At 51.4% G+C, this 244,796-nt stretch overlaps 8 protein-coding genes and 1 long non-coding RNA gene across 43 annotated transcripts in view; 4 read left to right on the top strand and 5 right to left on the bottom strand.

Moving 5' to 3' along the window:
• Positions 1 to 7,848, bottom strand: part of DIP2A (disco interacting protein 2 homolog A) — a gene marked incomplete at its 3' end in the record, with an annotated part of 100,163 nt that extends 92,315 nt beyond the window's left edge. For 4 of the 18 annotated variants that reach the window (XM_081300969.1, XM_081300970.1, XM_081300972.1 and 1 more), the window contains exon 1: positions 7,511 to 7,837. In XM_081300969.1, the coding sequence (XP_081157095.1) occupies positions 7,511 to 7,820 (310 nt within the window). In that variant the 5' untranslated portion in view covers positions 7,821 to 7,837. Of the gene's footprint in view, positions 1 to 7,510 lie in introns of all 18 variants that reach the window. The other 14 variants (XM_081300966.1, XM_081300967.1, XM_081300981.1 and 11 more) reach the window with 9 other exon arrangements.
• Positions 7,849 to 15,125: 7,277 nt separating this feature from the next.
• Positions 15,126 to 52,973, bottom strand: LOC308653456 (pericentrin-like). 5 transcript variants are annotated; one of them, XM_081302020.1, is made up of 21 exons: positions 52,793 to 52,973; positions 47,082 to 47,897; positions 46,120 to 46,299; positions 44,005 to 44,709; positions 42,910 to 43,012; positions 40,536 to 40,690; positions 38,538 to 38,702; positions 36,848 to 37,021; positions 36,196 to 36,391; positions 35,176 to 35,377; positions 34,824 to 34,974; positions 33,473 to 34,138; positions 30,521 to 30,762; positions 29,013 to 29,115; positions 27,791 to 27,964; positions 27,112 to 27,219; positions 26,179 to 26,411; positions 17,743 to 17,819; positions 16,800 to 16,941; positions 16,135 to 16,262; positions 15,126 to 15,648 (listed from the first exon to the last, which is right to left on the bottom strand). In XM_081302020.1, exons 1-21 carry the CDS (start codon positions 52,913 to 52,915, stop codon positions 15,605 to 15,607), a joined length of 4,887 nt encoding a protein of 1,628 aa, XP_081158146.1. In that variant the 5' UTR covers positions 52,916 to 52,973; the 3' UTR covers positions 15,126 to 15,604. The 5 variants fall into 5 exon arrangements, with proteins under 5 accessions (XP_081158146.1, XP_081158147.1, XP_081158149.1 ...); XM_081302021.1 differs by having other exon boundaries at positions 27,791 to 27,961; XM_081302023.1 differs by having other exon boundaries at positions 33,707 to 34,138.
• Positions 52,974 to 53,029: 56 nt separating this feature from the next.
• On the bottom strand, positions 53,030 to 73,902 carry LOC308653457 (pericentrin-like). Of its 4 annotated transcripts, none has more exons than XM_081302025.1 (13): positions 73,759 to 73,902; positions 69,232 to 69,351; positions 63,629 to 63,780; positions 62,825 to 62,967; positions 62,327 to 62,559; positions 60,828 to 61,017; positions 59,943 to 60,170; positions 58,562 to 58,594; positions 56,256 to 56,488; positions 55,671 to 55,787; positions 55,543 to 55,572; positions 54,594 to 54,797; positions 53,030 to 53,317 (listed from the first exon to the last, which is right to left on the bottom strand). In XM_081302025.1, exons 3-13 carry the CDS (start codon positions 63,664 to 63,666, stop codon positions 53,045 to 53,047), a joined length of 1,722 nt encoding a protein of 573 aa, XP_081158151.1. In that variant the 5' UTR covers positions 63,667 to 63,780; positions 69,232 to 69,351; positions 73,759 to 73,902; the 3' UTR covers positions 53,030 to 53,044. The 4 variants fall into 4 exon arrangements, with proteins under 4 accessions (XP_081158151.1, XP_081158152.1, XP_081158153.1 ...); XM_081302026.1 differs by lacking the exon at positions 73,759 to 73,902 and adding an exon at positions 73,371 to 73,712; XM_081302027.1 differs by lacking the exon at positions 69,232 to 69,351 and having other exon boundaries at positions 73,759 to 73,891.
• Positions 73,903 to 74,214: 312 nt separating this feature from the next.
• On the top strand, positions 74,215 to 77,288 carry LOC308653460. 2 transcript variants are annotated; one of them, XR_014023047.1, is made up of 3 exons: positions 74,215 to 74,404; positions 75,001 to 75,151; positions 77,164 to 77,288. It is a non-coding gene; the product is annotated as an uncharacterized lncRNA (long non-coding RNA). The 2 variants fall into 2 exon arrangements; XR_014023048.1 differs by having other exon boundaries at positions 74,215 to 74,656; positions 74,988 to 75,151.
• An 11,419-nt stretch (positions 77,289 to 88,707) lies between these two features.
• On the bottom strand, positions 88,708 to 116,709 carry LOC308653458 (pericentrin-like). 2 transcript variants are annotated; one of them, XM_081302029.1, is made up of 9 exons: positions 114,961 to 116,709; positions 112,805 to 113,017; positions 97,693 to 97,761; positions 96,947 to 97,202; positions 95,111 to 95,166; positions 93,916 to 94,090; positions 93,220 to 93,356; positions 90,844 to 90,955; positions 88,708 to 88,886 (listed from the first exon to the last, which is right to left on the bottom strand). In XM_081302029.1, the coding sequence occupies exons 1-9, from the start codon at positions 115,015 to 115,017 to the stop codon at positions 88,717 to 88,719; spliced, it is 1,245 nt and encodes a 414-aa protein (XP_081158155.1). In that variant the 5' UTR covers positions 115,018 to 116,709; the 3' UTR covers positions 88,708 to 88,716. The 2 variants fall into 2 exon arrangements, 1 of the variants encoding a protein (XP_081158155.1); XR_014023046.1 differs by lacking the exons at positions 88,708 to 88,886; positions 90,844 to 90,955; positions 93,220 to 93,356; ... (2 more) ...; positions 96,947 to 97,202; positions 114,961 to 116,709 and having other exon boundaries at positions 112,805 to 113,106.
• Positions 116,710 to 125,241: 8,532 nt separating this feature from the next.
• Positions 125,242 to 141,358, bottom strand: YBEY (ybeY metalloendoribonuclease). 8 transcript variants are annotated; one of them, XM_081301522.1, is made up of 7 exons: positions 141,230 to 141,358; positions 140,683 to 140,933; positions 138,744 to 138,872; positions 136,546 to 136,614; positions 133,191 to 133,382; positions 131,485 to 131,577; positions 125,498 to 125,621 (listed from the first exon to the last, which is right to left on the bottom strand). In XM_081301522.1, exons 2-7 carry the CDS (start codon positions 140,890 to 140,892, stop codon positions 125,607 to 125,609), a joined length of 708 nt encoding a protein of 235 aa, XP_081157648.1. In that variant the 5' UTR covers positions 140,893 to 140,933; positions 141,230 to 141,358; the 3' UTR covers positions 125,498 to 125,606. The 8 variants fall into 8 exon arrangements, with proteins under 8 accessions (XP_081157650.1, XP_081157652.1, XP_081157654.1 ...); XM_081301523.1 differs by lacking the exon at positions 141,230 to 141,358 and adding an exon at positions 141,064 to 141,222; XM_081301524.1 differs by lacking the exons at positions 131,485 to 131,577; positions 141,230 to 141,358 and having other exon boundaries at positions 125,242 to 125,593; positions 140,683 to 141,223.
• Positions 141,359 to 141,412: 54 nt separating this feature from the next.
• On the top strand, positions 141,413 to 185,705 carry MCM3AP (minichromosome maintenance complex component 3 associated protein). Its single transcript, XM_081301521.1, has 29 exons — positions 141,413 to 141,868; positions 142,173 to 143,462; positions 143,665 to 143,885; positions 147,678 to 147,756; positions 148,010 to 148,151; positions 150,491 to 150,681; positions 152,312 to 152,451; positions 153,824 to 154,021; positions 154,626 to 154,894; positions 156,454 to 156,616; positions 157,054 to 157,214; positions 157,983 to 158,224; positions 158,539 to 158,744; positions 159,517 to 159,617; positions 162,813 to 162,944; positions 163,486 to 163,599; positions 166,134 to 166,286; positions 166,979 to 167,176; positions 168,881 to 168,949; positions 169,027 to 169,161; positions 171,009 to 171,165; positions 175,475 to 175,733; positions 175,935 to 176,032; positions 177,200 to 177,590; positions 178,494 to 178,751; positions 179,203 to 179,332; positions 181,032 to 181,238; positions 184,156 to 184,306; positions 185,309 to 185,705. Exons 2-29 carry the CDS (start codon positions 142,259 to 142,261, stop codon positions 185,465 to 185,467), a joined length of 5,928 nt encoding a protein of 1,975 aa, XP_081157647.1. The 5' UTR covers positions 141,413 to 141,868; positions 142,173 to 142,258; the 3' UTR covers positions 185,468 to 185,705.
• Positions 185,706 to 191,909: 6,204 nt separating this feature from the next.
• LSS (lanosterol synthase) lies at positions 191,910 to 220,352 on the top strand. The gene is made up of 22 exons (XM_081302683.1): positions 191,910 to 192,075; positions 192,180 to 192,348; positions 193,331 to 193,469; positions 194,564 to 194,672; positions 195,302 to 195,423; positions 196,846 to 196,942; positions 198,856 to 198,991; positions 199,399 to 199,507; positions 199,741 to 199,859; positions 200,606 to 200,703; positions 201,286 to 201,313; positions 202,541 to 202,597; positions 203,122 to 203,193; positions 204,178 to 204,228; positions 204,735 to 204,884; positions 205,473 to 205,569; positions 206,214 to 206,319; positions 215,395 to 215,460; positions 215,938 to 216,018; positions 216,608 to 216,778; positions 217,695 to 217,773; positions 218,324 to 220,352. Exons 1-22 carry the CDS (start codon positions 192,062 to 192,064, stop codon positions 218,453 to 218,455), a joined length of 2,202 nt encoding a protein of 733 aa, XP_081158809.1. The 5' UTR covers positions 191,910 to 192,061; the 3' UTR covers positions 218,456 to 220,352.
• Positions 220,353 to 224,553: 4,201 nt separating this feature from the next.
• SPATC1L (spermatogenesis and centriole associated 1 like) lies at positions 224,554 to 239,139 on the top strand. 2 transcript variants are annotated; one of them, XM_081302214.1, is made up of 4 exons: positions 224,554 to 225,426; positions 230,145 to 230,492; positions 238,132 to 238,283; positions 238,637 to 239,139. In XM_081302214.1, exons 1-4 carry the CDS (start codon positions 225,216 to 225,218, stop codon positions 238,961 to 238,963), a joined length of 1,038 nt encoding a protein of 345 aa, XP_081158340.1. In that variant the 5' UTR covers positions 224,554 to 225,215; the 3' UTR covers positions 238,964 to 239,139. The 2 variants fall into 2 exon arrangements, with proteins under 2 accessions (XP_081158340.1, XP_081158341.1); XM_081302215.1 differs by having other exon boundaries at positions 230,145 to 230,507; positions 238,096 to 238,283.
• Positions 239,140 to 244,796: the final 5,657 nt, after the last annotated feature.

The raw sequence follows: 244,796 nt of genomic DNA, 5'->3' as shown, positions 1-244,796 counted from the left end.
GAAGGGAAGGAGAAGGGGAAGGGAAGGAGAAGGGAAGAGAAGGAGAAGGGAAGGGAAGGAGAAGGGGAAGGGAAGGAGAAGGGAAGAGAAGGAGAAGGGAAGGGAAGGAGAAGGGGAAGGGAAGGAGAAGGGAAGGAGAAGGGAAGAGAAGGAGAAGGGAAGGAGAAGGGGAATGGAAGGAGAAGGGAAGGAGAAGGGAAGAGAAGGAGAAGGGAAGGGAAGGAGAAGGGAAGGAGAAGGGAAGGAGAAGGGAAGGGAAGGAGAAGGGAAGGAAGGAGAAGGGGAAGGGAAGGAGAAGGGAAGAGAAGGGAAGGGAAGGAGAAGGGAAGGAAGGAGAAGGGGAAGGGAAGGAGAAGGAGAAGGGGAAGGGAAGGAGAAGGGAAGGAGAAGGGAAGGGAAGGAGAAGGGAAGAGAAGGAGAAGGGAAGGAAGGAGAAGGGGAAGGGAAGGGAAGGAGAAGGGAAGGAAGGAGAAGGGGAAGGGAAGGGAAGGGAAGGGGGAAGGGAAGGAAGGAGAAGGGGAAGGGAAGGGAAGGAGAAGGGAAGGAAGGAGAAGGGGAAGGGAAGGGAAGGGGGAAGGGAAGGGAAGGGAAGGAGAAGGGAAGGAAGGAGAAGGGAGGGGAAGGGAAGGAAGGAGAAGGGGAAGGGAAGGGAAGGAGAAGGGAAGGAAGGAGAAGGGGAAGGGAAGAGAAGGAGAAGGGGAAGGGAAGGGAAGGAGAAGGGAAGGAAGGGAAGGGAAGGAAGGAGAAGGAGAAGGGAAGGAAGGAGAAGGGGAAGGGAAGGGAAGGAGAAGGGAAGAAAGGAGAAGGGGAAGGGAAGGGAAGGGGGAAGGGAAGGAAGGAGAAGGGGAAGGGAAGGGAAGGAGAAGGGAAGAAAGGAGAAGGGGAAGGGAAGGGAAGGGGGAAGGGAAGGAAGGAGAAGGGGAAGGGAAGGGAAGGAGAAGGGAAGGGAAGGAGAAGGGAAGGAAGGAGAAGGGGAAGGGAAGGGAAGGGAAGGGAAGGGAAGGGAAGGGAAGGGGGAAGGGAAGGAAGGAGAAGGGGAAGGGAAGGGAAGGGAAGGAGAAGGGAAGGAAGGAGAAGGGGAAGGGAAGGGGGAAGGGAAGGGAAGGGAAGGGAAGGAGAAGGGAAGGAAGGAGAAGGGGAAGGGAAGGGAAGGGAAGGGAAGGAGAAGGGAAGGAAGGAGAAGGGGAAGGGAAGGGAAGGAGAAGGGAAGGAAGGAGAAGGGGAAGGGAAGAGGGAGGGAAGGGGGAAGGGAAGGAAGGAGAAGGGGAAGGGAAGGGAAGGAGAAGGGAAGGAAGGAGAAGGGGAAGGGAAGGGAAGGGAAGGGAAGGGAAGGGAAGGGGGAAGGGAAGGAAGGAGAAGGGGAAGGGAAGGGAAGGAGAAGGAAGGAAGGAGAAGGGGAAGGGAAGGGAAGGGAAGGGAAGGGAAGGGAAGGGAAGGGAAGGGGGAAGGGAAGGAAGGAGAAGGGGAAGGGAAGGGAAGGGAAGGAGAAGGGAAGAAGGAGAAGGGGAAGGGAAGGGGGAAGGGAAGGGAAGGGAAGGAGAAGGGAAGGAAGGAGAAGGGGAAGGGAAGGGAAGGGAAGGGAAGGAGAAGGAGAAGGGAAGGAGAAGGGAAGGGAAGGGAAGGGAAGGGAAGGAGAAGGGGAAGGGAAGGGAAGGGGAAGGGAAGGGGAGGGGAAGGGGAAGGGGAAGGGAAGAGGGACTCGGGTACCAGGGATTGAACTCAGGGGAACTCAAGCACTGAACCACATCCCAGCCTCTTTTTGTATTTTATCTAGAGACAGGGTCTCACTGAGTTGCACCTCACTTTTGCTGAGGCTGGCTTTGAACTTGGGATCCTCCTGCCTCAATCTCTTCAGCAGCGTACAGGTGTACACCACCACATCCAACCCCACTATATTTCTTGAAGAATAGCTGCAGCGCAGAGTCTAAAGCCCACCTGTCAACTTTCCACACTGTGACATTAAACCTGCAGGTCTGCCTCTGAACAGATCTGTATGTGATTTTGGACAATCATTTGGAGAATAGGGTTCACAGAATTGTGTAGATCTTTTGTCATATTTTATCACATCATATCAAAAACTTAAGCATTTGTTAATATTGCAACAATATCAGAAAATCTTTTGAGTACTAGGAATACCACAAATAGTAGATAAAATTTTTCAATTTTTTGCTTAAAAAGCACAATATTATTGTTCATAAATTGTCAGTTATTTTCTCTCATTTCTTTTCCAGAAAATATTCACCAAATGTGCAAGTCTGCAGTTTGTCTGCTGTCCATTTGTCCAAGTGCACATAGCATTTCCCAAGAGCAACTATCCACACACCAGCTGCAGGGTGGACTGCACAACTGCAGCTTCGGCAGGCAGGTGCTCCACAGAAGCACACCCATGCCCTGCCCTTATCATGGACTGCTGAGAAGATAACATTTGCAGGTAGAGATTTTTGAAAATTCATCTTTCCTGCTTTATCACTGTAGGGTTATGTAAAAGTGGCACTTTTTTTTTTTTTAACTGTGAGTAGGGCAGTGGTGAGTAAAACCATGCCTTGGTACTGTTGGAGTCCAGGCCTGGACTCCTGCTAAGCACAGCAGCTTTCCTTAGCATGGGCTTTGGACTATCAGCACACATTAACAATGGAGGAACAGAACTGCCATTTCAGCATTATTATGAAAGAAGCTTTTCCTCACATGCCCCAGGCAGGATCTCAGGGACCCTGAGGTCTATGATCCCTGGTTTGAGAACATGGGCAGATCACACCTGGAAGGGAACACAGGAAGCAGACACTAGAGGTGGCAATGGAAAAGGCCAGGGTCAAAGAAGACCCCTCTATCCTACACTTCCTCTGTGCCCTCCTTCACTGCCACAGGTGTGCACTGCTTTGACACAAGACTGTACGGAGCCTTATGCTCCATGGAAAAAAACAGAGCCAAACCTGACCTTTGGAGCTGAACTTGACCTTGCACCAGAGGCACTCTACAATCACTGAATCAATACCCCCGTGCATAAAGATGCAAACACAGAAAGAGGGAGAACTCCAAAAGGGCAAACAAGTACAATGAGAGGGCCAAGAAAGCATTCACATCAAAAATGCCAGGGAAGACTCAAAACAGGGCATCTAGGTTGGGCTGACACAGACTGAACAGAACTCAGACATGAGAACATTTACATTCCATAAAATATTTAGAAGCACAACAAATGCTTGTTGACACTAAGACAACTTCATACTGCCATTTTGGGAAATAAGAAGTGTATCACATATTTTAAAAATTAAAGACAATTGAAAAGGAAAAATACTATCTGAAAGAAGTTCTTCCTGGTAATGCACAAACTGAGCTTTTCAACCCCTTTTCATTTGACTCCATCCAGGCTGGAGTCCCTGCATTATTAGAATGCAAGAAAACATGCAACAGACCAAAGTCAAAGTTATGAAATAGATCTATTAACCAGATAAAAAAAAAATGTAGCCTATTGTGTGGGAATTTCCTCTCTAACTCACTGAAGGCCACTAACACAAAGAACAAACCTTACACCATTGTCTATGTTTTTAAAGCAGTTTGGCAGCATTAACTTCTAGATACTATATAGCACTGGTTGCCAAAATCAGCTGCAAGGTGTGTCCAAGGCAATTTCTTAGAATAACAGGTAAAGCACAAAGGCTTGGGAATTCTTTTTTAAAAATCACAATTGTGCTTCTAACAACCTCACTTTCATCCATGAACATTCTAATATGCCTTCGGAAGCCACAGGTATGAATTCTGTGTGTGTTCATGGAAGAAGAGTGGGTTCCAGGGAGCTCCACCCTTTATCCTCCTGGTTCATGAAGGAGGTCCTAAATCAAGTATGGCAAAATGGCCAGAAAAACACAAAAACACAGGAGCAAGGAAATAGCTGTGCTGTATTCCCTCCTGGGATCCATAACAGAAACTCAGTAGACCCAGCCCACAGGAGGAAATCAGAACAAAGCTGGATTCCCCAAGGCCCCACCCATCACTGCTGCAGATGAGAATCCTGAGCACGCTGGGACCACGCCCTGTGTGAGGCACGAAGGAAGGAGGGGACGCTGCCCACTAGTCTCCTCTGCCAGGCTTCCCAGGTGGTCCAGGCACCATCTACCACCACTTCCAAGGTAGCATTGGCTGTGCCCACTTCCCTCCTACCCACCCAGCAGCAATAACACTGAGTCCAGGCAAAGTCTCGCTCAGACAAATGTCAGTGCTATGGAGAAGTGACTCTTTTTTGACATAACTTTCTTCTGAACCAGAAGTTTATCTTCTGGGAAGGGGGACATCACAGGCCAAAAATAAGAGTCCCACTTCCTATAATCTCTGCTTAATTAAAATATAAAAATCACACTTGTTTTAGGACTATGTTTCATTAGCAGTAAGTCTTTTTAATTTATAAACAAAACTCTTTTCAGTTTCAATGTGCTTTCACCACACTGAGTCAATCTTTACAGAAACTCTGGAATGTCAATAAGGCTGGTGTTTACCTCCTTTTACAGCAACCAAACCTAGGTTTAGAGATGTTATAATTCTGTGAAGATTTTGAGACACTTAACAATGGCCAGCCCCTATGGGGAGATGCCAAAAAACTGCCTAATTGCAGTCCATAACTAGGCATCTCCAAGTCCAACAGGGAGGCCCACTGTCAACAATGACCACAACACACTATAGGGGCCAACAGTGAAGTGAAGGAGCAGGGCCAAGCTTGGCTATGCCCAAGGAAGCGCTGACCTATTTTGGCCAAAAGAAAGGTGTGGGGCCAGTCTAGGGAAGGGGAGAGGACCAAGGCTGCTGCTCTCCACCTCTCCCTGAATGCCTGCTGGCCACCTTTCTCAGGCTTCTCAGTTCATCTCTGTGTTAGAGTCTTTTTTTTTTTTTTGGTGCTAAGGATCGAACCCAGGGCCTTGTGCATGTAAGGTGACCAACTGAGCTATATCCCCAGCCCTGTGTTACAGTCTTATGCCCTTCTGTTAGCCCATACATCCCTGACCTATTTCAAAGCATTGGTATTAACGGGTTCAACAGATAAGAAACTTTACATAAGGAATACTTCTTTCACTGAAGTTCTTGTGTTGCCACACAAGTTACAAAGTTCTGTGAGGAAATGAAGTGATTTAGTTACCTGTCAACTCCTAACAAGCACCAGAGCATCCAGCCACAAGAAACTGAGGGACAATGAGCATACCAAGCAGAACTTAGGAGAATCTGCAAAAGCACATTTATTTATATAAAAAGTAAGCTATGACCAGCATGGTGGTGCACGCCTGTAATCCCAGCAGCTCAGGAGACTAAGGCAGGAAGATCCAGAGTTCAAAGCCAGCCTCAGCAAAAGCGAGGTGCTAAGCAACTCCACAAGACCCTGTCTCTAAATAAAATACAAAATAGGGCTCCCCAGCCCTATTAAGGTTCAGTGGTCAGGTGCCCCTGAGTTCAATCCCTGGTACCCACCCTCCTGGAAAAAAAAAAAAAAGTAAGCTACACCTGTCATTTCCCTGAACAAGGAGCTCTAACAAATTCAGTACAGTAAGTCCTGTCAGAATCATTCCTAGTCAGACATCCTAGGGACATCTTATCACCAAGAATTCTCAAATTCATCCATTTCTTACTGTTCTTGCATTTTTTTTTAAATGTGCCTCATATCACAGAATCTTTAAGAATCCGAATGATAAATTCAAAAGAGTTGCCAAGCAGATGTTTTATTATGTGTAAAACAGATAACAACGAGTGTCTACCTCCTAAGGTTGGTAAAAATTACAAGTTGGTACATGCCAATGCCTATTTAATTTGATGTTGTTTTAAGAATTCACTTTACCAGCCACAGTAAAACATACCAATCTGAAACTTACAGTAAAAATAACAACTAATCAATTACAAATACATAGACTGGCAAGTCTAGTAGAGGAAGGAGAATGGGAGAAGGGAGGGAGGCCAGGAGGGGAAACGTGGGAATCATGAATTGAAATCTATTTGCATGCATGTCTGAGTTTGTCAGGATGGACCCAACCACTACATATAATCATAAAGCTTTAATTAAAAATAATGAGATTGTGGAAAGAGTGGGTTCTAAAAGCCGAAAATGCATTTAAGTCTCAAAAGGAAGAGTTAAATGTTCAGATGCTTTTCCTCCAGGACTACATGGCCTCCCTGATACTGGGGGAGAACTTACTCTTTTGCCAGTGACAGTGAATGGCTTGGGAGGAATAAGATCCAAATCCCAGTCTATTTGTAATGATTAGACAACCATTTACTGGACTTTTAAAAATTGTTTTAACTTTCAAAATTTCCTTGCAGGGGACTGACCTCCCTCTAAGTGTTAAGTATTCTGCAGGCATTAAGGTGTGTCAGCCTCTATGCCAGAGGGAAGGGCTGTCACTACCCATCTTCAGGTGAGGCAACTCCAGCCAGGTGCAGGGCCTCCGAGTCTGGAGTGGGCTGGGAGTTCTGCAGGGGCCCGGGGTACGGGGCCTAGGAGTCCGAGTTGGGCTGCGGGGTCTGCATCAGGGGAGACAGCAGTAGCTCCCATAAGACGCTCCAGCTCGCAGCTGCCCCGCCCAGTAGACCCTGCAGGACCCAGACTCCCGTCTTGACTCTGACCCCTGCCGCAGGGCAGCCCGGATCTGCAGAGGGCGGCAGGGTCGCGGGTGAGGGCGGCAGGGTCCCGCGTGAGGGTCGCAGGTGAGGGGAGCGGGGTCTCGCGTGAGGGTCGCGGGTGAGGGCGGCGGGGTCCCGCGTGAGGGTCGCGGGTGAGGGCGGCGGGGTCTCGCGTGAGGGGAGCGGGGTCTCGCGTGAGGGTCGCGGGTGAGGGCGGCGGGGTCCCGCGTGAGGGTCGCGGGTGAGGGCGGCGGGGTCTCGCGTGAGGGTCGCGGGTGAGGGCGGCGGGGTCCCGCGTGAGGGTCGCGGGTGAGGGCGGCGGGGTCCCGCGTGAGGGTCGCGGGGTCCCCCGTGAGGGTCGCGGGTGAGGGCGGCGGGGTCCCGCGTGAGGGTCGCGGGGTCCCCCGTAAGGGTCGCGGGTGAGGGGAGCGGGGTCTCGCGTGAGGGTCGCGGGTGAGGGCGGCGGGGTCTCGCGTGAGGGTCGCGGGGTCCCGCGTGAGGGTCGCGGGTGAGGGCGGCGGGGTCCCGCGTGAGGGTCGCGGGTGAGGGCGGCGGGGTCCCGCGTGAGGGTCGCGGGGTCCCCCGTGAGGGTCGCGGGTGAGGGGAGCGGGGTCTCGCGTGAGGGTCGCGGGTGAGGGCGGCGGGGTCTCGCGTGAGGGTCGCGGGGTCCCGCGTGAGGGTCGCGGGTGAGGGCGGCGGGGTCCCGCGTGAGGGTCGCGGGTGAGGGCGGCGGGGTCCCGCGTGAGGGTCGCGGGTGAGGGCGGCGGGGTCCCCCGTGAGGGTCGCGGGATCCCCCGTGAGGGTCGCGGGTGAGGGCGGCGGGGTCTCGCGTGAGGGTCGCGGGTGAGGGTGGTGAGGGTCGGGGGTGAGCGCGGCGGGTTCCGGGTGCGGTCCTGAGGATCCCGGGTCCAGCGCTCACCTTCCGACAGCTCCAGCTCCAGCTCCGCCAGGCTCTCGCGCACCTCGACGGGCAACGGCGCAGTCTCAAGCGGGCACCCGCGGTCGGCCATGGCCCCTGGTGGGCGTGCAGGCGACCACCGCGCTCTCCGCGGCCTGCAGAGCCGCAGCAGTCGCTGGCAGCCGGCGGCGGGCGGAGCGAGGCCCGGGCGGCTCCGCACAGGCGGGGGCACGGGCTCAGGCAGGTCTTCTGCGCCGCCGCCCGGCCCAGCAGCCGCGTCTTGCCGCCCAGGCCAGCCCCGGAGCGCGCCTGCGCGGAAGAACGGGCGCATGAAGCACGCGTGCGCGGCGGGTCTCCGCCCGGCCCAGCCTCCCGGCCCCGCCCAGCAACACGAAAGGCTCGCTTCCATTGGTCCAGAGAATGCCTCGGGCCGCCCCGGGCCCCAATTGGGCAAGATGAGAGCCTCTCCCGCAGCGGGACCCACCCGTGCGTGGGCGTGGCGGAGCGGGGCTCTGGCTCCGGTACGAGAGCTGCCGCGGGCTCCGGTGGTGCTCCGGGACTCGCGCGGTTCCGCCTACCTGCATCTGGGTGCTGCGTCCGCGAGCTCCGGCGCGGACGGTGCGCAGACTCCGCGCTCTCCCCCGACCCGTTCTGTGGTGAGTCGTAGGCCAGGTGAGCTCGCTCCGGGAACGCTGTCCTGCGCCGCCAAGGCCGGCCACGTGACCCGAGTCTGCGGTGATCGTGGCTCCGGGAGACGTGCGGGGCTCGGTCGCCCTTGCGCTCCGGCGCCCACGCCTCAACAGCACCGCTGAGCAACGAGCCATCGCAAGCCAAGTCCGCCTGCAGGCGAGGAAACCTGCCCGCTGCAGCACCGTGCTCTTTTTCTCTGACAGTAAACAGCCCACGAGGCAACTGCCTGATGTTGAGCGAGGAACCCTGCCTGGCTGGGAGAAGACCTTTGGCACGAGGTTGCAGACTTCGGGGTGGAGGCCATCAAAGGTCCCCCTATCCCAACCTGCTGGGAGCCAAAGGAGCCAGCCCGTGTGGCTCAGCGCTGTCAACCCCGCTGGGCTCCGCCTCCCCGCCGACCGGACGCAGACGTTAAATCACGGTTGTTTCTCAAGATAATTCAGGCAGAAATGTGAGATGCAGAGGGGACAGCTGCAGTCCTATACACGGGGCAACTTAACAGTTTATTGTCTAAGTTCTGGAGGCTAGACTTCTGAGATGCAGCAGTGGCTCCATCTGAAGGCCAGCAGTCTGTTCCCTGCCTCCCTCAGCACCTGGTGGCTGCCTGCAGTCTGATGTTCTTGGCTTCCAGATGCATGCATTGCCTCAGTCTCTACCTTCACGTCCACATGGTGATCTGTGTACCCGAATTTCCCTTTTTTATAAAGAAACCATCTGTACTTGATCTTCGAGATCCACTTCCAAATAAGGTCACATTCACTGGTACCGAGTGTTAAGACCTAGGCATTCTTTCTGGGAGACACGATATCACCCATCACAAGCTTTAAGCACTAGCATGTTGAGAAGTTTTTGTAGGGTGGAATTATGATGAAGGAAGCTAGAATGTAAAATCAAGTAGTTTCCTGACATATAAGATATCAATGACCACCTCAGCATCCTAAAGACATTTCCTTTACATCAGTGACATTAGGTTGATCAGCCAGATGAGCAGGACAGAAGATGCTGGAGAACTTGGTAATACCTAGCTGCTCCAAAGTTGGAGATAAACGCTGAGAAAATTCAGAGACTGGCTACATCCTTTTTTTTTTTTTTTTTTTTTTAGGATCTAGGGGTATTATACAGTATCCCTTCCAAAGTAGAGGAATCACTGTATCTGGACCTCCTGCTGAGAAAGCTAGACATTTGATGATTCTTTTTTTAATTGAAAAATTATTTATATTACTATCAATTCAGATTTTTCTCTTTTTTTGGATTCTCTATTTCATTTTGACATTTGATGATTCTTGAGCTGGTTCTTGCCTCGGGTTCTAAAGGCAGTGTGTTCCACGCCTCAGAATGTTGCCCTGGCCCACTCATGGGAGAATGTGGAAGACCACCAATTTTGAAAACAGTCCAGAAAGGAAACCCTCTGCGTTAGGTCCAGGAAGTGATGCAAGCAGATCTCCTGGCTGGGCCACACCGTCCCGCAGGCATGGCATCCGTGTCAATGGTGAAGAGTGAGGCCGTGTGTGATTTCCTTCATAACCCAATGGGAGATTCAGAATAAAGGAAAAGTTCTGTCCTGCCACCTGGAGCAGAGAACTGTCTGCCTTTGCAGGGGATTCTATACACGTACACACGCTGGCTTTCTGATGGAGCTGGAGCACCTGATGACAAGATACCAAGTGTCTATGCGACCCAGACTTCTGATGACCATAGGCAAAACATAAAGTTAGCTGGACCCAGCCGCAGTCCCCATCAAATGGAAGCAATACATTTGGGATTGAGCATGAGAATGTACAGAGGTCATCAAGCAAGCTGCAGAATGTCCACTACTGTTGTATCTGAGACTGTCATTTCACATGTATGAATGACCATTGGGGAGAACTCTAACTACCAGTTGATAGAAGAAAAACTTGGTTCACAGATAATGGGTTAACTCAGTTCAAAATGAAAACAGTAGTTACAGCCACACTCAGGGGTAGCCATGAGAAATGGTGGAAGGAACATACACATGCTCCCACTAGGCAGCATTTCAGACAGGGCTCCAAGGTGAGATGGGCAGCAATGGATGGCCTGGGTAGCTGGTCAAGGAAAAGCAGTTTGAAGATGGTCCCCAAAATGTCTGCAAAGTCATGTAGCTAGATACTGCACTAGGTACTAATGATCTTTGTATGAATGCTAATGCCCACAACACAGTATCCATGAAAGAACAACTACCCAACCAAGTGGACAGAATGACACAGACAGCTGACATTGGACAAGCTGTTCATGACATGATGGCACACGGACAAAGCAGCCAAAGTTGTATGGACGTGGAGGTTATTCATGAGCCTAAGTGCACTGGTTCTCTGACCAAAGCTGACCTAACCCCTAGCTGCCACTCAATGTCTAACTTGTCAGCAAAAGAGACCAATACTAGGCTCAAAATATGGCTCCTTAAATCAGGAATGAACCAATCTAGTTGATGCTGGAAGTCTTCCAATGTAACATTTCCCATGGATGAGCCAGTGGTTCATCTTCACAAGAGACTCATTCTGGATTTGGATCTGACTTTTCTGCCCACAAATATCACCCACAAGTGTTTGTTCCATTGACACAGCTTCCCACCTAACATTCCAAACAGGGATTTGTTGTATACCATGGAAGTGGAGTGGCTGTGGGATCCACCACCTGATGGAGTGCCTGGATAAAGGCACAGCTGAACTGTCCAGTTGGGGGTACTCTGAAGACTGAATGCTATTTGCTAGGGTGCATTAAATTCAAACCATTTCCACAAAGAGAGAGAACAGGTGTCTGAAAACCAAGGGGCAGGAACAAGAGCAGCCCCCATACCATCATTCCCAGTAACCCTGGGGAACTTTGTGGTTCCTGTCCTCCACATTTAGATTCTGCAGGGTCAAAGGTCACATTGCCAGTCAGCCCAGTTTTTTTTTCCCAAAATTTGTTTTTATTGTTTATTATTTATTTAAACTTTGGGTTTCCATTTCCCAGAAGAAAAGAGTAGAAGAGAGGTTTGATATCTAGGGCTCACTCCTTCTATCTTGAAGATCCTTTAGAGATCCTCCACTGTGGGACAAAGTATCCTACTGCAGGTTTAATAGCCATCCAGGAGAAAAACGTCCAACCCTGTCACATATCATGTCATACCATCATCGTTTGAAGGAGGGAGAGGGCTGGCTTTGTAGCTGTGGTAGAGCGCTTGCCTAGCATGTGTGAGCCACTGCGTCCGATCCTTAGTACCACATTAAAAAAATAAACATGGGCTGGGGGTATAGCTCAGTTGGTAGCTAGCAAAGCAAAAATGACCACAGGGAAGGAGGGTGGGAGGAAAGGAGAGAGGGGGAGAGAGAAAAAAGAGAAGGAAAAGAGAGACAAAGCCCAAGGGTTCTTTTGCTCAGTTCAGATAGAAATCATGAGACGGCGAGCAAGAGACCCCCAAGCAGGGTTGCTGGAGCCTGTGCTGTGCACTGCTGACGGCTCTGAGGAGTGTCCCAAGGATGTAGGAAATGGAGTTCATCTGGGCGCACGCTCAGCTGTGGACCACTGTGCTGCTCAGCTTTTGGGCAGCACTGGAAGAGATGCTCACTACCACCACCCAGGGGACTGGGAAAACCCCAGGGAAAGCCTGGGGTCAGTGTCCACTGAATCCAGCAGCAGCCATGAAGCAGCAGAAGTGGTGTGACTGTCCAAGCAGCAGCAGCAGCCACAATGACAGCAATGGGCTCCAGCAGGGAGACGCCAGTCTCCACCACAGCCTCTGGCTCCACCCCCATCTGATTCCAGCAGAGGCTGTGGTGAGCAGCACCAGGCAGCCCCACTCCACAGGCCAGAACTGCTTGTCCAAGAAAGAATACAGAAAATACCCTTTGGGGAGGGTCTGGCCCTTTCTAATTTGTCTCAGGCCAAACAGGACACTCACCGAGAACACACCAAGAGCCCATAGACTGTGAATGAGTTCTGGGAATTTTGGAGTTCTTGCATCTAGGGACCAGCAGGCAAAAACAAAAAACCTATCTTGGCAGCAGAGGAGAGAGAGCTGTTTATGTTGGAATGGGGAAGTATGTGGTGGTCCTCAATGGCATCTCTCAGTAGTCCACTATGATTAAGAAATTAGGGCTGGACTTGGTGGCAAACACCTGTAATCCCAGCAGCTCAGGAGGCTGACACCAGAGGATCTTGAGTTCAAAGCCAGCCTCAGCCACAATAAGGCACTAAGCAACTCAGTGATACCCGGTCTCTAAATAAAATACAAAATAGGGCTGGGCATATGTCTCAGTGGTTGAATGTCCCCGAGTTCAATAAAAATATGTCCCCTGGTACCATAAAAATTAAAAATAAAAAAAAATATATACAGAAAAAGAAACCAGGAGCTAGGCACAGTGGTACATGACTGTGATCCCAGCTGGTGAGGCTGAGACAGGAGGATCTCAAGTCTGAGGCCAGCCTGGGCAAGTTAGTGAGACCCTGCCTCAAAACCTCAAAATAAAGGGCTGAGGGTAGAGCTCAGTGGTAGAGAACCCTTGGGCTAAGTCCCCAGGGCTACAAAAAAGAGAAAAAGAAACTAGGTGATCCAGCTTGCATATGTAGCATGACACAAGAGCTACTGGTTTAAGGCACACCCGTGAGACGTCACCTCAAACTTGTAAGACAGGATTACCGAGCAGATGTTGAAAGACAACCTTCAGCAGGCCACTCTGCCCTTCTGCCAGAGCAGCTGCTGCTGGGTGGGGCCCATGACATCACCATGCCGTCATGCCAGACACATGCAGCATTGTGCCATTTCCCAGGAAGTGCTGCCTACATGTGTTGTTAGGTACCTACACATGCATGTGCGTGTAGTCTCTGCCCCTGACCCCTGGCACATGATGCTGTATTTTTTATGAGCCAGGAGTTCAGTCATGGAGCCAGTGATCTCAGTCACGGTTGTGTAGTGAAGCCGTGGTAAAAACTCTTGACCACAAGCTCCCAGGCTGGTGGTGAGCACAGCCTGTGTGGGGGTGTCACAGTGCAGAGGGTGCAGAAGCCTGTTCCAGTGCTGTGTATCTTCCACCAGGATGTTCCTGTTGCAGCCTGAGTAAAAGTCCCATATTCAGTGCTTTCCTAGATCATTCCAGCAAACTTCCAAACAGGTAGGGGACCACAGATCTGTAGTTGGCTGGGTAGAACCCTGAGTAGCCTGGGGACCCCACTTGTGGAGGCAGTCTTGGGAGACTGAGTCCCTAACTTGTGGAGCCTGTGGGGTGACACCAGAATTGAACTGGGGGACACTCGACTGGTGTCAGTGAATGGCAGAGGATCACATAGGCCAGGCAGCACGGGTGCCACAGCTGCTCCAGTGTGTTGTCCCCACATTTGCCCACTGCTGTTCCAGACATGGACTTGCTTGTCCTCCAAAACTTGTCTGTAGACTTGTCCTTTGCTTCTAATCAGAAACCTCTTCTCATGGTGTGGCCCTGGGTTTCTGAGCAAGGACTGTACCATCTGGCCACAAACTCCCATCACCAGCAGCAGCTTGTCCAGTGGTGGGAAGACAGGATGAAGACAGTCCCGCTGGGATGTGCACTGAGTAAGTTCCAACAGCTGGAAGCCCAATGGCTGAAGATCAGAAAGGACCTTGGACCAATTCTTGCTCTCCAGCCCATGACCCTATTCTGGGAGGACTACTCTCACCAGATGTGACCAGGGTCCTGTTGAACCAGCAGCCAAGGCTGCTGTCGGCACAGACACACGGGAATGGGGCTCCTGAGCCAGGGGGTTCCTGGTCCCAGTAACCCAGGAGGCAGCAGTGAGCAAAGTCTGCAACCTGGGCCTCACCAGCACCTCATGGTACTTGTGCTTCAAGTTCAATCATAGGGGAAGAAAAAGAAGTCCTCTGAAGTAGAGGTCACCAGTGTTGTCTTACAGGGGGAAGGCACAGGCCACCCAACCAGCCACAACGCTAGTAGGGGACAGAAAAACAAAGACTATACAAAGGAAGAAGGTGACAGATACCAACGAGAGCCATGACTAGTTGTGCCTCTTACTTTAATGTATGCATCAAACACACCCCCTTTCATTTCCTCTGTTTTGGATGCTGGGGATTGAACCCAGGGGTGCTTTATCATTGGGCTACATCCCAGCCCTTATTGTTTTTTGAGACACTAAGTTCCCTAGCCTGGCCTTGAACTTGCAATCTTCCTCCCTCTGAGGAGTCACTGGGAGGACAGGTGTGCACCATGCCCAGCTCCCCTCTCACTTTACATGAGGGGTTGTGGTGCATTTACTTTACAAACCAGTTTGCAGGCATCAAGTCACAGGGCCTGGAGGACATCTGCATTGTAGCCTAGACTGCTGCAATGGAGCTTCATGGGCCTTGGAGAGAAAGATGCTACCTGGTGTCAGGGAGGTGCATCAATTCACATTCCGGTAACAGGACATGGATAAAAGGCGAGAACAAGTAGCCCGGGGAGAACTCTGCCGACCATCTGCCTGTGTGTCCATCTTGGTTTTGCGTGGGGTGTTGGATTCTGCAAAGCACCTGGCCCGGGCATCTCCTCTCTCCTTGGGGACTATCTTCGGTGGGAGGGGCCTGGTCCTGAGCCCCAGTGACCACTTCACCTGTTGTGCATCTCCAGCTGCTTCACCTTGTGGTCCAGGTCCACCTCATCTGTCATCAGAGCAGCCCAATCCTTGTATCCAACCCCCTTGAAAACCTAGAGTGGTTTTGTTTTCCACCCTGGACTCTTGACGGGGTGATGCCAGAATTGAACTGTGGGACACCCTACTGATGTCAGTGAATGGCAGAGCAAAATGGAATTAGGAGGCATTCCTGGGCTGGACTTTACTGGACCATGATGCATTTTCTTCATCTTTCATTATGAATATTTTTCAAACAGTGACCGTATACCCACTAATTAAATGAAAGGAATGAGGAACAGTAGGATGATGCACACCTGAGCTCACTCACGCGTTTGACTTTCCAGAGTCTGACATAAATCTAGGTTTTATTTTTTCATTTTTTGCCAATGAGAAGTACACACTGGGTGAACCAGACACCAGCACCAGGCTGCTCACAACAGAACAGGGCTTACATTTTGTTCCTTCCCACCTGTGTGCATTTAAAACTCAAAACTTTAAACAAGTTCCCATCTGTACACTTAAGAAAATAAACAACTGGAAGCTGTCCTCACTTCCCTCCCAAAGAGGCAGGGAGGCTCTGCCAACAGGCCTGGGGCAGTCATGTAGCCGCCACACAGAGGCCAGGAGGCTGGGAGCAGGAACACACAGACATCTGCCAGAACTGCTCCATGTGGCTTTGCTGCAATGCCCCGAGGAGGGACTTGGTGGCACTTGGGGCTGGCATCAGGGGCTCATGAGGAGTGCCCTGGTCACATGCGCTTTCCGTAGGAAAAAACACCTTTCCTCAAATAGAAAGGCCACAGGTTAAGAGCCACAGGACTTTATTCACTGTTTCGTCTTCTGGCGGCAGGATTTCTTTGAAGTAGAATCTAAAAACAAGTAAAAATAAGGTAGTGATTTCACACATCTTTTAAAAGTAATCTCATAATTTCCAGATGCTATTACTGATTTCATCTCAATTTTGGTAAAAATGAAACGTGGCTTAATTATGATGCTCAAGAAACACTGGGTAGGAGCTGCAGCTGTGGCCCAGGGATAGAGCAAGGGGTCTGATCATCAGCACTACATAAAGTAAATAGAGGTATTGTATCCACAGCAACTAAAATAAATACATACTAAAAAAGAGAGAAACAGAACTCAATGTAATCTCAATGTAAGAGAAAGGACAAAAAGTCCAGGCCTCAGCCAAACTGACTGGCACTGAGTGTCTCTCCCGTCGACTGTGCACCCACTGAGCATAAGACTAGATAGAGCTGGCAAGGACTGGGCAGAACACCAGCACCCCTGCCTACGTTGTCTCACACTCCCAGGGGGAGTTACGTCATTTTAACAAGTATTCCGAGGACTGTCGTTACCTGGTTGCACCCCCACTAGTCTTTGCTGGATCATTTCTAAATGGTGAATATATTCTGTCAAAGAATGTTCTGAATCTTGAGAGGCAGCCAGAGCTCTTTCTAATCTTGAATTTGGGGATGGAGCAGATCTTCAAACCACCAAATGAGGAGAAAAAAGAAAAAAGGAAAGATTGAACCCAACAGATGGTACCATGATGTGTGCAAAGAGGATGGCATCAGGAGCTGCTTTCCAGGCTCCTGGGAAACGGGCACCCCGGGCAGCTTCACGTCAGAGAGAACACTAAGACTTTAACAGCAAATGCTACATACATAGTGCTTTAAGAACCAATTCTGGACTGTTTCACAGTTAAAGTGAGTAGAAACTGTCATGTTACTTCATTCACTAGGCCATCAAATATGCATCCTTCACCCCATAGCCCGAGGTAGCCCACCTGCCCTTCCCTTGGGCAAAGCACAGGCTGTCCAGCCCCACTTGGCTGTCCTCGTACCAGGGCCATTTTCCTTCTGCACCTGGTGGGGCCTAGACCTCCTGGACAGAACCAGTATGTGGCTCTCGAAGCTCACTGTACACCTTGCCTTGTCTGGGGGCGGGGGGCAGTGCCAAGGAGCCACAGGCTGCAGGGAGATGTCAACAGAGGTAAGCAAGCTGAAGCACCACAACTGACCTCTCCTTCCGGCTTGAAAAGGCTGCTGCTGCAGGTCCAGAGCCTTGGGCAGTATCCCTGGCGACGCCAGAAGGCTCGTCCTGGGTTGGTGGGGTCAGTCTGGTTTCTGGTGGAGACAGCTGCTGCTGTGGCACTCGGGGCCCTTCCCCACAGGTATTCAACATCACAAGAGGAGAAGAAAGAAATATGTTTGAGTTGGGAGGCCCATCTACCAAAGATTGATAAGCTTTTAAGAGCCTTCAGAGCAGTTTCAACGTTTTAAAAGTACACAGATTATACCATATTTTTAAAAGTTTTAGAGACCTGGGTTTTGATCACCTGTATTTCATTCCCAGGGCAGGCCCTAACCCCTAGCACTGGCATAGGCAGCCCATGGCTGGAAAGCCTCAGAGGGCTGTGGGTAAGGTGGGGTTGTCCTGCCTCTGCCATCTCTGAGGAGTGGGGTCAGGAGGAGGGAGGACAAACTCTGAAGACCAGGCATGGCCCAGAGTGGGAACAAGTTTTCCTGATGGCCTGAATCATCAAGTCACCAGATGGTCCAGCCCTCTAGACAATGGGATAAGAGCCCAGAAGTGCGCTGCTTCCTGGTGATGGCCTGCTGTCAGAAAGACAGCTGTGCACGCTGCAGGTGGCAGCAGCCCAGAGAAGAGCAGAGAGGAAATCGGCCTGAGCCCCAGGTGATGAGCAGTGCCTCGAGAAAGACCAACAAGACGCAGGACCCCTGTCGACTCCATCCAATGCTAATTACTGTCTGCATATTGGCGCTTCCGTGTGCTACAGAGCCACTCCAGGTGCCAGCATGCAGACCTGGCACTGCGGTTCTCCTCCTGCCTCTGACAGCTGTGGTAGCTGGGCTCACTAGTCCTCACAGTGCCCGACGTGATCCTGAAAAGTGGCTCAACACTGTCACAAACACTACCCCACAGAGGACAGGCGTGCACACCTGGGCGGGGGGCTCTGCCTTGTGGTGGGACTCCTTTCCGATCTACCTCTTGCCATTTCTTAACCAGGAAGCGTAACCTACAATGAAAGGGGAAAAAACACATTTAAAATTGCAAAATGGAAATGAAAGGAGCAATGGAAACGCTCCTAGACCTCGCAGCCCATAAGCGAAGCAGACTCCATGACGACCCAGGCTGGCTGCCACTCTGGCTGTACTGCACACAGTATGAGTGCCTTCCCACACACTGGGTCCCCGGACCCACCACAGCTCAGCTCTGCTATCGGGGTCTAGGTGAAAACCATCTGTGGCACCAGGGACTAGGAACAAGGAACCTTGCAGGCTTCATCTTACCATCGACAGCACCAGACAATGCCAAAGAGGCAAGGAGGCAGGGGCACAATGTGCAAGGCGTGGGTGCAGTTCCCAGGCCGGCTCTCCAGACAAGACCCTCCGAGGTCCTTCAGAGGCAGCGACCAGAGGACTGAGGTCTCATGGCCCAAGGCCCTGCAGGCATCCTCAGAGTCTACTCACCTTCCTCTGCCAAGCACCAACCAAGACAACTCCTAGGGCAGAACTTTCTCCCCACCCAGCACTATCCTGGAGCAGGGCCTTCTCCTCACCCAGCACTCTCCTAGACACCTCCTGGAGCAGGGCCTTCTCCACCCAGCACTCTCCTAGACACCTCCTGGAGCAGGGCCTTCTCCTCACCCAGCACTCTCCTAGACACCTCCTGGAGCAGGGCCTTCTCTCCACCCAGCACTCTCCTAGACACCTCCTGGAGCAGGGCCTTCTCCTCACCCAGCACTCTCCTAGACACCTCCTGGAGCAGGGCCTTCTCCCCACCCAGCACTCTCCTAGACACCTCCTGGAGCAGGGCCTTCTCCCCACCCAGCACTCTCCTAGACACCTCCTGGAGCAGGGCCTTCTCCCCACCCAGCACTCTCCTAGACACCTCCTGGAGCAGGGCCTTCTCCCCACCAAGCACTCTCCTAGACACCTCCTAGAGCAGGGCCTTCTCCACCCAGCACTCTCCTAGACACCTCCTGGAACAGGGCCTTCTCCCCACCCAGCACTCTCCTAGACACCTCCTGGAGCAGGGCCTTCTCCCCACCCAGCACTCTCCTAGACACCTCCTGGAGCAGGGCCTTCTCCTCACCCAGCACTCTCCTAGACACCTCCTGGAACAGGGCCTTCTCCCCACCCAGCACTCTCCTAGACACCTCCTGGAGCAGGGCCTTCTCCACCCAGCACTCTCCTAGACACCTCCTGGAGCAGGGCCTTCTCCCCACCCAGCACTCTCCTAGACACCTCCTGGAGCAGGGCCTTCTCCTCACCCAGCACTCTCCTAGACACCTCCTGGAACAGGGCCTTCTCCCCACCCAGCACTCTCCTAGACACCTCCTGGAACAGGGCCTTCTCCACCCAGCACTCTCCTAGACACCTCCTGGAGCAGGGCCTTCTCCCCACCCAGCACTCTCCTAGACACCTCCTGGAGCAGGGCCTTCTCCACCCAGCACTCTCCTAGACACCTCCTGGAACAGGGCCTTCTCCCCACCCAGAACTCTCCTAGACACCTCCTGGAGCAGGGCCTTCTCCTCACCCAGCACTCTCCTAGACACCTCCTGGAACAGGGCCTTCTCCCCACCCAGCACTCTCCTAGACACCTCCTGGAGCAGGGCCTTCTCCACCCAGCACTCTCCTAGACACCTCCTGGAGCAGGGCCTTCTCCCCACCCAGCACTCTCCTAGACACCTCCTGGAGCAGGGCCTTCTCGTCATCCAGCACTCTCCTAGACACCTCCTGGAACAGGGCCTTCTCCCCACCCAGCACTCTCCTAGACACCTCCTGGAGCAGGGCCTTCTCCTCACCCAGCACTCTCCTAGACACCTCCTGGAACAGGGCCTTCTCCCCACCCAGCACTCTCCTAGACACCTCCTGGAGCAGGGCCTTCTCCACCCAGCACTCTCCTAGACACCTCCTGGAGCAGGGCCTTCTCCCCACCCAGCACTCTCCTAGACACCTCCTGGAGCAGGGCCTTCTCCACCCAGCACTCTCCTAGACACCTCCTGGAGCAGGGCCTTCTCCCCACCCAGCACTCTCCTAGACACCTACTGGAGCAGGGCCTTCTCCCCACCCAGCACACTCCTAGACACCTCCTGGAGCAGGGCCTTCTCCCCACCCAGCACTCTCCTAGACACCTCCTGGAGCAGGGCCTTCTCCCCACCCAGCACTCTCCTAGACACCTCCTGGAGCAGGGCCTTCTCCACCCAGCACTCTCCTAGACACCTCCTGGAGCAGGGCCTTCTCCCCACCCAGCACTCTCCTAGACACCTACTGGAGCAGGGCCTTCTCCACCCAGCACTCTCCTAGACACCTCCTGGAGCAGGGCCTTCTCCCCACCCAGCACTCTCCTAGACACCTCCTGGAGCAGGGCCTTCTCCACCCAGCACTCTCCTAGACACCTCCTGGAGCAGGGCCTTCTCCCCACCCAGCACTCTCCTAGACACCTCCTGGAGCAGGGCCTTCTCCACCCAGCACTCTCCTAGACACCTCCTGGAGCAGGGCCTTCTCCCCACCCAGCACTCTCCTAGACACCTACTGGAGCAGGGCCTTCTCCCCACCCAGCACACTCCTAGACACCTCCTGGAGCAGGGCCTTCTCCCCACCCAGCACTCTCCTAGACACCTCCTGGAGCAGGGCATTCTCCACCCAGAACTCTCCTAGACACCTCCTGGAGCAGGGCCTTCTCCCCACACAGCACTCTCCTAGACACCTCCTAGAGCCGGGCCTTCTCCCCACCCAGCACTCTCCTAGACACCTCCTGGAGCAGGGCCTTCTCCCCACACAGCACTCTCCTAGACACTTCCTGGAGCAGGGCCTTCTCGTCATCCAGCACTCTCCTAGACACCTCCTGGAGCAGGGCCTTCTCCTCACCAAGCACTCTCCTAGATACCTCCTGGAGCAGGGCCTTCTCCCCACCCAGCACTCTACTAGACACCTCCTGGAGCAGGGCCTTCTCCTCACCCAGCACTCTCCTAGACACCTCCTGGAGCAGGGCCTTCTCGTCATCCAGCACTCTCCTAGACACCTCCTGGAGCAGGGCCTTCGCCTCACCCAGCACTCTACTAGACACCTCCTGGAACAGGGCCTTCTCCCCACCCAGCACTCTCCTAGACACCTCCTGGAGCAGGGCCTTCTCCTCACCCAGCACTCTCCTAGACACCTCCTGGAGCAGGGCCTTTCCTCACCAAGCACTCTCCTAGACACCTCCTGGAGCAGGGCCTTCTCCCCACCCAGCACTCTCCTAGACACCTCCTGGAGCAGGGCCTTCTCCTCACCCAGCACTCTCCTAGACACCTCCTGGAGCAGGGCCTTCTCGTCATCCAGCACTCTCCTAGACACCTCCTGGAGCAGGGCCTTTCCTCACCAAGCACTCTCCTAGACACCTCCTGGAGCAGGGCCTTCTCCCCACCCAGCACACTCCTAGACACCTCCTGGAGCAGGGCCTTCTCCACCCAGCACTCTCCTAGACACCTCCTGGAGCAGGGCCTTCTCCTCACCCAGCACTCTCCTAGACACCTCCTGGAGCAGGGCCTTCTCCACCCAGCACTCTCCTAGACACCTCCTGGAGCAGGGCCTTCTCCCCACCCAGCACTCTCCTAGACACCTCCTGGAGCAGGGCCTTCTCCCCACCCAGCACTCTCCTAGACACCTCCTGGAGCAGGGCCTTCTCCACCCAGCACTCTCCTAGACACCTCCTGGAGCAGGGCCTTCTCCCCACCCAGCACTCTCCTAGACACCTACTGGAGCAGGGCCTTCTCCCCACCCAGCACACTCCTAGACACCTCCTGGAGCAGGGCCTTCTCCTCACCCAGCACTCTCCTAGACACCTCCTGGAGCAGGGCCTTCTCCTCACCCAGCACTCTCCTAGACACCTCCTGGAGCAGGGCCTTCTCCCCACCCAGCACACTCCTAGACACCTCCTGGAGCAGGGCCTTCTCCCCACCCAGCACTCTCCTAGACACCTCCTGGAGCAGGGCCTTCTCCCCACCCAGCACACTCCTAGACACCTCCTGGAGCAGGGCCTTCTCCCCACCCAGCACACTCCTAGACACCTCCTGGAGCAGGGCCTTCTCCCCACCCAGCACTCTCCTAGACACCTCCTGGAGCAGGGCCTTCTCCTCACCCAGCACTCTCCTAGACACCTCCTGGAGCAGGGCCTTCTCCCCACCCAGCACTCTCCTAGACACCTCCTGGAGCAGGGCCTTCTCCTCACCCAGCACTCTCCTAGACACCTCCTGGAGCAGGGCCTTCTCCTCACCCAGCACTCTCCTAGACACCTCCTGGAGCAGGGCCTTCTCCCCACCCAGCACACTCCTAGACACCTCCTGGAGCAGGGCCTTCTCCTCACCCAGCACTCTCCTAGACACCTCCTGGAGCAGGGCCTTCTCCTCACCCAGCACTCTCCTAGACACCTCCTGGAGCAGGGCCTTCTCGTCACCCAGCACACTCCTAGACACCTCCTGGAGCAGGGCCTTCTCCCCACCCAGCACTCTCCTAGACACCTCCTGGAGCAGGGCCTTCTCCTCACCCAGCACTCTCCTAGACACCTCCTGGAGCAGGGCCTTCTCCTCACCCAGCACTCTCCTAGACACCTCCTGGAGCAGGGCCTTCTCCCCACCCAGCACACTCCTAGACACCTCCTGGAGCAGGGCCTTCTCCTCACCCAGCACTCTCCTAGACACCTCCTGGAGCAGGGCCTTCTCCTCACCCAGCACTCTCCTAGACACCTCCTGGAGCAGGGCCTTCTCCCCACCCAGCACACTCCTAGACACCTCCTGGAGCAGGGCCTTCTCCCCACCCAGCACTCTCCTAGACACCTCCTGGAGCAGGGCCTTCTCCATCCAGCACTCTCCTAGACACCTCCTGGAGCAGGGCCTTCTCCCCACCCAGCACTCTCCTAGACACCTCCTGGAGCAGGGCATTCTCCACCCAGAACTCTCCTAGACACCTCCTGGAGCAGGGCCTTCTCCCCACACAGCACTCTCCTAGACACCTCCTAGAGCAGGGCCTTCTCCCCACCCAGCACTCTCCTAGACACCTCCTGGAGCAGGGCCTTCTCCCCACACAGCACTCTCCTAGACACTTCCTGGAGCAGGGCCTTCTCGTCATCCAGCACTCTCCTAGACACCTCCTGGAGCAGGGCCTTCTCCTCACCAAGCACTCTCCTAGATACCTCCTGGAGCAGGGCCTTCTCCCCACCCAGCACTCTACTAGACACCTCCTGGAGCAGGGCCTTCTCCTCACCCAGCACTCTCCTAGACACCTCCTGGAGCAGGGCCTTCTCGTCATCCAGCACTCTCCTAGACACCTCCTGGAGCAGGGCCTTCGCCTCACCCAGCACTCTACTAGACACCTCCTGGAACAGGGCCTTCTCCCCACCCAGCACTCTCCTAGACACCTCCTGGAGCAGGGCCTTCTCCTCACCCAGCACTCTCCTAGACACCTCCTGGAGCAGGGCCTTCTCGTCATCCAGCACTCTCCTAGACACCTCCTGGAGCAGGGCCTTTCCTCACCAAGCACTCTCCTAGACACCTCCTGGAGCAGGGCCTTCTCCCCACCCAGCACTCTCCTAGACACCTCCTGGAGCAGGGCCTTCTCCTCACCCAGCACTCTCCTATACACCTCCTGGAGCAGGGCCTTCTCGTCATCCAGCACTCTCCTAGACACCTCCTGGAGCAGGGCCTTTCCTCACCAAGCACTCTCCTAGACACCTCCTGGAGCAGGGCCTTCTCCCCACCCAGCACTCTCCTAGACACCTACTGGAGCAGGGCCTTCTCCCCACCCAGCACTCTCCTAGACACCTCCTGGAACAGGGCCTTCTCCTCACCCAGCACTCTCCTAGACACCTACTGGAGCAGGGCCTTCTCCCCACCCAGCACTCTCCTAGACACCTCCTGGAGCAGGGCCTTCTCCCCACCCAGCACTCTCCTAGACACCTACTGGAGCAGGGCCTTCTCCCCACCCAGCACTCTCCTAGACACCTCCTGGAGCAGGGCCTTCTCCCCACCCAGCACTCTCCTAGACACCTCCTGGAGCAGGGCCTTCTCCCCACCCAGCACTCTCCTAGACACCTCCTGGAACAGGGCCTTCTCCCCACCCAGCACTCTCCTAGACACCTCCTGGAGCAGGGCCTTCTCCTCATCCAGCACTCTCCTAGACACCTCCTGGAGCAGGGCCTTCTCCACCCAGCACTCTCCTAGACACCTCCTGGAGCAGGGCCTTCTCCCCACCCAGCACTCTCCTAGACACCTCCTGGAGCAGGGCCTTCTCCCCACCCAGCACTCTCCTAGACACCTCCTGGAGCAGGGCCTTCTCCTCACCCAGCACTCTCCTAGACACCTCCTGGAGCAGGGCCTTCTCCCCACCTAGCACTCTCCTAGACACCTCCTGGAGCAGGGCCTTCTCTCCACCCAGCACTCTCCTAGACACCTCCTGGAGCAGGGCCTTCTCCTCACCCAGCACTCTCCTAGACACCTCCTGGAGCAGGGCATTCTCCCCACCCAGCACTCTCCTAGACACCTACTGGAGCAGGGCCTTCTCCCCACCCAGCACTCTCCTAGACACCTCCTGGAACAGGGCCTTCTCCACCCAGCACTCTCCTAGACACCTCCTGGAGCAGGGCCTTCTCGTCATCCAGCACTCTCCTAGACACCTCCTGGAGCAGGGCCTTCTCCTCACCCAGCACTCTCCTAGACACCTCCTGGAACAGGGCCTTCTCCCCACCCAGCACTCTCCTAGACACCTCCTGGAGCAGGGCCTTCTCCCCACCCAGCACTCTCCTAGACACCTCCTGGAGCAGGGCCTTCTCCTCACCCAGCACTCTCCTAGACACCTCCTGGAGCAGGGCCTTCTCCCCACCCAGCACTCTCCTAGACACCTCCTGGAGCAGGGCCTTCTCCTCACCCAGCACTCTCCTAGACACCTCCTGGAGCAGGGCCTTCTCCCCACCCAGCACTCTCCTAGACACCTCCTGGAGCAGGGCCTTCTCGTCATCCAGCACTCTCCTAGACACCTCCTGGAGCAGGGCCTTCTCCCCACCCAGCACTCTCCTAGACACCTCCTGGAGCAGGGCCTTCTCGTCATCCAGCACTCTCCTAGACACCTCCTGGAGCAGGGCCTTTCCTCACCAAGCACTCTCCTAGACACCTCCTGGAGCAGGGCCTTCTCCCCACCCAGCACTCTCCTAGACACCTCCTGGAGCAGGGCCTTCTCCCCACCCAGCACTCTCCTAGACACCTCCTGGAGCAGGGCCTTCTCCCCACCCAGCACTCTCCTAGACACCTCCTGGAGCAGGGCCTTCTCCCCACCCAGCACTCTCCTAGACACCTCCTGGAGCAGGGCCTTCTCCACCCAGCACTCTCCTAGACACCTCCTAGAGCAGGGCCTTCTCCCCACCCAGCACTCTCCTAGACACCTCCTGGAACAGGGCCTTCGCCTCACCCAGCACTCTCCTAGACACCTCCTGGAGCAGGGCCTTCTCCCCACCCAGCACTCTCCTAGACACCTCCTGGAGCAGGGCCTTCTCCTCACCCAGCACTCTCCTAGACACCTCCTGGAGCAGGGCCTTCTCCCCACCCAGCACTCTCCTAGACACCTCCTGGAGCAGGGCCTTCTCCCCACCCAGCACTCTCCTAGACACCTCCTGGAGCAGGGCCTTCTCCTCACCCAGCACTCTCCTAGACACCTCCTGGAACAGGGCCTTCGCCTCACCCAGCACTCTCCTAGACACCTCCTGGAGCAGGGCCTTCTCCCCACCCAGCACTCTCCTAGACACCTCCTGGAGCAGGGCCTTCTCGTCATCCAGCACTCTCCTAGACACCTCCTGGAGCAGGGCCTTCTCCCCACCCAGCACTCTCCTAGACACCTCCTGGAGCAGGGCCTTCTCCCCACCCAGCACTCTCCTAGACACCTCCTGGAGCAGGGCCTTCTCCCCACCCAGCACTCTCCTAGACACCTCCTGGAACAGGGCCTTCTCCTCACCCAGCACTCTACTAGACACCTCCTGGAACAGGGCCTTCTCCTCACCCAGCACTCTCCTAGACACCTACTGGAGCAGGGCCTTCTCCTCACCCAGCACTCTCCTAGACACCTCCTGGAGCAGGGCCTTCTCTGTGAAGTCTGACTGAAAAAAGAGTGAAGTCCACAAGGAGAAGGCAGTTTCTGATGTCGCTCTGTGTGCCTGCTGGCCGACAACCGTGTGTGAAGCCGCGAGAGGGTGGGAAGTACCTCCTTTCAGCCTCCCTGCTGCAGAGGCACAGCCACACTCAACACCACACTGTGAAGACCAGCATCCTATCTGAGGCCTCCAGGCCAGTCCTCTCATGAGAAAACACTGCCACAATCCACCTAGTAGCACATGTAGGGCGGGCTTACCTGAGAACCGCGATGACCACCCTGACAGCGGTGCGGAACCTCGTGAATGGACGAGATGAGGCTCCCTTCTTATCTGCTTTGGAAGGGAACACCCCCAAGTGAGCAATCATGGAGAGTGTCTCCTGCTCTGAGTCCTGGAACCCGCCGATCAACAGTAGCAGATATTTCTTCTGATAAATCAGAGCTTTTCTGAAGCTCTCTGCTCTCAAGTAATGCAGGTACAACTTCTCCATCTAAAGGAAAAACACAGCAGGCTCCTTCACAAGCAGCACAGAGACCCTCTGCCCCTCATGCAGCTCTCTGTGGCTCCTCACAGAGGACCAGACTGATCTCCTCAGCAAACTCCCATGAAGTCAGTCCTAGACAGCCTAGACAGCCTGTGGTGCTCCATCAACCTGCCTACCAGACAAAACCCGGCACACCGCCCCTCACAGCACCATCAGCTGAGTCCCCATGAAGGACCCTGGAACTCCCACCTACGTAAGGGCCAAACTGGGCCGGGGGGGGGGGGGGGGCGTTCACCATGGGTCTGCGGACAACTGCAGGGAACCAGGAGGCTGCACACAGAGCTCTGTGCCCACACTGATAAGCAGCTTTTCCTCAGAGCCAGCCCACAGCTGGTGCCCCCCTCCTAGAAGGGTGTGCATTTTGTGGACGTGCCGATAGCCACACACAGCAGATGAGACTTGCATGCTGTGTCCCTGCATTTGTCTGCAGCTGACCACTGACCAACACATGATCTAAAAGTGCCACAACACCCTGTACCCCGATTCCCACAGGGACATGGTCTCATTCTATGCCCCAGCACCCAGGCGGGCTGGGCCTTCCTCTGTGCCCCAGCACCCAGGCGGGCTGGGTCTTACTCTGTGCCCCAGCACCCAGGCGGGCTGGGCCTTACTCTATACCCCAACACCCAGGCGGGCTGGGTCTTACTTTGACACTGGAGGTATCTGCTTCCTCACTGGCGTCCAGTGTGGGCCGACCAGGGTCTGAGTACCGTGGAACTGTCCTGTCGTGCTTCCAGGCAGACCTGCCCGGCCTCTGTAACGAATCACAGCCTGGACCCTCTACCAAGCTCTTCTTTTTACTTCTGCAGTACTGGGGATTGAATGCTTGGTGCTCCACCCCGGAGCTACATTCCCTCCCGGTTTTTATTTTTATTTTGAGGCAAGGTCTCACTGAGTTGCCGAGTCTCAAGCTCCCTGAGAGGCTGGAGCTGTTTTTCAGTAAGAACACCTTGAGAAGGATGACTAAGAGCAAACTGAGGCAGGAGATAGTGGCCAGGGCCTCACCCCAGGGGAGAAGGTCATGCGCCAACACCTGGCTTCTCCCAGGACTTCTGTAGGGGAGGCCCAGCATGGATGGGTGGGAGCTGTGCATGGGTCTCCCTGAGCCCAGGGTGCAACTGAGGCTGCACTGACCATGGACGGCACACCCCGGTACACCCCTGCTCCCCTCAAGCACCGTGCGGTGGCTTCTTACAGATAACACTGGGTGCTCAGGAGGCCAGGGCAGGAGGTAGAGACCAGCCTAGGCAGCAGAGCCCAACGCAGTCTCAAACCACCACCCAGGACAGGAAGGACAGAGACACAGGTCTGGGGGGGACACCTACGCTCAGGACACAGCCCTTCTGCGCGTGGTGCTTCAAGGTCCTCTCCAGCCGGGACACTACCCTGCGCAGCTCCGCCTCCTCCCGGGCCGCTGTGCTGAGGGCGCTGGTGAGCGCATTGTTGTCCTGTAGCAGCAGGTCCACCAGCTGGACTTGGAGCTCTGCTGCCGTTTTCTTCTTAAAAGGAGGAAATAAAGAGAGCATGCACGTTGTTCTGCTGCCGCTGGCTGTCTTGGGGGTTACAGGTCAAAGCTGGGAGTCTGACAGGAAGCTGTGCAGCTGGGTGCCGCTAACCCTTTACCAGGCAGGAAACACCAACTCTTCTACTCCCATCTTTTCCTCCTCAAGGAAGCAAACTTTTCACAACACTGGACAGCTTGAGTAACACAGGCCTGTTACAGTCACCTCTCCTATTGTTCTAGGAGCACCACAAACAGAGGTGGCACTCAAAGAGGTGACAAGGAGTACTGTGCTCATACTTGGGGTCAATGTGCAAGTCCTGTAAGATAGGCCCGTTACCTCCCAAATCACAGGGCACGTAGCAGAGCTCACCAGTGGCTGCCCCAGGACGTGTGGGGGGTAGTGGCAGCCTCCTGACAGCAGGCAGCGCTGCACAACACTCTGGGGGGTGAGCCCAGGGCCCTCCGCCACTGGGCCACACCAGCCCCTTTCATCTACTTTGAGACAGGGTCTGCTAATGGAGGCCAGCCTACCACATGGCTGGGATAATAGACACAGCACCTGGCCACAAGACACTTCTGATTTCATAAATATCACACATTTGTCAGAGACCATGTCAGCAGCCAGCAATTTTTCCAAAGACTGCACATAGGGCACAGAACTTTCCAGGAGGAATTGGGTTTCATTTTTTGCTGTGGCCTTAGAAACAGTGAGTGGGCTGAGCATCCAGGAAGTAGAGAAGCCCATGCCCTGGCAGACCAGCCACTCCAGGGACAGCTCAGGCCCCGCAGAGAGCACACCTGCACAGAGGGGTTCAGAGACCACACAGCCTTCATTGGACTGCATGGCTGAGCCCCAAAGACTCTACAATATGGCCAAAGTAGAGGGCACTGCATGAGGTCACATGGGGCAGGACCCAGATGGCAAAGCCCCAACAGCAAGGGAGAGAGGAACCACCACCAACCCATAAAAGAACCCAGAGTGCTGCCACGACATCCCTCTGGAGAAGCTTGGCCCTTAGGTCAGGGCTGAGGGCGCAGGGTACCTGGGAGGAGGTGGGCGTGCTCAGTTCAGACTTCAGCCGCTGTAAAGTCTGCACTAAAGACGACACTGCCTTCTCGTTGGATACAGTCCAGTCGTGAATCGTCCTGTAAAGGTGAGAGGGCATTCACAAGGGCCACATGTATCTCATGTGCTCTCCTCCTGGCTACCCAAGGACTCCCCCGTGAAGAGAGGCAAGGAAAGTGCAGCAGCCATCACCCTCAGCCCACACCCACACCCAGTAACTGCGATGCTTGGGCCGCCCTCGGGCATGATAATCAGCTGTCACCCCCTCCAGCCACCTCTCCATGACTTGGGGGCTGAGAAACCCTCTTCCAGGGTGGTAGAGGGGCACAGTCCCAGGCAGGTTGGCAGGGCCGGCAGGTGGACATGTCTGAGAGGCACAAAATCTCCAGCCCCACATCACTGAGTACCAGGCAGTGCCCAGGTGCCCACACACCTCTGCTTTCTGCTGGAATTCTGGGCCAATTGTTAAAAATTCTGACTGAGAGGCTAGGAGTATGGCTCGGTGGTCTAGCGCTTGCCTGGCACGTGTAGGGCACTGGGTTCAGTCCTCAGCATCACATAAAAATAAATCAATAAAACAGGGCAGGAGTTGTGGCTCAGCAGTAGCGTGCTTGTCTAGCACATGCAAGGCCCTGGGTTCGATCCTCAGCACCACATAAAAAATGAATAAAATGAAGGTATTTTGTCCAACTACAACTAAAAAAAAAAAATATATATATATATATATATATATATTTTTTTTTTTTAAATCAATAAAATAAAGGTAACATGTGCATCTACAGCTAAAAATGTATTTTTAAAAATCCTGTCCTAGGGCTGGGGATGTGGCTCAAGCAGTAGCACGCTCGGCTGGCATGCGTGCGGCCCGGGTTCGATCCTCAGCACCACATACCAACAAAGATGTTGTGTCCGCCGAGAACTAAAAAATAAATATTAAAAATTCTCTCTCTCTCTCTCTCTCTCTCTCTCTCTCTCTCTCTCTCTCTCTCCTCTCTCACTCTCTCACTCTCTCTTAAAAAAAAAAAATCCTGTCCTAAATGAAAGTGCTTAGAAATCATGCTGCTCTGTACACTGAACCCTACTGGTCAGGAGAACTCGACTAGCTGATGGTGTACGGGAGCGCCCCTGCTCCCCCCGACCCCAGTCCACACAGAACTTTCTCGGCGCAGCTTCCTGGCACTGAGTCTGGCCTCAGTTGTCTGAGTGGTGGCCCTGGAGGCCTGGGGTGCCCAGGGCTCTCCAGGTAGTGTGGAGAAAACACATCTGTGTGGAACTCGGAAGCCTGGTCAGATGCCCCGCGCGTCACAGGGTTTTCCTCCGATATGAGAAGGCAGAAGACAGGGTTTCATCGGGTCTTTCGGGGAAGCCTTGCCCACTGACTTGGGAAGGGAACAAGGGTGAGCCCACCACCACCAAGAGCTCAGAACCTGATTACTCCCAGCACCTAGGGCGAGTGGCAGGTGCGGGCGCTGTGCAGGGAGTCACCTGTCCACCGTGCGGCTGACGAAGCTGGCCAAGAGTCCAGCAGCACAGAGCAGCTGCTGGCGAATCCTCTCCAGCTCCTGCCGCTGCCCCTGCAGGAGGTCCAACTCCAGGGAGCCTGGGCGGGGGCCATCACCCTGGGGCGCCTCCTCCTCCTCCTCCTCCTCCGCGCGCAGCCCTCGCACCACCTGCTGCAGCTGCTCCATCTTGTGCACGTCCCTCTGGCGCTGCAGTTGCAGCTCCCGCTGCCGGCAAGGGCCAGAAACAGAGAAGACCTGAGGTGAGTTTCCAAGACGAGGGCTGGGCCTGTGGCTGGGCCTCACTGGGGTCTGGCCCACCCGTCCTTAGCACCCTCCACCCTGCACAGGCCCAGGCCACGCCCTGGAGCCCATCTTCACTCCTGAAGGCCACAGGGCTGACACCAGAGCCAGGCGAGCCCTCGAGGCCTGCTGGAGAGGAGCCTGTGACGCAGACTCAGGCAGGACAAGCTTCACACACAACACACCCTCACACAGACATGGACAGGCCTGCACCTGCACACACTGCAGCCCTGGGCCAGGTCCATGGTGGTCCTCTGGTCCCAAAGCCTCACCTCACCGAGCAACCACCTGCCCTCTTGGTGAGTTAATCTGCCCAGCACCCCCAGGTCCCAGAGGTGCAGGAGGAACACCTCCACACACACTGGAGCACCTGGCGGAGTACCCTGACCCCACAGGGCAGGACCAGGCGCCTCAGAAAGGGCAGAGGGACACTCATGACACAGACAGGTCTCCTCACAAGAATCAAAAACATGGACAGGAAGAGCCGAGACTGAGACTGCTGGAGAAGAGCCCAGCCCAGGCCTGAGCCACACAGCTCAGCAGGGTTGGGCTGGTGCAGGGGCTCCCCTTCTGATGTCCACTCAGTGCTCCAGCCACAGGGGTGACAGAAGAGGTGATTTTACCCATTTTCCATGTGAGGAAAGTAAAATTTATGGCCACACAGGAGACTCAGTTAAGTACACCCAGAACAGGGCTCTGAACTTCAGGTTCACTGAAGCTGCCGGAAAACTCCAAGGGCCTGTCCCCACTGCACACACGTCTGGGCAGTCGGAGCCCAAGGAGAGGCCTCCTTGGCTTTTATGCAGAATCGTGGCGCTGCTCACTTCATGAAACATCAAAATGGAATAGGTGTGGCCTGGGACCTCTGGCAGCGAGGGGCAGAGACCCTGCAGCACCACAATGGTCAGACAGTCACTTCCCAGGTGCCAGCCGGCACGCTAGGGACTTCAGTGCACACATAGTGGCCCAGGACCCTGCTGGCGGCACTACCCGATGTCTACACCTCCACAACATTCTTGCTTCTTTCCATGTGTTTGGTGATAAAACACAATCATTTAGGAAATTTTTTAAACAGAAAAAATAAATAAATATTAAGTGCCACTGACATGTGGGAAATGCGTCCACAAGAGCCTTGATGGCAGCAGATCACATCTTGTGGGACTCCATGCACAGGAGAACCCTGCAGAGGCAGGGCCACAGCAACAGGCAGGCCAGGCGTCCCGGGGCTGTGTGTGAGGGAGCCGAGCCAACACAGCCTTGGCCTGGGTGGAGAGAAGCTCCCAAACACTGCCGGGATCAACCCTCAACTACCAAACCGTGCGACTGAAGTGGAAGAACCCATTGGTACCCGAATTCTATCTCCTGAAGCTGCTGGGCACACCAAGCACACTTCTGACAGGAGCTCCTACAACTATCATCATATCACTTTAGGATCTGGTTTATCCTTGAAACGTTTAGAAACCCAGAGTTTTACTTTAGGAAGCAGAAGTCCCTTTCCTACTTCATGGCAGGCAAACCCTTGGAAGGACCAGGCCATTGGTTTCACCTGTGTGTTAAACGCACACACACTCTTTCATAATTTCATAAAATACAAAAGCAAGCAGTGAAGATACTGTTTAAGAAGCCTTGAGTTGACATAAAACATATCTAAATATTAAAAGCCTTCAAAACCCACAAGAGAACACTTCTGAACCTGTCCCCTGAGGACAGTGGGATTTCAACTCTAAAATCAAAGACATCACAAGGAAACTACATCCAGTAACCCTTATAACACAGCTCAGAAATTCCCATCAGAACACCCGCAAAGCAAACTCAGAAGCCTGCAGCAAGAAGGGTCTGCCATGACCACATGGGGCTCATGCCAGGGACGAGAGGGCACCTCAGATGGAGACCGACCACTTGGCACGTACACACCATCAGGGAAAAGGACCAGAGCCACAGATCTCAACTGACCCTGAAAAAACACAGACAAGAGCTTCCAAACACTGGGGAGAGCTACCAAAGACTGCTGCAAGGCTGCCTGACCAGAGGACGGTCCACACTGGAGCTTCAGAAGGCTCGGCTTTTTCTCCCCTTTTTTTGCAGCCCTGCAGATTGAACCTAGGGCTTAGCACAACCAAGGAAACGGTTCTACCTCCAGGACATATCCTCAGCCCTTCTTTTACTTTGAGACAGGGTCTGCCTAAGTTGCCAAGGCTCGCGCTGAACTTCGGATCCTCCTGTCTCAGCCTCCCAAGCCTCTGGGATCACAGGTGTGGCCAAACCATACCCAGCCAGAAGGCCGTTTCTTGCTAAAATGTCAGCACTACACAAGCAATCCACAGACTGAATGCAATCCCTATTGTAACCCAATGGCCTTTATGCAGAAATGAAACTCAGACTCCAGTCACATGGAATTGCAAGGAGCCCAAATGGCCAAAACCATCTTGAAAAGGAGATACGCTGAAGGAATCACGCTTCCCAATTTCAAAGTTCTCTGCCAGGCTGGAGGAAGTTGCAGGATGAGGTGCTGGCAAGAGGACACTCGAACCCGAGGACAGAGGACAAAGGCCCAGGATGAGCCCCTTGAGGACTGTCCTACCCTTCACTGCTCAGGTTTTCTAAGAACTCACGAACGGCCGCAGACGGCTCTCACCAGCTTCTCCTTGTCTCTCTGCCACTTCTTCCACTCCTCGGCGTCTGCCTGGCTGGGCCTCGGCATCCTCCTCCTGGCTTCCTTGCGGGCTTCGTGCGCTCTCCCTCGTGTGTGTAACTGCTCTAATTCTGCCTGCGGCCAAGCTGGCTTCTCCCTGCTGCTCTCCAGGCAGCATCTCAGCTCCTGGCTCTGGGTCTGGAGCGTGTCCACCGCCAACCTCAAGGTGGCACTTACCTCCTGCTGCTTCTGGAGCTGCACACGGTGCTCCTGGGCCTGGGCCTCCAGCTGCTGCTGGGTGTGCAGGGCCTGCTGCTGCACCCTGGCCAGCACGGCCTGGAGCTCCTGCACGCGGGCCTTCTCCTCCTTCAGCTTCCGCAGCAGGGTGTGATGCATAGGTTTCTCCTGCGTGCTGCGGCTCAGCTGCTCCGTCAGGACCCGCTCATGCTGCAAGGCCTCCGACAGCTCCCGGGAGCGGCTCCTCTCTACCTCTAGGCTCTCCTGGAGCTGGGATAGCTGGCTGCGCTCCTGGGCCAGCAAGGCTTCACAGCGCGAGTGCTCAATCTGTAGCTCCTGCTGCAGGTTGTCCTTGGCCATCCGCTCATGTTTCAATGCAATACACAGCTGATTATTTTGAGCATGTTGCTTCTCCAAAGATATTTTTAACTCCTGCATTGGTGAAAAAACAAGATGGGGAAAAGTAAATAATTGTGAGGAAAAGCATCTAAGTAATTTTCCCTGCCTAGCATCTGTTCAAGAGCTGTGACCCAGCGGTTGGGCCTTTCCAAGTTTGTACACACAGGAAGCCTTGCTTCTGTCAACTGCGACAGGCGTGGAAGTGGCCTCGCGTCAACACACACACCCGCCCACACTCAGGAGACCCCTCTTCTGTCCTCAGAAAACCACGAAACCCAGGGCCCAAAGACACACATGTGCTGCGTAGTGTGAACCAGGATTCTGAAAGGCAGGCCCCTGACCCACAGAGCTGACAGAGAACCCGCTCTGAGCAAGAAGTCACTGGTTAGGCCTACACAGGACAAAGAAGCTGCATTCCCACCAATGATCTGGGCCATGCAGAGACCACGCAGGCTGCGTGGACAGTCAGAGAGAAGACTCGCCCACCTTCCAGAGACGAACACTCAGGGACAGCAGGGACCACTGAGCAGAGCCATGTGCCTTCACAGGCCACCTGGGCTGCCCCTCCCCAGTGCAGTGGTTCTGTCACCGCACAGTAGAACTTTGCTGGGAAGGAGAGCCAGGCAGGCGGCAGGGGTGACGGTGGGGGTTGTTTCTGCATCCTGCTCCTGACCTCCCTCACTGGCTGGAAGACTGGGCGCCCCTGTTGCCCAATTACCTCCAGGGCCTTGGCACTCTGGCCCTCCCTCTGCAGGTGCTGCAGCTGCTGCTCCTCCTGCTGGGCCTGGAGGACACGCTCCTTCCCACGCTCACACTCCAGTTCCTCCAGTGCAGCCTTCAGGTCACTCTCCTTCCCGTCCAGCAGAGACCTGCGAGGCGACAGCCGGGGGCACTGTGTACACATCAGGAATGCTGACGGGAAGGCAGCCTGCCACTCCCGCTCATCTGTGGGACTCCATCCCTCATTCCCAGACCCAAGCCCAAGGGTTCCCTGTAAGCCCCGCAGCAGATGGGGCTGAGGTGACCTGTGACCCAGCTGACAGTCAACAGAGGAGGCTGTTGGGGCATACCTCAGCTGGAGGGACTCCCGCTGCACCTCATCAAGGGACTCCAGCAGCCTTGCGTTCTCCGACTTCAAGTCCTGTGCTGCGCTCTGCTCCAGTGCTAGGAGTCTGCGGACATCACTTGCCGTCTCCTGCTCTTTGCTCAGGGTTCTCTGCAAGTCACTTGCTATGCACTTTTCCTGCTCAACCTTGTAGGCCAACAGCTCAACTGAGAGAGATCAAAACACAAGACGGCGTTACTCAAAAAGAGTGCCAAGCGTGTGCGAGCAGCGCTGAGTCAGAGAACTGCTGAATAGGTGGCGGGGACGCACTCCTTCGGCCTGAGTCCATCCCTCCTAGGCCGGCTCTCCAGAAGTAATGACGTGCCCTTCAGGCCATCCCACAGGGCCAGCCAGTCCTGCCACATACTCCCGCAGGGACAAACCTGCGTGGCTTTGCAGGAGAATCTCCTGGAACCAATGGAAGAGATCACCCAGCTCTGCACAGACTCCTCTGGATAAGAGGAGGAGGAGACACGCCCCACCCATCCATGAGGCCAGTGCTTTCTATGCACCAAACCAGAGAAGGGTACGTGAGAGAGCAAAACCACAGACCAGGGCCCTTGCAGACACAGGACGAGAGCAAGTACAGCCTAGAATGCACAACTGGGCAGAACCCAGCACAAGGCCATCTGCAGAATGCTCCTCACACTCAGGAGTGACCAGTACAAGAACGGACATTTACCCAGGTCTGACTTGCACAAAGGCCAGAAAGCAAGTGGGGAAAGAAGCAAAAGCATCACTTACTCACAGCTGATGTCAGCAACTACAAAAAACTGCGAAAGAACTTAAATTGAAAGTGGAAACACATAACACTCCCACGGCCTCCCACACGCTCACAGGAGCAGGGTTCTGCAGCCTGGGTGTCCCATGAGACCCCAGCACTCTGGCTGAGGGCCTAGCTGCCACTGTCCCATACCCCACAGGAGCACACCCAGTGGGGGCCGTGAGGTTGGAGGCACGAGGCAGCAAGAGCTGTGACACCCACCCTGCCTGCGCAGCTGGTGCTCCCGCTGGCTCCCGCGGGCCTCTGCACTGGTCAGCGCCGCACACAGCTGCTGCAGCTTCTCCTGGTTCTGCAGGTGCGTCAGACGCAGCTGGGCACGCAGGGCCTGGACCTCAGACAGCAGGCTACTCCTGTCCTGCAGGCGCTGGTGCTTCTGAGCCTTCTCCTGCAGGTCTCCCTGTGAGAGAAGAGGCATGGTGTGAGGCACAGGACTGGCAGGCGCTGGGGAAGGAGGCACAATTTGTGTACACTTGTCCCTCTGCAGGCCACCCTTGCAAGCCTAAGCTTCCAGCACTGTTGGGACAGGCCACGGACCCCAGGAGTGTGGTGGGTGCATGGGCCCCAGCACCCCCACGGCTCTAGGCCCAGGTGGAGCATTGGCCCCTGACCCTCAGCACCCCTCGCCTGTCAGGCACAGCGGGGCAGCAGGCTCTGGTACCCTGCAGTATCCTCATCCTCTGGCCCCACGTGCAGAGTGCTGGGCAGCCCGGAGGCTGGTGTGCCAGGAGAGTGAGGTTCAGGAAGAAGCAGGGGTGCTGGCCAGAGCTCAGGAGTGAAAGCACACACGCTCCACTGCCTCTAACAGAGCCAGGGGCCTGGACTGAAAGGGTACAGGTGCAGGGCTGCTGCTCACCTGCTCTCGCACAACCTTCTCCAGCCGCTCAAACAGGAAGCTGTAGTCCACTGGGTCTGGGCCGCTGGGCCTTGACTGCAGTTCCGCCTTCAGTTTCTCCCGCTCCCTCTCCAATGCCTCTTGCATGGCCTGCAGAAATCGGCCCCTCCAGTCGAGATGCATATCAGAAGACTCCTGTCAAGGAGAAGCAAAGTCCCATGCTGGGCTGGGAGTGGCAGAGTGATGGCCAATCATTGCCTGAGACCCCAGCTTCTGTCCTCAGCCCAGCAGAAAAAGCCTCCATGCTCTCACCAGTGGGTGCTACGAGTGCTCTCCCACACATATGCTGGACCCCCAGCCCCGCTGTGATCGCACTTGGAGGCATGGCCTCATTAAAGTTGAGTGGGGCCAGGGGTGGGGCCCTGCTCCAACAGGACTGTGGCTTTGTTTCTAAGAAGAGGATGAGATAACAAGTGCTCTGTCTCTCTACCATGTGAGGACCCAGCAAAGAGGAGCCATCTGCAAACCAGGAGTCAGACCTCACCAGAGCCCAGCTGTGCTGGCTCCTGATCCCAGCCTCCAGTCTCCAGAGCGTCAGAAATGAACGTCTGTTGTTTAAGCCCCAGTCTGTGATTCTACTATGGCAGCTGGGCAGGAGGAGGGCAAGAAAAACCACTCTGACAAGGAAAGGAGACCACGGGGGCCCAGGGTCACTCAGTGCCAGATGCGAATTACTGTCATAAGCAGAAACAGTGAAGTAAGACCGCGCGAAATGCTCACACATTTCTCTCCTCTTGGGCTGCTGCACCCTCAGGGCCTGGTCTAGAGAAAGCCAAGATTGTTATGGCTACCCTGCTGGCACCTGGCAGCCTCCAGGGGCCATGGCCAGGAGTGGGCACACTGCTGCTCGAGGATAGGGTAGCATGAGCCAAGTATAAGCAGTTCCCCAGGCACCTGTGGGAGGGTAGAGTCTGCACATGCCTTCCAGGCCTACCCAAGGGCCGTTAGTGGGGCCGGGCAGGCAGCACATCCATGGGCACCAGCAGCTCCCAGCACCAGGACATGGCTCTTCCCTCCCTTGTGGCCCTTTCATCCAGTGGGAAAAGCAGGAGTCGGGGACTGAGAGCAAGAGACATCACGATGAGGATGGAGCATGGGGAGGGAAGTGTGGGGCCTGGCAGGAAACTCAGAAGGGTCTTGGTCCAGGCAACAGCCTGGGGTATAGCCGTGCAGGGTGAGGGTGGTAAGGACCAATGGGTCAGTCTGCCTGTCCCATGGGCAGGCCCAGATATGCCTAGAGATCTCGGAGCCATGTGACCAGCTGGGCTTCCTTGGTCCTGCCTCCCCAGAGCCCCGCCTGCCTTCCACTGATCCTCTCACTTCCAGAGCTCATCAGCTAGGGCGTGCAGGGGTGCCGTACGGGGGCGTTCACCTGTCCTAGCCGTGCGACATAACCCCCATGTCTGTGCACAGCTCCCCTCAGACCTGGCTGTCACTCTAAGTCCTCCAGGTCCTTTGAAAAACAGATGTGAGATGCAAGTGAAATCGGATCTTTCTGGGGACAGAGTGAGGCTAGTGGCAGAGCACTTGCCCAGCATGCCCAAGGCCCTGGGTTCTATCCCCAGCGCCCCCCCAACCCCCCCCCCCAAAAAAAAAGAAAAGAAAAAACAGACCCCTGTATTTCTCACTCACTGAGCCAGTGATTCCATACCTTCTCTCCTCTCTCTGGGGCCCCCTCCAGCAGGCCCTGCCCCTCACTCGAGAAGTAATCCAGGGAGGCCCAGGGCTCACCCTTGCTCAGAGTGCTGGGGAGGCCTCGGCTCTCCGATAATGCCAGTATCTGGTGGCTCTCGTCACACACCATCTGCAGCAAAGCCTGCAGGGGAAAACACATGAGGAAGGGGGAACGGCCCGCAGCCATTGCCACATGTAGCCACCGTCCAGGAGTGCACTGCAGGGCAGAAGGATGCTGCCTGCACAGTGGTGGTGCCCGCTAAGGGAGCACACAGATAGCCACCAGCTGTCCTCACCACGGGCTTTAGACTTCCCTTCCCAGCTGCTGGAGGACGCCTGCTCCCTCTCTCCTTCCTCCCAGGAACACCACCTTTCCTCCAAGCTGGGGCCCAGCACCTCCCCGGCTCTGAGGCACTTTGAGGAAGCTGCTCCAGGGCCCATGTGCGTAGCCAGGCTGCCACCAGCGCCCTCAGCCAGCACAGGGCTCAGTGGAGCATCCGTGGCTTCCCCACAGCACTGCGTCTGGGCAAACTGCAGGAGTGCCAAGTGGGGAACAGCAACACTAAGACGTTGAGCGGTGAGTGCGAGCGGCCACCCACGTAGAGCCGGCTGTGATGCTACGGACACGACCAAGACAGGACGAGTGGCGTGGGCTGGCGGGAAGGAGAGCTTCAACACACGTTTCTGGACGCACGAGGGGAAGACACACACTGTCTCCCATGCTAAGTAGGTGCACACCGAGGCCCTGCCCGGAGGGAGGGTGGGCCAGGTGGGTGCCACTGGGAGGCAGAGCCCACCCACCACCTCCATCCACACAGGGCCCAGTGACAGTTTCCCCGGCTACAGACAGCGGGCCCCTTTCTACTTTGTAAGTACGCCGTTTCTGGATTTTGTAACAAAGAGAAACATGCTTTAAAAGCACCCCTTGGACAGAAAACTCACAACCCACGGCCCTCTAGGTACAGCTTCCCAGCCAGGGAGGGCTGTGTCTCTGCAGCCCTGGGTTTTCTGTGAGAAAACCTTCTCCACATGGACAAGGCCCAGGCCCAGGTAGTGGCGCACCAACAGCACCGGGACGCTGGTGGCTCAGCCCAGGGCTCTATCAGCACGGCTTCTGGGAGCCAAGCCTCTGCTCTCGGGCCCTGGGGTTCTGTCGAGGAGCAACCTGCGAGTGTGTCCCACTTGCATGTGGCCTGCCACCCTGTCCAGAGGTCCTCACTGGCTTCCCTCAGCCACAGCGCTTCCTGGTGTCGCCTCACCTCAGGCTGCTTATGCACCCCGCATTCCAGGGCTCTCTGGGGATCTCCCATTGCAAGCCCAGCCTTCCACAGCCTCTTGGGGTAGAGCTACTCTAATAGCGACCACAAGTGACCACCCAAAGGGGCTACCCCAGGGAGCACAGGGACGACGGGGGACACACAACGGACACAGGAACCACACAGGGAGACCCCACCAGGTGGCAGGCGTGCTCCCACGATGCACTGTGGCACCACGGCAGGAGCGTGGCCCCGGGGGCTGCCCCGTGGCCCTCACCTACACATAGCATGGCCCTGGTACTCCACACTCCAGAAGGCATCTTAAAACAACCCAGGGAGACCATGCACTTGGAGCAATTTAAGAAATCTACAAGAATCACACTTGGGACTTTAAGTTCTAACTCAAATAACCACAGCCCTTGGCCTCACTGCAGCCTCTTGATGGCTCCCTCAAGACTTCCCTGAAGTTCTTGCTTTTTTTTGTTAATTACTAAACATAAGTATGAAGAATTTCCATTAACAACCTAATTTACTCCTTAAAATTTGGGAATTATACCTGAATTCCACCAGAGATCTGCCTCCAAAACCAAACCAAATACACACTATCATTTCCACCCAATCAGCCACAAACGATGATAAATAAATGCAAGAAGAGGACTCTCCCTGTCTCTTAGGACTAACACACATGCACTTGACCCCCACGAAGTGCTGGTCCCTACCTTCATGTGCAGGGGGTGGACCTCCTTCTCCTTCATCACTCCGGGTGGTTGTTGTGACCCTTTGGAGACGAGAGCAGGAGTCGCAGGACCAGCAGTGGGGACCTCGGGTCTTCCCAATTCTGGGCTCAGCATCATTCCAAAGCCCAGGCTGCCACCTACAGCACCACATGGTGAGACCAGGCCACAGAGCCCACCTCCAGCTGCACCACAGCTCCATGAGTGGAGGAGAGCTGAGGAGCACCAGGCAAGGCAGTAGAAACCTCATCGGGTCAGGGAAGGCCACCCTGCATGCCCATGCCAACGTCCACGCCTGGAGGGAAGCCTTGGGGACACCGCGCTCCTAAGCATAGACGGCCTGCACCCCTCACCTAGCTGACAACCTCCCCAAGCCAGCACGCTAGTGGCTGCACACATGAGCCTGTGCTCTACAGGCTCAAGGAAGGGAGCAGGAGTGGCAGGGAACAGACGGTGTCGGCCCTGAGGCGAGCGGGCAGCAGCTGGGCAGGCAGCCGACATGTGGGCCAGAAAAGGCACGCATGCCTGATGAGAGTGCCCAAACATAGCTGAGACAGGGCCCCAGGTCCTCTGACAGGAGGGGGCTTGGAACCTTCCCAGGTGGGCAGCCCCCTCTGATTCTCAGGCCCCCGGCAGGCAGGGCAGCGAGGAGGTGGCACCTTCAGAGCACCCAGTTCCAGACTCCAGCAGAAAGTGAGACGTCCAGAGACAAGGCCTCACTGGAGGATGGGCCAGTCCAGGTCCTCAGACCCAGAAAAGAGCATGCTGGGAAGAAACTGGATGTGCAGCCAACAGAAGACAACGCAGGAAAAGCGGCTACCACCTCCAGGGAAACAAGACGAGGCCTGCTGCTACAAGGCCAAGACACAAGGGCACAGGACGGAGCACCCAGACGGGCCTCTCGGGAATCCAAAGTGGGAGAACAGAGAGACACACTAGCACCAAAGTTAAGAAGCTCCACAAAAATGTGGAGACGAGGACAAGGAGAAAAACTAAATTAAAGAAATCAGAAAATCAGAGCAGGGGGTCTAATGCTTCATTTGCAAAAACTACAGAAAGAAGAGACAAGGCCACAGGATAAATGATTAGAAGGAATAAGAGGAAGCTCTTGAGGCTAGCAGCTGCATGCCGCCCCAACTAGGCAGCCCTGTAGGTCCCTGGTGTCACTGAGGGTGTGTGGAGCTGCAGGACAGGGTGGGTAGCATTCCAAGTCCAAGCACACCTGACTCCCAACCCAGGAGTCTGAACCAAGGCAAACTCCAATGAGACAGAGACAGGGACAGAGAGTCTCAAGAAGCCTCCCAGCACACGCTCCCAGAGCTCTGGGAAGCTGCTTCATTCCAGCACAACACCATTAAGGAAGGAAGGGGCTGGCCAGGCATTAGAGGTGCTCGGGGGCTCAGGGGACACACAGCTCAGGCACGTGGGTGGCCCAGCAGCGGGTGTGCAGCAGAACAGGAATAGAGGAAACGTATGCTAGGGACGCTCGGCAGGGACACAGGCACTCATAGAGCTGGGCAAGACTGCACCACTGCTATGAATGTCATGGGAAGTGGCAAAGGTGACTAGAAACAAGCAAACGTTTGTTCCCAGAGTAGAATGTCGAGCGTCCCCAGAGAACAGGGACCCAGAGTCAGGGCAGACAGGACAGCAACAGCAAAAAGCTACTTCATTAGCATTCAGCAAGTGCTAAATTCCCAATGAACTATATTTCACCATGATCTCATTCTCAAAAACCAATGGAAGAGGCAATGATGAATCAAAAAACAAAAAAACAAAACCTTGATTGCTAACTTGAAGAGAGACACCCTTACAGGAGAAACTGTCAAGTCAGATGAAGACGTTTGGCAGCCACACTGGTGAGGCCAGTGTGCGAGGGCCCAAGCTGGGGATTGAAGTCTGCAGCCCTCCCACAGGACCCCGCCCTGGGAAGCACAAGGAAAACCTGGCGACTGCCCCACAGCCAAGGGTTCCTGCGGTGAAGACCCAGGAAGACACAGCAGCCCATACACCCTGGGAACACCCGGACACAGGTGTGCCAAGGAGCAGCTCAGAGCAGCACCACTGCCCTTCCCCAACTTCAAGAGGCAGAGCCAGTGGTGCTGGCTGCTCTGCCCTAGCTGACCTCCCCATGTCTGCCCGCCTGCGGGGGCTGCCACTAGGACATCAGCAAGGCCAAGGGGCCAGCTCTAATGCCGAGTGAGGCGTGGAGCCATCTAAGAGATGCACTGCCGGTGCAGAGTGCAGCCAGCAGCAGGTCTGTAGCTCACCAGTGGCCAGGGGTGTGAGGATGGGCACACTGGGGTATGCCTGAGCCCTACTCCCTCTAAGAGGGAGAGCAAAGCAAGCCAAGACTCACTGTGTTCACTTCCATCACAGTCCCCTGCCAACCCCAGAGGAGACGATCTTCGTGTGTCTTGAGAATTAGAAGCAGTTGCGATAAAGTCCTCGACGTCCTTCTCCTGCAGACAGACAGACAGACTCTGAGAAGCTACAGAGCCGCAGCTGCACTGCTCCACTCACCAGCCGACCTCCTCTGGGCCTCTAACCCCCTCGCACCCACCGAGGCCAGTGCCTCCTCTGAGCTGGTGAAGTTCTGTGGAGAGGCAGGGTCTCGCTAAGTCGCCCAGGCTGGCACCATCCTCCTGTCAGCCTCCCAAGCAGCAGCAATCACAGGTGTGGGCCCCACGCCTGGCTTGGATGGAAGCTTCTAGGGCCAGAATTGCCATGTTCCCACTCGAACAGCATGTGCCAGCATTCAGAATGTGAGCCCACCGGGCCCCAGGCTCCACTACTGACTCAAACGTGCCTATGGCACTTCAGTAGTCTCTAGCAAATATTTCAGATTTTTAATTTTTTGTGTGAAATGATAGTATATGGATACTTCAGATAACACATATCCCCCAAATTATTTTTATTTTAACTTAAGATACAAAATCCCAAAGTTGTTGTCAGGAAAAACATCATCTAATTAAAAAATGATAGATTGTCCTTAAAATTAACTTGCATAGGGCTGGGGTTGTGGTTCAGTGATAGAGCGCTTGCTTAGCATGTGTGAGGCCCTGGGTTCGATCCCCAGCACCACATAAAAAGTATTAAATAAGGGTACTGTGTCTATCTACCACTAGAAAAAAATGTTTAAAAAAATTAACTAGCACATGTACGACCTGTGAGATGTGAAATATTACTGGAAATAAATCTAAAACCATTCTGGACAAGAATCCTCATGTCAATCAGGCCAGCAGATGGGTTTGTGACTCTGCTGCAGGACGCTGCCATCAGCTGACACACCAGGCGGGTTGCTGAGGCAGCTCATGTTGGAAACGCCTGAGTGACCTAGGGATCCTGCCACCACAGCCGCAAGGCCCCGGCCCAGGCAGGTGAGCCAACAATGGCGTTGCTGTGACACATCCCCATGGGAACCCTGAGTGGGGCAGAGCAGGGAGGCACCTACCGCAGCTGTGCTCTCCATGGGGTGGGGGTGGTGGTGGTGGTGGTCAGCTGGGAGGGCTCCTGCCCACTGCAGGGCTGGTCCTGCTGCTGACCCGCCCGGGTAACAATGCAGCTCCGACATGTCGGCCTGCAGCAGCGAGTCTGCCCCGGGCTGGGGGGAGGCCATGACACTGGGCAGGCTCAGAGCGCCTGAACAGGGTGTCAGGGGGAAGCTGGGCTGGGGGTCCAGGGTCGCCTCCTTCCGGAGGACCTCAGGAGAGCTCCAGGAGGACAGGTCCAGCACCCCTAGTGGGTCCTTCTCAGGCTCAGCCTCCTTGGCATGGCAGGACTCGCTGGCATCACGGGTCTGTGAGGAAAGGGGCTCGTCCTGTGCCTCGTCCTGTGCCTCTGTGTCAGGCATTTCCCTCCTGACCAAGGAATCCCGACCTTTAGTATTGCCAATTAGACCCCATGGGGTCGTGGGGAAAGCAGATGCATCGACAGGAGGCGAGGCGTCTGCCGCTTCTCCATCGCAGGAACTCTCACTGGAGCTGTTTTCTGACAGGCTGGCCACTGCCGAGGGCTGCTGGGGCTCAGAGCCCCCCATGTCCATGTCCTGGAAGGCCATGGAGTGTACAAGCCGGTTTAGTTTTTTCTGAAGTTGTTTCACCTGAGCTATGAGGTTGAATTTCTGCAGCTGACAATCTTCCAGTCGCTTGTTCTTACCCTGCAGGTAAGGCGAATATGCACACAGTAAATCCAGGGCGCCTCACAGCACTGTCTGGTGCCTGCAGCCCATTCAGGGACTTCCTGGCACGTGTGCGGGGAGAACCCAAGAAAGCCCTCTGCCTGCCAGTTGCTTAAGATTTCAAGCCTGACTTAGTGAAAAGAAAAAAAAAGAAAGAATCGAGGCTTAAAGGTCTTGGGCCTGGAGAACAACTGCCACAACCATCTCCATGGTCACTGGCTGGCACAGCCTCTGCATATGTGACCAGAAAGGGCTGGAGACCCAGGTAGCAGCCCTGCAAGCAGCAGCTGTCTGCAGGTGGTCTCCTGGTCAACCCACGCCTTCTAAGGACAACAAACACACGGGCTGCAGGGCCGAGTGCTCTGAAAACCTGCAGGTGTCTCTCCCGAGGGCTGTGACAGGCTCACTCATCCTCCCTGAGGCACAGCCGAGGCCCACTGTGGAATCAGTGAGCAGGAGGGGCCACGTCAGCTGCACCACCATTCACATAAGCCAGGGCAAGGGGACTTTGGTACCCATGCACACCAGCCCATCTGGGAAGACCCGAGCAGAACCGCCACTGAGGCGAGTGTGGCTGAGTAGTCAGGTGACCGGCAGTGAGGACGAGATGGGGACTGGCTGGCCCAGCAGGGCCACAGGGCACATCCCCCCAGGAGGAAGGCACTGACAGACACCATGAAAAACGTGTGGAGCATATGTGGCAGAGGAGCATGGCTACGTGCCCCCTCGCTCAGTCAGAATCCTGCCGTGGCCTAAGGCTGCTGAGGAGCAAACTCCCAGGGAAAATGTAAGCCAACTCTCCTGGAAGGGAAAAAAACAGCAGTCAAGACCTGAACCCTAAAGCATTTCAATGTCGGACTGACACCTAGGGCACAACGGTCTGGAGAGGGTGAAGCCGGGCAACGTGGTCCTCACAAAACCCCGAGCTGCTCAGACCAGGGCAAACATGTCCAAAGCCGGTCTTCAGTGCAGCTGGCGGAGATCTCACGATGGACAAGGCACACCGTCACGGCTGGGCAGATGCATCCAGAACCTGCTGCTGTATGTGGCCACGAGCCTTCACTACCATGAGCTCCACACACTGTGCCCAGCCTCCCAGGATGCACAGCTGTGCACCTGCAGTCCCCAAGCCCGCATACCCACGTCCCAATCCATAATATGCTTTCGCACACCTTTGTCCTTTCTGAAATGGATGTGTGCCCCGTGTGCATCCCTCCCTGACCCCAGACATACCACATACCTATTACCCCACCATGGTTGAACCTTTCCACCTCCTTCCCTCCCTGGAGAAACAGGCCATGCACCATGTGACACGCACACACCTTCACATCTCACACGGGTTGCCCAGGCACCTGCACCCCAGCCCCACCCTCACGGCCACCTGCATACCTGCATCCCTGCTGGCACCCTGCCAACATCCTCTGGGCTCAAGCACATGCCCTCTTTCACCAAGAGTAGCTCCGCCTCCAGCTGTCTCTGGCAGACTGTGAGCACCGACATTGCACTTTCCGGTTTGTGGAAACCAGTGTCCTTCAGTGTCACCAAGACTTTGGCAGGCTGCAGATCATCCTTGACAGGAAATAGCAGGAGGCACATGCGGTCAGAGCTGAGTGAAGCAGAAGTCTGGACACTGTAAGCTGTGCTGAAGACTGCCCAGGCTGGAGCCTTGTTAGCAGAAGGGACCTCATGAGGAATGCACCTTGCCTCTGCTCCATGCCTACAAGGTCAGAGTGCCAGGTTGAGGACCCAAGGCTGGGGGCATCCCTCCCATCAAGGCAGCTCACAGCACAGGGTGGCTGGAGGCATCTGGATCAGAAACTGCTCTGCCTGGGCATGTGAGGGGCAGTGTGCAGCTAAACCCTGATGTCCTCTACTCAAAAGCAAACAGGAATATTTTAAGAAGAAAAAGTCACATAGGGCTTTGTGTTCCAAAATGAAATGAGCTTAAAATATTGTATGCAGGAAATGCTTGTATAGCCATTTGATTAGATGAGAGGGAATCAATGCCAGTGATCCCCACATGTAACCCCTGGAGCACTTGAGGGGTTCCAATAATAACAAGTCTGACACTGTACCAAAGAGTGAGGCCCAGCCTGACTCCTGTGTAGGTCCCACATGGGCCCAGCCAAGCCAGTGCTCCACGCTCCCTCCTCTACCCTGCCAGGAGCCACCAATGGCAAATATAGCCCCACTGTCCAGCACAAGAGAAGTCATCCAAGTTGCGAGATGAAAAGTAGAAGAACAGACTCAATCCAACGCTCCAGCCCAGCCCAGCTGCCCCTGCCGCATGCAGCCCCAGCTCCTCAGGTGCAGAAGCTGGGCATCCGTGGCCAGCAGGGATCAAGGCCTACCTGTGGGCCTTGGCCATGGGGGCCTCCGCTCCCCTGCTCCAGCCAGTCATCACACACAGCCTCTGCGTCCACACAGGCCTGCTGCTTGCCCAGCTCCGCCTGGCACCTCAGAAACCGGTGGCTCAGCGCCTGCAGCTGGCGGCTGAGGCGGACACACTGCACTCGTAACCGCTGGAGCTCAGGAGGCTCCTCCGGGGCAGCCCGAGGCTGCCGTTCCAGGGAGCAGCGGAAGCGGGCCAAGGCCAGCAGGACGGCCTCCAGCTCCGCAGAGTGTGCTGCTCTGCTCCTGTTCAGAGCACCGATTTCTGAATCTCTCTGCACAAGTGTTGCTTCCCTTGCCTTCAGGAGGGCCTCGAGCTCCTGGATCCGGGAAGCCATGCCCTGGACCTCAGCCTCCCTCAGGGCCACACTGTGTCCCAGTTCAGCCAGTTGCCGGGCAGCGGCCTCCTCTGCTGCTTGCAGGCGCTGCTGTAGGGCCTCCAGGGCCTCGCTATGTCCACGTGCCTGGTCGGCCAACAGCTGGCCCAGGGCCTCCTTGGCAGCACGTGCAGCCTCGAGTTCAGCCTGCAGCACCGGCCCTCCGGGGCCTTGGGCCTGGGAACAGAGAAGCTCACTGTGCAGGCTGCCCACCTGACTGTCACTGAGCTCATGGACCACGGGCCCCATAAGGGACAGCTCACTCTGCAGCTTCTCAATGACCTCATGCAGCTGTTCAATTTCTTCTGCTTTATCCTTTTGTAACCGTTCCTGGTTCTCTTGCAAATTTTCAATAATGGCTTTCAGCTCTTCAACCTCAGAACTTCTGCTGTACTCAACCTGAAGAGAAAGCAAGTTTCAGAGGCCATTACCAAAGGAACCGCCCTGGACCTCCTCTTTCAACACATCAGCCTGAACCCACTCAGCAGGTAAGAGAGGTCAGACAGCTCAAGGCATGGCACAGTGACAGGAGCAAGGTCACAGGCGGAGGGTGTACAGCTTCCCCACCTTCTGACTCCCGGACTCTGCCTGGCCTGGCCCCTTTCCAAGACACTATAAAACAATGCTTTTGCCACCTTTAAGTGCTAACATTTAGATACTTTGTTTCATTTTCCTGAAAGGGCCTTTAGGTTCTAGGTGTTACCCCAGCAATAGAGTAAGAGTGAAGAAAACTGGCCAGAGGGTCCGCCATCATCCAAGGGCTGAAAGCCACACAGCCCTGCCACCCAGAGGGTAAGCTCGCTGGAATAGTCCAGGGCCTGCTGTCCTCATGACACGACGCAGGGTTAGGGCCCACGCTCCAGCTGCTGCCAGTGCTGGCTTGGCCAAGTGCTGGAAGAGCTTTCTAACCTATTCTCAACAGTTCTATGGTACAAAATATCATAACTGTGATAAAGGTGATATGGTGAGAAAGGTGGGAACATTGCAACTTGGACCTTATTTTCTCTCCAAACTTATAAAAATAGTGGCTGGAAAATCAGGATTAAAATCTATGTCAATATGGCTCCAAACTCCATTTTCTTAAATCAATGGTAGTGACTGAAACAGAAAGCTTCTACCCAATTAGTGTTCTATAACAACTTTCAAACAATTTGTTATGGTCTGTCTAATGTACTGCTTTCCAAAACAGCTGAGGGCTCACAGCATGGCTTAGCTTCACTGGAGCTCCCTCCCAGTGGCTTCAACCAAACCACAAACACAGACCCCACACAGAAATAAGACCCCAGTGCTCTTCTGGTCCCCTTCAGGATGCTCTTAGCTGTTCCTGGCACTCACTCACCAGACACAAAAGCCACGCTGCATGCTTAGCAAAACACACTTAGGTAATGGCCACTCCTCCTGCCCTTTAGCTGCTTTGCACACCATTCACCATCTGTTGCACAGATGGGGCTCTTGAGGACAGTTTTGACTGTGCAATCTCTGCTTACTCACCAATTGCTCCAACCACACTGGGGTACAGTGGTGTGCAACACGGGACTCGTAAGCGCAACACAGATACCACACTCAGGTGATTCTGAAGTGAAGCACCAAAGTCTGCCCTTGGTCCCCCAGACACAAGGCAAGACGTGGGGAAAGGCTACGGTGCCAAAAGAAAGCCAAAGACAGCTTCAGGCTGAGCTGAAGGTGGACGCCACTGCAAGAACACATGTTGGACAGCCCTGTGCATGCTGTGGCTACTCCCTGGGGGTCCTTGGGAGAGCTGGCACTGGTAGGGGTCACCAAGGGCCAGGGAGGGCTGGAACATGGATGGGGAGGGCAGAGTGGGGAAACCTGACAGGAGATGGGGGACGGGACGGGGGGCGGAGGTAGGGGGCGCAGCGATGGCAGAGGCCACTGGATGGCAGGTTTTTGGCTCTGAGACTTTGCCCTCAGGTGACATAGGCAGACCAGGCCCAGGAGGAGGACACAAGGCAGTCAGGCTACAGAGGGAGGAGTATCCCCAGGAGACAGAAGCAGGGAGTGAGACCCCCAAGTTCCACGTCGGTTCCATATGACAAGCCAATGCCATCCCTGGGGCCAGGGGGTCACTGTCCCTATAAATAAGAGAGTGCAGCTCAGAGGCTAGCCCAGCCTCAACACTCCAGAAGCCAGAGCCCCCATCACCTGCACAATGTCAAGGATGTCAACCCATATCACTTACGACACCCAGCGAAGAACCAGGAACCTGTGGCCAGATCTGAAGAGCAGACAAGAAGTGGCCACCCCACAGCTGCAATGGCCACCAGTGGAGGGCATCTCCGCTGAAAACTCACGTGGAAAGACAGGAACCAGCACAGAAAACTGAACACACTGGAGAATGAGCACTGTTGACTCCAGATGTCACGTGTCACCTCCCATCACTGTCATGACCCCTGCACCCCCCAGAGTATAGAGTGCTTCTGGCTCGTGGCCTCACAGGCCTCCATCCATGGTGGTGAGGCCCCATGACAGCACAGTGCGCGTGGTGGGAGCCAATGGAGGAGGAGGCCTGTTCCCCTTGACCAGAAAACCAGAGCAAGCAGGTCGGTCCCAACATGCCCTCAGGGGCACAACCCAGGGACCTCACTTCCTCCCACGCGGACCCACCTCCAGGGGCTCCACCACCTCCCAACACCACCATCCAGGGTGGGGGAAGTTCCAGATCCAAACAGCAGCACTGGCCGTAAAACTACCGCCACAGGCACAGTGGCATCTTCAATGAGAAAGAGCTCAGAAACAGGCACAAGCAGGCACCACCAGCTCGGGTTTGAGACGGGTTTGAGACGGGGCGAGAACAGCTCCGAGAGCAGACTTTCAGCACACGCCAGCACAATGAGGCAGATGATGCCAAAAAGTAAAAAGCATATCAAAACCTGAACACAAAGAAACACTGCGAAACTCCCAAAAGAAAACAGAACCCTTTATGCCCTGGGGTTAGGCAAAAACCCTCAGATACAACTCCAAAAGCATGAAATATTCAATACAGTGGGCTTCATCAGAACCAAGTTTTGCTTATGAAGTACATGTTAAGAGAAGGAAGATACAAGAATGAAAAAAATATTGGCAAAGAACGTATCAAAAAAAATTGTGCTCAGAATTCCCAAAGCTCAACAGGAATAAACTTTTAAAAAATCAACCAAAAATTAGAACAAACAATTCCCTGTGATATGAGTGGCAAATTTACACATAAAAAGATACTCAGGACCAACTCCTTAAGGGAATGCCAATTAAACAAGGATACAACTGTCACATTTCTTAGGATGGTCAAGACGGACCACCATGAGCAAAAGAGGACATGGCAGTTGGGAGGACAGCTATGGGAGGGAGGAAGCGGCTCACAAGTTCTCTTCAGGTAAAACATTTTCCTAACAAACGGATTGGCTACAAAACTATAGACATTTAACCAAAAGAAATAAAAACTCATTTTCTCATAAAAACCTCCATATGAATCTTCACAGCAGCTTGATCGTGTTTGATAAGACCAAAAAACAATCCAAGTTTGAAAAACAAAAAACAACCCAACAAGAGCAAATGAAAACAATGGCAGTACATCCCCAGAGCGCTGCTCAGCAGCAGGGGCTCCCTGATCCACAGAGCACGCTGCTCAGCAGCAGGGGACTCCTTTATGCACCAGGCCTCAGCAGCAGGAGACTTCCTGATCCACAGGGCGGGGATCAGCTGCAAGGGGAATCCCTGTTTTCCCCAGGACACTCCTGAGGTTCCAAGGGTGCATAGAGCAACAGGCTTAAGACTCAAACATATCATGCCAAGGGAGCAGACTCCAAATTTTGGAAAAATCAAAACTGCAGTATAAGAGGCTGGGGATATGGCTCAGTTGGCAGAGTGCTGGCCTTGCATGCACAAGGCCCTGGGTTCAGTCCCCAGCACCACAAAAAAACAAAACAAAACAACAACAACAACAACAACAAAAACCTGCAGCATAATAAGAGCCGCCACATCTTGGATCAAGGACAATAAGTGGTAGCAACATTGTCAAGGGCTGGGAACAGTGTGTGGTGACCACAAAGGGTTATCATAGGGGAAATGTTTGAAGTGACAGTGGTCACTTGTGGTCACTGCAGGGGGATCACCAGTTTGATGATAAAACTCTTTCTTAAATAAAAAATTGAAAGGGCTGGGGAGGTAACTCGGTGGTAGTTGTGCCCCTGGGTGCAATCCCCAATATAAAAAAGTATTAATTAATTAATTAATTAATGCTTTAAAGACATTCCTCAAGGTAATGCAAGAGGATGTTTTCAAATTTTGCCAACAAATACAGTTTTAATAAAAAACTGCCCACAAAACTCTTTACCTTAATGCCCTAGCCATCATTATACCATTCTCCAAAGTTAGCAAAACAAAGTATCACAAATGCAGGAGCCAGGGGCTGCAACCCCCGCACAGGACCCGCCCTTGCTGGGAGCATCACCTCCGTAACAAAGCCGACAGAGAGACCTGCTCCTGAACCCTGACCTCACAGGCACAACAGACCATCCTAACTAAGCAGCCTGTAGTTTAAATTTTGACAATCGGAAATCCCACTAGAAACTGTTCTGCTCACTCTGTCTGTTGAAATGGCGCGTGTTTGGCTTTCCGGATTCCATCCCTGCGCTTCCCAGGCCACACACTTCAAAGGGTCTCAAAGAACAGGGGAGGCCTTTTCCCTGCTCTGCCAGGGGAGAGGCTCCCGGGGAGGACGGCTCAACAAACACCTTCAACTCGCAGCAGCACGTCACTGTGGAGAGGCGACTGAGAGGGCCAGGCAGGCCCACATTTCTCCCACACTAGCAGCTCGTGGTGAAACAGTGCTGCTGGTACCACGGGACAACCCCAAACAAGGTACGTCAAAGTCACCCCTGAGATCGCAAAAGGTTCCCTCCCACACCAATCCCATTATGGAGGCTGTGTCCCTCTCCACTGGGCTGATGCACCAACAAGCTCTTCCCATGAAGAAGTGGGAAGGGTCTGTGCTAAGGCCTAACTGAGGGTGGGTTTCCTTCCCAGCCACCACAGGGACGAAGCTCTGCTGCAACTCGACCCCAACAAGACCCTCTGGAGGACCTGAGTGCCAGTGCCAGAATCAGGACGCAGGGCTGGAGGGCTGCTGGCCCTCTGCTCTGGCTCAGAGACAGCTGCGGCCACGCACGCCGGGCCACGTGGAGCCAGAGCCGTCTGCCCGCTCAGGCGCCCGTCTGTGTTGGAGGGAAGGCTGGAGTGGGGCGGTGTCCTGCTCGGGCAGCACCAGCTTAGGCCTCCTGCAGGCCCCTGTGGCCTACCTTGATACCGGCACTCTCCTCGTCAAGCCCCTGGGTGCTGGTGGCCGCAGGGTCGCTCTGCACATCTAGTTTTAACTTCAGGTGTAGTATTTCTTCATTTTTACTTACTAGGTCATCTTTCATCTTTTCTAGTTGTTCTTTTAAGTCCAAAACCTTGCATTAAAACCAAAAAGTATTAAAAATCATCTAATTTTCTAGCTGACTTAATAATTAATCAAAATAGCTCTGAAAATTTTAGAAATATAAAAAGTATCACATAAAAGTGACAGAATTACCAAGGAGATAGTACACATTGGACACATATCTTTTGACAATGCCAAATATGGGCACTGCTGCTGCCTGCAGCACACTTGCCTGGCTCTCATGCTGAAGCAGGGCCCTCTGCAGCGCCTCTGACAGGACCTCCGGGCCTTCCCGGGGGCTGCCCCTTGGAGGCATGGGACACCTGCCCTCGGGGGTCCTAGACTGCGGCAGCGGCACCAGTATCATGTCACTCCTCTGCTGTTCCTTTACCGCCTCTTCTTCCTATTTAAGAAAGAGATGGAAACTTATTTTAGGCAGACACTTACAGAATCAGGGACCTCACTCTGCTGCCTCTATAACATAGACCATCCTGAGATATCCTAAAGCAATGGGGGCCCTGCACTCACCTGTGCCCAGGGGCTCCAGACCACAGACACTAAACAGAACCCATCTGAGCTCCTGCTGAGACCCCCCCCCCCCAACGCTGGAGAGAGCCACAGGGGCACCATGATCCCACTGGGAGAGACCTTGGTGATCACTTGACAAGGCACAAAAACAGTCACTAGGCTATCTCCAATTCCAAAACACTAGAAAAAAAACTGGCAAGAGGAAGGATATGGCTCACAGCACCTTCAACACATTTTAAGTGGGGGAAACAGCACACACAGGTGGGCAAGAAACTAGCATACCAAGTTGTACAGGTGGTCGGACCTGGGGGGGGGGGAGCCGTTTCTTCACTCCCAGCACTAATGAGCTCAGTGAAAGTCTGCTGAGTGAATGAACAAAGGGACAAAGCAGCCTGAGGGACCCGGCAGGGACATACAGGAAGTGCTAGATCAGGGAAGGATCTCCTGTGGGGCAAGGCTAAGCAGGACCACCAGGAAACACAGGTGCTGAGGTGTTCTTCCCAGGGTGGTGAAACCAGGGCACCCTGTCCTTGGGGGCTCAGTCCCTCCCACCAGCACTCACAAGAACCAGGCAAGGCTGATGAAAACTGAGTCACCCTTGAACAAAATTCAGTCTGACTCTCAAGTTAGGCTGTTCTTTGGGCCTCATTTTTTAAGGGACGTTTTAACTTCCAGTGATATGAACTAAAAGTCAGAAGTTCAATTTCCACCAACCAAATGGTCAAAGGAAACAGCGCCACTTCCTGGGCAGTCAGAAGCTCAGGCCGCAATAAAGTGGGCAAGAGGTGAGCAACTAAGTCAGCAATGACTAAGCAATTAGTGAGCAACTAAGCAAGCAAGAGGTGAGCAACTAAGTCAGCAATGACTAAGCAATTAAGTGAGCAACTAGGCCAGCAAGAAGTGACCAACTAAGTCAGCAAGATATGAGCAACTAAGCGAGCAACTAAATCAGCAACTAAGTGAGTGACTAAGCAACTAAGTGAGCAACTAAGTCGGCAGGAAGTGAGCAAGACGCGAACCACTAAGCAGGCCACTGAGGACTCATGGTGCACTGGCTCCTGGCAGGTGGAGTATTGGACAGAGTGGGAGTGAGGTGCTGCCCCTTGTACACCCCAGCCACCCATTGCACTCCCAGGATGCAGTTGCTTTACTTGTAGTTTTTTCACCATCTTTTTCTGTTTTTCCAGTTCTTCCTGGAGCTGGGCCACCTGTCTTTTGGTGTTGGCATTTGTCTCCTCCAGATGTTTAATTTCTTCTTCCTGGATTAACACTTGCCTATCTGCCAACTCTTTCCTTATAACCAACTCATTAAATCCATCCGATTTTTCTCTCAACTTTTCTTGCAATAGTTCAATCTAAAACACAAAAAAGCATGAGAAATAAAACAGACTGTTGAACAGCAACCTCTCTTCCAAACAAAGAAAGCACACAACACAAGTGACAGAAGTTTCTCCAGACCTCAGTTGCACAATGAAACCCACACAAGAATGAGACACAGGTGTTTTAGGAAGGGCATCCTCTCCTAACAAGAAGATGCATAAAAGCAATAATGTAAGACAAGACAAGTTAGTAAATTAAAACTTTCTTTGACAGAAAGGAATAGATTACTATTCGGCAACAAAAAGACCCCTTGAGGATGCAACCACCTGGGTGGCTCTCCAGAGAACAAGGGGGGAAAACCAGTCCCCAATGGCAGCATCCAAGACTCCACTACAGAATGCTCCAGAGACAGGGCGGGTCCGCGCTGCCAGGGGCACAGGGTACTGCAGGGCACATGGCTCTGTTCCACCGCAGCCCTGTCGGGTTCTGCAGGATGCAACCATGGAACAGGGTTCTCTCTGAGCCTTACTTCTTACCACCACACAGAACCCACCATCTCCTCAAAATAAGTTTAAATTTAAAAAAGAATAAGGAAATCACCTAGAGCCAGCTCAGACAAGAGGGTGCAGACAGTCACAGACCTGAGCAAAAGCCAAGAAAGCACCAAGACACAGGGTGGTGCATGTGGCCCCTGCTGGCCACACAGGTGAGGGAGCCGCAGCCAGCAGGGGGCATCAGCTGTGTAGAAGGGACGGGGCACAGGCGGCGCTGCCATCCTACCTCCTCATCCAGCTGTGCACACTGACGTCCCTGAGTACACGGAGGGCAAAAATGTAAAGAGAGACAAAGCTTAGAAACACTCTAGAGATGGGCTCCCCAGAAGGCAGGGCAAACGGCAGCTTACCCACCTGACTGTCAAAGGGGCCCAGGGGCCGCAGCCTGGCCACCTGGCGGAGCTGCCCCTCCAGCCTCTGGATTTCCTGCTGGAACTCTTCACGCTCATGCTCACGCTCAGCAGCCTGCTCCTGCAAGGACCACCCCAGGAGACCTGTGGCAGCTGGGCGAGGATGGCTGCCCGTTGCACACATGCACCCACCCAGTAATATGGGCTGCTCCTGGGCATAGCCCCTCTCATCCTGGTGAAGAGGAGCACCCCTCTAGCTGAAATGTGAAGGTGGCCTTTGAAGCACTTGGCACCATTGTAAGGGGCAGATGGAAGCCAGTCAGGAGAAGACAGCCGGGGTCCACAGAAATGGCCCTGGGCTCCCTGCAGGGGAAGGCGAGGTATGCAGATACCTCCTGAGATGGCAGGCTCTTCCCTCAGAATCAGCATCACGAAACACTGACAGGACCCAAGGGCCCATGGAGTCGGCCACACAGCCATCTGCCTGCACAGGGGAGCACTGGATGCCAACCTACAGGGTCCTGTGGCAGAAGCCACTTGCTGTGAGGACCTAGCAAGGGGAATATGGTTTACTGCCCAGGCCGCTTACGTCCATGAACTGCCGCTGGCTGCGCAGCTGCTTGTCCAGGGCAGCCAGTTGCTGCTTCAGGGCCATAGCCTCCTCCTCGGCCTGCCGGGCACAGCCACGGTGCTGCGAGAGCTGCTCCTCCAGCTCCAACTCTAACAGCCGCACCTGGGAGAGCAAGGCTGCGCGGTCCTTCTCTGCCTGCTCCCTGGCCTCCACCTGCTCCCTGGTTAGAGATTCCACTTCCTTCTTCAGTGCTAAAGAAGCCAAAAAAGAGACACGGAGGGGCCCCCTGAGGGCACAGACTGTGCAGAGCAAGGCCCAGGCAGCAGGCGCCTCCTGCTGGTGACAACATGTGGCAGGCCTTGACACAGCTGTTCACGGCTGCCCAGGAAGGAGCAGTGGCCAGGGGTAGGGCCACAGCATGAGCCTGTGAATCTCCCAAACCCGACGCCCATGGAGGTGGGTGGGCCTCGTCCCCTTCCTGAAATCTTTCTCTCCCATAGGGACGTGACACTGCCGAGGCAGAAGCCACGGTGAGAATGAACGTCACCCCAAGGACAGCACAGCCCATCGCACTCTGAGCTCTCACCCTAACATACCCATGACTTGGCAAGACACCCTCTAAAATAGAGATAAACCACCTCTGTAAGTAAAAATTACATGTCTTCAATGAAAACTGGTTAAAATAAAAAGCTTTAAAAGCCTGAGAACACACCCTGGTACCTCAGGGAGGTAGGGGCCAACTTCCTGGGAATCCTGTCTGCACTTTCAGTTCTCCAAGGTGGAAAACAGAGCATGAGTTGGAGCCTGGCCCACAGGTGCAACTTGGTGCCTGCCCTGAGGCAGCACCGCTGGAAACCACCTGGATGGGCCACCAGAGGTGCCAGAGACCTGCCCACAGCAGTGACTTGTCTTAGAGGAAAGCCATCAAGCAACTGATAAAACAAAAGCCACGGCTTGAACGTCTGCCCTCTTCAAAACTCAGGGTGAAATGTAACTGCCAACACGACAGTTTGGGGGAGGCCTCTAAGAGGGGCGGGCCTCAAGGGTTCCAACCCCACAGGCAGACTCAGTGCCTCCACAGAAGGGCTTTCAGGGGACCTTCTCTTAGCCTTCCACTTTCTGCCTTGACCTGAAAGGCACTGTCACGGGAGAAGGCAATGGCTTCCCAGGCCTGCCAACACCTTTTCCTCAGATTCCCCAGCCTTCAGATCTGTGAGAGACCAGTTTCTGTTAGTTACAAATTACACAGCCCCGAGTGCTTAGTGATAGCAACGTAAAACAGACTAGAACACTGGGTACAAAGCCTACACCCAGATTGAAACCACAGATTAATAAACATCTTGAGGGCCTGGGATTGTGGCTCAGTGGTAGAGCACTTGCCTAGCATGGGTGAGGCACTGGGTTTAATCCTCTGCAGTACATTAAAAATAAATAAATAAACAAACAAACAAATAAATAAATGGCTAAACTCTTAAAAAATAAAACAAAAACAAACATCTTGAAAAGGGGGCTGGCTTCAAGGCACAGTGGGCATACCTATAATCCCAATCACTCAGAAGGCTAAGGCAGGAGGATGGAAAATTCCAGGCCAGCCTCAGCAACTTAGTGAGATACTGCTAAAAATTTCATAGAAAGGACTGGGGATGTAGCTTAGTGGCAAGAGAGCACCCAGCCCCTGAGGTGAGGGTGGGGGGCAGCTCAATCTCCAATACCTGAAGAAAAACAAAAGGGGACTTGCTGGTGGTGGATCCCGACTTCCCCCCAAAACTGAAAGAGCAAGCATAATAAGCACTCTTATTGACATCTCACCAGTTTTGAAAGCTGTCAATCTTTAACGACACACTATCATCACCACCAAGGTAACATTCTCAAAGTCTCATGCTGGTAAGTAAGCAATTACAGTACCTTAGACATGCTATTGTGACCATGTCATCCACCAGGCCTGGGCCCGACCAGCCCCAACACGAGCACCTTCAGGGCCAGTGCTGGAGGAAGGGACACAGGCCCAGCCCCTCTGCTGGGGATCTCCCAGGAGGCTGGGAGCAGAACCCACCCACCAAAACTGTACCTGCCCCAGAGCCCAGCACACACATCAGCACAGCGTAGCTTAGTGGCTGCAGCAGCTACGAGGAGTGCCTGCACTCAGCAGGAACTTTAACAGAACGACTGACAGCTGCCGTGAATAAGTGCTGAAGATCATGTGTCATTTGATTTAATAGTCTGCCACAAAAGCTCTGAGATACTCTCCCTCTGTAGTAAATAATTCACAAAATTTGATGCAAACATAGGTACAGCACGCAGCGATCATGCTTGTTTTTACAAACCTGGGTTCTCGGGCGCTGCAGTGACCACAGTGCCTGCAAAGGGAGATGCAGAGCATCACAGAGGTGGGGCAGAAAACCTGCCTGAAGGGCAGGAGAAACAGGCAGGCCAGCAGATCATCCAGGACACCACACTGCCCTCCTGCAGCCCTGGGGGTCGGGGCTGAGTGAGGAGCACAGATCAGTAAGAGATGTATTTAAGACAAAAGAACAAAGAACAGCTGAAATAGAGTCGAAGTAACATATACAAAGGGGGGAAATCAGTTTAACTCCAGAAGTTCATAGTAAGAAGTGGAAATGGGCAAAGTATCAGAGGGAGAACAAGAGCCAATAAGCAGGAGATGTTGAGCAATGTCCAGTGAGGACCGTGAGCCTCACACTGCATGGACAGAGGGACTCCCACACAACACTCTGAGCTGAGGGAACTCAAAAGTCAAAGGATAACAGATGTGGGCAGACACCATGGGAGAGGCAAGGAGAATCCCCAGGTCCTCCGGAACTCAAGGAGGAGAAACAGCAAAGCTAAGGGCAAGCCCAGGGAAACAGGACAGAGAACAAAATGGAATGACAAAGCCAAAAGCTGGTCTGTGCTGGCCTCAAACTTGCAACCCTCCTGCCTTGGCCTCCCAAATCTCTGGGATTATAGGTATGCACCAATGCACCCAATAAGCTAGTGGTTCTTTAAAAAAGAAAAAGAAATTTAAATGAAAATTCATAGAAAATGGGTTGGATAGTGCATGTAACAAACAAGGGTCTCACACCAGGTACAGGTTTCAAGGACACCCCCCCCCAGCAAGGTCACTCCAACAGGCAATAGAACAGCAGAGGGGCCCCGCCAAGATGGCCACATGGACAGATGTGGACATTTGTGAGACAGACCCTGAGCACGTGCGTGGGACAGTGAGAGAACAGGTCAAGGGGGCCCACAGGGCGAGCCCCTCATATCCTAGGAAAGCCTGGGCGTCAGCAAGGAGCTGGCTCTGAAGAAGCTGCAATGTTCCACAAACACACCTCTTGAGCTTCTCATGTTCTGACTATTTTCATTTTAATTCTTTAAGGCTAAAATGTCTAAAAGTCACTCCTGTCAAAACAATACTTCCCAAGTCGGGGTTGGTGTGACTGTGAGTAGCTCACCTTTCAGGAGCTTCAACCTGCTGCCCAGAGACATCCTCACCTCCCAGGGGCACAGCACCAGCCGGGAGCTCACTGCCTCAAGACCTTCAGCCTGAGTGGGTGTTCCCACCACCCTGCTACCCTTCCACTGCCAGTGCCTGCTAAGCTGTACTCCTGGACTCCTCAGAAGAGCCCCCACGCTCCAGGTCTCATCTCCAGAAGGGCCACACTTCCTGGAATCTGGGCTCAGCTTCCAAACCCAAATCCCTACCTGCTTCTCTTGTTTCTGCCTCAGCAGCCCAAGCTTCCCTCTGGCTCCACAAGATGGAGCGCTCCTCCTGCAGGGCTGCCTTCTCCTGGGCGGCCTGGTCCAGCTGCCGCCCCAGGCTCTCCAGCTCCAGGACCAGCTGCTGCTCCGACTCCTCCTTGCGGCCCAGTGCCTCCTGCAGATCTGCTTTCTCCACTTTGAACCCTTCCAGGAGGCCTGAGGAGAGACCAACTGAGGCAAGTGTGCTCGGGGCAGGGGCACATGCACCAAGGCGCCCACCCAGGACACGGCGTGTGAGCTGGGAAGCAGGCAGAGGCCCACCCCGGAAGGAGGAGAGGCCTCCACGTACAGCTAGACCTGAGAAGCATGCCTGTCAGCACCTCACCCAGCAGAGGGGCAGCTGGGAGAGGAGGGCCGCGGCAGAGCATGGTACTGCCAGGAGTGTGCAGCGCAGAGTAGGAGAGCTCAGCACCAAGTGCCAAGCCACAGCTCCAAGGCCCTCAGTCTTCAAAGAGCTCTGCCAGCATCATGGGTGCCCAAACCACTGCGTTGGGCCCACACGCCCCTGTCTCCTCAAGAAACACCCACTGGTGCTCCAAAGCGGATTTACTTGGGTTATACACGTTGCTCTTTAAAATGCTACTCCTGGCCAAATGCAGTGGCACACACCTATAAACCCGGCTACTGGAAAGGCTGAGGGCTGGGGATATGGCTCAGAGGTATATGGCTCAGAGATTGGGGATATAGGCTCTGAGTTCAGTCCCCAGTTGTTAAAAAAAAAAAAAAAAAAAAAAAACCATCTCCCTAGCGACTGACTTCTACAGCAAAGCTGTGCCTACCTCTGTGACAGGGCCACACCCAGGCCAGGGTCCCAGCAGCCACACTCACCCTCAGCCCTGTGCAACTCCAGTGCCAACTCGGCCCTGGCCGCCCGCTGCTCCTTCAGGCACTCCAATAGCTCCTGGTGCTTCTGCAGGACCTGTGCCGTCTCCTCGCTCTTATGGTTGAATTCCTTCTCAAAGCGAGAATGAATCTGACGAGCTTCCTCCAGCTGCTGAAACATATTTGAGGTGCAGAGCTGCATACCAGAAACAACCAAAGCTCATGTCCACACCAGCAGGAATCTGCTTCCATCCCAGGCCTCCGGCAGGGCCAGTGCAGGACAAGGCACCAGGTGCATCCCTGCGCCTCCTGACACCCAGGGCCATGTCACCAGGGTGGTATCCCATATGGCTGATGTCTCCCCAGCACATGTGTCCAGTCTAGGGCTTCTGGGCCATCTGTAGGCTGAGGGGCCCAGTGGACCTCTGAACTCAGGATGCCTAAGGCCAGCTGCCACCTACAGACAGCCCTCAGTCACCCGATCAGTTAACACAGCTCCAGCTGCTTCTGGGCCTACGGATATCCACTGGCCTCTAAGCAGATCTTTTGGTTATTCCTTGAAAATGGCCCAGGAGTGGCGACATCTCCTACATCCAGCACCCGCTCTGCTGTAGTCACTTCCTCCCCCTTCCTGCAGCTAAGCCCCACTCACCCACAAGCACATGGTGCCCAGCAGGAGGCCCCATCTGGCCCAACCCTGCTCCCAGCCTGCTGTCTGTCCCCCATTCCTGCCCGGGCGACACATGGCTACTGTGAAGTTCCGCTGAGGACCCCGAGAAAGAGGCCCCCCACTCTCTCTCGGCAACCCCCCACGTTCCCACCCTGAAAAAGCATATTCTCTGCTGGGCGGGCTCCTAATGAAGACCACGGCTCACCCTGGAGCAAATGGGCTCTCTTTTTACCCGGTCACACGTGGGACAGCAGAAGGATCTACTTGTCAGAGACTAGCCACATGTGCCCAGCTCCTGGAGGACAGAAGGTGCCCAGGAGAACAAGGTAAAGAAAAGGCCCCCACAGCCATGCCACACATGGACATGCCCAACTGCTCAGTGAACCTAACCCGGATGAAGCCTCTTCTGAAAAGTTTCAGGGGGGGGACAAAGCCTCTTCCTCCGGGTATCTCAGTGCACATTCAGTGTGGGATCACAACAACAGCACATCAAGTCAAAACAGCAGGTTTCTGATCTCAACTAACCACCTGAGGTTCCACATGTCCTCACAGCAGGTCTGCCTCCTCCAGACACGAGCACACGACTGCACGCTGCGGGGATCAGCAAAGGTAACCAACACCAAGGCCAAGCCCACAAACCCAGGCTCGGGGAGTGTCTGACCCAACGCCCAGTGGAAAGGGGACAAGGAAAGCGTCCTGGACATCGGATCCACCTTCATTAGAAATCTCGTGTCAATAGTGCTGGAAGAGCACGTGCTGTCCCCGAGCTACATCACCGCACGCCCTATTCAGCCACTCTCTTACCTGCCAGCCTCAGTTGTGCCTCGGGCCTCACCTGTCTGGAGGAGTCCAGCGCCATCTCCAAAAGGCCGTCCACGGCCATGCCAAGGCTCTGGTAGACTCTTCTGATTGGCTGCTCGCATTCCAGCGTACTTTCAGGGCTCATGAAAAAGCTCTCGCACACATGACTGCTGATCTCAGCCACCGAAGACATCTCTGCACCCTCAGGCAAAGCTCTGTCCAACTCTAGCAGGGCTGCATCTGACCACATCTCCTCCAGGGGCGGAGCTACAAGATGAGCGAACTCACTATACACACCACCCAGTGAGCAAACCATCCAGCCACAGCCCCCAGAACCAACGCGTGCACACAGAGAACGTGGACCCAGCTCCTAAGTGAAACAGCGACCGCCACAGGAAGCAGGCAGCTCTGCCCTGGCCTGTCCCACCTCGCCTCCCTAAGAGGGGGCACTGGCAAGGAATAAGAGCATCCTGGCATAGCAGCTCCTCCCCCAAGGCCCCAGACCCCTAGGTGAGCCACCCAGTGCTGGCACCTGCTGATGGGGCTTGGCCTGCCTCTGCATGGTCCAGGAAGAGCCCCAGGCGCTCATCAATCCGGCTCTTCAGGGCAACTGCGGCCTTCAGCGTCTCTCCAAATACACCCAGCAGCCTCCTCAGGGCATCACGGAGCGCTCCCCTGAGGGCAGAGCACAGTCAAGCAGAGTTGCACCCAGCCTGAGGAGGCCACTGGCCAGCCTACAGACCAGCCAGTGTCCAGTGGGCATGTGCCTTGGCACACAGAGGACAGCTGGCACACAGCCTATGCACTCGGAGAGGACATGTGGAAGACTTGCCTGCTGTCAGGGCAGGGAACTGATTCTGGGTGGGAGGAAGTGAGATCATGAGTCTTCATGGGTTTTTGTTTTGTTTTTTGGTACCAGAGATTGAACCCAGGGGTGCTTACCCACTGAGCCACATCTCCAGGCCCTTTTGTTTTTTATTTAGAGACAGGGTCTTACTAAGTTGCTTAGGGCCTTGCTAAGTTGCTGAGACTGGCTTTGAATTTGTGATCCTCCTGCCTCAGCTTCCCGAGCCACTGGGATGACAGGCGTGCACCACTGTGCCAGGCTTCATGGTTTTTTGTAATATAAAACATGAAGATATGACAAAGCAAGGTGGCAGGTATGCAGGCATCTGCAAGTGCCCAAGTACTTTTAGTGTGTGAAGGAGGGTGTGGCCAGGGTTTTCGCCCACCAGACCTCACCTGCACAGCAGCCCACAGGAGCACAGTGGGTCTAGGGAGGCAGCCACAATGGCCAGGCAACTCAACAGGAGGTGGGGTGAGGGGACATGCTGACCTTTCGCTCTGAGACAGGTCCACATCCGCCCTGAGCATGGAGACAAGGGTGGCACCCTCTTGGTTCTCCCTCTCACGCCTCTGCCGTAGCCTCTCAAGCTCAGCCCGGCACTCCTCCACCTCCTGGGTTAAGGACAGGACTTGGCCTTTCAGCTGCAGGGAGAAGTTGCCAAACCTCAGTGAGACGATTTAGTCAGAACAGCGTCTGCAAGAAAGTCCCATCCTCACTTCCTAGGCTGCATGTGAAAAAAAAACGCTAAAGGTGAATGAGGGTGATTAGAGAGGAAAATTAGTGACACGGATTCCTTCCTTCCATTATCCACCAATTACAAAAAAAGAATATATAAATAACCCCAATCTGCACTGCCACCAGGGGAAGGAAGGGACAGATCTGTCAAACTCACCTCACAAATACAACTCAAAATCCCTGCATCTGGTTATTCACAATAAAAAATTAGTTGCCAAGCAGGCAAAAATTCTTCTTATACCTGTTATAAAGCAAACAACAAACCTCAAAACCTCAGCAGCTCAGCAGAAGGGGCCAGGAGGTGTGGGTTGGCACCAGCTCTCTCAGACTCCCTGGGGCTGCCCCAAGCACTGGCCAGAGAACTCAGCCACTTTTCTGTGTCACTTAGAAAAGATGACAAGATAAACACACCAGCTGGAGCCCTCAATCCATGGGTCTCCGCCTTGTGCCAACTTCCCGGGACTAACCCACTGAGGTGCACACCGGCACCGGCCACACAGGAGAGGAAAGTGCCACAGAGCGCTGCCTTGCCCGGGGCAGAGATGCCAGGCCAGAAGCCATGCACATGCTTTCGCTGTGGACAGCCCAGGTGGCCATCCACCCACAGGGCAGGTACAGGACAGTGTCGGGCCAGCAGGTTCCAGCTCAGGAACAGAGGGGAGGAGCCAAAAGCAAGTGGCCACGAGGAGAGAAGTCATGCACCATGACAGCTCACAACTGGCACCACATTTCCACCCTGAGGGTGAGCAGCCGTGGGGTCACCGAGCCTGGGCAGGGAGGTCAGAGGAAGCCCACAATAACATCAGAAACTGAAAACAGGCCAGCGTTCCTCATTGCAGGGATACACAGTGCAGTGGAGGAGAAACAAAAAAATAAAACTTCTAGAAAACCACTGAAGAAACCAAGACAAAGACACAGGCGTCTGGGAAAATCAAACAGGGAATTTCAAGTTTCAAGGTGTCAAACAATGACCAAAGACAGAAGAGGAGCAATGTATCCAAATGCTATCAGCACAGGGAACTGTGTCCCAGGTGGTTCAAGACAGGGCTATAGGCCCAGCCACTGGTGTGTGACAGTGGATGGTAGGTGGTGGACAGCTAGCTATAGGCCAGGGAGCTCCTAGGCAAGGTCAGTCCTACCAGTGGCCACACAAAGAGCTAATGTCCACTTGCTGATCCCATCCTGCCCGCAGGTGGGGATAACAGTCTTCGAGTTCATTGACCAAAAAAAGCAGTGCAGGTGAGCATCTCAACACAGCCACATTAAAAGACAGAAAATAAAAATAACCCTACTAATGCAGACAGGAAATGAGTACTTTAAAGTCTTCCCAAGAGATTAACTTTCAGATGGATTTTAAGAAAATACTTATTTCAAGCCATTCTAATTTTGCCCAAATCCTTCCAGAAAAAAGAGAGGGGTGGAGAATACTTGTCACTCATTTTATGAATCTGTACCATAAAAGAAAAGGGAACTACAGGTCAAGCAGAATAAAAGCTACAGGTGCAAAAGCATAAAAAAAGAATACTAGAAGGGACTGGGATTGTGGCTCAGCGGCAGTGCACTTGTCTGGCATATGTGAGGCACTAGTTCGATTCTCGGCACCACATATAAATAACTAAATAAAGGTCTATCAACACCTAAAAAAATAAATAAATAAAGGGGTTTTTTATTTAAAAAAAAAAAAAGAATACTAGAAAATAGAATCCAGCGGGGTCCATGAAAATCATGCTGCAGCTCAACTCATCACAAAGACTCAGGTTGGTTTCTACACCATGTTAGGACCAATTATTGTAGCTCACACATGTCCAGACTGAATGAAGAAATGCAGTGCCAAATGCACAAGCAAATAAATTTAATACCTACTCACGGTTTAAAAAAAAAATCCATCACAAACCAAGAACAGAAGGAGCCTTCTTTAACCCAGAAAGACACCTGCACAGCACTGCCCCAGAGGACATGAACTCCTCACCCAGGGAAAGGCCAGTGCCACTCCACACCAGCACCACCAGCCTGTGTGAGCAACCGCAGTGCCAGCTCCAGAACCTGCATGCAAACCCAGCACCAAGAGCCAAGTCTGCAAAAGGAACCCAGGGCTGAGTCAGCAACGACAGGCTGTTCTGAAACCCCTCTTGGCAGCGTGAAGGCCCACTTCCAGTGCATCTCCAAGCCCTGACTGGACACGGGAGTGAGGGGCTCAAAACCCCAGGGACTCACCTAACAGGGCAGCGCCAGCCCTCCTCACGCCCTCCACGCAGGGAGGAGCTGGCCATGACTGATTGTGAGTTGAGCTTGGAGAATGACTGTGGGAAGCAGGGGAAGGCAACCAAGCAAGGATAGAGGGAAAGGAATGGAACCAATTCATCAATCAAACCACACTCATAAAACGTCCAAGAAGAAAAAAACACATCAGAAAAAATCCAGACTCTATGAAGAACTGCCATAAGTCTGCAAAAAACAGACCAAAAAAAAAAAAAAAAAAAAGACAAAAGACACAAGCCAGTGTTTCACAGAGATGAAACACAACAGGCATAAACACGTTGACAGGTGCACAACCCTATTAGCACACAAGGGGGCACACATTCAGACCCCAACACACCACCACACAGCCATGAGCCGGGAGTGGCAAGCAGGCCCCACAGGTGAGGGGCAGGTACGGGCAGCTAGGGGAGACCAGCTGGAAGCCGCCTCACAACAGACACCAGACCTACAGTGCACCCCTAGAGGAGCTCCGGGGGCATGCAGGAAAAGCCCAGCTAGAAAGCAGGACCGCCAAAGCACACAGGGCTTCGCGTGGGGCCAGGGGCCACCAGGGAGGGAAGGGGAAGTGGGCACGTCACACAGGAACGAGAGGCTACTGGGAGGGAAGGGGCACAGGGCATCACATGGGCACCGGGGGCCACTGGGGAAGGACAGCGGTGCAGCTTCACACACGCCACGGTCTGCGCCCCTTGTATGAAGACCACAGCAGGCAGAATCAGACAGGAGTGGCAGGACGTCCGCACAGCAGTTCTGCTAGAGGGAAAGGGCCTGAGCTCAGAGACGGCCAAGCGCCAGGACACCAGGACATTCACTGTGTGTTTTGAATGCTTGCGGGATCATTTTGCAAGACAAACAACATGTTCAGTGTCTGGTCTGCCTGAGGAGCAACTGCAGACAGGCTTCCTGGCACACCACAGCCTGTGTCGACAGGGCACCAAGGCCGCATGCCCCTGCCTGTGCCACTCACCGCAGGGCTCCTGACCATCTCCAGGTGCTGGCACCGCCCATCCCCTCCCACCCGCAGCGCCCACTGGTTCAGGGCTGACCATGGCATCAACTTTACAATTTCTTTCTAAATTTAGAATTTAACTTTGGCTGTCTGTGTGTTTCTGGTACTGGGGTTTTGGACCCAGGGTGTTCCTCCGCTGAACTACATCCCAGCCCCTTATAGTTGTGTGTGTGTGTTTTAATTTTGAGACAGGATCTTGGCCTCAAACTTATGATCTTCCTGCCTGCCTCAGCCTCCTAGGTAGCTGGTTAACTGGGCTACTACTTAGAAAAAAAAAATGGTTTTTAGTTGTGATTGGACACAATACCTTTGTTTCATTTATTTTATTTTTATGTGGTACTTAGGATCAAATCCAGTGCCTTGTACGTGGTAGGCAAGCACTCTACCACTGAGCCACAACCCCAGCCCAGCTAATTCTTTTTGTTGTTGTTGTTATAATTATTTTTGTTGGTAACTGAGTCACAAAACTGCATGGATCTTGACTAATAAAACTTCTAACCCCACTTACCCATGAGCTGTATTTTTTTTTTAACAGAATAAGTAGCTTTTCAGGGATGTATACATGTATCATAGCAGAAATGCCTGCTCCCAGCTGGGTGTGGTGGTGCACACCTGTAATCCCAGCAACTCAGGAGGCTAAGGTAGGAGGATCAAGTTCAAAGCCAGCTTCAACAACTTAGCAAGGCCCTAAGCAACTGAGCAAGACCCTGTCTCAAAGTAAAAAGTTTTTCAAAGGGGCTGAGGATGTGGTTAAGCACCCTTGGTTGAATCCCTGGAGAGGGGGAGAGTTTGAGAGAGGGTGGGAGGGAGAGGGAGAGGGGTGGGGAAGGAGGAAGAAACAACGCCAGCTCCTTTAGGAAGAGGTCTCAGACGTACTCTGGAAGGCCTCCGTTCCTCAGAGTCCAGGGGCTCGGATGAAATTACCCCCCACAGCCTCACTGGTACTGCTACCCCTTGCCCCTACCAATGTCCCTGAACAAGGCCACTGGCTTCCACACAAGAGGGGCCTCTGAGCTGGGAAGAGGTCCCTTGGACTGTTGCTGCTGACGGACCACTGCCACGATCCCACAGAAATCTTCTGAAAGTGTTTGCAGTCAGACGAGCTGCTTCTCAGCAACTGCGGGATCTGGAAGTCGGGAAGGTGCTTCCCCAGGCCCCAGAGCCCTGAGGATTCAGAAGCGAGAACACTGGTATCCCCAGGACAGTACCTGGCACGCACGCACTAGCACACTCACCTCCAGTTCCTTGTGAGGTCAAGCCTGGCGCCCTGCACTGCAGCAAAGCCAGGGAAGAGGTGGAGAGACCAGCAGGGGCTGTGGCCACACAGCGTGGAAACAGCCACACCTTCCAACACAGCAGCAAGAACCAACCTCCTGACTCACAACAGTCAGAGGAACTAACAGGCCTTTCTCCAAAGAAGAGACAAAAGGACACTAAGGACGGGAAAAGACGCTCAGCATCACACCACTAGGGAAAACCACAGCAAGCCACTGCGTCACACCCATCACCAATGGCTGCCACCAGCAAAGCACAAGATAACTGGGTAAGGGCTGGAGGGACAGAACCCTTGGGCTTTCTGGCAGGAGAGAGTGAGGAACGGTGATTCTGCAATGGCTAAACACAGTGCCACACACGGGACACAGCAACCCCTCCTACGTCTGCCCAGAAGACCCGCAGGCTGGGTCAGCGTTCCCAGCAGCATCACGCATGACCACAGGAGACAGGGCCACGGCCTGCCACCCACGCCAAGAAGGAATGAAGCTGTACACAGTGACACCGCTCAGAGGACCCAGGGGCTGTGTGAGTCGAAGGCTCCAGTCACCGCAGGACCAGCCCTGCAGGAGTCCACGAACGTGGCGTCCCCCAGCAGCCAGATCCCAGATGGGAAGAAGAGCGGTGGGTGTTAGGCTGTGGGGGGAGGCGCGTCCTCGCGTGGAGGGCATAATCCAGGTGTGTGAGGCGAAGGGTCCTGCGGGGCTGGAGGTGAAGCTGCTCAGGCAGAAAGTGCTCCCTGCCACTGAGCGGTCCCCCTCCAGTGGCTAAGATGACGGTTCCGTGTGACGCATTCTACCCCCACTCCACCACACACCTGCTGGACCTGGCTGTCCTCCCGGGGCTGCAGAGGCTTGCTCCTCCTCTGGCAGAGAGACTGCGCCTGCTCACTCTCCTGTCCACACGCAGCAGGCTCCTGCTCACTCTCCAACGCGGCCTGTGTGAAGGACATTAACACCAACGTCAGTGTGTCGACCACAGATGGCTCTTCCTGGGAAAGGAGCACCCACTTCTCTGCAGCTCCCTAGATTCCAGCAGCACATTCAGGGAGCACCTCCTGAGCCCCTCTCCCCACAAGACAGTGACCCCACACCTGCCACCCACGCAGGCACAGGCTCACATGAAGTCCTCGAATCACCACCCAGGAGGACAGAGTCCTGTCCTGGGATGCAGCTGTAGCCCCTGTGTGCTGGTGGCCGAGATCCTCTGAGATGGTCACATCAGGAAGTTACCCACCACCAAGGGGTCATGGTCATGACAATACTAGATAGTCAGACACCAGGGTTCCTTCAGCTTTAAAAGGTATACAACTCTTTTTTCCTAAGTGAAAAAATGTTTTTAAAGTTCACTTAGATGAATTAACATAGTAATGAAACAACCTCTCTCTTTTTTTTTTTTTTTAAAGAAAAACCGTATAAGAAGTGCTTCTAGAAGGCCCCGAACACTGTGGAGTCACCTTATTCAGAGCTGAGGGGACTCAAGAGAGGTCTGCAACAATCCAAAGAGCGTCACTAAACATGAAGACCAAGCCACCACCAGAGGAATAGGCTCCAGGGTGCCTGAGCTCTCCCGACCATCCTCTGCATCTCTGAGGAGACTTGAGAACCAGTGCCCCCAGGGTGCATGGGGGTGGGACAGGCTGAAGCACTGTGGAGCCTGGCAGTGGCCACTGCACCCGCCCAAGGCTGGTCTCCCAACCCAGGCAGAGCTCATGCTCCACAGGCCCAGAACCCTCAGCAGCAACTGTCAAGATTGGCTCCAGGTGGCACTATCAAGAAGCCGACAAGGGTTGGAGGTGGTGCTCAATGGTAGTGCACTTGCCTGGCATGTGTGAGGCACTGGGTTTGATTCTCAGCACCACACATAAATAAATAAGTAAATAAAATAAAGGTCTATCAACAACTAAATCAATGTTTTTTTAAAAAAGAAGCTGACCAAAAATGCAAACGTAAATCCTTGAGGACAGAGCCCCCCAAAGCAGGGCCTGGGAAGGCGCAGGCAGTCCCCTCCAGTGGCAGCTCCACCACCTAGGAAGGAACACCAGGTAGGTGGTGAATGAGGCCACACCCCACCTGCACACAAGCCCCTAAGTAACAGGTGAGGGCAAAGAACTCCAGAGACACCCTGGGCTGGAGACGGAAAGCATGACCACTGAACAGAAGGGTTCACTAGGGAGTCCTGCAGGAGATCTGAGCAGGCAGAGGTCAGCCCACTGAAGTCCAGAGACACCCTGGGCTGGAGACGGAAAGCATGACCACTGAACAGAAGGGTTCACTAGGGAGTCCTGCAGGAGATCTGAGCAGGCAGAGGTCAGCCCACTGAAGTCAAGTCAGCTGACGCCATCCGCCAGGGAACAGAAACACTGAGGACTGAAGGGCATGGCCCACAGCTCACAGGCCCGAGGGCACCTTCACACAGCCCAGGAGGAATGTCAGAGTCCCCAGAGAGCCCAGAGGAGGGGAGGGCAGACAGCTGTCATGAACTTGTGAAAAGGGAGGGGGATTGCAGATATGATGGTCAGGGGGATCTCCCTGAGCAACGCCCTGAGTACAACACAGGTCAAGCCAGGTGACTGCCACAGGAACTCCCAGAGGAGCCTGAGTGCAGCAGGAGGCTGACATGCGTCTCCTTGGGTCCCACAGATTAGAGTGGAACCCCCATCAGAAACCACTGCTGCATTCAATGTGTGCAGAAATTTTATATCCAAGAAACCACCTTCCACAAATGAAAAAGAAACTATGCCTCTGCCAAACAGCAGCAGCAGCAGCAGCAGCAGTGAATCCCTACTGGCAGACTGCCCTACCAGAAATGCTACAGAGAGTCCTTCAAGTAATTGAAATGGAACCTACAAGAAGACACTGGGCAGAAGTGAAGGTGACGACGGGGGTTGAGCACACAAAGCAAAACACATGCAGTCTTGTTCAGGGTTCACTCTTGCCTCCGATTCAAGACAGAAGCATCCATCAGCCTAATATGTGTGAAGACAAACCCTGGTCAGCAGTGCTGGCCCAAAGGAGGGAGGAGAGAGCTGGAGCCTGTGAACCAAGACTGCTCTGGGAAGGTGTCCCTGGAATGCCCAGGGCAAGCACTCAAATGCTTTAAAAACCTCAAGAAAATCAGAATGAAAAGAAGGCAGATGGAAGACCCCAGAAGCAGATAACAGCGGGCACTAAAGTGCACACGGTGAGGCCCCAGGTGAGGAGGTGAGTGGAACAGTGGCAGCAGGGGAAGGGTCTGCTGAGGGAGTAAAGTGTTCTAGAACCAAGACAGTGCTCAAGTGTGGATGCACTAAAAACCACTGAACTGTGGTTGAAGAGCGAGAGTGAATTTTATGGTTTGTAAATTTTATCTCAAATACACAACATGCCTGCAATGAAAACTGACAGTACCAGATAATTAGTGTCCTCCTGGTGCCAGGGCAGGCTCCTCCCAAAGAGAAGCCCCCATGGCTGCTGCCCTGCCAAAGCAGCAAGCAAAACTCAGTGCTGACAGCCCCTTCTCAGCAGAAAACTGAGCTAAGCAGCAACATTGAACTGTAAGCACCTGGCAAAAGTGACCTAGAAAAGCTCCCCGTATGAGAGAATGAAACTGTTTTAACATTGTATGTGAAAACTGAGAATGAGATTTTTTCCTCTGTCTGCAGTGGTTGAGGGCAGTATCGGGACAGTCCAGCAGCTGTGTGCCCTGGAGGGCTGGAGGGCTGGAGAGGGAGGCCCCAAGTATCCTGCTCTCTTTCTCAAGGTGGTGCGTGGCCCGGTTCCCATCAGCACTTAGGTCATCAACCTGGGTCTAGGTCTCCAGCGTGGGGAAGCCCAGGGCAGGCTGTGAAGAGCCTAGGGGGCCTGCCTGGGACTGCAGGTGCCAAGGGAGCCCAGACTCTCTACCTAGTTGCCATCATCAGAATGCAGGCTCCCATGGCAAGTTCTAGACGTCACTTCTGACTAACAGGCATCACTTCATAATCATTCTTTCTTCAAATGGTTCTGATCACATCTCTGCAAGCAGTTTTGGCTGTGGCAGGTGCAGCCTGTTCCCCCCAACCCCTCTCTCGCCAACCAGGAGGGAGCTGCAGCTGCCTGAGAGGCAAGGCTGATAGCTGTGCTATGTGTGTCCCCCAGCAGTGGGTGGACTCAGGAGCAACCCACCTGAGGCCCACAGGCCTGCCAGGCCCACAAAGCCACGCTCCCTTTCCACCCTGATAAGAACCCACCTAAAACATCCCCATTCCTTTTGGAGGACCCTGGCAGGAAAAGGCCACCCTGTGGTGCACGTGGAGTTTGCCATCAGGAGGTGAGCAGGGACAGGCTCTCATGTGAGGGGCCAGGCTTTAAGCCTGTCCTCAGCATCCTCCACCAGCTGGGGCTGAACTCGGTGCTTCTCTGAAAGTGCTTCTGAGGCATAAAACACTTTTTTCACGGGAAAATCTTGTGTCCATGCCGAATGTGTAAAAGCAGACCTGAGCAAGGTTGCCTTGGGAGGCTGAAGTATGGTCCACGAGTACCGACCCCCACAAGGCCCCAAGAGCCTCAAACTCCATCCCACAGACAGTCTGGGCTTCAGTGTCACTGACCGTGGGCAGGGCGCAGAGGTGACTCTAGAGGAGCCTGGCGGAAAGGCCGACCTCAGGGCCTGCAGCACAGAAGGCAAGGCTGAACCCAGGCCTTCTACTGGAGGTCAGACTGGGCCACTTTATCGCCTGCCCTGTCCCCGGGAGGCTTAAGCAGTTAGACACACAGATAGACCGGTGGCAAGGCACAGAGCTCCCACACTGGCAGGCCAACCGGCCTCCTTCAGACCTCAGGCTATTCCACCCAGCAAGACCCCTGCCTGGGCCAGCCCCATAGCAGGACAGACATGCGGCCCAGTGTGGCACTGCCCTTCAGGAGAGGCCCTGCCCTAGCAGCCCCGCCACAGACTGCATTTCCACCTCCAGCCTGGATCACTACTTCAACTCACCTGTCCTAAAGGGTCAGCCAATAATGAGAAGGTGTGTTTTTACAAAGTCATTCTCAGGTTTTTCTGAAACTCCACATAATCACAGAAGATACATGTATCGGAGTCATTCAAGAGCCAGGCTGATGCACCTGGAGGGGAGCTAGGGTGGGGAGCTGGCCAAGAGTGCAGGAAGACCTTGGGTCCACACCACGGCTGGCCACGGCTTCTCTCCACACTTGCAAGACTGACTTATGAGCAGACCTGGCTGTTGCCCAAGAGCAGCAGCTGCCCACAGTGGCCACTGGCACTCGCAACTCCCTTCTGCACTCAGACCTCTTGCTGTCACCAGCAGAAGCTTTTCCACAGGACACGATTTCCAGCAAAAAAAAAAAAAAGAAAAAGAGCTTACGTTTTTAAAGAACGCTGTTCTCAACCACACTCTGAGTGGCAGTCACTTGAAGTCATCGACCGCCTCACACACACAGGCCAGACGAGACTGCTGATAAACAACTCTGCTCCTCAGACAGGTGCAAGATTATTTGTGGCCTGGGCAGAGCATGGCCACATGGCAAGAACAGCATGTCCCTGCTATTTTGGGACCATGGCCCTGGCATGCCAGGGAGCACCCTGCATGGTTCCTATAATGGCTGAGGGCAGAACTGGAGGGACACCAGAGGAAGCATCCCACTCACCTGGCAGGTCTGACCTCACCTGCAGACCCACCCACAGGGTAGAGAACAGAGAGCCCCCAATCACTGCCATAGGCAAAAACTTCAAGACTCAGCACGCACAAGGCCATGTGGGTCCCGATCCCATGAGCACAGCAGGAAGAGGCAGGGGCTCATCAGGACTCACGCCACAAAGGCCCTGTTGGCGTCTCAGATAGACCAGGCTAAAGTCCCCACTGGGCACTGAGGCACCAGAACTGGTGTGCACCTGCTGGGTGGCAGGACAAGGGGTCATCAAATTATTTGATTTCAGCATACTCACTTCCCCATAGCCCAGCTGCTTCTGCCTGTGAGATCCAGACACCTTCGATCACATAAGAGGCGTCCGTCACGCACATCCCCTGGGATGGGGAGAGTGCTCGGTGATGGTCCTGAGCACTGTGCACCTCGCCAGGGAACAGAGGTGCTGAGCCGGGAACAAAGGCCACACACAGTGTGGAAAGGCATACAACTCCTGGGTGTGGGGAGCCACTCCAAATGCACACACCTGTGAGTCCTGATGCACCTGGCGATCTGAAAGATCAATGTAGTCTGGCATGTCACTCGTGACTCAGTCTTTTCCCTCTCTTGGACAACAAGGTATGGCCCTAGGAGTAGGCGGCACCCAGAGGGGTTGAGCTACACTCACCTGTTCCCTTGTAACCCTACCCCTTTACCCTTTTTGGTATAGAATGTTCCATGAAACCTCCTCTTGTAGGTTCCCTATATAAGAATAAAGAATTCCAGTGGCTCGCTCTCTTTCCACAGACCCTTGAGTTCACAGAGTCGTCTCTGAATTATTGAAAAAGTTATTTCTGTGTGGTTGCGTGCGTTCTTTGTAGTTTTCTTGAGTTATTGGAGTAGTCAGTTTTTGTGAACCCAGCATTAGGTCACAAGCTAGGACAGTTGGCAATACCTGGATGCTTCACAGGTAAGCCGGGAAGAAGCTGCGTGTCCATGACTAGAGGGCTCCGCAGACAACAGGACCTGACTCCTGCAGAAGGACGTGCTGCGCACACCCTCCACAGTATGCAGCTCAAGGTGGCACCTCAGGAGAGAGGGGCAGCGCCTAACAATCCCAACTCATAAACCAAGGTACGGGCAACCACTAGCCTCCAGGACACGCACCCAGCCTCCTCAGGTATACCAGTGCCACCTGGGTCTCAAATCCCCAGTACCTCCCTGGGTCAGGTGTCTTTGTCTTCCTGGTGACCACCTGGCCCCTCTGAGACCATTCCTCAGGGCTGCATCTCAAGGGGAATACGCAGACCAGACTCCAGGACTTTTAAACACAGAAAATAAATCTCACTGTCACACTTCCGTTTATCTTTGTGATCTCTAGTGCCCATTTAGGGAACATCCACGTGAACAAACAGCTTAAACACTAACTTTAGAAATGAGTCCAGATGTCACCCCCAAGTAAGAACAGCAACTACCAACTATTAATCCAGCAAACCTGGGCAAAGTCGAGGGCCTTATTTTATGGTTAGAAATGAGACATTAGAGAGTCTTATTTTTCCACACTTCTAAAACCCCATCCTGCTATGTGGACAAAAGTCACAACTCTGTGCAGCTCACTCACCCCACCCTTGACATCCTCACAGAAATGGCACCAACACAGAGACCGTGACCTCCCCATCACCCCCAGGTTCCATGCACCACTACCACCATCAGCCAGTCCAGCAGACACCAACACCCTGGCCATTCACCCCAGGGCCATGTCTCCCACGGGCTTGGGTCAACACTTGCCTAGGTCAGCAGTCCCATCAACCCCTTTTGTGTGCAGCTGCCAGAATATCAACACCCAGGAGCCACCTGCTGCCCTCCAGGCCCACAGCAGGGCTCTGCCCTCCAGAGACTGCAAGGATAAGGCTAGCAGCCCACCCCACAGAGGCATCAGCTCCAGTGCGTCTCAATGGGCTCTGCTCCCAATAGAGCTGACCCTGGAGCAGACACCCTAGCACCCATGAGCAGGGGCTGTGGAGCTCTGGTGGAGACTCAGAGGCCCTGGGAGCTGCATGCGGCACTCACCTGCTCAGTCTGCTCCCAGAGCCCAGCCTGCTCTGCTCATTGTGGCTGCACCTCAGCCAGGGCTACATGTGTGTCCCCCAGCTGCTGCAGGGCAGTCTGGTGTGGTGCTCCAGGAGCAGAGCCTCAGCACCCAGCTTGCCCAACGCCACTACCCTCTCCTCCTCCAGAAGGTCTCCTCCTCCATCCGCAGGTGGTGTGCTCCAGCACACCCACCCAGGGCCCTGCACACCCCCCACAGCCTTGCCAGGTACACAGAGCAATTAACTTTCCACATGCTTTCTACCACCAAATTCTGCCACCAATCAAGTGGTACGGTTCTCCTTTCTGAATAGTCTCCTAGAACACTACATCTATAAGTCAACGGACCAAGACCTACAGGTTTAAATCCATGCCCAGGAACCACTGAACCCGCCCAGCATCTACCTGCCTTTGACAGAGTGGAAGAGCGCTCCCAAGGGCAGGCACCTGCCTAGGCACATCCCATGGCATCAGACTGCTCTCTGAATCAACCCAGAGAAAGCCCAGCTCCATCCTCCTGGACCAGTGTGGATGCTGAGACCAAGTGCACCCACCCTCCCAAGTAGGGAGACTGCCCTGGCATGCAATCTGCCTAAGGCCTGGCATCCCAGGAGCCACTTGTAGCACAAACAGTAGCCGTGCCCATTCAGGGAGATGAAGTCCCCAGGCTGAGGAGAGCAGAGGAAGTGCAAAGCTCTGCAGTAGGAAGGTTATATAGGTCCTCGCCCTTGACCGCAGGGTCAGGGCTGCACGTCTAGGGCAAAGGGACTTCCCTACAAACTCCTTTGTACCCGAACCCAAGTGCCTGACTAAAGGACCAGCATGGCTCTTGAAATGGGGCAAGAGCATTTAATACGAGCGCAGGGCCGAGGGCCAAGCCTCACCTGGTGTGCACCCTGGAGCTCCATGGCCAGGGCTTTCAGCTGCTCTGTGTGTTCGGCACGCATTTCCATTCTCAGGCTGTCCTTGGCAGACTGAAGCTCCTTCTCATGTTTTAGCTTAAGTTTCTCCAACTCCTGAGTCAAAACTGCTTGGTGAGAAGAGTCCTTTTTCTGCAGCTGTTCCTCAAGCTCTGCTCGCAAAAGCTCCAGAGCCTGCCTGTGCTGGTCCTGAATGGCCTGAACCCCAGACATGTAGCAGGACTCCAGAGCATCCAGGCTTGACGAATGTCTCGTTTCCAGAGCACTGATTTCAGCAGTGTGTTTCATCTGCAGCTCAGCCACTCGAGCCTCGAGGAGCACCTGCCGCTCCCTCTCCAGGGTGGCCGCCAGCTCGGCCAGCTCCACCTGGTGCCTGCTCTCAAGTTCTGTCCTCAAGGCCAGAAGCTGCTGCTGGTGTCCCTGCTGCAGGAGCTGTAGCTCGTGGGCGTGCTTCTCCTGAGCGTCCCGCAGGAAAGCATCTTGGTCCGCAGCAAACTTCTCCATGATCTCTTTACGCTCCTCCAAAAACCTGAGGCAACATCCCAGGTGAGCGGGGGCGGCAGGACCCATGACCATGCTGTACTGGCCCCCTGCAAGCCCTGAGCCACATTTTCCACTTGACCTGGGTTGTTCAGAACCTCGGCCCTGACCTCTAACTGTCCCCAGGGGAGAGCCAGGGGAGTCGCCAAGGGCTCAGGCAGCAGGAAGGACACAGCACCCACAGGGAGACTGTACACACATCTCTGAGGACCAAGCAGGGTAGACACCCCAGTCACTCTTCAAGGCCCCTAACTCCCATCCTGGGCCACCTGACCCTCGAAAGGGAAGCATGTTCACAGGGTCGCAAAGCAGCACAAGCGCCTGAGAAAGAGCAGTAAGAAGCCAGATGGGCAGTGAAACCAGCTTCTAAGGAGGAGCAGAATCTCATCAGGAGCCAGGAGCAACCTGGAACCACAAGCGCTAGGGAAGCACCGAGCTCCGCTGTGGGCACGGCTCCACTCACGGTGCATTCCACCATGTTCAGTGGAAGATAGGCACTGCCCCGCTGGGCACTATGAATGTCCAGGGGCTTCCACAGACTGCCCTCCATAACATAGACACAGAGGTCCTGTGGGGCTGGACGTTAGCCCAATGTGGCGGGTCTGGGCTAAACTCAAGGAGGGGGCCTAAAGCATAACTCTCGCACACCTGTGGCATGAGAAAGCTGACGAGGAAGGAGGGACATGCTGGGCAGAGCCAGCACCAGGCCCAACGGCCCCTTACCAAGGACACTGGGGCCACCAGAGCAAGGACGGAGGTGCACAAAAGGAAAGGACCTAGGCAGGCTCTGAACCTACCTAAAACTTTAGGCAAGTGAAGGTTTTAGAAAAAGTATTTAAAACCGCACACGTAAGGACTGGGGTTGTGGCTCAGTGGAAAAGAGCTTGCTTCTTGCATGTGAGGCACTGGGTTCGATCCTCAGTACCACATAAAAATAAATATACAAAATAAATATATTGTGTTCATATATAACTAAAAAATAAAAAAAAAAAAACCTAGGGCTAGGGCTGGGGCTCGGCAGTAAATGCTCGCCTAGCACATGCAAGGCCGTGGGCTCAATCCTCAGCACCACATAAAAATAAATAAATAAAGATATCGTGTCCAACTAAAAAATAAATATCAAAAAACAAAACAAAACAAAACAAAACTATACACGTAAAACCCAGTCAGTCATGTGAGTAACCTGCCTGCCTTATGGGTGGGGCAGGTTTACTGCTGTTTTGTGTCTGCTGTTTTTTTCCAGGATTGGGTGTTGCACCCAGGGGCACTCCACCACTAAGCTGCACCCCAGTCCTTGACATATTGTTTTAAGACAGGGTCTTGCCCTCGTACTTGACATCCTCCTGCCTCCGCCTTCCATTACAGGCATGCACCACCACACCTGGCTGCTGCTGAAATGTCAAAACACACAGAGAGGCACGAAAGGCATATGTGCACTAATGTCACAAAAGGAGTGCAGCCTCCATGGGAGGACACCAACCCGTCACCACACACCTGTTATGGGGCACAAAGGTGCCCTGCTGCTTTAAGAGTGAGACTTGGGCATCACACCGGCTCCGGCTCCCATCCTCCCACCTGGCTGAGCACCCACTGGGCTTCCATCCTCCCAGGGCCTCCCTCAGCCTGCCTGGTACCTTGGAGACAGCTGCATACCACCCAACAGCCCGAGTTACCCACCTGTTCCGAGCCTGCATCAGTTGAAGGGCACACTCTTCCTTTCCCTGGAGGAGTGTGCCACGCTGCCCGTCCGAAGCTACAGGGGGGTCCTGGCCACACCCACGGCAGGGCAGAGCCTCGTCCCCAGCAAGAGCCTGTTCCAGCTGCCGCAGGCGGCCCTGCTGCTCCGCCAGGGACTTCTCCAGGGCCAGGATCTGTGCGGCCTGCTGGTCCTGCAGGTGCCTCATCCCAGCTTCCCGACGCTCAAACCTGCTCACAGCAGACTGCTTCTCAGACTCGGCCTTTTCTTTTAGCTCACGGCACACTGAGGCTAAGTTCTCCTCAGCTTCTCTCCTCAGGTCCTCGCGTAAAAGCTCCCACTCCACTTCTTTGTTTCTGAACTCTTGTTTCAGTAGCTGAACCTTCTGCTCAGCTTTATTTAGTTCTTCCTGGTGATCTTCTAACAAACTACGTTTTACCTAGAGAAGCATAATCTTATTTAAGAGGAAAAAAAATAAAGGGAAAGACTTTTCAGAAGCAATGACTGAAACCCATCTCTGAAGAGAGGGAACTTTTCCAGCACAGGTGTTATGCTGAGCACAGCAATGCCTGTGGCAGGGGCCTAAGACGGGCTCACTCAACACTGTCCCCTGGCTTCAATAAAAGCTAACCCAGGGACACATGACTGTAGCAGAGCCAGGGCTGGAGGCTCCTCCACCATGACCCAAGAGAGACTCCCACAGCAGGAAGATGGGAGGTCACAAAGAGATGAGCAGACAGTCATGAGGTCCACATTCCTGAACGTCAGTGAGTTAAACGGGTAACCCTGAAGTGATTTTGTACGCAGGCAGATAAACGAGAAAACTGAGCACAGGCACACTTTCCAGATTTGAAAAGGAAGAAAGTAGGTCAATAAAGCACTAAATGTCATCAACAAGAAACAAACCCAAACCAAAATAAGGTATAAAAGGCTGACCTCAACTTCTCACTTAAAAATAAAGTCTAAAACAATAATAAAAAATAAACTCTAGGGGCTGGGGATGTGGCTCAAGCGGTAGCGCGCTCGCCTGGCATGCGTGCGGCCCGGGTTCGATCCTTAGCACCACATACCAACAAAGATGTTGTGTCCGCCGAGAACTAAAAAAATAAATAAATAAATATTTAAAAATTCTCTCTCTCTCTCTCTCTCTCTCTCTAAAAAATAAAAATAAAAATAAAAAAATAAAGTCTAGGCCTGGTCCTGGCCTGGCTGAGCAGCTCCGATCAGATCAACCTCCCAGGGACAGCAACTGTAAACTGAGCAAGTGCTGGTGACCACTCAAGGCCTGGAGAGAGCTGAGGAAGCAGGGGGCCCACAAGCAGAAGGAAGGGCACCAGGCTGTCTTCCTTCCAAGGCTTCAGGCTGGCAGCAGGAGCCAAGATACCCTGCCCAGGAACTCCCATCACCTTACCTGTGTGTGCCAAAACAGAAGAGTGAGGGGAAGCTCTTAGGAAGAGCCAGGCACTGTCCAAATCTCAGGCTGAGCCCTGATGGACATGGGCACAGGCTGACTCCAAAACAGGCCAGCTAAAGCCAAAAGAACTGAGCACACCATGCTTGGTCCAACACAGAGGAGACGGACACAGTGAGCCCATTTGGCTGCGCTTGCCTGCTGAAGCAAACAAGACTTCCACAGATCCTGGCAGAACCCAGAGTCTTCACACAATATGCACAATGTCCAGGATACAGCTCACATTAGCTGATACACAAACACACAGGAACATATGACCCAGGGTGCAAAGAAAACACAACCAATGGAGACCAGCCCAAGAGGACACAGACAATGAAACCAGCAGAAAAGAGTCTAACAACATCTGACCAAAAAAATCTGTCATCCCAGACATTTTTATGTAGCAAAAAATATTCTTCAAGAATGAAGGCGAGGGCTAGGGTTGTGGCTCAGTAGTAGAGCACTTGCCTGGCACGTGTGAGGCACTGGGTTCAATCCTCAGCACCACATTAGAAGTAAATAAAGTAAAGGCATCGTGTCCATCTACAACTTACAGAATGAATGTGAAATACAGACCTTTTTAAATAAAAGAAATCTTTTGCAGCAAGCATAGCAAGAAATGCTAAAGGAAATTCTACAACTGAAGATAAACTCAGATCCTTGGGAGGAAATGAAGGACTCCAGAAATGGTATAAAAGTCCAAGATGGAGATGTATTTCTCTCAAATACATGACTTTTCAGAGTAAATCCTACATGTTGTATGGTGGATTTTACAACATAGGGGGATGCAGAACTGCTAAAATGTACTACAAAGAGGAGGTGAAAGATACATCTACACAATGACGAAATCTTACAGCTTCTGTGAAATGGTATCCTATGGATTCTACTGTGAACTCATGTCTTAAGCAAACATGGAAAACAATGCAGAGAACTGTAACTCAAACGCCAACAGATACGTTAACATCTATCCAGCAAATACTCAAATAATTCCAAAAGTGAGAAAAAAGGAGCAAGGAACAAAAAACAAAAAGAACACATGTAGAAGGCAATAAAGGGGCTAGCCCACCACGCCAACCACCGCTCCAGCCTCACAGACCCTCACTGCCGGCACAGGTCTGCAGGAGGCCCAGGGCCTTGGGAGAGAAGGCAAAACGATGGACTGGAAACGCACAAGGTCAGCAAGTCTGCATCTACAGACACGGTTCCAAGACAAGTGCCGTGACGACCAAAGGGCTGCTTTCCCAGGAAGACTCCACAGCACAAGCATACGCAACACAGAGAACCAACAGATGAGGAAGAGAGACAGATAGTCCCACCTCCCTTTTCTGGTGACTGGTGATCAGAGACAGCAGTGGCCTGGGAAAAGCGCTCAGGAAGGCCTGTCCCCGGTCAACAGCTTCTACGCCCACAGGGCTTTCCACAGGTCGCCCTTAGCCCTACCCTGCTCCACATCCTTACAGGGCCTCGATGTAAACAGCAGCCCAGGAAAACTCACATCAGAAACAGCTTCCTCCAAGCTCTTCTGATGAAGATGAAAACCCACAGAGATGCTTGCAGGGACGAACAAAGGGGTGAAGCAGAGGGCACAGCAGACAAGTGGTCACATCCAGTCACGAGCATGAACTGAGAAGAGTTTAGTCAATACACACATGCAGAGATGGAGGGGTTTCTGCACATTCACTTTCATCTGCATTTAAGCACGGCTGCAAGGCCTGGGCCTACGCTGGTTGGGTAACAATGCCCCTCAGTTGCTGTCCACACTCAACTGTGGCTAGGAAGGGGCTCTGCACCGTTGCAACCATCACCAGGAAGAGCCTAGAGATGAGGAACAAGACTTAAGATGACAGAAGTGGCAGGTCCCTCTCCCAGGAGCCCGAGGACACCGACCAGTCTCTGAAGGAGTCAAGACCTGTGTCGACACAGGCTGGGGTGCTCTCTTACCATAATGAGCCCCATCTTAGAAACCACGGCTGGCACTTCACTGCAAGGGCCAATCTCAAGATTTTGTGGTCAATGCACAGACACCACACTGTGAGCCCCAGGACCTCCTGTGCCCATATGGGCCATGAGCCTGTGTTGGCCACTACTCACACTCTCCAGATCCTCTTTCAGACGGGTCTCGTGCTGCAACTTCTCCTGTAAGTTTCTGTTTTCTATTTTTAGGAGTTCGATTTGTTCCTTGAGTTCAGTCTGTAGAAGAGACAGTCTGACCTTGTGCTCAGCTTCCAAAGCCAGAACTCTGGCGGCAACCTGCACGTCCTCCTTCAAGGTCACATCCTGCACACCCTGGTGATGTACCTGTTCGGTCTCTGTGGAACAAGGAGGGAAGGAAGCAGTCACGCACCATGGCCCACCCAGAGGCAGTGCCAGCAAAAGTGCACTTCGCTGACACCGGCTGTGCACAGACCAGGCAAAGGTCCTGGTGCTAACTCAGGATGGGGCGTGGTTTTCTCCATGCCCACCCTGGGGGCACAGCTGTACCCTATTGCAGGCATACCCTGCCTGCCCAAGATACTCCTGCAGATCAGGAAGGATGTAAAACCTGCCACGGCTCAACACAGGACAGGGATTGGGGGCATGAGGCCAGAGGCCTGGGACTGTGAGCGCTGGGCACACTGCCTCCTCACTGCCAGACCCAGGTCACCCTCTACAGAAGAGGGAAACAAAGGTACAGAGTGAGAACAAGACATGTCACAGGGCAAACACGGAACACCACCAAAGCCTGTGAGCAGACACCCTGGCAGCTGCGGAGGCACCCTGATGCAGGAAGGACAAGAGGAGGGCAGAGGGTGTGTCTGAGGCTGTGTCTGGGGCTTTGCTCCTCAAGACTTTCCCCCTCCAGCCCCAAGTATGCTGTACTCAGAAAAGTGAGAAATTATATCCCATCTGATTCAAATGTATGATATATCAAAATCATTGTACTATCATGTATAACTAATTAAAACAAATTAAAAAAATATATATATGGGCTCTTGCCACAGCACCCAGCGTGGAGCCTGACCCTTCTGCTCCTTCACGGGGCCCCTCGGCCCTGGCCTCTTCCCCTCTACTAGGAAGACTGCAGTGCCCAGGGCAGGGTGGGGCTAGAGTGGCACCACTATCATGTCTCTCACCAGCTGCCCTCGGCTGCCTACCTTCCTGGGATCCCTGTCGGTGGCCACTGTCCAGGTCCATCACCACGCCTCTGAGATGAGAGGGTTCCCCATCCTGCCACCTCCCAATAACCCCACAACCCACCCCTTGCTCTGCCTGGACACACTGCGGGCTTGGTCTACCAGTCTGACAGGAGCACAGCAGGATCCCAGGAAAGTTCCCCTCCTACAACCCAGCAACCTGTGACCCCAGGGTACTGCCACAGGCAGACCTGCTCCTGCCTGGAAAGAGCCACCTAGAACGGGCTGGGCCAGGAGCACAGGCTCCCACCCAGGCCAGCCTGCCAGATTTAACCTGTGCCTCAGGACTGGCTTGGGGTGCACTTCCAGGTGCAAGGCTCATGGTCCAGCTTCAGCAGACGTGGCCGTGAAATCCATCCTGAATGGTGTACATCGACAGGACACCCCTGCAGGCCCAGCTTGCAGCAGGGCAAGGACAAGGAGACAGGCGCACCTTGGCTGTGCTGGTCTGAAGGCACAGCTTGGAGTGGCTCTAGCTCCAACACCTCAGGTCCCAGGAGGCATCTGTCCAGCTGGTCCTCATGCTGGACGTGGAGGGAGGAATCCCACGCTGGCCCCATCTGTAAACCACGCAGGACAGACATGCTGAGCCTGGGCACCTTACTTGCTGTTGGTACCACTGAAGGCACTGGCTTCTGTGTTCAAAGAAATGGTGAATGCCCTGCCAGAATGAGTGACCACACAGGCAACCCCGTGCACCTCACCAAGACACAGGTGTGCCCAGCTGCCCCTCCCCCTTCATCACTGTCCAGCACAGCCTGGAGAAGCTGCAGCTGCAGCAGCTGCAGGCTGAGGACAACATGCACCACCAGGTGTGTGCTGTGGAATCAGAAGACTCCTTCCCCTGAGCATCGGGCAGCAGGCGGACACCAGGGGGTTGGGGCTTGAAGAAGGCTTAGTGCAGTGGACCAGTCCATAGCAGTCCTGCCATTGGCTCCACAAGGTCAGATGAGACAAGGGAGGGCAAAGGCCTGTCAGAACATCTGGAACAAGACCCTGCACAAACAATGTTGACCAGAGGTAGCCTGGCAGACACAGCATGGCCATAACACTCACAGCTGTGACATGACCCTGAGTCCCTGGGAAAGCAGGAGACCAAAGCCCACTGGTGACCAGGATTCTGTAAAACAAGTTCTAATCAGGACGCAACAACCAGGACAGGAGACCAAGAGTTAATGTCACTGCAAACACCTCCTCTCCCCAAGAAGCCTTGCTTAGACACTCCGGGGAAAATAAGTGCAGTAGAGGCCTAGGACCTGACATGATCCACTGTCACCCAAGAGCCAGGAGTGGACTCAGGCAGGGCACTCCTAAAACGTCCCCTCCACCCAAAAGAATTGAGGTCACGAAGAGCACGGTTGTGGTTCTCCTTCCATAGTGCCCAAGGAGTGCCCAAGGAGTGTCCAGGAGGGAGGGGCCTGCACAGGCACCCAGCTCTCCTGAACCTCAGATCTCGCACCGGGGACTCTCCTATGTCCTGACTACTATGCCCTGCTGCAACAGCAGTGAGACCTCACCACACCACGCCTGGCACTCAGCACCCACCCAGGGACCCAGAGCGCCAACGCGGGAGCCTGACCAAGGTCTGAGAGCCAGCTGCAGGCCAACTGCCACTGTGTCCCTTCCCTGGCACCTCCCTCCAGAGGCTCGGCTCACCTTCTCCCACCACTCCCTCTGTCCTTTGCAGGCTCTCCCTCGACCACTTCTTGGGCATCCACCTCTCGGGACTCGGGCAGCTCCCTGCTGCCAATCCCCACTCCTCCTCAAAGAACCCTACTCTGGTGAAGGCTCTGTTTCCCTTTGTTGTGTCGCCCACACCACGAGCCACATGGGACACCTGACCCACCTCCATGGTGTCCTCACCATCTCTACAGAGCTCTCCAGAGCCCAATGCCAGACTTCCTCAGACACTGGACGAGGACATGTTCTGTGTCCTCCACAAGGAGGAAGTTCCAAGTCACACACAGAGCAGGAAGGGAGCCGGCTATAGGTCACCAACCTGCACAGAACACCCACCTCTGACAGCACAGAGACCTGGGCAGAAACATAACAGATGGCACAGAACACAGAACGCCCTGGACACCCAGGGTGGTCTTCAAGAGGTGAGCAGAAGCCTCCTATCCTCAATGCTGGAACAAGAGGACAGAGAAACACAGAGAGCAAAGCCAGAGACTGAAAATGATGATGGAGATAAGAAACGTTCCTGAATGACCAGGGTCAACGACAGACAGAACCTCCCACCCAGAGCAGCCTGAGCACACAGGACCGGTTCTGGAGGAGCACGAGCCCTGCAGGGACTATGGCAGCGACAGAACCAGGGACTTAGGTATTCAGCAGCCCTCGCACACATAGCAGGCAGAGCAAGATCCTGAGCTTCAAAAGCCGCCCCCCACTCCCAGGTCCCCAGTGTGCAAAGCAGGTGCCGACAGATGGAGACAAAGGCTACAGATCATAGGTGCCAGCCTGAGAGCCATGGGCGGCCAAGAAAGAGGTCACAGCAGGACTGTGACACCAGCTCAAATGTGGCCGAGCAGACTGTGGCACAGCCACCTCACATACCCACGAAGGGGACACAACAGCAACCTGAGGCAGGAGGCGCAGCACAAGCCTGGTTCCCAGGCAGCCAGGGGTGTAGGACAAATTGGAAGGAAGGCCCCCAGGAGCTGCAGAGAATAGCGCCCAGGAGACAGAGCGTGCTGAGCTGACGTGCAGCTATGCTAGGGCACCAGAAAACCAGGGAGGCTGCGTGGAGCTTCCCTGCAGCTGGTGTGGCCTGCCCTGCTTGACCACCTGCACACTGACGGGAGGAGGACACTCAGGAAAGGCCGTCGTTCACAGCCACGTGGGTGACAGCCTGAGGGCTGGAGACGACTGCGCGGGTCCCCTACCAGATTCGTTCGCTGAGGTCCTGATCCCAGGACCTTCACAGGCAAATGTCAAGATTAAGTGAGGTCACTAGGGCATTCCCTAATCCAACAGACAGGCGTCCTCATGAGAGGAGACCAGGACACAGACCACAAGAGGGACCACCATGTGAGGACTCAGTGAGAAGATACCACCTATAAGCCAGGGAGAAGGGCCTCAAAGGGCCAGGCCATGAGACCTGTGGCTGTAACAGAATGAGTCTCTATTGCTCACGCGGCAGGTGGTGTGCTCTGTCATGGCAGCCCCAAGCCAGTTGACCCAACAACCCAGGACTCAGAGGCAGAGCACTAGTGCTGAGGGCTGCACTGCCTAGCACAGAGGGTCCCAGGGTTGCGGGCACCCAAAAGATGACATCAGATGACCTGGTCACACAAGCCGCGGGTGCTGCAGACACCGCACTGTCTCCATAGAACCCACATGCTCCAGCATCCATCCCCAAAGTTGTTGGAGAGTGCTTTCCACAGAGGTTAAAAATGACAGAAACCAGGGACTGGGAAGGGTCCTGGGGGAGGAGGGTGGAGAGAGGGGCGGCTGGATAGGGCCAGCACAGGAGACTGCACACCCAGGAAAACCTGGTGCAGCCATCAACAGCCATCAATCTGTCGAGGTGTCTCACAACTGGTCCCTTCCTGGCCCTTCTACTAGACTAGCCACAAGTGTTAACAAGTGTCACAAGCAAGAAATAGCAAAAGAATGACAGAAAACTACAGCATGGAGGTAACTGGAGGAAGAAGAAACGTACAGGTTGACAGAAAGATGCTCTGGACAAAACTCAAAGCCATACACAGCTGCACAGCCCCTGGACTATCAATGCACGTCAGCCAGGTGACTGAGGGGAGGGGGCCGGGGGCAGCCTCTCAGCCAGGATGGAGCTGCCAGAGTGCGGAGGGGGGACCCTCAGCTTGGACCCGTGGGCAACAGAGGTGCTCCTCAGAAGAGCAGCCCTCCCTGGTTGGATCACTGCACCATGGCAGACAGCAATTCAGAGGTACTTGACCACTGAGCCACATCCCCAGCCCTATTTTGTATTTTACCTAGAGACAGGGTCTCACTGAGTTGCTTAGCACCTTGCTTTTGCTGAGGCTGGTCTCCAACTCATGATCCTCTTGCCTCAGCCTCCGGAGCCATGGGATTACAGGTGTGCACCACCACACCCAGCACAGTTACTTCTAAATTACAGATCAGTGACCACAACCCTTGCTCAGCAATCAAAACAAAGCCCATCACCTTCTGCCGCTCAAGACGAAGGTCAAGTTGATCAGAGTGTTCTTTTCTTTTTCCGTAAGACATCTCTTCTAAAAATGTACAGGATGAACTAAGAAAAAAAATATGTTTAAAAGCTTCACACGTGACCATTCAGCTGCACCCACCCACTCTCCCTGGGCCAGGTGCAAAAGCAGAGGCCTTGGTCAAGGATGGGATGATCAGGTCTGCCTTTGGCTCAGTCAGCATCCTGGGACCACAGCAGGAGCCACCAGCCAGGGACCCACGGGGTGCATCTCACTTCCAGTCTAGACCACAGAGCACACTTCTAAAACAAGTCCACCAGTCTCTACTGGCATAGATGGCAAACATGGGATGTGAACCAGCCCAAGGTCCCACGTCAGAACCATTCCCAATGACGACTGCTTCCTCTGTACCTGACTTCACCAGACCCCAAAGGGGGCTCCTCCTTGGCCTCCTGCAGCCGCTGCTGGAACAGGGTCAGGTCCTCCTGGTAAGTCTTCTCAGCATCCCTCAACTTCTTCTCAAAATAGACCCGTAGCTGCTCCAGCTCAGACTCATGCTGGCTCCTGTCTCGCTGCTGCTGCTGAGCAAAGCCTTGCCGCAGGTGCTCCAGCTCCTCCAGGCAGGACGCTCGTGTTAGCAGTGGCTCCAGAGGCCCTTCCACAGGAAGAGGCACACAGTCAGGGGGCAACAGAGCAGACTCTGAGAGGGGCCCAGTCCCGGACCTGGGAGTGGAAGAGGGCCCTCGCAGGGCTGCTCAGCAGAGCTCCTGAAAGGCAGCACTTTCTCTTGCTGGTGGTCCAGGAGCCAAAGAGACCCACTGTGGCAAGAGAATGGGCCCAGCCAACAGCTACCAAGGAAAGGAACAAGTGTCAATCCTACATCCATGAGAACCTGGATCCTGCATAACCCCAAGAAGCCTAGAAGTGGGTTTCGGGAGGTGTGTAGCCAAAGACAGCTGGGTTTCACTTGTGGGCGCCCCTGGCCAGAGAGCCAGACGTGCCCTTCAGACCTCGCAGAGCTCCTGACTGATTAGGGCACACTATCACTGCCGCAGTCTGGCTGGGCACAAAATAACCGAGCCGCCAAGAGGCACTTGTAGGTTCAAACAGGAATTCCTTTATTGCCCGAACTCCCAGGAACGCCACCCACTCGGCCCTTCCAGGAGCACCACACACCAACCGGAGCTCCCTCACCAACCAATGCGAACTCTCCAGGAATCCCCGGTCAACCTGAACTCAAGGGAGGGAACTCTGCTGAGGCAGCAGGAGCCATCCTATTGCCGGACAGCAGGGGTCCATAGACAACTGAATAGACAGCCTGTTTCAATCCAGCATCATCCAGTCACAGCAATTATACACAGCCTAACTTAATTATCATCATCTTAATGGCTCGGTCACCTCTCAACCACTCCTTCTGGTAATGTGCCAGGCACCAACACATGACCACACAAGAACTACAGTCCTGGGCACTGCAGGCTGCCCCAGTGTGGACTCAGTCACCACCCAGGGCTCCCTCCTGGGGGCCTCAGTATAAAGGAAGATCTGCAGCTGAGCAAGAAGGAGCCAGAGCATGTGCAGAAGCAGCTGCGCCTCTGGTCCCATCAGCTTCTCTCTCCTCCAGCCTCCAGTGACAAACAGACCCAAGGAAGGACAACTGACACACTGCCCACCACATGTGGCCACAGACAGAACTTGAGGCTGGGAGACGAAGCCCAGGCCTCCCTTCCCAGTGCATAGCAAAGGGCGGCTACCCAACAGCACAGCCCTGGTCCTTCCTCATGATCCACCTGCCCTAAGGGCAGTTGGCAGATGAACTCCAAGAAGAGGACATCTCTTGTGGCCTGGGATGCTGGTGGCCTGAGCTGGGCCTGACTGTCCCTGCCTATGGGCACAAGTGGCTCTGCCTGCTCTGGAGCAGCCACGTTCAGACAGCTGAGCAGAAACCAATCTGATGTGAATGGAGGGACTTGGCTATCAGGGAAGACTAGGACCAAGCTGTCCCAGACAAAACTCGCCACTGCCGGTGGGCCCTGAATCCTTCAACACTGGAGCTTGAGCCACTAGAGGCGGCACACAGGACCACGGTGAGGTAAGCAGCAAGGCACTGTTTACAGCCATAGGCACCAACAGCAGCGTCCAGGAGAAGGCTGAGCACCACAGGCACTTCGCCTCACACTGGAGAGACAGCCCACAATGATGCCAGTCTGCACCGTTAGGGCCATACAATCACACAGCTGCTACCAGCTAACTTGCCTAAGGACAAAATCATGGCTCTCCCAACTCTTGGTCTCCACCCTGGGACAGTCCAACGCAGCACGAGGCTCGCAGCACGAGGCTCTTCATTCCCAACGAAAGCCGATCCCTGTGCCTGACTTCCACAAACCCCTGAACACTGTATAGGACAGGCACATTTTAAAAATTACTTTTTGTGCTAGCTACAACTACTAAATTCTAGTTCATGAAAAATGAAACTCTCACAATGAAAAACATGCCTTGAGGGCTCATCGCGTGGCTCAGTGGTTGAGCACTTACCTAGCATAAGGCCCTGGTTTCCTTTCCCAGCACTGCAAAAAATGAAAAGCACACACAGCTTCGACTTTGGAGGGTCTGAATTTCCTCCACAAAACTGCTCACCAGGGCTGGGGTTGTGGCTCAGCGGTAGAGCACTCACTTAGCACATGCGAGGCCCTGGGTTCGATCCCCAGCACCACATAAAAATAAATAAATAAAACATAGATATTGTGTCCAACCACAACTAAAAAGTAAATATTAAAAAAAAAAAAAAAAAAAAGAAAACCTGCTCACCATTCAGCTCCTCTCTGTTGGTTCTCACAGAGTCGAGCTGGGACCACAGGCGCCTGACTTCTTCTTGTGACTGGGCCTTCAGGGCTTCATAGGATGCTTGAAGATTCTCCAACTGGAAAAGGAGAGCATCACTGTGAGGAACGCAGGAGACCCAGGGGCACTATGTGTGGTCTGTGTCACATGCACCTGGTGGGCAGGAGCCAAGCACGTGGACTGGAAACTTACACCCCAAACCTAGCAGCCAGAACGGAGCAGCCAGAGCAGCCTCGTCCAAACAAGGCCCAGGCCAGAGTCAGAGTCACTTAAAAGTAACAGCCAGCTATGATGGTGCCATCTGCCATCCCAGCTCCTCAGGAGGGTCAGAGAGAAGAGTCATGTAAGCCCAGGAGCCCAGGGCCAGCCGGGGCAGCATAACAAGACCCCAACTTGAAATAAGAAAGATAGAATCCAATTCTGGGTGTGAGTGTTCACAGCATAACTTCAGCATGTACATGCTGGGGACAGTGTAGTCACCTGCCTGCTGGCCTAGAGCCATAACGGCACCATTCCTGCAGCAGCCAGACACAGCCATCATCTGTGAAGCTGTCTGCACCCTCTGGGCACAGGACGGGGCTCACCCATGACCCTGGTGGGACCCGCAGGAAGGGCTTGCGATACCGCTGTTGTGAGGCAGGGCCAGGGAAGCAGCATTACCCACAGGACCGTCCCTTCAAATGAGGAGTGTGTGTTCTTCACGTTCACATTACAGAAGCAGGTCACCTCACACTCGGACACTAAACGCTGCTCCTCGCCTTGTCAAGTGCCTATAAAGCACAGCATGAAGGGCTAGGCCCTGCCATGGACTGACCCTCTGGTCTCAGGGATGGCGAAGAGCATCCTGACACACTGTGACACTGCCAGGCCCAAAGCAAGTGCACCCTGGTGGGATGTCAGCACCATTCTGTGTGGTCCGGCTACAAGACAGAGCAGGCAGGCTGTCCCAGCAGAGACCCAAGAGGCCTTCCGAGCAACACAAGGCCTGTCCGCTCGCCAAGGAGGACACGCATGCACACTGCTGCAAGGCTGCCTGACTTCCGGACTTCCCGCCCCTCTCCCTGCAGTGCCGTGTTTCCTCTACAGTTACCCCAGGCCTGGGCCTGTTCCCAGCAGATGGATCTTCTGGGAAAAGGGAAGGCAGGCTCCAGTCCAGAGCCAACGGCCAGGCCAGGAGGGCCTGGTGGAAGGATGAGCCTCACCATCTGTCTCGTGGGCTGCAGCCCCACAGGGAGCTGGGCAACCACAGAGGAATGTGGCCCCTGAGCTATGTCCTGTAGTGAGAGAGGCACTGGCCCTGAGGCTGATCCATCCTCTTCATGGCATTAGGACCAGGGGGTGCTCATGGGCTTTCTCCCCATCACTGTGAGATATCCTAGCAGCCAGGACAAGACTAGGACCCCAGAAACAAAGGATATAGACACCAGGTCTTCAGGTCCAGAGATGGGCCCAGGCAGGCTCCTGAAGACCATGGGGACCCATGTTGCCCCTGCTCAGATTGCACACCTCTGCACACCACCAATTCCAACTTCTGTTCTACTCTCTTTTCAATGTCTTGGGCTGACCCTTATCTCTTGGGTTTGGTAGGAAAGCACTCAGGCTGGAGTACCCTGGCCATACCTTAAACAAGACATGCAGGACTGCACCAGAAGCAGGTCTGGAGCAAGTAAGCAGGAATGCTTTGGGGAGCTACTGGAGGAAGTTCTGGCTTATAGAATCACAGTTGGGGAACATGGCCTTACTCCTGGAGTTTGGTATCTTTTTATTTATTTTATTATTTTTTTTATACTTATAATTGAACCCAGGGGTGCTTTACTACTGAGCCACATCCCAGCCCTTTTTATTTTTTATTTTGAAACAGGGCCTTCATAAGTTGCCGAAGGTCTTGCTAAATTGCCAAGGCTGGTATTGAACTTTCAATCCTCCTGCCTCAACCTCCCAAGCCATGAGAATTACAGGTGTACGCCAACATGTCTGAATTACCATTTGGGACCTTTATTAACATTTCAGGTATACTTCTAGAGAATGTGCACTTTCCAAGTACAAGGCAAGAATGTTAATGCTGACATGAACCTCAGACTCTGCCCTTGCTCCTCCACCCAACAAGTCTTCTCAAAGTCAGTACTCAAGTTTCAGCAAATAACAGAACAATGGCCCAGTTACAAAATCTTTTAAAACTTCTCTAAAGGCTGGGGCTGTGGCTCCATGGTAGCGCACTCACCTGGCATGTGTGAGGCACTGGGTTCCGGCACCGCACATAAATAAATAAAGGTCTATCGACAACTAAAAAAAAAATTAAATTCCCTAACACGAATAATTAAGAATGAGTGAGCTCGTGCCTACCTCCAGCTGCTTTTCTCTCTCCCTCTCTCTGAACCTCGACTCCAGGTCTTCCAGGCACTGGCAGCGCTCCACCTGCAGGTCCTCGCGTAACTGCTTGATGGCTGCCTGGTGTTGAGACTCCAGGTTCTTCAGGGAGACTAGAAGGCAGCACGAATTCCACCTCATTTTCAAGGAGATGCCACTCTCCCTCCTCAGCGGCACTGGCAGCAGGTCACCACTGAGATGATAACAGCTCGGCTCGCTGCATGCCACCGAGCTCCATCCTGGGCCCATGCTCTCCTGCACAGTGTGCCACGCCAGGGGTGTGGCCGGGAAGGCAAAGCTGAGCCACAGCGCAAGCCCAGTCCACACCCTGTCTCAGCAGCCACTCTGCTCTCCCCAGGAAGGAGGAACAGACAGACATGGTGGTTTACAGGCAGCATTACTCAGCCCACAAGGACCACTGCAGAATACACAACTACCAGATACTACTGTTTTGGTATCAATATAGTAAATAAACACACAAAACATGTCTTTGAGACAGAGGTCAGGTGGCCAGCAAGGAGGCCTCCCAACCTGCCATCAGGAGTACCTGGCACTGGAAACCAAAGGTGGCAGAAGTGTGTTTGGTCCATGTGGTGAGCTGTAAGATCCTGAGTCTAATATCACACAGAAACTCAGCCCCTCCAGACCTGCTCACAATAGTTCTATGCTCACCTTCAGCCTGATTTTTAGCTTGAAAAATCTTTTCCAACTCAGCTCTCTGTCCTGCCAATTCTTTCTGAAACTGGTTTTGCAAATCCTCCATTTCTGACTGGTGCTTTGCAGATAATTCTTTGCGCAGATTTTCTAAGCATAACTCTTTTTCAGATTCCCAGTCTTGTTTTAGGGTCTAATTTAAAAGAAAAAGAAGATTATGGTAAATAATTGATCATATGTGGTAAAGAAAGTTCAATCACACTGTCAAAAACCTAGAGTAGAGCCAGGCATAGTGGCGCACGCCTATAATCCCAGTGGCTCAGGACGCTGAGGCAGGAGGATCGCAAGTTCAAAGCCAGCCTCAGCAACTGTGAGGTGCTAAGCAACTCAGTGAGACCCTATCTCTAAATAAAACACAAAATAGGGCTAGGGATGTGGCTCAGTGGTTGGTTGCCCCTGAGTTCAATCCCCGGTACCCCTCCTCCCCCCAAAAAAAAAACCCTAGAGTGAGCAACCCTTGACCCCATACTGAACTGTCACTGCAGGAAATGGGTCTTGATGGCCAGCCAGTGACCCACCAGCTGCTGCAAGGACACAGCAGGAGCATGCACAAGGCAGACAGCTGGAGACAAGAGAACAGGGCCACCTCGCCCCCAGCAAAATGGGTCTCTGAACACAAAGTGCATTGCGTGGCCATTCTTGAAAGCTCGTGAAGCTATGTCCCTACAAGATGCAGGATCTGATGGTGACTTGCCAAACTCTCCAAGAGCTGGGTTCTGGTCCAAGCGTCCTAAGAAACAACTCCCTGCTGCCAGGTCAGAGGAGTGGAAGTCCAGGGCATGAACCCCAACTCTGAATGGACAGCCCTGACCAATGCCTGAGCAAGCCAGGACTCAGGAGGAACCCCTCAACTCACTGGGGCTGGGGCTGGGGCTGGCCCCCACAACTCCACAGCCTCCTGACATTCAGATGTACCACACCTCGGGCCATGTTCCCCTTCCTCCGCCAGACACAAGTCCAAGAGGACAGGGAGAGTGGCCCAGGACAAGGGTGGAGGGGTGACAAGCACCTCTGCACCACAGACATCAGTGTGAAACAGCACACATCACTCGACAGCACAGCTGTCTTCACACAGGGCAACTACTCGCTCTGCCCAGTTCCCCTGGGTCCCTCAGCATCAAGGGTCACAGAACCATGCTGTGCAGTCACCCACCTCGACCATCTGCACACTTTTCTCCATTTCTGACTGCAGCTTCTCTTTCAGCTCCGCTGTAAGACAGACAACAAGCCATTCAGACCTCTGAGTCTCACCTCCAGATCCATCACCCAGGAGACAAGGCTCCAGCACCATGGGCCACACGTGGACACTCACAACACCCTGTGTCCAGGAGGGCCACCGAAACCCAGGCCTGGACAGAGAATACACAGGGCCCATACAGACCAGAATGGTGAAAAGAGAGCAGCCCAGAGGGTTGAGAGACGAGCTATGTTTACAAGCTATGTTTCCCAAAACAGGGAGAAAAATATGGGAGTCTGAGGCAGGAGATCGCGAGTTCAAAGCCAGCCTCAGCAAAAGCGAGGCACAGCAACTCAGTGAGACCCTGTCTCTAAATAAAATACAAAATAGGGCCAGGGATGTGGCTCAGTGGTTGAGTGCCCCTGAGTTCAATCCCTGGTACCAAAATAAATAAATAAGGAGAAAAATTTAAATATACCTTTGTTTGCTTGAAAGTACATGAAGAAACAAAAGAGCATCACAAGAGCTTAAGAAAACTTGCCCCTCAGAGGGAGGGAGTGGCGGGCTGGGGCAGGGGCTCTCCACACAGCCACAGCTGAACATGCTGTTCCTGCACCAGTGGAAGGCAAGCAGGCAAGCAGGAGCGTGAGCACTGGCCGGCGGCCCCCTTCTGGAGTGAGAACACGTGAACCGCAGCTGTGGGGACATCCGCACCCCAAGCCACCAGACTGTGTTCTTCAACGAGTGGACTGTGCACTGTGTCATTATGTCTCAAAAAAGATCTTTAAAAAAGACGTGCATGAGCTGGGGCTGCAGCTCAGTGGTAGAGTGCCTGCCTCGCACATGTGAGGCACTGGGTTCAATCCTCAGCACCGCATAAAAACAAATAAATAAAGATATTGTGTCCATCCACAACTAAAAAGCTATTTTGAAAAAAAGTTAAGGGGGGGCTGGGGCTGTAGCTCAGTGGTAGAGCGCTTGCCTTGCATGCATGAGGCCCTGGGTTCGATCCCCAGCACCACATAAAAATGAATAAATAAATAAAAATGAAGATATTAAAAAAAAAAAAAGTTAAGGGGGCTGGTGTTGCGGCTCGGTGGCAGAGTGCTTGCCTAGCATGTGTGAGGCACTGGGTTCTATTTTCAGCACCACATATAAACAAATGAATAAAATAAAGGTCTATCAATAACAACAAAAAATTTTTTTAAAGTTTAAAAAAATGAAATAAAAAAAAAAGATGCATGAAAGCAGGGTCCTCTTTAAAAAGTACCATAAAAATTATCAAAAATAAAACATGAAAACATTCATTAGGCCAAAAAAAGAGCTCAATTTGACCAAGAATTAGCAAATTTAAGAAGTACCCAGGTTAGCCAGTGGGTGGCACAGCCAACCAGGAGAATCATGGTCAGCTCAGCATAGGAGGACAGGGTCTGAGACCAGGGGCGTCTGGGTGGGGCTGAAAAAGCCTGTAGGCAGCAGATCCCACCACCCAAATTAACACTCACCCACTGGAGATTGCACTGAGGGAGAGACCAGCAGAACAAGGGCGGCCAAGGCCAGGTGAACAGACGTGCTGACCCAGGCACTGCTCAGCCCACAGCAGTGTGAACTGTCGGGAGCCAGGCTTGGGGGGTGGGGGGCCTGCCTTTCAGGAATGGGGACAGGAATGTGCACTCTGGACAGGGGAAGTGACCCAGAAAATAAGCAGGCCATTTCTTAAAGAGGACACCATGAAGTCTAGTGCAGCCAGGAGGCATACTGGCTTGGCCCCATGCGCAGAACCTCTCTCTTGCCCATGCCAGCATGCAGTACCAGTCTCCTGCCCACAGCGGAGTGCCATCGCTTCCTTCTCTTGCGCATGCTGCTCCCGGACCAGCTCCAGCTCACACTGCAGCCTGCTCTGCAGCAGAGCCAGCTCCTGTGCACGCCGGCCGTTGAGCATCTCCCGCAACTCAGTCAATGCAGTCTCCTTCTCCTTCTGCAGGTTGGCCTGCGTTAGCTCCAGCTGCACCGTGTGCATGTTGCTCAGGCTCAGGCGTAGTGCCTCCAGCTCCAGGCTGGGTGCCGTCTGGGGACAGAGGCACATCCGATGAGTCTAGGCTTGGAACCAGGCAGCAAGGTGACACCAAGAAACACGTGATGGACCCAGGACAAGGGAAACAGAGCATGCAGCACAGGAGGACAACCACCTGCTCTCCACGCTTGTGGCTGCAACTGTCTCCACAGTGTGCCTCCCACCAGCAGCCACTCCCATGGCTTCCCTCACAAGTAAGAGCAATTTACAGCAGAAGCAGTCAGGGCACCGCATATATGACCTGGCACAGGCCAGACTGCCCTCCCCAGGTCCCTAGATGCCCTTCCACCTGCCCCAAGGAACCGCCCCCCCACAGAAAACATGGAAACACAGCAAGCTGTGGCATCTGCCCATGCACTCTGGGATGAGTCTCCCCCACCTGCAGTCCCCTCCCAGCTCGAGACCCCAAGTGCCCTTGTGTGGATGGCTGAGCATATGCCCAGTGTGTGATGGCCGAGAGCCCTGGCTAGGCCGTGCAGGTCACCTGAGGCTGCTGCTGCTGGGCAGCCTCATCCTCGGATCTGCTTGCCAGTTCACAATCTTGTTCTTCTTCCTAGGGAAAGAAAGCAAAGACCATGCCAGAAAATTCACAGAACCAGCAGCCACCAAGAAATAATAAAATAAAATAAACTGGTGCCTCACAAAAGCAGTGCCAAGGATGTTCCAGACACCTGGAAGGTGGAAAAGGCCCAACCAGACTCACACAGATGTCCCAGACCAGCAAACCAGGACCCCGGGCTTTTCATGGATACTGCAGTCCTTCCTACAAGAGGGCGTAGGAGGGCTGGGGCTGGGGCTCGGCAGTAGAGTGCTCACCTAGCACATGTGGGGCACTGGGTTTGATCCTCAGCACCACATAACAATCAATAAATAAAATAAAGTCATTGTGTCCATCTACATCTAAAGAAAAATATAAATTAAAAAAAAGCGTAGGACTTGCATGTGAACTGCACACATCCTCCAGGAGACTTTCAGTCATGTTAGGTGACCTGTGACACCTAACAATGAAACTGCATAAACAGTGGCTACAGCCTACCCTTTAGGGAATAATGGTAAGAGCAAGAGGTCTGTCTGCATTCAGACCAGATACCAACTTTCCCCAAAGTTCCTTTAGTCTGTACTCAGTAGACTCTATGGGTGTGGAGAGCTGACTGCACTCACCCAGGAAGGAAAGCATTAACAGGTGCTGCAACAAGGGCTACATGTCACAGAATACCATTTACATAAGGTATCAGGAGCCCAGATCCACAGAGAGCCGCCTGTGGGTGGCGTGGGCAGGTACAACTGTCAACAAGCACGCAATTTCCTTTTGGGGTGATAAAAATGTCCAGAGCTTAACAGAGGGGAAGGGGTGCACCTCTGGGCCTGTCCTAAAAGCCTCTGAAGCATGTGCTTTAAAACAGTAGATGAGGGACTGGGGATATAGCTCAGCTGGTAGAGTGCTTACACTCACATGCATAAGGCCCTGGATTCAGTCCCTAGAACCAAAAAGAAAAAAAAAAAAAAAGCAGTGGATTACATCATGGGAATCACATCTCACTGAAAGACAGCCATCAGGGAAGGGCACTCACTTTGCTGGACAGTGCCAACCTAGCCATCTGAATGCAGGAAGAGAAGAGCGACACCACAGAAGAGAAAAGGTACAGGACGTGGTGAACCAATGCAAGACGCCAACATCAGAGGTCACTTATGGTCACCGAGTTACAAATATTGACAAGATATGACTGATTCTCAAAGTCATAAAGGGCGTGGAAAACAAATGTACCCACATAGTCGATGACAGAGTACGTGAGTTTGCTTTCTTCTTAAAAGGTACTGGACAATGTCTGTCAGAGCCATCAAAGACTTCTGTCTTAACACTCCAGCTCTGCCCCCTGCTTCAGCAGCAACAGCCCCAGGGAAGAGAGATGCTGTGGCCGCCCCTCAACAGGGATCAACGCAGCTCCCCCCCAGTCTGTCTGCCTGCACAGCACCCCTCCGCCAGGAAACCCCCTCCCCTCCAGTGATCTTCAGGACCAGTCTCTCTGTGTGAAATGTCGCCTGGGCACTTCAAACTCAGAATGACTAAATAAACTCAATTTTCCTGCCCAAGCCAGGGGACTTGTTGGGGTGGACAACTTGATGTGGTCATGGAGGCTTAAAAGATCCCCAGAAGAACCAAAGTGCAGGGGGCTGACAGCATGGGTGAGCAACACTGAGGAGTTCAGCAGAGTGTGTTAGTCAGTTCTGCCTGACTGTGACCAAAAGACCTGCCGAGAACAACTCAGAGGAAGAAAAGCTTATTCTGGCTCATGGTTTCAGAAGTCCGGTCCACGGCTGGATGACTCCGCTGCTCTGGGCCTGAGGTGAGACAGAGAGCATCACGGCAGAAAGACACCGCAGAGAAAAGCTGCCCTATCTCATGGCACCAGGAAGCAGGGAGAGCAGGCAGAGCCAGGGACAAAACAATCCGTCGCCCAGGCACAGCCCGGGGACCCAGCTCCTCAGTCACACCCGACAACGCTCCTACAGCTGCCACCCAGTGATGCATTCCGATTACGAATCCACCAAATGGATCAATCCACTGGTTAGGTCACAGTACCCTTAGTTTAAGCATTTTACCTCCCGCATAAACAAAGGAGCCTTTGGGGAACATCTCACAACCATAACAGGGAGTATGACAAGATCCCCTCCAACACTGGGGGCTCCTCCAGCGTTCTCTGCCTCAGTGAACGAACGGCAAAGCAAAAACCACACTCCATTCCCGCCACATCATGACCAGTCGTGGCGTCTCTCCACTCCCATAAGCACAGTTGTCCAGTGTCCTGCAGCCACTCAGCCTCTCCTGACTTTGCCACACTCAAGACTGCAACTTCCCCTGGGGTGAGCCCCAGCACACTGGGCTTCAGTGCTCACCACACCGGCCTCTCCTCTTTATCTGCTTCCTCTTGGGGCCACACCAAGCCCAGCAGAGGGCACAGCTACTCTTAACCCCGTGTCCATGACCACCTCCACACACCACACCTCTAAGGAACTAGTGCCTACACAATGCCAGGGGCAGCCTCCATGTCACTGGAGAGCATCTGCATGCTGGGCTCACCTACCCACGAGGTGACCGACTGCCTGGGAACAGCCTGACTGCTCACAGCAGAGCCTGGGTCGGACACATAAGAATCCTGCTTCAAAGTAAGCCTCCTGGGAAGGTCAGGGGAGCACCCACTCTAACCCCGAAGGTGTGATCCTCAAATATCTGAACCACTGGTAGGACCCACAGAAAGGGCCTGGACACTTCCAAAAGGGACTGTGCACACCACACAGGACCTCAGAGCCCACTACAAGGGCACAGTCCAAGTGATGCTCATGGGGAGAATAGATCTCTGTACCTGAAAGTCTCCCTGCAGAGAGCAGAGTCCCGCCTATCTCACTGATGAGACCAGTGTAATCTCAAAGCTAAGCCTGGCAAGAATTTACCAGAGAAGTCAGTGTAAAAACAGGGGAGGAAAAAAGATCGTCCACAATCGCAGACAATGCAGAGCCACTGATACACTCCCATGCCACTACTACTTCAGAACCCAGGGCCACATGTGCAAACAACAGAGACAAATGGTGACCAGCCCCTCAGGGGCTAATTACACCCCACAGATATGCACACACATAGACCAGGAGGACTGTGTGAGAATGCCCACAGACAATGCCCTTAGACAAGGACACTGCGGTGCACCATGCGCAGGACTGCCTGGGAACTGCTCAACATGGTGGGGCCCGCAGGAAAGGGCTCAACAGGAAGTATTTTAGCCTTTTTTGCCATTGTGACAAAAAGATTCAACCAGAACAAGTGTAGAGGAGGAAAAGTGTATTTGGGGGCCCATGGTTTCAGAGGTCTCGGTCCATAGACAACAGATTCCATTCTTCGAGGCTCAAGGCAAGGCAGGACATCATGGTGGAAGAGAGTGGCCGAGGAAGCAGCTCCCATGAAGATAAGAAAGCAGAGAGGGAAAGGTTCCACTAGCCATATACAAAATATACACCCCAAAGGCACGCCCCCAAGGCCCACCTCCCTCCATTACCACTCAATCCCATCAGGTAACTAACTAATACACTGACTGGGTTAAGGCACTCACAACCTAATCATTTCCCCTCTGAACCCTCTTTCATCGTCTCACATGTGACCTTTTGGGGGACACCTCACATTGAAACCATAACAGACACACTGCAGATATCACCATAGGTGAATCTCATTATCAAGACACTGGATACACAGGCACAGACCCAAACATTACATGCTAGAATTTATAAAAATTCAAAAACTAGTGGCGTTGAGGATTTAGCTCTGTGGCAGAGCACTTGCCTAACACACACCAGACCCTGAGTTTGGTCCTAAGCCCTGGGGGGGGGGGGGGGGAATTCAAAAACTAGCAAAACTAAACTAGCTATAAGTATTGCATAGGATTTCCATACACACACACACACACACACACACACACAAATGAACCATAAAGCTCTAAGAAGATAACAGAATGTTTCAGAAGTCACAGGAGGACCGTGAGTTCAAAGCCAGCCTCAGCAATGGCGAGGCACTAAGCAACTGAGTAAGAACCTGTCTCTAAATAAAATACAAAACAGGGTGGGGGGCTGGAGTTGAGCTCAGCATAGAGCACTTGCCTCATAAGTGTGAGGCACTGGGTTCAATTCCTAGCATCACAATAAATAACCAGATAAAATAAAGGTCCCTCAACAACTAAAAAACGTAAAAAAAAATAGGGCTGGGGATGTGGCTCGGTGGTCGAGTGCTCCTGAGTTCAATACCTGGTAGCCCTCACCACCGCCAAAAAAAAAAGAAGATAACAGAGTGTTTCTGTGACCCCTCAGGGCTAGGAGTGACTTTTTGGCAGGACACAAAAAGCACTGATCAAAAGAAAAACTGATAAACTCAAATCATAAAAATTAAGGATTTCTTTTTTTTTTAATATTTATTTATTTATTTATTTTTTAGTTTTCGGCAGACACAACATCTTTGTATGTGGTGCTGAGGATCGAACCCGGGCCGCACACATGCCAGGTGAGCACGCTACCGCTTGAGCCACATCTCCAGCCCCAAGGATTTCTGCTTATCAAAGAACAGAACTAAAAACAAACCCCCCAAAAATAAAGAGGCCAGTGAGGGTGGAGAAACCAATAACAGTAGATGTATCTAACAAATGACAAGTAAAGAACATGGAGACGTTTCCAAACCACCAAAGACACTAACTATGTGGGGGCTAACAGAGGAGCACGGCCTGCACCCAGCTGAAGACCTGGACACACCCAGCATGATGTCAAGAGTGCCATCATGGTACCAGGCCAGCATATGAAGGAACACAAACACACTGAAAAAACAAACACGACTGTATTAACAGATCTGGCACTGCAGAGAGAATATCACTGAGTTTAAAGGCAAGGCAACAGAGACCTAAAATAAAGACAGATGCAGGGAAACTGGGGGTGGAGAAGAGGTGGCGAGCGTGAGGCGACAGCTTGGCCCTTCCTGTGGCCAGCAGCTGTGCTCAGCCGAGCTTTCACAGGGCGTTTCAGTCGAGGCTGTGCTCAGCAAGGGCATGTTTCCACCTTCAGAATGCGGGAGCATCCCAATGCTGGCAGATGTTGACACTGCAGGGCCTGGTGCAGACGCCAATACAGGGCACCCAAGGTCACCAGAAGAGGAGGGACAAGAGGGAACAGAAAAAATATGTGAAGAAATAATAGCCAAAAAGGTGCAGGTGTGCAGCCGCAAGATCAGGACACGCATTCCACAGCTGCTGCTGCGTGGCCAGCATCCGCAGCGGCCCCAGCACCACTGGGCTGTACCCTGGTCCTTCTTCCCAGCTGAGTTACCAGGGATCACCAACTCAGCACCTACTAAGGAAACCACGACCGTCTTTCAAAGACGACACACAATCACATAAGCAGAGCGAGGGATAGTCACAAACCAAATTCCCCCAGAGTCAACAGAACAGCAGAGCCCTTGCCAGGTGGCAGGTGCAGCTGCGGGGCTCTGGGCCAGGCCTCAGCCCTCCTGCACGCAGAGACAAAAGTCCCAATCTCACAGCATGCCACCAAAACACACAACCATGTCTGATACAAGTGAAAAAGACGAACATCTCGTCACCACTATTCTAAATAAAGTTCACTCTTCCAGTCCTGCTCACTGTCAAAATACCTCATCATGCAAACCAGGCATCCTACCAAGCAAAAGCACATGCACAGAACAAAACCAAGGTGCATCTTAGTGCAAGATGAGGAAAGAACCCTTGAGAGTCCTTCTGAAGATGCTGCCTTCTGAAGCACACCATCAGCACAGATGCTCTGCAATCCAGCAGCATCCCGACACAGGGGCAGCTGATACCTGACCCAAAAAGACCTATGCCACAGCTCCCTCGGCCCTCAACAGCTGGGACAATTTGGAACTAACCAAACTTCCCTGTGCTGGGAAAACATGAAGATCACAGCAATCATTCTTATCACTAGGATTGTAATGACAGCCACAGGTAGAGGACTGGGCCCTCTGCTAGGCATCACTGTCACCAAGGAAGGTGGAAGGCAGCCCTGGGCTATCTGCCTATGAGACAAGATACCTGCACTCCCTCCAGCCCTCCTGGCCCAGGGAAGCCTAGCAAGTGTCCCTGCAGGGTCTGGTCTAGCTCCACGGGCTCCAGATCTTTCTTTTTCTGATCACACCCACATTAGTGGTACCCACATCCTACCAGTGCCTGGGAGAAGCTCAGATAGCAAGTCCCAGCCTGCGTTCCACTTTGAAGCACAGCAGCCTGTGAACTGGACCAGGTGTGGCAAATTCATAACAGACCTGCTGGCCCAGAGGAGAGCAAGCAGAGCATGGACACAGTTCCTCTACCTCCATGCAGGTCTTCTGCCTGCTCTGAAGCCCCCCTGCCAGCCTGGGAGCCCAGCCCGAGCCTCCTCTGTTCCAAGCTGTCTCTGACTCACAGGAACCCATGCCTACCTGCCAACCTTTAAAAAGACAAAGGCAATTATTTCACACCCTCGGATCTCAGTAGCCCATTAACTCCATCCCAGCCACCTCTCAAATTAAACTTCAACAGCCTTTCTCCAAATACAGGTTTCAGAGCACACCTTCTCTTTTATATGTCTGTTACAGACTGAATTTTTCCCAAATCCCACAGATTGAAGCCCAAACCTCCAATGAGAATATCTGGAGATAAGGCCAGAAGGTCAGATGGAGTCATGAAGATTCCTAATTCAACAGGATGTGTCCTCTTAAGCAGAGACACCAGCACTCTCTCTGCCATGTGAGGGCACAGGGACAAGACAGCTGCCTGCAAACCTCACCAGAGACCAACCCAGTTGGCACCCTGACCCTTGACCTTGGACTTACAACCTCCAAAAGGCTGGTGGAAAAATGAAATTTCCCAGGGCTGGGGTGGTAGCTCAGTGGCAGAGCGCTTGCCTAGCATGTGTGAGGCACCGGGTTCGATCCTCAGCACCACATATCAATAAATAAAATAAAGGTCCATTGGCAACTAAAAAAAATTTAAAAAAAAAAAAGAAAGAAATTTCCCTTGAGTCCCCCATCTGTGCTCTGTGCAGCTGAGCAGACAACACACTGCTTCCAGACTCCTCATCTTCCCACTCCCCTCCCTCCAGGTGACCCGCTCCTATGCCATCTCTGTGGCCCCTCACCTCACACACAGCTTTGCTTCAACAAGTGCCACCAGTGTAGAGCTGCAGGAGCTTCGAGTGGCTCCCTGCACCACCTCCCTTCTCTCCTATGGGCCAAGGCACATATGGCAGTATCAGGACTGGGGCCTGCACCCCGCCAAAGGCACTCTCACCAAGCAGAGCAGGTGCTCTCACACAGGCTCCTCCCAGAGTCACAGAGCTCAGCTCCACCCTCTGCGTTGTATCAGCCTGTTGTCACAGCCTGCCCTCCATCCTGGGACCCCCCAACACCTCATGTGATTTTCTTTCATTTGCACTCACCAAGGTTCACTCTGTACTGTAAAGTCCAGCATGCCTCAACAGCACGCGCTCCCACACATCCACCATTCCAGCATCCCATGGATAGTCCTGACTGCCCTGTGCCTCAACTACTCACCTACACCCTTCCTGCACCCCAACACCAACTCTGGCCAACCCTAATCTGTTCCCCTTCTCACAGCTGGCCTCTTCCACAGCGTCCTCTGCATGGATTTGAACAGGGTAGAACCACACCAGTGTTGTTCAGACTGATTTCTTTCACTTAGTAACAGGCACTTAAGGTCCCCCCAACACTTCATGGTTTGATAGCTCATTTCTTTCTAATGCTGAGTGACAATATGCTCTGGATGTAGTTTTTCTATCTACCATTAGCCTCTCAAAGGACATCCTGGCTGCTCCAATTTGGCAAGCCCCCAGGCAACCACTGCTTAGTCTGCTCGCTAGCGTCCTTGCTGCTCCCACCCAATGCCACACCTGGAGCCAGGGCACAGACACATGCACAGCGGTGCAGTGCTCACTGCTCATTTTCTTCCTCATGAAAACTGGTTGGAGCATCTTTTGATGCACTTAGTTGGTGCCAAGCATCACCACTGGTAAGGTCTCTGTCCATATATTTCATACATTTTTTGTACTTATTTTATATTTATTTTTCAGTTGTAGTTGGACATAATACCTTTATTTTGTTTATTTATTTTTATGTGGTGCTGAGGATCAAACCCTGGGCCTTGCATGTGCTAGGTGAGCGCTCTACATCTGAGCCACAGCTCCAGCCCCTATTTCACACATTTTTAATTGGGCCCGTTTCTCATTGATGAGTTTAAGAGTTCTTTTTTTTTTTTTTTTTTGATACAAGGGGCACTTAACCACTGAGCCACATTCCCAGCCCATTTTTGTTCGTTTTTCCCAAGACAAGGTCTCACTAAGTTTTTAGTGCCTTGATAAGTTGCTAAGGCTGGCCTTGAACTTGCCATCCTCTTGCCTCAGCCTCCCTAGGTGCTGGAATTACAGGTATACACCACCATGTCCAGCTGAGTTCTTTTTTTTTTTTGGTACCAGGGATTGAACCCAGGGGTGCTTAACCATTGAGCCACATTCCCAGCCCTTTTTATATTTTTATTTAAAGACAGGGTCTCACTGAGTTGCTTAGAGCCTCACTAAGTTGCTGAGGCTGACTTTGAACTTGTGATCCTCCTGCCTCAGCTTCCCAAGTCACTGAAATTATAGGCATGTGCCACCGTGCCCAGCCAGCTGAGTTCTTTAATATATTCGAAACAGTTCGGATTGGACATATGTTCTCCAATTTTCTCCCATCTGTGGTCGGTCTTCTCATTCTGTGAACACCATATTTTACAGAGAATTTTCTGAATTTCACTAAGTGCTGCTTAGCATTTCATTCTTTCACAGATGCTTTTGGTGATGTACCTAAAAACTTATCTCCAAACACAAGGTCAAATAGGTTTTCTCCTGGAAGTTTTAGTTTTGCATTTTTTATTTAAGTCTATGACCCATTTTGGATTCATGTTTGTGCAAGGTCTCTTGTCTAGGTTCTCATTAAAAGCTTTTTCACGTTGACTTAAAAATTAAGATTTGTATTTGTCATTCTTAACATATAAGTACAAAGAACTAAAGAGATTAACAATACATCTATGGTATTAAAATTTCATGAGTAGAAAAATAAGAGAAAAGTCTAAAAGGTCTTTTGAAGAGGACAGAAGCAAAATAAATGTTGAAAAACACTGGTAGGCAAAGTTCTTAGTTCTGACACCAAAGACACAACCCACCAAAAAAAAATTAAGGAGAGAGAAAAGAAAAAAATAATTTTTAATCAAAATTTATCTTAATTTTTTAAAAAAGTACAACCCATAGAAGAACAAACTGATAAATCCAAGCTCATTAAAATATTTTGCTCTTCAAAAGGTAGTATTAGAAGAAAAAAAGACAAACCATGAAAAGGGAGAAAATATATGCAAAGATGCTTATGATAAAGAACCTGCATCCAAAGGCTGATTCAACATACAGAAATCAATAAATGCAATACCTCACATCAACAGACTTAAAGAGAAGATCACATGATTATCTCAAGAGATGCCGACAAAGCATTGGCAACATACAGTGCCCCTTTATGTTCAAAACACTAGAAAAAGTAGGGATAGTAGGAACATACCTCAACACTGTGAAAGCCATCTACGCTAATCCCAAGGCCAACATCATCTAAAGATGAAAAATTAAAAAATTAAAAGCATTCCCTCTAAAAACCGGATGAAAGTTTTTAGAAAGTTAACCACTTCTACTCAACATAGTCCTTGAAACTCTAGCCAGAGCAATCAGATGAAAGAAATAGGATACACATAGGAAAATAAAACTCAAACATCATTATATGCCAATGACATGATTCTACATTTAGAAGATCCAAAAAATTCCACCAAAAAATTTCTAGAACTACTAAATGAATTCAGCAAAGTAGCAGGATATAAAATCAATACCCATAAGTCAAATGCATTTCTATACATAAGCAAGAGAAATTAGGAAAACATCCCATTCACAATTGCTGAAAAAAAAAAAAAAACCCTTGGGAATCAATCTAACAAAAGATGTGAAAGAACTCTACAATAAAAACTACAGAACACTAAAGAAAGAAATTAAACAAGATCTTAGGAGATGGGACAATCTCCCATGCTTTTGGATAGGCAGAATTATTATAGTCCAAATGGCCATACTACCAAACCTGTTATATACATTTAATGCAATTCCTATTAAAATCCCAATGACATTCTTCATAGAACTAGCAAAAGCAGTCATGAAATTCATTTGGAAAAATAAGAGACCCAGAATAGTCAAAGCAATCCTCAGCAAGAAGACTGAAGCAGGAGGCATCCCAATACCAGACCTTAAACTTTACTACAGAGCAACAGTAACAAAAACAAAACAGACATGCAGACCAGTGGTATAAAATAGAAGACCCAGATACAAACCTACATAAATACAGTTACCTCATACAAGACAAAGCAGCCAAAAACATAGAGTGGAGAAAAGATAGCCTATTAACAAATGGTGCTGGGAAAACTGAAAATCCATACATAGCAAAATGAAGTTAAGAGGGTGACCTCTCTCACCCTGCACAAAAGTCAACTCAAAGTGAATCAAAGACTTAGACACAAGAACAAAGACCCTGTGCCTAAAAAAAGTAGGCCCAAATCTTCATCATGTTGGCTTAGGACCTGACTTCCTTAACAAGACTCCTAAAGCGCAAGTAGTAGAATCAACAATCAATGGGATGGATTCAAATAAAAAGCTTCTCAGCAAAGGAAAAACGATCATGTGATGAGAGAGCCTAGAGAATGGGAAAAGTCTTTCCCACACACACCTCAGAGAGAGCACGAATCTCCAGGATACAAAAAGAAATCAAAAAACCAGATAACATAATCGATAAATGGGTGAAGGAACGGAACAGACACTTCACAGAAGAAGAAATACAAATGGTCAGCAAACATACAAAAAAAAGTTCAACTTCTCTAGCAATTAAAGAAATGCAAATCAAAACTACTCTAAGGGGCTGGGGATATAGCTCAGTTGGTAGAGTTTGCCTCACATGCACAAGGCCCTGGGTTCATTCAATCCCCGGCACCACAGGTGGGGTGCGGCGGACACCCTACTCTAAGATTTTTATCTCACTCCAGTCAGAATGGCAATTATCAAAAATACAAGAAATGATAAGTGTTAGCAAGGATGTGGGGAAACGGTACACTCATATGTTGCTGGTGGGACCGCAAATTAGTGCAATCACTTATGGAAAGCAGTATGGAGATAACTCAGAAAACTTGGAATGGAACCACCATTTGACCCAGCTATCCACTCCTCAGTTTATACCCAAAGGACTTAAAAACATCATACTACAGTGACGCAGCCACATCAGTGTTTATAGCAGCTCAATTCATAATAGCTAAATTATGAAACTAACCTAGATGCTCTTCCACAGATGAATAGACAAAGAAAATGTGGTACATATACAAAATGGAATATTACTCAGCATTAAAGAAGAATGAAATCATGGTATTTTCAGGTAAATGGATGGAACTAGAGAATACCATGCTAAGTGAAATAAGCCAATTCCAAAAAACCAAAAGCCAAATGTTTTCTCTGGTAAGTGAATGCTGATCCACAGTGGGGTGGGGGGAGAGGGAAGAATGAGGGAACTTTGGTTTGTGTAGAGGGGAGTGAGGGAAGGGGGGCCTGTGGGGATGGGAAGGACAGTAGAAAGACACAGATATTATTACCCTGTATACATGTAGAACACTAGAGTGACTCTGAACCATGTGTAGCCAGAGGAATGAGAAGTTGTGCTCCATCTGTGTATAGTGGGTCAAAATGCATAAATAGATAAATAAAGCAAAAAAGAAAAAGAAAAAAGAACTTCCATCCAGAACATATAAACAAGTCTCAAAACTCCATGATGGCAATTTTTAAACCATTTTAATCTATCTTTTATTCCATCTCTTGTAAAGGAAAAACACTTGAACGGATCTTTCATTGAAGAAGATACAAGTATTGCAAAGTTAAAGATGATCAACACTGTTGATCACTGGGGAAATGCAAGTTAAACTAGTCAAAACATCGTCTGCCTTCCTAGAAGGTCTGCAGTGGAGAAGACTGACTACAGCCAGTGCTGACATCAGCAGAAGGGACAGGAACCCTCCAACACGCGGAGGTGCAAAGTGGGGCATCCCCTTGAGAAGACAGTTTCTGGCAGATACTTTTAACCACACACTACCATAGAATCCTGCCACACCAGTCCTAAGCACAGATCCAAGAGAAACAAATGTTCATCTATCTATCTGCTAAAAGGTTAAGAATGTGTGAAGCCACTGTGTCAGCAGGACTGTGGGGCAACCTAACTTCACACCCTGCTGACAGAAATCCCAACAGTCACATCAAACAAAACAATGTGCACTTACCTTTTAACAACCTGCAGGTATTGACCCCCAAAATATACTTCCAATGGCATAAAAGTATATTTGCAAGGTTATTTACCTCAACACTGCTTGTAAAGCAAATTATAGAAACAACCTAAAACACCCACTCACAGGAATAGCTGCTCTGACAGATGAAGGAAGATGACCTCTGAAACAGAAATACAATGATTTCAAGGTAGGATGTTACAGGAAGAAAGCCAAGAGCAAAATAGTATCTGTAGCCAGGCGCAGCAGAGCACACCAGCAATCCCAGCAAATCAGGAGGCGAGACCTAGGGACCTCAGCAAGACCCTGTCTCTAAATAAAAAATTAAAAATAAATAAAGGGCTGGACATGTGACTCAGTGGTTAGGCACCCGTGCGTTCAATCCCTACTACCCCCCCCCAAAAAGAAAACTACCTACAACATACACTGCATGTAAGAAATGGGATGTGAGAACTTATGCATGAATGCCTTCTCTGTCCTGGAGATACAGAAAGAGCAAACCAGAAGCTCAAGAAACTGCTCGTCTCCGGGTAGGAAAGGGGAGGACACAAGGAGTGGCAGGATGAGGAGGAGCAGTACTCTCTGAGTGTGGCTCTTGGCTTTATACTGGGGATGGAACCCATGAGAGCTCTGCCACTGAGCTACATCCCCAGTCCTTTTTATTTTGGGGGAAAGGTCTCATTAAATTCCTCAGCCTCCCTAGCTTCTGGGATTTCAGATTGACCACCTCACCTGGCTGACTCTGGGTTTTAGAACCACAGTAGTATTTGACTTACTCAACAAATATAAAATCAACCTAGATAGGAGAGGAACAAAAACATAACAAAAACAGTAAAACAAACTAATATAAATAAATAAAATAACCACAATAAAGAGGTAAGGAATTTGGGCTGTGGTTGCAGCTCAGTGGTAGAGCGCTCACCTAGCATGCATGAGGCACTGGGTTCGATCCTCAGCACCACGTAACAATAAATAAATAAAGGTATTGTGTCCATGTACAACTAAAAAATTAAAAATGTATATTTTAAAAAGAGGTAAGAATTTGAAAAATCAAATCTAATAACTCTGGAACACAATGTTTTGTATATATACTTACACCAAAGACAAAAAGAACTGTACACAAATATTTTACTTCAAGTAGTAAACTTGTTATTTTTTTTTTCTATTTTACTTTATGCAGTACTGGGAATTGAACCCAGGGCGCTTTACCACTGACCTGTACCCCCAGCCATTTTTATTTTTTGAGACAGCCTAGCCAAGTTGCCCAGGCTAGCCTTGAACTTGAGATCTCCTGCCTCAGCTGCCCAGTCACTGGGATCACGGGCCTGGTCACCAAGCCCAGAGTAAATCTGTTCTTCAGAGAAGTGTAGATTAACAACTTTGAAACTAATTTATATTTCAGAATTGATCAGTTAAGTAAATACATAACAGATAAAGACAGCCAGGTTTCTCACTATCACAAATGCTGTGATACTGGCTCAGGACTGAAGGTATTGGATGAACTCACAGTTTTTAATCAGTACAGACAGATGTGTATGTGTGTGTGCGTGTACATGTTCTTCTTTCACATGCCCAGGTGTTCCCAGAGAAGGAAGCCAGGAAGGAAGAACGCTGGAACACAACAGGAAACCTAAAACTAAAAGGGCATTAGTGGGACATGGGCAGACCCTGGATAAGCCCACTGTCAGCTCGCAGCACTGCTTCCAAGTCAGCTGGACCCGACTCTGGCAACTGTACTAAGACCACATAAGACATCGGCATTTCACAAAGCTGATAAGGGTACCTGGGAACTCTGTGCTAGTTTTCATGAAAATTTTGTTCAATCTAACATTCCTTCAAAGATGAAAGCTAAAAATTATAAAATGTTTAATTTAAATAAAATCAACCTAAATAGGAGAGGAACAAAAACAGAATAAAAACAGTAAAACAAACTAATATAAATATAAAATTTCTGACTTGGAAATTTTAAAAAGTTGTGACATGTTAATCATACACTATGAGCTATTCTTCTCCAAGAGACTCGGCAATAAACACACATGGAGCTACAGGGTGAAGCTGGCCTGTGGCTTGCCCTGAGAGGAACGAGGAGAGAAAGATGCTGGTGAGGAACAGGAATGACGACCAATACAGGCCTTAGAGAACAGGATTGCAGAGCAGGGAGGAGATCTCGGGACTGGGGTCCCAAGGCTCAGACAGCCCAGCTGCACCAGGACTCCTGGGAGCACCAAGACAAGGTCATGGAGCAGAACCCTAGACTTGCAGACAGACATCACATATTTTACATGCTGGTAAGAATGAGGCAAGCCAGACGCATCATGACTTGGGGGCCAAATTCTAGAAAAAGGAATTTACCAGCTCATCCTAACAAACACCTAAACCTGGACAACCCAGCTGCACACACATCCCAGAGGCATCAGGACTCACATTTGCACAACTTCCACTACCAAAGCACCAAGATGACACTCTCCTTTAAGCAATGGATCCAAAATTTCTCAATACCACGCAGATTAAAGATCAAACATTTAGAAGAATCAGACCACTGACAGTTACTCACCTTTAATAAACTAAAACCATCTCTCTTCACTTTTGAAAGGCGAAACTGGACCACTTTTAGATTAGCAGTAACTAGAAGGCAGGCAGAATGTGAAAACACAACACTGGACAATCTACCTGAGCTGCAAGTGCCCCTCTGGCCCCATCTGTGGTGCGGCTGCATGGCGTGCTTCTGCCGAGATCCCTTGCTCCAAGGGGCCTGCCGTCCTGGGCAGCTACCGGATCCTCCTCCGGGACAGGCGCATCGACAGCCGAGCCCTTCCTCTTCGACGTCTTTTTCTTCGAATGCGTACTGTCACTTTTTGTTTTTCTCTGTCGGAAGTGAGCAAGCTGCGCAGAAAGGTGGAGAAGTAGTAAAGGCAGAGGTAAGTGAGAAAGAAGTAACAGACCCACAAGGTCAGCAGACTGGCGGGGAGCATGCAGCTCCGACAGAGTGGGCCCACTCGGCCACGCCTGGCCACCGGACCACTATCCTAACCCTTCATTAACAACTATGAGGCCACCATTGAGTTCTGAGTGACATACAGCCTACAGATGAGGACTGTTAGTTAGGCCTAGTTACAGACAAAAAAAAAAAAAAAAAAGATACGATTGACAGGCAGAATAGCTTTTCCAACCCTTGGCAGTTTTGAGAAAAAAAAAAATTTAAATACATCAATTTAAAATGCTGAGAGCTTAATCAAGATATATTTAAGGCTCAAAATTATTTAAAAGCTAAACCATTCCATTCTTGCCCCCATTCTCTCTCAATCAAGGAAATATACCACCCAGCCAAAATTTCCTAGCCATAGATTCTAAGACAAGATACAGAAATAGCAAAAAATTAATTAAGTGAGGTCAATCTAACATCTCCCTTTACAGAACCTGATGTTCTAATTTTCCTGACACAGCTCTCCAAAGCACCAGGGACCGCCACAGAGTGCTCCCATCAGTAGACAGCCCAGCCCTGTTCGGGTTTAGACCTGAGAGTTTCAACCACATTCATGCACCAGCTCGCACACACACCTCATTCAAAAGGAATGGGTCCAAGAGGGGTCCTCTGCTCCCTCAAATGACATCTGGGCTGTACAAGCAAATACGCTTAACATTTATATAAATGATAACCAAAGTACACAATTTTGTTGGCATAAGATCATTTAAAGGGGGAAAGAAAGCTGCCTTCATATCCTGGTATTCTCATCTATTTCATCGCCCTCCACTATCTGTGACAGAGCTCCCATAGGCAGCACTGAACCTCTGGCCTGGTCCTTCCGAGGCTCCCTGTCCCTCAAGCACTTCCACTGCAGTTTACCAACCACACAAGCTGGGCCCTATCAGTTCCAGTGCTGCGCTCTGGACTCGCTCAGCGCGGGACCTGGGTACGTGCACGTACGTGCAGAGGGAGGAAAAGTCACCAGCCCCTGCTCGGACCAGCCAGAAGCCTGTCACAGGTGGCTGAATGAGGCCGCTGTGTCCCCTGCCTGCCAGTGTATTCTGGATGTTTCTGTAGCACAGAGGCTCCATGGTTGACTCGATGGAAAACGAGGGCGGAGATGCTCCACCCAGCCCCGCACTGCCCTGCAGAGCGGGAAACCTCCCGGGGTCCCACAGCCGGAGAGGCTGCCGTGTCTGCCTGCGGGGCCTGAGTCATCCTTCGCCTGTCCTACTCCCCCAAACGCCCCATACAGGTCCAAAGGGAGCACTTTTCCATTTGACCGAAGAACTGGGGCAGGAGGAGGTGACAAGCACTCGACTCTGAGAACCTGAGGCCCCTCAGCACCGGGGACCACCGGGGACTTTCGTAGACTCACGGACAGCATGTTTACAGGACAGGGACACTGTGAATGCTGTTTAAAACGACGGGCGCGCAGAGAAGCCTTAGGGCAGCCAACGGGGTGCAGCGCCTCAGAGCGCAAGACACTCCAGTACCGGGGACCACGCCTCTCGGGAGACGCAGGGGCGTGGCCGGCGTGCGCACCGAGCCAAGGTGCAGGCGCCGCCCCGCGCCGCCCCGGCGTGACCCGCGCCGCCCCGGCGTGACCCGCCCACGAGGCATTGCGCATCCTGGCCGCTGATAGGCTGCGGCCGCAGAGTGGGCGGGTCTGGGCCAGGGCGGCCGATTCAAGATGGCGGCGGCCAGAAGGGGGTTCGAACAAAGTCGACGAGAAGGGCAGGGCATCAGCAGTGGCCACCACCCGACCGCGTCTGCACCTGGCAAGTGGCGGTGGCTGGCACCAGAGCCACCTGGGCAATTCTCATGGCAGCGCGGGGAAGAGGAGGGCGCCGCCGTTTACCTTCGCTCTCCCGGCTTCCACCTTCTTGCGCCGCTGCTCTTGCTCATCTCCGTCCATCTCCCTCGGGCTCCTCGCGGGTCGCCCAGAGGTGGCGGGGCCGCCGCCACGCCGCCCTCGCTCTGTTTACACTCCCTCCCCCTGGCTCGACTCGCCCTCTCCCCCCGACAACTGTCAGTGCCGTGGCCCCGCCCCGCTGCTCAGCGCCGCCAATCACGGGCCGCGTGCCATATCGCGCATGCGTGCTCTGGCAGAGCGGCTTCGTGGAGATCCGCCCCTCCGGCATTCGATTAGCGCGCTAAGGCGCTCGCCTCCTCCGGCAGGACCAATGAGCGGAGCGCGGGGCTCCTGGTATTCGCAGTGGTTGGTCCGCTCTCAGCGAGGGTTCGCGCCTCTGTTCCCGCGCGGCCGCGTCGGCCCCGAGAGTTCCGCCCGTTGCAGCCCAGGCTTCCGCGCGGTTGCGGGCCGCCCCACTTTGCACCTTCTCCGTCCGCCACGAGGTGCGGGTCGCGGGTTTCTGTCCGCGGAACCTCCCGGCCTGCAGAGTCAGTGCTGGGGACGGGGGCAGGAGGATGGCTGCAGCCACAGCGCTAGCCCCCGGGCTCCCGCGACCGCACTAGTCTTCGACCCGGGGAACAGGGCCCCCGACCCTCTTGCTCTTCTAGGCAAGTTCTGAGTCTGCGCACCCCACAAGTTGCAGGCCACCTGCCGGGCCCTTGGACTCCATCCTATACCCCAGACTCTCATGTGACCTTTTCTGCACCTGCCAAGATGTCTTCTTGCGCGCTGAACCAAAAGGCCAAGAGCCAAAAGAAGCAGCCAGAATTACCAGTTCAGTGAGGCCTAAAACCAGGACCGCGACCCTACTCAAAAGAGTTGCAGGGCCTCCGAACCGTGCCCTTTTTCTCCCCAGGCACGTGTGACCAGCCAGCAGCTCCTGGATGGCTCCACCAACTAGAATATGTGAGCCCCCGACCTGCCGTGGGGTGCGTTGGTCGAGAACGCTGGTGAAGGTGCTGTTAAGTGATAGAGTAATAGCGCCCAGTGCTAAGTGGCCAGAAGGAGGGTGGAGTTTAGGGGTCCAATAGCCTCTCCTGAGAGGAGCACAAAGATTGAAATCTTCCTGATAGGTGGCAGGCAGACATGTGCGGCGGGAACAGAAGGCTAAGGGGCTAATTCTGTAGACTGGCCTCTCTTGCTGACCCCCACCTGCTTTCCTTTAAAAAACAATTTGCCTGAGACCACTGTGGCTTAATCGATAGGATATGCTACATTGCTCAACGAGCAGCCTGTTATCTGCAAGACAAACCATCCCGAAAGGCTCCTCCATGCTGAGAAGAACACAAGTTCTTGGGGAACTTATGTGGCCTTTATATTAACCACAGATTCCAGAACCCAGGGGAACAGGATAATTAAAAACAAACTTCCCAACCATAAATCTGTAACAAATGGTTCCAATTAGAACTGGCCAGTGGGGGCCGAGGTGAACCAGAGATGCCTTCGACTTTAGTATAATAGTAAAATCTCTCCTCGGTGGTTAGACCATGTGCAGTAGGGATGTGGGAGTCTGATGTCATCCTACTGTCGGTCAAATTGAAGAGGTTAACCTGGGTGGAACTTAGAAACTCCCGATTCCCCCCCCCCCAAAAAAAAACGGGGACAGGAGAGAGCATCAGTCCCCCTCCTCTCTGAGAAGACTCACTCTACCTTGAAAATGTCCCCTTTCCGCTTTGCTTCTGATAAACCCACGCCTGCTACCATGTGCAGCCTATTTGGAATTCTTCAGAGCTTTTGTTCACAGCCCTAGTTGCTTCAGGTCTTGGGTGGATCTTACTTAGTAATATTTCCACACACATTGTAAATGGTTTTTCTAAAAATATTTTTAGTTTTAGATGGATGTAATATCTTTATTTTATTTACTTATTTATTTTTGTGTGGTGCTGAGGATCAAACAGTGCCTGATATGTGAGGGGCAAGCACTCCACCACTGAGCTACAACCCCAGCCCCAAAGTGGTTTTTTTAAAAAACCACACGGTCGAGCATCCCTGAGTTCAATCCTGGGTACCCAAAAAAATAAAAGCCCATGATATACTTTCGCCTCAATCTTTCTGTGAATCTAAAATTGCTCTAAAAAATGAACTATTAATTTTTTTGAAGTAATGTGGCTTGGTTATAAATTCATCATCTGTGTGGGAATCGGAAATTTTATGAAATCATTGCTCTTAGCTTCGGGCTTCACTGGAACCCGTGTGTCCACAGGTGGTAACGTCAGGCTTTTCCTCACAGCCACAGTTCTGACAAGCAGTGAGATGCTCTGGTGTGGTCGGCTCAGGGGAAGCTGTACTGCTTTCTCCTAGCTGTTCTCTGCACATGTCAGTTGCCACTGGAGATGGCCAGGCTGGACCCACCGACAGCTATGGGCACCAGACTCAGTGATGCTCATGCCATCAGTATTGAAAGGAGGCAAGTCCCCTCAGAGCCTGTCCAGAAAGACATGCCCTCTGAAAGGATGGAATGGGGTCAGGGATGCACTGCACACTCTGCCTGTTGATATCCTCCACGTGAGACACCTGTGCCTGGGCCAGGTGAGTCTGTTGGGGTGGACCAGCTCTCCAAACGACTGCAACCATAGGACCTGGTGCAGGCCCCACCCTTCTGAAATATTCCTTCATATAAACCCCATTGTCTAATTGCATTCAACACATCACCCCTCTGTCCTTGGTGACAGGACAGTGTGTTTCTTTATTCCGTTCCCCTAGTCCCATGCCCTCACTTGGATACGTTTGGTGAGGAGGGCCAGGTGTTGTTTGCTCCCTCTCAGATAACAAACTAATTAATGAAACTGTCTCCTACCCTTTATGCACTGGGAGACGCCACCTTGCTGACAAGCTTGGCCTTCAGTCTCAGCAGGTCCTGCAGCTCCAAGGGACCACAGTGTAAACAAACCTTCAGGAATCCATGGAAACCCAGCGAGGAGAAGCATTCCTCCCAGTCAGATCACAGCTCTCCAGTAGCAAGCGGAGTCTCCAGTTTCCCAGATGTGGAATTGGACTGTTTGCACAAACACTGCAGGATCAGACTTTGTAAGAACATCCAGGAACCCATATTTGTCCTGAATCTGTCCATGTGTTTCAGTATCTAAAGCACTGGGGACACACCTGTATACCAGCATTCTGGAGGCTGAGGAAGGAAGATTGCTTGAGCCTGGACAAGTGATCTGCAGTGGCTCAGACCTGGGAAACATTCAGCATCCTGGCAGGTGAAGGAAGATGTGAGGGCAGTTGGGATAGCAGACCTGCTTTATTAGAAGGCAGCAACCCCTTGGGCCTTTCCATAGGCCTTTTTTATGTTCAGGCTAAACAAAGAAGGCCCAGTATCAACAGGTATATAAATGGGCACATGCTAACAAGCAGATATTTATGACTTTGAGTGTCTGAATCAGGGTATTCATGGCCTTGACTACATGCTAAAATGTAGCTAACAGGGAGTCTCTGCAAAGGACCCTAGCTGTAGCCATCTTAGGCCTGCCTTACAACGAGGTAGCAAGACCAACTTTAAAAAATAAATAAACAAGTAAACTTTCGAAACCTGCATAACAACCCATACCTACAGGAAGTGCTGTGGATGTCCACAGGGATTAACTCCTAGCTACTCTGAGCTACTTGACTGTATTACCTAGTCTCGTGTACACTCAGACCACCCATTTGAATGTCTCCTAACGTGCCCAGCATCAGGAATGCTGTGGACATGCACTGGCATCTCAACTGTGGGCCCGGGTCTGCTGGTACCAGGGGTGTCAGAGAGAACCCCAAGATATCACCCTATGGGGTGCAAGGCAGATGGTACCCCTAGGAGGGTGAGGTCCTACCCCTCTACAGCAAAGATGTATTGGGGTAGACACAGGTGTCAAACCTGTAGCTCCAGGACCATCAGGTTACAGCTGCACCAGCAGATACCATCACAGGAGCTGCTTTGGGGGCCTGATTTGATGAGATGGCCACCTCTGCCCTAAGTCCTCCCATGTCCAGCAGAGGTTCTCAAAGGGATGCCAATCAGAACAGGTCATGCTACCTATAAACCCATGAATGCTGAAGTGCAGGGGCAAATTAAGAGGCTCTGAGGCCATGTCAGGGATCTGATGCAGTTTCTGAGGTGGGTAATGTTGCAGGGATACTGGCCCTGCCCAGGGCACTCCTCAAGTCCACAGGGCTGACCCAGCTGCTCCCACTGCCTGATTTTACACCTGTGTTTTACTCTCTCCTCAAGCCAGCTCATCTGTCAGTCTGGAGGTGGGAGCTCCTGGTTCATGGCCTCCTTACCTGCCACATGCAAACCACCCTCCACCCATGCTTGGCCCCTTCCTGGGCTAGGTCACTACAGAGCTTTCCCCACCCACAGGGATGGCCCCCTGCTGGGCAACGTGATGACCACTTGCTTGTGTGTGGGGGGGTGCTTCCCAGCACAAGCCCCTCCTGTCCTGCCCCTTCTGCAGCCCAGAGATTCCGGAAGTCCTCAGTGGGCCCCCAGCCACGGTCCTCCAGGAGTGCAGCTGGGCTCACTTCTTACTCTGAGGGTCTGTGGAAGGGGTGCACTGTCTGCCCCAGGGGGCCACAGAGAGGAAGGGGTGACCTCCCTCCTCTGTTCCTCCAGGCGGTCTGGGGGAGGGGATGCTAGAAGGGGGTGAGAATTCTGTCTCTCTGGTCCCAGGGCTGCCCCTCTGTCTTCCCAGTCAGCCCTGCCTAGCCACCCCTGCCAACCTGTGTTTACAGGTGACTCTGTTTGGGAATACAAAACCTGGGAAGGAAACCTGGCAACAAGGGCCTCTCTGTCCTCCAAGCCTGGCAACTGCCACACCACCCCAGGGCTGGCTCCGGACACAGCAGTCCAGGGGTGTGGGGTCGTTTTGCATGTTCTCCTCTCATCCTGAAGCCAGCCTCCAGGAGGTGGACCAGCCCACTTCAGTGAAGCCCTGCCACAATGCCAGGTGGCCCTGCTGCAGATATCTGAGGACCAGCTACAGAGTGTGGGCTGCGGCCTCCTGCCCTCCACAGTCACCTCACTCGTCCCCATGATGCTGGACTCATCGGTGGCAGACCAGATCACCCGCCTGACACTGAGTCTCTTGGAGCAGGTAGGACTGAGCCAGGCCACTGCCACACTGACCCCAGAGGGGGCAGCCCAGCACTGGGCTCCAACGACAGAAGACAAGGCGCTGCTCCCAGAGTCTCTGCCTCTGCCTTCTATCTGGGCACATTCCTGCTTTCAAAGCAAACCCTTCCCATGGGTTTGGGGCCTCATGAATCTATTTCTTGACTTTTTAGCACAGACGCAGAACCATTTAGTTCTCCAGTAAGGAGACCAGCACCTACCAACAGAGCGCCCCCAGGGAAGGGCCCGTTTTGAGACCATGCCTGGCTGGTGCCCCCAGACATAAGGCCTCAGCACTGAGCCTATCAAGCCCCATCTTCTTCCCTTCTAATCCCTCTCCAGGTCACTGAGCACTGGCCCACAGGGACCTTTGTGCCCATGGTGGCCCCTCAGTGCCTTCTGCCTGCTTTGTTCCTCACCTGTGCCTCCCTCTCACCAATTCTGCATCCTCAGTGCAGGGTCCTGGAGGTGGCAATCAGGGTAGTCACTGGCCAGGCCACAGGGTCTCACCAGGATAGTCTACAAGGCCCACTCCTCAGAAGTGTGCCTGAAGGGCCCATCAGAGGATCCCCCTGGGATTGCTGATTTTTTTGGGGGGTGGTTACCGGGTGTTGAAATCAGGAGCACTCGACCACTGAGCCACATCCCCAGCCCTATTTTGTATTTTATTTAGAGATAGGGTCTCTCAGAGTTGTTTAGTGCCTTGCTTTTGCTGAGGCTGGCTTTGAACTCTTGATCCTCCTGTCTCAGCCTCTGGAGCCTCTGGGATTATAGGTGTGCACCACGACACCCAGCATCCCCCTGGTTTTAATGAGGAGTAGGTGCATTGACTTGAATGCATGACCAGCATGGCCCCTGTCCACCCACTTCACCCTCTTCCGGCCCCCAACACCTCCATCTGGGTGATGGGCACTCGCAGAACTCACGGATGGCACCCAGGCAAGCACGCTAACCAACCTGGGGCCAACATCACCACCAGCCTCTGTTCCTCACAGAAGCTGGAGCAAGAGCGAGAGAACATGGAAGGGGACTCAGAAGGCTCTTTCTTGGTGCCAGGTAAGAGCCCTGGGCTGTTCCCAGCTACCCAGACTAGCACAGGAGCAGACAGGGGAGGGCAATAGGGGCAGCACCCAGAAGCCACCCTTTTCTTTAGTACTCTCACTTCACACCAGAGTTGAAAGGACTCTGCTTTCCCCTATAACACAGCATCCTCCACCTTTAGCCTGCAGGTCCCAGGCGGTACGTGCATACTCCCATCCTGTCGATGGGTTGGGAAGCCTGCCCCGATGGCTCAGCTCTGAGGTGTCCCACAGGCCAGATCCTCGTGGCTCTGATCCCAGACCCCTGAAATTGTCCAAGATGGGGGTGTCCTCACTGGACAGAATCCGGGTTGAAGGACACCTGAGGGAGGGGCTGAGGAGGAGTGGGGCTTGTTCTTTGGAACACGGAACAAACAGCCATGCTGTGGGCTCCAGGACCCAGAGGGCGACTGGCCGAACCTGAGCCCAAGGCCAGATGGAATGTTACAGACCCTGCCATGTGACCGGGTCCTGCACAACAGAGCTTCTGCTAGTGTGCCAGAGTGTGTGGTGGGGTATCCTCAGCAGCCTGGCACCAGCAAGACACTGGGGTGACTGGACTCCTCCATAGCCATTTCTGGGGAGCAGGCTTCTCCTCCATACTTGGTGAACAGGCCAGTCCTCTCCAGACAGCTTGGGCTTGGTGGCACAGGTGGTGGAAAATAGGCTTTTGAGGTTTTTACCCAGCCCCGTAGAAGGCCTGCCTTCCTCAGCCAACAGGCCTGCAGGGACCCAGAGGGGCCTGCCCTGCGTCACGCCTGGCTCCTTTCCAGACCCTAGCTTGAAGACTGAGTTCCCCACCCTCCCCACCACTGGTCCTGGTCCCTCCCTCCACAGGATAAGTGCTCCTGGAGGCCAGGGGCCGGGGACCCAGGAGGTGGGGAGGTTGTGGCATTCTGACAGGGTCTGCAGGGACGTGCCTGTCAGCCTGGGCCACCAGCCATGAAGCTGTCCTCCATAAGCAAGGGTGTGTCTCCCTCCAGGAAAGGAGGCCAGGCCAGACAAGGCCCTGCCCCGCGCTCTGAGGAGGAGGAAGGACCTTCTACAGAGACTCTGGGTAAGCCTGTGCACCCTCCCCATGGTCCACGGCAGAGGGGCTGGCTTCCACACACAGACCCAGCGTGTCGGAGAGGCCCTTCTGGACTCAGGCTGGTTTCCTGGTGGTTTTAAACTGTAGGTGGGAAACTGGACTCTGAGCCCTGAGGTGACTTCCCCGAGGAGGTGTGAGCTGCAGGCCCCCGTGGTTCTCGAGGGCTGGGCTGCACACGTGGAAGGAGACAGCCTTGAGTCAGGGCCCAGTCCCCACAGGAAGGGGAATGTGAGATGCCCAGGGGCCCCATCCAGGCTAAACTGGCCATGCCAGGGGTGTGCCTGCTGCAGTGTGACCCTGCACGCCCTGGGCAGGAGGTGGGGCTGCCATCCTGTGAGGCAGACACTGGTGCTGCCTGAAGAGCACACAGCCCTGCCGGCTGGAAAAGGACAGACGGAAGCTTACTGCACATGTGACAGACTTCAGAGGAAGCAGACTCCACGGGGATGTGCCACACCCACACCCGCCTTTGGCTTCACTTTTCTGCCACCTCCAGTTCTGGGGCCTCCAACCTGAGCTGAGGGCCTAAGCAGCTGCAGGCTCCACGTGCCCAGGGAAGGTGGGGGACAGGGATGGCCGTGGTGGTGACAGTCCCATGTACCCTGTGTCCACATTGGTCCAGAGCTCCTGTGGCCCATTCTGGGCACAGTAGGCTCTGCTGGTCTTTCAGGAACAGCAGCTTCTAGATGAGCACCCCCAGCCCCGCTGCTGGAGGGGGCCACCCGGAGGAGCCCACAGATCAGCCCTGTACCCAGAAGTGCCTCCCGTGGGCATCTACCAGGCCGTATCTCCACCCCTGCAGGCCCCTGAGCCTCTGAGGATCATCCAGCACCCGGTAAGGGGGTGAGGGGAAAAGGTAACTGTGGTGGGGGAAGCAGGGGTGGGGGGACATCTGGCAGCTGGGACAGGAGCAGCCACCCCAGGGTTGCCTCATCCACAGAGCCAGGGCTAGCCGACGGTGGCTGCAGAGCAGGTTTACATTTTAAATGTGGTACCAGGGACCCTCTACCACTAAGCTACATCCCTGGCCCTTTTTTGTTGTTGTTTTATTTTATTTTTAGACAAGGTCTGGCTCAGTTTCCCAGGCTGGCCTTGAACTGGTGATCCCCCTGCCTCGGCCTTACAAGTAGCTGGGATCACAACTGTGTGCCACAGTGTGCCTTGTCTTTTCCGATTTTTGTTTTGTTTTGTTTTTCCCAGACTGGGGATCAAACCAAGGCCTTTTTCACATGCTAGGCAAGTTTCCCACCACTGAGCTACACTCATAGCTCCAGTTTTATTTATTTTCTTAATGTTTATGAAAAAATAAAAGAATACTGCTTTGTAACACATCAAAATGATAAGAAATGCACATTTCAGTGTTGGTGAGTTGTAGGGGCCTGGCTCTGGTCAGCTCTGTCTGTAGTTGCTCTCAAGGTCCCACAGCAGAGTGAGCACTAGCAACTGAGCCATGTGGTCCACGAGCACAACAAGGTACGACCTGGCCCACTGTGGGAGAAGCCTGCCAGTCCTGGGGCTGAACCGCACTTCCTGAAAGTGGGGGAAGAGGGACAAGGTCACGCTGGGTTTTCTGTCTGGAGAAGGATTAAAAGAGGTGTTTCTGGTGTTCACTAAAAAACGCTGTACATTTATTTTCACTCAGGAGAGAAACCAGAGGTTATCTGCACAAGTTCCACACATGTCTACAGTGTAGGACAGAGCTAGAGTAACTGGCCAGGTTGCTATCCATGCCAGGATAGGCAGGGCGCCAGGACAGGAGGTGAACGCCTTTTGGATGAGCAGCCACTCAACACCCAGGTCTGCCCAAGAATCCCCACACCTCAGTCATGAGGTGAATGCAAAGGAAAGCCACAGTGAACTACCTCTGGGCCCCATTAAAGTAGCTAAAGTTGAAAAGACTGACCATGCCAAGTGTCAGATGCATCTATGAAAGCAGAATTAATGAAACCAGGCATTAGCTCACCCTGCTCATGACAAGTAATGTGGGAATCATCAAAAGCATACATTCTGCCAGGTGTGGTGGACAAGCACCTATTAATCCCAGCAATGCGCAAGGCTGAGGCAGGGGATTGCAAATTTGACACCAGCCTGGGTAACTTAGAGAGGGCCTCGACGACTTAGTGAGGCTATTAAAAAAAAAAAAAAAATATATATATATATATATATATGAAAAAAAGGGGGGCTGGAGGTGTAGCTCAGTGGTAAAGTACCCCTGGGTTCTATTCCCAGTACCACAAAAGAAGAAAATATCAAAAACTTACATCCTAAGTATACCCAGACTCATTCACTCAAATACAATGGATGGATAAATGGGTGGATGGAAGAGTGGATGGGTAGATGGATGGATTTGTGGGTAGAAGAATGGATGAAAGAATGGGTGGATGGAAGAGTGCGTGGATGGGCGGAGGAATGAGTGGAAGAATGGATGAGTACATGGAGATGAGGGGACGGGTGAAGGAATGGGTGGATACTGTAGGACACTGTCTCCAAGGAGGAATTCAGGTGGCAAATCACCTTCTTAGGTTCCCCAGCCTCCTGCCACCATCATTCAGCAGCTCCCTCAGCAGCCACTCATCACACAGATTCCTGCTCCTCAGGCCTTTCCCACTCAAAGGTCAGGAAGCATTAAAGAAGGTGAGTGATGTGTGTTAATATTGCTATGGGTTTATGAAATTGTCTACTGAAAGAGAAAACATTTGTGCAACGAGGACAGTCATTTAGAGTCAGCTTCTGGTTACTGAACATGAAAATAATTTTAACTTTAAGAAATCCATTATAGAATATGTGCTTAGCATATGCAAAGCCCTGGGTTCAATCCCCAGCACTGTAAAAAAAAAAAAAAAGAAAGAAAGAAACAAAGAAATCCTTCTGTAAAGGATATCTCTGAGCTCCAAGGAAGAAAACTAAAAGCCTAAGACAAAGCAGTGGACTAGGAGTTGGAACAGAGTGCCAACCCCAACTCTCCCTTGTTAGCTGCATGTAAGGCCTGGTCAAGCTGCTTCTTGTAAAGTAACCTAAATACTTGATATTCAAAACAACCTTATTGGGGTGACAAAGAATAAGTTGCACCTTTTTTAAAATTTTAAATTAAGTTTTTTCTTTTTATTGGTGCAGATATGGAACCAGGGTCTCAGGCACATGCTCTGCTGCGGAGCTCACCACCAGCCCCTCCTTGAAACTGACAGGCAGTGTTCCCTGGTCCTGACAGGCCAGTTAGTTACGTGTTCACATGGCGATGGGCAAGTGGGTTGTTTCCTGGTTCCAGCTATTGTGGGCATTCACGGGCCGGCCTCTCTGTAATTGTGGGTCTTCATTTCTCTAGGGTAAACACCTAGGTGTGAGACATCTGACTCATGCAATAGGGTTATGTTTAACTTCTTAAGAAACTGCCAAACTGTTTCCATAGTGCCTGAACAACTCCACTTTCCCATTAGGAATGTTTGAAAGTTTTAGTTCCTCCTCAGCCTCCCCAACCCTTGGTGTGGTCTTTTTTTTTTTTTTTTTTTGAGATGGGGTTTTGCTGTGGGCCCAGGCTGACCTTGAACTCTTAAACTCAGGTGATCCTTTTGCCTCAGCTTCTTGAGTACCTGAAACTATAGGCACACACCCCAACAGCTGGTGTTGTCAGTCTTTTCAACTTTAGCTACTTTAATGGGGCCCAGAGGTAGTTCACTGTGGCTTTCCTTTGCATTCACCTCATGACTGAGGTGTGGGGATTCTTGGGCAGACCTGGGTGTTGAGTGGCTGCTCATCCAATAGGCGTTCACCTCCTGTCCTGGCGCCCTGCCTATCCTGGCATGGATAGCAACCTGGCCAGTTACTCTAGCTCTGTCCTACACTGCAGCATTGCCAGGCTTGATCCTAGGTTGCCCCATAGCCCACCTCCAGGGTGCCCTTCATGCTGAGACCCACGTGACAATGCCGGGTGTGATAGGGCACAGCTGGGTGTCCACAGTGCAGCCCTGTTTCCCATGATGATTTTTTTTTTCTCCAGATGAACTTTTTTTTTTTTAATTTTTTTTTTTTTTAAAGAGAGTGAGAGAGGAGAGGAGAGAGAGAGAGAATTTTTAATATTTATTTTTTAGTTCTTGGCGGACACAACATCTTTGTTGGTATGTGGTGCTAAGGATCAAACCCGGGCCGCACGCATGCCAGGCGAGCGCGCTACCGCTTGAGCCACATCCCCAGCCCTCCAGATGAACTTTAATGATAGTATGTCAGGTTTCAAAAGCAAACCAAGAAAACAGTGTGTGTATGTGCTTGGAGGTGCGAGTACTTCTGTGCCACAAGATAAAGTGTGCCGTTCACAGTCAGTGATAAAAAAAAAATTTAATAAGTAGCTATTTAGAGAATGTAAAGTTAGTTACTTTACCCCACTCCTTATGCCAAAACTAATTCCAGCTCAATGAAATATTTGAATATAAAAATGCAAAATCTCAGGCTGGGGTTGTGACTCAGTGGTAGAGCACTTGTCTGGCATGCATGAGGCACTGGGTTCGATCTGCAGCACTACAAAAAAATACTAAATAAACAAAATCTTGAAAGTACTTGTACTATTTAAGTTATATTTAAAAAAATATACTCACAAAAACAGATGCTAGTGTGATGGGCTTCACCCAGAAAGCACCCGTCTGGCTCCTCTGTGCTGTTGGGCCCTTCTGCACCATCCAGGGTGTTGTGTCTCCCTCAGTCCAGCCTCCCACTGCCAGGAGACAAGTTCACTGCCCTGGTTGCTCGCTTTCCTTCCAGTGGCTTTATTCCACCACTTCTTTTTTTCTCTACCAAGAATTGAACCCAGGGGTGCTTAACCACTGAGCAACACCCCCAGCCCTTTTTTATTTTGACTTTGTGTGTGTGTGTGTGTGTGTGTGTGTGTGTGTGTGTGTGTGGTGCTGGGGATTGAACCCATGGCCTTGTGCATATGAGGCAAGCACTCGACCAACTGAGCTATATCCCCAGCCCCATTATTTTTTATTTTGAGACAGGGTCTTGCTAAGTTGCTCAGAGCCTGGCTAAGTTGCTGAAACTGCCTTTGAACTTTCGATCTTCCTGCTTTAGCCTCCTGAACCACTGGGAGTACAGGTGTGTGCTATTGCACTTGGCTAAAAATTATTTTTAAAACTATGGTAAAAACATATAAGATTAATTTTTTCCATCTTAGCCAGTCAAGGGGCATGCAGATCAGTAGTGTGGAACTCTGCCTTGAGCCCAGCCCTGCCTGCTGTGTCTGCGAGTTACACTGCTCTAGAGGGACCCTCTCAGTGGAGCCACACAGGCTCGTCTCTTCACAACTAGCTTCTTTGGCGGAGGATAATGTCCTCAAGTCTCATCCATGTTGTACCAGTGACAGGCTGGATCTCCACTGTGTGACGACCACGTTTTCTTTACCCATTCATCCTCATGGATGAACATTTGGGTTGCTTCCAAGTTGTCTCAGATTCTTAACAAGCCCATCTGCAAAGTTTGTTGTTGTTGTTTTTTGTTTTGCTGTGTAATAAAACACATTTGCAAGCTTTGGGGATGAGGATGTGGGCCTCTCGCCCACACTTTTACATCATTTTCTTTTCTCTGTGTTGTGAAGCCAGTGACACTGTCCTTTCCAGTGGATGTGCGCTGTTTCACACCACTGGTGGTGGACATACACACTGGACAACCATTGGTGGTGGACATACACACTGGACAACCATTGGTGGTGGACAAACACACTGGACAACCATTGGTGGTGGACATACACACTGGAAAACCACTGGTGGTGGACATACACACTGGACAACCATTGGTGGTGGACATACACACTGGACAACCATTGGTGGTGGACAAACACACTGGACAACCATTGGTGGTGGACATACACACTGGAAAACCACTGGTGGTGGACATACACACTGGACAACCATTGGTGGTGGACAAACACACTGGACAACCATTGGTGGTGGACAAACACACTGGACAACCATTGGTGGTGGACATACACACTGGAAAACCACTGGTGGTGGACATACACACTGGACAACCATTGGTGGTGGACAAACACACTGGACATGCCCATTTCTGGGTGGTGCAGGTCTAGTAACAAGAGGGAAGTGTCAGGAGACACTGTGGTTGCTGGTCCACCCTCTCCATGCCATCTTCCACCAGATACGCTTGCTGTAATGGAGCTGCGTCCTCCAGTCTCGTCCTTTGTAGTCAGTGTCTTTCTTGTCTCCACCCACTGGAGGTCATGAAAAATGTTTTGTGTTTTCTTCTGTCACTTGGCCTGTTGCTGACGTTAGATTTATGGCCTATCTGAAATAGCTTTTTATGTGTGCTGTGATTTAGGGACCCACCTTATTATTTTGCCATGGACAACAACTGGACCCTGGGCTATGTACGGACACTTTTGTGTGTCCCCTTTGTTAGAGGCAGGTGACACCAGCCTGGGCCTCTCTCTGGACCCTCTTCAGGCCCTTTGTATAGTTGTCTTATCTTTATATACTGGATTCCATTGAGGGAACCCTAGGGGGTACTAGGGAAGCCACTCTCCTTGGGCACTTGCTTCTGCTGCTGTTGGGTGGGGGCCTCAGAGGACTTCTTGGAGCCTTTGCGCCCTGGGGCTGTTACTCTCCTCTTCTGCGCTGTGTCTTGTAGGGATCAGGGTTCCCTCCCATAGCTGTGTTGCCACAGGGGTCTGGCTCTTTTCCACCTTGCTTCCAGGCCTTTCTGGCCTGTGGCCTGGACAGCCCCAGCTCCTGAGTACTCCTCCTGTCCAAGCCCCACCCCAGCCACTCTAAGCTTGGAGATGTCTGGCTGGGAGACCCTAGGAGGTGTGTCCCTTCAGCAAAGCTGACGAGAAGCTCTAGCACAAGGCATGGACCCTTGCTGTGGGAAGAAACAGTGTTTGCCCACCACATTGTCAAACGTGAACTTGCTGCCTGGTCCCCTGCTGGTGAGCACGTCAGTTTCCTGTGCTGTGGTAATAAACTACCACAAGTTGGTAATGTAACAGAACAGTCTTCCCCTCACTGTCTGGGGGCTAGACCTCAAAAATCCAGGTGCAGGTAGGCTGTGCTTCCTCCGTGGGGCTCAGGGAGGGGCCTTCCTGCCTCTTGCCACTCATGGTGGCTGTAGGTGTTGCTCTGGGTGTCCCTCCAGTGTCTGTGTTCCCAGATGGCCTCCACCCTATGTCTGGGTCTCCTCCTCTGTCTGCTCTAATCATCCTCTTCTGTTATTGTTATTTTTGGTGTACTGGTGATTGCACCCTGGGGGCTACATGCCCCAGCCCCTTATATTTATTTTTATTTTGTATTTGTCTGGTACTGTTCCATTTTTTTAGTAATGAACCCAGGGGTTCTTTACCACTGAGCTCTATTCCATTTTTTTTTTTTGAGACAGGCTCTCCCTAAATTTCTAAGGCTGGCCTTGAACTTGCTTTCCTCCTGCCTCAGGATTACAGGTGTACATCAACACATCCAGGGGCTGGGGATGTGGCTCAAGCGGTAGCGCGCTCGCCTGGCATGTGTGCGGCCCGGGTTCGATCCTCAGCACCACATACCAACAAAGATGTTGTGTCCGCCGAGAACTAAAAAATAAATATTAAAAATTCTCTCTCTCTCACACACTCTCTCTCTTAAAAAAAAAAAAAGAAAAAACAATTATCTTAAAAAAAAAAAAAGAAAAAACAATTATCTTTAAAAAAAAAACACATCCAGCTCCCCTCTCATTATAAAAACACTTTCACTGGATTTAGGGGCCACCTGAGTAATCCAGGATGATCTCCTTGATTCAAAATCTTCAAGTAAATGCACTAACACCATTTTTCAAAGAAGGATCACCTTCAGAGGTCTTGTGGAGTAGGACAGGGAGATATACACACACACACACACACACACTCACATACACACATAGTTGGGGTGACCACACAACCACTGGTGGCACTGAGATGAAATGCACAGCCCCTCATGTGGCAAGCTAGGTGCCATCCACAAAACTTTATCCATGCACGTCCTCTGACCAGAAGACCCAGATCAGAACAAGCCCAGGGACCTGCCTGGGGCACAGGCACACATGCTGGAATGCTCTCTGGTGCTCATGAGGCTGTTTTAACAAGTATGAGGCCCTAAAGCTATTGTTTCTGAGGCAGAGCCTATCAGCATGCCCCATCTCTGAGTGGCAGAGCACCCGACTCTGGTCTGTTGTTTCAGACATGGTGGAGATGATGTTGATGCAGAATGCGCAGATGCACCAGATCATCATGCAAAACATGCTACTCAAAGCCCTCCCACCTGCAGTAGGGCCTGGGGGACCACACACCCCGCAGCAGGTAGGCTTAGTGGGACAGGTGCCCAGGGGCCACCTGAGTAGACCCCAGAAGAGTGTGTGCCTGTAGTTCTGGAAGGACCTCTGGGTCTGGGTCTGTGGGTTGGTTGTGAAGTCCACAGCCTCCCTATTCCCACCCCAGGGAGTGGGCAACTGGGCCCAGAAAGCACCCCTAGCTCTGCTCAGAGCCTGCTCCCCTTTCTGCCCTTGCACTCAAGGCACCAGCTGGGAGCAGGTGCAGGAAGGTGTCCAGGGCAGCTGGGTGTGACCCTGATATGGGCCATGCCCTCTGTGCCAGGACCTGCAGTGGGCACGCCAGGTCATCCCGAGAGCCCAGAGGCAGAGGCCAGCCCCAGTGCACCATCACCACCACTATGCGCCCCCAGTCCCGCTGCAGGCTAGCCCCATGCCTGGCACCCCTGTTGGTTATTCCACGTGGCCTCCAGTGGTCACGGCCACAGCCCTCCCAGCGGCCAACAGCTTCCTGCCCACCATGCGCCATGTGGCTGGCCCCACGTAAGTCTGGAGGGTAAGAGTAGAAGGACCCATAGGGTTTGGGTTGCCTCTCTGCACTCCTTAGCACCCAATGGACACCCATGCTCAGGCCTGCAGACTGTGGCAGAGGTTTGAAAGGAAGCTGGAAACACTCTGCCATATGCCAGAAAATAGTAGGCCTCAGTCCTAAGTTGCCAGGCCATATGGACCCCCTTCGGGGAGGTAACTGTGGCTGGGGTCTTTGTCCAGCCTAGCAGGACTGGCCCTGGGATTACTCCCGCTGGGTGGGTTCTGGCACATTTCTCACATGTGACCCCCCCAACCCCTAGCAAGTTCCTGTGTGCTAGGCAGGGCAGTGACCACCCAAGGTCACCCTTGTCTTTCCTCTAGGGTGGCAACGGACAGTGAGCTACCCTCACAGGCTCCAGCTTGGTAAGCATCAAGGTCTTCACCCTCCAGGGCCACTGGAAAAACCAGGTGAATGCCTCACCCAGGTGAAACACAAATTTCGTCTGGAAAGAATTCAAGAAAAACACAGTTCAGGGTTCTCAATAGATAAATAGCTTTAGCTACATAAAAATTTAAACATTTCTATGGGGGAGACATAAGAAAGTCAAATTGGAGTGGGGGACGCAGCTCAGTGGTAGAGGGCCTGCCCAGCATGCATGAGGACTGCGTTTGAGCCCCAGCACCACCTCTCACACTAACATGGTGTGGGAAGGCCTGTTTGTCATTCATGTGAAGCAGTCTCCTCCCGTTCCCTTCAAGTTAAGCCCTATACATGTGCATAGGCTGCAGACACCACAGATCTGCTCAACGGCTTGCCCATCTCTGCAAATCAAAAGCAAGTGCCTGAAGCTCCTTCTGCAGAGCAGGTGGGGGCAAGGTGGGGGGATAGCTCCTCTAGTGTGTTCCTCTGGGTCCTGTCACTGGTTCTTATGTGTACATGATACCCGCATGCTTTACAGAAAGCTGTCTGTTACTCTTTTTGGTGGAATTATGTTCCCTTCATGTTTCAATGTTGTTTTTTAAAGTCTTGATTTTAAGTATTATGCATCAGTGTTCATTCACTTTCTTTTAGGGTAATTTCCCACTCCCTAAGCTCTTCACCAGCAGAGTGCCGACATCTGCACCCTCGGGGCCCCTGGTTGGAGCAAGATGAGCAGGGCTGACAGCCACACCTGGGCTTCTCTCCTGGCTGCCCTGGCTCTCACTGCCTCTCAGGACTGTCATCTATTCCACCAGGCACAGCTTCCTGGCAGATGAAAGATCTGACGCCCACGGGAACAGACATGTTGACACATCCCCCCAGCCAGCTTCTGTGGGTATAGCCCTTTCCCTCAGAGGCACCTCAGCGCTCTTTTGAATGTGATCCCAAAGACTACTCTTGTTAAAAGCATGGACAGAAAGGCCTGACCTGATCTGTCTTCAGGCCAACTTTTCCTTTCCTTTCTCCCCCACCCAGGGCTGACCCCAGGCAAGGCAAATGCTCCAAAACTGAGCCCCATCTCCAACCCTTTTTATTTTGAGACAGGGTCTCTCCAGGTTGTTCAGGCCGGCCTTGCAGTTGCCATCCTCCTGCCTCAGCCTCTCAAATCATTGGGATTGCAGACATGGCCACCGTGCCTGGCATCATGCTGACCTTTTCTTTTTTCTTAAAATATTTTATTAGTTGTTGATGGACCTTTTGTTTTATTTACTTATTTACATATGGTGCTTAGAACCCAGTGCCTCACACATGCTAGGCAAGCACTCTACCACTGAGCCACAACCCCAGCTCCACGCTTTTTCTAATGTCCTTTGTTTTTCTCTCAACATAGTTGTTAACTTGATAAAAGGAAGAAATTTGGCCACATTGGTCGTCTGGATGGACTGGCCTTACTGAGTCCACAGGGCCGAAGGAGCTTCCTGGCTCTGTGAGCTCTGCTGCTGACCTTGCCTGCGGGAGCACACTAGGGACAGGAACTCTGCACCTCACCAGGGAAAGGCTGGAGAGCCCAGAAGATCCTGAGGTGGGCTGGAGCTGCAGGGGCGGCCGGAGGACCTGCAGTCTGGCAGGTGGCGCCGGGCTGCTTAAGGATGTGCCTTGCCTGTGCTATGTGAGGGAGGGGCTCACTGTACACACCTGACATTCCTGAGAGGCATTGAAGGTGACCCAAAGGGCATGAAAGACCACCACACACATCGCAGGAGCCTCTAGGCACCAGTTCACCACAGACTTCATGCAGCTTTCCTCAGAATCCCAGATGCCCCAGACACTGGTTGGGCTGAACTCGGGATACAAGGCAGATGAAGGGCCACGGACACCAAGTGCTTCCTGGAGTAGACAAAAAGGACTGTCCTTCACTGTGTGGCCAGGTTTGGCCATAGCTGTTGACACAGCCACAGTGTACATTTCTGAATTTACATTAGGAGGACACTTGATTGTGTTCTCTGTTAAGACACAGGGTGGGTTTTAAGAAAATATAAAGGGCTAAGATGTGGCTCAGTGGTAGAGCACTTGCCTGGCATGTGTGAATATTTAAGGCCTTGGGTTTGATCGCTAACACTAAAATAAATAAATAAATGCTTCTACCACACCCATCAGGGCCCCAACCCTCTTAGGGTCCCCCAATCTCTTCAAAAGGACTGTGGACCCAAGTTGTGTGGCTGCTTCTATTGATTTGTGTTATTAGACATTAAATTGAGAGCAATCTTAACTATCAGTAGGTCAGGCACAGGCAGCAGTGACTGCAGAACCAGGGCAGGCCAACTCCACATCCAGAGAGCCAGGGGACAATCCAGGCTAAGAAAGGTAGAGTTGAGGGGAAAAACGTTAGAAACACTGGATGCCACAGGAATCAAATGCATGCTCAGAAGTCACTCGGCAAGGCAAACTTTACTTGTGCAGAAAGGCGTGCTACCAAAGAGAATCTGACAGCAAGCACCCCTGGGTGGGCAGTCGGCCTGCTTTTATCTCTAATGAAGCACTGCCCTGGCTCTGATAGGAGCAGCTCAGGGTCACAATCTTCATGATTAGCTTTAAAATTGAGTGGGAAAAGTGAAGGGCTATAGTTGAAATGGCCACAATTGGATCTTACATCCCCATTAAGGCTAAATACTATATTCTGAAAATGGACCACTCAACCTTCTCACAGAAAGGCACTCCATGCTTCTGGATCATTTAATGGGAGACACAAGGATCAGGACCATAGTGTCACCAGGTTTCATGGTTAAAAGCCTTCAAGAGGCTACGTGTCACCGCCATGAGATCCATAGTCCCACCTAGCCTATGGAGCCATTTGGCAGAGTAGGAACCTGGAAGGGGCCAGGTTCACAAACCCTGCCTGTGCAGCTCTGGGCATCCAGGCTTCTTTCCACTTTCAGAGGATACACAGGAGATACCAACCAAGGGAGATTCCCTGCAGGAGGATGTTGGTGCTTCATCTCCTGGGGGGAATAGAGCAGGCCTGGGGCAGGTGTGGTGGTGGGGAGCCATGGCCCACCAGCTTCCTCACCTCCACCCTTGCATGCCATGTGGTGCTGGGCAGCTGAAGCCTTGGGGGAGATGAGAGGGAGGAGCCTCTGTGTCGGTGGCATCCATTCAGGTCAAGTAGGGTGCATCTATTGCTGGCAGGCCACCCTTGTCCTAGTCACTCTTCTCAGGGGTAGCAAGGCTCAGGCACAGAGACCCTGAGGGTGAGACTCCAGCAGTCTCCAGCCTGTACATCTGCAGGAGCTGTCCCTAGGAAGGAGGAAGCGTGGGTGCCCTGGCGGTGGTGTCCACTGCCAGGCAGGCTGCAGGGGTAGACAAAGCTTTTTCACCAAAGCTCTTCAGTTCTGCAGGGTGGAAGACTGGCAGACCCTGAAGAAGCATATGGGGTTTACCATTCCCTCCCTCCACTGTAAAGGCTTACAACTATTCTGCTTAGTAAGAAAACAACCTGCTGTGTCCTAAACAAAGGGATAGATACTTCTCTGGTAGTTCAAGAAACCAAGTTCCACTCCTAGAATTTAGCCTCAGCATGGGCTGGCGCCTCTGTGGCCCCCCAGCACAGCACGACCAGTACAGCTGCAGTCTGGAGCTCCTTGATTCTAGGTACACCCCTCCAACAAGTCCTGGAGCCTCCGCTGCCTCAGAAGAGGCCCCTGCTCAGGGGCTGGAGCCTTGCTCCTGTTCGACGCCTCAACTCCTCCAGCACTCGCTCCTCCTGGCGGTACATCTGGAAGACAGGAACCCTGGCTAGCTGGCCGGCCTCCAGGACCCTCACACCACCTCCCTGACTCTGCCCAGGGGTCACCTTCTGGGGAAGCCCCTCCCTACAGCCCTTGGTAGGCAAAGACCTAGCAGGCCAGGCCTCACAGCTCCCTCACAGGCCCAAGGGCAGCACCGAGTTCTGTGCTCCTTAGTGCAGAACTTGCCAGCAAAGCTAAAGAGCAGCCCTAGAGCAGGGAATGTGAAAGGGGTGGGACAAGGGAGGGAAGGAGTGGGTGCAGGAGGAGTGGTAAGAGGCAGTAGAGGGCCAGGGCAAGGTCTGGTGGTGGCAATGGGGTGGCAGCAGGGAATGTGTGGGAGGCTGGGGGAGGAGCCAGGGTGGACCTAGCCAGCAGATGCTACGCAAGGGCTCAACCACTGAGCTGTACCCCTGCCCAGGGGGACTTTTTATCTTTTTTTTTTTTCATATATTTTTTAGTTGTAGATGGACACAATGCCTTTTAATTATTTATTTTAGGTGGTGCTGAGGATCAAACCCAGTGCCTCACATGTTCTAGGCAACCTCTCTACCACTAAACCACAACCTCAGCCCAGCTTTTATCTTAACTGAAAAATGTTTTTTCAAGTCTTTGATGGTCTGGGGATATAGCTCAGTTGGTAGAGTGCTTGCCTCAAGTCTTTGAAAGGAGACTCTTTGCTTATAAACTTAACCTGAGTCAACTGGTGCTCAGACCAGCACGGAGCTTCATAAATGCAGTGCCCACCCACGCCTTCAAAGGAAAAAAGCTGTCAATTCACTTCACAGAAGGGTCTCAATCCCTGCTAAATGCAGTTTCCCACAGACAGCTATCTTCAATTTCTAAGATCTCCAAACGATGAGCTTTCCAGGTGCAGCAGTTACTAGTGCTTAGGTGGATTTAATTTTCAAAAGTTTTTTTTTTTTTTTAATTCTAATACTGCTAGAAGCATCTGCCCATTTTTTTTTTTTTTTTTAAATAAAGCGCAGTCAAGAGCTGGGTGTGGTGGCATGTGCCTGTAATCCCAGTGGCTCTGTCGGGAGGCTCAAACAGGAGGCTCCTGAAAAGCCAGCCTCAGCAAGGACAGGCCCTAGGAAACTCAGTAAAAAAATACAAAATAGGGCTGAGGATGTGACTCAGCAGTGGTCAAGTGCCCCTCAATTCAATCCCCAGAACAAAAAAAAAAAAAAAGCAGAGTGGGCTGCCTGAGACCATTGGGTATGTGGGTGCATGGGAGTAGCAAGGCCTGGGCCTCTGCCATCTCCTACCTCCTGCCACTCATCCTCCGAGCTGTGTGTGAAGCCTAGAAGGTGACAGAGTCCGTGGGTGGCTGTGACCTGTTGGAATAATTAAAAAGCCACTCAGGGAAGGATCCAATGGGAAGCTGCTCCTTCAGGATCACCCCGGCTTCAGAGACTGCCCTTGGTAAGACCAAGCTGTCCTGTGCCATGAATGTAGGAGGCAGCTCTGAGCAGGAATTGAAGTACCCAGCCCAAGTTCCTCCTGTTTTTGGTTTGTTTTGTGGAGGTTGAACTCCACCACTGAGTTTACATTCCCAGTTCTTATCATTTATTTTTGAGACAGGTCTGGCTAGGTTGCTTGCCTCCAACTGGCCATCCTCCTGCCTTAGCCTCTAGAGTAGCTGAGATTACAAGTATGTGCCACCATGCCCAGCTCTCTCCTATTTCGAATGGGAACAACCAACAAATTCACAGCAGAAATATGAGTGCTACTGGGAGCTAGGCACAGGGCTGGGGAGGGGCAATCAGGACTCAACCATTCACCTTTGGGAGCAGCAGCATCGGTGATGGGACAGGGTTAGACTTTAGCAGCCTGGCTCTGTGCTGTCATCTGCAGCCTGGGAGGCTGAGGCAGAATGTCGTTTGAAACCATGAGTCTGGTACCAGCCTGGCAACATAGCGAGCCAGACCTCAGTTTTAAAAAATAAGTACACTGGGCATGATGGCCCATGCTTGTAATCCCAGTGATTAGGGAGGCTGAAGCAGGAGAATCCCAAGTTCAAGGCCAGTCTGGGTCACTTAGTGAAACCCTGTCTCAAGAGAAAAAATAAAAAGGGCTGGTGGTTTAGCTCAGAAAAAATAGAGCACCCATGGGTTTAATCTCCAGTACTGACAGAGGGGGAAGTAAGTGAATAAGTGAATAAAGAGTTACGGGACAGGTGAGTTATGAGAAAGACGAGTGGGTGGGCGTGGCCTGGCTGACCACCCTGAACTGAGGGCACAGCTTGCATCCCTGGCTCAAACCCGGATGAGAAGCCCTCTGATTGGGGGACATAAGAGTAAAACATAGGTCAGGGGCCTGGAGAAGACCCAAATTTTACTGATTTCTGTGTGCAGAGTTTTGGTGTGATAGCAGGGCAGGGGTTGGGGGTCAGATGTGGGTAGGTCTGGAGAGGGCATCTGGGGCAGAGTGAGGAGATAGGCTTCTGACAGGAGACAAAGCCCGGAGCAGGGAAGGGGAAGAGGGAAGATTGTGGCAGGTTAGGAACCCTCTTCTGAGCAGGTGGCAGCATGTGAACATGGCTGCAACTTGTCTGAGGTCCCACAGGATGGGCTTAGGGACCTGGGGAGGCCAGAGGCTAGCTGGTGTGAAGATCATGACTTCCTCTGGGGTGGGGATGGAGGGACAGGTTTTAGTCAAAGTGAGATGTCTTGAGGCTGGTGACATGGAGGTAGGAGGGGAGGACGGAAGGAGGGTGCTGTTGGGACTCAGTCCCTAGCAGAGCTGGCCTAGCCTATGCCTATGAGAACTGGGGTCCTAGGAGTAGTAGACTGGCACTCACTGGGGGGAAATAGGGTACCCCTCAGGGAAGGCTCTGGAGGTGTGGGGTGGGAGACTGGAAGGAGAGGTCCAGGGCCACTGCCTTGGAGGGGCACAGCTGCTGGCCACAAAGTACCGAAGCCTGCATTGGGCCACTTGATGTCACTTTCAGGAAGACAGTGTACAACCTCCTCCCTGGCACACTGCATCCAGACAGAGTATTCAGGGTCCAGGCTACACCCTTCACAGTGGGCTTGCTGGGAAGTTTTGCTTTCAGTCACTCAGAGGCCCTAGTATGCCCCAAAGATAGCTCAGGTTGTATCTGTTCTGCCAAAGGGAAGCATCTCAGCTCAATCTGTAAGCACATTAAATATGACTCCAGGCACACCCACTTTTCAGAATCCTCTTCTTTGTTTTGTGTCAAACTGAGGGGAGACAAATCTGGAGGGTCCTGGGGCTTGCAACCTCCCTGTTTGGGAATCTTAATAAAAAGCTGATGCTGCAGGCTGGGTTAGTACAAGGTAGCCTGTTATCTCTGGAGATGAAAGCTGAGAAGGCTCCTGGGTGCTCATCTCTCTCCATGTGTAGGTTCTCCCACAGCAACCCTTTGTGCCCACAGACACTAGTGGGCACATAAGTCTCCTCAACCCTCCCCCTGCTCCATGAGGTCAGCATCCCCACTTACAGTCAGCATGTCGTAGTAATCCTCGTTTTCTTTGCACTGCTGAAAGATATACTCCACTCCTAGGAAAATGTCTCCCAAATTACAGTCATCCAGACAACCAGGTTGGGGAAGTTCACCTGCTTTCAGATTCTAAAAAATGAGGGAACAGACGTAAGGTCACTGCCTTGGGGACAGAAATCTGACCAGGAGAGTCTGAGGTGTAGGATACTGGACTCCACTACCACATGAAGCTCAAGTTATATGCCTGAGGCCCAGCACCAGCAAGGGCCCAAGGGGGAAGACCGCACAGCCACTAAACAAGTGACCTTAAGTGCTTCCACCTTGACAACTGAGTTACTTCCCATTTCTTTCATTTCTTCTAACAGGGAGTAGTCACACAGACACAGAACTTTGAGAGCTACTCCAGCAGCCCACTGACACAATTTTATATTTCTATTCTTTCTACTTCCCATTTTTTCCTAAACAGTCTTTCACATTCTCCCACAGAAAGACTGAAGACCAGCTGAGGACTGTTCCCACTAACCCAGTCATCTATGCCTGGATATTTAGGATGCTTCCATTTTTTTTCCCTACTAAGGAAAACAGTATTTAATATTGTACAGTTAATACTGTGTTTTCTCCCTTCTTTGAATCCGTTTCCTCAGGTGTGACATTAGTGGATTAGAGTATATAGGTATTTTTTAAAATATATTTTTTAGTTGTTGATAGACCTTTATTTTATTTATGTATTTATATGTGGTGCTGAGAATCGAACCCAGCCACTCACACATGCCAGGCAAGTGTGCTACCCTGAGCTGCAGCCCCAGCCCCGGTATGTTTTTTTTAAAACATTTTTTAGTTGTAGGTGGACACTACATACATATATATATATATATATATATATATATATACACACACACACATTTATTTATTTATTTTTATGTGGTGCTGAGGATTGAACCGAGTGCTTCACACACACAAGGCAAATGCTCTACCTCTTAGCCACAACCCCAGTCCCCTATATGTATGTTTCAAAGGCTCTGGAAGCACTGTATGTTGACAAATTGTTTTTCAAAAGCGTTACTCCAATTTACACTGTTAGTAACAATGAGTGAAGCCTTGTATTCCCATAATATAGTTACTTGTAGCTACTACATTGTATCTGTTGAAAATATAAGTCCTAGTTTCTTTTATTTTCATTCTTTATGTATGGCACTAGGGACTGAACCCAGGGTCACTCTATCATTGAATTATATCCCCAACCTTTTCTAATTGTTTTCTTTTGAGACAGGGTCTCCTTGTGTTATGGAGGTTGGCCTGGAATTTGTGAACCTCCTGCCTTAGCCTCCTGTGTTGGAGGATCACAGGTGTGTATCACTGTGAGTGGTTCAGTGTTATTTTCCATTTTTTGGATCCAAACATATTTAGTTACACTAAAAAAACTGCAGAAGCACTTTACTTCTTTAATTTGCTGATTGCACTACAGGTGAGATGGTGGAGTCTAGTCACCTGGGTTCAATGGGGGCCAGTAAGACTGTTCTCTTCACTTTTGTGTATTTTTGAAATTTTTCAAAATTAAAATTAATAACCTTGCTGGGTGCAGTGGTGCAGGCCTGTAATCCCAGCTGCTCGGGAGGCTGAGACAGGACCAGCCTCAGCTGGGATGTGGCTCAGGGGTCGAGTGCCCCTGAGTTCAATCCCCAGTACCAAAAAAAAAAAAAAAAAAAAAAAAAATTAAGAACCTTGTCTGGGGCTGGGGCTGTAGCTCAGTGGTAGAGCGCTTGCCTTGCATACATGAAGCCCTGGGTTCCATCCCCAGCACCACATTAAAAAAACAAAACAAAAAACGAATAAATAAATAAAAATGAAGATATTAAAAAAAAAAAACCTTGTCTGTGATGCAACTAACACAGGCAATGGATTCTGTAAGGTTAGACAAGAGGAGGAACATATTTTTTACCTCATGAAATGGAAAAGAAAGCACATCGGTTGGGACGTCTTTCTTTCTGTAGATCCTATTAATGTGCTGAATGTTCTTGTTGTCAACACAGATGATTCCCAGGTCAAATTTCTGTACTCCCAAAATATTCCTCACAACCTCCATCTTCCTGCGAAGCGGCACCCTCCTAAAGGGGATCACTCGCTGCAGATTTCTGATCACCAAGGTCATGGCAGGAAAAGCCTGACCCTCTAAAGCCGTTCGGGGGGAACCTGTGGTTGGGGTTAAAAGACGAGCCCTCAGTCCTGGAAGTCGAGACCTTCTGGAGAAACACCCGGCACACACCGCGGACCATTCTGCTGGGCGGAACTGCTTAACAATTTGGAGGGAATTTGCATTTACCCCGGGAAGTACGAAACCCAGGGATAGGGCGCGCGGGGAGAAGGGGCGTGGACCCGGCGGGCGGGGAGGGGGCGGTGAGCGCCTGTGCTCCCGGGGCGCCCGGCGCGGCGGACCGACGCCCGGGAACGCACCGCTCCGTGCCGGAAGTGGGGTCCGGCGTACTTACCGGAGCCGGGAGCAGCAGCCCGGGGCTGCGCACAGGAGCCGGGACCAGCGGGCTCGCGCAGTGGGCGGGCCGCTCGCCGGAAGCCCGCCGGAAGCCCGCAGAGCGGAACCTGAATGCGGCGGCCTGGACGGACCCGCGCTGAGCGGACCGGAAGTTGGTCCGTTTCGTTTTCTGTCCTCTGCCCCCAGCTGAGCGCCGCTCCCACGGCCGAGGCCGGTGCGTGCGCTGGGGTACGCCGGGACCCAGAGCGGCGAGCGGAGGGGGACGGAGAGTCCAGCGGGGCGCAGAGCGGGGCGGCGGCGCTGGCCTGGGCGTCCAGCGGCGGGCTGTGAGCGCCGGCCCTGCTAGCTCCCTTGGGCGCCCGGCGTCTCTACGGCGCGCGGCCAGCTGAGCCTGCAGCGCGGCCTGGTGGGGTCCCCGCCGGCCCCTCCGTCGCAGGCCGCTCGGCGCCCGGGCGGCCGCCAGCGCAGCAGGAAACGTATTTCTAGGCCTGGGAAAAGTTTTCCGTGCTCCAGTTACTCTGAGAAAAGTCGAATGGGAGGAAACGCTGAAACAGTAACGTTTTCACAGTGTTACCTTGTAATTCTCTGGCCTCGGAGGTTGGAAGACTCTGGCGAGTTCCCCTTTGAGTAGGAAGGTGTAAGTAACGACATTCATTCTTATTACCAAGTGACTTCACCAATTTATCAGCTCAGTAAAATAGATTTTTATTTTAATCTTAAAGGATCAGGATTTAAACTTACGTAACATAGTACTTTATTTGTACCACCCTGTGCCCCTGCTCACTAACAAAAAGAATCTGTGGGCTCTCAGTAGAAAGTAAGATTGTTTAGTCCTCTGCATTGCCTGCCTTTTCATTAATTATCCTTAGAGTGTGACGGGTGACTCAAGACTCAGTCGTCTTGCAGGAGGTGCTGTGATGATCTGAATTTATGTCTTTCAGCTTATCCTGGTGCAACAGACTGTTTGAGGAAGCGGAATAATTTTTGTACACTTAGTATTTATTGTCTTCTAATAATTGAATCAAAGATGAACCCAACCAACCCTTTTGGTGGGCAGCAGCCTAGTACTTTTGCAGCATCTTCTAGTAGTTCAGTGGGAACATTTCAGGCCAAACCCCCATTTCGGTTTGGTCAGCCTTCTCTTTTTGGGCAAAGCAATACATTATCTGGAAAGAACACAGGATTCTCACAGGTACCTGGCTTTGTGGCACCTTCCTCTTCAGTGCAAACGTTTGGACTCACCCAAACCTCAAGTTCTGGACTCTTTTCTGGACTTGAACACACTCCCTTTGTAGCTGTCTCTGGGCCTTCAAGTTCATCTGTGTCTGGAAATGCAGGATTTAGTTTCAAATCACCCACTAGCCTTGGGGTTTTCCCAAGTACTTCTACTTTTGGATCAGAATCTGGAGAAATAGCAAGCGGTGGTTTTGGGAAAACCGAATTCAGCTTTAAACCTCTGGAAAATGCAGTGTTCAGACCAATACTGGGGACTGAGTCCGAACCAGAGAGAACCCAGAGCCAAGTTACTTCTGGGTTTTTCACATTTTCCCACCCAGTTAGTAGTGGACCTGGAGGCTTGGCTTCTTTTTCCTTTCCTCAGGTGACAAGTAGTTCAGCTACCAATTCAAATTTTACCTTTTCAAAACCAGTTAGTAGTAGTAATTCATCATCTGCTTTTACCCCTGCTTTGTCAAACCAAAATGTAGAGGAGGAGAAGAGAGAACCTAAATCAATTTTTGGAAGTTCTAATAGTAGCTTCAGTAGCTTCCCCATATCATCTTCTGGGTCTTTGGGGGAACCCTTCCCTGTAAACAAAACGGGGATCCGACCAGGGTGTGAAGAAGCTGTTTCCCAGGTGGAGCCACTTCCCAGCCTCATGAAAGGACTGAAAAGGAAAGAGGACCAGGATCGGTCCCCTAGGAGGCATGGCCACGAGGCAGAAGACTTAGACCCTTTGTCAAGGGGTGACCATCCTCCAGATAAACGGCCTGTCCGCCTGAATCGACCTCGAGGAGGCACTTTGTTTGGTCGGACAATACAGGATGTCTTCAAAAGCAATAAAGAAGTATGTCGTCTGGGCAACAAAGAATCTAGAAAGGAAGTTGGCTTTGTGGAGTCCGGGGAAAGTGACCACATGGCTATCCCAGGAGGGAGTCAGTCTGTCCTGGCAGCCTCCCGGCTTCCAGGTGTGAATAAAGAGGAAGAAACTGAAGGTAGAGATAAAAAAGAAGGTGAGTTCTTAAAATGTACAATGCAGAGTAAATCTTGCTGGCAGGCTGTCCGTGAGTTTCCTGGGTATTAGCTTGTTTTTTCTGTTAGTTCTCTGTAAGTAGAACTTAAGGGATCCTTGGAGCAGGCCTTACATCCATGAACTTTTTCTTGTTTGAAGATGTTGCATTTGATGGTTTATGTTTCCATTGTCCTAACCCCTAGATTCTCTAAGGGGAACTATGCGTCAGAGTAAAAGAAGCGAGAGCACAGACAGTCTTGGGGGCTTGTCTCCCGCTGAAGTCACAGCAATCCAGTGCAAGAACATCCCTGACTATCTCAATGACAGAACTATTCTGGAGAACCACTTTAGCAAAATTGCTAAAGTACAGCGCATCTTTACCAGGCGCAGCAAGAAGCTTGCAGTAGTGCATTTTTTTGATCATGTGAGTACTTCTGAGTTGCCATTCGCTACTGCAGATTTGACTTGTTGCCTTTGAACGGTTTAAAAGTGACACATTCTTCAGTTTTTTGCTTTCTAGAACATGGAGAAAGCACTCAAATTTTATCTCACTCTTGTCCTGGAGAGCCTTGGATAGCACTGGGATTATAGGCATGTGATCCAGCTCTTTGTTTATTTCATAACCTGGAATCTTGAAAGGCTTGAGGTGCCAGTGCTCTAGGAGAGCTCTGAGGGTTGCAACAGTCTAGCCCTCTGCAAGGCTTGGGAGTGGCTCTGTAACCACACAGCACTTTTTCAAACTTGAGTTTTCTGGTTTTGTTTTTCTTTAATTGATCATAGTACATGAACACCATAAATATTCTAATAATACAAAGAAAATGTGAAATTTCTTGTGATCCTGTCCTCCAGAAACAACTGGTGGGTTTGTACCAACTCTCAACATTTTTGTAATTCATGGGTTGTAGGTTATATGCACAGATGCATTGCTCATGTTATGCAGCTTTATATGTTTATTATTTTTTCTAAATATTCTTATGGAAAAAATAATGTTCTTAAGTTTGTTTGTTTGTTTTTTTTTTTTTTTTTTGGTGGGGAGGGAGTACTGGGGATCAAACCCAGGGGCACTTTACCACTGAGCTACATCCTTAGCCCTTTTTTAATTTTCATTTTGAGACAGGGTCTTGCTAAGTTGCTGAGGATCTCGAGAAGTTGCTGAGACTGGCCTCAAACTTGTGATCCTCCTGCTTTAGCCTCCCAGGTTGCTGGGATTAAAAGTGTATGCCACCATGCATGACTTTATAAGAATTTATAAAGTAGAAAGCATGTTTTCATAGCTTTTAATTTTATTTACTTTATATATATGTTTATATATGTATTTAACAATTTTTTTTTAGTTGTAGATGGACACAACACCTTTATTTTGTTTATTTACTTTTATGTGGTGCAGAGGACCAAATTCAGTGTGTCACACATGGTAGGCACCACTGAGCTATAACCCCAGCCCCTATATATTTATTTTTAATTAGTTAATTGTTTTGGTACCTGGGATTGAACCCAGGGGTGCTTAACCACTGAGCCATTTCCCCAATCCTTTTTATTTTTTGAGACAGGGTTTTGCTAAATTGTTTACGGTCTCACTAAAGGTGCTGAGGCTGGCTTTAAACTTGTGATTCTCCTACCACAGCCTCCTGAGCTGCCTGGATTACAAGTGTATGTGCCTAGTCTATATTTGTTTATTTTAAGAGGTAGGGTTTTGCTGTGGCTACACCGGCCTTGAACTCCTGAGTTCAAGAGAGAGATACTTTTACCTCAGTTTCCCAAATAGTTGGGACTACAGGTATGTAACATTGGGCCCTTCTAATCTTTAGTATTTCCCAAAATCAATAACCAGTCTCTATTACTCCCTCCTCTCTTTTGTTTTGGTGGGGGGAATACTGGGGATCAAACCCAGAGACGCTTAACCACTCAGCTACATCCTTAGCCCTTTTTTAAAATTTTCTTTTTTTTTAATATTTTTTTAGTTGTAGTTGGACACAATATCTTTATTTTATTTATTGTTATGTGGTGCTGAGGATCGAACTCAGCGCCTCGCTCGTGCTAGGCGAGTGCTCTACTGCTGAGCCACAATCCCAGCCCCTTTAATGTTCATTTTGAGACAGGGTCTTGCTAAGTTGCTGAGGATCTCGAGAAGTTGCTGAAACTGGCCTCAAACTTGTGATCCTCCTGCTTTAGCCTCCCAGGTTGCTGGGATTAAAAGTGTATGCCACCATGCCTGACTTTATAAGAATTTATAAAGAAGAAAGCATGTTTTCATAACTTTTAATTTTATTTACTTGTTTGTATATATATAAAATGGTATTCTATGGTGCATGGCATTTTATCCTGTTTATTTGCTTACTTAGTTTTTGTCCTTTGTTTAAATTCCTAAGAGTGTAATTAAAAAAAAAATTTTTGTGTGTGTGTAGTTGTAGATAGTCAGCATGCCTTTATTTTATTTACTTATTTTTTTATGTGGTGCTGAGGATTGAATCCAGTGCTTCACATGTGTTAGGCCAGTGCTCTGCCACTGAGCTACAGCCCTAGCCCCTGTGTAATTTTCATGCAAAAATATTCATAGTTTTAGGGGTTTTGCTATTTATTTTATTATTAAAATAATTCAGTATTATTAATTATGTTCACAGTGATGTGCAACCAGACAACTATTTCCAGAATTTTTTCATTATTGTAAACAGAAACTGTAACCATTAAGCAGTAAGTCCCCATACTGTTCCTGGTAACCTGGTCTATTCCCTGGTAACCTCTAGGCTAACTTCTATCACTAAGAATTCACCTACTAGATATTTCATGTATGTGGAGTCATACAGTATTTGTCTTTTTGTGTGATTTATGTCAGTTAGCATTCATTGTAGCATGTATCAGAATTTGATTCCTTTTATGGGTGAATAGGATGGACCACCTTTGTTAATAAAATACTCTGTTGATGAACATTTTGGCTTGCTTCCACCTTTTGGCTGTTGTGGATAATACTGCTCTGAGTATTGTTATGTAAGTACAGGTTTGAGTCCTTGCTTTCATTTTTTTGGGGTGTACACCTTGGGAGTAGATTTGCTGGATCACTTGGTAATCCTCATTTTAAAAAAATTTTGGGCTGGGGTTGTGGCTCAGTGGTAAAGTGCTTGCCTGGCATGTGTGAGTAGGTACTGGTAAGAATTGTGTCCATCTAAACCTAAAAAATATTTTAAAACAAATTATGGGGCTGGGGATGTGGCTCAAGCGGTAGCGCGCTCGCCTGGCATGCGTGCGGCCTGGGTTCGATCCTCAGCACCACATACCAACAAAGATGTTGTGTCCGCCGAGAACTAAAAAATAAATATTAAAAATTCTCTCTCTCTCTCTCTCTCCTAACTCTCTCCTCTCTCACTCTCTCTTTAAAAAAAAAAAAACAAATTATGTTTTGCCTGTGTAATAAACATTAAGGTTTTTATTACATGATGTTTTTATTACATAATGGACATAAAAATACATTGCCATTTTAATAATTTTATTGATATGGATGAAGCTGATTACCCATGCACCCCCCCATGCCTCCCATGTCTGCTGTTACTCAAGACTGACCTCTTACCTAATGTGGTGCATATTTTTCTAGACATTGTATACGTATACAATGTGTAGTTAGTTTTGTGTGTGTGGTGTTTTTTTTTTTTTTTTTTTTTTGGTATCAGGGATTGAACCCAGGAGCACTTTACTGCTGAGCTACATCCCTAGCCCTTTTTATATTTTATTTAGAGACAGGGTCTTGCAAAGTTGCTTAGGGCCTTGCTAAATTGCTGACTGGCTTTGAACTCTCGATCTTCCTGCCTCAGCCTCCCAAATCACTGGGATTACAGGTGTGTGTGTGTTTTGTGATAAATGGTATCACATGTGTATCATCTTGTAGTTGATATTCCTTTTGTGCTTGAGTGTGACTTGGCAATCTTTTTGTTTCTGTGTATGAAACCAGCTGGTGAGATTCATCATACCAAATGCCAGAGGCCAAGTTCATGTGTTATTTCAAAAAGGAGAAGTTCACATACATGCCTGTGTGATAGGTAAGGGACCTGAGGGCTATGGCAGCCACAGCTGGAGACAGAAATGCAGGCAGAACATGTGGTAGGAGGAGGCACTGTTGGCTCCTTTTCATCTTTGAGTGATCTCATCATTCTGTACTGAAGTCTTAAGCCTAATGTTCTCTGGTCTCCTGCTGTCCTCATATTTCTATTACTGGACGATTTTTCAGGCATCTGCAGCCCTGGCAAGGAAGAAGGGGAAAAGTTTACATAAGGATGTGGCTATCTTTTGGCACAAGAAGAAAATAAGTGAGTTTTCAGTTATTCTTTTCATGGTCAGATGCCTGTGCAAGTTCTTTGACCTGTGAATGTCAGTCCTTTCCCCATCACTGGTGGGGAGGCTGGCTCTGAGTGGATCCTCATGTCTCATAGTTGTTTTTTTGGGATCTTTCCTAACCTCTTGTGACAATTATAAAAATATTGCTTTCTCAAAAAAGAATCTAAGTCCAGGGTCAGGAGACCTGTGATGGCATAAACTCTGTTCTGACTTCTCTGTCCTCAGGTCCCAATAAGAAACCCTTTTCCCTGAAGGAGAAGAAACCTGGTGACAGTGAAGCCAGCCAGGGAACAGAGGATGCACCCTTTCAGCACTCCCCTCTTGGCAAACCCACGGTGAGGCCTGCAGCTGGAGGCCTGAATAAAAGGTGGGATTGGTCTTTTCTGCTGATCACATTGAAGGACAGATGGGGATAGTGTCATCTAATGACATCTGAGTAGTGGCTGAGGGACCAGGGGGATGGAAAAAAATGAGCTAGTGGCCAGGCTGGGGTTGTAGCTCAGTGTGGAGTGCTTGCCTGGCATGTGTGAGGTATGCGCTCAGTTCTCAGCACTGCGTATAAATAAAGGCCCATCAACAACTAAAAAATATATTTTTAAAAAAGAGCTAGTTGCCAGCAGCTTCTGGGACTGGAAAACAGGTCCTTCTGAAGACCGTCCCCCGCCCCGCCACCCCTACCAACCAGCATGAGCAGTGAGGAGGCTCTGGGATAGCACATCTTTGCAGGGTTGGGTCCCAGCTGAGACTGGAGAATGAGTTTTCTACATCTGGAACTTGTCATCTGCAGGGCTGATTCTGTCTCATCCTGTTCTCATAGACAAGGAGCTGAGAAGACCCTCTTTTGGGGCGGGCCTTATTTTCCATCTAGGCATTTTCTCTGGGAGAATCTCATCACAAAGCTGCTGTAATCTAGCCTGGTCTGGTCCTCTTAGCCCCAGCTGTAGAGACCCTGTGGGTTATTTCCTACTCAGGAGGCTACTCACTTAGGGTGGCAGAGCTTCTGTCTGCACAAAAGGATGCCTACCCCATGAGGCTCATGGAGTACAGTGCCCTGAGCTGGTCACCATCTCTATGCTTGTCATGTCCCATAAGGTTACCTATAGTCCCCCCTGAAATGCTAATGCATCTCAGTAATTTTCCCCCATTAAGACATCTGACTGTAATAATTGAATTCTTTTTTTTTTTTTTAATATTTTGGTTTAGTTGTAGTTGGACACAATACCTTTATTTTATTTATTTATTTATTTTTATGTGGTGCTGAGGATCAAATCCAGTGCCATGGACATGCTAGGCGAGCTCCCTACCACTGAGCCACAACCCCAGCCCCAATAATTGCATTCTTAATAAGGATTTGTTCAGCCTCTGTACAACTTCTTATAGGTTTCATTTATTGCTCCCTGGGCAGCTGTGAATTGGTGTGAGCGTGGCTGCTTTTCCATCACATGGCTGCCCTGTCTGTATGGGGAACTCTTTCCCAGGGGCCCCTCCTCTGGGTTTGTGTTCTGAGAGAGCTGGCTGGCTCCTGTCCTATTTACAACTGGGCCTGCTTTGACAAGTCTCTGCCTTAATCTTTCTTTTCTTTTGGCTAGTGCATTGTTTTCCTCATTTTATTTATGTATTTATTTATTCATTTTGTGGTACTAGGAATTGAACTTTGGGCCTCACTCATGCTAAGCAAGTGCTCTACCACTGAGCTAAGTCTCCAACCTTATTTCTATTCTTTTTTTTTTTTTTTTTTTTTTTTTGAGAAAGGGTCTCACTATATTGTCTAGGCTGTCCTTGAACTTGTGATCCTCTAGCTGGGATCATAGGTGTGTCCACCCACTTTGCCAGATTCACTTTCCATTTCATGATTGCAGTTTAATTGCTGGTTTGATTTTGATTTTTCTTTTCTCACTCAACCAGTCTTACACTCTCTTTGGCATTCAAGTTTAGAAAATGTTGAAAAACAGCTAGAAAATGGGGAAGCTGAGACCTGTTCTGCTTAGTGTGTCCTTCAACAGAAGTAAAGTTGGGTATTATAGCATGTAGGCAGAGTATTTCCTTATGGTATTAAAGGTGTGTTTTTTTCCAGAATGAATTTAATTGCTTTGAGATAGAAGTCCAGAAATATTTATTTTAACTGTTTAAATTAGTTCATTTCATCTTTTAAAAACATGAAATATTTCAAAAATTATTTTAAAACTAGTAAATAATTATATTACTTTTGTGCCTGTAACCAACTTTTTTTCCCCATTGAGATGAGCTCTTGCTACATTGCTCAGACTTGTCTCAAACTCCTGGGCTCAGGTGATTCTCCTGCCTGCCTTCCAAGTGTGTGTGCTACTGGTGTGTGCCACCATGCCTGCCTTGCTAGCTCCTTCTTTTTATGTGGTACTGGGGATTGAACCCAGGGGATGCTATCACAGAGCTACATTGCCAGCCCTTTTTATTTTTTATTTTGAGACAGGGTCTTGTGAAGTTGCTGAGGCTGGTCTTGAACTTTGTATCCTCCTGCCTCTGTCTCCTGACTTGCTGGGATTACAGGCATGTGCCACTGTGCCTGGCCTTGCTTCTTTTTCATTAAGAAAAGAAAACTTTTCTCATCACCAGTTTTATCAAGGCATATCTCATTTTAATGCTTTCTCAGTTTTAGAGGACCCAAAAATCTTGACAGGTTCAGATATGGAAATGTTACAAGGACCCTTAATGTATTTTTTTCTATAGCTCTCCAGTGAAGAAGCCAAGTCTTCTGAAGGCTCACCAGTTTGAGGGAGACCCATTTGACTCTGGGTCTGAGGGCTCTGAGGGCCTTGGGCCATCCGTGTCATCCCTTAGTGCTCTGATAGGTACCATTGCTGAGACATCTGAGGAGAAGTACCGCCTGCTTGACCAAAGAGACCGAATCATGCGGCAAGGTATGTGCATTGTGGCACAGGTTCCAGAGTCCATGGAAAGGTTATGGTGAAAGTGTCCCTTTCCATGGGCTCAACTGCCATTGAGTCTCTGGGTCTCTGATGTGCCACATCTGCCTGTTATTGTTGACCAGTCTTCCTGGGATTGAGTGCTGTGTGTGTACCTATGTAGATGAATGTGTTTGCAGACATATGCATGAAATAGTGATGAGAAGGTGGTGTCTCAAGGATTGAGGTGAAGAGTGCTTGGTTTTGGATGTAGTCCCACCCGTGGAATGTTGAGCTGTGTAAATGTGTCGCCTTCAAAGTATTGATTAATGTGAAAGAGATACAGTGACCAAACATGTAAATATACATACTCTTTGCAATTTTTCTTCTTAAATTTCAGTTTTAGGAGTTTCCTTTTTTTTTTTTCCTTTAATTTTATTTTATTTGTTTTTTTGGGACTGGAGGATTGAACCCAGGGGCATTTAACCACTGAGCCACATCCCCATCCCTGGAGTTTTCTTTTTTAAAAGCTTTGAATAATTGGAATAATCACAGTGCTTCCTTAACAGAGTAATAAAAGCTACTACCAAAAATTATGTCATTGACATGGTGATTTTTATATGTTAAATAAAATTATTACTAGGTATTGAATTATTTTCAAAATAAAAATAAGATTACATTTTGAGTTGTGAAGTTATTGCATTCCATTTTATTTAAAAAATACATTTAGGCTGGACTTAATGTTGCACACCTGTAACCCCAGCGACTCAGGAGCTGAGGCAGGAGGATGGCAAGTTCAAGACCAGCCTCAGCAATTTAGGCCCTAAGTAACTTAGTGAGACACTGTCTCAAAAAATAAAATAAAATAAAAAATGGGATGGGGTGTAGCTCAGTAATAAAGCATCCCTGGGTTCAATCCCCAGTACTGATAAATAAACAAAGAGAAAAGATAAATATGTAACCTTGAATTCTATGGATAATAATCATGTACTTACTCAGGTCAAGACCCCATTAACTTCCATTACAAATAACGAGAGAGAATTCTAGAATATTTGTATATTTTGAATAGTTGCATTTAACAAATTTATCACTTTAGTAAACATCCTACACCATGATTGTTCATCACTGAAGTCACCATAAGAATTACAGAACACTGGACTGGGATTGTGGCTTAGTGGTAGAGTGCTTTGCCTAGCACATGTGAGGCACTGGGTTTGACCCTCGGCACCACATAAAAATAAATAAAAAAAATACAGTTATATAAAAAATAAAATAAATTAAAAAAATAAAGGTGTCCATCTACAACAACAACAACAACAAAAATAGAAAAAAAAAAAAGAATTCTAGAACACTGGTGGTACATCTAGCTTTGAGTGAGAGGATGCCCATCTGTAGTCTGCAGTGAAGTTCTGTTGACTGTTGGAGAGGTCTGGCCCTGGTGGTCTTTTTGATCCTTGATGTCTACTGTCTGAAAGGGTAGGCCATATAAGTCCCTTCGTCTGATGGGTTTTAAAAATATTTCTTTCCTTTGTAATTTGTGTTTCTTTTTTCAATTTTTGTCTTTTGTTACTATGAAAATACACTTCTGTGGGTTCCCAATAACCAACATGTGGTATGTCCTTACCTCTTACTTGACATCACTTAGCTCGCGTGAAGAGGACTGATCTGGACAAAGCCAGGACTTTTGTTGGGACATGCCCTGACATGTGTCCTGAGAAGGAGCGGTACATGCGGGAGACCCGGAGTCAGCTTAGCGTTTTTGAAGTGGTCCCAGGCACTGACCAGGTGGGACTCTGGTCTCCCCTCTTATCAGGGGTTGGAGGTGGGGGTGTGTTGGGCAGGGGTGGGGAAGGCTTGTTCTTTGTGGTTTCTGTACATATGGATACTTGATTTGAATGTTTGCTGTTTTGGGATGGTGATGGGCATTTGTGCTATTAATAGTTATATTAAGCTATTTCATACTGACATGTTGGCTAAGTAGTTTTTGTGTAATGCAACTAAACCACATCATATTTAATGCAATAAAGTATAGATGTAGGATTTTTTTTTTTTTTTTTTGAAGAAAGGTAACAAAATTTATTAAAGAAAGGAGGGGAGACACTCTCAAGGGAGAGAGTGGTTCGTCTTGGAAAGGAGATCTACCTTGATGTGGGTTTTTAAAATCTAGATTAAAATTTTATTTTTTCCCCTTTTTACAGTTTTTTTTTGGGGGGGGTAGTCACCGGGGATTGAACTCTGGAGCATTCAACCACTGAGCCGCATCTCCAGCCCTTTTTTGTATTTAGAGACAGGGTCTCACTGAGTTGCTTAGCACCCTGCCTTTGCTGTGGCTGGCTTTGAACTTGTGATCCTCCTGCCTCAGCCTCCTGAGCCGCAATGCCTTTTTACAGTCTTATTCCTTCCCTTTTCTGTATTTATGTTCTGCACATGGAGATGATGGATGATCTAGATTCAATTTGTATCTTTTCATGAACTCTTCCATGTGTTATGAGGATTTCTTCATAAGCATTTCTTTTTTAAAAAATTTTTATTCTAATTAGTTACACATTCATAAGTGTTTTCTAAATGAAGCATATGTGTCTTTATGTAGCTCTGTCAAAACTGTCCATTTTTTGCAGTCAGTAGATAGACTGTTTTTAATTTTTCAGTTCAAATAATAATATTGTTTGGCATCTTGTGTGCAATGCTTCTATGATATTTTGATTATTTTTTTCAGCTACGTCTATGCATTAAATTACTGCATCAGAGAGTCTGACCCTTCCTGAACTGTGTTAGCACATATTCCCCAGAAATCTGCACCAGTCTAGATTCTTTTGCTCTTCAGGTTTTTAAAATTTTAATTAAAAAATAATTTTTAAGAGGGTGGGGGATATAGCTTACAGGTACATCTGGATTCATTCTCTAGTCCCACACACACAAAAAAATCTTGGCCCTGAAACTCGAGTTGTGTGGCTTTGTCAACCATTTTGAACCTCAGTTCATCTTTATTTTTTGGATAAGGGGTTGAATCCAGGGATTCATTTTAAAAGTGTATTCTTAGGCATGGATCTTGTGTGAGTGCATGCATGATTTCCCCCTTGATTAAAGGAACAACGGTGCCAGTAGGTGGCCCCAGCACCTGCCACACAAATAACCTGTCCCTGTTCTGTGTTCCCAGGTGGACCATGCAGCGGCCGTGAAGGAATATAGCCGGTCTTCAGCTGATCAGGAGGAGCCTCTGCCACATGAGCTACGACCATCTGCAGTGCTCAGCAGGACCATGGACTACTTGGTGACTCAGATCATGGACCAGAAGGAAGGCAGCCTGCGGGACTGGTACGACTTCGTGTGGAACCGCACACGGGGCATACGGAAGGTATCAGCTACCTCTGGTCAGGAGACTAGGAAATGCATGTATATTCCAAAGGCATACTGGGAGCACTTTTCATTTTACTACTAGGGATTGAACCCGGGACACTTAACCACTGAGCTACATCTCCAACCCCCCTCCCCCTTTTGTGTGTGTGTGGTTCTGGGGTTGAACCCAGGGCCCTGTGCATGTAAGGCAAACACTCTACTAACTGAGCTATATCCCCAGCCTACTCCAGCTCTTTTTATTTTGTATCTTGAGACAGGGTCTCACTAAGTTGCATAGGGCCTCACTAAGTTTCTGAGGCTGGCTTTGAACTTGTGATTCTCCTACCTCAGCCTCCCAAGTCACTGGGATTACAGGCATCTGCCATAGTGCCTGAATTACTCAAATATCTTAATCTAAAACAAAAATATACTTTTATTTAAACTGTTATAAAATCCTCTTAAAATGTGCTTGATGGGCTTGGTTTCAAGTTGAAAAGTAAGCAATTCAGTGGTGATAAGCATGGATTTTTCTCACAGTTGATTCTTTGCCAGGGGAGTGTGTGTGGAGCATGTGCAAGTGTAATGCATGTGTGTGTGTAATCCTTCCCCACCCCTGTGGCCAGGACATTACACAGCAGCATCTCTGTGATCCCCTGACGGTGTCCCTGATAGAGAAGTGCACCCGATTTCACATCCACTGTGCTCACTTCATGTGTGAGGAGCCCATGTCCTCCTTTGATGCCAAGATCAACAATGAGAACATGACCAAGTGCCTACAGAGTCTAAAAGAGATGTACCAAGATCTGAGGAACAAAGGCATCTTCTGTGCCAGTGAAGCTGAGTTCCAGGGGTACAACGTTCTGCTCAATCTCAACAAGGGGGACATCCTGAGGTGAGTTTCCAGATTCACAAGATGGCCTATGATATGTGAAAAGGCAAGATTTAGCTTGGAAAAGAGCCTTTAAGATTGCAATAGCTGACAGTGCTGAGCTCTCTCTGCTAGGGAACACTAGGCGATAGCAGGACGCCCTAGTCTGAGCTGTCAGCTACTGAGCTGAGCTGGGAGCAGAGCAACAGGGGTATGCACTGTACCCGCACATCTCACTCAGACCCTTATGTTCACTCCAGAGCATGTTTCTCTTCAATGAGAGGAAATGAGGGTGAAGGCCTCCTGATCATACAGGTAGTGAGCCAGGACAGGGAAGCCCACATTCTATCAGAGTTGTTAGCAATTTGCTGTTTCTAGGTAGTTTTGTCAAAGGTCTAAGGAAGAAAGGAAAACACTGTGAAACAAAATGGCAAGTATCAATGTTAAAAATGGAAGAATTTTAAGCCAAGTATGTTGGCACATACCTGTAATCTCAGGAGTTCTAGCTTGGGAGGCTGAAACAGGAGGATTGCAAGCCAGCCTGAGCAACAGGGAGGTGCTAAGCAACTCAGTGAAACCCTGTCTCTATGAAGTACAAAAATAGGGCTAATGATGTGGCTCAATGGTTGAGTAACCCTGAGTTCTATCCCCAGTACCCCACCCCACCCTCCAAAAAGAAGGAATTTTAAACCCTGGTTTGATATGTAAGTAGACCTTTATCTGATAAATATACCTGAGTCTCTGGGCCAAGTTTGTGAGTTGGTAAACTGAATTCAGTGCTGGCTGTTGTCCTTTAGTTCCAAGGTTCTTTTATTTATGGTGAAAAATTTTTTAGCTTATTTATGGTGAAAAATTTTTTAGCTTATTTATGGTGAAAAAAATTTTTTTTTTTTAGTTTAGTATTTTCTCCAAGAACTTTGTTGTAGAACATCTAGATGTGTGATTGGTTATGTTTTAAAATTAAGCCTGGCAGATAAGCTGGCTATGGAAAATGGCTGTGCTGTCTTTTCATATATGACAATCATTTGTTTCTATCTTAAATAGTTCAGTCAAATTGATTTTCTTTTTTTTAAATAACAGACTTTGTCATTATACTGCTGGCATTCAGTCAGCATTATTTTTTTGGTACCAGGGATTGAACTTGGAGGCACTCTTGCCCACTGAACCACATCCCCAGGCCTATTTTGTACTTTTTTTACAGACAGATTCTCACCGAGTTGCTTAGCGCCTCTCCATTGCTGAGGCTGGCTTTGAACTCATGATTCTCCTGCCTCAGTCTCCCGAGCTGCTGGGATTATAGGCAGGTGCCAATGCACCTGGCCAGTCGGCATTACTTTAAGATAACTTTTTGATGATTACTAAATTATTGCTTGAATCAGTGTATTTTATCCTTTTAAAGAAAACCCTTATTGATCTAGGTCCAGAGTGGTAGCTCTGAAATCAGAAAACTGAATTCAGAGGCACACGTCACCACAGGACACTCTTTCTCAGTATTGTTGAAATCTAGTTATTTATCAGATCTATCTTTCTAGAAATGTTGTTTAATTAAAAACAATACTCTGAACATTCTGTCTCCCTAACAGAGAAGTGCAGCAATTTCACCCTGATGTTAGAAACTCCCCCGAGGTGGACTTCGCTGTCCAGGCTTTTGCTGCACTGAACAGTAATAATTTTGTGAGATTTTTCAAACTGGTCCAGTCAGCTTCCTATCTGAATGCATGTCTTTTACACTGTTATTTCAATCAGGTGAGTAAAATAACTGCTTGTAGTACAAGAAGGAAGAGATTGTTACTTGGGATGCTGAAGCATCTCTCTGCTGTGAAGCCCTTCCAAGCGGGTTATAGCCCCCTCTCCTGGAAACTGCTGCAGCCTGTGAGGGATTTGTGATGGCCCCTTAACTTGGGATTGGCACTGTTGATCGCTGCCAGGAGAAGTGTGCAGTGCAGATGCTCACTGTGGCTCAGATAAGAGGAATCTTGAGCATGGCAGCCAGGTTCAGCCTTGTCAACATTCATGCAGACAGAAACGAAAAAAGCAGAGATCCCATATTACTTGCACAAAATCTCTAATTTTGAAATTCTCAGCATTATTAATCCAAATTTTGGGGGTGAGGCTGGTCAAGTGGGGTTGACTGTTGCCTTTGTCTAACTGGCTTCTTTATTTGAGACTGCCTTCCCTTTCAGATCCGCAAGGATGCTCTCCGGGCTCTCAACATTGCATATACTGTGAGCACACAGCGATCTACTGTCTTTCCCCTGGATGGTGTGGTGCGCATGCTGCTTTTCAGAGACTGCGAAGAGGCCACAGACTTCCTTAACTATCATGGCCTCACTGTTTCTGATGGGTAAGGGCTGAAACTGGAACTGTGGGCTTTGCTCCCATTCCCTTTTTCTTCTTACATTCCAATAAAGGGCTGTAAAAGTGTCAGTTGCTTGCCAAGTCCTAGAGAAGGCATGTTCCACTTGCTGCTTTCCTGATATGGAGCTGGGAAGTACTCCCAAAGTCATATGCTGTTTGTGGGCAGACTGGTTTCAGACCAAGTTCTTTGTGACTCTAACAATCAATGCTTTTCATGAGTTACCAAAGAATCCAAAGATAAAATTTAAGAATCTTCCTATTCTGTTCCTTTAAGATAGCCTATGCTGACCTGTGAGTGACCACTGCCCACTTCTGATAGTTGAGATGGTTGAGACAGAGGTAGCAATAGGCCAGGCTGATGTGTTTTCCTCTACCTTCCAGTCAGTATTTTGAGACCATGATGAAATTTCCAAACCCTCTCCCAGCAATTGGCATCATTATACTCAGTGGGGTTTCTCCAGCCCCTTCCTCCTATAGCTCTTTTCTCCAGAGCTGTCCTTCAGGAGATGAGCAGCTTCTTTTCTTGAGACAGGACCATATATTGTCCCATGTGTGGTTGTTAACATGCTAGGCCATGTGGTTATGGAGGCTGACAGTAGGGGTTACTGTGGTCTGTGCCTTCCTCTCATCTGCATGTGGCCTAGGGGACACAGGACAAGGTTTGGGTTTCTGGCATTACAGCTAGATTTGGGAAGATGAAGCTGCCATCTTCCCTGAGTGACACCTTTCTATGGGCTCTTTGTGGTCTGGGTAGCTGTGTGGAGCTGAACAGGTCTGCATTCCTGGAACCAGAGGGATTATCCAAGGCCAGGAAGTCAGTGTTTATTACCAGGAAGCTGACAGTGTCAGTTGGTGAAGTTGTAAATGGAGGGCCATTGCCCCCAGTTCCTCGTCACACACCCGTGTGCAGCTTCAACTCCCAGAACAAGTACGTCGGGGAGAGCCTGGCCACAGAGCTATCCGTCAACGCTCAGAGACCTAGCTTGGATACATCGGGTGAGTGAAGCTGCACTGCATTTTCCTCAAAGCCTCTCCATGCCCAGAAGCATCTATCTTACTCTGGGGCCTGGAGGGCCCTCGGCTTGGTACCCAGGTGTACCTCTCCATACAGTTCTGAAGTCCTTCTCTGGGCACCCTGACACCACAGTGCTGTTTTGCACATGAAGCAATATACCCTCAGGGGTCCCGTGGGTGTTTTCAGGGAGGGCAGTCCTTTAGGTCCATGTGACTGTCCCTGCATGGAGATGACTGCACCTGGTGCTGTTTGTGTGCATCTGCAGTAACATGTTTTCCTCTGTCCTTTCTTCCAGGTGATGGGAGAGGAGAAGAATGTGAGGCAGAGCAGGATGTGCCATCACAGAGTCTCCTTCCGCAGCCTCTTCCAGTCCCCGAACCCTTACCTGTATCTCTGCCTCATGTCCCTCCACCACCCCCATCTGTGGCACCCAGTCTATGCCAGCTCTCCATGCAGCCTGAGGTGCTGCCTCCAAAGCCTGCACCTGTGTACTCTGATGCGGTAGGGAATCTTCTAGGTCAGGGCTCTGAGAAGTCCATTGTGCACAAATGTCTTTGGCCCCCACTACCCTGTGTTGGGGTGCTGTGTTGCCTGGTCTCAAAGGAGAGTGGAGGGTAGTATCTGCCCATGTTCATGACCTCATGTGGCAGAACTGAGCCTAACATCCCCAGGCTAACTTCAGAGCCCCTCTTTTCTTCTTAGTAGTCAGAGCAGTACTTCAGTGCTTACTACTAGAGCGTCAACTTGTGTGGTGTGATTGAAATCAGCACCTCTTCATTCGAGATGGCCAGTGGATAGGTTGACCAGCACCTGTGGGATTATGGCAGTACTATGTGCCCGGGGACAAGGGGTTTCCAAAGAACTGAGTAGAGCTTGTTTACTGCAGAGGTGTGGGACTCGAATGTGTCATCCTGGCCACTCAGAGGCAGGCACTGGGCAATAACCTCATGCGGGGAGTCAGGGAGTCCTGAGGGGAGCATGAAGAACCACCACAGAAGTTGATGATGTTCAATGTGGACAAGTGAAGATGAACAGGGCACAGTGGGGGCCATCTGAAGGGTGGTTATCCAGTAGGCTTCCCTGGCTTTTCCCTCTGGAAGGCACCTAGCCATTCCTCAGAGACCTCTCCTGAAGCAGTGTGGCTGACTCCATGATAGGGGTCAAGTGCTTTGTCAGTGGGTACCTTCAGACAGTGTCTAGTGACAAGGTTTCACTCAAGATTTCTGTCCTGGGTGGGACGCTGTATTTGACCCCTGTGCTGGTCTCTCCATAGGACCTTGTGCAGGTGGTGGATGAGCTTATCCAGGAGACTCTTCAGAGGGACTGTGAGGAAGTGAGCTCGGCTGGCGCAGCTTATGCAGCTGTAGCTCTAGGGTGAGTGACACCCAGTGCGCCGCCCTCCCCTTCAGCAGCTGTCTGCTCCCTGGGAGTATACTTGCCACTCCTTCTCAGAAAGTGTTTTCATTCTTCCACAAGATCTGGGTGAGCAGGCTCAATGCTCGTGGTGATAGTTTCAGGGACTTCTGCATCTTCTACTTTAGACAGGTGCTATTTTTTATGTTCCTGCCCTGCTATTTCATTACACATGCTCTTTTGGGGTACTGGGGATTGAATTCGGTGCACTGAGCCACATTCCCAACCCTACTTTTTTGTATTTATTTAGAGACAGGCTCTCACTGAGTTGCTTAGCGCCTGGCTAAGTTGCTGAGGCTGGTTTTAAACTCAAAATCCTCTTGCCTCAGCCTCCCAAGTTGCTGGGATTATAGGCTTGCGCAACTGCACCCAGCTACATGTGCTTTTTTAGAAAAATATTTCTTAGTTGTAGATGGACACGATACTTGTACTTATTCATCTTTATATGGTGCTGAGGATCTAACCCAGGGCCTCAAACACGTTAGGTGAGTGTTCTGCCACTGAGCCATAACTCCTCCACATGTTTTTGAGCAACAGTTTATATTAAAGTTTATAAGTTATAAACCTATTTTTCTTTAAACATATCTCAAATGTCCAGTCAAAATTAGTTCATTCCTTGTTAAAAATTAGAAACATTTATTTTTTTCAATTTAGTTTCAATAAATGTAATAAAGTTTTTCTAAGCTCTTAATTTTAAAGTGAACTCAACATCTTTTAAAAATCCCAGTGGCATAACAATAAGGAAAGATATTGTTTTGTCTGTATAAAATACAGCTACTTGGGCCGGGTGTGGAACACACCTGTAATCCTACTGATTTGGGAGGCTGAGGTAGAAGGAGTGCAAATTCAAGGCCATCCTGGGAAACTTAGATCCTGTCTTAACCAAAATAAAAAGGGCTGGGGAGCTGGGGATATAGCTCAGTTGGTAGAGTGCTTGCTTCTCATGCACCAGGCCCTGGGTTCAATCCCCAGGACCACTAAAAAAAAAAAAAAAAAAAAGGAAGAATTACACAAAAGGATTGACACTGTGTGTTTCTTAATGTTTTTTTTTTTTTCTGAGGTAGAGTCTTGAACTCCTAGGCTTAAGGATCCTCTTACCTCAGCCTCCCAAGTAACTGTGACTGTGGATACATGTTGTCATGCCTGGCTGGTTAAGTTTTTTTTATCCTGGAGTTAAAATATATACTTCCTAATTTTTTTTGTTGTTACTTTAAGATGGAACTCAGGGGTATTCTATCACCGAGCTACATCTCCAGCCCTTTTAAAAAACTTTTTGGAGATAGGGTCTTCTAAGTAGCCCAGGTTGACCATGAACTTTTGATCTTTCTGCCTCAGCATCCTGAGTAGCTATGATTATAGGTGAAGCATGTCCCATTTAATGAAACTAAAAAACTATTTCCATGGGCTTATATATTTGTGGTACTGGGGATTAAACCCGGGGGTGTTTTACCAATTTGCTACATCCCTATCCCTTTTCTATTTTTTTAATATATATTTTTTTATTTGCAGTTGGATGCAATATCTTTATTTTATTTATTTTTATGTGGTGCTGAGGATCAAACCGAGGGTCTCGCACTTGCTAGACAAGTGCTCTACTGCTGAGCCACAACCCCAGCCCCGTTTTTCTATTTTTAAAATTTTAGATAGGATCTTGCTAAATTGCTGAGGTTGATCTTAAACTTATAATCCTCCTCCTGTCTCAGCCTCCCAGGTTGCTGGGATTATAGGCATGTGCTACCATACTCAGCAGAGTTTTATAATATTATCTCATAAGTTTAGGTTTTTATCTATTTTATTTCATTTTTGTGTATGGTGTAACATAAGGGTCCAATCTCATGCTTTGACAGTGGATATCTAGTTTTCCTAGCACCGTTTGTTAAAAAGACTTCTTTCCCTATTAACTGGTATTGGCAGCCTTGTTAAAAGTCATTTAAACATGATGTGAGGGTTTCTTTCTGGGCTCTATGTTCTGCTTCATTGGTCTTTATGTCTGTCCTTACACCAGTACTACCTTGTTTTGGTTAAAGTAGTTCTGCAATAAGTTTTGATATTAAAAAGTATACATCCGGGCTGGGGTTGTGGCTCAGTAGTAGAGCACTTACCTAGCACATGTGAGGCCCTGGGTTCGATCCTCAGCACCACATAAAAATAAAGGTATTGTGTCCAACTTCAACTAAAAATAAATATTATAAAAAAAAATATACATCTTTTAACGTTGTTGTTGTTCTTGTTTTCTCAAGGCCGTTTTGCTATTTGGGATTCCTTGATATACCATTCTAATTTTAGAAAGCATTTTTCTATTTCTGCAAAAAATGCTAAATGATAAGGATTGCACTGAACCTATAGATTATTCTGGGTGGTATTGTTATCTTAACATTTAGGTTAGCCTTAATTTCTTTCAGCAGTGTTTTAATAGTTTTCAGTGTACAATACTTTTGCCTCCTTGGTGAAATTTATTCCTGATCATTATTTTTATTTTCTAGGCTTCTTATAAATGGAATATTTTAAAAATTCCATTTCAAATTATTCATTGTTTATATGTAGAAATACTACTGATTTTTGCTTTTTTTTTCAGTGCTGGTATCAAACCCAGGACCTTGTGCAGGCTAGGCAAGCACTCTACTGAACTATGTTCCCTGTCCACTGTATATTGATTTTTATCCTTCAATCTTATTGAGCTTCTTTATTAGGATTCCTAGGGTTTTTTATATGTAAGATCATGGCATGTGTGAATGGATATAGTTTTATTACTTTTCCAATTTGGATGCTGCTTATTTTTTCTTGTCTAATTGCTCTGGCTATAACTTCAATAATGTGTTGAAGTGGAAAACGTGGGCATCATTGTCTTCATATCTCAGAGGAAGCACTTTCAGGCTTTCACCACTGTGTATGATGTGAGTTATGGGTGTTTCATAAATGGCTTAAGGGTGTTGCTTCTGTTCCTAGTTTGAATTTTACTAGATATTCTTTCTGCATTAATTGAGGTGATTGTGTGTGCATGTGTTTTAACTCTGTTCTGTTAATGTGGTCGTATTACATTGATTAGTGTTCATAGGTTAAACCATCCTTGCATTCCAGGAACAGTCCTATTTGATAATAGTCTATAATGACATTCTTTTTCATGAGTTTGAATTCTATCCACTTTGCTCTTTTTAGTGTTTCTAATGCTGCCATGGAGGATCTGTTAATGGCTACAACCACAGGCCTTTTGAGGCATGTTGCAGTTGAAGAAGTGACTAAGGAAAGGGAGCGAAGGGAGGAAGAAAAGAGGCGGGCTGAAGAGGAAAGGTGAGTATGCCTTGCCCTGCAGTAGGACATGCTTGGAGTGTAGACACAGAGGTGAACTTCCCTGGCCCCTGATTCTGATACTGTTGTCTTGCTGCCATTAGACCTCTTCAGGTCCATTCAGCACCCTCATATATACTTTGTCCCAGGGATTAGGTGGGGATCCCTGACTGTACCAGCCTGTGAACAGTGCCCTTCCCCTCAGCAGGACAGAAAGGGAAAGAAGCTGCACTGGAGGTGGCTGCTGACTTAGGCAGGACCGCTCACTTCCATCTGCATGATTAAGGAGTAAAATAATTCTTACTTTTTAATTTTTTGTGGTACTGGCAACTGAACCTAGGGGTGCTGTACCTCTGAGCTACATTCCTAGTTTGTTTTCTTAATTTTGAAACAGGTTTCACTCAGGTTCCCAGGCTTGTCTTGGACTTGGGATCCTTGTGCCTCAGGCTTCCAAGTAGCTGGGATTGTAGGTCTGTGCCACTGTGCCTAGCACTTACTTTCATTCTTAAGTATTACTCTTGTGCTTTTTTTCTTTTATCCATAGGCTAAAACAAGAAAGAGAGCTGGTATTAACTCATTTGAGCCAGAGCTTGACTGCAGAGCTGACAGAACTCATGGTGACAGAGTGTGTGTGGGAAACTTGCTCCCAGGAGTTGAAGTGAGTGAGGCTCAGGTGGACTACAGTGTTGGGGTATGGAGGGAGGGTGGAGGGTTAGAAGGCACTAAGTGAGGCTGGCGCAGTTCAGGATAGCAGGTTTGCACCTAAATTTGAAAAGGAGCATATCTGTTGGATAGTCAAGTGGTAACATGCCAATTCTGTACTTCAGGGAGCAGAGCAGGGAGGGCCTCACTTTCAGATTCCTCTTGTGGACCCTACATCGGGCGTGGGGACATGTGTCTTGGCAGATTCACTGGTGTAGTCTTCTCCACACCAGGTTATTTACGATCAATGTTTTTCAAGTAGGAGACTCTCCCTTGTTTTATATATTAGAAGGTATCCTTGGGCTATTCACTTAAGAACGTTAATAATTTTGTTGCCAACTTTCCGTTAAAAAAAAAGGCATTCCAGCTGTGAAAGAATATCTGTCTTTATGCTTAAGCTTTCATGATATAGCCTGAAGGCCATAGACCACATTGCTTTAACACTTCTAGTGCAGATGGGGAACTCACCCAGCAGGCAATATATATTTTTCATTTCATTTCATTTCATTTATTTATTTTGATACTGGGGGTTGAACCCAGGAGTGTTCTACTAATGAACTACATCCCTTTTTTGAGATGAAGAGGAAAGTAGGACATGGTTGAGACAGGTTCTTTCTCTCTCTCTCTCTTTTTTTTTTTTTTTTTTTTTTTTTTTTGTGGTGCTGGGGATTGAACCCAAGGCCTTATGTATACAAGGCAGACACTCTACCAACTGAACTATATCCCCAGCCTGAGACAGAGTCATTTTTTTTTTTAAAGTTGTAGTTGGACACAATACCTTTATTTTATTTATTTATATTCAGTGCTGAGGATTGAACCCAGGGCCTCACACGTTAGGCAAGCACTCTACCACTAAGCCACAACCCCAGCCCCAGCAGGGTATTTTTTTAATAACTTTATTTATTTTTTTATGTGGTACTGAGGATCGAACCTAGTGCGGCACATGAAGGCAAGTGCTCTACATTGAGCCACAGCCCAGCCTGAGAAGAATCTCTTCAGTGGCTGAGGCTGACCTCAAATTTGTGATCCTACTGCCTCAGCTTCCTAAGGTGCTGGCATTACAGGCATGTGCCACCACACCTGGCAGCAGGCTGTGCATCTTTAATTAGTGTTTCCTTCCATCTGTCATAGTTTGGGGCCTTTTCCTGGTTTCTGTAAAGGAAGACACCCCACAATTGATGGTGATATGTGTACTCTGAACCCCAGAACAGTGTTAGGACAGAGGTAAAAGCCCTAGCTTGCTGTGATGCAGAGACAGTGTCCTGCAGTTTGAGGAGGCTTGGTGTCAACTCAGCCCCAGGTTGTCTCCAAGGATGAGCTATTGGCTGTTGAAGCTACTTTGACTTTGTGACTGTATGTTTGATATAATCCTCTGTGCTCTTGTTTGATAGAATTTTGTTATAAAAATATAATATACTGTTTTATCCTAGGCCACCACTGCATGGCCACAGGCAACCATCCTTAGTAGTCACCAGTGATTTATCATATATTTGGGATACTTCTAATTGTAATTCTTTGTGTTGAGATTTTTCAGTTGTCTTATGGCTATTTAAAAGTTAAAATTTTCAACTATTTTATTAGGATAAATATTTCCTTTGTTTTTCTTCTCTTTTTATGGAGAAGGGGTCCCACTATGTTGCCCAGGCTGTTCTTGAGCTCCCAGGCTCAAAAGATTCTCCTGCCTCAGCCTTTCAAGTGCTGGGATTATAGGTGTGTGCCATCATGTCCAGCTGGGCTAAAGGTTTATTTCTTTTTCTTTAATAGTGTACTTGAGTGAACTCAGGATTTCTTTAACACTAAGCCATATCCCTAGCCCCCTACCTTTTTTTTTAAATTTTTGAGACAGTTACTCAGGCTAGCCTTAAATTTGCAATCCTCTTGCCTCAGGTCTCCTGAGCCACTATAATAGTACATAGATGTGGACTACCATGCCCAACTTAAAGGTTCTTTTCTTTTGGTGGGGGTACAGGGGATTGAACTCGGGCACTCAACCACTGAGCCACATCCCCAGCCCTATTTTATATTTTACTCAGAGACAGGGTCTCACTGAGTTGCTTAGCACCTCATTGTTGCTGAAGCTGGCTTTGAACTTAAAGGTTCATTTCTTGACTGTTACAGGGGTCCTTTTGGACATATACTGTATCACCTTATACCACTTTTCTTTCTATTTCTAGGTGTCTGTACTTTTTCTTTTTCTTGGGCCGGGGGAGGTACTAGGGATTGAACTCAGGAGCACTTGACCACTGAGCCACACACATCCCCAGTCCTATTTGTATTTTATTTAGAGACAAAGTCTCGAGAGTTCCTGAGGCTGGCATTGTACTTGAAATCCTCCTGTTTCAGCCTCATGAGCTGCTGAGGTATCTGTACTTTTACATGAAGACATAATTACGTTTCCTCATGAAGGACACAGACTCGTCACTTTTAAAGTCAGTTCTCCTTGTCTGGGCTGTGGTGTAGTGTCTCCACACTGACTGCCCTGTTTCCTAGGAATGCAGTAGAGACGGACCAGAAGGTTCGTGTGGCCCGTTGTTGTGAGGATATCTGTGCCCAATTGGTGGACTTGTTTCTTGCTGAGGAAATTTTCCAGACTGCCAAAGAGACGCTACAGGAACTTCAGTGCTTCTGCAAGTATCTACAGCGGTGAGTCCTGTATTCTACAGATCCACACTCAGGGGACTCTTTTACTAAATTCAACATGTATTAGCCATCAGTTCCTTTAGATAGACCTTTGTCCATTTCTCAGACACAGCAGTTGCTAGTGTAATCTTCTTGTCTTTTTTTTTTTTTTTTTTTTTTTTTTTATGGCTATCAGCAGATCATGCTCTCTACTGTGTTCTAAATCTTTACTCTGCTTGGTGTGCTTTGGGGCCTGGCAGTGCAGCATATTGAGCTTGCCCTTTTACTGTGTAGCATGTCACTACAAGTGAGTTATATACTACCTTGGTTCCCTATTGATAGACTCCCACATGCCTCTCTTTCTAGCTGTGACAAAGTGTTGCAGTGACCACCTTGTACCAACAGTTCATATATCTATATATGTGCATGCTGTGGGAAGATACATTCCTATCAGTGGTGTTTGCTGGGTTTAGATTTTGTCCATATTGCTGAATCAACCTTCAGAGACCATTCAGTGTTAACTTTTATATTTAGTAGTTTAATGCTATTTTTTGCTCTCATGCGTATATTTTAATTCTCATTCATTTCTCAGTTTAAGGACTGTTGCTGGAAAAGACCCTAAACCATGTTTCTTCACATCATAGTGCTGAACTATGACATGTGCATTTGTCCCATGGTGTTAGTCTCGAATGATGATATGTTTGTGTGTCCTTCAGGTGGAGGGAAGCTGTTACAGCCCGGAAGAAACTAAGGCGTCAGATGCGGGCCTTTCCTGCAGCACCCTGCTGTGTGGATGTGAATAACCGGTTGCAGGCATTGGCACCCAGTGCAGAGTGCCCTATTGCTGAGGAGAACCTGGCTAAGGGCCTTTTGGACCTGGGCCATGCAGGGAAAGTGGGCATCTCCTGCACCAGGTCAGTGCCCAGCCATGCCTTGGCTCCTGTCCTGCAATGCTTCGCCAGGAACTGGTCTAAACTATGTATTTGCTAGTTAAGAAAAGTGGTATCAGGAAGTGAGGACAGACGGGAGACTGCATTTTGAATGTGTTATTTCTATAGCTAGGGACATGTGACTTCCTTTACTACTGGGAAGTAGGGCTCTGATTTCATACTACTTTTTCCTTGAACGATTCAATTTTGGTGATTGACTCAAAATCACCTGTTTTTCTCTCTTCCCAGTTTTAAAGTACATACATATCATCCTTATTGGTGGAGCCAGAGGTTCACTGCTGTATCTGATTAACACGCCACCCTCTGTTTCCTGCAACAGGGCCTTAGCACTCCCCACTCCTAGTTGCCCTGAGCATATCTAGTTCCTGGGGTCTAAACTGTCCAATCTTGGCCTGGTGGGGTTTGGTCTTTGTTATCAGGCCTAGTGTCAGTGTCACCTCTTGAGACTGCCTGTCTGGCCACCCTGCTTCTCTGTGGGCAGGCCCTGGGGAGGTATGATAGAGGGGCCATAGCAGGCATACTGTCTTATCTTAAACCAGATTCGGTAGTCATCTCTGAATCTGTAAACAGGTGGTGAGAGGGGCTTGGATGGTCTCGTTATTGTAAGGCATGCTGTGAGGTTGGGGCACTTTCTCTGCCCATGGCTACCTTAGAGTCAACAGCTTCTTACGTTTTCTCTTAAGTCCTCCTCCTCCTCACCAGCTGCCCTTCTCAGCCTTGGCCTCCTTTTCTGACACCCTTCACCAACTCCCTCAGCTCAGCCCTTGCCCTCTATTCTTCCCCTCTCTCTGTTGACCTGTCCCCAACCTTCATACTGACATCTCCCTTGGTGCAGCTCCAGGCAGTACCTCTTCCCTGCATTCTAGACTCTTGTCTAGCTCCCAGCATGACTTCCAAATCTTAATTTTCCTCAGCTTGCCTCTGTCCTGCTCCTAAGTAGCCATCCTGTGGTCACAGACATGGGCTTGCATTCTTCTCTCAGACCTACCCTCCTTGAGCTCCACCCTTGTCTGTCTCTGCCAGTGCTTCTCTCTGGATTATGGCTATAGCCAGAGTCCTCCACCCACCGAGATAGGGTCCCTTGTCATCTCGTTCAGGTTGCCTCACCTCTTATTCATGATCCTGTGCTGTACCATAGACTGAACCCCTTCTCCTAGACACCACTCCCCCCCCCCCCCCAAACACTTCAGGCTCTGTGGTGGCATGGAGAGGCCATTCCCTCTTCTTCAATCTGTCAGAAACAGTCTTGCTGGCTACTCTCTTTCCTTCAGGTCTTTGCTCACATTTCCTTCTGACCATCAGAGTGAGATGACAGCATGTAACATGGCTCCTGCCTGCTCTGCTACAATTGCCCATGACACTGACATGTCCTGCAACCTGTACCAGCCAGTACAGGTGGTTCTCGCCCATGAGTGTGTGTTCTAAAAGAGGACTTTTGTCTTATTGCTAAGTCTCCCATGGCCAGCTCACAGCAGATACTGAATGGATATCTGTGGAATGAAGGGTCATCTGACTAACCTAGTTCTTTATCAGAAAACATTTTCCCAGTCTTCTTAGTACTTGACACAAGAAGGCACTAGCCAATTGCTTTTCATTCAGAAACACCAGTAAATATTCTAAAGTCCCTTCTGTGGCATGAGCATGCTGTTATTCTCTCTTCCTTTGTAGGTTGCGGCGGCTCAGAAACATGACAGCTCACCAGATGAAGGTTCAGCACTTCCACCAGCAGCTGCTGAGGTCTGTTGGCCCTATTTTATGTGCTTCTCCTCTGAGGCAGGTACATGGGATTAACCACTGTGGTCTGTCCCTTCCAGCAATGCTGCATGGGCACCTCTGGACCTTCCATCCCTTGTGGCTGAGCACTTCCCTGAGAGGCGGGAGCGCGTGTTCTGGAAGTTGGTACTGGTGCTGCCTGATGGAGAAGAGCAGTCCCCGGGGAGTCCTGGCAGGTCTGTCTGACAGTGTTGTGAACACTGATAGTGTGATTTCTTGAGAGCACTGGCCAGGCAGGGCTGTGGGCCTCATATGGTGGGAACCCTGGAACAGATATATATATATATATATTTTAAATATATTATACTTACATATTTTTAAATACCTTTATTTATTTTTATGTGGTGTTGAGGATCGAACCCAGGGCCTCACACGTGCCAGGCGAGTGCTCTACCACTGAGCCACAGCCCCAATCCAGACTTATATTTTAATGCTTAAACTTGCAGTATGTTTTGTTCATGATTTGAAGTTGATACTTTAGATTATCTTAATTTTTTTTCCACTTTGTAGTAGTCTTGGTCCCAAAGCATTTAAGAGTTGATTGTCAATTAAAGCTATGCTTGGGTGTATTGACTAGAGCCCACTCATTTTAGACTCTTGGAAGAAAGTTTATGGTTTGTCTGCTATAGTTCCATTTTTCCCCCCTTTGGAAAAAAAAGACTTTTGGCATTTCAAAAAAGAGATTTAAAAAATGACATGACATTATTTCCTATAACCAAATGGCCTCCGGAAATCCCACTTTTATACCTAGTACAGAACATGTTACTTTTTTGTTGTTGTTGTTGTTGTTAATAGCTTACTGAAATGTAATTAGTTCATGTAGCATAAACTTTGCCCATTTTAAGTGTTGGTGTGTTTTAAGAGTTCAGTGAGTTTTTAGTTATATTTACAACTATCTACATCATTTTGTTCTGGAACTTTTTTTTTACCTAAGTAAAAGTCATATTTTCATTATCAGTCTCCATTCTCTCCTACCCCTAACTCCTGGCAACTACTGTTTTTTATTCTTTTCCTATGGATTTGCCTAATCTGGACATCTTATATAAATAGAATCATATGATACGTAGTTTTTTGTGACTGACATGTTTCCCTAAGCCTGTTTTCTAGGCTCATCCGTGTTGAGGCATGTATAAATTTACCACATTTTGTTAGTTGATATTTGGATTGTCCATTCTTTGGCTATTATGAATAAGGCTGCTTTGGACATCCACCTATTTATTGTGTGGACATGTTTATACCTAGGAGAGGAATCACTATGGTAATGATAACTCTGTTTAAGTCTTTGAGGGAATGCCATAATGTATCCATGGTAGGTGCCCTATTTCACACTCCCACCACAATGTGGGAGGCTCTGAGTCCTCTGAACATATCATTTTTAAATAGTTTATCATTGGGATAAGGAAGGAGGAAATCATGATGTTCGTCTCATAGGACAACTAAACAATGAAGAGTTGTGGTATTTTAAAAATACTTATTCATTTCTTAAAACACCTATTTCTAATTTACTAAGTTCATTAGGAAATGTACATCACTTAGGAAATTTTTAAGGTTTCAGGCATGAGAAATGTGTTTCTATAAAATGTGTATTTCAAACTCCAGGGATGTTTTCTGTTCAGAATCTTTCCTTAGTACTTTAGATACAGTCACATAAAAATGAGATAGTTCCATGAGTTTCTTCTTTTATTGCCCAAATACAACCCTGTAGGACCCAGCTCTGTTTTATTTATTTTAGTTTTTCCAAAGATATATATTTTTTAAAGATGGACCCAATATCTTTATTTATTTTTTATGTGGTGCTGAGGATTGAACCCAGTATCTCACAAGTACGAGGCAAGTGCTCTACCGCTGAGCTCTGTTTTAAATGACACCCTGTTTGGTCCATGTCAACCTCACAATAAGAGTTGATGTCTGTGGCCCTAGGGTCTGTGTGGTATGTCTTCTTTTCTTGAAAATATTTATAGTTCAAAGTTAGAATCAGATTCTTCTTTAAGTGTTGTTATTTTTTTTTTTTTTTAATCTACAGAATTCTAGCAAATTGGCTAAAAGCCAAGTTCATGGGAGATGATGGTTCAGTTGGTGACATGTGTTCCAATAATGCTGGTGATATCCAGACACTCACAATATTTAATGCACTCAGCAGCAAAGGGGATCAGACAGTTTCTGTCAATGTGTGTATAAAGGTGAGCAATATTCACTTTGTGAATCTATCTCCATGGTTTTTTAATTTTCACTCACTCTCAGGCATCACTAGAATTATATAAGTGCTACTTATTCTTTTTGTTTATTTAGTTTTTTAAATATTTTTTTAGTTGTAATTGGACACGGTAACTTTATTTTATCTATTTTTTTTTTTTTTTATATTGTGCTGAGGATCGAACCCAGGGTCTCGCATGTGTGAAGCGAGCACTCTACTGCTAAGCCACAACCCTAGCCTCTTAGTTTTTTTAATGTGGTTCTGGGGATTGAACCCAGTGCATCATGCATGCTAGGCAAGCACTCTAGCCACAACCCTAGCCCGCTATTTATTCTTTAAAGTGTTTTTGAAAGACTGTGAGGCTGAGAAGCAAGTGTTGGTTCTGTCTTTTCTTGTGTCTTTTATTTTGTTTTTGGTGGTACTAGGGATGGACTAGGGGCACTCTACACTGAGCTACATCCCTAGCTCTTTTTATTTTAAGACAGGGTCTCACTAAATTATCCAGGCTAGCCTCAAACTTGTCATCTCCCTGCCTCTACCTCCTGAGTAGCTGAGGTTGCAGGCATGCACCACCATGCTTGGCCTTCCTCATGTCTTGATGATAACCCGTAACCATATTTGGTGAGAGCCTCCAGGCTGGAATCTAGTAGATGAATACATTAAATAGCTTTCTGTTACTGTATCAAATACCTGAGATAATCAGCTTATTAAAAGAAAAGGTTTATTTATTTTGGTTTACAATTTAGAGATTTGAGTTCATGATCAGTTGGCCCTACTGCTTTGGGCCTGTGGTGAGACAGTTCCCATCATTGTGGGAACAACTGGCTGGGAAGCAAAAGATAGGGAGAGAGGAAGGGCTGGGTTCTGTCCCCTTCAAAGGAATGCATTCAGTGATCTGAAGACCTTTCACTAGGCCATCACCTCTTACAGGTTCACTACCTCCCTATAGTACCAAGCTGGGGTTCAAGCCTTTAACACGTGAGCCTTGGGGGACACTGCAGATTAAAACTACAGCAAGCAGTGAGCTTAGCTGTCACAGACCTCTTTAAGAATACTGAAGTTGGCCTAGGTTTTCTATTACAAAGTTTCATTTTTGTTCTTTGTAGGCATTTTATGTACTGAATTGACTGGTTCTCTGGGAAGTTTGGTTTAATGAGAACTTCATTAGATTTAAACCTACATAAATTAGTTTTAGGTTTCAGCATACATATTTGAAAATGAAACCAGATGTGTCCTTTGAAAGTGTAGACTTCAATGTTGAACAGACTTGGTGTCAGTGGCCACTACTCTGGCCAGCTCTGAGTCTAGTGATGGCACTTGACCTCACTTGTTCTATAATGTGACAGTCTTAGTCACAGTACCAGAGTCTCCTGAGGACTAGCTGGTCTGAGTGTCTGGAGGAATGCTCACAATGAGTCCAGTCTGTTTTCTCTCTCTCCTTCAGGACTGGCTCAGAATAACAAATATTATTATCTTATGGTTTCTATGGTCAAGTATCCAAATACAGTTTAGCTGGGTCCTATGACTTAGGACCTCTCACAAGATGGAAATCAAGATGTTGGCTTGTTTTATGGTCTCATCAGAAAGCTTGTCTAAAAGCTGCATTTCCTTGGAGGCTGTGGACAGAGACTTTCTCCACTGCATGCCATGGCTTCTCCATGAGGGAACTCACAACATGGCAGGGAGTGAGGAAGACAGGGTGGCCAAAATGGAAGTCCAAGTCTCTTCATGACCTAGTTATAGAAGTGATACCCGTAGTGTTAGATTCTCTCTGTTGGAAGGGAGTCATTGGGCCCACCCTATATTCAGGGCAGAGGACTCTGCAAGGTATAGGTACTAGGAGGGGGGATATGGGAGCCAACTTGGTGTCACACACCAACCTAGGTGAGGAGAGACCTTTTATATCAGGGTCCCATCATCTTCCCAGGATAGCTATAACCATCCCTTTTATTATTACTTCAGCAAGTGGGGTCCCATTTTGATGTCTCTGAACCAGAAGTGTTCTTCTATGACATCTTTTTTTTCTTTAATAGATGCCTTCTTTCCTCACTTACATAGATTCTCTGTATCTTTTTAATTGTTATTGTGTAGACTATATGTATCTCAGTAGAGTTTTCCACATGTTCTGTCACTTGACCTGATATATCCATGTCTCTTCTTTTCCTTGGAGCCCTCCCTTTGAGAAAGTGCCATCCTCTTGTTCTACCCTGGGCTGATAGCTTCTACCAGGGTATGGCTGTTACTGGGACCTCTATACAAATAGCATGCATCTTTGAGCCATCCTTGTGAGCATCTGTCTCTGTTCTTCCACCTGCTAGTTTTGTGACCTTGAGAAAGCTCCTTAGCATCTCTGTGCCACTTATGTAGGGATACTCTGATTGATACATCTGTTTTATTCTCTGACTGATATTATCTGTTTTAGTCATAGAAGTTAAAATAAGCCATGTAACGCAGTGCACCTAATATGTGGCATGATGCTCATCAGGCCCTTGAGGTGAAATGAGTTTGTACGTGCAGAGTTCTTAAAACATTTCCTGGCCGATACCAGGACCTTGCTTATATCATCATTAGCAGCAGCAGTAGTAGTTTCTCTTGGTTTAGTCATCGTTTGATGGTATGTTTTCCAGCTGCTTCAAAGGAAGGATGCATAGAAGGGGGATTTTCCAAGTCCTTTCCTTTCTAAAAACATATTTGTTTTATCCTTACATTTGTTTCTTAGTTTATCAAGGTTTTTAAAATTATAGAAAATGATTTTTCTATCAATTTTGCTCTATTGTCACTAGCATTTATGATTGCTATTGAGATATCAGAGAACTCTCTTTTCATTTACTCTTTTTTCTTCTCTTGTACTAGGGATTGAATCCAGGGGTGCTTTGTCACTGAGCTACATACCCAGATCCTCTCTTTTTTTTTTTTTTTTAAGTATTTATTTTTTAGTTTTAGGTGAACACAATATCTTTATTTTTACATTTATGTGGTGCTGAGGATCGAACCCAGTGCCTCATGCATGGTAGGCGAGCACTCTACCACTGAGCCACAATCCCAGCCCCAGATCCTTTCTTTTTAAAAATCGTTATTTTGAGACAAGAGTGTCACTAAGTTGCCAAGGCTAGCCTCAATCTAGTGATTCCCCTGCCTTAGCCTCCCAAGTTGCCTGGATTACAGGCATGCACCAGCACACCCAGGGCTGGAGACTCATTTCATTTTTGGGACAGTTTTTGTGCCCCTACGTCACCTACTTTCCTTCTCTATTTTCATTTCACTCTGAAGCCCCTATTTGATAGATGTTGGACCTCATCAATTGATCATATATTCCTCTTATCCTTTTTCTTATTTTTGGTATGATGTGTTCTGGAAGATTTCCTTATAGCATCTCATTTCTATTTGGGGATGCATTGATTACATCTTTGAGGACAACAGGGATTTTTGGATCTACATTTGCATATGTTCTGTGTACCATCTGTTTCCCCTGGATCTCTTTTGTGCTGGGAACTCCTCTAATACCTTAGCTGAGACTATCCAGCTATACCTGAGTGAGACCATAAAGGTTGGCAAGAAGTTTAGCAAGCCAACCTTTTTTAGGGGGATCCCCAACTGTCTGGAGCTGAATACCTGTTCTGTGGGCTATTTAGTTTCTTTAGTAAGGACTTATCCCACTCTTCCTGGGTAGTTTCTGGTGATCTCAGGGTGGGGTTAGGGGTGGCCAGTGCCCCCAGCAGCCTTTTATGAAGCTAGCTCCCTCTGCTTCTCTGACCCATCTCATTATTGCTCTCTAGAAATGCATCAGAATCCCTTGTTTGCTGCTGGCTTGCCTTTCCCATTTTCTGCATCATGAACTTAACTGTTTTATACCTGTTTAAGGTTCATTAAGATTATAGAAATGTGAGCTGTGCACAGTGGTGGCTTGGGAGGCTGAGGCAGGAGAATTGCAAGTTCAGAGCCAGCCTTAGTAAAAGCGAGGTGCTAAGCAACTCAGTAAGACCCTGTCTCCAAATAAAACAGGGCTGGGGATGTAACTCAGTGATCAAGTCGAGTGACCGAGTTCAATCCCCAGTACCAAAAAAGATTATAGAAATATAGTCAAATAGCTCTTACTAGAGGTTAAATTATCTATTGACCTGGATGTTTTTCACACTTAATTCATGGTCTCATGAAGGAAGGCTGGCCTAGCCTGTCCAGAGCATAGTGAATGTTTGGTGCTTGGGGATCTTAGGCTGCAGTTGCTCTGGGGCAGACCATACACTACTAACTTGTTCCCTGGAGCATCCATCATGATGGTCTGGGTGCTGTTGCAGGTGGCCTGTGGTACCCTCAGTGACGGTGCCCTTGATGCTGTGGAGACCCAGAAGGACCTCTTGGGAGCCAGTGGGCTCATGCTGCTGCTTGCCCCCAAAGTGAAGAGTGACGACGTGGCAGAGGAGGATGTGTACTGGCTATCGGCCTTGTTGCAGCTCAAGCAGCTCCTGCAAGCCAAACCCTTTCAGCCTGCACTTCCACTGGTGGTCCTTGTGCCCAGCTCCGGAAGAGATGATGTCAGGAAGGAAGTGGAGGATGGTTTGTGAAGGAAGTCCCTTTTATGAACTGGCATTGCTTAATAAATGAGTGGAGCCATGGGTGTAAGCAGTGGTGTTAGGAACTACTGAGACTGGAGACCCACTGCATCTCTCCACTGCTGGGTAGGGTGGGGTCAGCACTGTGAGGTGTCAGGTGTGCAAGCAAGTGCAGACATATGACTGTCATCTGTTTATCTTAAAGGTCTGATGCTACAGGACTTGGTTTCAGCTAAGCTGATTTCAGATTACACTGTTACTGAGATTCCTAATTCTATTAATGATTTACAAGGCACCATGAAGGTAAGGGTTTTTTTGGTTTTTTTTTTGCGGTACTAGAGATGGAATCCAGGGGCGCTCTACCACTGAGCTGTATCCCCATTCCTTTTATTTTTTATTCTGAGACAGGGTCTCACTAAGTTTTTAAACATCCTAAGTTGCTGAGTCTGGTCTTGAATTTGCGATCTTCCAGCCTCAGCTTCCCGAGTTACTGAGATGTACACGCATTTGCCACTGCTCCCATCTAGGTTTCATCATCTTTAAAGGTCCATCAAGATAATTTTTTTTGTTTCCCTTCTGATCTATCTGAAGTTTTATATATATTAATATATATTTTAATTTTGTTTTATCTACATAATTTTCTAAAGATATAAGCAGGATTCAAAATAAAAGATAAAATTTGCCCATATTCTGCTATCTACAGCAAATCAAATTGTTCATATAAATTTTACCCCCACCCTCTCCATGTTAGGATAGATCTTATGGACACTTTATCACAGTTCTTTTTATTTTTTATTTTGAATCCAGGTCTTGCTAAGTTGCTGAGGCTGGCCTCAAACTTGTGATCCTGCTGCCTTCGTCTTCTAAGTAGCTTAGTATTGTTTTTATGAATTTAAAATATGACCATTTATGCCTTATATGGCAACATCAGATACCAGTGTTATTTTTCTAGAGTGGTTGTCCATGAAATATGTAAAGACATGTTATGTGAGATGACAGCTGACTAATTGCACCTGGAGAAAGAAGTACTAAGAATAAAAATAGAAATAACTTCAGAAAGGAAGATAACTGTAGGTGTGAAGGCATCCTGGCATGTAATGAAGCTGTTAGTTCTTTGGCCAAGAGATATGCCTTCCATTTTTGTGTGTGGTAAAGAGGATGTGCAGGGATGGTTTCCTGGGGCCCTGGGCCGTTACAGGGAGTTCCTCACGCCCCACTCCTTAGCTGGATGGTACTGGTGGGGACACACTCTTGTGCTGTTGCTGGGTGTGTCTCCAGGGCCCTAGACAGCCACTCAATCACAGAATAACCTTATAGGCCCTTCCTACTACCTGTGGTTAAAGCCTGGTACTATGGTGGCATCTACCTCAATCAGTTATGAGTAAAGTACCAAATCATTTCAGAAAACTGTTTTTGAAAACCATTGTGAATTATTTAACCGTATCTTTCCCAACTGTCTTTGCTTTTTAGGTTTCTCAGGCAGTGCAGTGGCTGGTCTCTCGCTGCCCCCACGTTCTTGACCTTTGTTGCCAGACTCTTATTCAGTACATTGAGGATGGGATTGGCCATGAATTTAGTGGTCGGTTTTTCCATGACAGAAGAGAGAGACGTCTGGGTGGCCTGGCCTCACAGGAGCCCAGTGCCATCATTGAGCTCTTTAACAGTGTGCTGCAGTTCCTGGCCTCTGTGGTGTCCTCTGAGCAGCTATGTGACTTGTCATGGCCTGTCACTGAATTTGCTGAGGCAGGAGGTAGCCAGCTGCTTCCTCACCTTCACTGGAACTCCCCAGAGCACCTGGCTTGGCTGAAGCAGGCTGTGCTTGGGTTCCAGCTCCCACAGATGGACCTTCCACCTGCAGCAGGTATGTGTTTATACTGAGAGAGAAGTGGAGGGCTGGCTGTAGTAGAGCCTCATGTTTTCTTCTTGATGTGACCATCCCGCATGTACTGGGTTCAGTGTGAGGTCTGCAGTCCACCTCAACTGTGCATCCACCTGCACCTGCCTTTGCGTTCATTGGTTTAAGGAGCCAGGGTTTTTTATGGAGTGGGGACTCTTGACCTTTTCCCAGCACTAGCCCTCGGCAGCCCTTCCTCATAGGTTCCAGTTATTGGAACAGAAGTTGTCCTTGAGCTGTTGGCTCTGCTGGGACCATGACATCAGTTCTGATTTATGTCTATGTTCCTTTGAATCCTGCCTGTGCCTAGTGTTCCTGGGTCAGGCCTTTGGGCCATTGTGATGGAGCATCCATCCGTAGGTCACCTCAGTTGGCTCAAGCCTAGCATGGCAGGGGTTGCTTCTTCACACACGAATGCTGGTGTTAGGTAATGTGCCTGATGGCTACTTATCTGGCAGAGTGTGGGGCCTCAGCATGTATACTCACTTTGGGCCTTAGTACCCTTCCAAATTCTCATCATTCAAGAAACCTGAAGGGAAGTGAACCACTCAATGGAAGCCCTCTGTGTCCTCAGCTAGGTGGTGTTCCCCAGGGGAAACCAAGACCACCTTCCCGAGATTTTCCTGGCTGCTTGTTATAAATATGATTCCTGGGTAGCCATAGATCCATGTTGTCAAGAGTATCTGGGGTGGGCCTTGGGAGCAAGCTCTTCTTTCCCTCAACAGCTGTGGTTCTGCTGTGTATATATTTGAAAGCAGACTACCAACTATACAGTTGCTGTTACCTAACAGAGATAGTATTAACATTTTCATGTACATTCTCACCTCTACTTTGGTCAAACCTGTAATTCATGAGGCACTTTCTCTTCAGCACCCTGGCTTCCTGTATGCTCCATGGTTGTCCAGTATACCTCCCAGATCCCCAGCTCACGCCAGACGCAGCCTGTCCTCCAATCACAGGTGGAGAACCTACTCCGCAGAACATACCGCAGGTGGAAGAACAAGAGCCCCTCAATGGACCAGGGGGCAGGACCCTCTGTCGAGGAGATTCCTTGGGATGACATTATTGCCTTGTGCATCAACCACAAGCTGAGGGATTGGATGCCCCCCAGGCTTCCTGTCATCTCAGGTAGTTGGAGCTGGTGCTGTAGATCCTCATGAGACTTTCCTCGTTCCGTTTTAGCAAAGGATTGTATTTATTTGACGTTGCTTCTTTTCCCCAGTCTCCATTTCCTTAGGACTTCCCTCTAAGTCCAGTGACTTCCAGGTGACGTGTAAACATTGGGAAGAACTAAGAAGGTTCCAGGAGACCTGGATTCCCCTGCCTGAAACAGGCCTCCTAAGTTGATTCTAATTAGAGGAGATCTGTAGCTCTGAGAGTTGTTATTGGTGCTGCCACAGCCTGGACATGAGCTGTCTGGACCTTGAGTGGCTCATGTACACTCGGAGTGTTAAATGACCAAAGCATGGAAGTAGTATTAGTAGGCTGTCCTTAAATCAATAAGTCTGAGCAAATGCCAAGTGGCGACCTGTTGCTCTTTTGATAATGTTTTTAATCTATTTTTGTATTGTTTTCTCAGAGGCATTGAGTGAAGATGGTCAGATGTGTGTATATTTTTTTAAAAACCATTTGAAAAACTATGATGTTCCTTTGTCATGGGAACAAGCCAGAGTGCAGACACAGAAGGAGCTACAGCTGAGTCAAGGACGGTGAGTTCCATGTTCAGTGTGTTTCTGTTGCTGTCCTAAATCATATTGTTCTTATCCAAAAGTACACTGTGGAAATTGGCATTTGGCACATTGAATCTCGCCCATCGTGGGTCAGTTTTGATAATCCTTAAAGCACAGATCATTCTGTTGTCACAGAACTGTTCTAAAACAAAGTCAGAGGCATCGCACTTAATTTATCAGATGAGCCTGACCCTGAAGTCACATCCAGTTGGGAGAGTGCAAATGAGAAGATTGGTACCTTGTCCCACAAACCTGGCTTAAAAATACCAAGTAAAGTGTTGGTATATGCAGTCTTGTAACATCTAAAAAAATTCCCAAGTGGTCTTTCTCACAAGATAAATAATATCAACAGTAGAAATCTATTAATGTAGTCTTTTGCCACAATATGAAAATAAGAGATCATTTTATTGTTGAAATGTATTTATTAAAACTTACACTCATTCTTGATGTTATTAAGATGTTTCAGTAAAAAAAAAAAAATCCATTAAACTACCAAAAAGGAAAGGAAAAAAAAGAAAAAACAGAAAACAGCAAAACAAGCATTTGTTGTTCATGTTGTCACTGCTGCTGCCTATTGTCCTGGATCCTGACTACTGTAGTGACATGGGATAGATGGGCAAAAATTATCAAAGGAGAACTGTAATTTCCAGACAGTGTACCTGTCAGTCTGTGATAACCCACAACTGATCCCTTAGGACTGTCCAGAGTTCAGAAAGATGACTGACAACCTGTAAAAAATTCTCACACAACAGCACAAACCCCTGTCATCATGAATTGACAGGCAACGCCTTAACCCCAGCAAGGGAATGTTCAGAGGCTTGAATGTGCAAAGGAACCCTGAATAAATGAGACATAGACTAGCTTTTGACATTAAAAATATGCAATGTTATAAAGGTGCCAGTGCCAATCATAAAGTCAGGGCATTGCTAATCAAAGGCCAATAGTATTTCCCACTGATATTGACAAATTAATTCTAAAATTCTTCAGGATAATAAAATAGGTAGCAATTGCTGAGAAGATTTTGACTAAGAAAGAAGGTCTGCTTAGTCTAATATCAAAATATATGGTAAAGCTACGATACTTAAAACAAGATGGTAATGCTGGTGTATTACAGACCAGAATGGAAAGTCCAGAAATAGAACTGTATGTGACAGGACTGCAGTGCCAAGTCAGATTAGTTGTGAAAGGGCAGACATTGCCATCTCTTTAGAAAGAACCATTAGAACCCCTCTCCAACCATTTGCAGACATTCTTCCAGATGTATCCAAGAGCTAGATGTAAAGTTTAAGAACAGGTACAATATAGGCCAAAGCAGGGCAAAATAGAGAATCTGTATAGAGCCCTGGTATGGGAAGCAAGACCCAAAGTGGAGAAGCTCTAAGAGCCCAGCTGCCCCATGAGAGCAGAAGATTCCAGGAGCAACAATGTCTCTAGATCCTGCTATGTGTGAAGATCACCCAGCAGTCAGAGGGCTACCTTCTCTCTGAGCCCCATTCCCTGAATTGAGGGAATTCTAGAGGCAGATACAGGACTGACCCAGGCTTGATCCGTCACAGGAGGTCTGAGGCTTGTGACTGCTTAGGGTAGGTGCATGTGTGTGACTTGCCCATATGCTTCGCAGTGCTGTAGGATTCTCCCACTTTCCTGACCATAAGCATTTCAAAACATGTACTTACAGTTTGGGGATAAAGTCTTTTCATTATTCTGCAAGCAATTTTCCTACTCCGTTACTTCACGTGCACCATAAAGGGAAGAGGAATGAAGAGTGTGACCCAGAGGAGCGGAGTCTCAGTGCAGAGGATCTGATACGAGGAGCTTCTGCCCAGGAGCTCCTGGCGCAGTGTCTGTCCAGTAGTCTATTAATGGAGAAGGAGGAGAATAAGAGGTGAGGCCTGTTCCCTTCTGATTCATGTGTGCTGTTCAGTTCACTTCATGCAAGGAGAGTAGTTGCTCATTTGAATAGACAGCTGGGGCAAAAAGACCAGAAGGTTTAGTGATGTAATTTTGTTTGAAAAAGAAAGTGAGTCAAACATTTGCAAAGTATAACCTCTTGGAAGACAGGCAGTGCCCTAGGTGATTGTTTTGTTTTGTTTTTTAATTTATTTTCTAGTTGTAGGTGGACACAATACCTTTGTTTTTTATGTGGTGCTGAGGATCAAACCCGGTGCCTCATGAATGCTAGGCAAGAGCTCTATCTCTGAGCCACAATCCCAGCCCAGTGATTATCTTTTTAATGGTTATGTTATTTGAAATTGATTTCACTAATTGTTATTGAAAGTTAGCTTCAGATTTTTTGTAGGAAATACATGTGGCTGAATCTACCCAAAAGATGGCAAGTGCTAAACAGTGGCCGTCTGCCCTTGGCGAGTCTGAGACTTCTCTGGCTTATTCTACTCTGAATGAGTAGGAGCTGGTGCTGAACCTTTGTATCCCTCACTGCCCCCCACTCCCCCTTGAGTTTTCACTTGGTGGCCTTGTTTATAGTTTTACTAAGAAATAAAACCAGTTAGAAGGGACTTTATATAGGTCATGCTCCTGCCTCCACTATCTTGAGCAACCATGTCTAGGAGCCTCTCTCTGACCAGCCCATTCCATGTCCCCTAGATGGGGAGGAATCATTCAGCTGGTAGCCAAAGTCAGCCTTCCCCTTGGATCTCATCTTCCACACACTTAAGGGCACTCAACCAGTAGGTGTCCCTCTCCTATGTCATTGTCTGCTAGAATGTACCAATCAGTGTGCAAACATGAATACATGTTGGCATTGCTCCTCCTTGTCCCCATTCCCTTAATTACCACCTCATGTTTATATTCCCTTAACACTAAAATGTCTCTAAAACTCAAATTCTTTGATTCTCACCTCTGCATTCTTCTTTCCAGTCAGCCTGCAGAGGTTAAATGTGGCCACGAACCACCAGCCCTGTCAGCTGTCCACACCTTTGTTCCTTGCTGCTAGGATGCCCCTAGTCCCCTCCCCAGGATTTAAGTGCTGGCTATTCCTCACCTCTCAACTGATTCTCAGGCCCAACTCCAGACCTAACATCTGGATCATCTGTACCCACTCCTCTGCGATTTTATGCACTCATGGATTTTTAGATAATTCCAAAATTCCAACAACTCCAAATTTCCCTCAAACTCGAGTCCTCTGAATTCCAGACTTGAATGTCCTATTGTTTTTTTTGTGGTTCTGGGGATTAAAACCTGGTGTGCTCTACTGGTGAGCTACATCTCCAGCCCTTTTTATTTATTTTTTGAGACGGGGTATGTGGGGGGGAAGGTCCTGCTATGTTTCCCAGGCTGGCCTCAAACTTGTGATCCTCCTGTCTCAGCCTCCCAAGTTGTTGGGCTTACAGGCATAAGGCATGTTCCTGGCTTCCTATTATTTCTTGAAATCATCTTTAGACATCTATTGGATGTCAGGCATTGCAAAGTTAACATACTCCATATCCAATTTTCCCCCAACCACCCCTCCTTCGGTGGTCTTTTGTGTGATGGCAATACAATCCTTCTAGATGCTCAGAAGCACGCCCCTATGTCCTGATCATCTTCAAATCCTGTTGGCTCTAAAGTATACTCAGAATTAGACCATTTGGTGTGACTTCCATGGCTCTCACCTGGCCTAAAATGATGTCACTTTCCTTGTGGATTATTACAGTAGGCCATAACCTAGCAGCAACTGACACAGTGGGCACCTTTCAGTGGCTTCCTCTTTCACCTGGAAGTAAAGGCAGATTCCTTACAAGGGTGACCTAGGCCCTGTGTGACTTGTGCCCCATCTTCTTTCTTGACTTCTGGGTTTGCTTTTCCTGGCCTCATTCCCCAGCCACTCCCAGCCACGCACATTCCAGGTCTCTGCTCAAGCATCTGCTTTTATGTTGGGCTTCCCTTGCTTATCCCTGCCCTCCTTGTTTCCATGGCTCTGCTTTATCTTTCTTTATCAGACTGTTTGCTTTGTTCCTTGTCTGTTACTAAAGACAGGTTAGGGTTGGGGCCTTGTCTGTTTTGTTTCAGTGCTGCATCCCTGGTAGTTAAAAAGGTGCTTTGCATTTGGTGGGTGCTTGATAAATGTGTTGGAAAGAGTGAAGGAGTTCACCATTATTGCTGAAAGTGAGTTTACCTAGATATATATAATTCCTTAAGTGTGCTCTACCACTGAGCTGCAGCTCCAGACCATGTATACGTATTTTATATGAGACAGAGTCTCACTATGTTGCCTAGTGTGGCCTCAGATTCCGAGCCCAAGTGATCCTCCTGCCTCAGCCTCCTAAGTAGCTGGGACAAATGCTGCCACCGTGCCCAGCTTCAGATAGTTTTTCTTAAAAAGACCAGTGTATGGAGATAGACAGCAGTGGAGTGAGTGTGTTAGATGCTATTGGGATATTATTTTGAGTTAGTTTTAAATTATAAGCAGCAATTTGTACATTTTGAAATCTATCAAGACATGAGAGCTGGACATGGTCACACATGCCACTAATCCCATCAACTTGGAAGACTGAAGCAGGATGATTACAAGTTTGGGCAACTCAGAGAGACCCCAAAATAAAAAGGCCAGGGATGTAGCTCAGTGATAGGTTTTTAAAAATGTGAGGTAGGGCTGGGGATGTGGCTCAAGCGGTAGCACGCTCGCCTGGCATGCATGCGGCCCGGGTTTGGTCCTCAGCACCACATACCAACAAAGATGTTGTGTCCGCCGAGAACTAAAAAAAATAAATATTAAAAAAAAAATGTGAGGTATACATAGAAGGAAAATGATAGTTAACTTTGCTTCTTAGTGCTTAGGTGTTTCTGAACACATATTGTTTCAGGTTTGAAGATCAGCTTCAGCAGTGGTTGTCTCAAGACTTGAGAACAGTGACAGATACAACTTCTCTTCCCCTCTACCTTCCTCAGACACTAGTGTCTCTTCCTCAGACTATTGAACCTGTGGCAAAAATACCTACAACAACCAGTTCACAGGTGAGAAGAGAGTGCATTTGGCATTCACACTAGAATTAGAGACAAGAGTGGTGCTGGAAAACAAAGTAGTATCTTGATTCATCATGTGATATCATGAAAGCCAATAAATTACTATCTTAGACTTTTGAAAAACTGATGTTAGTTATAGAGACCCAACCAATTGAGTATCTGCTTGTGAAATGAATGAATGGGACTGAAACATACCTAAGAACTGAAGGAAACCTATAACCCTTGTGCAGTAAGGGCACTGATGAAGAAGGTGACAACAGAAGAGTCTATTTTTGGATCATATGCTGTCTAAACCTTGGCATCACCTAGACTTGCTTCTGGGATTAATTCTCCTTGGGGAAATTAGTGAATGAAAAAGGCATGCTCAGAGAAGCCATCCCAGAGTGTTCAGCTGGTTAGGGACAGAGTTACTTTTCAAAGCCAGATCCTAGTGGCTTTCTGTTTCACCATCCTTTCCTCAGTGGTTAAAGAAACAGAGTTCAGCCACAGATCTGTGCTGTTAGATGGTGAAAAGTGTATTCCTGAAGGCTTTTGAAAGCCCCTTAACAAGGGCTAAAAACAAAATGACATACTGTTTCTAGTTATCAGATTGGGAAATACTTTAAAAAATATTCATACCTTTTGATTTACTAATTCTGCCATTAAAAAAAAAACCTGCCAAATATTCATAAAAATTACTGTATAAAAAAAGTTCGCTGTAGTGCTGACTATGCTGCATAAAAGTAGAAACAAACTGTCCAAGGATGAGACGTTTGGTTAAGCAAGTTACAATACCTTCATATGGTGAATGTATTGTCACAACCCTCGAGGATATCTTATTAAAAATGAATGGCACTGGAAATTATTCATGTAGAATACAAAGGGAAACAGTGTATTTCCAGATGATACTGGCTCCATGAATGTATTGGAAGAGGCTAGAAGCATGTTAGCCAAGGTGGTGGTGGTGGTGGGCTCCAGATGACGTTAACCTGAGCTGCTTTTTTATACCAATAGAATGCAAGGACAGAGGAGCAATTGCAGCAGTCAGAGGCAACAGGTACATCTCTAACAGAACGGTTGAAGCACCTGGAAAGGCTGATCCGAAGTTCAAGGGAAGAAGAAGTTGCCTCTGAGCTCCATCTCTCTGCACTACTGGACATGGTAGACATTTGAGTAGCCTAAGTTACATCCAGAAGTTTCTGCTTTTACTCAAAATTATGTTATTCTTAGATGCTTGATGTACTGTTGAAAATGTGATTAATCATGCAAAAAAATAAACCATCTGAATTGAATCTCAGATCCTACACAGTTTGCAGAGTGAAATATTCTTATGTTTCCTGATCTCAGACTGTCACCCACCCACCTGCAAATGTTGAAGTTGTTTGCAGCTTATATTTCCATGTGTAACAAGATAATTCTCACCACAAAGTCACAGACCCTGATGTGCCTATGTGTCAGCTATGTAGGGATGGGTAAGGCATAGGAGCCCTGCCTGTCAGGAGCACCCAACTCACATGAGAGCTAACAGATGTATGTGTATATACACAGGACTCTTGACAATGTACATTGATAGGTATTCCTGGACTGGAAGCTGGGACAGATGGGAGAGTTTACTTGAGAGGACATGAAGAAAGCCTAGAGGCACCAGTTTGGTTGTGTGGCCATGTGAAAGGAACAGGTAGGCAGGGTCAGACCATATTCTGAGTGCTTGGGAATCAGTTGTTAGAGGATATTAGACAGGGAAGTGACTAATTTTTCTGTGCTCTTAGATGGTTCCATGTGGAAGAGGGAAGATGAGTCAGGAATCTTGAGAACTGAGTGTTCCAGCTGTCCAGGTTGGAGAGGCAGGTTTGTAAGCCTGAGTTCTAGCAGCTGCTATGGAACAAGAGAATGAATTTGAGAAAAGTATTAACAGACTTGGTGACATTATGAATACCAATCTTAAATTGATACTCATATTTCCCAATTATAATCCTGGAAGACTATTTCATGTCTTCTGGTTCTCTTCAAACCTCCAATATTGTTAGATAATGACCCTACATATTTCAATGAGGAAACAAGTACCATCTAACCTCATCAGATCTGCCAGGCAATCCCTATATTCCAACACTACTCTTTACAGATTTCTTCAGTGATTCACTTCATGTTTATCAACAGATATTTAATGTTATTTCTTAATCTTGATTTCAGACATTGTTAATTTCCTATAATGGGAGAGGAGTTAGCTCTCCATCCTGTCTTCCCTGCAATGTATACCATTCACACATACCTATATTTCCTTTCCTGTAATATGTAACAGTGTAACATGTTGGCTGAAATCTCCATTCTGAGTTCATATTTACTACTGGCTGCTGAACTTTTTTTTTTTTTTTTTTTTTTTGAGGTACAACTTTTGATTTTTTCCTAAAGTTAATAATTGCCTTATTTTTAAAATTTGCTTGTTTTTCTCTGTTCCTATTGCAACTTCACCCAAAATTCTCTACCGTAAGAGTAAATAAAGCTTGTTGTGACACAATCATATGCATCAGATAAAATGCTAGCTCCACTTTCTATGGAAGATCACCCTCCAAGGTCTTCCTGCCACAGCTTAGACATTTCCTAGATTCTAAAGTCATATCTTCCTCTTCCTTGGTCTCCTTTCTCATTTTGATGGAGCTTAGTTCTAATAGCTTGAGCTCACATATCTAAAATGTCTTTATTTCTATCCTTAAATTTGATTCATCATTTGAATGCGAATAGTATTATAGACTGGAAATCATTCCCTTTTGTTTGCTTTTTATTATTATTTTTGGTTATCAGGATTGAACCTAGGTGTGCTTAACCACTGAACCACATCCCCAGCCTCTTTTTTTTTATTTAGAGAGAGGGTCTTGCTAAGGTGCTGAGGCTGGCTTTGTGATCTTCCTGCCTCAGCCTCCTAAGCTGCTGGTATTACGGGTTATGTCCCACTGCAACTGGCTGTTTATTGAAAATTTCAAAATCATTTCTATGGCAGGTGTTCTCAAATTTCCAAACATATGTGATCTTTTTGCTTCCTCTTGTTCCCTACCCAATGTATTGTGCTGGACTTTTTAAAAAAAAATATTATCATTCCAGTTTTTATTGCTATTAAACTACCCCAAACAGTTTTAACTTTGAGGAGGACTCAACTGGCAGGTCTCCAGTTTTTTGTACCTTCCTGGGATTTATTGACAAGAGTGGTCTCTATTCGTTTAAGCCACATATATAGATTTTAACTTTGTTGGTTTGCTAGGTCAGTTATCATTCTTCCATCCACTCCCAGCCTCTCTTGCTAACTGGTATCTTCATTCTTTGTGGGTTTTGTCTTTGTCTTGTAAATGTGTGGAAGAAATGGAAGTCAATACCACTTTTCAGACTCCATAATTAATCAGAATTTAGAAAAATTCTGCCATTAATCATTTCTCCCCATGTCTCCTGAGATAGTTTGTCAATCACCAGTAAATTGTTTTGCCACATCCAATCATCAATTCCCAGTCCTCGTTTAGCATTCCTCCAAATCCTCAGCACAGATCTGGTCTTCACCGGGCTTCCCTGACTCTCACCCCCTGGACATGAAAAGGTTGGTGCCGCAGGGATTACTGAAGCTCTGATTTCCTGCTTAGTCTAATCTTGCGATTTCAAATGATGAAAACAGAAGACTACCAAATTCCTCTCTACTTGAATGCCAGCCTACTGGACATTTCCTCTTTAATGTCTAATAAACATATCACGACATGTCCCCAATTTACCTTGAGATTTTCAACCAAACCTTCCCTGTGTTACTACACACCCATGGTCCAGGCCAAAGCCGTGAGCCTGTAAAGTGTGGGCACCAACACGGACTTCTTATAGCTCCCTGGCAAAGTAGCCCTGTGAATTCTCAAAGACTGTTTTACATTTTTCTTTTCTTTACATATTAAAAAAATGATATTTTTTCCTCCTAAGTTCAGTCCACTAAAACAACACGACTCTTCTCTAATGGAGACCTGCGCTCACCTGGTGCAGGGCTCCAGGTGGGAGACCAGGTTCCTCATTTCTGCACCTCAGGCCCACCCCAGAGGTCCCCGAAGCCCGTCCACCCGACCCCTGGGCCCCCGTGACCCCCGGGGCTCCCGCCCCCCTCATATCCCGGCCTCTCGACCCCGGGCTCCCGCCCTCCCTCATCACCCGATCCCTCATCTCCCGCGCCCCCTCATCTCCCGCCCCCCCCCCATCACCAGGCCCCTCATCTCCCGCGGCCCCTCATCACCAGGCCCCTCATCTCCCGCGCCCCCTCATCTCCCGCGGCCCCTCATCTCCCGCCCCCCCCCCATCACCAGGCCCCTCATCTCCCGCGGCCCCTCATCTCCCGCCCCCCCTCATCACCAGGCCCCTCATCTCCCGCGCCCCCTCATCTCCCGCGGCCCCTCATCTCCCGCGCCCCCTCATCTCCCGCCCCCCCTCATCACCAGGCCCCTCATCTCCCGCGGCCCCTCATCTCCCGCCCTCCCTCATCTCCCGCGCCCCCTCATCTCCCGCGGCCCCTCATCTCCCGGGGCCCCTCATCTCCCGCGGCCCCTCATCTCCCGCGCCCCCTCATCTCCCGCGGCCCCTCATCTCCCGGGGCCCCTCATCTCCCGGGGCCCCTCATCTCCCGCGGCCCCTCATCTCCCGGGGCCCCTCATCTCCCGCGGCCCCTCATCTCCCGCGCCCCCTCATCTCCCGCGGCCCCTCATCTCCCGCCCTCCCTCATCTCCCGGGGCCCCTCATCTCCCGCGGCCCCTCATCTCCCGGGGCCCCTCATCTCCCGGGGCCCCTCATCTCCCGCGGCCCCTCATCTCCCGGGGCCCCTCATCTCCCGCGGCCCCTCATCTCCCGCGCCCCCTCATCTCCCGCGGCCCCTCATCTCCCGCCCTCCCTCATCTCCCGGGGCCCCTCATCTCCCGCGGCCCCTCATCTCCCGCCCTCCCTCATCTCCCGCCCTCCCTCATCACCCGGCCCCTCATCTCCCGCGGCCCCTCATCTCCCGCGGCCCCTCATCTCCCGCGGCCCCTCATCTCCCGCCCTCCCTCATCTCCTGCCCTCCCTCATCACCCGGCCCCTCATCTCCCGCGGCCCCTCATCTCCCGCGGCCCCTCATCTCCCGCGGCCCCTCATCTCCCGCGTCCCCTCATCTCCCGCCCTCCCTCATCTCCCGGGGCCCCTCATCTCCCGCGGCCCCTCATCTCCCGCCCTCCCTCATCTCCCGCGCCCCCTCATCTCCTGCCCTCCCTCATCTCCCGCCCTCCCTCATCTCCCGGGGCCCCTCATCTCCCGCCCCCCCTCATCACCCGGCCCCTCATCTCCCGCGGCCCCTCATCTCCCGCGGCCCCTCATCTCCCGCGTCCCCTCATCTCCCGCCCTCCCTCATCTCCCGGGGCCCCTCATCTCCCGCGGCCCCTCATCTCCCGCGGCCCCTCATCTCCCGCCCTCCCTCATCTCCCGGGGCCCCTCATCTCCCGCCCTCCCTCATCTCCCGCGCCCCCTCATCTCCCGCGGCCCCTCATCTCCCGCCCTCCCTCATCTCCCGCCCCCCCTCATCTCCCGCGGCCCCTCATCTCCCGCGGCCCCTCATCTCCCGCCCTCCCTCATCTCCCGCGGCCCCTCATCTCCCGCGCCCCCTCATCTCCCGCGGCCCCTCATCTCCCGCCCTCCCTCATCTCCCGGGGCCCCTCATCTCCCGCGGCCCCTCATCTCCCGCCCTCCCTCATCTCCCGGGGCCCCTCATCTCCTGCCCTCCCTCATCACCCGGCCCCTCATCTCCCGCGGCCCCTCATCTCCCGCGGCCCCTCATCTCCTGCCCTCCCTCATCTCCCGCCCTCCCTCATCTCCCGGGGCCCCTCATCTCCCGCGCCCCCTCATCTCCCGCGGCCCCTCATCTCCCGCCCCCCCTCATCACCCGGGGCCCCTCATCTCCCGCCCTCCCTCATCTCCCGCGGCCCCTCATCTCCCGCGTCCCCTCATCTCCCGCGGCCCCTCATCTCCCGCCCTCCCTCATCTCCCGCGGCCCCTCATCTCCCGCCCTCCCTCATCTCCCGGGGCCCCTCATCTCCCGCCCCCCCTCATCACCCGGGGCCCCTCATCTCCCGCCCTCCCTCATCTCCCGGGGCCCCTCATCTCCCGCGGCCCCTCATCTCCCGCGGCCCCTCATCTCCCGCCCTCCCTCATCTCCCGCGGCCCCTCATCTCCCGCCCTCCCTCATCTCCCGGGGCCCCTCATCTCCCGCCCTCCCTCATCTCCCGGGGCCCCTCATCTCCTGCCCTCCCTCATCACCCGGCCCCTCATCTCCCGCGGCCCCTCATCTCCCGCGGCCCCTCATCTCCCGCGTCCCCTCATCTCCCGCCCTCCCTCATCTCCCGGGGCCCCTCATCTCCCGCGCCCCCTCATCTCCCGCGGCCCCTCATCTCCCGCCCTCCCTCATCTCCCGCGTCCCCTCATCTCCCGCGGCCCCTCATCTCCCGCGGCCCCTCATCTCCCGCCCTCCCTCATCTCCCGGGGCCCCTCATCTCCCGCGGCCCCTCATCTCCCGCCCTCCCTCATCTCCCGCGCCCCCTCATCTCCTGCGGCCCCTCATCTCCCGGGGCCCCTCATCTCCCGCGCCCCCTCATCTCCTGCCCTCCCTCATCTCCCGCCCTCCCTCATCTCCCGGGGCCCCTCATCTCCCGCGCCCCCTCATCTCCCGCGGCCCCTCATCTCCCGCGTCCCCTCATCTCCCGCCCTCCCTCATCTCCCGGGGCCCCTCATCTCCCGCGGCCCCTCATCTCCCGCGTCCCCTCATCTCCCGCCCTCCCTCATCTCCCGGGGCCCCTCATCTCCCGCGGCCCCTCATCTCCCGCGGCCCCTCATCTCCCGCCCTCCCTCATCTCCCGGGGCCCCTCATCTCCCGCCCTCCCTCATCTCCCGCGCCCCCTCATCTCCCGCGGCCCCTCATCTCCCGCCCTCCCTCATCTCCCGGGGCCCCTCATCTCCCGCGGCCCCTCATCTCCCGCGCCCCCTCATCTCCCGCGGCCCCTCATCTCCCGCCCTCCCTCATCTCCCGGGGCCCCTCATCTCCCGCGGCCCCTCATCTCCCGCGCCCCCTCATCTCCCGCCCTCCCTCATCACCCGGCCCCTCATCTCCCGCCCCCGTAATCCCCGGGCTCCCGGCCCCTCATCTCCCGCCCCCCCATCTCCGAGCTCCATCCCCCCTTGACCCAGGGTTCCAGCCCCACGTCCCCGCACTCACCTCAGGCCACAGTGATTACACTGGGATTACACTGCCCGCCACCACCCCCGAGGCTCTCGGAATCTGAGGTCGTCCCCAAACTCCTGTCTCCCAGACCCCGTGAACCCTCCTCACAAGCCTCCTGGCCGCCCCGGGCCGACGCCGCGACTGAAGGTACCGGAAGAGCTGCCCCGCCCACTGCCCCCACCGTCCTCGCCCCGCCCACTGGACCCCTTAGCCACGCCCTTCAGGTCCCAGTCCCGCCTCTCCGGGCTGCCCGCCTCGCAGGACCCTCCCACAAGTCCCGCCCCTAGCGCCCCGCCCCTCCCCGGAGGCTCCGCCCCGGCCGCGTGTTTTGTCGTGCGCCCCATCAGCGCGGCAGCTGGCGCGAGGAGCCAGGTTGGTGGCGCTCTGATTGGCTGCGCGGCATCGGGCCACTCGGCAGTGCAGTCGGCCGAGGCGCGCGTCTGCGCAGTGCGCGGGGCGGGGATGTGCCATCAGATCTAGGTGGCGGTCGCGGAGATTCCGCGGAGCGCGGAGCTGTCATGACGGAGGGCACGTGAGTCCCCCGGCCCTGACGGCGGGTTCGCGGACCGGAGCCGGGTGGGCGCCCCTGGGCCGGGCGGGGCGGCGGGGCGGGCGCTCACTGCGCCGGTCCTCCAGGTGTCTGCGGCGCCGAGGGGGACCCTACAAAACCGAGCCCGCCACCGACCTCAGCCGCTGGCGGCTCCGCAATGAGCTGGGGCGGCAGACGTGGACGTACTGCGGCCAGGACGACGACGCTGGCCGCCAGCAGACCGGCCTGGAGGCCCACTCCCTGGGGCTGGACACTGTGAGTGGCCGCTCCGGTGGCGCCCGCTCCCGAGCCACAGCTCCGGGCCGTCAGGCCAGGGGGTTGCAGCCCTGTCAGCACTTTATTCTCAGCACGAGGAAATTGCTGTTTTAGAGGGGTCCTTAATTTCAGTCTGTTTCAGAAGCGTCCTCTTTGCTTCAGCCCCTTCATTCCCCACCCCTGCAAGGAATTGCCAGAATTTTGTTTTGAACACTTTATTTTGAAATAATTTTGGATATACAGAAGAATTGCAAAAGGTGGTTGTGACTTTTCTATGTATTCACAAAAAGAAGTTCTTTGATCTCATGTTCTGGTTATGTTCATCCATCTACAGAAGTTCAGCTAATCTCAGTGGTCGGGTACCCAGGGGCTGGCTTCTTGCCAAGCCCTGACCTCTAGCAAACACCAGACCTCTTTCTGGGGAGCTGCTGTGCCTGCAGTCCTTTGGGCCCTTTCTGAGAAAGGCAGGAGTTCCAGGCCCAAGTGGGTGTCAGTGCCCTGTTCACACTCTGGGTACTGTGTTTAAGATATCTTAGAGCCTAGGATAGTGGCACATGCCTATAATCCCAGTGTCTCAGAAGGCTGAGGTGGGAGGATCACAAGTTCAAAGCCAGCCTCAGCACTGTAGTGAGGCTCTAAGCAACTTGGAGAGATCCTGTTTCAAAATTTAAAATAAAAAGGACTAGAGATATAGCTCAGTGGTTAAGTGCCCCTGGGTTCAATCCCTGGTATCAATAGGAAAAAAAAAAAAAAAAACACATCTTAGAGAAGTTGTGAAGAAGTTTGCAGGAGACTGAATAGTAAAATTGTGGGAATGTGGAACCATACTGTACTCAGGTATTAAACTGTCTTCATACTTGATTAAAATAGCTGGAACTTTTAAAGTAATCTACACTCATTTTTTTTGACTTGGGCTGTGGGTTAGGAGGGCTCCTCTGGACAGCAGTCCCCTTCAACTCTCATTTCTTTTGTCCCTTTGCAGAGCAGTTATTTTAAGGACTTGCCCAAAGCTCACACAGCTCGTGAAGGGGCTCTGAATGGAGTAACATTTTATGTGGGACTGCAGGCTGAGGATGGGCACTGGGCAGGTGATTACGGTGGCCCTCTCTTCCTCCTTCCAGGTAGGAACTTGCTGTCCCAGCCAGAGGGCAAGACCGCCCTGGATCATCCTGGGGTTCTATTTTTTTTTTCATGTCTATGTTCTGGGTGAAACAGATGAGTGCACGGGAAGGGATGGGGAGGGTTTCCCAGAGTCCCAGTCACCCTGCTTCTGGTGCTGGGACGGAAGTGGAGGCACTCTGATATGGAAACCAGGGGAACTGGGGAGGAGGCTTTTGAGTCCCAGTGCTGGGGGAGAGGGGAACTCTATGGAGGGCCCAAACTATGCCAAGGTGTTGTAGGTGGGGAGTTGGTGTCCATGTGAGTGCTGTGATGTTTGCTGTGAACTCACACTGAAAGCGCATGTGAGGGAGTTGTGGCAGTGGGAACTCAGGTCTGGGCTGGCAAGGGGTATGACCCCTGGGCACTGTCTGGTCTGGTTATATAAGACTATCTTGTATCCTGCAAGTGTTTCTCTGAAGAAGCACTCAGTGTTGTAATGTAGGAGATCTACAACTAGCACCCTCTTCCCTAGTGACATGCAATCTTTCTGTTTTAGTGGTCTGAATTCTTGCACAAATACAGGTGTGATTAGAAACTCTGCTCTGAGACTGTTCTTGTGCTAGGACATGGGGGGTAGAGAGTGTCCTAGGAGCAGCATACTAGGAAGACCAGGCTGGGAACAAAGGGCCTTGTTGATAGTGTTGTTTCCCCCACTATAAAAAGTTTTCAAAACAGAAGAACACAGGTGTTAAAGCAAGACTGGCCTCCCCTTGTCCACCACTGATCTTGAACCATGGCCCCTGTCAGGCCTTCAGGGCACTGTGGGTGGCCTCTTTAAGACTTGGTGCAGTGTTTGGTGTTTCTGTGACCCGGGTGGCCTGGCAGCTTCTGCAGGTCCTGGGTGGGAGCACCACCTCTGCTGCTGCTCCCTTGAATCCTGTCCCAAAGTCCCAAAGAGGCCCCAAGAAGAATGGCCTTCCTGGGCTTGTTTCCATGGGAAGGAGATCCATGGGGGCAGCTTCCTGTCAGGGTGGGTCCTCAGGAGGAAAAGGGGTCCAGTTTTAGCAGTGCTGAGCACCTGCTCCCAGTGAGGAACATCCTTCCTGCCATGCAGGCCTCCTGATCACGTGCCACATAGCACACATCCCTCTGCCAGCTGGATACAGAGAGGAGATGATACGGTACCTGCGATCAGTACAGCTCCCCGATGGTGGCTGGGGCCTGTGAGTATACCTGGCTGCACACATGTATGTGTGTGTGCATGCATGTAACCTTGGGTAGGTGTTGCTTGAGTTTCCAGGCTGCTATTGAAAGGTGAGGGGACTGCAGCTGTGGACCTGGGTGGAGAGGAGTAGGCTGGTGCTGGGCTTCATTTCACACCTGTGCTATGGCTGGGTTTCATGGCTGGTGGGGACTTCTGAGACCTACATGCCCTATGAAAGCCATCTGTGTCTCATCATAGAAGAAAGTTGCCTTTGATTCTGGGGTGGTGGCAGATGCAGGTGGGCACAGCAGGCCTCATCCCAGTTTGCTTTCCTGGTTGGTGCACATTCTGGGAAGACAGCTTAGTCCTCCTGGGTGTGGTTCCCCTGCCACAGTGGACTTGGACAGACACATCCACTTGGATGGGAAGTGAGCAGAAGGGCAGATGGGTCCTGCTTGGGTACAGATCCATCATCATGGGAGTTGAGCAAGCTCCTGGGGATAACTGAGTGGTACTTCCTGAGTTGTAATGTCATGTCAGAGGAAAGTATTTTCACATTCTTCCTTTTCTAGGTAAACTTCACTACCAGCATTACTATTTTTCTTGGAAGTGATGACTAGAGGTCATTTTCCACCTTTGATCCTATAGGCACATTGAAGACAAGTCCACAGTGTTTGGGACTGCACTCAACTATGTGGCTCTCAGAATCCTGGGCATTGGGCCTGATGATCCTGACCTGGTGCGAGCCCGGAACCTTCTTCACCAGAAAGGTACAGGCTGCACAGCACGTGCGCATAATGGGTTTATGTGGCATTGGGTTGACAGGTTCTTGCAGGTGAGAATCAAAGACGTAGCTCTAGCTGAAACATTGGACGGAGTATGTGGACAAGAATGTGTCGAAGCAAAAACGTGGAAATGGTCAGCTCTTCAAATTAAAAAGACTTAATAATTCTGTTTGTGTCATGAATTGGCAAAGGGTTAAAAGCGACATGTTGATATGGTACTTGCAGGACATACCTTCTGGAGGCAGCCCAGCCATAGGCAGCTCTGGACTCTGATTCTCCTGGGGGCATTGGCTGCCTCTGCCCTTTCCTTCGGTTTTGAAGGCCATTGCAGCCTTGGGCAGGCTCCATGGCTCCAGCTGCTCTGAGAGCAAAGTGTAGCTCACATTGTTGCAATGCAGAGCCTGGTGTGGCCCTGCCCCTCACAGACTTTCTGCACCCCGTCCTCTCTGTCGTGCTTTCTGCTCCACGTGTTAGGACCTCTGGTCAGTACCTCAGCCCCTTCCCTCCTCAGGGCTCTCACACTCCACATCCTTTCATTCTAACTCCTCCCCACCCTGTTGCCTTGCTTATTCTTTACCTAGCATCTCAGTCTTTTTTTTTCATTTCTTCTTGCTCTCCCAGGCCAATTAAAGTGTCCTGTACACATTCTCATGAGACCCTGAATTCTCCCTTCAGATATTTGTCAGCCTTTGGTGGCATTGACTACAAGTCACAGGGTTACTGTCTGGGGCCCCAAGGTGCACTTCCCTTCCTGGTGGAGGAATGAATTTGGGCCATCCTTTGCCTGGTAGCTTCTTGAGTCTTTTTTGAGTTTTGCACACCTGGGTTTAGGGTGGCCTCCTCATAAAACTTGTCCAAGTCAATGTTTCTATGTGCTGTGATGCGGGGCCATAAGTGTTGCATCTGCTCTGGGGTCTGGCCCGTTTTCACCTGTGCCGGACTATGTGTTAAGTATACATGGAATATATAGTAATACATGGCTGGGGCAGCTTAGGTTTGGTCCAGAGAGGGAGAAAAGGGAGTCCAACTTCTCACACCCTCACCATCTTCTCCAGGCGCGTATAGATGTGGGCCATCATGGGTATCTGGGCCCATCTCTTGCCTGAGCAATGACACATCCCCCTTCTTCCTAGGTAGCTGCCTTCATGTGCCCCTTCCTAAGGGCAAGAGCTGCAAATGGCTCTCCTGTTGTTAGACATGCTTGCTCCTGGGAAAGCCATTGGTTCCACCCATCAGTTGTGATGTCCGGGGTGGCTCTGGACCCTGCTTCTCCTATGGGAGTTGCAGGATCTGTGGCAGGCTTCCCTCAGTTCACATAAGAAGGGGGACATGTAAGTGTTGTGAGCCAGTCTTCACAAGTAGGGTGGGCTCTGCTGACAGAGAGATGTGGGCCTGTTTTCTTCCCAGGTGGTGCTGTGGCTATCCCTTCCTGGGGGAAGTTCTGGCTGGCGGTCCTGAACGTCTACAGCTGGGAAGGCCTCAACACCCTGTTCCCTGAGATGTGGTAGGCCTGCTTTCTGCTAGTGACACTTCCTTCTCTGGTGGAGTGATGGGGTGGGGGTGGGGGATCATGCTCCTAGCAGAGGCCTTTTCTATGCTGAGCCCCACAGATGGATGGAAGGGGTTTCCTGCTGGACAGGAAGGGGGTACCAACTCAGGCTATAGGCCGCATGTATGGCAGGTGTGGGGGTGCTGCTGGGCTGACTACAGAATCACCTGACTCAGTAGGAAGCATGGGTTGTATGGTGTAGACAAGAGGTCATATCTGGTGATTATGGGAAATCTTGAGCACCAAACAAGAGTAGAGGAAAGAGGTGCCCTTCACCCAGGCTCCGTGGTCAGGCAATCACTGCTCCTGTCTTTCCCCTTGTCTGGTTTATAGTGAATGCTTAGAAAGTTCAGAAACTGTTGGATGAGGGATGGGCCCAGATGCACATGGCAGCCCATGTCTATATGCACCTGGAGAAGGTGGTGAGGGTGTGAGAAGTTGGGCTCCCTTTTTACCCTCTCTGGACCAAGCCTAAGCTGCCCCAGCCATGTATTCCCACTTGGCGGTTCAGAAAGTACTAGACGTACAAGGTCCTGGGTTCAATCCCTAGGACTTTGTGTGTGCTAGGCAAGCACTCTGCCACTGAGCTGCATACCCAGCCCTTCAGTTTGTTTTAACAGAACCACCTACCATTTGCCCAGCGGAGTCAATGTTAATGTTTTGTGAGATCTTGAAAGATAGTACCCTCTCCCTGGAAAACATTCTTGGCATGTAGATTGCTCCTGGTGTTATACATATTAGGAGATGAGGCCCCCAGAACTGCACAAAGCCCAGGAAGAGCCCCTGCTGTCTTCCTGGGAGAGCTATGGGAACAGGTCGAGGGTCCTATGGAAGATGACTTTGGTGGGAGGAGGCAGGAGGGGAAGGGGGTGGCTCAAGAGCGAGCCTCAGGGTCCTAAAGCAAGGCCTGAGGGCTTAACACCACCCCAGGTTGAGTGGTGACAAGTCACTGAGTGACGGGGTTGGACAGAACTGCTTCTGCTGGGGACACCTGAGGTGTTCTGGGTCAGGCTGGCATTCAGTAATCTACTATGGGCACCTGGCCAGGTTGGACACTCTCCTGTGTGAGGAACAGGCAGAGGAAGGCCCTGGGGCAGAAGCGGGTGGCTAGCCTGTGTTCCCACACTAGGGGGCTCTATGGGTCAGTTCCAGGATCTGTAGTCACAACATTGCTACAGATCTTTGCTGGAGTTGGTTTGGGGGTGGGTTAGAGGGTAAAAGGTGGGGTGGGATGGACCAGAGACCCTGAGCCACTCCCATTGCAGAAAAACTGGAAGTGCTATCCAGTTTTTGAGATGTGCTCTGGAGTGAGTGGACAGGCCCAGGAAGGGTAGAGGTGGCAGAGGCCTGGTGCTCTAGGTGGGGAGCTGGCAGGGGCACTCAGCTTGTGCAGCTTCCTGTGACTCTCCAATGCATAAGGATAGGGGTCCAGAGGAGAGTGTGGGACAGCCAGGTGCATGCTGCCTGAGCAGCTGGAATGGCTATGCCATCAGAGAGAGACAAAGACCCAAGCTGGGAAAGCCTACAGGCCTAAAGTTTTGAAAATATACTTTTTAAAGTAACTTTAATTTGCAGGTAGTTTTCTATTTTTAGAAAAGTTGCACATATCCCAGGGTTCTGTAGACCCCGACTTCATTTCCCTTGTCTTGTGATACTGTGGGACTTAGAGGCAGGGGACATGAGCTCCGCGGAGAGTGAACACACAGGCCTGCTGCACCCTGGGGGCATAGCTATGAATGCCAGCATGTACCAGCATGACCTTACAGCCATCTACTTGCTGCCCATGCTCGGAAGGGCCCTGGCCTTGAGGCTGGCAGGGGGTTGGGCTTGTGTGCTGGGGTCTGCCACTGACACATGCTGTCCCCTAGGCTGTTTCCTGATTGGATGCCCGCGCACCCCTCCACACTCTGGTGCCACTGTCGGCAGGTCTACCTCCCCATGAGCTACTGCTACGCCATCCGGCTAAGCGCCTCAGAGGACCCACTGGTCCAGAGCCTCCGCCAGGTGAGTCCTCGGATCCTGAGGGACCTTGCCAGCCCCCAGAGCTGGGGTCCCCCTGGGATTTAACCACATGAACCCTCACCCATACTTGCAGTTTTGTCCTTGGAAGTGGCCCTGAGATGGGGTTGGACTGCAGAATGTATATTGGACTTTGCCCTTTAGAAGGAGGAGAGGGTGGGGAAGTAGCTCTCAGAGCTGGATAGCTCCTCAGTGGCTCTGGCGAGGCTGAGGCTGACAGTGGCCTGGCCTTCACACCCTGTCTTTTGTTGGGTATGCCCCACCTCAAGGTGCAGGTGAACCCTGAAGGTTGGTGGTTGGAGGCCACCCTGATTAGAGTTAGGTGGCCTCTGTTTCTGGGAGGTAGTCCTATACCCTCTCACCTCCAGTGGCTCAGATGACCCTGTCCCCAGGAGCTCTATGTGGAGGACTATGCCAGCATCAACTGGCCAGCACAGAGGAACAACGTGGCCCATGAAGAGCAGTACACATCACACAGCTGGCTGCTGCGCGTCACATATGGTGGGTGCCCTCCAAGGGGCCATTCATCATCCTCTTCCACTGAGCACCCTTCTTGCAGCCCTGCCCTGCACTATGGGGTGGGGTGCCCCTAAATGTCACCGCAGTGGAGCAGGGCAGCAGGAGATGTGAAGTAGCTCCTCCTGGACAGGAGAGGTTATGCTTTCCTGCGGGAGGCAGTGGGTGTGCTGTGCAGAGCTGTGGGCTAGGCTGGCCTTGCTCTCTGCTGCCCACAGCCCTCCTCAACCTGTATGAGCGATACCACAGCCCCAGCCTGCGGCGGCGGGCAGTCCAACTGCTATACGAGCACATCACTGCAGACGACCGCTTCACCAAGTGCATCAGCATTGGCCCGGTCAGTACCCTGCCCCTCCCCGTCTCTGTGGAACTGGGAGTAGGGGCTCTCCCTTGAACCCAGCACACCTCTACTTGGTCTCAAATGTGTGGAGGACCCCTGCCCTCACCCCTGTGCCCTGGGCTTGGTGAAGCTGCCACCTAGGCACAGTCTGCCCTCCTACCTGCATGTAGACGCCTGCTCCTTGAGGCTACCTGTGCTTTTGAGCCAGCTTTTCCTCTCCTGTCTCCTTCCTGGTCCCCACCCCAGATGATCCACACCCGCCCTGTGGTTGCAGGGTTTGAGGCGCCCTAGGATGGCAGCAGCAGGGCCCTTGCTTTTTCCTCGGCTCTCTCCACTGACTCTACCACATGCCTTGCCTTCACAGCCTGCTCTGCTTCCTGGGGCTGGGGGCTGGTGGATACTGGTTATATGCATACTTAGGGACCTTAAGGAGCGTAAGGCAGCTATATATGCCCCATGGTCAGGGCATACTGACCAGAGAAGATGGGACTGGTGGGGAGCCAGATGAAGGCAGGCTCACAGCTAGCAGACAGTAGGGGTAGTGAGGTGGGCTGTGATGGCCGCCACTCTTCTGAGGTGGGCCAGCCCCATAGGGTCTAGATAAGCCCCTGATGGTGCCTAATCCCTTCTTCACACCCCCTGCTGCTGGTGACCTCAGCTGACACAGCTCCTGTTAACACAGAAGGGTCCTGCTGGGCCCTGGAGTGTGTTTGGGCAGGCCCTGATGGCTATATCTCCCATAGATCTCAAAGACCATCAACATGCTTGTGCGCTGGTCTGTGGAAGGGCCGGCCTCCTCTGCTTTCCAGGAGCATGTCTCTAGGATCCCAGATTTTCTCTGGTGAGTACAGCTGGAAGGTGGCAAAGTTGGGTGCTGACTGCAGACACACAGGGTGATGTAGGGTCACCCCTCAGTGTCCAGTGAGGGACGCTGGGTGCCTGGACCCAGGAGCTCTGGTGAGGTTGTCTTGGGGAAGATCCGCCACCTAGCAGCAGTTGGGGCTGGTCTGGAAGGCCGAGCCAGGAAGCTGTGGAGGGATGGGAGCGAGTTTGGATCGGTGTGAAGCAGCTTGTGGACCTATGGGCTGTCTACCTGGACTATCCTCTGAGGTGGGACAGTCAGGGGACCTTGGTAGGAAGCCCTGTGCTCCTGAGGCCATCCTCCCTCATGCTGTGCTGTGTGAGGACCAGAGGGGTGACCTGGTCTCAGGGCCTCCCATGCCCCCTGTTGGGGAAACTGTTGACTTCTTTCCTGCCGTGTGTGCCCTGTGCCCATGAGCCCAGCTGGGCAGCGCTAAGGCCACTGGCAGGTTTCAGGGATGGGCCTGGGTGCTCTGGGCCCAGGCTCCCCCCCAGCGTGGCCGTCACTAACTGGTGCCCTCCCGCTCCCTGCTTGTCTCACACGGGCTTCTCGTCTTCACAGGCTGGGTCTGGATGGCATGAAAATGCAGGTAAGGGCTGGGGGCTGCAGCTGCTGGTTTCTCTGCAACAGTCTTGCCCTTTATTTTTTATCCTTTTGGGCTCACTAAGACTCAGAAGTAGTCCTCCCCAGGATCAGTCTGGCAATGGGACGAGAAGCTGCCCTGCAGTCCTCATGTCTGTGCAGGGCCTTGGGAGCTTCCTGGGCACTTTGGTCTCTGGTCACCACACATTCTTGCACATACATCTATAGCATCAGTGTTTGCTCTTGGCCCTGTTGGTCAGGGTGGCTTAGCCCCTCCAACAACGTGGCTCAGACCCTGCAGACGTTCTCGTCCATTACTGTGACGAGAGGGTGGCTCTGGTTGGTGTGGGACTCTCTCCATGTGGTTGTTCCTCTGGCAGGTCTCTGGGAGCTCTGTGTCCTCAGCTCCTGGATCATTCTGGGGAGTCTTTCCCTGCAGTCCTGGGTAGGGGAGAAGCCTGTGGGTCGGTGGGGTGTGGCCAGACGTGGGAGTACCACAGGACTTCCTCTCTGCAGGAACCCAAAGAGTGTGGGTGGGGACACGTGTGGCTACCCACCCAGGGAAAGGAGAAGGTATTCTTTGGACATAGCACATAGCATGTGGACAGTGTCTTTCCAGATTCTTCCTGGGACTCTGGTTGATAGATGGATAGCAGATGTGTTCCTTTCTGGGCAGAGGGGGCTGATTTTGGTCCTTGGCCCCTGATGAGTCCAGGGAGAGCTGGGGGCCTATGACTGCCCTGTGGGGTGGAAGCCTAGGCTTCTGTCAGACTTTTTAGAGATCCCTGAACAAACTCACTGGGATTTGGCCACCTGCCTCCTGTACTGAGACTGGGGTATTGTCTGGGAACCAGTTCTCAAGGTGGGATTTGAAGTGGGCCTTCCAGCTTAAGTTGGTGTCTCTGTTGGGTTCCTCTACGCCAGGTGTAGTAGGAAATGGGGAGTGTTTCTGATTGTTGCACGACGGGGTACACTGCTTTTATGGGAATGGAGGAGCCCTTGAGGGACTGTGGGTTTTAGAAGTGCAGTGAGTGGCTGGGGCCGTGGAAGCAGGTGGGTCCTGTCTGCGGACCTTGTGCTCTCTGTGCTCTCAGTGGCTAGGAGGGTGCCCAGGTCTCAGAAGCTGGTGTGGGTGTCAGCAGGGCAGGAGCCTCTGACCCCTCAGATCCTGGGATGTGGAAGGTGGAGTGGGTGCTGCTGGTGGCTTCTGCCACCGCTCTTCCTTTGTGTTTAGGGTACCAATGGCTCACAGATCTGGGACACCGCATTTGCCATCCAAGCTCTGCTTGAGGTATGTGACTATCTCCTTGCACCCTCCACCTAATTTCCTGTGTGCACAGGCCATGTGTCCACCTAAGGGGCATAGCACAGCTGACCACCCACATTGTCCTTGAGAGTCCCCTTAGCCTGGCTCCAGAGTGTGACATGCTGCAGAGGTGCTGGCCCTGCCATAGGGAGCCATAGGCAGGTGACCCCTGAGCCAGTTGGTTTGGGGCCTCTAGAATAAGTACAAGTACAAGCTTGTACAAGTTTTCAGGCATGTGCTGGGGAAGAAAGAGGGCGCCTCTGTGCTGAAGGCACAGAGGGGAAGTGAAGGACGTTGGTGGAATCCCGCACAGATGTTGGCCCTGGCATCTGTGGGATTATCCCTTCTGACCAATTCTTCCTTTGTCACAACTCACTGGTCTTTTAGAGGTTAGTGCAGCGGGAAGCCCTAGCACTCTCTGGAGACTGTCAAGGTGACTGTCCGTGGGGGCGGGCTGTCACCAGGTTAGCTGGGAACTGGCTCAGCCATGCTGTCCTGCTGTCTCCCAGGCAGGCGCTCACCACAGGCCAGAGTTTATGCCCTGCCTGCAGAAGGCACATGAGTTCCTGCGGCTGTCACAGGTGAGGCCCATGGCTCTTCGTCCCTCTGCCCTGCCTCCCCAGGCTGGTTTCTCAGTCACCCCCACCCTGCCCTTTCTAGCCCCTAGGTCTCCTCTGTCCACCCTAGTCACCTTAGGGCAGCCCTTGCCATAGCCGGCAGTGGCCCATCACCACCAACTGATAGCTTCTGCCTTCATGCTGGTGTGGCCGTGTGCAGAGGCTGGTTAGCCCATGTGTCATCAGGAGCTGCCTCCCTGAGCCCTTCATCCTGTTCATACCTCCAGCACATTTGAGGCATCCCATGCCAGTGGAGGACTCTAACCAGTGGCATTCCTCCCGAGACCATGCTACCATCTGTCCTGCTAGATCAGTCATGCTACCCTAAGTCTCCACTTGGATGTTTTCAGTGTCTCTCACTCTTGCCTGCCACCCCATTCTGCAGGCCCCATCATGTCCTGCTCTCCTGTGCTAGCCCCCCATACCCTGCCCTAGGGTAGCGCCCACGGTAGCTACTTCCAGCCTTGGTTCCAATGGCGACCCCTACCTGGAGCGCCTACCTGGAGTGCCCTGCCTCTTCTCAGATCTCACTAGGATGCTGCTGCAGGGGGCCTTCAGGTGGCCACGATCTGTGTCTGTCTAGGGCTGGTGGAGCTGTTTGCACTGCACCATTCCTACAGCAGGGCCTGCTTCTGGCTGCTACCCAGAAGTGCACTGAACAGAATGTAGCACGCACACACAGACCCGTTTGTGTTCCCACCAAGCTGAGCTGTTGGCTCAGGAGTTGAGAGTCTGTGTGGCTGGGACTTCAGAGTGGATGTCCAGCTTTTTGGTTGAGCCTCTTGCCCAGCAGTGGCAGCCATGGCTGTGGGCTACACAGCTTTGCCTCATGTGCCTTGCTGCACTGGTGGTGGCAGAGGCTGGCTGGAACTCTGGTTCCCAGACAGTAGTGTGGCCCTGTGGCCATATGCCTGTCCACTTTCTACATGTGCTGTCCATTTTGTCCAGGTCCCCGACAACCCTCCTGACTACAAGAGGTACTACCGCCAAATGAACAAGGTATGTTTGGATAGCCCACCCACACCCCAGCTCAGCTGGTCCTTCCCTTTGAGGAGAGCTCTCCCTGGGTCCTCGGCCTTCCTGTTCTGCAGATGCCTGGTGTGGGGACCAGTGCTTGAGTCGCCAAGGCTGTGGGGCAGTCCGTGCACACATGTGGCCATGCCTCGGGGCAGTTGGTGGCATAGTACACACAGAAGTTGAGTAAAGGGCTGAATGTGAGCCAGAGTATTGAGGGGAAGGCAGAGGGAAGAAGGGATGCAGAGCTGGTGCTAGGCTCCCAACTCTGGGTGCAGGCTGTGGACCTTAGACTTGCCTTCTTATAGTGTATGGACAGCCGCTGCCTTTTCATGGCATTGAAATCCTGTGTGGAGATCTGAGAGTGCCCAGCGTAGGGCTTCAGCCTTGGGGCTCCCTGTGCTAGAGCTGTAGGTCTGTCCAGATGGACAGTGACCTGACTGGTGACTCAGAGAGGCCAAGGCAGGGGAGCTCATGTTCCCACTCTGCAGGGCGGCTTCTGCTTCAGCACTCTGGACTGCGGCTGGATTGTCTCTGACTGCACAGCCGAGGCCTTGAAGTCTGTGCTGCTCCTGCAGGAGAAGTGTCCCTCTATCACCCAGCACATCCCCCGACAGAGGCTCTGCGATGCTGTGGCTGTGGTGAGGCTCTGCCCCATCCCGCCAGGACACTCTGATCTCTCTCCACCCCCAGGGCTCAGCTGATGCCAGCTGTGGAAGCGGACGATCAGGTGACCTTGGAACCCTGGCTGGCCCATGAGGCCTGGTTGGCTGTGTGCACAGAGCCCTGTGCTGCAGGAGCTGGTGCCTGCCTGGCCACGGGTCCAAAGGAAGCCATGTGGCTCCTGACCCTTCTCTGAGTGTCAGGACCTGCTGTGCGTCCATGTGAGCCTCCTTTGGGAGGGATGTGGTCCTTTCTGATGCAAGAAAGAAAGATGAGAGCTTCTGCTGGTTTTGTGCTGTCCTCTGAGCAGCCTGGTTCTTCCGTACCTCTTGGAGCTCTGCACCATTCCAACACTGATGTGACTCTTGAGTTGATGAGCACCTGTCTCTGGGCAGCTATGTGAGGCTCTGACTGCTGTGGCTGTAGCGACTGTACCGGGCACCCAAGGGCTTGCCCAGCATGCACACCATCTCCCTGTCCCCTTTCTCATTCCTGGTTTTCAGCCCTGGGGTGCTTCTAGAAAGCTCATCTTGGCCTGTGGACTCTGAGCATGCTCTTGGTTTCAGCTGTTGAACATGAGGAATCCTGACGGAGGATTCGCCACCTATGAGAACAAGCGTGGGGGGCACTTGCTGGAGCTGCTGAACCCATCTGAGGTCTTTGGTGAGTGTTTGACCAGAAGTACAGTGCACAGATCTGGGCCCCAGGTGCTGGCAGAGCCTGAGGACCTCTCCCTAGTTGGGGTGGCAGGGTGCTTGGGTTTTGGATGAAAGGGCTGTGGCTCTGTCTTGGGGCCACTGGTGGAATTCTCACTGGACTCCCTGGCTCAGCCTGGCTGGCTCTTGATTGTGCAAATTTGCTTGTGTGGAACTGCTATGCATCTTCAGAGGCTTCATGGTGCTCACGGCACTTGTGGCACTGTGTGGGAGACTGTGGTGTATGCTGTGGGCTGCTGGACCAGGTCTGCATGCTGCTGTGCTCTTGAGTGACCTTGGGGCACCTGCTATACACCTCCTTGGTGGCCTCTGTCATCTCACTCCTCAACCTATCAAACTTTGGGGGAGGGATGCAACTGTTTTCTGTGTGTCCCTTGTCCTGGGCAGCACCCCTCTTTGCCCTACCTTGCATACCTCACAGCTGAACAAACCTTGCTTGGGCCCTGAACCACGCAGCCTAAGCCACAAGAGGGTCCTGCCTAGGCATAGGGTCTGCATGCTGTGCTGCCCTTGCTGATGGTCACTTGGACTGGATTGTGGGTCCTGGGCAGTGCGGCAAGTCACAGGCCTCGTCCCCCCTACCCCTGCCAGGGGATATCATGATCGACTACACGTACGTGGAGTGCACCTCGGCAGTGATGCAGGCACTGAGGCTTTTCCACAAGCACTGTCCAGACTACAGAGCAGTGGAAATCAGGTGAGGAGGGCCTAGGCTGGAGACGTCATTCTCTGACATAGGCCTAGCTACCTACGCCGGGCTGCTGTGGAGAATGGACTGTCTGAGCATGGGGATTTCTGTGGTCCCTGCATTCAGCAGTGCATGTGTGAGGCTAAGGACCCCTCAGCCGTAATTCAGAAGGGTTGTGATTCTCCTCCTTTCCTCCCCCTCCAGCTTCCCGTTGTTTTCTTCAAGCTGCTGCCTGTGGCATCCTGCAGGCGCACCATCCCATTCCTGGTGTGTGTGAGCTGGGGACAATGGCAACTGTTGGCTGAGTGCAGTTGCCACATCCCCCCACCGCCCCCTGGCCCCCGTGTATTATGAACACTTGCTCCTGGTCCTTTTTCTTGAGCTGAGGCCTCACTGTGTTGCCCAGGTTGGCCTTGGCCTCCGTAGCTGGACTAGAGGCATGCACCACTATGCCCAGCTTCAATGTCTGTTTTTATGAAACATCCTTCTGTGAAAATTCTGTACTTGTTTTTGGAGGCACATGTGTACCCATTCTTGTGGGTGTGGGCATAGGTGTGGCATTGCTGTGTTCTAGAGTCATTACAGGGCACGCAGATTCTGCAGGTTCTTTGCTTATTTTCATTGTTCTGTCTTTCTTTCTTCTTTTTTTTTTTTCTTACTGGCGATTGAACTCAGGGGCACTTGCCCACTGAGCCACACCCCAGCCCTATTTTGTATTTTATTTAGAGACAGGGTCTCACTGAGTTGCTTAGCACCTTGCTAAGTTGCTGAGGCTGGCTTTGAACTCTTGATCCTCTTGCTCAGCTTGCCCAGCTGCTGGGATTACAAGCGTGTGCCACCGTGCCTGGCCAATTATTTGTTTTTGAATGTTAAATCTGATATAGGTCAATTTTGCCAAGGTGTATTGTTCTTTTATATTGCAGAATTTAATTTAAAGAATGTTTTGTTTAACATATTTACATCTGTGGTTATGGGAGAAACTATAATTTTTGTTTCTTTTAATGTCCTTATCAACTTCTGTTAAGATAATGTTGGACTCATAAAGCCAGTGAGAATGCTTTTTTAAATACTCTTTAGAAGAATAAGTAATAATGCCATGTTTATGCTATTTCTCCCTTATATGTTTATAACAATTCACTGAGAATCCATGTGGGCCCAGAGTTGTCTCAGAGATTTTTTAATCTTTATTTTATTTTTATGAGGTGCTGAGAATCGAACCCTGTGCCTCATGCATGCTAGGCAAGTGCTCTACCACTTGAACCACATCCCCAGCCCTCTTGTCTCAGAGATTTTTAATTGTAGATCTGCCTTCTCTGATGGAGGACTGTAAGGACTGGGTGCTCTTCGCATCAGTGTGGGGATTTCCATCTCAGCTGGTGTGGGCCATGGCCCAGTTGTCCCACTGTCCCACTTGAGCACTTCATGTCCTTCCTGACGCTTGCTGAGCCTTTGGAAGAAGCCATCGTTAGTCTTCAGTTCTGCCCAGGATGTCTGTTTATTTCTCATCTGTTTCTGCTCTTGATTATTGTCTCTCTACTTTGTTTTTCTAACTTGGATACTTAGATAAGTGACTTTCAGCTTTCTTCTGTTTGAACACGCAGCTGGTGCTGGGAATAAGTTTTGAGCTATCACTTGGTTAAGAGTTCTTCCCTGGCCCCTGAGTCATTCAGGAGTATGTTCTGAGGATCTTGGTGCAGGCCCTAAGCACCAAGGCAGCTTCTGTCCTGACAGGCAGGTGCAGCTGTGTGAGCGCGTGGCCCTGTTCTGGTCACCCAGGCCGAACACCCAGGCTGGTACGGCCCTTGGCCACATGATGCTCCGCTGTGTGGTGTGGCCCTTACTCCTGAGCTCTAGTTGTCTTTGCTGTGCTCTCTGGATGGACCCTTCTTATTAACTCATCATCTTTTAAGAATTAAACTGAAGCATGTTCTTTAAAGAAGACTTGGCACAAACAAAAGTGTAAAGAAGAAAGGAAGCTATCCCCAGTGGCTGGGAAAAGAGCCAGCCACTCCTCTGGTCCTGGGAGGGTGTGGCTCTGTAGTACTTCCCATGGGCCTGGTGACCAGAGCTGTCCTCAGCATGCCTGGCAGTGGGCACGGCTGTCCCATGGGTGACCTACTCAGTAGCCTCTGTGCTCCTGGTCTCGACCTCTGCCTTCCAGCTATCCTTTTTACCCGTCACTAGATTCTCCCATTAGGCATTGTCTGTGACATCCTTACCCCCCAGCTCTCCCACTGCCTGGGCCCCATGTGGCTATGAGGCGGGTAGTACATGCAGGGAGCACTGGTTGGAGCCCTCTGTCCTCATGTGCACAGAACACATCTGTCCTCTGTGCCACGTCCACTCAAATCCTGGCCTGAAGTTTTGCTAGGATGGATTTTCTTCTTGAAAACATATTTTAAGTTTAGTAAATACTTCTGTGTCTTATGTTATAGATATTTTTCTCCAGTTTCTTTGTTCTTTTTGTCTTTTCAGGGATATGAACGTTAGCCTTCGATTTTTTGTTTTTGTTTTTTTGGTACTAGCGATGGGATCTACAGTGACCTACCACTGAGCCACATCCCCACCCTTTTTAATTTTTATTTTGAGACAAGAGTCCTGCTAAGTTTCTGAGGCTGGTTTGAACTTGTGAATCCTGTTCAGCCTCCCGAGTCACTGGGATTATAGGTGTGTGCCACCATGCCTTGCCGTACTCTCTGTTTTTGTTTTTTTTTTAATTGGTTGTTCAAAACAAATACTCTCTGTTTTTTAAATGGTCAAACATATATGTCTAATTTGTTTATTGTAATTTTTTATTTATTTCAAGAACGTCTGAGATACAGTTTGAGGTTGGCAGTTACTCTAACACTATGTGGAATATTCCATTACTACTACACTTTGTCAAACTTCTCCCTTGATTTCACAGTTACAGGAAAGTTACAAAGCAGCAGGAGGTAGACCTGCTTCTCCTCTGGTCCCTTAATTGTTCACGTCTTTTGCTTGCTCCTCTTGTTTCCTGATGTGGCTGAGAGGGATGGTGTGCTGTGCTTGCACCAGCCCGCAGGCAAGTGCCTTTGTGGGAGTCAGCTGAATGCCACTAACCTCAGCCCTTGTTGGGCCTCTGTGTGCCATGTCCTTACAGCACAGTCTTCTCCCAGCTCCGACTGGGCTATCTGGCCTGCCCTCTCCGTCTGGGCAGGTCTTTGGTCTTGGGCTTGAAGGGAAGTCGTGTTGTAGGGTGAATTCAGCATGTGCTGCTGTGGTGGGACTCGGCCAGGCTGTGGAAGGTACATTCCATCACAGCTGAGAGGCACTCGCTGCTGCATCACAGCCCCCAACCTTCCCTGGAGGGCGCCTTGGATCCTGTGCAGGCTGCTTCTCCAGGGCTCCCCTCGGTGTGGGCCTGCGGTGCTTTTCCTCCTCCCTAACGTGTGTGGCCTTGGTGCCATCACTGTCCCTTCACGTTGCTCTAACAGCTTTTCTCTCCTTTTGATTGCTTATTATCTCATGGCCTTTGATTTTGATATGATCATGTAACTAGATGGTTTGTTAGACTTAAAAAATTGATAAACTTTATTTAGTGTATTTAGATTTATAGAAGAATTGAGGGAAGATGGAGTTCCCCCACTGCCAGCCTCCCCCCAGGTTTCTAGTGTCCACATTGAGCACTGAAGTGGCATGTTGTTGCAGCTGATGGTGGTTGACATTGGGCTCCCCCTTCATGGCAGCATCCTCTGGGTGTTGACAAACTACAGTGAGTGACACATGTCCACATCACGTCTAGAGCTGCTCCGAAAGCCCCTGTGTTCTCCTGGGCACCCTGCCCTGCCTCTGGCAGCTCCAGTTTTGCCAGCAGCATGCACTATCCAGCCCGGCCTGTCACTCACAGTGTGCAGTTGGGGCCTGCATATCTTTCACTGTGTGGTAACGTGTTTCTTTTCTTTCCCCCGTTTTCTTTTCTGCCATGCTGGGAGCCATGTCCAGGGCCTCACGCTTGCTGAGCATGCCCTCCACCTCTGCTGCTTTTCAGTGCTGGACCGTGCTCCCTTGTTGGTATACACTGTTTTTCTATCCTGTCATCTACAAGCGTGCTGTTTGTTCCTAGTTTGGCAATTACAAGTAAAGCTGCCATGAGTGGTTAATGCCAGGAGTGTGGTCACAAGGCTGGACTGTGTTGTCTTGTGAAAAACCACAGGCTGTCTGTGGAGTCCTTCTGCATTTCCACCAGCTATGAGAGAGAGTCCTGCTGCACACCCTCGCCAGCCTGGCGTTGTCGGGGTCCGGTGGTGGAGTGGTGTGGGTTTTCCCTCAGTCCCCGTGGTGCAGGGTTAGGTGTGTTTTCCTCTTGTCTGGGCAGTTTTCTGTGGAGCTGTGCGTGAGGTGACTGAGGTGACTGTGTTCCTGCAGCTTCTCGGTGCATTTGCCCTGGCCTTTGTCCGGTTTCAGCCTGGTGAGGACCATCTGTGCCATCAGCCTCTTCTGTTGCTCCTTCCCAGTGTGATGGTGCTTTTCTTCCTGCCGGCCTGACAGCTCTGCCAGTTTGCTGGCCCTTGTTGAGTTCTCGAGCAACTTCCTCATCCCCTCAGAAGGGCACAGGCCAACCACTACGTCCATTTCAGTTCTTTGGGAAGTGGACTGACTGCAAGATCCTCCTGTGCACATGGCAGGGCCCTGAGGCCTGAGCTCCCTCTTCGTCAGGGCCGCTTCAGCAGCGGCACTGAAGGGAAAAGCTGGCTATCTCTTTTGTCTTTTCTGACACTGGAGTGTAACTGAGGGTCTTACACATGCTAGGCAAGTGCTTTACCACTGAGCCACATCCCCTGTCCTTTTATTTTTATTTTGAGACAGGCCTCACTAAGTTACCCAGGCTGGCTTTGAGCTTGCGATCCTCCTGCCTCAGCCTCCTGAGCTGCTGGGATTACAGGCATGCACCACCATGCCCACTTGTGTATCTGTTTTTTGATGAGGTATCTGTTAAGTCTTTGGCCTGTTTTATAGTTGAATTGTCTGTTTCCTGATTGTTGAGTTCAAGGTTTTGCATGTATTGGGTGCCAGTTTTTTTTTAATATTTATTTTTTAGTTGTAGGTAGGCAGAATATCTTTATTTCATTTTCATGTGGTGCTGAGGATCGAACCTAGTACCTCACGTGTGCTAGGCAAGCGCTCTGCCACTGAGCCATCACCCCAGCCCCAGGTGCCAGTTTTTTTTTTATCAGATGTGCTTTCTTTTTCTTTTTTTTTTAAGAGAGAGGGAGAGAGAGAGAATTTTAATATTTATTCTTTAGTTATCGGCAGACACAACATCTTTGTTGGTATGTGGTGCTGAGGATCGAACTTGGGCCGCACGCATGCCAGGCGAGCGCGCTACCGCTTGAGCCACATCCCCAGCCCCTATCAGATGTGCTTTCTGCAAATATTTCCTTCCACTCTAGCTTGTCTTCATTTTATTGAGAATATCTTTTTTTTTTTTTGGTACCAGGGATTGAACCCAGGGCCACTTAACCATTGAGCTACATCCCTAGCTGTTTTTATTTTTTTATTTTGAACAGGGTCTTTCTAAGTTGCTTAGGGCTTCAATAAATTGAGGCCAGCCTTGAACTTGCCATCCTCCTGCCTCGGCTCCGGAGTTGCTGGGATTACAGGCATGCACCATCGTGCCCAGCTGTTGATCTTTTGCAGAGCTGAAGTTTTCTGTTTTGGTGACATCCAGCTTATCAGTGTTTTCACTCATGGATCCTACTTTTTGGTGTTGTTTTTACTTTTTTTCTTTTTCTTTTTTTTTAGAACTGGGGATTGAATGCAGGAGTGCTTATGCTTAACCGCTGAGCCGCCCCTTAGCCCTTTTTTATATTTTATTAAAGTCAGGGTCTCACTGAGTTGCTAAGGGCCTTGCTAAGTTGCTAAGGCTGACCTTGAATTTGCGATCCTCCTGCCTCAGCCTTGTGAGTTGCTGGGATTATGGGGGAGGGGTGGGCATGTGCCTGCCCTGCTGGTGTCGTATTTAAAAAGTAATTGCCAAACAGGGTGTGGTGGCACATACCTGTAATCCTAGCTCCTTGGAAGCTGAGGTAGGAGGATTCCAAGTTCAAGGCCAGCCTTAGTTAAACTTATTGAGACTTTAAGCAAATTAGTGAGAACTTATCTCAAAATAAAAAAGGGCTTGGGATGTAGCTCAGAGGTAGCGTTCTCCTGGGTTCAATCCCAATACCAAAAACAAAACAAAATTATGGGGAAATAAAAAGCATTTGCCAAGCCCCAGTTACCCAGGTTTTCCTGAATAGAACTGGGGCTTTGTTTCTACTTGAATCTTATAGACAAATATTTAATCTCTCTGTGCCTGAGTGTATGTGCCTACTTGAAAACAGAGGCAGGGCCTAAATTCTGTTTTCCCTCACCATGTCTAACATCCACACAAACCCCTACACCAGACTCTGCTCTAACATATTTATTCCTCTCAACCCTGACAAAGCGGGAGATGCTGTGGCCTTCATTTAGCAAGGTCTCAGGGCCTGTAAGGCTCCTGGTTATTGTGGTCTCATGGTGAGTCGACGGGGCAGGTTCAGTCCTCTCACTCCATCTCCCTTCAGCAGTGTTGGCTGTTCTGTTTTTGCCTTTCCAGATAAATTCTGGAATCCAAAATAACCTGCTGGGATTTTGGCCACGTCAGGAAGATCTTTGACTTCTTCCGTCAGAGTTTGTGGTACTGTCATGTGGATCCCGTGCGTGTTTTTGCCAGGCTCATGCTGGATCATTTCGTGTTGTGGTGCTCACGCGCGTGGCTCTGTGCTGGGAATGTGGACTCTAACTGCCCCCTGCCAGCAGGAGGCCGGGTGGCGTCCTGCAGCCTGCACTTGTTGCCGTGGACTCTTGGGGATTTTCTGCACAGACAGCCTCGTCTCCTGGGCACAGACGGTTTTGTGTCTCCCTTTGTCTGTCGCAGTGGCTAGGACACACGGCTCAGTGTCCCCTGGGGTTGTGTGGGCTCCTGACCTGTCCCAGGCTCAGCCAGAAGCTTCTGGTGTCTCACCATTTAGTGCCACGCTCGCTGTGGGCTTCTGTAGACGTTCTTGATTCAGCTGAGGAGGTTCATCTCTTCCTCGTTTGCTTAGAGTTTCATCCTGAGCGCATGTTGGATTTTGTCAAATGCTTTTTCTGCATTGGTTGATCGTGGTTTGTTTTTCTTTCTAGTGGTTTTTGTTCTTTTTTTGTGGTGCTAGGGGTGGAACCCAAGCAAGTGCCCTGCCGTGAGCTGCATCCGCCCATCGTGGCCTTTCCTCTTGTCTGTTTGTGTAATGGGTTGCTTGACTGGTCTTCAGAGGGGGAGCCAGCCTTGCTGCACCTGAGGTAGGTCCCGTGTTAGCGACGGTCCTCTGGAGACTTGGTGGACTTTCTTCCCTGAGTGGTGGAGTTCGCGGGTGAAACCATCGGGGCAAATCCCTCCCCTGATGACTTCCTGAGCTTTCCCTGTGGATGATCATTTCACTGGCAAGTGACTTCATCCCTCCCTTGTTTTTGGTTTTAAAACTAGATCTATAGTCCACAAAAGCCATATGAATGAAAGTAGTGTGAAGAGCTTAGAGACGTTTCCTCCCTGTCGGTCCCCAGCACTGCTGCCTTCCTCCACCGGCTGCCCTGGCTGAGGCCTCTAGGGTGCTCGAAGTGGAAATGGTGGAAGCTTTGCCAGGTTTGCTGCTCCCGGGGGAGAGCTGCTGTGTCTCTGCGGGAGTGGCACTGGTGGAAGCTTTTGGCATCGGCCTTTTTCAGTTGAGGAATTGCCTTTCCTGTGGACCTGTGAAGTGTGCTTGTCTCCGATTCAAGCAGGTGTTGAGCTCAGCCTCGACTAGAGGGTCCTCTCTGCCCCTTACTCACTGGTGCTGCAGAGGGCTGCAGTGCAGACGTTGGCAGGCCTGACCGAGCTGGTCCCCTCTGCAGAGTTAGAGGCCCATCTCCGCTTCTGTTCTGGGGAGAGTCCACATGACAGTAGGATGGACATTCTTGATGATTGAGTAGAGTTTACTGAAAAAGCTGCCAGGAGTTTTCTTTCTGGGAAGAGTTTGCACTTTGACTCCTGTTTTGGTACTTCTAGGACTCCAGGCACTCTTTCTTGAGGCAGTCTTGGTGTTGCGTCCCTATTGTTTTCCCCTGGAGTCACCTCACTCTCCACTTCAGAAACTGCTTATGGACTCTGTGCACATTCACTCCCTGGTACCAAGCAGCAGGGTGGCCACAGGCTTTGCTGTGGCATGGACAGTACATGGACAGCACACTGTGTGGTTCCTTCTCTGTGGGTCTAGCCAGGCGCAGCCTAGGAAGTCCCCTGCTTCAGAGATGTCAGCCTGGGGCCAACCAGGGCTGGGCCTTGTACGAGCACCAGTGGGGGATCCGCCTCTCAGCATGTGCTGGTGGGCAGGATCCCACCCCTTGTGGGTTGTCCAAGGCTGGAAGCTGCCATCTGTCCCCTGATGCGGGGGGGCCTCTGGTGGCTTGTGAAACCTAGCAAGGGAGAGAGCCTATGAGAGAGAGCCTGCTGGTCCTTCTCAGGGACAGGTCATCACAGGAACATTGTCCGATCTGCTGCAGCTGCCCTTTAAAAACAAGGCAGGCTCTGCAGGACTGCCTGGTGTGAGTCCTAGAAGAGGGTCAGCCTTTTGGAGGGCCTGTTGTTCTTTAGCGGGACCACCAGGTGTAGAGTTTACCTTCTCAGCCTTCTAAGTCCATCATTTCCTCTATAACCAAATTTTCTTTTCTTTTTTCTTATGCTATGCTGAGGTTTATGGTGTGGCGATGACGTTGTCTGTGGCCGATCTCCCATTCACCCTGTGGGACAGGCCCAGGCCTGTGTCTGACAGCGTGGACCGAGGCCGATCCTGTTATTGGCTGCACCCAGCACAGGCCTCATCCCCAAGGCCTTCCTCTTGCCTCTCTTTCTGAAGCTCTGACCATCTGCTTCCCCCTTCCTGTGTCCTGTGGCTGCTGCTTTTCCTACTGTCAGAAGGTCGTTTTGACTGTTTTCTAAAGGAAAGCCTGCTCCCTCTCAGGAGAGCGTGGCTTGGGGCGGGCACTGTGGTTTTGCTGGGTGCTTATTGGGCTCCGCCTATATTCCAGGGAGACACTGGAGCGGGGCCTGGCGTTCTGTCAGCAGAAGCAGAGGGCTGACGGCTCCTGGGAGGGGTGAGTCAGCACCTGGCCTCTGGGGTGTGGTGGAGGGTGGGGCTGGGCTTGCCCACTGGCTTCCTGCTTGTTGCCAGGCGTCTCTTGTGTGCGTGCCCATGTTGCCTGTTGTAGGGCGGTTGGCTCTGTGTGTGGAAGTGCTCTGTGGTCTGAGTGTGATGGCTTCTCCTCCTTGGCCATGTCACTGGGGTCTCCCCAGTCCACCTAGGGGGGCAGCAGCTGAGCCAGGTGGGCACTGCCTCTTATGCCCACACTGTCCCTGTGTCCCAGGTATGGGACTATAAATCTTCACCAGCTCCTGTACCTGGATGCTGGACACAGTGGGCTTCAACCTCATGCCAGGGCCCTGCAGGTGGTGCAGCTCATTTAGGGACATGCGGATACTTTCCCTGGCCCAGCCCCGCCCTTTCTGTTCAAGGACACCCCCTCCTCCAGGGCAAGAACCTGAGGCTGAGGCCCTCTCCCCTCTCTCTCCAGTTCCTGGGGGGTTTGTTTCACCTATGGCACCTGGTTTGGCCTGGAAGCTTTCGCCTGCATGGGGCATACCTACCGCGATGGGTGAGTGCAGCTGTGGGGCCATTGGCCCTCTGTGTGGTGTTTTCCCCTTTGATGTTTGATTTTGGGATCTCTTAGTATTTTTAAACAGTGAGATAAGAACAGCATCCCAGAAAATGTGAATCCCAGGTTGAACAAAGATGTTTCCCTGGCTTGGGAGCCTTTGGCTAGGGGCCACCTCAGAGTTTTCCAGAGGTGATCCCACACCTTCCCTGTACATACCTGCTCCCCAACCAGTAGGAGGGCTAGGGTCCAGGACATTCACCGGGCCCTGCTGAGAGAGGGGTGAAGCCTTGGGTCCAAGCCCTGTCTCTGACGGCCCCACCCAGCCCTTCTGGATCCAGTGAGCTGCAGGGGTGGAGTGTGCTAGGCCCTGTGCTTGACCGGACACAACCCAGGTATTCTTGATTTGTGTCAGGAACTCAGCCTGCGGCCCAGTGAGGCTGCCTGAAGCTGCAGAGCATTTTTCTGTGCTGAGCAGCCCAGGAGGCAGGTGTGTGTCCCCACTTCACAGCTGTAGGCCCTCTCCATGGCCCTGAGGCTGCTTGCCAGGGTGGGATCTGGGGGCCCTGAAGTCTCCTGGTCTCTGCAGGGCTGCCTGTGAGGAGGTCTCCCGGGCCTGTGACTTCCTGCTGTCCCGGCAGATGGTGGATGGAGGCTGGGGCGAGGACTTTGAGTCCTGTGAGCAGCAGCGGTACGTGCAGAGTGCCCAGTCCCAGATCCACAACACATGCTGGGCCCTGATGGGGCTGATGGCTGTCAGGTAAGAGTGACGGGATGGAGGGACCCTCAATGGTCAGCAGGTAGCCTGGGTCAAGTGCAGATGTGGAAAGAGTTGAGGGGGCCACAGGACTATGCTGCTGCTCAGCTGTCACTCGGGGGACAGAAGCTCCTCCAGGAGCCATGTTTCCCATTCCTGGTTAGGTGGCAGCCCATCCAGCTGAGTGGGGTCCTGAGAGAGGTTTCCTGGTGACAGCGTTGGTGGCCAGCAGTGGTTGGCAGAGCAAGGGAAGCAGAGACCTGAGGGACTGGGGTGACGTAGGCTGTGCACGGGGCTGCTTCCCGTGAGGCAGCAGCAGTGGTTGCCTCCATCTCTGCAGCTGGTCCTCCTGTGGTCACAGCTGATGCTGAGCCACACAGGTACAGATGCACACACAGAGACGTGCAGACTTGTGCCTGCACACAGGTGCACGTGCATAAGTGGACACACACATGCTGACGTGCATGTGGTGCTCCAGTCGGCTGCTCTCTTTGGTGTGAGCCTGAATCCTCTCAGTTGGTGTGAGCAGGTACAACAGTCAGGGGCACCCGGGGCAGGACTGTCAGGGGTCTGTTCCTGGTCATCCCCAAGGCTGACTTCAGCATCCCCATGCCCACAGTCCCCTCTGGTGTCTATCCTTGGCATCAAGCACTTCAGTGCACGTACTTGCCTGGCTTCCAGCATGCTGAGTGGGCATGTGGCTCAGCCTTCCCACCTGGGAAGCTCCATGTTCAGCTGGGTTCTAGGCACAGGTCTGCAGGAGGTGTGTCCCACCTGCCCTGCTCCCCTCTGCCATGGCAGGCTGAGCTCTTCTACCATTATAGTGTCGTGGGTTTTCTGTGAGCTTGGTGCACTATGGTGAGTACACACTCACACCCATCTGTGTGCACACCACCGAGCAAGTGTCTCCTCTCCTCAGGCACCCTGACATCACAGCCCAGGAGAGAGGGGTCCAGTGTCTGCTGGAGAAGCAGCTTCCCAATGGTGACTGGCCCCAGGTGCGTGAAACCCAGTGCCGGCCATTGGCTTGCATGTGGGTTCTCACATCCTCCCCTGTGTCCCTCACTGGGTGTTTTGGGGCTTGGGGTGCAGATACTCTGCCAACCAGAGGCCTGTGAGGTGGAGTTCTGGGGCAGGTTGCCAGTTCCGAGCAGGTCTTGCTGTCAGTCAATCAAGTTCTGGCAGGGGGCTGGGTGGGAGATGCCCTCGCAGCACAACCTTTGACTGCCCTGTTGTGTGGGAGCTGCACATGGCCCCTCACTCTCAGGAGGCACAGGTGCAGGCTCTACCTGTCCCCAGAGGGTGGGAGTCATGAGCCCCTTCCCTGCAGGAGTTCTGTAGAAGCTGGTGTGGCCGTGAGGGCTGGAGGCCCAGGGAGGGTTTGCTAAAGGCGACAGCCCCCAGCTGGGCGGAGGCTGGGCAGGAGGACTGCCAGCCTAAGTTTCCCTTGCCCCTGCTTGCTCAGGTGTGCACCAACCCTGTGGCAGCCAGGGCTGCGGTCCATGACAAGGCCCTTGGGCCCTGGTGCCCTTTTCTCTGTCCTTCTAGGAGAACATCTCTGGGGTCTTCAACAAGTCCTGTGCCATCAGCTACACGAGCTACAGGAATGTCTTCCCCATCTGGGTCCTGGGCCGCTTCGCCAACCTGTACCCCGAGAGCGCCCTCTCTGGCCGCCCTTGAATGCACCTGCCCTTGAGAGCATGCCAACCTGTGCTGGCTGCTGCAGGTGGCAAGCATCATCTTCACACCTGTGCCCACAAGACTGAGCTGTCTTGGCCAGGTGGCAGGTGCCCGTTCCCTGCCTTGTGCTGTAGCCCTCTGCTCCACCTCGGCACATGTGTTGGGATCAGTCCTGACGCAGGGACAGGGACTGGGTCGGTGGCTTTAGACTATAATTGCCAGAGTGATTGTCAATGTAGGTCTGGTTCTGAGAGGGCTCAGGGAGGAAGAGAGCGAGTCTGACTGTGACGTCAGAGGAGCCGCAGCACCTCATGCTGTCCCTGGCGCACTTCTTGCCTGAGGGAGGAAGGCTGGAGAGACGGCGTTCTCAGGAGAGCAGCTGCTGGGCCCCAAGCACTCCCCACCTGCTGCTGATTGGGGATGGGACCTGGGCTAGCTGCTCCCACATTCCTGTGCATGCTGGGTAAGGGAGGGACACAGCCCCTCAACGATGGTATAAGAGACTGGCCAGCGCGGAGTGGGCTGGGTTCTTGTTCACCGTGATGTACCAGGATTCAGTGCATACCCTGAGGCTGCGTGGTGGGGAGCCCAGGGTGGCACTGGCCTGCCCCTGGCTCGTGAGCTCGCCTGTCTGCACTGCATCCGTCCATGGCTGCTCGAGTCCTGACCTCCAGGCTTTGCAGGCCAGGGAGGGTGGGTACAGTTTTGGTGGTTCCATGGAGGGGCATTTCTCTGTGCTAGGGACAGTCGAGCACCCCTAGCTGCCACCCACCCAGAAGAACATTCAGGGTATCCCCTGGCCACTGCCAACTTCCATGTCAAGTGCTTGCTATGAGGGGGGATGGAGGGCCATTTTGCCAGAGTAGTGCCTGAGTGAGCTCTGAATTCCTCCCACCCCAGCCTGGGCTCGGGGAAGAAGACTGGGCCCTGGCTCTGCCTTCTGCCACGTGGAAGAGCACTCAGGCGCTCAGGGTGTCCAGTGGCAGCTTTCCTCCCCAGCCATGATGAGTGGGCCCCACAGTACCCCCTCGGGCTGCTGCTTTCACCCCATGCCTCTCTGATCACCTGCCCCTGCCCAGGACCCGCCAGGGCTGCCTCCTCAAGTGCAGGTCCACAACTCTGCCTCCTGCCCAGCCCTGTTGAGCCCTGCACAGCATGGTTCCATGCTTTCCTGCCTCAGTGACAGCCTGCGCTGCTGCCTGTGCTGACCAGCCCCTCTGCGCTAGACCTGCCCTAGCGGCAGCTGGTCTGCCCAGAAACTTCCAGCCAAGACCAGATCACTGTAGAAGACACAGGTTTTCCAGAAGGAAGCTGCAAACTGACTTTTCTGCTGAAAGTCACCTACATGACCAGCTTCCTTAATAAAGAGACACTTAAACCCATGGGGAGAAGAACACTGTGCTTGTTTGGCTTGGTCTGGGGAACTTGTGCTCTGGGGTGTTCTGAGACTGCCTCCTTGCCCCTGTGTGGGGAGAGTGGGACTCCTGGCCTCAGTTCAGTGCCAGAGAGCTGCGTAGGGACCAGTGTCCCCATCGCTGAAGGGGCATGCTTACCTGGCATGAGTGAAAGCAGGCTCTGAGCTGAGTGGGTCCCTGAGGAGTCTTGGGTTTGGCTTATTGGGTTTGGTTGTCAGGAGCAGATTCTGAATGTGCTGCAGGCCTGGAGCTGCCCTGGGTTTGCTGGGTGTCTGCTCATGTGGGAATCAGATGCCTCTTGGAGGGAGTCTCCGGTGGGAAAGGCTTAACAGGATGCAGCTTGTCTCTAAGAAGGTGTTTCCCTCATGGGATGTTGCTGTGTAGATTCACATTTTGGCCTATTTTCCCAAAAGCTGTTTGCTGTTGTTGCCTCATTCTTCTCTAATTTCAGCAAATAGGACAATATAGCCATATGTAATTGATCAGTGAAACTGATTTATTTCGTTTTTTCATCTGCAACATAAGTTACTTACAGTTCAGTTTGTTTCAGAATGGAATTAAGGTTAGAAAAATGAGACATTCTGATGGGTCATGAATGAGGTCAGCACTGACTCTCTGCCAGACTGTGGATGTGCTTGGCCTCCAGGGAGCACTGACAAGGACACGGTGGCCCAGGAGATGTGCAGCCCACTGGTTGGGGGCATCCAGAGGGGGTAGATGGGGACCCCAGGTTTCCCTGGGCTGTTCCTCACAGCATCTCTCCACAAGGGCATTGTGGTCAAGCCAGGGCCCTGAAAGCAGACCTGGAAGGTAGCCCAGTGGAAGCCAGGGTGTGGCTCTGGAGAGCTGGGTGAACTCAGCACGATCACTGGGTGCCTGCCATCTTCTCTGAGATTGTAGTACTGACTTGAAGCTTTCCATTCCTCATACAGGAGGATGGGGTGATGTGCATGACCAGAATCGACTGGTTCCATGGGACAGTCATCCTGGTTTTCTGTGGGATGGAATTCTGCACTCGGGGCAGCAAGGTCCAGAGGGTGTCTTGACTCCAGGGGTCTCCTGGGACTCAGGAGAGCAGCATGGCTTCAGGCAGCCCCAGGCACAGGCCTCCTACAAGAGTGAGCCCAAGGTCTGCACTCCCTGGGACAGGCCTGCCTTCAGGTCTCCCAGGGAAAGAAGCACGCTGAAGCTCCCAGATGGACAGAAGACTAGAAAAGCACACTTGAGCTCAGTGACCTGTTGGATCTTGGTGAGAGGCCTGACATGAAGCTGGGGACGGAAGCACAGAACCACTTGAAGTAATTCTGGCTGGCAGGTTTCTGCTCGGGGAAACCTGTAAGCCCACAGATCCAGACAGCCAGTGCCCCGGCACATCACCAAATACGAGTCCCGAAAGCCACAGACCAGCAGGTCACGTTCAAGAGCACGACGAGGATGACAGTGTGGGCCAGCGTAGAGTGCTGGGGACACTGGCCAGATTGACCAGAAAACAAGTGGATCGTTTTTCCAACTGACCCACACCAAAAAGATTTCCCACCAGCTGACCCATGGAAATGTCAAGGTGTTGAGGTGGAAGGGAAGTAGTACCAGGTGGAAGCAGCTCTTAGCCCAGGAAGGAAGAGCACCCAGATGGTAGGTGGCAAGTACAGAGGGCTTTCCCTCTTTGCTTAAAACAGAATCTCTTTAAAATAAAACACCACTGACATTTAAAAGTAAAAATAGTGGGGTTTTTAACCAGGAGCTATGAAAACAGGAACAGACAGGCTGCCCAGGGACGGAGGGAGCACACAGTGCTGGGTCCCCACCCGAATGAGAAGAGGTAGGTTACAAATAGTTTATTACTGAGAAGTAGGCTACAGCAAGTCAGAGGTGACCAAGGTGAACCCTGTCACAAACCCCTTCAAAGTTTGCTCCGGAAGGAACAAAATAATTCAAAAGGAGGCAGGGAAAAGAACAAAGACCAGAGGGGAACTCAGCTCCTAATGAGATGGAGACAGACTGATCCTTTCAAGAGTTCTGTTTTTGTGGGTATGATGCTGGGGATTGAACCCAGGGCCTTGTGCATTCGAGGCCAGCATCCTACCGACTGAGCTACATCCTTGGCTCCCTTTTAATTGTTTTATTAACTGTAAGAGCTAAGTGCTCCTACTAAAGAACAGACATTGGCCCATTGGATGGAAAGTGTGGCCTGTCTCTGTGTAGTCCGTGGGAAGCCACTCCAAGTCCACGCACCTTTCAATTCTGAAAGATCACTGTAGTCTGGTGTGTAGTGCCACGATTAGTGACTCGGGCTTTTCCCTCCCTTGGATAACAAGGTGTGGCCCTAGGAGTAGGCGGCACCCAGAGGAGTTAAGCTGCGCTTACTTGTTCCTTTGCAATCGTACCCCTGGCCTCACTTGAATGGTTTCTCCCCAATAAAAGGGTTCAGCATGTGCTCCTCTCTCTCTTTCCATGGACTCCTAAGGTCAGAGGAGCTGTCACAGGACCAGAGAAAAAGGTATTTCTCTGTCTCTGTGATGATTTCATTCAGCCCAGTTCACCTGGAATGAACTTGAGTGTTTAGTCGTGGAACACGACAGTTGTCCAAAATAAATTTTTAGAGACAAGTAAAAAGTAAAAGTTTAAGCTGGTGCTGTGGTACATATCTAAAATCCCAGCTGCTTGGGAAGCTGAGGCAGGAGGACTAAAAGATTGAGGCCAGCCTCAGCAATATAGTGAGGCCCTGTCTCAAAAAAGAGTGAATGTTTAGAAAACTAGATAACATAAAAACAGTAATCACTCTAGTGTCTTTCCTTACTACCACAAGAATGGGATCTCAATTAGACGAATACTCCATGTGTGTATACTATGTCAAAATACATTGTTCTACTGTCATGTATATCTTAAAAGAACAAATGAAAAAGACAGTAGTTATAAACAGAAGCACTATGTTAATACCAGAAGTAGAGAGGGTCAATATAGGAAGGGCATCACACCCCTAGACGTACCTGCTCCTGACCTCTTCAACATACACGAAGCAAGCGCTCAGACCAGACAGGGAACTAGACTGACAGGGGTCCTGGGAGACCTCAGCACCTGTCTCAGCAACTGATGGACTCAGGTTCAGAGGACAGACCTGAACATCATCACCGGTGTGCTTACCAGTGCTGTGGCATACTGGGCCTGCCTTTGGAGACACACTCCAGTGCTCCTGGACCGTTCATCTAGGCAGGACATCAGCCAGGTCTTGAGTCTCACAGAACTAAAAAGGGCTGGAATTGTACAGAGTGTGCTGAGCATAATGGAATTAAGCAAGGACTCAATGGCAGAAGATTCAGAAAATCTCAAATATTTGGAAATCAAATAACACACTTGAATGATCTATGGTGAAAGGCGAGATGCGAGCCACATTGGAGGACTGCACTACCCACTTGGAGACTCACAACTGTGGCAGCAGTGGAAGGACAGGGAGCCCAGGGGTGGGCCCCGCAGGCAGAGCAGACTGCTCTTGAGCAAAGGGCTGGGGCTGCCCATCCAATGGAGAGAGGAGTCTTCAGCAGAAAGTGAATCTAGACGTAAACCATGAACCCTTCACAAAAATTAAGTGTATCTCAGACCTAAATGTGAAGACTGTAAAACTCCTAGAAGATGACAGAACCTAGATGACCCTGGGTTTGTCAATGACATATCATCCACACAGAAAATAATGGATTGGCTGGAGCTCATTGAAATGAAGAGCTGGGCATGGTGGTGCATTCCTATAATCTCAACAGCTCGGGAGGCTGAGGCAGGAGGATCACAAGTTCAAGTCCACCCAGGGCAATTTAGCAAGGCCCTACGCAACTCAGTGAGACCCTGTCTCTAAAAAAAGGGCTGGGGATGTGGCTCAGTGGCTAAGCACCCCTGGGTTCAATCCCCAGTACCAAAAATAAATAATATAAAGTGAGCACAAGGGAAAACAGAAAATACTTCAAGCTGAATGAAAATAAAAACATGACACCAAAACTGTGTGATGTGGCCAAAACGAACAGTAAGAAAGATTAAGCCAGGACCCACACTCCCAACCAGGAAGCCTAGGCCAGCGGGAGCAAAGGAAGAGCAGAGTCCCATGCAGGAGGCAGCAGGTCTGGTGACAGGTCCATGGAGCCAGAAGCTGGCACCTGAGCAGATTCTCATGCCCATTCTCAAGTCCGATTGGGTAGGACAGGAAATGGCCTGCTGCCAGGAATGGTGGAAAGGCTACCTTGCGCACAGAGCCTGGGCCTTGTCCTTTTGCAGGTGCCCTGGCCGTCTGTGCACCCTGCTCGCCTTCTGAGTCCACAGCTCCCCTCGCACGGCTGTGGGTCTTCGTGAAGAGGCCCCAGAGCTGCTTCCCCACGGTCCTCTCTGTCTCCCTACCTGGCTTATCTGCCTGTCCTTGAGGTTGACTCAGATGGACAGCAAGGGCAAGTTCTTTGAGAAAGTCATCAAAATGGACCCAAGAAGAAAAGGCAGCTAAGTAACCTCATATCAAAGAAATGGAATTAGAAATCTAAAACTTCCAGGAGAAATCTAGGCCTAGATGCCTTCTCTGGTAAATTCTATCAAACATTTAAGAAAGGAATCATCTAACATATCCCAAATAGAGTGTCCTCATTCTATAAGGCAATGTTATAAACCAGGCCAGGACGGGAGGAGAAAAACACCCTATCAATTCCCTTTTAAGCACAAACAGTAACAAGCTGAGTCCAGTGGCATCTGGAAAGGATAGTGGATCCTGGCCAGCATGCTGGTGGACGGTCAGGCCCGTGACCCCAGCTACCAGCCTGCTGCTCGTGGGCTGGGTGCGGAGGCTCCAGCTGTGGAGAGGGAAGGCGTGGGTGTGGACCTCACCCAACAAGGCCAGATGCCCTTGGTGCCTTCCAAGCCAGAAACAGCCCTGTCCAGTGCCTTCCCTGGCAAGTGGAGAGGCAGTGCAGGGCAGGTTTCCAGGTGGTCACTGACTGAGGTCAGAGCCTCTCCTGGGGGACCCAGTGTACCCCGGCTCTCCCCTGATTGGTCCAGAGGGCCTTGTCCCCTGCCATGGAGTCTTCAGTTAGTGACAGTTCGGTGAATCACGTTGTTGTCCCCTGTTGGCCCCCACTGCCTGCCCTTCCTCAAGTGTGGATCCCCAGGGCCAGCCCCAGTGGACGTCTGCATGCCAGGCACCACCCCGTCTGGGGCCCCGATGGTGGTGGCACTGTCTCTTTAAGAGAGCGACATCACAAGGCTGTGGAAGGCGGCTACCCTGGAACTCCAGGGTCTTGGGTGGCTTCTGTAGGTCTGGGAGCTCTGGACTTCCATCTCCATGGGGCCGCAGGCCTACACGTGAGCACGGAGGACGCGCCATGGCTGAGGGCAGCGAGCTGATGAACAGGCTCATGAGCGAGAACGCGGACCTGAAGAAGCAGGTGCGCCTGATGAAGGAGAACCAGATGCTGAAGCGGCTGCTCAGCGAGAGCTGCCAGGAGAGCTGCAGCCGCGGGGGCCGCGAGCCCCGCGAGCCCCTCTTCCCCCGGGGCCCCGCCTACCCTGAGGCCTGCTCCCCCGGGTGTGCAGGTGAGGCGCAGCCCCCAGGCCAGGGGCCTCCAATTCGGGTGGGCACCTCCCCGCCCTCCCAGGGTCCACGCCTGGAGCACGGTCAGTGGCTGGCCACCTGAGTGGATCCAGGGCTGCCTTCGTTGGCCATGTCAGAAGCAGCACTGTGGTTGGAGCGGGCAGGTGACGCCTGTGCTCTGAGCCACGAGGGCAACTCTGCCTGGCAGTTCTCCCCACCATGTCCCCCACTTGCTCCCCCCCAGTCCCCGATGGACTGGCCCCAGAGAGCTTCTCACAGGTGAAGGGTCTCCCTTCACAAGCTTCACACCTCTGCTATGTCACGTCCACCACACACCGTCAGCCCACAGGGTTCTTGGGACCTGGTGCCCAGGGACGGCCGTCTGCCCCTCAGAGCCTGTGGGGCCTCATGGGGTGAGTGGGTGGGAGGCTGTGGCTCTGTGGCCTTGCCACACAGTTTGGATCCAGCCTTCTATGGCATTTTACAGAAAAATCAAGTGAGATTTTTTATTGCTTTCTGCTGATTGCTCTCTGGTTCTGTTTCAAATGTTTTGAGAGAGAAGTTCCCTTTTCATAATGGTAGGGTGACTTTGGGTGCAGCTGGGGCATGTGGCCTTGGCCTTGGGTTGGGATGGTGGACAGTGGGATGAACCCCCAGGCTGCCTGAGAATTGTGGCCCAACCAGGCAGGCCGGCCCTGTGGACCCTGCTGTCTTCGAGTGGAACCATCTGGCCAGTCTATGGCCAAGCTTCCATGGGATGCCCTGGAGGCCAGTGTGTACTCACCAGGGCCTCCCTGGGCCTACATTTGTTGTGGTCACTTCCTAGAGTCTACCTGGTATCTGCCACCCTCCTCTGCTCATGCTCAGCGCTGGAAATGGTGTCCTGCATGGTCAAGCTGTGGGCAAGGCCTCTGGCCCTGGTGCAGAGCAGGTTCTGGCTCCTTCACAGGTTCTGGCTCCTTCAGTCCCAGGGGACCTACACTAGGGAGCTCGGGTGGGCAGGGGCTTCGTGCAGGGGGTTGGGGTGTAGGATGGAGATAGCACCACTGGGGAGGGGCTGAGAGGCCAGGATGTTTCCTGGGCCACTGTGGCACACTGGAGTGCCAGTGTCAAGTTTGTGGACACTCAAACCCCAGACTGTGGGAGGCTGTGGAGGCTGCGAAGGCCTGAGTGCTGACTGCTGTAAGAGGCCCACAAGCCTCGTGCCTCATCGTGCCAGCACCCTTGTCCTTCAGCAACTCCAGCAAGCCTGGATCTTGTTGGACTCCAGGCTCAGGGGGCCACAGTCTGAGGCCACCAAATTTCCACAGAGCGTGGGAGCCCGGCCATAGGGAGTGTGCCAAGGTTCATACGGCTCAGGCTGGCTGTGGGCTTCAGTCAGGCAGCTCAACATGCAAAGGCAGGGCCTGGACTGAGCTGGCCTCTCACCTCTACAACATCTGGGCAGGTGTCTAGGTATGAGCCTGGGGTCCTGGGGCTCACTCAGGCCTAGCTACCCCTGCCCCCAGCCCTTGCAAACCCATGGCAGGGTCGTCCAGCAATGGCACAACCATGGCTGGGGACTAGAGTTTGGAAAGCCAAATCGAGTGCGTAACGAAGGAAGTTTACAGATGGGAAGGAACGCAGCATCACAAAGGTGCAGCTGTGGCTGCACGTCTCCAGAAGTCCCCTAATATCTGCTTTCAAACCAGGATGCATATTCAAAACCTGTTTTTCTTTTCTTTTTTTTTAATAATATTTATTTTTTAGTTGTAGTTGAACACAATATCCTTATTTTTATGTGGTGCTGAGGATCGAACCCAGGGCCTTGCACATGCTAGGCAAGTGCTCTACCGCTGAGCCACAATGCCAGTCCCCAAACCTGTTTTTCTAAAGTGCCACAACATAGAAGTTAGAGTAGACATGTGTCTGCTTCCTGGTCTCACCCCGTGGGCAGCTAACCCATGCTGATGAGCTTCCTCTGGCACTCCTGATGGACATGCAGGAGTGAATCTGTCTGTCCTTTTGGTTTACCTAAGCAAGATCATGAGCGTGATTTGACCCCTTACACCACCCCACCCTTGCTGTCCACTGGTCCTCCTCTGTGTCTGCAGTGCAGTTTGATGTTGGGCCCTGTGATGGGGCGGCACCATTCCCAGTCCTCTGGGACCACAGATGGTGGAGCTGTGAGCAACCACACCTGCCCTCTCAGACCTGGTGCCAGGGATGTCCCTAAGTGCGTCTTGAAACATACTGCCAAGTGCTCCCAGGAGCAGGGAGGGTGCCCTGCGACCTTGTCCCCTCATTCAGCACCACAGATGTCAGTGTCTGCTCGGAGGACAAGTGATCAGGGCCTCCCCAGTAGATCTTCTCCTGGGCGCAAGAGCCAACGATACACATTCCTGCGACCTCTTTCTCTCGGGGTCATTCTGGTTCCCCACTCCACTTATGCATCCTGGGACTTGTCCAGAGCTGAGCAATGCCCGGCTCCTCACTGCAGGCTATCGGCACCGTGGCTGGTCAAGTGTTGCTGAGCTCAGTGGCTGTGAGTTCTAGCACCCCTTTAGCTTCAGACAGGATCATTCCTGGGCTGCAAATGTGTTTTAAACTGGCTGTGCAGGCTGCAGAGTCAGATGAGCCATAGCTGAATGAACTCTCTTCTTTTTGAAATGAAAATTCTTTTTTTTTTCCCCAAGGTAACACTGCAGACAGGTGTTTCTTAAAAAATCAGGGTTATTTCCTTAGGATTTCTGTTTCTACAAGCATGATCATGGTTTGGAAGGCAAAAGTAAATCTTGGGGTACATTTTTATGGTGTTCCTACCTGTGTCTTCTCAGTACCCCAGGAGGGCTTCACATGCTATAGGTACACAGAGCCGTTTGGGTCTTGGTCTCCGGTCTTTCTCACACTGCATCTCCGCTGTTGCCACTAGATTCACAGGAGGTATGTGTGGCAGCCTTAAGCACAGCACCAGAGGCCCTCTGCAGCATGGTGGCTCCTGTTGGTGAGCAGAGCCCCGTGGAGCGCTGCAGGAAACCTGGGGGCCTGGGAGGCTGCAGGACCCACATGGTCTGCCATCTCCAGCTCTCCACTGAGTGCTCCCCTCTGGGTTCCAGTGTGTCCTCTCAGGTTTCCCCTGCCACAGCCCCAGGATGCACGGATGGCTGTTCTAAGGATTCCTCGTTTCTGTGTCTGTCCTCACTGCTCAGAATGCTGGCTGGCTGTGACTCTCATGGGGCTTCTTCCCGGGGGGCAGAGGGGCTGCTGCTGCACGGTCCTGGCCACCTGTGGGCAGTGACCGATGGCCCCAGCTGCTTGGGCGTGGGCACAGTTGGGCGCAGGGGAAGAGGCCTCCCAGCTCTTATTTGTAAAGAGGCGGCTGCTCCTGTGGTCCTAGGAGCCTGTTTCTGGGTGATACGGTGCCCTCGGCTTCTCCCCTAGAGGACCCTGCTGGGATGAGGACCCTGAGGTTTCACTGCCCTGGATGTCCTTGGACGGGTTTTGCAAGTCTTTTTTCTGTACTCTCTACGTGAACCTAGACCACTTTCTTTTCTGGGGATTATCTTTGTAGGAATTTGATTCAGATTTTTGACAAATTTTCTTGATATCAGAATTGTGCCACATTTTTTTTTAAACCTTAGTTGCACATCTTTTATTTTTTATTTTTTTAGTGTTCCAACTCAGCTTATATAGGGATTATACACTGCTGGAGAGCCTGAAAGAATTTACCACAGACTGCCTGGGCCTGCATTCCTTCAGGGAATAATTATTTACTTATAAGATTTAGATATTTCTTCTTTGTTTATTGACCTATTTATGTTTTCTACTTCTTTTTAAATCTTTTTTAAATATCTTTATTTTATTTTTTTTAATGTGGTGCTGAGAATCGAACCCAGTATCTCATGCATGCTAGGCGAGCACTCTACCATTTGAGCCACATCCCCGGCCCCTGTTTTCTACTTCTTATTAAATCATTTAAAAATCATCTCCCAGAGGAGCTCTCCTTGTGTTGACATTTCCAGGGGGTGCATGTACACGGTACCCTTTCTTAGTGTGAAGAGGGTCTGTGGAGGGGCTCTGACCAGCCTCCTCTGGGAAGATGGAGCAGGATCTTGATGAATTTTCATCCTTTGAACATTTTTTTTTACCTTGGAAAATATTTTTTGAGAGTAAAATAGCTAGTACCTGAATATGCTCATTTTAAGACACAATTTTTTGATATAACTCTTAAAATACCGTTTGTCAAGTGCACCTTTCCTTTATTGCTAGGAGAATGTAGGCAGCAAAGGGCCTCAGAAGCAATAAGAGTTAAGCTGAATTTGACCCCTGGGAGATGGGGCCTGGGTTCTATGCCCTGTGGTATGTGAAGCCAAGAAAGTCAAATGCCTCTCACCGGAGCCCAGGAGCTGACCAGGGAGAGCCTGCACTGTGGGCGAGGAGGTGTGTCCAGGGAGGCTTCCCACAGCTGGGACTTGTGCAGGTGGCTGATCACGGACCACTCTCAGACATTAACACACAGAATGACACCATTTGTGACAAATTAGAAAGGTGTGTGGAAGTCATGGCAGGATGTGGCCCTGAGTGTGAGGCCTGCTGAGGCAGGTGCCACCGGTCACCAGAGTGCCAGCAGGGGCCAGAGCAGGGGCTGCAGTGCCAGGGCTCCCCAGGACTCCCCAGGGTGCTCTACACATTGAGGGTGTCGAGTTCCTGCTTGACCTTCTGTCCCTTTCCTCCCACCCAGGTTCAGACTTCGGGAGGTTCAGCAGTGTCCCCGACACACCCTCCCAGATGCAGACGTCCTCCCTGGAGGACCTGCTGTGCTCGCATGCCCCCCTCTCCAGCGAGGACGAAGCCTCCCCGGGCTGTGCGACCTCCTCCCAGGTGACCTTCAAGGCCTTCATTGGCGCGCCAGAGCTGCACTCCCGGGGCCCCGACAGGAAGCTGTCTCCGCTCCTGAGCCCCCTGCAGGACCCACTGGTGGACAAGACGCTGCTCGAGCCCAGGGAGATGGTGCGACCCAAGAAGGTGTGCTTCTCGGAGAGCAGCCTGCCCACCGGGGACAGGACCAGGCGGAGCTACTACCTCAATGGTGAGGCCCGTGCAGGTGGCCCAGGCGACAACCCGCTCATAGCTTCTCCAGCCACGCAGAGCAGGAGGGCTGCTGGGCCGGGCCAGAGTGCAGGGCTGTGTCTCCCCACCTGTCAGGAAAGCTGAGTTGGTTGCCTTTCTGGTTGTTAAGAGTTCATTGAATATTCTAAATACAGGTCCATTTGGGTATGTTTTTTAGACACAGCCTCCCAGTCGGTGGCTCTTCTATTTCCATGAGGTTTGGGGGAAAAAAAAACTGCTGATTTTTTTTAAAATTTCTACTATATTTGCTTTATTTTTTATTTTTTTCTTTGTTTTAATTAGTTACACATGACAATACAATGATCTTGACATATCATACATTTGAATCAGAGGGGATATAATTTCTCATTTTCTCATTCACCTGCTGAGGCAGGTGCCACCTGTCACCAGGGGAGTGCCAGCAGGGGCCAGAGCAGGGGCTGCCATGCCAGGGCTCCCCAGGGGGCTCTACACATTGAGGGTGTCGAGTTCCTGCTTGACCTTCCGTCCCTCATCCAATGAGTTGAAGGCCTGATCAGACCTCCCCCAGAGTCAGGGAGAACTCGTACCTGGCTGCCTCTGTCCTGGTGTACAGGTTGCAGAATTACATTGGTAGAAAAACTATTTAATTTGATGAAGTCCAATATTCTGATTGTTTTCTCTTGTAGTTTGTACTTTTAAAAAAATATTTATTTTTTTAGTTGTACTTGGACACAATACCTTTATTTTATTTATTGTTTTTATGTGGTGCTGAGGATCAGGGCCTCACACGTGTGAGGAAGCGTTGAACTGCCGAGCCACAATCCCAGCCCCATAGTTTGTACATTTTGTAGTTTCTACTTTTGGAAAGTCTTTGCCAAACCCAGGATAACAGGTTCTTTCCTCCGTCTTCCAGCTGTAGGTTTTACACTCGAGCCCCTGATCAGTCCGAGTCATTTCTGCATGGGTGTGGGTTCACATATAAACGTCTACTCCTCCAGCCCTAGTGCTCAGGGGCAGTCCCCTGTGGCTGAACCGCCTGGTTCCTTGCTGAAAATCTGTGTCTGTGCACCTGTGAGGCTGTTCCCGCACCCTCCATGCGTTTCCGTCCACCCGTCTGTGTCCTCCTGGATTGGAGTCCTGTAGCTTTAAAGACTGCGAATCCTGCAGGACATGCAGGCTCTCCAACTTTGTCCTCTTCTTAACGTTGTGGTGGCTCTCCTGAGTCCTTTGAGTTTCCAGACATGTTTTAGAATCGGCTTGTCCATTTCTACCAAGAAGCCTGCTCTGACTCTGACTGGATCCTAGTCTACAGGCCAATCAGCTCAAGATTCAGAGAAACGGCGCCTCTGCGGCACGGATCTTCTGTGGACTCTGTGTATCACGCCACTGTCTGTACCAGTCCTCACAGTGTTCTGTGGTTCTCTACATACAGGTCTTGAACATTTTTAGAAAATTGTTTTTTGAATTTTTTATTTGTTTCTTTTGTTTGTCACTTTATGATTAAACACAGTGGTGGGGTTCTTTGTGCCATGCTCGTACGTGCACATGACACAATTTGATCAGCTTCATTCCCTACTGCCTTCCCTTTTCTTCCCTCCTCCCCACAAGTCTTGCACACATTCATCAATTTTACCCCTGAGTATTTCATATTTTTGATGCCATTATAAGTAGTATTGCTTTCTCATATCAACCTCTGGTGTCTGTTTCTAGAATACAGTAGGACAGTGGATTTTTGTATATTGACTCTGCAATAGTTATGAGCCAACTTAACTGGGACATGGGAACCCAGATAGCCAGACCTTACTCTGGGTGTGTCTGTGGGGAGTGTCTTTGTAGGAGGTTGAGATTTCATGGGTGGGCCTCACCCAATGAGTTGAAGGCCTGATGAGACCTTCCCCAGAGTCAGGGAGAACTCCTACCTGGCTGCCTCTGTCCTGGCCCTGCAGGTCACTCTTCCTGGGTGTCCAGCCTGCTGGCCTTTGGGCAGGAGCCACACACACACCTAGGTCTGCTGGGTTTCCAGCTTGCTGATCTGGGGCTCACCGTCTCCTCGGTTGTGCGAGCCAGTTCCTTCGGCTAGATCCCTCTTCATGGGCACGCCCTGTTGGTCTGTTTCTCTGGGGAAACTTGTGGTTCTGAGTGACGCGTCTGTGATCTTTCTGGCTTAATCTTTACATCCTGCACAACATTCATTTGTTCTAGTGGCTTTGGGTGGGTCCCTGGCGTCTCCGCTCTCCCGCCCCCTGGAGCTCCTCTTTTTCTCCCGAGCGTGTTTCTGCCCCTTGCAGAGCTATGCAAAGGACACGTCCATTCTGCCATCTTTCCCGGGAGCCTCCTCCGTGGCATTTTAAAGCTACACAGATGATTGGGTTGTGAATGAAGACAGATTTTCAAACTTTTTAAAATTTCTAATGTATATGCCTTTTTCTTTTTTCCTTTTCCTTTGGATGCTGGGGACGGAACCCAGGCTTTGCACAGGCCAAGTAGGCCCTGGACCCCTGAGGCACACCCCCAGCCCAGTGCCTTTCATCTCTTCCCCTAGACCAGGGCTGGACAGTGGCCAACACAGTGGTGACAGCCTTCCCCTCATGTGGGGCTTTCAGCCTCTCACCAGTGAGCCTGGTGCCAGCTGAGTTTCTGAAGATGCCGTTCATTGCATTGAAGAAGTTGCCTTTGAGTTCTAGTTTGCTTATTTGTCAGGAATGTATGTTGGATTTTGTCAGTTGCTTTCCTGCCTCTATTGAGATGAGCATTTGGTTGTCCTTTGCGGTTGGTGAACATGGTGTATTAGTCAGTTTCACATCACTATAATGAAACACCTGGCACACAGGGTATTTATGAAGTAAAGAGAGTTTATTTTGGCTCATGGTTCTGGAGGTTTAGGTCCAGGGTCAGGGGTACCACTGGTCTGAGCCTCTGGTGAGGCAGCATGCCATGGCAGGAGCCCTTCTCAGAGCAAGTGGCCCCAGGAGCCAGGAAGCAGCTAGCCAGAGACAGTCCCATCTGCACTGGAGGGCATGTCCCAGAGAGCTGAGGGATGACCACTAGGCTCACTGTTAAGCTCACAGCACCTCCCACCACCCGGAGACCCAGCCTACCACCCACACCTCAGCCTATGGTAAACCACACTGATTCCTGAGTTTGAGGCCAACCATTATTCCTTTCTTCTTTTTGATTTCTTATCTGTTCTTTGTGGTCATCCATGACGGCAGAGTATGACCATCCATGTGGTCATCCAGATGGTCATCGACATATCCTCACTCTTGGAGTCTAACCTCCCCTTCTCCTGGTCGTACACCATAGGAGCTACACAGGTCTTGTGTTCAGGTGTGAACTGACCATGCATTCTTGAGGTAGATCCTATTTGATCACAGTGTGTTCCATCTTTTTGTATTATGAGATTCAATTTGCCCAGATTTTGTTAAGAATCTGTGCTCGTGAGGAGTGTTGGGCTGCAGTCTTCTGTTAATGCCATTTTCTGAGTTGGTATCGATGGCTGGCCTCAACCCTGATGGAAACTTTCCCCCTCTTTAGTTGTCTTGGAAGAGTTTGTGTCGAATTTGTAGTACTTATTCCTTAAATATCTCGTAGAATTCACCAATGAAACCACTTGAGCCTTGAATTTTCTCTAAGAATTTTTCCCCCTTAGAAGTTCCATTTTATTGATCTATGGCTATTCCAATTGTCTAGTTCTTCTTGAGTGAGCTTCAGTGGTTTGTCTTTTCAAACCAGGATTGAGCCAAGGTGCTCTGCCACTGAACCACATCCCCAGCCCTTTTCATTTTGAGATAGGTCCCTGCTAAGTTGCTCAGGCTGGCCTTGAACTGTGACCCTCCTGCCTCAGCCTCCCAGACTTCTGGGATCACAGTGTGGCCATCATGCCCAGCCTGTAGTTTGTGTCTTCTAAGAACTTGATCCATATTCTCTAGGCTGACAGGGCTTTTGGCCTGAAGTTCTTCCTAACATTTCTCATCTCCCTGCAGATGTCCTTGGGCTGGTGTGATCTCTCATTCCTGACGTGGTGGCTTTGGTGTGGGACTAGAGGTGTATTGGTTGGATTGACCTTCTTCTTTGAAGTACAGGTTTTGGCTGGCTGGTGGGAGCCGAGTTTGGATAGAGAGGAGTTCTAGAGCATCTCAGATGTAGCTGTCTCATATGCCGATTAAAGCTTCAGAGGGCTGGGGCGAGCAGAGGCCCCCTGAGCGCAGCTCCTTGGGATGGGGGAGCCACCCTCCCTCTTACGCCCGGCCTGCTCTGTGTGCTGCTGTGCAGTCTCTTTCTGCAGTTTCCGTAAAGAAGTCCACCAAAATCACATGCAGTGTTAAAAGTGATCAAAAACCTAAGTAGACAGTGAGTCTTGGGTTCATGAATTAGAAGGCTTAATATTGTTTCATAGTAATTTGCATTGATTTGTAGATTTAATGCAATCCTTATCAATGTCCCACCTGGCTTCTTTACAAAATTTTGATAAGCTGAACCTTTGATAAGCTGAACCCATGGAAATACAAGGGACCCAGAATGGGCAAAGCAATTTTAAAAAGGAGAACAAAATTGGGAGACTCACCTTTTTGATTCTAAGATTCCCTGTCAGGCTACAGAAATCAAGTTGTGTGGTCCCATCCTAAGGACAGACAGAGACCAGGGGAAAAGGATCGAGAGCCCTGAAATAAGCTCAGACATTCGTGGTTGGTGTCCCACAAGGGTGCCAGGCAATCCAGTGGAGAAAGAACCATCTTCAACAAGTGGTGCTGGGTGACGTGTGCCTGCAGAGGAAGCTGTGGGACCCCACCTCGCACAAAACCCAACTCAGAACGCATCAGATGCCCAAGAGAGCTCCAGGATCCTGAGCCATTGCCCTCCAAGGAAGCCCAGAGCAAGGTCTGTGTAGTGTGGGCCTGGCAGGGCCTGCTTAGGCATGACACCAACAGCACTGGCAACCAGAGAGACTGATGGACTCCATCAACTTCGCCCAGAGTAAACACTTTTGTGCTTCAAAGAAGAGTTTCTAAACAGTGAAGCATCACCCTAGAGAGTGGGAGAAAGTATCTGCAAATCACATTCTTGGGGGCTGGGGTCGTAGCTCAGTGGTAGAGCACTCGCCTAGCAACTGTGAGACCCTGAGCTCAATCCTCATCACCCCTTGAAAATAAATAAATAAGTAAAATAAAGGTGTTGTGTCCATCTACTACTAAAAAATATTTTTAAAAATCACATTCTTGGAAGGGCTCTTACAAGTAATCTAGTCAAAATAGCCAAGGGCGTGGGTGGACAACCCTCCAAAGAAGATGTGCAGATGACCAGCAGGCAGGTGAAGAGGTGCACTTGGTCTGTGGCCATCAGCGCAATACAGGGAGACCTGCGTGAGCTGCCTTTCACTGCAGTGGCCTGGGCGGGGAAATGGAATTAGGACATACACTCTGGTGGGAATGCCAGGGGGAAGCCCCTGAGAAAACAGCTTGCAGTCCTCACAAGGCCGAACCCAGTGTTCCCACAGGGCGCGACCCTGTTCCTTGGTGTGCACCCACAGGAGTGGAAGGCGGACATCCACCTGAGAGCCTTTACTTGAATGCTCATGCAGCCATGCTCAGATTAGCCAGAGTGGGAAGAGCCCAGATGCCCACGCGCTGGCCAGGGTGCAGATAAACTGTATGGTCTAGCTCCACGATGGAATACTACTCAGCCATAAACAGGAGTGAAGCACTGGCATGCACTACAACAGAGGATGGACCTCGGAATACCATGCTGAGCGTGTGAAGCCAGGTCGAAAGGCCACAGTCATGTGGAACGTGCAGAACAGGGGGACCCACAGGGAGGCAGAGCCAAGCACTGGTCACCAGGGCTGCGGGAGTTGTCGTTATCAGGCACAGGATTTGTTCTTAGGAGATGAAAATGTTGTAGCAGGTGCCCTGGACTCAGTTCCTGCAGCTGTCTCAGGATCGCCCTAAAGGACCTTCATGTGGGGAAATCACATTATAAAGGCCAGAAAGTGCTGCCAAGGGAGGGCGCAGATGCAGCCTGTATCTTCCGGGCCCAGCCTGGCTCCTGCCCTGTCACAGCTGCCCACCCAGAGGCCTCTTCCTCCTCGGCCAGAGGAGCCCCGCGGTCATAGAGGATGCCCGAGGGTGGGCCCTGCTGTGTCTGGCTGGGGAGGCGAAGTCTGTGTCACATTCTAGCAGCTTATGCAGGGGAGCAGGGCATGTCATCCTGACCCTGGCCACACGCAGCCTTTCTGCACCTACCGGGCAGGCCCAGTGTTCCACAGAGCACACTTTGGGAAACATGGTGTAGATGCTTGCCTTGGGAGGGACTGGTCCTGCAAGGGACAAAGAAGTTGACACAGTGTCCCTGGACAGCACTGGCCTGGCCTCTTGTGTGCCTGGTCACTTCTGCTACAGGCCCAGGGTGGGGGTCCCACCTCCTCCTGTGGAAGCTTCCTGCTGTGTGGTCCCAGGCCCAGCTATCCAGGCTCACCTGCCTGACACGGATGTCCGTCATTGTGAGTCTGGCCCTGGCCCAGGCCTTGGCCCCCGGTGGGCCTACGTCTGTCCAGGGGTGAGCAGCAGGCCCAGGTCCTGCAAGAGATGGTCCTGGTCTTGGCCCCTCACACTCCCGTGGTGGCCAGGAGTCCTGGGTCTCCATGGCTGGTTTAGAGTGCCCCAAACACCCCGAGGCCAGACAGGGCAGGGTCAGGACTGGGGCACTGTGTGCTGAGCTGTGCCAGCGGGGCACAGGACCTGTACTTGCTCTCTGCCCAGATCAGCAGGCCCCGCCCAGCTGGCAGCTCCGTGGAGGGTTCCTACCACAAACTGTCTGGAGGTTTCAGGGGCTTCAGGAGGCTGTGCATGTGGGTGTGCCAGCGCGTGGCACCAGGGGGAGTCCAAGTGGCACAGCGAGGGAGCAGCTGTAGGCAAGCTTGCTCCTTGCACCTCAGGGACGGTGCAGAGAGGGGGTCTCCAAATGGAGGAGTGTCTCAGACATTCTCAGACAGGGCTCTCATGGTGACGTCAAGCTCAGGTGCAACTCAATTCTCAAAAAGCCTGCTGTCCTGAAGGGTCTTGGCCTGCATTGGACAGATAGCCAGTGCCTCCAGGGGCGTCGGTGGCTGCCTGAGGAGCATTCGAGAGCAGCTTTTTTGTGGGGAAGTTTTCCCAGTGGTGTCAGGGATTAATGGACAGGGTCTCCTGCCTGCCCAGTAGTCCCTGCCCAGTGGTGGGAAAGAGCAGACGTGGACTGGCCTGCGCCCCCGAGTCTCACCCTTCCCTCAGCTGTGGGGCCACTGCCCCCCACTGTCCTCAGGCCAGGCACACGCCCAGGAATCACCCAAGTGCCTACGGGCAGGGTGGCATCCAGGTCCACCAGGGACAGCACTGTGCTGGGCAGGCAGACCCCGGGCAGGCAGACCCCGGGAACTGCCCTCACAGTAGCAGGCTGGGCTCACTCAGCTTCTGAGGCGATTCACATGCCTCTGGCAGAGGAGTGGGCCACAGCGCCTGGCCACCAAGGGACTTTGGAGGGCAAGTGGGAGGGAAGGCTGCCTCTGCCCTAGGTCTCTGTTTGCCCTTGCCCTGCAGGCAGGGTGGGGGGGACATCCCTTGGGACAGCTATGACCTGGCCACACCGGCCCCCTCCTCATGCAGAGATCCAGAGCTTTGCAGGTGCTGAGAAGGATGGCCGCATCGTGGGAGAGATTGCCTTCCAGCTGGACCGGCGCATCCTGGCCTATGTGTTCCCTGGTGTGACGCGGCTCTATGGCTTCACTGTGTCCAACATCCCCGAGAAGATAAAGCAGGTATGTCCTGACTGCCTCGGGGGCTGGGCACCCGGCGTCCTGGGGCTGACTCAGGGGTGGAGCACCTGGTTGCTTCCTGGGGCTAACCTGGGGGTGGGGACACACAGGCGCATCCTGGGGTTGACCCAGTGAGTGCTCAGTACCCTGGCACATCCTGGGGCTGGCTGATGCTGTGGGCACCAGGCTGTGCTTGGTCCAAGCAGGGCCCTGGTGGCTTGTCTTTTGGAGGTGCTGAAGGGGTGGGGACCTGGATTCCTACATTAAGCTTCCCGGGCGGCCCTACCCCGTTCCACACTGCTGAGCCAGGAGGTGGCCCTGACCAGGGGTGTGGCCCATACCATCCTGTGCTGCAGACCTCCATCAAGTCCCTGGACGGCTCGGTGGATGAGAAGAAGCTGCGGGAGCTGACGCACCGCTACCTGACGCTGACCGCCCGGCTGGAGAAGCTGGGCTACAGCCGCGAGGTGCACCCCGTCTTCAGTGAGTTCCTCATTAACACCTACGGCATCCTGAAACAGCGGCCGGACCTGCGCGCCAACCCGCTGCACAGCAGTCCAGCGGCGCTGCGAAAGCTGGTCATTGACATCGTGCCACCCAAGTTCCTGGGCGACTCGCTCCTGCTGCTGAACTGCCTGTGCGAGCTCTCCAAGGAGGACAGCAAGCCGCTCTTCGCCTGGTGAGCCGCACCGCCTGTCCCTCCTGCAATAAATATGTTTGTTCCAAACCCGGGGGCCGCCGTGCTCCTGCGTGTCCCTCCCGCAGGGAAAGTGGTCTGCTGGTGCTGCAGCGGGCAAAGGCCTTCCGTGGCCAGCCGCTCTTCCTGGGGGCCCAGCTGCCCTCCGCCGCCCGCAGTCAAGGGCACCTGTCGCCTTATTAAAAGCATGTTTACCTTTCTGCCTTACCTCTGGCTCTTTGAGGGCTTGGAGAGCGCCTTGGTCTCTGCTCGCCTGCAGGAGGTGCCAACTGTGTCTGTGGAAAGAGCCCACAGGGAGGGTGCCTGGGCTCTAGGCCAGGACTGTGCCAGGGCTGTGCCGCTTCCTCGCCAGAGGGCATGCAGCCTTGGAGGCCTCAAACCCTCCCTTGGAAGGACCAGCGAGTCCCCAAACACAGGGCTGAAGGCGGGGTTTGGATGCAGTTGGGATGGCTCAGGAGCCCACAGGCCCTAGGAACTGCGCTGGCCTGTGCCACTGAGCACGCCGCAGCCCAGGAGGTCATTTACCTGGGGCGGGAAGTGAGGAAGCCACAGCAACAGGGAAGGGAGCCCCTCCACTGTGGCGAATGGGGCTAGCCCTGGGGTCCAGGAGACCTGTGGGTGTCCTTGGGGCCTGAGGTGGGGCCTCTGTCTCACGCCCAGCCCTGTCCCGCTGTCCTCTGGGAACAGAGGGGGGGGGGTCTCTGTGTCACGCCCAGCCCTGTCCCACCGTCCTCTGGGAACAGAGGGGGGTTCTCTGTCTCATGCCCAGCCCTGTCCCACCATCCTCTGGGAACAGAGGGGGGGGGCTCTGTGTCACGCCCAGCCCTGTCCCACCGTCCTCTGGGAACAGAGAGGGGGGGCTCTGTGTCACGCCCAGCCCTGTCCCACCGTCCTCTGGGAACAGAGTGGGGGGGCTTTGTCTTACTCATTAATGGGTCAGAGCCAGAATAGAGGGTGGAACACTCAGGGATCCACTCTAACTGGTGGCCACAAGCTCTGAGACTCCTGTGGGTGTCGGTGAGACTTGGGATGGGGACCGACCCAAAGCCTGCCGGGGAAGGGGCCAGCTGACCTGGATGCCCCTGTCCCTGAGAGGCTCTGGTGGGCATTGTTGTTATGCTCATCCTTTGGAGGTCACCTTCAGGAGCAAGAAGCCATGCAGTGGGCCTGGCCGCTCCAAACTGCACCAGGAGCCTTGCTGGGCATGTCCAGACCCCAGGACTAGGGTTAGTTGCAGGCTTGGCCAGTGGGACCCAGCTCTCCCTGCAGTGCCACTAGTGAACTCCTCGAGCCCGAGGTGGGAGGAGGTTAATAATGCACACCCAGGGTAATATAACAGGGTAAGGTGGGACAGTGAGCGGGAGACCCAGGAGGGGCCTGCCATGATGTGGAGGGCCACGTGGGTGCCCCTGGGCAGCCAGGGCAGAGCAGGAGGCCCCTCACTGTGGCTTTATGATGGAGTGGCGAGGTGGGGACAAGTCTGAGTACAGAGGCAGAATTCAGTGGCCCAGCTGCTGGGGCTCTGGGTCATGGGTCCCTACTGACAACTATCTCCCTGAGTGACCTGGGTGTCCACTGGCTTGGAGGTGACAGGAGAGGTGGTGTTGGGGATGTGGGGGTTGGTGGGGTGAATCTCAAAGGCATGCTCTGCACAGGTGGGTCGTTGTCCACCTCTAGAAATCAGCCAGCCCTGGGAAGGCTGGCCCTTCCCACCACCAAGGCCCCAGATGCAGAGCCTTATTTAAAAGTGAAAAGAAACAGGACTCATGGGTGGTCCAGGGCAGAGTGGCCTTTGGCCACGGACCCCCAGGGACCTTAGTGTCCTCACTCCTGCACCTGGGTCTTCGAGGCCCTCAGGCTTTGGCTGGCCCACCCAAGCACACAGTGGGCCCTGAGCATCCACTGTTCTGGAGCCACCTGAGGGACGCCAGTGGCTGGGCCACTCCCTGCCGTTGCATGAGGAGGTCTGAGGACGCTTCTCTTCATTGTCGAACAGCAAGAGGAACTGGCACGCAGGCAGGCCTGCCCCTGTGCCTGGTGACCAAAGCTCCCGGGCAGCACTGGTCCTGCAATGGGGTGGGCGGCAGGTACAGGCTGGGCCTGGCCAGGAAGTGGGCTGTGCTCCTGCCCAAGGCCGAGGTGGGCAGGAGCCATTTGGGATTCTTGTGTGTAGAGATCGTCTCTCCCACGGTTGCTCCCTGATGCAGCGGCCTATGGACTCACTGGGTTGTTTCATGCTTGGGGCTCTGGGGCACCTCCGCGGTTTCCCGCCACCTGCTGCCTGGCCCTCATTACTGGGGGCCCTGGTGTTAGATTTGTTTTCTGAGCACCTCCTGACTCGGGCCCCACCAGGTTTCCTGGGCTCGTCCTGCTCCTTGTGTAGGCATGAGGACGGAGGTCTTGGGGCCTCTGGTCAGCATGGGCAGCCTGCCCTGGTCCTCATGGCTGGGTGCTCTAATGCCCCAGCACCCGTAGGGCCTGGGATGGGCTTGGGCTGCTGTGACAAAGCCACAGTGTGGGCTGACCACAGCCACTGTGGTCTCACCCAGGAGCTCTTCTTCCTGGGCCTTCTTCACCGCACCCTCCCCCCGTGTCCTCACAGGTTGTCCCCTGTGTGCTGTGATCTGATCCCTTCCCGTAGGGACAGGGTCATGTTGGATCAGGGCCTCCTTTTGGAAGACCTCATCTCAAATGCCAAGACCTCCAGGGGCCTCGGGTGTTAGTTCTTCAACGTGTGGGTTCTGGTGGGGAGACCCCATCTCCCTTCCCCGCCTCCAGACGTGGAGCCCTGGTCAGGGGCCTCTCGGCCTCTGAGGCCCTCCCGGCTCTCCCAGTCCCTCCCTCCAGTCTCCCTGAGGTAGGTTCCCTAAGGCCCACACGCATCTGCTTGTCCAGGCCCCGTGGCCACCCCAGCGCTGCCGTGGAGTGATGGAGCCTCAGGCCACAGAAGCCACAAAGGCTGTGAGGTGCTGCCCTGGAGGGCCCCTCGGAGCAGGAGCTGCCCTGTGGGCTCCAGGACGGCAATGCCAGGTGCAGCCAGGTGGCCAGAGGACCATGGGCCCTTGTGGAAGGGAAAGTGACCTCTGCAGTCAGCAAGAAGCCCTGAGGCCATATGCAGCTGGGAGCTGGGGCCTGAGCTGCCTGCCCTGCTGCCCTGGGAGCAGCAGTGTGGTCAGCCGGCCTGTGTTCCCTGCCCGCCCCTGGGAGGACACAGGCCCAGCCACGTCCACACACCCCCACGTCCACACACACCCACGTCCACATCCCCCCACATACACACACACACACACACACACACCTACCCCCCCACCTCCACACACACCATCTACACACACCCCCATGTCCACCCCCATGTCCACACACCCCCACGTCCACACACACCCACGTCCACATCCCCCCACATACACACACACACACACACCTACCCCCCCACCTCCACACACACCATCTACACACACCCCCATGTCCACCCCCACGTCCACACACCCCCACGTCCACACACACCCACGTCCACATCCCCCCACATACACACACACACACACACCTACCCCCCACCTCCACACACACCATCTACACACACCCCCATGTCCACCCCCATGTCCACACACCCCCACGTCCACACACACCCACGTCCACATCCCCCCACACACACACACACACACACACACCTACCCCCCCACCTCCACACACACCATCTACACACACCCCCATGTCCACCCCCATGTCCACACACCCCCACGTCCACACACACCCACGTCCACATCCCCCCACATACACACACACACACACCTACCCCCCCACCTCCACACACACCATCTACACACACCCCCATGTCCACCCCCATGTCCACACACCCCCACGTCCACACACACCCACGTCCACATCCCCCCACATACACACACACACACACACACCTACCCCCCCACCTCCACACACACCATCTACACACACCCCCATGTCCACCCCCACGTCCACACACCCCCACGTCCACACACACCCACGTCCACATCCCCCCACATACACACACACACACACACACCTACCCCCCACCTCCACACACACCATCTACACACACCCCCATGTCCACCCCCATGTCCACACACCCCCACGTCCACACACACCCACGTCCACATCCCCCCACATACACACACACACACACACCTACCCCCCCACCTCCACACACACCATCTACACACACCCCCATGTCCACTCACACGTTCACACACACCCACGTCCACACACACCTATGTCCACACACACACCATCCACTCACACCCCCATATCCACTCACTCATTCACACACATCCAAGTCCACACACTCCTATGTTCACACACAACCATGTCCATACACACCCATGTCCACACATAGCCACGTCCACACCCCCCCACATCCACACACACCCACGTCCACATCCCCCCACATACACACACACATACACTCACCCCTACACCCCTTCACGTCCACACACACCATCTACACACACCCCATGTCCACTCACACATTCACACACACACACATCCACACACAACTATGTTCACACACAACCATGTCCACACACACCCATGTCCGCATACACACCATCCACTCACACCCCCATATCCACTCACACATTCACACACATCTACGTCCACACACACCTATGTTCACACACACCCATGTCCACACACACACCATCTACACACACCCTCATGTCCATACACACCCATGTTCACATACCCACATCCACACACACTCCCATGTTCACACACACCATCCACACACACATCTATACCCCCCATGTCCATTCATTGCCCCTTGTTCACACACACCCATGTCCACACACCCCTATGCCCACACACACACACCATCCATACACACCCATCCACACACACTCCCATGTTCACGTACACACCATACACACACACACCCACGTCTACACATATACACATGTCCTCACAAACACCACACACACCTATATTTACACACCCGTGCCACTGACACACCAGAGTCCACACACACCAACATCCACACACAGACACCATCTACACACCACATCCACACACATACCTACATCCACACACACTCATGTCCACACCCACACACATCCACACACCAACTTCTACACACCCACATCCACACACCCACACACATACACACACACACATACACACCCATACTCACACCCACACTGACACACCAATATACATACTCACACACCCACATACACATCCACACATCCACACACACATCAACATCCACACACATACATGTACATTCACACACACTCATGTCCACACACAGGGACCATCTACACACACCATCCACACACACATACATCTACACTGACACACCAATATATATGCCCACACACCCACATCTACACCCCCCCACATCCACACTCACACCAACATCCACACATATACCATCCACACATACCCCCATGTCATGTCCACACACACACACCATCTACACACACTATCCACATACACCAACATCCACACTGACACACCAATATACATACCCACACACCCACATCCTCACACACCAACATCCACACCCACCCACACCCACCCACACCTATACACTTGCTCACGCTAACATCCATGTGCATGGTAGCACATCCACACAAGAACATCCATACTTGTGCTCACACTGACACACCCACAGATGTGCTGGTGTAAATATTACACCTATGCTGTGCCCAGCCCCCATGCATACACACACCCACACCTGTGTAAGCCTTCCGCCTGTCATCTGTGTGTGCAAGGACATTAACACAGACTTGTATGCCAAGACCCTTACACACACTCTTGTGTGCACTCTCTCACACATAGACTCA

The sequence above is a fragment of the Spermophilus citellus genome (assembly GCF_964194105.1).
Source record: "Spermophilus citellus genome assembly, chromosome: 7".
Lineage (NCBI taxonomy): Eukaryota > Metazoa > Chordata > Mammalia > Rodentia > Sciuridae > Spermophilus > Spermophilus citellus.
The sequence above is the reverse complement of the archived record's forward strand: the minus strand, read 5'-3'. Positions and strand labels throughout refer to the sequence as shown.

Excerpts from the sequence above, each read along its gene's own strand:
- LOC308653456 (XM_081302020.1), bottom strand. The coding sequence starts at position 52,915 with ATGAAAGATGACCTAGTAAGTAAAAATGAAGAAATACTACACCTGAAG. Across the intron at positions 35,378-36,195 it reads GCACCAGCTGCGCAGGCAGG|TTGAGCTGTTGGCCTACAAG; the intron begins GTGGGTGTCACA and ends GATCTCTCTCAG. Across the intron at positions 15,649-16,134 it reads ACTAGTGGGGGTGCAACCAG|ATTCTACTTCAAAGAAATCC; the intron begins GTAACGACAGTC and ends ACTTGTTTTTAG.
- SPATC1L (XM_081302215.1), top strand. The coding sequence starts at position 225,216 with ATGGCTGAGGGCAGCGAGCTGATGAACAGGCTCATGAGCGAGAACGCG. Across the intron at positions 225,427-230,144 it reads CTGCTCCCCCGGGTGTGCAG|GTTCAGACTTCGGGAGGTTC; the intron begins GTGAGGCGCAGC and ends CCTCCCACCCAG. Across the intron at positions 238,284-238,636 it reads TCCCCGAGAAGATAAAGCAG|ACCTCCATCAAGTCCCTGGA; the intron begins GTATGTCCTGAC and ends CCTGTGCTGCAG.
- LSS (XM_081302683.1), top strand. Across the intron at positions 215,461-215,937 it reads GCTGACGGCTCCTGGGAGGG|TTCCTGGGGGGTTTGTTTCA; the intron begins GTGAGTCAGCAC and ends CTCTCTCTCCAG. Across the intron at positions 216,019-216,607 it reads GGGCATACCTACCGCGATGG|GGCTGCCTGTGAGGAGGTCT; the intron begins GTGAGTGCAGCT and ends TGGTCTCTGCAG.
- LOC308653458 (XM_081302029.1), bottom strand. The coding sequence starts at position 115,017 with ATGGACGGAGATGAGCAAGAGCAGCGGCGCAAGAAGGTGGAAGCCGGG. Across the intron at positions 113,018-114,960 it reads TGGAAGCCGGGAGAGCGAAG|CTTGCTCACTTCCGACAGAG; the intron begins GTAAACGGCGGC and ends CTTTCTGCGCAG. Across the intron at positions 93,357-93,915 it reads AGCTAAAAATCAGGCTGAAG|TCTCCCTGAAGAACCTGGAG; the intron begins GTGAGCATAGAA and ends GCTGCCTTCTAG.
- MCM3AP (XM_081301521.1), top strand. The coding sequence starts at position 142,259 with ATGAACCCAACCAACCCTTTTGGTGGGCAGCAGCCTAGTACTTTTGCA. Across the intron at positions 154,022-154,625 it reads GCACACGGGGCATACGGAAG|GACATTACACAGCAGCATCT; the intron begins GTATCAGCTACC and ends CCCTGTGGCCAG. Across the intron at positions 175,734-175,934 it reads CAGGAAGGAAGTGGAGGATG|GTCTGATGCTACAGGACTTG; the intron begins GTTTGTGAAGGA and ends TTTATCTTAAAG.
- LOC308653457 (XM_081302025.1), bottom strand. The coding sequence starts at position 63,666 with ATGCTCAGGGCGGATGTGGACCTGTCTCAGAGCGAAAG. Across the intron at positions 56,489-58,561 it reads TGCAGCGCCCGAGAACCCAG|CACTGAAGAAGGAAGTGGAA; the intron begins GTTTGTAAAAAC and ends TGGCTTCTTTAG. Across the intron at positions 55,573-55,670 it reads TGGGCCCCTTTGACAGTCAG|GGACGTCAGTGTGCACAGCT; the intron begins GTGGGTAAGCTG and ends CCGTGTACTCAG.
- YBEY (XM_081301522.1), bottom strand. The coding sequence starts at position 140,892 with ATGACCTTGGTGATCAGAAATCTGCAGCGAGTGATCCCCTTTAGGAGG. Across the intron at positions 133,383-136,545 it reads CGGAGGATGAGTGGCAGGAG|GAAGCACTTGGTGTCCGTGG; the intron begins GTAGGAGATGGC and ends TGTCTACTCCAG. Across the intron at positions 131,578-133,190 it reads ATGCCTCTCAGGAATGTCAG|ACGAAATTTGTGTTTCACCT; the intron begins GTGTGTACAGTG and ends AATTCTTTCCAG.